Source organism: Mastigoproctus giganteus, chromosome 13, assembly GCF_048544385.1.
Source record: "Mastigoproctus giganteus isolate SK-2022 chromosome 13, ASM4854438v1, whole genome shotgun sequence".
Taxonomy (NCBI): Eukaryota; Metazoa; Arthropoda; class Arachnida; order Uropygi; family Thelyphonidae; genus Mastigoproctus; species Mastigoproctus giganteus.
Window position 1 is genome coordinate 73,262,435 of NC_143587.1, and position 251,554 is coordinate 73,513,988.

General features: G+C 38.4%; 2 protein-coding genes across 3 annotated transcripts in view; one reads left to right on the forward strand and one right to left on the reverse strand.

Annotated features, from left to right (window-relative positions):
- LOC150076164 (ADP-ribosylation factor-like protein 6) overlaps positions 1-9,542 on the reverse strand; it is an 18,253-nt gene extending 8,711 nt beyond the window's left edge. The window contains exon 1 of the mRNA XM_090387458.1: positions 8,862-9,542. Within this exon, the coding sequence (XP_090243584.1) occupies positions 8,862-9,421 (560 nt within the window). The 5' untranslated portion in view covers positions 9,422-9,542. The remainder of the gene's footprint in view (positions 1-8,861) is intronic.
- Positions 9,543-52,419: 42,877 nt separating this feature from the next.
- LOC150076165 (dolichyl-diphosphooligosaccharide--protein glycosyltransferase subunit 1) lies at positions 52,420-236,442 on the forward strand. 2 transcript variants are annotated; one of them, XM_090388201.1, is made up of 11 exons: positions 52,420-52,735; positions 80,585-80,632; positions 99,427-99,456; positions 133,345-133,635; positions 138,967-139,173; positions 153,758-153,950; positions 168,151-168,250; positions 188,178-188,316; positions 189,772-189,891; positions 194,681-194,926; positions 236,129-236,442. In XM_090388201.1, the coding sequence occupies exons 1-11, from the start codon at positions 52,490-52,492 to the stop codon at positions 236,309-236,311; spliced, it is 1,803 nt and encodes a 600-aa protein (XP_090244327.1). In that variant the 5' UTR covers positions 52,420-52,489; the 3' UTR covers positions 236,312-236,442. The 2 variants fall into 2 exon arrangements, with proteins under 2 accessions (XP_090244327.1, XP_090244326.1); XM_090388200.1 differs by lacking the exon at positions 99,427-99,456 and having other exon boundaries at positions 52,422-52,735; positions 80,585-80,643; positions 133,326-133,635.
- Positions 236,443-251,554: the final 15,112 nt, after the last annotated feature.

The window sequence follows — 251,554 nt, forward strand, 5'->3', positions numbered from 1 at the left end:
CACCTAGTGGTTCCTTTATCTGCAGATTCTTAATGCATGAAGAATCACTACTGATAATCAGATGAAGAGTATTACTCCCTCCAGTTGCCTCCCGAACATGCTGATGTAGAAAACAATCATCCAATAAATCCACAGAAACCTTGCTAGTGTGTGAGTGACCAACCCACAAATTCCAGTCAATATCTGGGAAATTAAAATCCCCCATTACAAGACTCTCTGATTTTCTGGCCCACTCTATTTCCCTGTACACTTTCTTATTATACTCATCAGAGTCATTAGGCCTATAGCATACTCCTACTCTCAATACATGGTTCATGCATGCCAACTTAGAAAATAAAGTATAACTAGAAAAAAAATAAATTAGCAACCTTGTATTATTTTTATATTAAAACTGCTGTAAGACTAGAACTATACTAGATAAAGAGAAATAATTTATTTTATTTGAAAGGACAATTCAAAATGTTTTAGTGCATTACCAGGTTCCACGTGGGCTCCTGAAAGAAACAAAAATGATGTTCAATTCCATGGCATCTGTTGTATAGCACATGGAATGTCATCAAAGCAAACTGAATTGGTGATACACATATGGAGTTCATTCACACTGAACTTTACTGCAATACCCTTGTTCTTTACTCTAACCCCATTATAAAGAAATGCAAGATTATATCTGGGGAGTGGGACAGGGCAAAAAAATGGGTCCTCCTGATCCCAGTTCATTGGCATGGAAATATGCTATCCAGAAACTTATCTAATTACCGGTTCCAGTGTGGAGGAGTATCATCCTGCTGAATGATGATTTTTAGCTGCAGATGCTTCATATGAGGCAAAGCAAATACCTGAAACACATCCAGATAATTAGCACCATTTACTAACTTCTCGTGAAAGGTGAAAGAACCAATTACTTTGTAATGGAAAATTGCACAGGACACATTCAACTTTTCCTCTCAAAACTCTGGAACAGCATGTGGGATTTTCAGTATACCAAATTCTCCAGCTGTGCCTATTTACCATGATGGATATGAAAAGTTTAATCATCACTAAAAATAATGCTGATAATGTATCCATTGTCATTTTAAATCCACCTGAGCATGCCCACAGGAAAAGACTTTTGGATGTAGTTAATCATCCAGAGTCAGCACTTGTGCAATCTAAATTTTATATAAATAAATTTATATAAAAGTTACAGTTACTGCATTAAGAGAACACCTTGGTGGCAGTAAGGAGGCCTTTCAGCGAAGAATTTTCCGCACAGTTGATTGGAAAAAATGAAGTTCTCTACTGGCACAACAAGTGAACTTCTTCAGGCTACACTGAAAGGCCTCCTTAACCCTATCAACCATCTCAGCCTAAAAAGGCCTGCATGTCCCTTTCTACGTTCAGAATACCACCTGTTTCTTGAACCACCAGTCAAAAGACAGTCTTCCCCTGTCTCTCTGTATTCCAACTGGTAATACCTTTGCACTTAAATGACAGATTTAAACTACTGATAGTATAACAAAACAAAAAGCAATATATTGCTTTTTTTTTTTTTTTTTTGTTTTGACAATTCCATTTTTGAGATTAACACTTTTAAGCCTCGCCATCTAGCAGTTTTGTTATTTGAAGTTCCACAAAATTGAGTTGTTCTTTCAAAGAAAATAAACTGTTTCTCTTTATGTAATCTGTACAAAAATTTAGCAAAGGGCCACATCAATTAATGCAAATAAATTTTTATGTATATTACTAAAGGCTTCTCAAAGGTAAACATTTGCAAATATCTAATACATTTCTACTGAAAATGGCGACAAGATTCCAAACCTCAACATCTCTTGAACAATAGTTCAAGAGTTGTTGCCCTCTGATCCAAAAGTCCATCTGTGAATTGTCCAACTTGAATATGATCAATAATAAATAGGTTCCATTTTATGGTCTAACAAAGCCTACTTTTATTTCAATGGCTGTTAATACATATACATGTGCTGTGTGCAGGCCTGTGCAAGTCAGGCACTTGCCACAGGTGCCACTGTTTGTTGTTTGTTATTTGGTTTTTAGGAGCATTAGCAACTAAGGCCATATTGCTCTGGGATATGCGGTGGTCATTCCCTGACCTTTCCGCATCCTCTGTATTTGGTGGTGACGGGCTCGAACCCCGGTCTAATCAAGAAGCGTGTGCTACGCACTGCTGCTTCCCACCTGGCTACGGAGGCGCCATACAGGTGCCACTAGATGTGCTACTGCATATATGCATGTTAAGATAAGATACAATATGAATTAGGTGCTGTTACAAGGTTTAACCTCAGGCACCACAAACATTAGCAGCAGCCCTGGCTCTGTGGGCTGAAGAAAAACCCACATACAATAACTGACAACCATTATGTGACAAGTTAACACTTATGGTGGCTTTTCACATTCACTTTCTTAATTGGACTGCGTATTTTATACATAAATTGTTAATGAACAAATCATAACGATATATCTGTGAACAAACAAATACTGATACACTGGACAATGTTCATTCTGGACTTGAGACATAAAAAAAGGAAAATTGAGAGGTTTTGGACCAAGTGATGTTCTCAACAGTAGGGCATAACTCCCCACCACCAAATATTTTCAGACAGTTACTGCATTAAGAGAACACCTTGGTGGCAGAAATGACAGCAGAAATTCTGAAATAAATTGGTCACCTGTTAGTTCAAATTAACCCTGCTAATCTCAAATCGTGAAATTATCTAACAGGCTGCACCTACAGATATGAACCTAAAGGAGTCAGACAACCAAAGAGGATAAACCTAATAGAGATAACGAATGTGCCACAAGATCAAATTACCCACATCAGAATTATCAAGAGTGGCCATAGGATTTTCTTTCTTTTTTTTTATTTTTTTTTATTTGGTAGTTGTTGGCGCATCGGCTTCTGTGGCCATAATGCACCTCCCAGGTTCATGCAGTACTTTGATCCAAGCCCGAGGTGGGATTCGAACCCATGACCTTTGGGTTGCTAGGCAGGCACTTTACCCACCCGGCTAGCCCGGTCGGCAGGATTTTCTTAAGAGAGTAGGTAAAGCAATTAATAGGTGTGGGGCGGCTAAGCAGCTAAGGCACTGTTCTGGGATTCATTAAGCTTTAAACAGCATGTAGCAGTAAAAAAAATCCACTTTGATCATGGGAGTGAGGGGATAGAGCTCCTTTCACCATTACCTAGGACTGCCACTACCATTATTGATCCTGATGGACACATTGAGCAATACAGTGCACACTGCTTGTTGCATTCACAGATAACAGTATCATTCATATAATGTTATCACTTTATGAAATCCTGATCAGGTGCATACTAGTACAGAGAAAAAATTACATTAATGTAATCAGCACTTCAGTTTATGTTATTAATTTTTTGCATTATCGCAGTTTATACACGTGCAGTGAAACAATTACATAACATCTTGATTTGTACTCCTTGTGGGTAAATTGTCCTCCTAACGCTGTGTGGCCTAGGCTCAAATCCAGTAAATAAATTTCTGTGGGCATTTTTTCACTCTGTGGACAAATTAGTTGGTCTAGTGGCAGTTAGGCAATTTTTCTCAAGAAAACTTGGTTTTTCGTACAGCAAACGGGCAAAACACAGAATACATGCAATTTGTAGACATAATATATATGGTGCAGTATGGTCAAGTTACTAATGCACCTAAAACCCTACAACAAAAACCACCTAATTTGTTCTTGAACTGCGACATGTGGGCAGTTAAATTAAAATATTTTGCATTCCTTGATTTTCATGTTTTCTTTCTGTCCACTTCCACCTTATTATGCACACATTCCCACTCTGCATCAATAAACAATGTTGAACAGCTGCATTCTAACTGAATAATAACAATAATCAGTATTGTTATTAATCAGACAGCATTATCAATGAAGCTGTGTCCCAAAGTGATCACAGTAAGCGGTCTCCACTTCATTTGTAGTTGTGTAAATTGTGGTACCACAATAAAACTTGGTTGTGTTTTCTTCCAATAAAGTTTATAAATTAAATAAAATTATACAATATTATATATAATACTATGGTATTATACAGGGTATCTCAAAAATACACAGCATAACTTGAGGAATGAGTTCCTCATACGTAGACAATAAAAATATTTTATATCAACATAGTTCCGGAAATGCTTGGTTTCCGAGTTTTGAAAGTCTGGCTCTGACACTTAACCGTTCACATCACCTTAGTAATTGTTCAAAATGTCCACCTTCTGCATGTCTGCCAGGGGCAAAGGTTGATGACGTTGTAGAGCGAATATCATCTTTTAAGGGCACAAAAGGTGATATAGTTGTACACGTTGGCACTAATAATATTAAGAGTAGGAGACCGGCAGAATTACTTAACAAGTACAGGTCACTGTTGAACAAAAGCCGAGAATTAGGGTTGAATTTGAAAGTGTCTGCAATTCTGCTCAGACACGATAGGAGGGAGTATATGATGAGAGCCCTGTCGATCAATTCGGCCCTGGAAAGATTGTGCAAGGCTCAAGGGGTAGAATTTTTTTCAGCCTGGACTGTACTTGTTAACAGGAGAGATTGCTTCTACAGGGATGGGATACACTTAAATAGAAAGGGTGCAAGAATATTTGCTGATGCTATCGAGGCAGTGTTAGGTGGGTCGGAAAACTGCTAGCTTGGGGGGAGACAAAGACCAATAGATTGACAGCAGCCACTGGCAGAGGTGAAAGAGATTCTTGCACTGCTTCTATTAGAATGAGCAGAAGCCTGAAAAACAAGGTGCATGGTATTTCAGACTGCTGGGAGCCATTGCGGTACAAGTAAACACATGGGTTGTGTTAGGGTAGCTAAGAATAGAAACAGGTGCAGGTATACTTGCGTGTACACCAATGCTAGGAGTTTAGTAAATAAATTTGATGAATTTCAGGTATTGCTCAAAACATCAAAGGCAGATATTGTTGGGATATCAGAGACGTGGTGTCACACAGATATAAGGGATGCAGAACTGCAATTTGGGGAGTACAACGTCTACAGAAAGGATAGACAGGATAGGAAGGGGGGAGGGGTTATGCTATTAGTTAAGAAACACATAAAAACCAAGGAAGTGAAGCCAGTCGACGTCGCCGGACAGTGCAGTGTTGAGTCAGTTTGGTGTGACATAAGCATTGGGAGATCAAAATTGAGAGTAGGAGTGTGCTATAGGCCTAATGACTCTGATGAGTATAATAAGGAACTGTACAGGGAAATAGAGTGGGCCAGTAAATCAGAGAGTCTTATAATGGGAGATTTTAATTTCCCAGATATTGACTGGAATTTGGGGGCTGGTTACTCACACACTAGCAGGGCTTTTGTGGATTTATTGGATGACTGTTTTCTACATCAGCATGTTCGGGAGGCAACTAGAGGGAGTAATACTCTTGATTTGATTATCAGCAGTGATTCTTCATGCATTAAGAATCTGCAGATAAACGAACCACTAGGTGGCAGTGATCACAGTGTGCTGAAGTGGGATTTACTCAAAGAGGTAACTACCATTAGGGGTAAAGGGAAGGGTTATTGCTTCCGTAAATACGACTACGATGGACTGAGACAGTATTTAAATTCTATACAGTGGGACCAACTGATGATGTTACCAACAGCAAATTCAAAATGGGAAGCATTCAAAGAACTTATCTTGGAAGCTACTAGGCTTTGCATACCAACTAAGAAATATTGTTCAAGGTTTAGGCCTAAATGGATGTCAGATGAACTAATGAGGCATATGGCAGAGAAGAAAAATGCATGGGATACTTACAAATTAACACATGACACAGAAGCCTATGATAGATACAAATTGATATGCAACCAAGTTACAGAGGAGCTTAGGCAGGCAAAGGCAGATTACGAGAAATCCTTGGCAAGGGATGCAAAGAAAAACAGCAAAGAGTTCTTTACTTATGTTAACTCTAGAAGGAAGGGGATGAATCAGATTGGTCCACTTGATATTGATGGGTCAACTGTTGATGATCCTGCTCAGGTAGCTAACAAACTAAATGAATATTTTGCATCGACATTCACACATGAGGAGTTATTCAGCAAGGGGAATGCCAGAGGTGTATTCAACTCTAGCAGTAAGCTACAGAATCTTGAAATAACTGGGAGTAAAGTGGAGGAGAAACTGTTGAAGATAAACACAAGAAAGGCACCCGGGGTGGATGGGATCTATCCAGTTATATTAAAGGAGGCAGCAAAGGAAGTAAGCAAACCCTTAGCCATAATTATTAGAGCTTCCTTGGACTCAGGGGAGGTACCCATAGACTGGAAATGTGCAAATGTGACCCCAATTCACAAAGGAGGATCAAAGGCTGACACAAGTAATTATAGACCTGTGAGCTTAACTTCTGTTCCAGGAAAATTAATGGAGGCACTGGTTAAAGAAGCACTGCAGGATCATTTAGACAAGACTTCAGTTATAGCTCAGACACAGCTGGTTTTGTTAAGGGGAAGTCTTGCCTGACCAACTTGATTGGATATTATGATGCAGTCACAAAAGAACTGGATGCAGGGAATAACTTTGATATTATATACTTGGATCTTAGAAAGGCTTTTGATACTGTTGCACATGCAAGACTGCTACACAAATTGGAGCAGTGTGACATTGGAGGCAAATTGCTACTATGGATAAAGGGGTGGTTGAGGGGGAGAAGACAGAGAGTGGTAATCAATGGACACTGCTAATCGTGGACTAATGTTATTAGTGGAGTCCCTCAGGGCTCAGTGTTGGGTCCATTATTGTTTTCTGTATTTATAAATGATATTGATGATGGTATATCAAGCTTAATGTGCAAGTTTGCAGATGATACAAAGGTTGGCAGGGTTGTCAAGGACACTACTGACACTATGCTGCTGCAACAGGATCTGGAAAGGTTGAGCAGATGGGCTGAGAGGTGGCAAATGAAGTTTAACATTGACAAATGTAAAGTAGTACACATGGGAAACAGCAACCCCAGAGCAACGTATCAACTCTGTGGTACTACACTGACAGTGGTAGAGAATGAAAGGGACTTGGGGGTGGTTGTGCAGGCAGATATGAAGTTCTCTGAGCAGTGCAGACGGGCTGCAAGGGTAGCTAATGGAGTATTGTCAATGATATACAGGAATTTTTCCAGCAGGGATAAGGAGGTGATTATTCCATTGTATAAGGCAATGGTCAGGCCACACCTAGAGTACTGTATACAGGTCTGGAGGCCTCATTTCAAGAAGGATGTAGAGCTGCTGGAACGAGTACAGAGAAGGGCAACAAGATTAGTGAATGGAACAAAGGGGTGCTCTTACGAAGAAAGGCTTAAGTTTTGCAAATTAGTGTCTAGAGACTAGGCACCAGCGAGGTGATCTGATAGAGGTGTATAAAGCCTTGAATGGTTTAAGCATGCTCAATGCTGATGGGATTCTTCCTCTAGCTCAGAAAAATCACCTGAGAGGGCATAAATTCAAATTGAGGAAAGACAGATGTAGGATAGACGTGAGGAAATTTGCCTTTAGCCAGCGGGTGGTTGGTTGGTGGAACAGACCTCCATCCCTTGTGGTGGAGGTTGATAGCATAAATAAGTTTAAGGCTCAGCTGGACAGGTATTTGGAACGAACAGAGGGGTGAAGTGGAAGTGGGTTTTTTTTTTTTTTTTGGCTGATGCTGCATAAGCTTGCTTTCTTGCATCAAATGCCTCTACTAATGCTAATACAGGCCTCAACATCGATGTCTCATGGACTTGCGAAGACGATGCCAAATTCTTGGCATGTTTCATATTGTTTCACAACTTGCCATAATTCAATTGCAGAGAGTTTCCACATCAGCTACCGGAGTCGAATACACCAATAACTTTAAATGGCCCCACAAGAAGAAATCTAATGGGTTTAAATCAGTGAGCACGGAGGCCAGGCAGCTGGTCCACTCCTCTACTTCAGGAGTCGTAGATCTTGGTCGTCCTCTGTCGGCAGCACGAGGTGTATAGGTCCCATGTTCACAAAGGCGGCGATGGATACCTTCAAATGTTTTTTTGTCTGGACATCTTCATTCTGGGAACCTTTTGTGGTATAAACAATGAGCCTCCAGAGCATTGCCATCCACCAAACCATACATAAAGTGCATATATGCTTGCTCCTGATTTGAGTACATGGTTGGAATGGAAAACCACCAGATTCTGTCAATACTTTGTGATGAAGGAAATCACCTGTGGGAGATAAGACATTTCGGTTAATAACTCGGGCACCAAGCATTTCCGGAACTATGTTGATATAAAATATTTTTATTGTCTGCATATGAGGAACTCATTCCTGAAGTTATGCCGTGTATTTTTGAGACACCCTGTATATAATAGTACCATAGCACAGTAGCTCTGCCATTCACCCATTTGGAAATGTCTAGCTTTGATTCCCAATGCTAAGTAGGTGAACTTCTTTTTGGCCTTTTTCATTTGGGAATCAGCTCGCTGGTCTCAGGAAGATACACAGAACTTCATCTAATAAACACCGAAACTAACCCATGCATGTTCCATACATAACTTGAAGCAGGGCTCTGTGTGAGTCAACCTGTACATTGGAGATGGCATTTATCAAACGATATGCAATTTCAATTTATCAGAAAGCGAATAATTTTATATATGTAAATCTTTGGTGTGTGTTTCCTTGTTTTTAAATATAGTATCAGTAATATTTTTTACATCCCCTTCCTCTGAAGCAATTAACTAGCAGCTTACCCTCCACCAGCAGTTTTCTACCTAAACAAATGAAAATTGGAAAAATATTCTGGTCAATATCGCATCCTAACTAATTTTCCAAAATAGTATAGAATATTTTACCAAAGTTTACTTTTATATTATTTGTAAATATAGAATAGAAAATGTCATGTGAAATTTTACTTTTGTCCTCCATAGCGCAGCTGATCACTGAGCCATTCAACACCTTCTTGTAATCCTTCCCCAGTTACACCATTGCTCGCACATATATGCCAAGGTTTGTTCTTAAGGTTATCCAATCCTAACGCTTGACTAACTTTTACGCTGGATAAAGCTTCGCGAAGATCCATCTTGTTTGCAAAAAACAGGACGGGTATACACCGATCTTTCAGGTCACTATGCTGAAGCATCATATCTAGTTCATCTTTAGCAACAACGATTCGTAAGGTATCAGTACTATCAACCACAAATATTATTCCTTGTGCATCACGATAGTAATGTTCCCATAGATTGCGATATCTTCCCTGACCTGACATATCGAATGCCGTAAAACTCAAGCTTTTCATTTTAAACCTTTCAACGTTGAATCCTACAGTAGGCACAATTTCGAAAGCTTTTTGTTCTTCTGGCTTGAAGTGATTTATTATTGTAGTTTTTCCACTATTATCTAAGCCAACTACTAACACGTTCACTTCTTTCCTTTTGATTCCTAACGCGTACGCTAATTTCTCAAATAAGCCCATGTTTTTATGATATACCTCTTCGGAACCAACATACACTGTACACCTGCTCTAAAACTAGGATTTTAAAATTCCGAGTATAAATAAATATTAAAAATCACATTAACTGGAAATCCACAAGTTACTTTTTTATATGCAATCCCTTCCAAAACAGGCACTTTATAACAGTCGTGCAGTTTACGAACAAATACTGGAATCGCAAAAACACTATTTGCGAAGAATTCTAACTACACGGTTCATAGCTCTCAAAAGTCGATACAGTTCTTCACAGCGACATACCAGATTTAGAACAGCTACAGTGACGTATCCAACGTGCAGCTGCAGAAGGTTGGGGGGGGGGAATATATATGTATGGCGTTTTAGAAAACAAAATGCACAAGGCATAATTACTTATGGGTTCAGGTAATTAACTATATAATATAGGTGTAGATACACCATACTTTACCCATAAATTTGAACTACGTATGTAGTGTAAAGGCATCATTTTAATTGTATCCCATATTGTGGGTGCCTTCACAACGAGATAGCTGGTATTGCACGACTTTAAATAAATAACACTTCCCTCGTAGAAAAGACTACTGTTAGCATTAGCATTAGCAAGGGCACATGATGCAAGCATATATAGCATCAGCCAAAAAAAAAAAAAAACCACTCCTTCTCATTTCACTCATCCACCCGCTTCAAATGTTTGTCTAGTTCTGCCTTGAATCTGTTTAAGCTATCAACTTCTACAACGACAGATGGAAGTTTGTTCCAACAACCAACCACCCACTGACTAAACGCAAACTTCCGCATATCTATCCTATAACTGTCTTTCCTCAATTTCAATTTATGCCCTCTCAGGCGATTATCAGCATTAGCATTAGCATTAGTAGAGGCATATGATGCAAGAAAGCAAGCTTATTCAGCATCAGCCAAAAAAAAAAAAAAAAAAAACCCACTCCCATTTCACCCCTCCGTTCGTTCGAAATACCTGTCCAGCTGAGCCTTAAATTTGTTTAGGCTATCAACTTCAACAACAAGTGATGGAAGTCGGTTCCACCAACCAACCACCCGCTGGCCAAAGGCAAATTTCCGCACATCTATCCGACATCCATCCTTCCTCAATTTGAATTTATGCCCTCTGAGGTGATTATTCTGAGCAAGATGAAGAATCCCATTGCCATTGAGCATTCTTAAACCATTCAAAGCCTTATACACCTCTGTCAGATCACCTCGCCGGTGCCTAGTCTCCAAACTCTGTAATTTGCAAAACTTAAGCCTTTCTTCGTAAGAGCAACCCTTTGTTCCATTCACTAATCTTGTTGCCCTTCTCTGTACCCGTTCCAGCAGCTCTACATCCTTCTTGAAATGAGGCCTCCAGACCTGTATACAGTACTCAAGATGTGGCCTAACCATTGCCTTATACAAGGGAATAATCACCTCCTTATCCCTGCTAGAAAAATTCCTGTATATCATTGACAAGACACCATGAGCTACTCTTGCAGCTCGTCTGCACTGCTCAGAGAACTTCATATCTGCCTGCACAATTAACCCCAGGTCCTTTTCATTCTCCACCACTATCAGTGTAGTACCGCAGAGTTGATACGTTGCTCTGGGGTTACTGTTTCCCATATGTAGTACTTTACATTTGTCAATGTTAAACTTCATTTGCCACCTCTCAGCCCACCTGTTCAACCTTTCCAGATCCTGTTGCAGCAGCAGCAGCATAGCGTCAGTAGTGTCCTTAACAACCCTGCCAACTTTTGTATCATCTGCAAACTTGGACATTAAACTTGATATCCCATCATCAATATATCATTCATAAACACCGAAAACAACAACGGATCCAACACTGAACCCTGAGGAACTCCACTAATAACATCAGTCCACGTTGAGCAGTATCCATTGATTACCACTCTCTGTCTTCTGCCACTCAACCATCCCCTTATCCATAGCAGCAGTTTGCCTCCAATGCCACACTGCTCCAATTTGTGCAGCAGTCTTCCATGCGCAACAGTATCAAAAGCCTTTCTAAGATCCAAATATATAATATCAAAGTTATTCCCTGCATCCAGTTCTTTTGTGACTACATCATAGTATCCAATCAAATTGGTCAGGCAAGACCTGCCCTTAACAAAACCATGCTGCGTCTGAGCTATAACTGAATTCTTGTCTAGATGATCCTGCAGTGCTTCTTTAACCAGTGCCTCCATTAACTTACCTGGAACAGAAGTTAAACTAACAGGTCTATAATTACTTGTGTCAGCCTTTGATCCTCCTTTGTGAATTGGGGTTACATTTGCACATCTCCAGTCTATGGGTACCTCCCCTGAGTCCAAAGAAGCTCTCATAATTATGGCCAGGGGTTTGCTTACTTCCTTTGCTGCCTCCTTTAATATAACTGGATAGATCCCATCCACCCCAGGTGCCTTTTTTATGTTTATCCTCAACAATCTCTCCTCCACTTTCCTCTCAGTTATTACAAAATCATCCAGCTCACTGCCAATGTTTACTTTACCTACATCATTCTCCTTCCTGAATAACTCCTCATGCGTGAATGTAGATGCAAAATACTCGTTTAGATTGTTAGCCACCTGAGCAGGATCCTCAACTGTTGAACCATCAATATCCAGTGGACCAATCTGATTCATCCCTTTCCTTCTCGAGTTTAAATATGTAAAGAACTCTTTTCTGTTTTTCTTTTCATCCTTTGCCAAGGATTTTTCATAGTCTGCCTTTGCCTGCCTAATCTCCTTTGTGACTTGGTTACAGACCAACTTATATCTATCATAGGCTTCCATGTCACCCATTAATTTGTATGTATCCCATGCATTTTTCTTCTCTGCCACATGCCTCATTAGTTCATCTGACAACCATTTAGGCCTAAATCTTGAACAATATTTATTAGTTGGTATGTAAAGCCTGGTAGCCTCCAAGATTAGTTCCTTGAATGCTTCCCATTTTGAGTTCGCTGTTGGTAACATCATCAGTTGGTCCCACTGTATAGAATTTAAATACTGTCTCCGACCATCATAGTCGCCTTTACGAAAACAAAAACCCTTCCCTTTACCTCTGATGGTAGTTACCTCCTTGAGTAAATCCCACTTCAACACACTGTGATCACTGCCACCGAGTGGTTCATTTACCTGGAGATTCTTAATGCATGAAGAATCACTACTGATAATCAGATCAAGAGTATTGCTCCCTCTTGTTGCCTCACGAACATGCTGATGTAGAAAACAATCATCCAATAAATCCACAAAAGCCTTGCTAGTGTGCGAGTGACCAACCCACAAATTCCAGTCAATATCTGGGAAATTAAAATCCCCCATTATAAGACGCTCTGATTTACTGGCCCGCTCTATTTCCCTGTAGAATATCTTATTATACTCATCAGAGTCATTAGGCCTATAGCACACTCCTACTCTCAATTTTGATTTCCCTATGCTTATGTCACACCAAACTGACTCGACGCTGCCCTGTCCATCGATGTCGACTGAGCAAGAGGAAGAATCCCATCAGCATTGAGCATGGTCAAACCATTCAAGGCTTTATACACCTCAATCAGATCACATCGCAGGTGCCTAGTCTCCAGACACTGTAATTTGAAAAATATAAACCTTTATTCGTAAGAGCAACCCTTTGTTCCATTCACTAATCTTGCTGTCCTTCTCTGTACTCGTTCCAACAGCTCTACATCCTTCTTAAAATGAGGATTCCAGACCTGTATACAGTACTCAAGGTGTGGCTTGGCCATTGCCTTATACAAGGGGATAATCACCTCCTTATCCCTGCTAGAAAAATTCCTGTATATCATTAACAAGACGCCATGAGCTACTCTTGCAGTTCTGCAGACCGTCTGCACTGCTCAGAAAACTTTATATCTGCGTGCACAATTACCCCCAGGTCCTTTTCACTCTCTACCTCTGTCAGTGTAGTACCACAGATTTATTTCTGGTACTACACTTACATTGTTATTTATTAAACACTGTTATTTTTTTTTTTTTTTCAGTGGATACCATCACCCAGACGATCGCTTTGAAGCTAGTGTGTTTCATCATCAGTGGGTGGGCCGGTACCCTGGTAATGCAACATGCCATCACAGTTGCAAAATTATTTCTACAATATGAGAGATGCCAAATGTTGTAGGTAATAATAATGTATTAGATAACAAAATGCACAAGGCATAATTTCTTATGGGTTTAGGTAATTACACTACGTACGTAGTTCAAATTTATGAGTAAAGTAAGGTGTATTTACACCGATATTATATAATTAATTACCTAAACCCATAAGAAATTATGCCTTGTGCATTTTGTTTTCTAATGCATTATTATTACCTACACCATTTGGCATCTCTCATATTGTGGAAATAACTTTGCAACTGTGATGGCATGTTGCATTACCAGGGTACCTGCGCATCCACCGATGATGAAGCTAATTAGCCTCGAACCGATCGTCTGGGTGGTGGTATCCACTGCAAATAAACAACAGTAGTCTTCTCTACTACAGAAGCGTTATTTGTTTGAAGTAGTGCTATCTAGCTGTGAAGGCACCCACAATATTACCCCAGGGGCTCACATCTGGTAAGTATGGGCATGGCACACCCAGGGTCCTGAGCTGGATATCATCACTTTTCTCTTTCTTGGTGGTTCCCTTTTGTCTCTCTCTCTCTCTCTCTCTCTCTCTCTCTCTCTCTCTCTCTCTCTCTCTCTCTCTCTCTCTCTCTCTCTCTCTCTCTCTCAGGGTGGCTCAGGAATTTTTTTTTTTTTTTTTTTTGGCTGGTGCAGCATAAGCCTCAGGCTTCCTTGCACCATATAGCTAATAATAATAATAATAATCAGATACAATTAAAACGATGCCTTTACACTACATACGTAGTTCAAATTTATAAGTAAACTATAGTGTATCTAGACCGATATTGTATAGTTAATATGTACGACGTATAAAGCGGGATCTTTGTTTTATCACAAAAATGTGTCTGAAATTTTTTATTTGTTGGGAGTTTAATGGCATGATGTAGCACACAGCGGCCAATCAAGGGGACAGACGCCCTCACCCGTTTCGGTTGACCTCGCCGAGCTGCATGATTGCTAAATACGATGATTTATCGTATTCGTATTAATTAAACACCCTCGTTGTTGCCGTAGGGTTTTTAGGAGCATCAGCCACTAAGGCCATATTGCTCTGGGTATATTGTCTGTAAATTGTGTGTTCTTTGGTTGATTTTCTGTTTTTCTGGATGAAAAACCCGAGTTTCCGTATGGAAAAACATGGTTGACATGGTAACCTCACTTGACACACACTTACTAACTCAGCCATGTTGTGAAAAAGACTCATAAAAATCCTTCCATCATCGACGGGAATCGAACTCAAACTGAGTTCGATACCCCGTCGATGAGGTGAAGAATTTTCATGGACCTTTTTCATAACGTTGCTAAGTTAGACTATTAAAAAAAAATTACTATATTAGAGTTACCCGTAAATGATTACATTAACCCGTATTCGTGTCTGTAAATTGCGTGTGTTCTCTGGTCGATTTGCCTGTTTTGCTGGACGAAAAAACCTCAGTTTCTGAGGGGAAAAACCTTGCTATCTACGCCTGAGACCGGCTAACTCAGCTACAGAGTGAAAAAAGCCCACTAAAGTTCCTCGCGTCATCGACGGGATTCGAACCCAAGCCTTTTCCACCCGGTGTGGGGAGGACGGTGACGATACCACTGTGCTACCCACGCAGACTGGTTAAGTTAGACTGTCTCAGGAGACGAAAGCATGATTTTTTTTGTCCTGAAAAATCGGGTTTTATTATTATTGTTGCTGTTGCTCTTATATTATTTCTCGCTGATTGTGGGATTCCACTCCGTGACGGGTATTACTACCAAGTACACAGGGTGGTTGCAATGTCTAGTGTTACTGTCGGTCCTGGAAATCTCTGACTGTTCTACAGTTGTTCAGGATTGCAACTTTCTGGAGTTCCTTGTAGGTGTTCTCTGGGAGACCTATTGCTGCTAGGCTGCTATGTAGAGTCTTTGGCACCATACCGGTGGTTGACATGATGATTGCGATGGTTGATACTTCTTGCATATTTTATTTATTATTATTATTATCTTAGGGTTGCCCGTAATTAAATACATTAATCCGTATTTGTGTCTCTAAATTGCGTATGTTCTATGGTTGATTTGGCTGTTTTGCTGGACGAAAAAACCCCAGTTACTGGAGAGAAAAACATTGCTATCTACGCCTGAGACCAACTAACTCAGCCACGGAGTGAAAAAAAGCCCATTAAAGTTCCTGGCGTCATCGACGGGATTCGAAACCAGGCTTTTTCCACCCGGTGTGGGGAGGACGGTGACGATACCACTGTGCTACCCGCGCAGACACTTCTTGCATATGCCACATCTCCCTGATCTCGTCTCTCAGGTTCGTGTACTTCCTAATTTTTTCCTCATGGGTTTTCTGGACAATGAAAGTGTTCGCAGCGCTATGTCAAAAAGGTAGGTATTCTTTTCCATCTTGTCCACAAGGGTTATATCCAGTCTGTTGTGCGGGATGGTCTTAACCGTTATTATGGTGCTGATTGACCAGGTCTCTAGTACTGCCTGGGGTTCGTACTTGTAGTATGGTACACTTTCTTTGGTCAACTGGTATTTCCTCGCTAGCTCCTGATGTATTATCCTGGCTACCTGGCCGTGTCTATAAGTGTACTCAGTCTGGGTGTACTCAGATCACCTTGCGCCCCGTGGTGATGTGTTGGATCTTTTCTGAGGCCAGGTGGCATCGCGACATGTGTCATCTCACATTCCGAACTCCTTTGCGATGTATTTTCTATAGTTTCTGGTGTTGATTACCTGGTCCTGGATGGCCAGCATGAATCCTTCAGTCTCTAGGAAGAGCGTCCCGCTTGTAAGCCATGCATTGGAAGCAATGTTATCGATGTGATCTTGATGAAGGTCATTGTAGTGTCTGCAAGGAGTGTCTTCTTTGCCCATCTTTCTAACTTCGTTTCTTGTGCCGTCTGGACTGGAGGGGTTTCCTCGCTTAGGTTGAGTGGGGTATATCACTTATCTATCTTCCTTATGGCCTGGTAGAGAGGTGTTGTGTTGTTATCGAAGTAATCGTTCAGGTTATCTGTCGCTGTTTTCGGTTGTTCCATCAGGTCTATCAGGCCTTTGCCTCCCTCTTCCGAAGAATTGTTATTCTCTCCACTGCTGACTTCGGGTGGTGTTGGCGACTCTTGGTCATCATTGTCCTTGTCTTTCGCATGATATCTTCTAGCTCGGTGTTAGTCCAATCTATGGCCCCGAAGGTATATGTTAGTACTGGAGCTGCATAGGTGTTTATGGCTTTAACTGTGTTTCCTCCTTTCAAAATTGCTTTCAGCAGGCTTCTAAGTCTCTGACGATATTTCTCGGTCAGGCGCTTCTTGATTTCCTTGTGTTCTAACTGCTCAGCCTGCATCATCCCTAGGTATTTGTAGGTCTCTTTTTCTGTCATAGTTTCGATCTCTTTACCAGTCAACAACTGGTAGTTTCGGCCAACTAATTTTCCCTGGTGCAGTGTATGGGTCTTGCATTTTCTATACCAAATTCCATCCTGATGATGTCCTTGTTGAATTCTTCGGTGATCCGCAGTAGTTGCTGGAGTTGCTTCCCGGTTGCCGCGTAGAGCTTGATTTCTTCCATGTACATCAGGTGGGTGAGGGTGGACAGGTTCTTTCTTCCTTCTTTGAGGCTATATCTATACTTGCTGCCGTAGAACATGGTGGATAGCGAGTTGAGTGCTAGACAGAACCATAGTGGGCTCAGAGCATCTCCCCAAAAGATTCCTCTTCTAATGGAGATTGGCCTGGTTGTGATGTTCTCGACCTTAATGGTGGTACTCCATTTCGCCATTGTTGCTCTTAAGAAGTTGGTCACTATCGGATTGACCTTGTAGATCTTCAGGGTCTTTATTAGCCGGCTATGAGGTATGGAGTCGAAAGCTTTGCGGTAATCGATGTAGACCGTGTATAGATTGCGGTGCTTCTTGAAGGCTTGCTCCATAACTGCGGCTTCTGTGGTTAATTGCTCTTTGCATCCTTTGCTCCTCTGCTTGCATCCTTTCTGCTGTTCGGCCATTATGTTTTGGCTCTCTAAGTGGTCTGATATCTTCTTACTTATGCAGCTGGTCAGGATCTTGTACATCGTTGGGAGGCATGTGATTGGCCTATATTTCGCCAGGTTTCTTGTATGGTCATCTTTAGGCTTCGGATATGTATGACTCCTTCGGTGAGAAACTTTGGGATTGTCTCCGGGTGCCTAATCATTTTTTTTTAATATGTCTAAGGTGGCACCTAGACTTCCGTCTATCTCCACCTGATAAACTAAATTTGTGCAGAACCTCTGCAAAACAGACCTGTATGCCAGGCCTCTTCGCCACCAGGGAGCAGCTGACACGTGGACAGCTGCTTCCTAATGGCCTCCCATAGTTACTTGGTACTGGGCCTGGCCTACTATTTTAACAGTGCCTCATGCACCAAAATTCCGCACCCACCGGAAGTAGTGCTATACCGGTGGGTGCCAGCAATCCCGCTCCCAGGCTGCACACACCTGAGAGCCAGCAAAAAAAAAAAAAAAAATATATATATATATACATATACATATAAACATACATATACACATACATATATACCCAAATATACACATATACATACATATACACACACATATACAGGGTGTTTCAGTTAAACGTTTCAGAACTTCTAAGAGGGGTAGGGTACATCCTGTCAACTCGAAATCATATAGCAATGTGGGGTCGGAAATGCTTTCCTGAAGTGGTGTTGTACACAGAAGCACCATAAAAAGAAAAGAGACCGTAAGTGAGAAATCGTTTTAATAATACATGAAAAGAAGCAAAAGGTACATGGATTAAAGTAAGTGTTCGAAGTTTCTTCCACGGGCTACAATCCACGCCTCACATCTCCGACGCATGGACATCCGAACATTCTGGAATACTCCAGGCGAATTTCGAATTTCTTCGGCAGCTACTGCGATTCTTGCAACCAGCTCCTCAGCATTGTCAACAGGGGTGTCATAAACTAGCGATTTCATATGACCCCAGAAATAAAAATCAAGACATGATAGGTCGGGTGACCGAGCAGGCCAATGCACGGGACCATCACGTCTGATCCACTGTTGACCAAATGTGACATCCAGGTAGTTACGAACATCTCCGCTATAATGGGCAGGGGCTCCATCGTGTTGGAAGCCATTGTCTGTTGCGTCGATGCAGAAATCTGTTCATCTCTCAAAAGTTGTGGCAATACTTGCTGCAGAAAGATCAAGTAGATAGGTCCGGTTAGACGACACGGTAACAGGTAAGGTCCGATGAGGTGATCTCCCATAATACCGGCCCATACATTGACCGAAAATCGAATCTGTGCTGCACGACGTCGTATTGCATGCGGGTTCTCGACCGCCCAGATATGGTCGTTATGCGTGTTGAAAATTCTTTCCCTTGTGAAGGATGCCTCATCGGAAAACAACACTTCAGCAGGAAAAAGGGGATTTGTAGTACATTTTCCAAGGTACCACTGTGCGAAAGCAATACGAGGTTGAAGAAACTTCGAACACTTACTTTAATCCATGTACCTTTTGCTTCTTTTCATGTATTATTAAAACGATTTCTCACTTACGGTCTCTTTTCTTTTTATGGTGCTTCTGTGTACAACACCGCTTCAGGAAAGCATTTCCGACCCCACATTGCTATATGATTTCGAGTTGTCAGGATGTACCCTACCCCTCTTAGAAGTTCTGAAACGTTTAACTGAAACACCCTGTATATATACACATATGCACATATACACATACATATATATACCTATACAGGGTGATTCACTACCAGTGTGACAAACTTGCAGGCGGTGTAGGGGGCACAAAGACGAATCGGAATCACATAGCATTGCAGGGTCCGAAATGCCTTCGTCATGCGGTAAGGACTTTGAACGGGAGGTCGCGTGAACAGCGATCCCGCTGGAAGTCAGCATTTGCGAACTGTTTCTGTTGAAGAAACCAAGTAGCAAAAGTCCTTCGGAGTGGATAATCCGCAGGCTCCAATGATTGGACGCGTTGCAGATGGTATGAACTCATTTGGTTTGTTGACAGTATCCTCCACACAGTGGATTGGGAAATACCCAATCGTTGGCCTATCGCTCAAGTACTCGTACTCGGATTGTCTTCTGCAAGACGTAGGACATTCTCCTCATTGTCTGGCGTCCTCGTCGTTCGCCCTCAATTCATGTTACCTCTCGTGAAACAACCAGTCTCGCGTAACCTTCTGTGCACAAGTGCGAAAATCGTATGATGAGGAGCACGCCTGTGCAGGAAATGTTCCTGTTACAAGCGCAGAGCGGCGCGCCGTTACATTCCCGAGGCAGTTCATCCTACTGCCTCGGGAATCGGTTCGCAAATGCTGACTTCCAGCGGGATCGCTGTTCACGTGACATCCCGTTCAATGTCCTCTACCGCATGACGAAGGCAATTCGGACCCCGCAATGTTATGTGATTCCGATTCGTCTTTGTGCCCCCTACACTTCCTGCAAGTTTGTCGCACTGGTAGTGAATCACCCTGTATACACACATATACACATATATATATATACATATATATACATATATACACACATATGCACATACATATATATATACATATATACACACATATACACATATATATATACATATATACACACATATACACACATATATATACATATATACATACATATACACACATATATATACATATATATACAGGGTGATTCACTACCAGTGCGACAAACCTGCAGGAGGTGTAGGGGGTACAAAGACGAATCGGAATCACACAGCATTGCAGGGTCCGAAATGCCTCCATCATGCGGTAGAGGACGTTGAACGGGAGGTCGCGTGAACAGCGAACCCGCCGGAAGACAGCATTTCCGAACCGTTTCTGTTGAAGAAACCAAGTAGCAAAAGTCCTCCGGAGTGGATAATCCGCAGGCTCCAATGATTGGACGCGTTGCAGATGGTATGAACTCATTTGGTTTGTTGACAGTATCCTCCATACATTGGATTGGGAAATACTCAATCGTTGGCCCGTCGCTCGAGTATTCGTACTCGGATTGCCTTCTGCAAGACGTAGGACATTCTCCTAATCGTCTGGCGTCCTCGTCGTTCGCTCTCGATTCATGGTACCTCTCGTGAAACAACCAGTCTCACGTAACCTTCTGTGCACACGTGCGAAAATCGTATGATGAGGAGCACGCCTGTGCGGGAAACGTTCCTGGTAGAAGCGCAGAGCGGCGCGCTCGTTACAGTCCGCAGCTCCATACGCGAGGTGCATGTCGGCCAGTTCAACGTTTGAATACTCGTCTATCCTACTATCTCGGGAACCGGTTCGCAAATGCTGACTTCCAGCGGGATCGCTGTTCACGCGACCTCCCGTTCAACGTCCTCTACCGCATGACGAAGGCATTTCGGACCCTGCGATGCTATGCGATTCCGATTCGTCTTTGGTCCCGCTACACCTCCTGCAAATTTGTCGCACTGGTAGTGAATCACCCTATATATATACACATACATGTACAATATAAACAAACTAAAAAAAAAAAAAAAAACATAGATTTTTTTTTTTTATTTTTTTTATGTAAACCCCAAACACTAGAGGTATTAGAACCTATAGTACTTAGTACCGTGCTTGGGTTGGAGGCTGAGAAGATGAAAGAAGATATTTGTTGCCATTGGACATGAACTTCTGTATACTAATTTTAAGGAAATACGTATGAAGGAAGGTTGTTCCAGAAAACGGCAGTTGAATGAATAAACGAGAAAGATGAAAAGTTGGTTCTGTGAGTTTGAAGTTGGACAGCAAATGGATGTTGGCTGGTGGCGGCACGTGTTCGGACTGTTTTGAAACAGTAAGCTGGAATTATAGAAGCCAATTCGGAAGAACAGTGCCCATGGAAATATCTGTAGAAGAGGCATGCAGCAGAAACAGTACGTCTATGAGACAGCGAGTGGAGAGACTCTGTTAGAGATGGATCATTAATTAACCTAACTGCCCATTTCTGAATGGAATCAAGAAGGCTGAGAGAGGTTTTGGGGGCACCACCCCATATGTGGGAACAATATTCCATGGCAGGGCACGGCGGATTTACGATTTATACAGAGTGAGCAGCTGTTTGGAAGAAAAGTAACGCCGAAAGTAAAAAGAGAAAGCCAAGTTTTTTAGATGCAGAGGAAGCAATATTTGTAATGTGCTTGTGCCAAGAGAGATTAGAAGTCAGGGTAATCCCCAAAAGAGATATATCCTTGTGCCTAGAAATCGGAGTGTCACTACAGATAATCATAGGAGCAGAAGACTTCTTTTTGCTAGATATAAGACAAGACTGAGTTTTAGAAGGGTTGAAATCAACAAAGTTGTCTTTGCCCCACTGGAGAATTACCTGAAGATCGGCATTTAAGGAATTGCTAGCAGATTTTCGAGAAGTTGAAGCTGATTGAACAGGGTAAAGTTTCTCGAATTGGAAAGTGGAATGCAATGTGCTATCATCGGCAGAACTACGGATAGGATTTCCAGTCAATTCAAGAAGGTCATTAATATACAAGAGGAAAAGAGTGGGGGAAAGAACTGAATGTTGGGGGACACCGGAATTAGTGGAGAAGTTAGAAGACAGACAGCCATTTACCATCACCCTGAGTGAGCAATCAGAGAGAAAACTGGATAACCAGTTACTAAAAACAGTTGGCAAACCATGAGATGGAAGCTTGTTTAGAAGACCTTTATGCCAAACCCGATCGAAAGCCTTTGAGATGTCAAGAGCAACTATTTGTGTTTCACCGAACCTTTCCATTGAATTAGCCCATAAATCGGTAACATAAGCCAGAATATCACCAGTGGCGGAATTGACGGAATCCGTACTGGCGATCGTTGATCAGACGGAAGGTTTCTAGATAGTTTAAGAGTTGGCGGTTAATTGATTTCTCCATTACTTTAGAAAGAGTATAAGTAATTGCAATGGGACGATAATTGGATGGGAGGGATTTGTCACTCTTTTTAGGAACTGGCTGGATATGGGCAAATTTCCAAGCAGAAGGAAAAACACCTTTGGAATAAGAAAGTGAAAAAAGGCGACAAAGAATAGGAGTAAGTTCAGGAGCACAGGTTTTGAGAACAAGTGGAGAAATACCATCGGGACCTGGAGCTTTCTTAGCATCAAGATTCGTCAAAATCCTTCTGACATCCTTTTGATGGAAGACCACAGGAGGCATTGAATAGAATATGTTGGGAATGGTGGGAGGTGTTTTACCAAGATCATTAATACATGAATTGGAAGAAAAATGGGATGCTAGCAGGTCAGCTTTATCCTTGGCTGAAGTGACAACAGAACTATCTGGTTTGGACAGAGGTGGTAGCAGAGATGGGAAAAAGTTGCCGCCAATAGCTTTGGCTAGGGGACAGAATGCTTGGCTACCATTAGGGCAAGAAGCAAATTTTCTACTCTTAGCCTGTTCAAACTCCAGTTTAGACTGATTAATAAATGCTTTACAACTGTTGCGAGCTTTGGTGTAGGCAGAAAATGAAACTGAAGAATTAGAAACAAACCAATTACGATATGCAACATTCTTCTCTTGAACAGCCTTAGCACATTTATTGGTAAACCAAGGTTTAGATAAAGGACAAGATTTTAAAGTGGGGTGTGGGATAAAGGATTCCATTCCTGCTAGAAGAATTTCACTGACGCGATCTGAACAAACGTTGACATCAGAAGTTTTGAAACAGTAATCGGACCAAGGAAAAGAAGAAAAGAAATCTCCAGGTCTTCCCATTTTGCATTCTTGTAATGCCAAACAACACAAGGTTGGGAATAACCATGAGATAAAAGCTCCATTGGAGAAGAGACAATTACCAAGTTGTGATCTGAAGTGCCTAAACGACCTCTCACTTCGGTCTTGTATTTAGAAGGGTTGTTTTTGAGAAAAAGATCAAAGGTGTTGGCTGTATGATTAAGATTGTCCGGTATTCTTGTAGGTAAATGAACAATCTGTGCAAGGTCATTAGTAATTGCAAAAAGCCTCAGCATCTCGACCAGCTGGGTCAGTGTGACTAGAAAACAGAAGCCAGCTGGAGTTGTGAACATTAAAATCACCAAGGAAAATTACCTCACTGTTAGGAAAGTTGGACTGGAGAAAGTTGAGTTGCAAAGAGAGGAAGTCAAAGAGCTCCAAGTGATTAGTTGAGTTTGGGAGAACGGTAGAGACAACAAATGAATTTTACACAATGAGGTAGAGAGATTTTAAGTCAGAGAAGATCAAAGAGAGTAGATTCCAAATTGCCAAGTCTCTGACAGGGAATATCAGAATAGACATATGCACAAGTACAACATTTGAGGAGGCGAAAAAAATCATACAGCGAATAATTTGGGCATCTGAGATGAGCAGTAGTTGAATCAACCGATAACTGAGATTCTGTCAGAAAAGGTACATGGGGTTTGGCAGACTGCAAGCGGAAATGGACATCGTTAATATTAGAATTGAGACCATGTATATTTGTGAAATTAATTAGATAATCAAAGTGTATATAACCAAATCTTAATTAGTAAGCATTAGATTTTTCGAATGTCTTTTTCCTTGAAAAAAATAACCCCGGGGGCTCACATCTGGTGAGTATGGGCTTGGCACACCCAGGGTCCTGAGCTGGATATCATCATTCTTCATTTTCTTGGTGATTCCCTTCTACTTTTGACCCTCTCTCTCTCTCTCTCTCTCTCTCTCTCTCTCTCTCTCTCTCTCTCTCTCTCTCTCTCTCTCTCTCTCTCTCTCTCTCAGGGTAACTTGGGAATTTTTTTTTTTTTTTCCTGGTGCAGCATAAGCCTCAGGCTTCCTTGCACCATATGGCTATTAATAATAATAATAATAATAATAATAAAACAGTTACACAGAACTCTTGCAGTGCTTGAAATTTAGCCTGATTAGCAATAAGATCACTTTCACAGTCTCTAACTAAATTATCAATCTTCACTTTTAGCCTTTCTCTATGTTCAATATACAAACTACAATCATATAAAAAATGACTCCAAGTCTCAGGTTGACCCCAAGTAAATAAAGGAGAGCTGACTAGACCAAATTAAAGTAATGTAGTTTAAAATTTAATGAACCATGGTCAGTTAAAATAAACGATGTCACCATAGAAAAAAAAAAAATCATTTGTTGTTACTATCAAAAGTAAATGTAACCGTTGGAATGAACAATCTAGTTACACTAAGATCCCATCTCTGATGCCGCATACCAATCAACTCTGTTAGAACATTTTTCTTAGCTTTAGATGTCTCTATATTGACATCAGATGTAATATTCATGAAAGAAACAACTATGCCTTTTTTTAAGTAATAACAAAGGGCCCGATACACAATGTACAAGTCTAGAGGCAAATGCCCGGCCAAAACCTGCATAGCATTCGTTGAGACTGTTCTGCACAAACTAAAAATAACATAAAGCGTTGAGTGTTGAATCGATAACAATTTCAGTTTAAATTTAACGTTAGTAACTCTGAAGTACCACGCTGATGCTCCGTACGCAACTATGGGTAAGAAGATTGCCTTGTAGTATAAATTTAAAACTCTCCTTTTCAACCCCCAATCTGATCTAGTTAATCGAATTATTGCTGCACTAAATTTTTAAACTTTTTCGTGTAAGTAATTTAAATGTGGAGAAAACGGTAATCTATCATCAATTCTTATACCTAGATATTTCACCTACATGCTAGGGGAATCTGCCCCCCCTTAATTAAAGCTTTTGGCGGTCGCGCATAATTTAGTTTCCCATTAAGAAGCATCATAACAGTTTTAGTTGTAGATATCAATAGCTTATGCAGATCAGCCCATAACACTAGACATTCTAATACCTGGGCCACTCTTATTTCAAGCACAGACCTGGATTTACCAGTAACACATAAAACCAAATGCAGATTTTCAACTAATTGTTCTAGCCATAAATTAAGTACTAAGTTCCAAAAAAATGGGCCCAATATAGACCCCTCAGGACGCCCTCTCGAAAGATTCCTATTAAACTGTAGATGCTTAGCTTTAAGTATAATTTTCCTACCATACAAATAACTCTGTATCGTTCTATACAATAAGTCTGGACATTGCATACCCCTTAACAGACAGAATACTCTCATGCCACACCATGTCAAAAGCTCCAGTAAAATCTATAAAGATGGCTAACACATACTTATCCTCTGCCTGGTTGGTGAAATTCATGAGACCATTAATGGCATCCTCCATAGAATGTCCTCTCTTGAAACCATACTGATAAGGCAGGGTCAAACCATTTTTATCCATGACTTGGTTCAGTCTTATAAATAAGGATCTTTCAAAAACTTTGCCAAGATTAGCCAATAACGAAATTGGTCTATACCCTCTTGGGTCATTCGATTTTTTACCCGGCTTAACTAACAGCTTAATCAAACCAACTTTCCAGATCCCAGGAAAGGTACCTTGAAGTAAGCATTTATTATATAAGTTTAACAAGATGTTAGGATAAAGCTCAATCACTTTAAAAACAGCGATATTCTCTACTAAATCGATCCCCGGAGCTTTGAAAATGTTAATTTGCTTAGAATCGGCTCTCAATTCCTCTAAAGTAAATAAGCTAATATCAACAGATCCAAGGTATGTTACCTTAGAATCCCTGATACCTTGAATCAGAGCAAGAAGGTATTGCTCTGTTGTCTCCTCCCCTTCTTCATCCTCATGAGGAAACAACTCAGATGTTATTGCCTGCACTGTTGTAATCTAATCAGTTGTTTCCACACCATTGACGATTACTGTATTCATTATCTCTCCAGGTCTTACTTTATTCATACTTAGTTTATAAATTAATCCCCAAGGATCTGTATTGCCCACTAGTAACTAGACTTGTCCAAGCCTTTAATTTACTCTCATAAATAGACCTATAATAAATTTTCTTTTTATTCCTATAACATGCATGATAAAATTGAGCCTCATTCAGCCCCCACCGCCTATACCTCTGATATGCCTTTCTACATAAAAATACTTCTTTCCTTAACCTGGATAATTCCGCATTCCACCAATTAACAACTCGCCTCTTAACTCGTTGTCTTCTTGGGGCACAACTGAGGGCTCTAAGCAATGAAGACTGAACGAAAGCAACAGTATACTCACAAGCATTTAAAAAATTCAAATGAACCATATTGTCTCCTGAAAAATCTAAAGCCACTGACCGTGCAAAACTAGACCAGTTAATCTTCTTATAAGTAAATCTAGTTAATTCCAAATTATCAAAATCTAAAGTAGTATTTAAATCAGCAAAATTAATATGAAAAACCATAGATCTATGATCACTATTCGTATAGTCTGTTTTTACAAGACAGTGACAGATTCTTCTGGATAACCCCTGAGTAACTAAAGTCAAATCAATTTTCGACCTGCCATGAACATTGTTAAAAGTATGAGGCTGACCTGATATATTGACTACACACAAATTATTCATTAAAATAAAGTCCTCCATTAAGCGACCTCTCTGATCAGTCATGCCGCTAAAACCATAAGTTAGACTTTGCATTGGAATCCAATGCAATAATTAAATTACTACAACCAGTTTCACTGAAAACTGTTTCCATATAATGGATAGAGTTAACAATTTCGTGACTTGGAGGACAATGAAGAGATATTAAATTAAAAGACAGCCTAGGAGTACAAATGTTCACACATGTTGAGTTCTGACTACACAGCCCGGAGAGGACAGTTATCTGCAATAACTTATTTTGTTTAACATCAACTACACTTATAACTCTGGCATAAGCAGAAAAACCATCAATTTTATGTACATGTGCAAAGGAACCAACATACGGATGCTGCATATAGGTGGTAGATGGCTTTCATCAACCGGTGAAATACCACCACTTTGCTTATTGGAGGCTTGAAGTGGTGAAGCCCATGTTTAGTCTCTAGAGCAAAGTTTCTGGCATCCCCCTCTCACCATACTTCTCCTTCAACCCATGCACGGTACTAAGTACTATAGGTTTTGATACCTTTCGTGTTTGGGGTTCTCATAAAAAAAAAATAATAAAAAAAAATACACAAAATGTCAACACTTTCTTGCACAGCCACCATTCTAATTTCATCAGTAACCGCACGACATCTTTGGGCGTTGAGTTGAACCAACTTAAGCACACTACCTTCATCTTTATGTTGAAAACTACCATTCACATTAAAAGTTGGGAAGCTGACTTCTCAACGCAGTCAAGAAAATATACCGACAATCTCATCAAGCCACGTCAACGCCCAAGCGAGCTCAATCGACATAATTCAAAATCAGACGAATGGCAACCACGATAACAGCACTGCCCAATCTGTAGCAGCTTCACTAAACGGCGATACCAGACAAGAAACCCGCACTCAGACAAACTCTGAAAGAGTTTCTCTGAAACGCAGAGAAAAGTACGGCATAGCAATAAACTCCAAGCTACAAGCTTTCAGGACTCAAGACACTATCAGAAACAGTACAACCAGCCTTTTCGTATCTCGACTGGATCCATGCACAACCCCTGAACTAGTCAAACAGGTTATATATGAAGAGCTGAATCTACGGCCAACTGTACATAAACTACAAACTAGGAGTCAACAATATGCTGCATTCAAAATTGACTGTAGCCGACAGCAAGTAGACCTGATAGGAAGCGTCGCCATTTGGCCTGTCGGAACGAGGATCAGGCCATTTGTTCACTATCAATCAACCTCGAAACCTAAAGCGACTACTCAGATCCGACAAAAGTACTCCCACCGCAGTCCCAGCTGACTTGGCGAGTATAATTGCCTGCCAGAAAGGATGCCAGCACCAGAATCTTCCCACACCAACATACTGGAACAAACTCCGCCCAAGGTTGGTAATACCATCCTCCAACGCGAGAGAACCCGAGGTCGCCTCATCCCTGTCCTGATCTCTAATTATCGAGAGCCTCTACTTGTTCACAGCCGGGAAGCAAGGCTCCCTCCTGTGAGGATAAGCATTACAACCTCTCCTACCATCGGCGTAATGTTCCAGATTATCAGGTCCTTAAGAAATAAACTTAATACACTGGAAGAGATTCTACTCTCAAACTCACTAGACATATTGTGTCTCGCTGAAACGTGGTTAGAGGCGAACCAGACAGATATCAGCTGCTCCATTCCTGCAGGCTTTCATGTACTGGCTGCCTCTCGCGATAACCGCAGAGGGGGTGGAGTTGCTATAATTTTGAATACGACAAAGTTCTCCATCATACACTCTGTCTCAAATATCTCTCAAGACGTGGAAGCCTTAATGATAACTCTGGAACATCAAGGTACCACTATAGACGTCGCATCCCTGTACCTTCCTCCAACGCCAACTATGATGGCCATTGATGCAGCCACTAACTGGTTAATAAATAATCTCCACCCAGCAGCCACTCACATCGTATGTGGGGACTTCAATCTTCCGCCATCTACCCAACACCTCAAAAGTCGTCTCACAGAATCTCTCCAATCAATCCAAATATTCCAAGTTAACTACCAGCCAACGAGAGACCGAAACCTACTGGACATAGTCTATTCCTCGGCAACATGCCAAGTCGAAGAAACCACAGCCGATATGTTTCAATCAGACCACCAACCAATCATATTTACAGCTCTTCTACCCAAAAAATATTTCAATACCCCCAAAACCAAATCTGTGAAAAAGGTCACCGCCCCAAAATTTCTGAATCCAGCACTCTGCATTGAAGCCGCATCCACAGTCCCATGGAACATCTTAGATGGATGTGAACTGAGCCTCGCAATCGATTTAATGACCAAATGGATCAATACCATAGCCCTTCACACCGCTACCAAGACAGTCACCATTACTCCGCGCTCCAGAGCATGGTGGACTCCACAGCTCAACCAAAGTTTCCACTACAAACAATTACTACACGCCAAGTGGAAAGCTTCCGGCGATGTCCAAGACCGCATTTCATTCTCCAAAGCCAGGGCCGAATTCAACAGAAACAAATCAGCTTCAATTAAAAAGCACCTAGAAAGAACCATAAAAAGGGGAAAACCATTCTACAAAACAAAGGCTAGTTCTTCCAGGAACATCGACCCAATTGACTGGCTCAACTACGTCGCCAGATTTTCTAATCAACCTCCAGCTCTACCTAATCGGCCACTCCTCAACCGCTCTCATCTCACTGACAGTCTAGCTACGATCCGAATTTCCAAGCAACAACTGATGCAGGCCATTAATACTCTCCCTCTCACAACAACCACCGGTGACGATGGCATCCCCCAGTTCATAATCAAATGTTTAAGTGTCTTCATCATCGACTCACTCCTCAACCTATACAACAGATGCCTCGAAGTTCATTTCTTTCCACCCCAGTGGAACAGGTACTCTGTCTGGCCCCTTCCTAAGCACCAACAATCGACGCTCCCAAGCCAACATAGGCCCATCGCTTGCGCCTCTGTATTGCTAAAAATTCTGGAGAAAGCATTGCTACGGTCTGTCAACCATCAAATTCTCCGTGACAGTCCTCAGCAAATACACTATGGGATATCAGGAAGGTCAACTATAACTAACCTTGTAACAACCACTCTGCACATCTTAGATGCCTTCGAACAAAGACAGGAATTGTCAGTTATATATCTTGACATCCATTCCGCATTTGATGCCATCTATATACCTAATCTCCTACGTCTCTTAGAAAACTACTTCAATTTTCGCGGCGATGTTCTCTGGTTCCTAGAATCTCTCCTATCGAAGAGGACCCTTGTTCTAAAGATCGGAACAAAGACCTTCACGCGCCACATAACTGCCGGTGTACCTCAAGGGGGGGTCCTGTCTGGCATTCTCTTCTCAGCAATCATGGTGCCATTTGTGACCAATAAGTGCAATTGGATCACATATGCTGACGATGTCAAGCTCCTTACTAGAATATCGCCATCCAACTCGGCAGCCGAAATCACTCAGCAAATCACTAGCAAACTGCAGGACATGGCTGACTACCTCAATACCTTCAACCTCCAAATCAACCCCCTAAAATCAGCACAAATAACTTACTCTCTAAAGGGCAGCCCAACAACGTTGGAGCCTGTGCTTAACGGCTCCTCAGTTCCAAGTGTTCAAACACACAAAGATCTGGGGGTCGTTTTCGACTCCAAACTATCTTTCAACGATCACATAAACCTCATACAGTCGAGGCTGAATTCACTACGCTGGGTCGCCAAACAACAGCTGCTCCACACCACCGACCCACAACTGGTAAAAAGATACATCGTATCAATCCTTTACCCGACAATACTGTATGCTTCAGAGATATGGGCCTCGCCCGCCGAATCCAACATCAAAAGAATATTCTCTGCCGAATTCTGGCTTCTAAAATGGGCCAACAGCAAACTCCACCTTCCCCCAGCTCTCAGATCAACGCAGTTAGCAGAAGCTCTTCAACTACGCAGGCTCCGGTCCTACATCGCAGAAAGAAGGCTGCTGTTCACCATCAAGATGGCCACCGGTAAAATTACAGAGCCAAACTTCTGGGATCACTGCTCTTGGCGCATTCCTCCCCCTTATCTCCGGTCTTCAGCACAGCTGCTAGCAAACCGTAACCGGCTAGTACTAACCGACAGATTCCTGCCAAAGCAAATGCTGCCCTCACTGCAAGCCATCGACGGGGACCTCCAAGAAGTGGTCAATAATAAAAAAATACTGGAAGGGTATCCTCGTCGAACTGAAAATGTAAAACTGTGCTTTGTTAATAATCTGATTTATCTTTTTTTCTCATGTGTATCTCTTTTGTAAATATGTTTTGTTAACCCCTGGCACCACCATGCCGTGACGGGACTAATTGTATGTCTATCATTGCTGCAATTAAAGATTCTATTCTATATTAATCCGTACATAGTTTTTAATCCGTACTTGCAAACTCTAGAGCCTTTTTATACTCAGGACAACTACTACTCCTTAATGAGTAATCATAAGCTCTACCTCTGCGCTTGCAGTTCACACAGCATGGATCTGTATTTTTATTTGGGCAATCAACAAAAAGATGGCCACCCTGAGCACAATGACCACACGACACGGTCTTGTGTGTGCAGTGTTGTATAGAGTGGCCATACCCCAAACACTTAAAACATTTAGTCACAACTGTAAAACGAATTTGTGTGACGTATATCCAAAATACAACCTGTCATTACACATCACATTTTCCAACATGTGAGGAGCTACTCCAATCACCCAATTGTTAAACCTTGCCTTGGAACTGTTACTAAATCTAAAAGTAATGCCCTCTTTGACCTCTTGCTCCTCATATCCATAATCTTGAAGATTTTTCTGATATAAATCCCTAATAATATCTTCCTGAGTTAATTCCTTAGGTACATCATACACTAAAATGGTAGGGTTCTGTCACTTTACTTTATCCTGATTAATAACCTTTTGAAAAAATACCTTTGCCTTACTGAGTTTATCCAAATGCTTATCATTATTTGTCTCAACTAAGACTCCTTTATTTCGTATAGCTCTTAGATTTCTAAATTTTATTTCTTGAAACTTTTCCTTTAATGTATTAACAATAACCTCTTTAACTTCCTGGCTTGACTTATACTGTTCTGAGGACTCCTCAGCCGTGAAAATAACCTTATTATTTAATCTTACCACTTTGCTCAGCTTCTTGTTATTATCCACCATACAGATTTCATTTAATATTACCTGTCCACCATACAGATTTTATTTAATATTACCTGTTCACCTAATTGAGGCTGGCTGAATCCAGGCCGAACCTTGTCCGCATAAGTCCCCTTTTGTTCTGCAACATCAGATAGAAAAGGCTGCTTTCTTACAATTCATCTAATAAACTGGCACGAACCTCCATCTCCTCTACCCTTGTTTTAAGACGTACGTTCATTGTCAATAACTAATGCTGTTGATACAGTCTCCATGTCAATCCATACGTCAAGTAAGAAATTAGTTGCAGTTTTAATCACTTTATTATTTTCACTAGTCATGTAGTCAATGACTTTTTTCTTCAACTTTGTTACAAGCTCAAAAATAGTAGACACGTCAGGGTACCTCTGCCTTTGGTCCTATATGTTAGCAACAATTATTTCACTCTTACCCACATTTGTGCCTGTACTTCTTCTCCCCGATTCCGAATAAAAAAACTATGTACATCAGAAACCATATTATCAGGCTGAATATCCGGAAAATCAATTATCTTAACATTTGAAAAATCATTTGTCAAATCTGTTACGACATCATCTTCCTCTAACTGCACCCCTTGTTCAACCAGGCAGCCAACTTTAACTACATTTTCCACACCACCTACCTAAATATGAGAATCAGCATTGCCAGATGTCCCAGGTTTAGTATTCACACTAACAGTACTTATTGAATCACTACCTCCACTGCTTAAAACACTACTTGCTTTAATATTTTTAACCTTAGACGATTTCTCAGAAGCCTTTTTTACAAAATCAGTATTGTACAATGTGGGAACTCTGGCAGGAAGTGGGGGAAAGCTCCAATCTTCTCTTCCTTTCCTCCTCCTTTACCAAGCTTCTTACAATGAATTCTGCCTTCAATTAACTATAATAGTCGGTTCAAAGCAATAATATTATTAACTGATGATTAGTTAACTACGTCAAAAACTACAACGTCAATAAATAAATATATCAAGAATTAATGTTACAACACAAAGAAAACAATAGCAATCGAGCAAGCAACCTTCACGCAACACAATACACTACACTAGTGTAACAGTTAATTCAAAGCATCAGTAAGTCCGCCTTATCAATCGAGTGAACTGCCCTGCTAAGTTCTTGTCTGTGCAGGTGAGCTTCTTGTACCAATAGTTGTGGACGTTATCAATTCCCAGGGTTAGCCAGTTGTGGGTGTTCCTGATCAACTGTTTTACTTCTTCTTCTTCTTCTTCTCTAATCTTCCACTCTCTCATCTCTTGTATATCCTTCGTTTTCTTCCGTTCTACTTCTATCCAGGGTGCTCTGCTGTTATGTTTTACTTCACTGCCCCAGATATTTCCCCAGAACTCCTCGATCGTCTTCTTCTCGGGTGGTCCATTTCCTGCTTTCTCATCTTCACCAAGTTTCCTGTAGAAGGCTCTTTGGTCCTCATCGAAGATTCGGTTGTTTATTTTCCTCTGGGAGCTCTCTTTGGATCGGTGTAGTCTCTTGTTGAGTGCGAGGAGGTTCTGCTTCAGTGTGTCCCTGTATTCTCCTATTCTCTGATTTCTGGTCTCCTGTTTGCTGTAGACGCTGTCTCTCTTGAGGATGCTCTTCACCTTTCCAATTAATTTCTTACTCCTATTGCCCCATTGGTACTGGGTCAACTGATCTATCTTGCTGAAGTCTTCTTTCCCAAGCTGGCGGTTCCTTCTGTTTTCTGTTCTTCTGCTGCTGGTCTCTTGTTTCTTTTCCATTAATCCTAGTGGCTGCTATGGCAGTACAGTATACGGCTGTGTGGTTAGCCTCCACCGTTGCACCATTGTTGTCAAGGTAATGTGGCATCATTATTATTATTATTATTATTATTATTATTATTATTATTATTATTATTATACACAATGAATGTAATAAACAACTTGTTGGCTAGCATTGATTTCAGGCTCAGGAGAAGTTATCCCATCTCCAAATTAAAATTCCTAATAAGAAAATTCTTGATACTCAATGACACAGTAGATTAGAATTGATATGCAGATAAACTACCTCTGTTTACAGTGTGGAATATACTATGTGTAGTGACTTCATAGTCTTTTCTGTAAGATAACAAATTTGTACAAAACTTGTAAAGGAAGAACTACAACTTGTTGTCAAGAAATTTACTTTTCTTAACAAGTTCATTTATTGTAAACGAATTCTCTTGATAAATAAAATTGTATTGTATTGTATTATTATTATTATTATTATTATTATTATTATCTAGATGGTGCAAGGAAGCCTGAGGCTTATGCTGCACCAGCCAAAAAAAAAAAAAAAAAAAAAATCCCCGCGTTATCCTGAGAGAAAGAGAGTCAAGAGTAGAAGGGAATCACCAAGAAAGAGAAGAATGATGATATCCAACTCAGGACCCTGGGTGTACCAAGCCCATACTCACCAGATGTGAGCCCCTGGAGTTTTGTCCAGCAAACAGAAAATCGACCATAGAACACACGCAAATTACAAACAGTATATGCGGAGCAATATGGTCTTAGTTGCTGATGCTCCTAAAATCCATATTACAACAATATTAATTGTATATTAATTAGCTGAAAACTTTTCAGGTATTATGTGGCTGATAATATAGTAAAATGAATTATTAAAAAAAAAAGACAGAAATGGTAACGTTTTGAACACAATTCGTACATGGACAAACGCAATTTTTATACGGTGAGTAGTCGGAAGAGTAGGGTAGGGAGAGAGAGTTAAGCAGATAAGCCAAGTTCTGCAGAATGAGGTCCGAGCCCTCCCCAACCCACGAAGAAAGGCGGTCCAACCAGGGGAGGCTGTTTCCCCGGAGCCCATTCTAGCACTGGACGCCCAGCTGGCAATAGGTGTTATCATTAATGAAAAGATGTTTTATTTTAACAGTACGTTCCTAGTTTTAAGGCACGTTAGCATATACGTGCAAAAGCCTGTTACCCAGGGGCGGATCCAGGTTTTGTAGATCCTGAAGCTTATACAATTTTTGGGGCCCTCTTTAAGAAAAAGAATGTAAAATTAGGTACAAAAGTGAATATTTATTTAGAACGAGAAAAGAAATCACAACAAATTATAAATTTAAAGTTGACAAATACGCCCAAAGTCACAAAATCCCGAAAAATAGCATAATATTTTTATTAATTAACTGCTAAAACACCTCTGTAATACTTTTTTTCCTAGATTTTTTGGCTGCATACTCTTTGATCGCCTCTACATATGACAACGATTTTGTAATATCATTTTCTATAGAGAGAGAGAGAACAGAAAGATAATTCAGTCTTTCTTCTAGCATGATTGATTGAAATTTGTTTTTTTATTATTGATAGTTTAAAAAAGTTGCCATTACCAACTTTGAAACTTGGTAATGGCAACTTTCATGTAAATTTTGAGGATCGTTGTCAAATTTGGAAAAACCTCTTATCAAGTTTCTTTCATATAAGAGTTGAATGATTTCAGGGCATTTCAAGTTTTCTTGTGCAGTAACTAATGTTAAAGACTCTTTGAATTGGCGACACTCATTAACCAGTTTGTCGTCGATGCACTTGTTGTAGTGACGTATTATGAGATCTGTGTTATCTTCGCCGATGTCAGTATTTCGTGTCAAATCAGAAAATAAATTTAAATCTTTTTTTCAATGTGTTCATATGGCTCGCTTCTCTTCATTAATTGAATTATCAAACAGATTATAAACCTATTCATTACTTCTATTCAAAATGTATCTCTTCCTTTAAGGAATTACTGCTTTTGGTATGATCTGCAATTTTTTTTTTTTTTTTTTTTTGTACAATTTGCTTCCCGATGTCAGAGTAAATTCTATTGATTTCATCGCTCATCATCATTATCGCTTTTGTTTTATATTCCATTAATTTTTTATCCGAATTTTCTCTCAGTTTTCTTTTAATGAATAAATTTAAATATGACAAAGGAAGGTACACTTCATATACAAAGGGTTGTTGGGACATCAGAGACGTGATGTCACACAGATATTAGGAATGCAGAATTGGAATTTGGGAGTGCAATCTGTACAGAAAGGATAGATAGGATAGGAAGGGAAGAGAGGTTATTCTGCCAATTAAGGAAAACATAGAATCAAAGAAAGTGCATCCAGTTGACATAGATGGATAGTGCAATGTTGAGTCAGTGTGGTGTGACATAAGCACTAGGAAAGCAAAAATAAGAGTAGGAGTGTGTAATAGGCCTAATGACTCGAATGAGTACAATGAACAATTGTACAGAGAAATAGATGGGCTAGTAAATCAGAATGTCTTATAGTGGGGGATTTTAACTTCCCAGATATTGAGTGGAACTTGTGGGTTGGTCACTCACACACTAGTAAGACTTTTGTGGATTTATTGGATGATTGTTTTCTGCAGCAGCAGCATGTTCGAGAGGCAACCAGAGAGGGTAATACTCTTGTCTGGTTATCAGCAATGATCATTCGTGTATTAAGAATTTGCAGATAAAGGAACCACTAGGTGACAGTGATCACAGTCTAATGATGTGGGATTTACTTAAATATAATAACCAATAGGGGGGAAAAAAAAGAAAAGAGTTTTTGCTTCCGCAAAGGTGACTACAGTTGTTTCAGACAGTTTTTAAATTCTGTTCAGTGAGACCAACTGATCATGTTATCAACAGCAAATTATAAGTGGGAAGCTTTCAAGGAATTAATCGGGGAAGCTACTAGACGTTTCATACCTATTAGGAAATATTTAGCATTAGCATTAGCATTATTTACATTAGTAGAGGCATTTGATGCAAGAAAGCAAGCTTATGCAGCATCAACCAAAAAATAAAAAAATAAATAAATAAAAATAAAAATAAATAAATAAATTAATTAATTAAAATAAATAAATAAATAAAAAATAACCACTTCCACTTCACCCCTCTGTTCGTTCGAAATACCTGTCCAGCTGAGCCTTAAACTTATTTAGGCTATCAACTTCCACGACAAGGGATGAAAGTCTATTCCACCAACCAACCACCCGCTGGCTAAAGACAAATTTCCTCACGTCTATCCTACATCTGTCTTTTCTCAATTTGAATTTATGCCCTCTCAGGTGATTATTCTGAGCAAGAGGAAGAATCCCATCAGCATTGAGCATGCTCAAACCATTCAAGGCTTTATACACCTCTATCAGATCACCTCGCAGGTACCTAGTCTCCAGACACTGTAATTTGCAAAACTTAAGCCTTTCTTCGTAAGAGCACCCCTTTGTTCCATTCACTAATCTTGTTGCCCTTCTCTGTACTCGTTCCAGCATCTCTACATCCTTCTTGAAATTAGGCCTCCAGACCTTTTTACAGTACTCTAGGTGTAACCTGACCATTGCCTTATACAAGGGAATAATCACCTCTTTATCCCTGCTAAAAAATTCCTATATATCATCGACAATACACCATGAGCTACTCTTGCAGCCCATCTGCACTACTCAGAAAACTACATATCTGCCTGCACAACCACCCCCAGGTCCCTTTCATTCTCTACCACTGTCAGTGTAGTACCAAAGAGTTGATACGTTGCTCTGGGGTTACTGTTTCCCATATGTAGTACTTTACATTTGTCAAAGTTAAACGTCATTTTCCACCTCTCAGCCCATCTGCTCAACCTTTCCAGATCCTGTTGCAGTAGCATAGTGTTAGTAGTGTCCTTGACAACCCTGCGAACCTTCGTATCGACTGCAAACTTGGACATTAAGCTTGAGATACCATCATCAATATCATTTATAAATACAGAAAACAATAATGGACCCAACACTGAACCCTGAGGGACTCCGCTAATAACATTAGTCCACGATGAGCAGTGTCCATTGATTACCACTTTCTGTCTTCTCCCCCTCAACCATCCCTTTATCCATAGCAGCAATTTGCCCCCAATGCCAGGCTGCTCCAATTTGTGCAGCAGTCTTCCATGTGCAACAGTATCAAAAGCCTTTCTAAGATCCAAGTATATAATATCAAAGTTATTCCCTGCATCCAGTTCTTTTGTGACTGCATCATAGTATCCAATGAAATTGGTCAGGCAAGACTTCCCCTTAACAAAACCATGCTGTGTCTGAGCTATAACTGAAGTCTTGTCTAGATGATCCTGCAGTGCTTCTTTAACCAGTGCCTCCATTAATTTTCGAGGAACACAAGTTAAACTAACAGGTCTATAATTATTTGTGTCGCCCTTTGATCCTCCTTTGTGAATTGGGGTCACATTTGCTCATCTCCAGTCCATGGGTACTTCCCCTGTGTCCAAGGAAGCTCGCATAATTATAGCTAAGAGTTAGCTTACTTCCTTTGCTGCCTCCTTTAATATAACTGGATAGATCCCATCCACCCCAGGTGCCTTTCTTGTGTTTATCTTCAACAATTTCTCCTCCACTTTGCTCTCAGTTATTACAAGATTCTCTAGCTTACTGCCAGAGTTGAATACACCTCTGGCATTCCCCTCGCTGAATAACTCCTCATGTGTGAATGTCGATGCAAAATATTCAATCAGTTTGTTAGCTATCTGAGCAGGATCATCAACAGTTGACCCATCGATATCAAGTGGACCAATCTGATTCATCCCCTTCCTTCTAGAGTTTACATAAGTAAAGAACTCTTTGCTGTTTTTCTTTGCATCCCTTGCCAAAGATTTCTCGTAATCTGCCTTCGCCCGCCTAACCTCCTTTGTAACTTGGTTAGAGATCAACTTATATCTATCATAGGCTTCTGTGTCACGTGTTAATTTGTATGTATCCCATGCATTTTTCTTCTCTGCCATATGTCTCATCAGTTCATCTGACATCCATTTAGGCCTAAACCTTGAACAATATTTCTTAGTTGGTATGTAAAGCCTAGTAGCTTTCAAGATAAGTTCTTTGAATGCTTCCCATTTTGTATTTGCTGTTGGTAACATCATCAGTTGGTCCCACTGTATAGAATTTAAATACTGTCTCAGTCCATCGTAGTCGACTTTACGAAAGCAATAACCCTTCCCTTTACCCCTAATGGTAGTTACGTCTTTGAGTAAATCCCACTTCAGCACACTGTGATCACTGCCACCTAGTGGGTCATTTATCTGCAGATTCTTAATGCATGAAGAATCACTGCTGATAATCAAATCAAGAGTATTACTCCCTTTATTTGCCTCCCGAACATGCTGATGTAGAAAACAATCATCCAATAAATCCACAAAAGCCTTGCTAGTGTGTATGAGTGACCAACCCCCAAATTGCAGTCAATATCTGGTAAATTAAAATCTCCCATTATAAGACTCTGATTTACTGGCCCACAATATTTCCCTGTACAGTTTCTTATTATACTCATCAGAGTCATTAGGCCTATAGCACACTCCTACTCTCAATTTTGAACTCCCAATGCTTACGTCACACCAAACTGACTCGACACTGCACTGTCCAGCAATGTCGACTGGCTTCACTTACTAGGATTTTATGTATTTCTTAACTAATAGCATAACCCCTCCTCCCTTCCTACCCTGTCTATCCTTTCTGTAGACATTGTACTCCCCAAATTCCAGTTCTGCATTCCTTATATCTGTGTGACACCACGTCTCTGAAATCCCCACAATATCTGCCTTTGATGTTTTGAACAATACCTCAAATTCATCAAATTTATTTACTAAACTCCTAGCATTGGTGTACACGCAAGTATACATGCACTTGTTCTTTTTCTTAGCTACCCTAACACAACCCATGTGTTTATTTGTACCCCAATGATTCCCAGCAGTCTCTGAACTATCCTGCATCTTATTTTCCAGGCTGCGGCTCATTCCAATAGAAGCAGTGCAAGAATCACTTTCACCTCTGCCATTAGCTACTGTTAATCTATTAGTCCTTGTATCCCCCCAATCTAGCAGTTTTCCGACCCATCTAACACTGCCTCGATAGCATCAGCAAACATTCTTGCACCTTTTCTATTTAAGTGTATCCCATCCCTGTAGAAGCAGTCTCTCCTGTTAACAAGTACAGACCACGCTGAAAAAATTCTACTCCTTGAGCCTTGCACAATCCTTCCAGGGCCGAATTGATCGACAGGGCTCTCATCATATACTCCCTCCTATCCTGTCTGGGCAGAATTGCAGACACTTTCAAATTCAACCCTAATTCACGGCTTTTTTTTCAACAGTGAAAAATTGTTCAATATTTTTCAAGGTTGAGCCCTAAATGGTTGTCAAATGAACTAATGAGACTTGTGGCAGAGAACAAAAATGCATGGGATGCATATAAATTATGAGGCAACACAGAAGCCTATGGCAGATGTAAGCTAGTCTGTAATCAACTCAAAAAGGAAATTATTATTATTATTATTATTATTATTATTATTATTAGCCATATGGTGCAAGGAAGCCATGAGGCTTATTCTGCACCAGCCAAAAAAAAAAAAAAAAAAAATTCTGAATTACCCTGAGTGAGAAAGAAAAGTAGTAGAAGGGAATCACCAAGAGAAGAAGAGAAGAATGTTGATATCCAGCTCAGGACCCTGGGTGTGCAAGCCCGTACTCACTAGATTAGGCAAGTGAAAGCAGATTATGAGAAATCTTTGGCAAAGGTTGTAGGATAGATGTGCAGAAGTTTGCCTGTAGCCAGCGTGTGGTTGATTGCTGGAACAAACTTCCATCTGCCATTGTAGAAGTCGATAGCTTAAATAGATTCTAGGTAGAACTGGACAACCATTTGGAGTTAGTGGATGGGTGAAATGAGAAGGTTTTTTTTTTTTTTTTTTTGGCTTATTCTATATAAACTTGCTTTTTTTGCATAATGTGCCTTTACTAATGCTAATGCAGTTACCCCCTGAGTTTTTTCATTCTCCACTAGCGTGAGTATCGTACCACACAGTTTATAATTTTCTCTTGGGTTAGTGCTACTCATTTGCAGTACCTTGAATTTGTCAATGTTAAATTTCAACTGCCATTTCTCAGCCCATTTGCCAAATTTTCGTAGATCTTCTTCCTGTTTCTCACCCTGATGACTGTCGATAACGACCCTGCCAACTTTTGTATCATCAACAAAATTACACATGATGTACCTTCGTCAATATTGAAAATATTGATGAAGGTAAATATTGAAAACAATGGTCTCAGGACTGAACCCTGGGTAAGTTCACTAATAACATTAGTCCACAAAAAGCAGTGCCTTGATAACCACTCTCTTTTTTCTTTCACTTTACCATACCATTATTCATAGGATAAGTTGCCCTTCATGCTACATGGCTCCAGTTTTTACAGCAGTATTTTATGTGCAACAGTATGAAAAGCATTCCTGAAATCAAGTATTTGATGTCAAAATTAATTTTTGCATCCAGTTCCTTGGTCATGCATCAGAGTAGCCTATCAGATTGGTTAGACAGGACCGATCTTTAACAAATCCATGCTGTGATTGCAGTATAATTGCATGTCTGTTCAAATGGTCCTGCATTACTTCTGTAATCAATAATTCATTATTTTCCTTACAACAGAAGTTAAGCTAACAGGTCTCTACTTACTGATGTTGCCTTTTGAACCCCCTTTATGAATTGACGATATGTTACCAATCTCCATTCCATAGTATCCCCTATGCAATGTGTCTGCGGTAGCACAGTGGTATCGTCACCGTTCTCCCCACACCGCGTGGAAAAGGCCCAGGTTCGAATCCGGTCGATGATGCGAGAACCTTAGTGAGCTTTTTTTACTCCGTGGCTGAGTTAATCGGTCTCAGACGTAGATAGCAAAGTTTCTCCCTAGAAACTGGGATTTTTTTCGTCCAGCAAACAGGCAAATCGACCAGAGAACACACGCAAATTACAGACAAAATAAATATGTGTAAATGTAATCATTTAAAGCGGACCCTAATATCATAATTTAAATTTAATTTAAGAGCGATGCATTCCAAATTTGTGTAAAGAAGCTAGAATCCAGACATTTTTAAAAAAATTTTAAAAGGTGATCCGGACTGATCACCATTTCTTGCACCGAAATCTCCAAGTGCAGTGTTTCCCCTCCTGTGCTCCTCAGGAACTGGCAATGAAACAGAGCTTATTTTTGCATTAAGCAAAAATACTATGAACAGTGATGAGAAATACAGGTATATTAATATATACCTGTTGAGGAGGAAAACGGGAAGTTTCACCGATTTCTGACATTGTGTAGGGGAACCTGAACCACCGCCATAAGTCCTTGAAAAGGGAGGTATCTAGTAAGGAAGGGGCAGATTTCCTAAGACTGTCTTGAAACTGTCATTAGCATTATAATTAGCATTAGTAAAGGTACATGATTCAAGAAAGCAAGCTTATATAGCATCAGCCAAAAAAAAAAAAAAAAACCTTCTCATTTCACCCATCGACTCACTCCAAATGTTTGTCTAGTTCTGCCCTGAATTTATTTAGGCTATCAACTTCTACAATGACAGATGGAAGTTTGTTCCAGCAATTAACCACCCGTTGACTAAAGGCAAACTTCCGCACATCTATCCTACAACTGTCTTTCCTCAATTTGAATCTATGCCCTCTCAGGCGATTATTCTGAGCAAGAGGTAGAATCCCATCAGCATTGAGCATGCTCAAACCATTCAAGATATATTTTTTTTCACCTCAATCAGATCACCACGCAGGTGCCTAGTCTCCAGACATTGCAATTTGCAAAACTTAAGCCTTTCTTCGTAAAATCAACCCTTTGTTCCATTCACTAATCTTGTTACCCTTCTCGGTACGCGTTCCAACAGCTCTCCATCCTTCTTAAAATGAAGCCTCCAGACCTGTATACTGTACTGAAGGTGTGGCCTGACCATTGCCTTATACAAGGGGATAATCACCTCCTTATCCCTGCTAGAAAAAATCCTGTATATCATTGACACTATGAGCTACTCTTTCAGACCGTCCGCACTGCTCAGAAAATTTCATATCTGCCTGCACAATTACCCCCCAGGTCCTTTTCACTCTCTACAACTGTCAGTGTAGTACCTACAGTTGATACGTTATTCTGGGTTATTGCTTCCCATATGCATTCCTTTACTTTTGTCAATGTTAAACTTCAGTTACCACCTCTTAGCCCACCTGCTCAACTTTTCTAGATCCTCTTGCAGCAGCGTACTGCCATTAAAAACCCTGCCGATCTTCGTATTGTTTGCAAACTTGGACATTAAGCCTGATATAGCATCACCAATATCATTAATAAATACAGAAAAGATCAATGGACCCAACACTGAACCTTGAGGAACTCCACTAATAATATTAGTCCACGAAGAGCAGTGTCCGTTGATTACCACTCTCTCTCTCTCTCTCCTTCCGCTCAACCATCCTTTTTTCCATAGCAGCAATTTTCCTACAATGCCACATTGCTTCAATTTTTGTAACAGTCTTCCAGTTATAATAGGTTCACTCCAAAATTACCTCGTCTACCCGTGTGTATTATGACTGTGATTTACTTGTCTGCTCTGGTCGGTTTACCTGTTTTTCTGGACGAAAATTCCAAGTTTCTGTGTGGGGGTGGGTACCCTAGCGATCCTCGCTTGATACATTCTAACTCACTGACAGCTTGAAAAAAAAAGACATAAAAGTTGCTCTCATTATTGACGGGAATTGAACTCGGCTTTTTGCACCTTTTATTGGAAGGACTCAGGGGTGTTCTTAGAATATGTGGCGCCGCGTGACAATCGCAATTTTGTGCTCGGGTGCTAATGGAAATTTAGTGCCCCCTTTAAAATTTTTTTAATATGTGTATTAGTAAATTAATAAGAGGAGTTTACCTCAATATAGTACGTGGAACACTTCCGTATGATACCCTCCAGAAATTAAAACGGAAAAAACGAAAAAATCGACAACTTACCGGTACATTAAAGTAAAATATAAATAATTAAAGTAAATTATAAATAATTAAATAATCAATTTAACACAATTCAAAACCAATTCAAAACAATTAAAATTCAAATTAACGCAATTAAAAGAAGCTAACGAAAATATTCAAAACGATTTTTGAATCGTTTTGAATATTTTCGTTAGCTTCTTTTAATTGCGTTAATTTGAATTTTAATTGTTTTGAATTGATTTTGAATTGTGTTAAATTGATTATTTAATTATTTATAATTTACTTTAATTATTTATATTTTACTTTAATGTACCGGTAAGTTGTCGATTTTTTCGTTTTTCCGTTTTAATTTCTGGAGGGTATCATACGGAAGTGTTCCACGTACTATATTGAGGTAAACTCCTCTTATTAATTTACTAATATCATTATCAACGTAGAACATATTGAGTATTACAGCTCTGATTCATACTATCTAATTAATATGTGTATGTAAGTTTCAGGTTTTCAGGGGCGCCTTGAACGTTGGCGCCCGGGTGCTGTGCACCCCTTGTACCCTTGGGACGGCCCGCCTCTCGGATGACTGGGATTATAATCACTGTGCTACTGCGAAGACATTCTCTTGGGGGAACTACACTGACTCTCAGAAGCACTGCCTCCGTCCACTAGCAGAAGAAGTGGCAGACTTGGCTTACTTGAATGGTCGAACTTCACCAAAGTTCTGCATAACCCCAGGGGCTCACATCTGGTGAGTATGTGTTTGGCACACCTAGGGTCTGGAACGGGGTATCATCATTCTTCTCTTTCTTGGTGATTCCCTTCTATTAGCATTAATAAAGGCATATGATGCAAGAAAGCAAGCTAACGCAGAATCAGCCAAAAAAAAAAAAAAAATTCTTGTTTTCTCTCTCTCTCTCTCTCTCTCAGGATTTCTTTTGACTGGTGCAGGAAAAGCCTAAGGCTTCCCTTCACCGTATGGATAATAATAATAATAATAATAATAATAATAATAATAATAATAATAATAATCAACGAGATGTGGCATATGGAAGAAGTATCAACCATCCCAATCATCGTGTCAACCACCGGTATGGTACCAAAGACTCTACTTCTAGCAGCCTAGAAGCAATAGGTTTCCCAGAGAATACCTGCCAGGAACTCCAGAAAGTCGCAATCCTGAACACCTGTAGGATAGTCAGAGATTTCCTCGATCGACAATAACACCAGTCATTACAACCACCCTGTGTACTTGGTAGCAGTACCCGTGACAGAGTGGAATCCCCCAGTCAGGGAGAAATAATATAAGAGCAACAACAACAACAACAACAACAATAATAATAATAATAATAATAAGACCATCCAGCCCCACCAACTGGAAGTGCTTTCTGCGCAACACCGCTAGTGGCCATCCAGGAAGGGAGAAAACGTCACCGCATGAAGTGGAGCATCGAAATGAATATGTACATCACGCAAGCATACTACGAAATAACGAAACTGGAGACCGATATGAGAACTTAAAGGGCGAGACTACATACCAAGTGGCCGGAACGATTCCCGGATATTCAGGACACCGAACAGTGAATAGCGGACCAAAGAAGGACCATCGTCACAAAGAACTTGATAGCTCCTGCAATCTTGGAAAAAATCAAGCAAGACGTGAGCGATCAACTACAAAGGATAAAGAATACAGTACCAGAGGAAGAAGAACATACCACCACCGAACTAGAGGAGGAAGAGCAAGAAGTACAACACGCAGCAGCTGAAGTGGAAACAGACGAGGTCATGATATCCAGGATAGAGGACGAGTGGAAGAACTCCCTAACAGAATTCAAAGGAATGGACCCCACAAATACTCAGGTGATACCGAAGCAGATGCCGAATAGAACCTTGTGCAGAGTCACAGACCACCTCCATTGGCACATAATACCACATAACCACGACAGCAAGGGTGCAACACTGGAAGCCATCCACACAGCCGTGTATTGTGCTGCAGTAGCACCCACGAGGATTAATGGAAGAGAAACGAGAGATCAGCAGCAGAAGAACCGTAACCATTAAATTTGAAAACAGAAGGAACAGCCAGCTTGGAAAACAAGTCTTCAGAAGAAGATAGAAGAATTAAGAGTCGAGATAGGCCAATTGACCCAGTACCAACGGGGAAATAGGAGTAAGAAATTAATGGGAAAAGTGAAGAGCATCTTCAAGAGAGACGGTGTCCACAGCAAACATGAGACAAAAAATCAGAGAATAGGAAAGTACTTGGACACAATGAACCAGAACCTCCTTGCACTCAGAAAGAGATTAGGCCGATGAAAACAGAGCTCCCAGAGAAAAGCAAATAACCGAATCTTCGATGAGAACCAAAGAGGCTTCTGCAGGAGTCTCGGAGAAGACGAGAAAGAAGGGAGCCGACCAACCGAGTAGAAGACGATTGAGAAGTTCTGGGGAAATATTAGAGCAGGGAAGTAAGACATAACAGCCGAGCCCCTTGAATTTGACTAGAACTCAAGAAAACCAAGGACATACAATAAATGAGAGGGTGAGAGATTCGAGAAGAAGAAGTAAAACAGACGATCAAGAACTCTCACAAATGGCGAACTCCAGGAATAGATAACGTCCTCAACTACTGGTACAAGATACTCGCTTTGACACACAAACACCTGGCAGAGCAGTTCAGCCGAATGATTAACCACTCAGAGACAATCCCGAAGTTTCTCACTTAAGGAATCACATATCTGAAGCCTAAAGACAAAGACACAAGAAACTCAGCGAAATATAGGCCAATCACCTGCTTCCCAACAATGTACAAGATCCTGACCAGCTGCATTACCAAGAAGATTTCAGTCCACCTAGAGAGTCAGAACGTAATGGCCGAACAAGAGAAAGGATGCATGCAGAGGAGCAAAGGATGTAAGGAGCAATTAACCGTAGATGCTGCAGTTATGGAGCAAGCGGACAAGAAGCACCGCAACCTAAATACGACTTACAACTATTACCGCAAGGCCTTCGACTCCGTGCCTTATAGCTGGCTAATAGAGATCCCGAAGATTGTGACAAACTTCCTAGGAGCAAAAATGGCAAAATGGAGTACCACCATTATGGTCGAGAACATCATAACAGACCAATCCCCATCACGAGAGGAATATTTCGGGGAAATGCGCTGAGCCCACTGACTAATACTCAACCCGCTATCCACCGTGCTTAACGGCAGCAAGTATGGATATAACCTCAAAAAAGGAAGAAAGAACCTGTAAAACTTCACCCAACTGATGTACATGGGTGACATCAAACTCTACGTTGCCGCCGACAACCGAGAAGCAACTCCAGCAACTACTCCGGATCACCGAAGAATTCAGAAGTGATATTAGGAGGGAATTTGGCCTAGACAAATGCAAGTCCCATTCACTGCACCACGGACAATTAGTTGGCCGAAACTACCAGCTGATTACTGGTAAAGAGATCGAAGCCATGACAATAGAAGAGACCCACAAATACCTAAGGATAATGTAGGATGAGAAGCTAGAGCACAAGGAAATCAAGAAATGCGTGACTGAAAAATATCATCAGAGACTCAGACACCTGCTGAAAGCAAAATTGAACGGAGGTAACACAGTTAAAGCTATAAACACCTATGCAGCTCAGGTACTAACATACTCCTTTGGGCTTATAGATTGGACTATACCGAGCTAGATGATATAATGCGAAAGACAAAAACAATGTTGACCAAGAGCCGCCAACACCACCAGAAATCAGCAGTGGAGAGACTAACAATATCTCGGAAAGAGGGAGGAAGGGGCCTGATACACCTTATAGAGCAACACAAAACAGCGATAGTGAACCTGTAGGATTACTTCGAGAACAACACCGCACCACTCCATTATCCCACTCAACCCAAGCGAGGAGCCCCCTCCGACCCAGACAGCACAAAAAAACGAAGCCAGAAAGATGGGCAAAGACGACACTCCATGGCAGACACTACAATGATCTCTACCAAGATCACATAGATAAAATTGCTTCCAATGCATGGCTCACAAGCGGGACACTCTTCCTCCGAGACTGAAGGATTCATACTCGCCATCGGAGACCAGGTAATCAACACCAGAATCTATAGAAAATACATAGCCAAAGAGCCCATAGTGTTCGATGACAAATTTCGACGATGCCACCTGGCCTCAGAAACGATCCAACACATCACCGCAGGATGCAAGGTGATCACTTAGACTCAGTACACTCATAGACACGACCAGGTAGTAGTAGTAGTAGTAGTAGTAGTGGCATGTGATGCAAGAAAGCAAGTGAATTATTATTTATTATTATTATTTTAGGGTTGCTCGTAATTAAATACATTAACCCGTATTTGTGTCTGTAAATTGCGTATGTTCTATGGTTGATTTGCCTGTTTTGCTGGAAAAAAACCCAGTTACTGGGGAGAAAAACCTTGCTATCTACGCCTAAGACCAACTAACTCAGCCACGGAGTGAGAAAGCAAGTGTATGAGCTTATACAGCATCAGCCAAATTTATTCAACCTATCAACTTCTACAACGACAGATGGAAGTTTGTTCCAGCAATTAACCACCTGCTGGCTGAATGCAAATTTCCGCACATCTATTCCATATCTGCCCTTTCTTAATTTGAATTTATACCCCTTTAGGTTCGTAATCCGAACAAGTGGAAGGATCCCATCAGAATTCAGCATGCTCAACCTATTCAAGGTCTTATACACCTCAATCAGATCACCGCGCAGGTTCCTAGTCTCCAGCCACTGCAATTTGCAGAACTTAGGCCTCTCTTGGTAAGAGGATCCCTTCATTCCCCTCACCAATCTTGTAGCCTTTCTCTGTACACGCTCAAGCAAATCTACATCCTTCCTAAAATGAGGCGTCCAGACCTGTACGCAGTACTCAAGGCGTGGCCTGACCATTGCCTTATACAGAGGGACAATCACGTCCTTTTCCCTGCTAGCAAAATCCCTATATATCATTGACAAAACCCCATAACCAGCCTTGGCAGCCTGTCTGCATTGCTCAGAAAACTTCATATCTGACTGCACAATTACTCGCAGGTCTTTTTTCATTTTCTACCACCTTAAGTGTAGTACCACACAGTTGGTATGTTCTCTTTGGCTACTTCTATCCATATGCAGTACTTTGCATTTGTCAAGGTTAAACTTCAGTTTCCACTTCTTAGCCCATCTGCCCAAATTATCTAGATCTTGTTGCACTAGCACACTGCCATTGCTGTCATTAACAACCCTGCCAACCTTTGTATCATCTGCAAACTTCGACATTAAGCCTGATATACCTTCATCAATATCATTGATAAATATACAAAACAACAGTGGACCCAACACCGAACCCTGTGGGACTCCACTAATAACATTAGTGCCGACCGGGCTAGCTACATTTGTAGGTGGGTAAAGTGCCTGCCAGGCAACCCAAAGGTCGCGGGTTCGAATCCCGCCTCGGGCTTGAATCAAAGTACTGCAAAAACCTTGGGAGGTGCACTATGGCCACAGAAGCCGAAGCACCAACAACTACAAAAAAAAAAAAAAAATAAATAAATAAATAAAAAATAACATTAGTCCTCGAAGAGTAGCTCCCATTAATTACCACCCTCTGTCTTCTCCCACTTAACCATCCTTTTATCCATTGTAGCAACTTACCCTTAATACCATTCTGCTCCAATTTGTACAAGTCTTCCATGCGCAACAGTGTCAAAAGTTTTCCTGAAATCCAAATATATGATATGAAAATTATTATTTTTTGCATCCAGTTCCTCTGTAACCACACCATAATATCCTATCAAATTTGTCAGACAAGACTTTCCCTTAACAAACCCATGCTGTGTCTGAATTAATGCTGCCGTCTTGTCTTGATGACCCTTGATGATGCATCTTTAACCAGTGACTCCATTATTTTACCTGGAACAGAAGTTAAACTAACTTGTCTGTAATTACTCGTGTCACCCTTCGATCCCCCTTTGTGAATTCGGGATACATTTATCAAAAAAAAAAAAAAAATCAAATTATTATTTTAGTGTTATCCGTAATTAAATACATTAACCCGTATTTGTGTCTGTAAATTGCGTATGTTCTATGGCTGATTTGCCTGTTTTGTGTACGAAAAAACCCCAGTTACTGGGGACAAAAATCTTTCTATCTACGCCTGAGACCAACTAACTCAGCCAAGGAATGAAAAAAGCCCATTAAAGTTCCTCGCGTCATTGACGGGATTCGAACCTAGGCCTCTTCCACCCGGTGTGGGGAGGACGGTGACGATACCACTGTGCTACACGTGCAGATTTGCAAATCTCCAGGCTGTGGGAACCTCCCCTTAGTCCAAGGATGCTCTCATACTTATGGTTAAGGGTTTGCTTAGTTGCTTTGCCACCTCCTTTAATATAACTGGATAGATCCCATCCACCCCAGGGGCCTTTCTTATGTTTAACTTCAACAATTTCTCCTCCACTTTGCTCTCAGTTATTATAAAATCATTAAGTATCCTGCTACAATTTGATAGCCTTCTGCCATTTTCAAACCTTAATAATTCTTCATGTGTGAATGTAGGTGCAAAATATTCATTCAGTTTGTTTGCTATCTCAGCATGATCAACAGTCGAACCATCGATGTGAAGTGGACCAATCAGATTCATCCTCATCCTTTTAGAGTTTATATAAGTAAAGAAATCCTTGCTGGTTTTCTTAGCATCATTTGCCAAGGTAAATGATGCCAACCTAACTTCCTTTGTGACCTGATTACAGACTAGCTTATATCTGCCATAGGCTTCTGAGTCGCTTGATAATTTATATGCATTCCATGCATTTTTCTTCTCTGTTACGAGTCTCATTAGTTCATTTGATAACCATTTAGGCCTAAACCTTGAACAATATTTCTTAATAGGTATGAAACTTTTAGTAGCATCCACGATTAATTCCTTGAATGCTTCCCACTTAGAATTTACTGTTGGTAACATCGTCAGTTGAACCCACTGTACAGAATTTAAAAACTTTCTGAGACCACTGTACTCACCTTTACGGAAGCAAAAACCCTTTCCTTTACCCCTGATGGTAATTAAGTCTTTAAGTAAATCCCACATCAGTACACTGTGATCACTGCCACCTAGTGGTTCCTTTATTTGCCAATTCTTAATACACGAATTATAATAGGTAGCCAGGATAACACATCAGAAGCTAGCGAGGAAATTCCAGTTGACCAAAGAAAGTGTAGCTTACTAGAAGTACGAACCCGAGGCAGTACTAGAGATCCCAACCCACAAACTGTACTGAGTCCGCGCCAGAATAACGGATAAGACCATCCCGCACAACAGACCGGACATAATCCTTGTGCACAAGATGGAAAAGGCTACCTATGTGATTGACATAGCGGTGCCCAACACTAGCAATGTCCTGAAAACCCATGAGAAAAAAATTAGGAATTACATGAACCTAAGACATGGGGTCTAGGAGATGTGGCATATGCAAAAAGTAACAACCATCCTGATCATCGTGTCAACCAACGGTATGATGCCAAAGGCCCGACATAACAGCCTAGCAGGAATAGATCTCCCAGAGAATACCTACAAGAAAGTCGCATTCCTGAACAGCTGTTGGACAGTCAGAGTTCCTCGACCAACAGTAACACCAGATATTACTACCACTCTGTGTACTTGTTAGCAGTACTTGTTTCTCTCTGATTGAGGGATTCCGTCACGGAGTGGAATCCCTCAATCAGAGAGAAATAATATAAGTGCAACAAGAACAATAATAATATACAGGTCACATGTGTAAATAACACCTGAATCACTAGCTTTAGATTCTAAATGGCAGCCTGATTTGGCGTTACCTCATGTTCAGTTCTCTTCCTTCACTTTCATCACTGGAATAATAAACACAGCCAGTCCCAGGAATCTTAGACACAATAAGTGAGATTCCGACCTAATACCAAATTAGCCCTTGGGGTTAATTTGGTATTAGGTCGGAATCAAGCCCATACTCACATCTGGTGAGTATGGGCTTGGAACACCCAGGGTCCTGAGCTAGATATCATCATACTTCTCTTTTTTGGTTATTCCCTTCTACTTTTGACTCTCTCTCTCTCTCTCTCTCTCTCTCTCTCTCTCTCTCTCTCTCTCTCTCTCTCAGGGTTACTCGAGAATTCTTTTTTTTTTTTTTTGGATGGTGCAGCTTAAGCCTCAGGCTTTCTTGCACCAAATAGCTAATAATAATAAAGTCCTGAACTGGATATCATCATTCTTCTCTTTCTTGGTGATTCCCTTCTACTTTTGACTCTCTCTCAGGGTAACTCCGGAATTTTTTTTTTTCCTGGTGCAGCATAAGCCTCAGGCTTCCTTGCACCATATGGCTATTAATAATAAATAATAATAATTATTATTATTTGGTTACTATTCTTTCGATTACTCTTTTTTTCATTTCCTAGTAACATCTTAAAGCAACTGGTGGGTGGGGTACGGATTTCTCACTGAACGGCGTGTTGTTGATGCGCAACGTCATCATTCTCTCATTCAATTTGCCGTAATCGCTGTTGATGCCGTGTTGAGGATAGCTTTATGTTTTTAGTGTTAATTTTGTGATTTAAAATGTTCATAATAAATGCAGTTTTTGTAGTTACATGTTTTTTGAACTATGGTGGTGTAGCTGAAAAAGATGTGATTAGTTCCACCTTAATAAATACAAAAGTTGAGAGAACTATTGATATTGCTTCCCAGCTTGTTAAGGTTAATACCAAAATCACATTAGAAAATGCCGGTAAATCTGCAGCCTCTTATTTTCACTTTGCGGTTCAACATGAAGACAAACCTAATCTTGCGTATTTAGGAGCTGTGGTAAGTTTATTATTGCGTTAAGTCTCTAATATGTTGTAGGGATAATATATAAATAGTTTGGAAAGTTTTTTTTTTTAATGATTATTCAGATGCAATTGATCATCTAAGATAGTTAAAGGGCATGGTTGCTACTAGTACTCCTATCTCCATGTACGAAATGTATGCATGCCTGAAAATTACTTAGTTGTGTGAAAATTCGTAAATGAAAAGTCATTTGCCATTAATTTAGATGAAGAAATTTATGCATTCCCAAGTATCATTTTATAGTAACTGATACCTTTATGAAAGCTCTTAATTGTAATTATAATAATAATTAGTCATTGTTTATGATAATTAAATATTGCTCTAATAACTTTAATCTTTCCCTCTCACTCACTAACTACTACATAATACAGTAATATTATTATTACATATTAACATTATCACAGTACTGTATTATGTTAGTATTTATTATTCAATTGTCACAGTTGCACAGGAACTGCTTAATAAGCATATGAATTTTACTTTGTCAGATCTTCACATTAAGTGATAATTATACATGATCTTTTGATCACATTATTTTTGTACAAATTTTTTCACATGCTGATATGCATATTCAGGTTGAAAAGTTGGAATAGTTTGTGGGTTAAACTATTCCCAATACTATTAGAACTGCAGAGGTTGAAGTAAAATCAAAAAAATTAACCCCAGGGGATCACATCTGGGGAAACAGTAACCCCAGATCAACGTATCAACTCTGTGGTACTACGCTGACAGTGGTAGAGAATGAAAAGGACCTGGGGGTAATTGTGCAGGCAGATATGAAGTTCTCTGAGCAGTGCAGACGAGCTGCAAGAGTAGCTCATGGTGTCTTGTCAATGATATACAGGAATTTTTCTAGCAGGGACAGGGATGTGATTATTCCCTTGTATAAGGCATTGGTCAGGCCACACCTTGAGTACTGTATACAGGTCTGGAGGCCTCATTTCAAGAAGGATGTAGAGCTGCTGGAACGAGTACAGAGAAGGGCAACAAGATTAGTGAATGGAACAAAGGGTTGCTCTTACGAAGAAAGGCTTAAGTTTTGCAAACTACAGAGCCTGGAGACTAGGCATCGGCAAGGTGATCTGATAGAGGCGTATAAGGCTTTGAATGGCTTGAGCATGCTCAATGCCGATGGGATTCTTCCTCTTGCTCAGAATAATCACCTGAGAGGGCATAAATTCAAATTGAGGAAGGACAGATGTCGGATAGATGTGCGGAAATTTGCCTTTAGCCAGCGGGCAGTTGGTTTGTGGAATAGACTTCCATCGCTTGTTGTTGAAGTTGATAGCCTAAATAAATTTAAGGCTCAGCTGGACAGGTATTTCGAACAAATGGAGGGGTGAAATGGGAGTAGTGGTTGTTTTTTTTTTTTTTTTTTTTTTATTGGCTGATGCTGAATAAGCTTGCTTTCTTGCATCATATACCTCTACTAATGCTAATGCTAACATCTGTTGAGTATGGACTTGGCACACACAGGGATCCAAAGCTGGATATGAGCAGCAGTGCGTAGCACACGCTTCTTGATTAGACTGAGGTTCAAGCTCGTGACCACCAAATATGGAGGATGTGGAAAGGTCAGGCAATGACCACCACATATCCCCGGAGCAATATGGCATTAGTTGCTAATGCCCCTAAAAAAAAACCAACCAACCAAACCCAAGATGGATATCATCATTCTTCTCTTTCTTGGTGATTCCCTTCTATTTCTCTCTCTCTCAGGGTAACTCAGAAATTTTTTTGGCTGGTACAGCATAAGCCTCAGGCTTCGTTGCATCATATGGCTAATAATGAAAAATATCCACCTTAATAAATGCAAAAGTTGAGGGAACTATTGATATTGCTTGCCAGCTTGTAAAGGTTAATACCAAAATCACGTTAGAAAATGCTAGTAAGTCAGCAGCCTCTTATTTTCTCTTTGCAATTCATCATGAAGGGCAAAGATATCGTATTATGCTGTATTATGTAATATTTATTATAGTATATGAGAGAGAGAGAGAGAGAGAGAGAGAGTAAACTTATTAGAAGTCTTGCATATGACCAAATCCTGCATTTGATTTCGATCATGGAGAGACTTTCTGCTCTCATTGAAGATCAAGTGCACCTGAGTACCTGCCATTAATAGATAAATAATAGTCACCAAAAATAATAGTATTTATCTCTCAAGTTGTCCTGGGTTTGAGAGATAAATACTATTATTTGTGGTTTTGCCTAAGCCGCTAGTATCTTTTTAAATTAGTATTAGCCATATAGTCATATTAGCAAGAAAGTCATGGCTTTTGCAGCACCAGTCAAAAAAAAAAAAAAAAGTAGGTAAGAAAATAGACTAATTATGTGCTACCCTCCTGACACAGGGAACTATCCAGTTGACCTTAAATTTCTTCAAACTACTAATCTCAACCACCTGCAGAGGCAGCTTGTTCCAGAAATCAACGACTTGCTGGTTAAAAGAAAACTTCCTCCAGTCTAGTTTAAATCTTTTCCTATAATTTAAATTACAAAAATGAATGAATTTGAGTTAGTAAACTGAATGAAGGTGATATTTTTACTGGGGCATTTATACTAAAGGTTAACACCTTTAGTATAAATGCCCCTTTTGATTGGTCGTGCCGAGTGTGCTATGCAGCAGTGATTGGCACGCCTAGCTCCTCCTACCCATTGCTTTCCCACACTTTTCCCCTCGGTTACATTGCACTTTTTGAATAGGTGGTTTTTCTGAGGTGCCAAAGATTTACCTGAAAAGGGAAGGAGGTAAACCTTAGGCACCCACCCTTGGAAATGGAAGCTAGTTGGAATTCCTCCCATAAAGTGGCATAACATAATCTGATCTAACATAACCCAACCCAGTTAAGAAAACTAAACATCTTTGGAAATGGAAGCTAGTTAAAATCCCTCCCGAATAGTGGCATAACCTAACCTGATTTAATGTAACCTACCTCATTTAAGAAAGCTAAGCGAAAAATGGAGTAAACACACTAAACTGATGTTGCCAGCCTACATTGCAATCATGGTGGCTAGTCACAGTCTGTCGGTTCAAAAACGCCATTCACTGTGTGAAAAATTGCTTGATGTTAGTACAGTGTGTGACTCCTATGCTACATATATTAAGTAAGGTAAGGGTCAAACCTATTTCTTGCCGGCCAGCACGGCACTTGTCTCTTAATAGCACTGCACAAACCGTCAATACTGTTGCTATTCTTACCCATTTCAGGATCACCGAAATGAAGCAAGTGGTTCACGGAGATATGTTGAAAACCTTTGTCCCCTAGGAAATCATAAGACTTCCAGCAATCCAATACTAAGTACTCCCAAGGGAAATGAAAGTCTTAATGATGTCTAGAAGGATGTCTTTACCCCTCTTTCCAACAACCTTGAAAAAACACCGTACAGAACCTCGCTGAACTTCACTAAACACTCATCTTCCTTTCACATGCTTACTCCAATTGTACTTCCTCTTCCCAGACTAGCATTAGTAGAGGCATATGATGCAAGAAAGCAAGCTTATGCAACATCAGCCAAAAAAAAAAAAAAAAAAACACTTCCGCTTCATCCCTCCGTTCGTTCGAAATATCTGTCCAGCTGAGCCTTAAATTTATTTAGGCTATCAACTTCTACAACAAGGGATGGAAGTCTGTTCCACTAACCAACTACCCGCTGGCTAAAGACAAATTTCCGCACATCTATCCCTCATCTGTCTTTCCTCAATTTGAATTTATGCCCTCTCAGGTGATTATTCTGAGCAAGAGGCAGAATTCCATCAGCATTGACCATGCTCAAACCATTCAAGGCTTTATACACTTCTATCAGATTGCCTTGCCAGTGCCTAGTCTCCAGACACTGTAATTTGCAAAACTTAAGCCTCTCTTCGTAAGGCCAACCCTTTGTTCCATTCACTAATCTTGTTGCCCTTCTCTGTACTCGTTCCAGCATCGCTAAATCCTTCTTGAAATGAGGCCTTTAGACCTGTATACAGTACTCAAGGTGTGGCTGACCATGGCCTTATACAAGGGATAATCACCTACATATCCTTCTAGAAAAAATTCATGTATATCATTGACAAGACACCATGAGCTACTCTTGCAGCCCGTCTGCACTGCTCAGAGAACTTCATATCTGCCTGCACAATTACCCCCAGGTCCTTTTCATTCTCTACCATTGTCAGTGTAGTACCACAGAATTGATACGTTGCTCTGGGGTTGCTGTTTCCCATATGTATACTTTACATTTGTCAATGTTAAACTTCATTTGCCACCTCTCAGCCCATCTGCTCAACCTTTCCAGATCCTGTTGCAGCAGCATAGCATCAGTAGTGTCCTTAACAACCCTGCCAACCTGTGAATCGTCTACAAACTTGGACATTAAGCTTGATATACCATCATCAATATCATTTATAAATACAGAAAACAACAATGGACCCAACCCCTGAACCCTGAGGGACTCCACTAATAACATTAGTCCACGTTGAGCAGTGTCCATTGATTACCACTCTCTGTCTTCTCCCCCTCAATAACGCCTTTATCCATAGCAGCAATTTGCCTCCAATGCACAACTGCTCCAATTTGTGCAGCAGTCTTCCATGTGCAACAGTATCAAAAGCCTTTCTAAGATCCAAATATATAATATCAAAGTTATTCCCTGCATCCAGTTCTTTTGTGACTGCATCATAGTATCGAATCAAATTGGTCAGGCAAGACTTCCCCTTAACAAAACCATGCTGTGTCCAAGCTATAACTGAAGTCGTGTCTAGATGATCCTGCAGTGCTTCTTTAACCAGTGCCTCCATTAATTTTCCTGGAACAGAAGTTAAACTCACAGGTCTATAATTACTTGTGTCAGCCTTTGATCCTCCTTTGTGGATTTGGGTCACATTTGCACATCTCCAGTCTATGGGTACCTCCCCCGAGTCCAAGGAAGCTCTCATAATTATAGCTAAGGGTTTGCTTACTTCCTTTGCTGCCTCCTTTAATATAAGTGGATAGATCCCATCCACCCCAGGTGCCTTTCCTGTGTTTATCTTCAACAATTTCTCCTCCACTTTACTCAGTTATTACTGCCAGAGTTGAATCTAGCTTACTGTCAGAGTTGAATACACCTCTGGCATTCGCCTCGCTGAATAACTCCTCATGTGTGAATGTCGATGCAAAATATTCATTTAGTTTGTTAGCTACCTGAGCAGGATCATCAACAGTTGAACCATCGATATCAAGTGGACCAATCTGATTCATCCCCTTCCTTCTAGAGTTTACATAAGAAAATAACTCTTTGCTGTTTTTCTTTGCATCCCTTGCCAAAGATTTCTTGTAATCTGCCTTCGCCTGCCTAACCTCCTTTGTAACTAGGTTACAGATCAACTTGTATCTATCATAGGCTTCTGTGTCACGTGTTAATTTATATGTATCCCATGCATTTTTCTTCTCTGCCATGTGTCTCATTAGTTCACCTGACATCCATTTAGGCCTAAACCTTGAGCAATATTTCTTAGTTGGTATGTAAAGCCTAGTAGCTTCCAAGATAAATTCTTTCAATGTTTCCCATTTTCAATTTGCTGTTGGTAACATCATCAGTTGGTCCCATTGTATAAAATTTAAATACTGTCATCGTAGTCGCCGTCGCCTTTACGAAAGCAATAACCCTTCCCTTTACCCCTGATGGTAGTTACCTCTTTTTTTGTAAATCCCACTTCAGCACACTGTGATCACTGCCACCTAGTGATTCCTCTTTCTGCAGATTCTTAATGCATGAAGAATCACTACTGATAATCAAATCAAGAGTATTACTCACTCTAATTGCCTCCCGAACATGCTGATGTATAAAACAATCATCCAATAAATCCACAAAAGCCTTGCTAGTGTGTGAGTGACCAACCCACAAATTCCAGTCAATATTATAAGACTCTCTGATTTACTGGCCCACTCTATTTCCCTGTACAGTTTCTTATTATACTCATCAGGGTCATTAGGCCTATAGCACACTCCTACTCTCAATTTTGATCTCCCAGTGCTTATGTCACACCAAACTGACTTGACACTGCACTGTTCAGCGAAGTCGACTGGCTTCACTTCCTTGGATTTTGTGTTTCTTAACTAATAGCATAACCCCTCCTCCCTTCCTATCCTGTCTATCCTTTCTGTATACATTGTACTCCCCAAATTCCAGTTCTGTACTCCTTATATCTGTGTGACACCACGTCTCTGATATCCCAACAATATCTGCCTTTGTTTAGACTGATTAATAACTGTTGATAACTGCTGGGCATAAATACAAAGTGGCCACTTTGTTGTAAACCTGTTCTTTTTACAATTGGAGCACTGCTTTAATAACAGCGTCAGATGTTTGTACCATGTGATACAAAGAGTTTGTACAGGTACCTAGAGATGCTGTGTGTATGCAATTCAGTACAAGAATGGGCGAGATGAATGATTTAAGTGATTTTGAATGTTGTACAATAGTTGACACCGAATCTGGCGAGTTATTCTCTAATGGTGTCATAGGATCTCTGTTCTCTTTGCAGTTTTCGTATTGTGTTATTTGCAGGTACGATTAGCCTAGTTTCTTCTTGGTCGTACATACATTTGTGAAAAACCACTCCAGGCTCTTTTTAGGAGGACAGTCAGTGCTCTTTCCTCATTTTCTGGCTCACTGTCTGACATGGTAAAGATTATCAGTTTCGATAGATTGGAAAAGTATGGATTAGAAGACACTTCAGATTAGCAGGCAGATTTCACTTTTTCGTTTGTATCGACTGCAACAAGAAAAATGAGGTTTCACACTTGTCGATCCCATGCTATTAGAACAGCCCATAATGGTGCTGCCGGACCAGATGGGATCTATTATGTTATGCTACAACATCTCAATGAAAAAGCCTTGCACCTCCCCCTGGTCTTTTACAGCTGTATTTTTTTAGAAAATATTTATCCAGCTTCTTGTCATCATTCTACTGTTTTGTATTTCCTAAAATCTGGAAAAGATCCATCCAACCCCCATAGCTATAGACCAATATCTTTGTCAAGTTGCCTCAGCAAAATCCTTGAAAAAACTGTCCACAATAGACTCGTCTGGATCATTGAGTCACAACAACTAATGAGCCATAGTCAACATGGTTTTCAACAAAACAGGTCATGCTGGGATCTCATGATCAAAGCTTAATTTGCCATTCACAATGCCTTCGTGAAACATGAACATCTAGTAATGGTTTCTATAGATATAGAGAAGGCTGGGATCTCGTGATCAAAGCGGAATTTGCCATTCACAATGCCTTCGTGAAACATGAACATCTAGTAATGGTTTCTATAGATATAGAGAAGGCTGGGATCTCGTGATCAAAGCGGAATTTGCCATTCACAATGCCTTCGTGAAACATGAACATCTAGTAATGGTTTCTATAGATATAGAGAAGGCTTTCTACACCACATGGCGGCATGACATACTTAGTGATCTTTATTCTCTCGGTCTATGGGGCAAGCTTCCCATATTTATTCAGAACTTTCTACACTAGATTGTTTCAAGTAAGATACCAAAATGACCTCTCTACAACTTTCCTTCAGGAAGGTGTTCCTCAGGGATCAGTACTGAGTGCCACTCTTTTTGCTCTTAGAATTGATTCCATCATTAAACAGCTTCCAAACACAATTGAGACGTACCTTTATGCAGATGACCTGGAAAGGTCATCTGCATAAATGACCATCCCCAAAACATGAGATCTATTGAAATGCAGCTTCAGATATCACTCAATAAAATACAACAATGACAGCCTTAACGGCTATCGACTCTCAAAACAGAAAACAGTTGCAATCCATTTTTGTAGACAACGAAAACTTCATCCAGATCCTGAACTTCAAAGTGGAGTGTGGGATAAAGGATTCCATTCTTGCAAGAATAATTTCACTGACACGATCTGAGCAAACGTTGACATCAGAAGTTTTGTAACAGTAATCCAACCAATGAAAAGAAGAAAAGAAGTCTCGCAGGTCATCCCATTTTGCATTCTTGTAATGCCAAATGCCTCCCACCAAAAACATTCTTGTAATGCCAAAAACACCTCAAATTTCCAATGTCTCCATCCCAGTCACTACTAACATCAGATTTCTAGGATTAATCCTTGACAACAAATTAAATTTCTTAGACCATATTAAAAATATATGTACTTCCTGTTTAAAAAAGTTAAATGTACTCAGAACTTCTGCCCTAACATGGGGTGCAGATTGCACCTCGCTGCTTCGGTTATACAGGGAATTAATCAGATCCCTCTCGATTATGGTGCTCCTGTCTATGATTCTGCCAGAGCAAGTGCTTTGTGCTAGCTTGATCCAGTTCAGCACAGTGCCTTGAGGATTTTGCTCTTGGGGCTTTCAGAATATCACCAGCACATAGCCTCTACGTTGATGATCATGAACTCCCGTTAACTCTACGTAGAAAAACACTGCTACTGAAGTATGCTGTCAAAATACAAAGTTGTGCCTCGCATCCAATTCAGTCGTACCTATTCAATCTACCATTAGAAAGTCTCTACAGAAATAAGCCTAGTATAGTAAAACAGCTGGTCTTCGCCTTCTTGAACTGATGCAGGTTTGGAATGTTTCCATTCATTTTGTAAAACAGGTAGTAACGACCACCATGGACTCGCACTCCTCTACCCACCTGTGACACTTACCTTTGCCAGTGGGGAAAAAATATTCTTCACTCATCAAATGTGAAACAACTTCATGCAGATATTTTGATTTTTGATCGCAGATATTTTGATCAAAATATCTGCGAGCAACACTCGCAGATATTTTGATTTTTCTCCAATTTATACAGATGGCTCTAAATCTAACTCAAACGTTGGAGCAGCATCAGTGTTCCTATATACCACTATTTCAGCATCCCTTCCACCTGAATTCAGTATCTTCTCAGCAGAATTATATGCAATTAAACTAGCCTTAGAAAAGATCTGTAGTAGTAGTGGCATGTGATGCAAGAAAGCATGTGTATGAGCTTATGCAGCATCAGCCAAAAAAAAAAAAAAATTACACCATTCCCTCCAAATGCCTGTCAAGTTCCTCCTTAAATTTATTCAACCTATCAACTTCCACGACAGATGGAAGTTTGTTCCAGCAATTAACCACCTGCTGGCTAAAGGCAAATTTCCGCACATCTAATCGACATCTGTCTTTTCTTAATTTGAATTTATGCCCCCGTAGGTTCGTAATCTGAACAATTGGAAGGATCCCATCAGAATTCAGCGTGCTCAACCCATTCAAGGTCTTATACACCTCAATCAGATCACCGTGCAGGTGCCTAGTCTCCAGCCACTGCAATTTGCAGAACTTAAGCCTCTCTTGGTAAGAGGATCCCTTCATTCCCGTCACCAATCTTGTTGCCCTTCTCTGTACACTCTCAAGTAAATCTACATCCTTCCTAAAATGAGGCCTCCAGACATGTACGTAGTACTCAAGGCGTGGCCTGACCATTGCCTTATACAGAGGGACAATAACCTCCTTTTCCCTGCTAGCAAAATTCCTATATATCATTGACAAAACCCCATGACCTGCCCTGGCAGCCTGTCTGCATTGCTCAGAAAACTTCATATCTGCCTGCACAATTACTCGCAGGTCTTTTTCATTTTCTACCACCTTAAGTGTAGTACCACACAGTTGGTACGTTTCTCTGGGGTTACTTCTACCCATATGCAGTACTTTTCATTTGTCAAGGTTAAACTTCAGTTGCCACTTTTTAGCCCATCTGCCCAAGTTATCTAGATCGTGTTGCAGTAGCACACTGCCATTACTGTCATTAATAACCCTGCCAACCTTTGTATCATCTGCAAACTTCGACATTAAGCTTGATATACCTTCATCAATATCATTGATAAATATACAAAACAACGGTGGACCTAACACCAAACAGTGGATCCTCTGTTCAGAAACAGCTTGTTGATATGACAGAACAACAGCAGCTGACAGGACTTCTACAGGGTAACAGAAAGCCACAGATGGTCAAACAACAATCTAGAACAAGAGTGGTAACCAAAGAGGCATTTTAGAATACACAACTGATCATAACTGGTCATGGATGGAATTATTGCAGCCAACAGCTGAACTGGTTTCCACTCCTGTCAGCTAAAAATACGGTGCCATTACAGTGGGCTTGGGAACATCAACACTGGATAGTAGAAGATGGGAAAAATGTTGCCTGGTCTGACAAATATCAGTTCCTGCTGTTTTAAACTAATGGGAAGATCAGAATATGGCAAAAGCAGCATGAGTCCAGGAACTCATCTTGGCAGGTTGGGCAGACTTATGATGCACATTGGGCTTTTTATTGCCAGTGAAGCCTCATTTGGATGCCACAGTCTGGAAATTGTTTTTGACCAGGTGCATTCCTTCGTAGCTGCAGTATATCAGTCTGACTGAGTTCTTCCAACAGAATAATGTACCATGTCTCAAGGCCACAGTTGTACAGAATAGATTCCAGAAACATGACAGGCTGTGGTAGCCTTCTCAGCCAACAGACCTCAGAGTTGAGAACCTGTTTGATGAGGTAAAACCAACTCTTTTGAATAGCGATCACAACTATCTAATTTATAATTCTGGTCCATTCCATGACGAATCCAGTCTGTTCTGACAGCTAAAAGGAGAATTGCTTAGTGTTAGGTAGGTGTACCTAATAAAGTGGCTATTGTGTGGCATCTGACAAGCTGTTCTTAAGCATTTAGAGAATATGTGGTCAGGTTATGTACATAGGAGGATTTCATTTTATTCTCAAAATTGCTACCTCTGCTCTTCCATCTGCCATGGAGGTAGTTATAGTAACGAGTATGCCAGGAGCACTGCCAAAGCAACAAGCTTACTTTGATATATGTTTGATTTAATAAAATTTGCCATTTTATAAACTTTCAAAAATGCAATTTTAAAAAAAAACAAAAAAACCTGCTTTTATTATTAATAAGAAAATTTTAGTTTTGCAAAATAGATAATACAGTCAGTTCTGCTATAATGTGTATTTTTGCAACACAACTGATATATTAGGGAACAATGCAAGTGTAACGAAATTTTTGCATTGACTCATGTACAGGGCTGCCACCTCTCTAACCTTAAAAATGAAGACATTTGGGCAGAAAAATCCGGACTTTTTAGGATGCCTTTCCCTGTTGTACCAAAACACACCTTACATTCTCTTAACACTCTTTTCAAAAATGCCTATGCCTTTATTAACAGTGTTTAATGATAATAGGGTAATAACACAGTCACTGGCAAAGTAATAACATGTTAAATATTTTAATTGAATATCTCAAATCCCTTAAATTAACAGAATTCACACTTACCATTCTTATGCGGATTGCTTAACTTTTAAAGAATGATACACAAAACGTTTACTTATGTTATGAATAAAAAAAATACTTTTATTTTTCTCAGAGTAATTTATTTGCTGTTCTCTATATTTCTTTTATATTTTTCCACGGATGCAATTTTTCTTTGTAAATCTGTGTTTTTGGATAAATATGAATGAAAATCTTTATTCAGCATGCCACTGAAATTGAATTTTGTAAGCATTAGAATCCACAGTAAACGAGTTTCTATCTAGACCACTGCACCTCCATCATTGAAAACAGTCTTTCAATAAATGCATTATGTGGTAGTATGGAAAAGAAAAATTGAGCAATTATTAACAGCTCTGAGAAGAACTCTTCTTACAGTGGCTAAAATAATTAGCCCATCTTACATTACAAGGAACAGAAACATCAGTAACCTTAATTTCCAATACAAATTTTTTTTAAATTACAAAACTGATCAAAACACGTCACATCATCCACACACTCCTTTTGTATGAAGTTACCTAATTGTTGAAACCATACTATCCCATTCAAATGGCTCTCTTAAAGACATCCACCTGAATGAAGAAACTTCTTCCAGTGGTTTCAACCACATGTCCAAGTATTCAGTGTATGATGAATATAATGTTCTGGACATTTCTTCTGAAAACTCCACATTTCTCTGCATATCCCTCTTCTTGCCTCTTCTCCAACATTTCCTTCACCTTGAGGGAAATGAACTGACATTTACTTCTTTCTGACAGAATATCCCTTACAGAAGCAAGAGCTTCAGTAACTTCTATCAAAGAATTGTCATTCCTTTCAATGCTCATTATATGTTAATTGAAGACTGACATTACAGTTTGGCAATGAACAAGATAAGTTTCACTAAACTCATCTTCAAAGAAAAGTTTTAAAATTTTGAGGGGGGTTTTCTTGAGAAAAAAAGAAAGACCTTAGGGCTGGATAAATACTTATAATCCTTTCAGTTGCAGGTAATAGAGAAAGCCAGCATGTTCTGCTGCGATACAGAAGTTTTTTTATAGGTAACCTCTGTAAATTCGCAGAATTTTTTTAGGTTTTCAACACATACAGTGTAGACACTGAAATAATTAAAAATCTTAAGAACAATGGAGTCAATATCTACATCAATTGCATCTGCTCCATGCTGGACACAGTTATGCAGGGCAGCCCACTCCTGGCGCCTCCGTAGCCAGGTGGGAAGAAGCAGCAGTGCGTAGCACCCGTTTCTTGATTAGACCGGGGTTCGAGCCCGTCACCATCAAATACGGAGTTTGCGGAAAGGTCAGGGAATGACCACCGCATATCCCGGAGCAATATGGCCTTAGTTGCTAATGCTCCTAAAAAAAACCAAAAACCAAATAGCAGCCCACTCCTATTAGCGACCGACCAAATAATCTTTGTACATTTGAAAATACGTTATTCCCATTGTATCTCCACACTCCTCCAAACATGGTGTCACAGTTATCTCCACCAAATGCAATACATTTCTTATCTAGGCCACTTTTACACAAGGTCTCATAAACATAGCCAGAAATAGTAGCTGAGGTCTCATCTGACTTGCTATTTAATTCTATTAGCTTAACTTTTGAGCCACCATTTTTCTAGTCAAAATAATGTGCAAGAATAGGGAAAATTTTCAGAAATCCATGATTAGTGGCATCAGTGGCTAAAATAATTAGCCCATCTTGCATTACAAGGAACTGTACATTCTGCAGGGACTTCACAACTTCTTCAACTGAATGGACTGATAAGACAGAGTTAATTATGGCTTCAGTCTTTATTTTTGCACAAGCTAACCTCCTAGCAATATCTGAATCAGAGCATATTGACTTTAATAATTCTGCTGTGCAAAGACATCGATTTATCGCTGTGGTGATGTGCCACTGTATGAAAGGGAAGAATTCCTTCAGCAACAGAAACTCTTGCATCAAGCAGTTGAAGGGCATTTACTAAAAGTCTGTTACCTTGTAAGATTTTTCAAATCTAATGTTCTTATGTTTCTCTGAATGTCCAAATCATCTGAACCCTTGTTAGCAACTGAGATGTAGCTTTTTGGACCACAAATAATGTATTCTGCCTCCTCATCTACTCTTCCCTTTCGAAAACCTGGATATTTCATCCTCAAGTCGTCCGTAAACTTGCACTTCCTTTTCAGCATAACGGGTATTCCTGAATTTATGTAAAATGCAGAATTATTTTAATTTAAATAGTAGAAATAAAAAATTAGTTGAAGAATAACTAATTACTTCATCAAATGATAATTTAGAAATATTGCATACAAAAACTGTTTACTCGTAAATAAATATGACGAATTAAAGCCGGATATATCAAATTATTGTTTATACGAAGTGCTGAAAGAAGAAAAAAAAAAAAGTGATCTCTTAAACGTGGAATTGAAATTTTAATTTAGAATAAATTTACTTAATTTGAATGAATTTCAGGTAAAATAAATAACAAGAGAAAATTATTTTGAATTGTCTACTCACCAAGAATATAAAAGAGAATAAAAAAAAAAAAAAATGGAGGGAAAAAGTCAAATTGCACGAACAAAATGTCAACTCCAAACGCATAATAAACTCCTCAATGTCTGATCTGCATTGTTTACAGCCGGAAGTGGAGATTCTTGGGATTACTTCCACAAAGCTGATTGGTGTACGCCTTACAAATTTTACCAATGATAAGGATCAGGAGATTTTCAAATTTTAAGAGCCAAAATTCCCGATATTTTCAAAATTTTAGAAATTCCTCCTGGACAGTCCATGATATGTAAAAAATGAGGACGGATGGCAGCCCTACTCGTACGCAATTTCATCTGTGAGTAACACCAGATGAACTCAAAACCTGCCACAAAGCTGAACGTTGTGACCTGCGCAGCAATACATACAAGTTTATGAAGCTTAAAAAATGTCAGATGCGTGAGAGCTATATTACCCATTTACTGTAGTTGTACCGGTCGGAGACACACTGTTGTCAATCGCTATATTCACAAGATAACAGGTGATATTGTAGGCAGACTCGTTTTCAGGAAATCACATTTTTCTGTTCAAACAGAAATTTCATGAGGCGTGAGCAGAGGAGCACATTTCTAGAGGTCACTACCATAAAACAATAAAAACAACTTGGAGTTCCTGGTTTATTGGATTTTCTGTTAGTGCAATCTAATTATAATTGGGTAGTAAACTCGATCTTATTGCATTTGCGATAATACCGATAGCTGGAATTCTGTGGGTTTTTACGTTATTGATTGCTTAATTGGTGAAATGTGTTTCCCCTTCCACAAAGTCTTCAATCATATAAAAAAACTTAAAATAAATTTTCAGAATCTTCTCTTCATTCTTGTTTTTAAGTTTTATAAACTTGTTACTCCATATCTCAATTGAGCAGACTGCTCAGGACCAAGATATCGACGAGGAATGTTACAACTTTCTGAAAGTGATAAAGCCCAAGAATCCTATAGGGAAAAAGAAATCCAAAGAAGAAAAAATTAGCGAAGAAGCACTTATGGTGAACCAAAGGTGAAAAATGAAGAGCAAGATAAACACTGACAAGGAAAAAATTGAGTATACTGAGTTATGCAAAGCCATTAGAAAGAGACTCAGAGAGGACATAAGAAGATTTAACACAAGAAAAGTAGAACAAGCATTAAGGCAAAACAAAGGATTTAAATCAGCAGCCATGAGCAGTAATACAGAAAGACAAATGATACTGAAACTGAAGAATAGTGATGGTGTACTTATAAACAGCAGAGAAGGCATAATTCAAATAGCAGAAGACTACTATAGAGAATTATACAAGGAGCGAGGGAATGATGCCAGCAGTGGGGAAGATGGATTGCAAATTAGCAACACATACGACATACCTGATATACTTCCTGATGAGGTAGAACATGCATTGAAGAAAATGAAGAATCAGAAAGCCCTGGGATTACTGTAGAGTTGTTAAAATCGGAGGAAGAGACATAACACAAAAACTGGCAAGGCTCTTCACAAAGTGCATTAGAAAAGGTGTGATGCCTAAGCAGTGGAATAATGCAATCATAGTTTTGCTGCATAAGAAAGGAGATAAATCAGAAATTGGAAATTATAGACCAATTAGCTTGTTATCCCACATCTACAAGTTGTTCACAAGGGCCATTACTAACAGATTAGAGAGAATACTTGATGAGAATCAACCGAAAGTGCAAGCTGGCTTTAGGACAGGATTCTCAACTATGGATCACCTTCACGTAATATCACAGCTAATGGAGAAAGCAAATGAATATAAAACACCATTATGCCTGGCATTTGTGGATTAGGAAAAGGCATTTGACTCCATACAGCATAAGGCAATGTTTCGGGCACTGGAAAGACAAGGCATAGATACCACACATATTATGATTTTGAAGAAAATATATGAGAATGCTACCTCCTTTATTAGACTAGACAAAGACAGTAGGAAATTTAAAATCGAGAAAGGAGTTCGACAAGGAGACACATCTCTGAAGCTGTTTACTGCTGCCCTTGAGGAAGCTTTCAGAAGATTAGACTGGTCGCAGAAAGGAGTCAATGTGAATGGAGAGTACCTAAACCATTCACGATTTGCAGATCACATTGTGGTCATAAGCCACGATCCCAAAGAATTAGAGGAAAATCTTAATCAGTTATGCAGAGTTAGTAAGGGTTTCGGACTAAAGATGAATATGGCTAAAACAAAAGTAATGATGAACAATTATCCCACAGAAAGAGAAATAATGATTGAAGGAGCAGTAATTGAAAAAGTGGAGTCATATACTTATCTGGGACAAGTTATTAGCTGTAATAATGATAAATGGCTGGAAGTCAAGAGAAGAATAAATTTTGGATGGATAGCATTCAGAAAATATAGTCACATACTGAAGAGCAATATCCCAGTTTGTCTGAAACGTAAAATAATGAACTAATGTATACTCCCCACCATGACTTATGGAAGTGAAACTTGGGCACTCACCAAAGAATGGAAGAGAAGCTGAGACTACACAGCAAAGAATGGAACGAATTATATTGGGAATCAGACTGTTAGATAAGAAGAGAAACACATGGATTAGGCAGCAAACTCAAGTAAAGGACATTCTTATCAAAACTAAAGAACTAAAATTGTCTTGGGCAGGACACATAGCTCGAAGACATGATGACAGATGGACTAAGAAAATAACAGAATGGTACCCAAGAGGAGCTAGAAGAAAACCTGGAAGACAAAGGCAGAGATGGATAGATGAAATTCATGAGTTTGTGGGTAGTAAATGGATGGTCAGTGCTCAAAACAGAAGGAACTGGAAAGTTGCTGGAGAGGCCTTCATCCTGCAGTGGATTGAAAATGGCTGATGATGATCTCAATTGAGCATATGTAAGCTCTCATTTATGTAATATCTCACTTGTGCAATTTGTGCATGCCATGTTCATTGTTATTGATTGCTTATTTTTTTTTTACTGTTTTGAATTTTACAATCCAAAAAAGAAAAAAAAAAAGTCAGTAAACATAAATATCATTAGTATTCAAATATTACAGTATTAATTAAGCTATGTACATAAGCGTTCATAGTCTCTGACCAATAAAAAGTATCTTGTCAAGGTGAAGTGCTATATTTATTGTAATATTTATTTATTTATTAAAAATTTAAGATGTTACACCTGTGTTAGCAATTTTATTGGTTTTCTAACTTTGTTTAGTGATTTTATTACCAGACTGAACATTTTTTTGAGTGCTCTGTCCCTGTCCCTATTTTTTCCGTAAGCCCTGTTTATAATACTCGAAATACTATAATGTGGGGTACCTCCGTAGCCAGGTGTGCAGGTGCAGCAGTGCGTAGCACACACTTCTTGATTAGACCGGAGTTCGAGCCCGTGACCACCAAATACGGAGGATGTGGAAAGGCCAGCAGATGACCACTGCATATCCCCGGAGCAATATGGCCTTAGTTGCTAATTCTCCTAAAAAAAACCAAATAACAATAATAAATAATAACCATAATGCAGAGATTTTTAGGAACACGTACTGTGTTATAGTAGAACTGATTGTATTACTAACCCAGTGGCAGGAGCGACTTAGAAATTTTAATGAATGCCAATGAGCTGTTGACCTATTTAAATTGTCTGGGGGCTAGGTCACTTTGACTCTGCATGCATACAAGTGTAACAATTCTTTGCAAGGGCTCTTTTTATTTAACCAAAAGTATAACTCTTATTGTACTGTCTATCCTTTCTGTATATGTTGTACTTACCACATTCAAATTCTGTATCCTCTATATCTGAGTGACACTGATCAAAAATTGATTTGTCAAATACAACAAAAAATATTGTTTTTTGGTATCTCTAGAATGCTCACTACAATTGACAATTTAAAAATTTAAATTCTTCAAACTTATTTACTATACTCTTAGCATTAGTGTACAGTACAAGCAAGTATATACCTGTGTGTACCTTCCCCCAGTAGAATTTGTAATCCCTTACCTTGCCTTGCATTTCAGGCATCTGCATGTTCCATAGAATCAGGGAGGAATCAATTTGACCTGTGCTTGTGGCTACTGTTAAACTATTTGTCTGTGTATATCCCTCCCTCTAAATTAGCAGTTTTATTGACCCTAACACAGCCTTGAAAGCACATCAGCAAACATGCTTGCATTCCTCTTATTCATTCATTTGTTCCTGTAAAAACAGTTTCCTCTGTTAACAAGCATAGAATATGAGAAAAATTCTTTCCCTGAGTCTTGCTTCTCTCCAGGACTAAATTTATTCACATGGATTTCCAGCCTATCTTGTACTCCAGGCTATCACCTGGACGAAATTGTCCACATTTCCTGCATTGCCTATCATCTGAGCAATGCAAGAAAGCAAACTTATATAGTATCAGCAAAAAAAAAAAAAAAAAAAAAAAATTCCCACATCACCAGTACATTTCTTCCAATAGTTTTTCCTTGAATTTATTCCAACTCCCCACTTCCACAACAGTTGGAAATTTATTGTAATGCTCAACTACTTACACATCTATCCAGCAACCATCACCATCCTTCCTAAATTTGAATTTCTGCCCTCATGTGTATGGTCTGAGCAAGAGGAATAAAGCCATCAGCTTGCCCAATCCACTCAAAACCTTAAATACCTCAATCAGAGCACCTCACGGATGCATACTCTCCAAATTTGCAGAAATTTAGCCTTTCTTTGTAAGAGCACCATTTTGTTCCCTTCACCAATCTCTTTGCCTTTCTCTGAACCATTTCCAGTAGATCCACATCCTTCCTAAAATGAGGCTTCCAGATGATGTTGATGTGCCTAACCAACCTTATATAATGGGATAATTGCCTTGTCTCTAATAGCAAAATTCTCCCTAGCATTATTCAGACTAGCAGTTTGCACGACCCACTAAGGAGGATAATGACACAATAAAATTCAAAGCAGTACAATTAGCTGCACAATTATTCAAAATCCAAATAAAACTTTTTAGTTTAATTAATTCAACAAAATTGATTAACTATATCTAATGATATCAGCTTTTCCAACTTTGATAGTCATTTAGCAAAAATTTTATTTACCACATTTATCTTAATCTGATGGATAGACTTGATGAAGTGATACCAATTTCCCAATGTCTGTTTTAAAGTCACGTAGCAGGAACCTTAAATCACCATTTTTAGGAATCTGGAGTCGACTTCTTTGCTTGGAGAGAAGTTGGATTACCACACTAAAACCATGTTCAACCAAATATGATGTTGGAACTGCAATAAGGAACTTCTTTCCCACTGTTCACAGTGCAGGTCAGCAATCAGAAAATTTCTTCTTGGTACGATTTTATAAAATCTGGAATCAGCTCAATATCATTTTGTAGCTCAATTAGTTCTTAAGCATTTAATATTAGCATTAGTAGAAGCATATGATGCAAGACAGTGAGCTTATACAGCATCGCCCAAAAAAAAAACATCCCATTTCACCCCTCCATTTTCTCTGAAAGTTTGTCCAGTTCTTACTTGAATTTATTTCAGCGTAAACTTCCACAACAAAAGATGAAAGTGTGCTCAACCAGTCAACCACCCACTGGCTAAAGGCAAATTTCCGCACATCTGTTCTATAACTGTCTTTCCGCAGTTTGAATCTGTTCCCCCTCAAGTTCTTACTCTGAGCAAGAGGAAGAATCCCACCAGTATACACCTTATACACCTTAATTAGATCAATTGTAGGTGCCTAGGCTCCAGATGCTGAAATTTGCAGAACTGTCTTTCTTGGTAACAGCAATCCTTTGTTCCACTCACCAATCTCATTGCACTTCTCTGTACTCTTTCCAGCAGCTCTAAATCCTTCCTAAAATGAGCCCCCCAGACCTATATTCAGTACTCTGTGTGACCTGACCATTGCATTATACAAAGGAATAATTGCCTCCTTGTCCCTGCTAGCAAAATTCCTGTATATCATTGACAAGACCTGCTCTGGCAGCCTGTCTGCACTGCACAATTACCCTCAGGTCTTTTTCATTTCCACTACACTGAGTGTAGTACTGCACAGTTGGTATGTTACTTAGATGTTGGTATGTTGCTCAGAAAATTTCATATCTGACTGCACAATTACCCTTAGATCTTTTTTATTCTTAGCTACTCTGAGTGTAGTACTGCACTGTTGGTATGTTACTCTGGAGTTACTGCTACACATATGCAGTACTTTGCATTTGTCAACATTAAACTACAGTTGGCACTTCTCAACCCATCTGCCCAACTTTTCTAGATTCTGTTGCAGCAGCGTATTGTCATTAACAACCATTCCAGCCTTCATATCATCTGCAAACTTGGACATTAATCCTGATGTATATATCATTGATAAATATAGAAAACAAATGGATTCCACTAATAACATTAGTCCACAAAGAGCATTGTCCATTGATTACCACCCTGTCTTCCCCCGCTCAACCATCCCTTTATCCATAGCAGCAACTTGCCCTTAATGCTATACTGTTTCAGTTTGTACAGCAGTCTTTTATTTGTAACAGTATCAAAAGCCTTCCTGAAATCTAAGTATACAGTATCAGAATTTTGTTTTTTGCATCCAGTTCCATTGTGACCATATCTTAATATCCAGTGAAATTGGATAGACATGACTTCCCCTTCACAAAACCATGCTGTGGTTGAACTATAACTGCAGTCTTGTCTAGATGACCCAGCATTGCTGGGTCATCTAGACAAGGGGGAAGTTAAAATCCCTCATAAGACATTCTTGTTTACTAGCCCACTCTATTTCTCTGTACAGTTGTTCATTGTACTGATCAGAATCATTAGGTCTATAACACACTTTTACCCTGATTTTTGCTTTCCCAGTGCTTATGTCACACCAAACTGACTCAACATTGTACTGTCCACCCATGTCAACTGGATGCACTGCCTTAGATTTTTTCTTAATTAACAGCATAACCCCTTCTCTCTTACAATCCTGTCTATCCTTTCTGTACACTTTGAATTCCCCAAATTACAATTCTACATTCCTTATCTGTGTGACACCACATTTCTGATATCCCAACAATATCCGCCTTTGATGTCTTGACCAGCACTTCAAATTCATCAAATTTATTTACTTTATTCCTAGCATTGGGGTACATGCACCTGTTCTTACTCCTAGTTACCCTCACACAGCTCATGTATTTACTGGTTTCGTGATGACTCCCAGAAGTTCTTGAAATCTCTAGCACCTTGCTTTCCATGCAAGTTGCTCATTCCAGTAGAGGCAGTGCAGAATCACTTTTACCTCTGCCCATGGCTGCTGTTAATCTATTAGTCTGTGAATTCCCCAAAACTAGAAGTTTTCTGACACAACTAATACTGCCTCGATAGCATGAGCAAATATTCTTGCGAATTTTGTATTTAAGTGTATCTCATCCATGTAGAAGCAGGCTCTACTGTTAACATGCACAGACCATGCTGAAAAAATTCTGCTCCATGAGCTTGCACAATCTCTCTGGGGCAAATTGATTGACAAGGCTCTCATTATATACTCCCTTCTATCATGCTCGGCAGAATTACAGATACTTTCAAATTAACCCTAACTCACGACTTTTTTACAACATTTACCTGTACTTGTTAATTAACTCTACACTTCTCCTACTCTTAAATATCATTGTTGACAATGTGTACACAATATCGCCTTTTGTGCCATTAAAAGATATCTGCTCTACAATGTTATCAACTTTTGCACCTGGCTGACATACCCTGGTCCTATTCCACATATCCTTTTTTCACAATATATTTCTATTTCTCTGACAGTAGAGTCACTGACAGTAACTCAGTGTTCTGATGTCTAAATATGAGAATTTGAAGAGTAAGATAGATGCCCTTGAAGGATTAAAATGGGGCCCATCAAGCTCTCAGCTGCCCAACTCAACACAAGAGCTCACTCTTGTGCATCAGGCAACTCACCAGCAACTTTTAAGGAAGAATGCCACTGTGTTGCCTGATGGCACACACAAGTGAGCTCTGGCATTGAGTTGGGCAGCTGAGAGCTTGATGGACTCCTATTTTAATTCCTTCAAGTGCATCTATCCTACTCTTCAAACTCTCATAGACATCAGAATGCTGAGTTGGCACCTAATTTCTTCACACTCTTCTTCCACTATCCTGACTATCTCAGTATCTAAAACGGTGTAGGTCTAAAATGGTACAGCTCTAAAACAGTGTTCGCAGGCCGGTCGCTAGTTAGTCCACCGGACCAAACCTATTGGTAACTCTCTAGGAGACTTCCGGATCAGCTAGTGTATAATCTTGCTACATCTATTCTGCCAGATAGTGACTGGAGGGAGTCCGAGTAGTGTGTATGCGGGGAGCATTGCCGAGGCCACGTTATGTCAAGGATCTGGGTATATTCTTACCATGTGTACGCCATATCCGGTGCCTCTGTAGCCAGGTGGGCAGGAGCAGCAGTGCGTAGCACACGCTTCTTGATTAGACCGGGGTTCGAGCCCGTGAGCACCAAATACAAAGGATGCGGAAAGGTCAGGGAATGACCACCGCATATCCCTGGAGCAATATGGCCTTAGTTGCTAATGCTCCTAAAAACCAAACAAACAAACGCCATATCCAAAAATTTCATTACTTCATACAGCATGTCCCAACCACTTTTTCTTACTATTGAATACACCATGAACTGTCAAACTAATAGAGCAAGCTTATCTGCGAAAAGATCTAAACCTCCCAAGCACTTCCTAATTCATTTCACAAATATACGTGGTCTCAACGATGTCCATTTCCACTTGCAATCTGCCAAACCTCATGTACTTTTTCTGACAGAATCTCAGTTCTCGGTTGATTCAACTACTGCTCATCTCAGATGCCCAAATTATTTGCTGTATGATTCCTTTCGCCTCAAAGGTGGTACTTGTGCATATGATATTCCCTGTCAGAGACTTAGCAATTTGGAATCTCCTCTCTTTGATCTTATCTGGCTTAAAATCTCTCTACCTCATTGTGTCAAATTCATCTGTTGTCTCTACCGTTCTCCCAACTCCACTAATCACTTGGAGCTCTTTGACTTCCTCTCTTTGCAACTTGACTTTCTCCAGTCCAACTTTCCTAACAGTGAGGTAATTTTCCTTGGTGATTTTAATGTTCACAACTCCAGCTGGCTTCCGTTTTCTAGTCACACCTACCCAGCTGGTCGAGATGCTCAGGCTTTTGCAATTACTAATGACCTTGCATAGATTGTTTATTTACCTACAAGAATGTCGGACAATCCTAATCATACAGCCAATACACTTGATCTTTTTCTCACAAACAACCCTTCTAAGTACACGTCCGAAATGAAAGGTCCTTTAGGCACTTCAGATCAGAACTTCGTGATTATCTCTTCTCCAATGGAACCTTTATCTCATGGCTATTCCCAACCTTGTGTTGTTTGGCATTACAAGAATGCAAAATGGGATGACCTGCAAGATTTCTTTTCTTCTTTTCCTTGGTCGGATTACTGTTTCAAAACTTGTGATGTCAACATTTGCTCAGATCGTGTCAGGGAAATTATTCTTGCAGGAATGGAATCCTTTATCCCACACTCCACTTTAAAATCTTGTCCTTTATCTAAACCTTGGTTTTCCAATAAATGTGCTAAGGCTGTTCAAGAGAAGAATGTTGCATATCATAATTGGCTTGTTTCTAATTCTTCAGTTTCATTTTCTGCCTGCACCAAAGCTTGCAACAATTGTAAAGCAGTTATTAATCAGTCCAAACTAGAGTTTGAACAGGCTAAGAGTAGAAAACTTGCTTCCTGCCTTAATGGTAGCTGAGTATTCTGGTCTCTTGCCAAAGCTATTGGCCGCAACTTTTTCCCATCTCTGCTCCCACCTCTGTCCAAACCAGATGGTTCTGTTGTCATTTCAGCCAAGGATAAAGCTGACTTGCTAGCATCCCATTTTTCTTACAACTCATGTATTAATGATCTTGGTAAAACACCTCCCACCATTCCCAACACGTTCCATTCAATGCGTCCTGTGGTTTTCCGTCAAAAGGGTGCCAGAAGTATTTTATCTAATCTTGATGCTAAGAAAGCTCCAGGTCCCGATGGTATTTCTCCACTTGTTCTCAAAACCTGTGCGCCTGAACTTACTCCTATTCTTTGCCGCCTGTTTTCACTTTCTTATTCCAAAGGTTCTGCTTGGAAATTTGCACATATCCAGCCAGTTCCTTAAAAGGGTGAGAAATCCCTCCCATCCAATTATCATCCCATTGCAATTACTTCTACTGTTTCTAAAGTAATGGAGAAATCAATTAACCGCCAACTCTTAAACTACCTAGAAACCTTCCATCTGATCAACGATTGCCAGTATGGATTCTGTTAGTGTCAATCCACTGGTGATATTCTGCCTTATGTTACCCATTTATGGACTAATTCAGTGGAAAGGTTTGGTGAAACACAAGTAGTTGCTCTTCACATCTGAAAGGCTTTTGATCCTGTTTGGCATAAAGGTCTTCTTAACAAGCTTCCATCTTATGGTTTGCCAACTGTTTTTAGTAACTGGTTATCCATTTTTCTCTCTGATCACCCACTGAGGGTGATGTTAGATGGCTGTCTGTCTTCTAACTTCTCCACTAATGCCGGTGTCCCCCCCAAGGTTCAGTTCTTTCCCCCACTTTTTTCCTCTTGTATATTAATGACCTTCTTCCATTGACTGGAAATCCTATCCATAGTTTTGCTGATGATAGCACATTGCATTCCACTTTCCATTTTGAGAAACCTTGCCCTGCTCAATCAGCTTCAACTTCTTGAAAATCTGCTACCAATTCCTTAAATGCTGATCTTCAGGTAGTTCTCCTGTGGGGCCAAGATAACTTAGTTGATTTCAACCCTTATAAAACTCAGTCTTGTCTTATATCCAGCAAAAAGGATTCTTCTGCTCCTATGCTTATCTTTAGTGACACTCCGATTTCTAGGCAAAATTATATATCTTTTGGGGATTACCCTGACTTCTAATCTCTCTTGGCACAAGCACATTACAAATATTGCTTCTTCTGCATCTAAAAAACTTGGTTTTCTCTTTCGCTCTTGGTGTTACTTTTCTTCCAAACAGCTGCTCACTCACTTTTCTTCCAAACAGCTGCTCACTCTGTATAAATCGCAAATCCGCCCTGCCATGGAATATTGTTCCCACATCTGGGGGTGGTGCTCCCAAAACCTCTCTCAGGCTTCTTGGTTCCATTCAGAAGTGGGCAGTTAGGTTAATTAATGACTCATCTCTAACAGAGTCTCTCCACTATATTTGGAGAGACTTGATAATCCACTATATTATCAAGTTGGCTTCTATAATTCCCGCTCTCCCTTTCAAAACAGTCCGAACCCATGCTGCCACCAGTCAACATCCATTTACCGTCCAACTTCAAACTCAGAACCAGCTTTTCATCTTCCTCGTTTATTCATTCAACTGCTGTTTTCTGGAACAACCTTCCTTCATACATATTTCCTGAAAATTACAGAAGTTCAAGTCCAATGTCAACAAATCTTCTTTCGTCTTCTCAACCTCCAACCCAAGCATGGTACTAAGTACTATAGGTTCTAACACCTCGTGTTTGGGGTTTACATAAAAAAAAAAAAAAAAAAAAATCTGAAAATGGATTTATCACCGAATTTGGAATTTCCATCAAAAAATGGCTTCATTTCACTTAGACATCTTTATGCAGCAGCATATCCAAATGGTCACAAATAACTTGCAGATCATCACCTTGCATTCCACCTTTCTCTCTGCCTCAGAAAGTCTCGGAAATTGTTATAGCTCACGATGGCCTGTATTGCACTTAAATAGAGTTTGGTCTTAATAAGATTGACCTAATTTCCTTGCAACTGCAAATTCATTTCATTGAACTTTGCAGATAGTTCGGATAAATAAGCAGTCATGCCTGATTTCTTTGAATTCATCACTGAGCACAGCAATGAGGTGATCTGATTGAGGTGTATAAAGCCTTGAATGGTTTGGGCCAGCTCAGTGCTGATGGGATTCTTCCTCTTGCTCAGAATAATCGCCTGAGAAGGCATAAATTCAAATCGAGGAAAGTCAGTTGTAGGATAGATGTGCGGAAGTTTGCCTTTAGCTAGCGGTTGGTTGATTGCTGGAACAAACTTCCATCTGTCGTTGTAGAAGTTGATAGCTTAAATAGATTCAAGGCAGAACTAGACAAACATTTTAAGCGAGTAGATGGGTGAAATGAGAAGGATTTGTGTTTTTTTTTTTTTTTTTTTAGTTGATGCTACATAAGCTTGCTTTCTTGCATCATGTGCCTTTGCTAATGCTAATACATTTGTGTTCAGAAAACTCTACAATAGTTTCAAAAGGTCATAAAAGCATCTCACACAGTTGCCTTTTGATAGCCAATGAACTTCAGTAAGAAGCAACCAATGTTCAGAATTGTCATCATTCTGAAAACAGAGCTTCCAGAATAATCAATGATTTAAAGCACAGGGTTTAATTTTATTCACTGCAGTAATGACACTGTATAATTAATTGTGGACGTGATTACTAAGGTTTTTAGCAAGCAGGTGTTGGCGATGTATGACACAGTGAATAGTAAAGACATTTGTCACAACTTTTTAAGTAAGAAACACACATCTGGTAGCTACAAGTCATTGATGGTGCTCCATCACTTGCACAAGCAAGTATGCTAATAAGAATGTCCTTGTTTTTGATGAACTGCTCAACAACATGAAATATCGGTTTTCCTTTAGTATCTGTTTTTAGTTGTCTTGCATTTAACTTTTGAGTCAAACTTTCATCTTTTATATAGCATGCATAAGTGAGAATCAGTGTCATTGCCTAGCAAAGTTGGTTCATTTAGCCATAATGCAAATTATTTTCACCTTAGTATGTTGCGAAATGTATCTTTTTCAGCCATTTCATCTATTCTTCTTTGCACTGAATTGTTGCTGAGAGGAATTAGATTGTGGTGATTTATGCGAAAAAATTATACACAGAACTTCACTAACTGCTGCCATGGGTTGTTCACAGTTATATGTGGCTTTTTTGGACTTAGCAATCAACAAGGAAATGTTGTATGATGCACCAAACCATTAGTGTTTTGTTGTGAAATATTGCAAAACATGCTTGACAGTGACCACGTTTGCAATTTGTCACAAAAGTGATTGAAAAAAAGTTAAGCAATTGTCTGCCTTGTCAGGATGTTTTTTCTTCAAAAGTTCATCCAGTGTGGAAGGCTTCATTGCCTCATTAGAAAAGACATTTTCACATATTAAGCATGTTGACAGCTGTTGATTTATTGGTGCTGGTATGAATCCATACTTCAGATATTCCAAACTATATTGTCTACATTTCGTCTTTGGGCAGCTGAGATGAGCAGTGGTTGAATCAACCGATAACTGAGATTCTGTCAGAAAAAGTACATGGTGTTTGGCAGACTGTAAGTGGAAATACAGTATATGTTATTAAAAAAATTACAGTATGTGTTAATTAAAACATAAAAGCTGAAAATATTTCATTCTTACCCATTTTACTTTCAAAAGGTGATACTTTTTTTTGAAGTCACAAAAAAGTTTGTAAGATCATGATATGAGTTTGTGAACTAAATATCTGGTATCAAATATTTTTTGTGTATGGGATCAAAAGTTTTCATCAACTGGGAGCTCACCGAGATCATGCTAACTACCCTAACTTTGATCTTTGGTTATTAAATGGTTTATTTTTTTTTTAAGAAGTGCTTCAGGTTTGAAAGTTATTTTTTGTGAGATTTGTAATAGTGTCACATATCATATGATTACTCTTTAAGAATGTTTTTTTTTTTTTTTTTTTTCCAGTAATTAAGAGTAAATTCTCTAAAATATAACCATTTATTTAGAAGTATCTGCTTTAATTTAGTGTTATGTCTTGCGTGTGTTATTTGATGTAGAAATTATAAAACCTTTTTTTTATGTACTCTCTCTGTATATATATGGATAGACAACATTTTAAAAACTGAAAATGAATGCCCAGGATTTGGTTGTATTATAGTTTTTTTACAGAAGTGGTGACAGCCTTTTTTTTTTTTGTTTGTTCTACTATAGAGCCTTGAAGATGGAAGAACTAGCCTTAAAGTTACTGAAACACCAGTTGTTGAACACAAGTAAGCAGTATGACCTGTTTTGTTGGGTCTTTATTTTCTGCATATACTTGGAGAAAAGTTTTGTATTCTTTAAAAATTATAGTTTGCTGAAATTAGAATGTATTTGTTATTGATGATTGTTGTTTTTAGTTTATTTTCCTCAGTTTTCATTATACATATTTCAAGATGAATTCTGAAATTATTTGCAGACAAACTCTAAATGTGGAAAATAAAAATACAAAAAAGTGAAGAAAAATAATTTACTTTTTTAGTAAAATATTGCTGTGTTAATAGTTGAGTTTAGTATGCTCAAGTGATGCAAGGAAGGAAGCTGATATGTAATGGCTGATATATAATTTTTATATAATGGTTGATAGCATCAGCCATTATATATAAAAAAAAAAAAAAAAAAAAATCAACTTCATTTGTCCAGTAGCCCTTCTAACAGTCAGTTAATCATCTTGTTTGAAGGTAAATTTCTGCACATCTGTCCTGCAACCATCCTTTTCCAATATAAATTTTCTCTGCTAACGGCATCCTTATACAAGAGTAAGGATGCGATCAGCATCCAGTTAATCAACCCATTTATTGCCTGAAACACTTAAATTGGGTCTCCTTGTAGATGCCAACAGTATTTAACACCACAGTATTTAAGGAACTCTTCTTCCTTTTCTAAAAGTTCCCATTTCTGCCTATGGCTGGTCTTGTTGTTTTCATTCCATTCCATTCCTTCCAACAGATTTACATCCTTCCTAAAATAAGGCTTCCAAACCTGTATGCCATCTTCAAGGTGCAGCCTAATTTTTATCATTATATAGAATGGGATAATCACTGCTTTGTCCTTGCTGGCAGAAATTCTGTATATCACTGATAGAACCCCACGAGCTGTTTTGGCAGCCTGTGTACACTGTTTAGAGAGCTTTAGGTCAAACTGTACAGTTACTCCTCCCCAGGCTTTTTTTTCATTCCCAAATATTTTCAGTTTTTAACCACCCAAATGATATGTTATGAAGTACAGATTTACTGAGGTGCAGTAGCTTACAGTTGCTCAAGAACACCAAGGTTGCAGTAGATCCTGGAACAGTCCAATTACAGTAGAACTTCGATTGTCCTCACCCTATTTACTGTCAGTCTCTGTTAACTGTCACTTAACCCCACTATGCCATAATGCATTATGATGTTGGCATCATATGTAACTCAGTCTTTGTTTACAACTCACAGTATATGGTTGTACTTTAACCTCTTGTTTAATATTTTAATAATTTCTATTTAGTAAATCCATTGAAATGACAGAAAAACATAAGCGAGTAGTGTTGGGATTATCACAAAAAATAAATTGAAATAATCAACTGTCTAAGAAATGGTGAAAGTGCTACAAGTATAGCATTGGTTTATGGAACAGGAAGAACAACAGTAAATGATATAGTGTGTGATGCAGACAAAATTTAAAATCACGTGCCAAAAACGGAAACCACTGATGGTAATGTTAAAAGTCGTAAAACAATGAAGCTTGCTAAAAATGAACAATTGGATACTGCAATGTTTCAATGGTTTGTTCAAAAACGTAGCCAAGGAATTCCATTGTTGGGACCTATTATAATCAAAAAAGCCATTGAAATCAATAAAAAACTAGGCGGTGATCCTTCATTCAAGGCAATTTGTCCAACCATTCATCGGATGGTTGGACAAATTTAAATTTCACCATGGTATTCGACAGTTGTCAATCCAGGGTGAGAAGTTAAGTGCAGATAATGCAGCAATTTTTGTTTATCATGAAAAACTACAGAAGGAAATAGCTAGTCCAAGTTTGGTTAAAGACCAAATATACAACTGCGATGAGACTGCCCTTAATTGGAAGGCACTACCTCAAAAGACACTGGCCTTGATGACTGAACACATGACACCGGGATTTAAGATGCAAAAAGATCACATCACTATAATGGTGTGTGCTAATGCCATCAATAGTTATAAATTGCCTTTGGTTGTTATAGAAAAACCAAAAAAAGCCTAGATCATTTAAAATGTTAATTTAAGTGCTTTGCAATTAAATATTTCTCACAAAACAACTCGTGGATCAGCCAAGATATATTTCATGATTGGTTTCATAAAATAATTGTACCATGTGTAAGATCATATTTGGCATCAAAAGGTTTACCACTTATGCAATGCTACTGCTGGACAATGTGACTACTCATCCCATACACATGTGCTTTAAAAAGCGATGATGGCAAAATATCATGCCATCATCGAACTTGGGTTGGGATTATTATTATTACTACTACTACTAGCCACATAGTGCAAGGAAGCCTGAGGCTTATGCTGCACCAGCTAAAAAAAAAAAAAAATTTCCAAGTTACCCAGAGAGAGAGAGAGAGAGAGAGAGAGAGAGAGAGAGAGAGAGAGAGAGAGAGAGAGAGAGAGAGAGAGAGAGAGGGGGAATCACCAAGAAGAGAAGAATGGTTATATCCAGCTCAGGACCCTGGGTGTGCCAAGCTCATACTCACCAGATGTGAGCCCCTGGGGCTCACCGTACTTACCCTTAATATCTTCATAAATACTTCTTGCTTTTGCTTGGTAATGAAGACTGGTCATTAGACTCAGGGGCACTCACTTCTGAATCTGATTTTCTATCCATATTATTAACAGCTGTTCCATCTTTGATATAGCACCTGAACACTGTTTTGTGATCACTGTTGATCTTAAGTGCGTTGATCCTTTGACGTGTTCTTTTATATGCGTACTGTCCCTTAAAATAGTATTCACTGTTGAAGCAGCAAGACCTAATTCACTTGCAATAGATGACAAACTTTGTCCTGCTTCGTACTTCTTAATAATTTTCATCTTTATTTCTAAATCAATTTTGTTTTGTTTCCTGGCACTACCACCAATTGCACTTTTCGTTGGTCGCTTTCCCTTCATCATTGTAATACTTAAATAGGAATGAAGAGAAGTTTCCGAAAATTTGTTTTTTATATGATTGAAGATTTCTGTGAAGGGGAACACATTTCACCATAACAGCTTACAAACCCAAAAAATTGCAGTTATTGGTATTATCGCAAATGCAGTAAGATCGAGTTTACTACTTGTTTATAATTAGATGCACTAACAGAAAAGCCCAATAAATGGGAAAGTGTAAATTGTTTTTTGGTCATTACTTTAAGAAACGTGCTTTAGAAAAATATCACAAATGCGTTTTCAAAATTAATTCTTATAACGGGAATATATGATAACAATATGAAAGTGTATTGCAATATACATTATAAATAAGACCTTTCAGAGAGATAAATAGCTTAGTAATATACCAAAATTTTCAACTTCCAAGGACTTAGAACGAATTACAAAAAAAAAAAAAAAAGAAAAACCCTCAAATTATTGAGTTCACATTACGATATTTTCATGATACCTCCATTTTTATTCCTATGGGATGCAAAATACGTTTCCATGATTTAAATTTGCACCAGCTGGCAAAAACTTAAGTAAAGTTGAATTTCCGTAAGTCGGGGAGTTCCTGCATTCATTCAAAAACTTGTTTCGGCAGAAAATAAATTAGATTAGATAGAATTTTGGAAAAGCTACATTATAAAAGACTCAAATTTTCAATGTTGCTGATGCCTGGAATGATGTTCCAGTTCAAACAATACAAAGAAGCTGGAATAAGTTGTGGCCAGAAATATATTCAACTAATACAGAAACCATTCCAAAAGAAATTGAAATTTTGCATTTATGTTGGAATGTGTCTGGTTTTAAAAATATTTTGATGGAGGAAGTAAATGATTGGCTGGATATGTGCAAAATGGAAGTCTGATGCGAAATTTTAGACAACGATGAAATTGGGCAAAGAGTGATAATTTCGGATGATTCTGAAATTAAAGAAGAAAAAAAAGCTGCTGCTGATGGAACAACAAACATAATTGGCCACTGTGAAGCTGAAACTACGTTGTCAAAGTGTATTGAGTACTTTTAGGTACAAGAAGCAGATGCTACAGGAGTGTTACTTTTGAGTAAAATTCTTAAAATTGCCTCCCAAAAGGCTGGAGGGATAATGAAACAAAAGAAATTGACCGACCTTTTTAGAAAAGAAATATAATTATGTAATTTTGTTTTCTTGTAAATTTTTTATGACGTTACTACACCAATGTAAGTCAAAATATTAAAAATAGGTATGTATGTATATATTTGTACTATGATTTTTTGATTACCTAGTGAAAAATAAATAATTAAAAGTTTAATTAAATTTCATTAGGTTATATAATAAAATAAACAAGTTAGATGAACCGGTCTATTGTATGTATAATGGTTTTAATGTACATATTCTATTATCTGTCTATTCGATTATCTGTCATGGTCTCTGTCCCATACCCTGGCGGATAATTGAAATTCTACTGTATTGTTGACCCAAAGCTCCTGTAATCTTATTTTTAGAGCTTCTAAAAATATGTGTACCAGGGCCCCAGACTACCTAAAACCATCATCAACATATATTTATCAGTGTTGAACCTCAACTTGAAAAATAACAGACTTGACTAAAATTAGGAAGAAGGCTTTTCAGAAATTCAGAGGATTCATCTGATTACTGGAAAACTCAGACTAAGTCTGAAGAGTTGGTGATTATACAAATGGCAAAATTCTTAATGACCCAATATAGGTTGCTAATAAACTGAATAAATATTCTGTTTGTACATTAACACATGACATTTTTAGGAATGGAAATACCAAAAGTATACATAATTCCAACTGGGAATTAAATGAATTTATGGTAACCGAAAGGAGGCAGTAAGAGAAATAGTTGAAGCTTAAAGAAAATAAGGGATCTAAGGCTAATGGAATCTATTCAGTTATGTACTGAGTGGCTTTTCATTACATAGACATACCTAATAGCAAGTAGATTCCCCATAGCCTTCACAAAAGCATGGATTTATTGTGGCATAGACTCAACAGGGGGCATTGAATTTGTGTCGGACCTCAACTGTCATTTTTCAGCCATCTGTCTAATTTATCCAGGTCTTGTTTAAGTGTATGCTTGTATACACTTAAACAAGTGTACATGAATTTATACTTGCATGTATACCAATTCTAGGAGTATAGTAAATAAATTTGATGAATTTGAGGTGCTGGTGAAGACATCGAAGGCTGATTCTGTTCAGATATCAGAGACATGGTGTCACACAGAGATAAGGAATGCAGAATTGGAGCACTGGGAAAACCAAGTTAAGAGTAGGAGTGTGTTATAGGCCTAATGATTCTGATGATCACAACAAACAACTGTACAGAGAAATAGTGGGCCAGTAAATCAGATTGTCTAATAATGAGGGATTTTAACATTCCCAGGTAGACACTGGAACTTGTGTGTTGGTCACTTACACACTAGCAAGACTTTTGTGGATTTATTGGATGATTGATGTGTACAGCAGCATGTTCAAGAGACAATCAGAGGGAGTAATACTTTCTATCTGATTATCAGCAGTGATTATTCATGCATTAAGTTTCTGCTTATAAAGGAACGAGTAGGTGGCAGTGATCACAGTGTACTGATGTAGGATTTACTCAAAGATGTAATTTCCCTATTCCCTGGGATATAAGGGAAGGGGTTTTGCTTTTGTAAAGGTAACTACAGTGGTTTCAGACAGTTTTTTAAATTCTATACAGTGGGACCAACTGGTCGTTACCAACAGCAAATTCTGAATGGGAAGCATTCAAGGAATTAATTGTGGAAGCTATTAGGCTTTTCATACCAACTAAGAAATACTGTTCAAGGTTTAGGCCTAAATGGATGTCAAATGAACTAATGAGACTCATGGCAGAGAAGAAAAAAGCATGGAATGCATATCAATTATCAAGAGACACAGATATAAGATAGTCACAAAGGACGTTAGGCAAGCAAAGGCAGATTACTATAAATATTTTGCAAAGGATGCAAAGAAAAACAGTAAAGACTTCTTTACTTATGTAAGCTCTAGAAGGAAGGGAACAAACCAGATTGGTTCACTTGATATTGAAGGTTCGATTGTGGAGGATTCTGCTCAAGTAGTTGACAAATTGAATGAGTATTTTGCATCTACATTCACACATGAGGAATTCTGTAGGGAAGTGGATGCCAGAGGCTTATCAGACTCTAACAGGGAGTTAAATTATTTTGTAATAACTGAGAGCAAAGTGGAGGAGAAATTGCTGAAGTTAAAACATATGGCAAGGCACCTGAGACAGTAGTAGTAGTAGTGGCATGTGATGCAAGAAAGAAAGTGTATAAGCTTATGCAGCATCAGCCAAAAAAAAAAAAAAATCACACCATTCCCTTCAAATGCCTGTCCAGTTCCTACTTAAATTTATTTAACCTATCAACTTCCACAACGACAGATGGAAGTTTGTTCCAGCAATTAACCACCCGCTGGCTAAAGGCAAAATTCTGCACATCTATTCTACATCTGTCTTTTCTTAATTTGAATTTATGCCCCTTTAGGTTTGTAATCTGAACAAGTGGAAGGATTTCATTAGAATTCAGCGTGCTCAACCCATTCAAGGCCTTATACACCTCAATCAGATCACCGCGCAGGTGCCTAGTCTCCAGCCACTGCAATTTGCAGAACTTAAGCCTCTCTTGCTAAGAGGATCCCTTCATTCCCCTCACCAATCTTATTGCCCTTCTCTGTACATGCTCAAGCACATCTACATCCTTCCTAAAATGAGGCCTCCAGACCTGTACGCAGTACTCAAGGTGTGGCCTGACCATTGCCTTATACAGAGGGACAATCACTCCTTTTCCCTGTTAGCAAAATTCCTATATATCATTGACAAAACCCCATGACCTGCCCTGGCAGCCTGTCTACACTGGTCAGAAAACTTCATATCTCACTGACTGCACAGTTACTCCCAGTTCTTTTTCATTTTCTACCACCTTAAGTGGTAGAAAATGAAAAAAACTGAAAAAATGAAATATGCCACACAGTTGGTACGTTTCTCTGGGGTTACTTCTATCCATATGCAGTACTTTGCATTTGTCAAGGTTAAACTTCAGTTGCCACTTCTTAGCCCATCTGCCGAAATTATCTAGATCCTGTTGCAGTAGCACAATGCCATTACTGTCATTAACAACCCTGCCAACCTTTGTATCATCTGCAAACTTTGACACTAAGCCTGATATACCTTCATCAATATCATTGATAAATACACAAAACAGCAGTGGGCCCAATACCAAACCCCGTGGGACTCCACTAATAACATTAGTCCATTAAGAGCAGCACCGATTAATTACCACCCTCTGTCTTCTCCCACTCAACCATCCTTTTATCCTTTATCCTTTATACAATAGTCTTCCATGCGCAACAGTGACAAAAGTTTCCTGAAATTCAAATATATGATATCAAAATTATTTTTTGCATCCAGTTTCTTTGTAACCACTTCATAATATCCTATCAAATTTGTCAGACAAGACTTTCCCTTAACAAACGCATGGTGTGTCTGAATTATTGCTGCAGTCTTGTCTAGATGATCCAACAATGCATCTTTAACCGGTGACTCCATTATTTTACCTGGAACAGAAGTTAAACTAACTGGTCTGTAATTACTCGTGTCACCCTTCGAATCCCCCCTTTGTGAATTGGGGATACATTTGCACATCTCCAGTCCATGGGGACCTCCCCTGAGTCCAAGGATGCTCTCATAATTATGGTTAAGGTTTTGCTTAGTTGCTTTGCTGCCTCCTTTAATATAAGTGGATAGATCCCATCCACCCCAGGTGCCTTTCTTATGTTTAACTTCAACAATTTTTCCTCCACTTTGCTCTCTGTTATTACAAAATCATTAAGCACCCTGCTACAATTTGATAACCTTCTGCCATTTTCAAACCTTAATAACTCCATGTGTGAATGTAGATGCAAAATACTTATTCAGTTTTTTTTGCAGATGAGATCTATTCAGTTATATTAAAGGAGGCAGCAAAGGAAGTAAGCAGGCCGTTAGCCATGATTATGATGGCATCCATGGACTCGGGGAAGGCCCCCACAGATTGGAAATGTGCAAATGTATCTCCAATTCACAAAGGGGGGATTGAACGGTGACACAAGTAATCACAGACCTGTTAGTTTAACTTCTGTTCCAGGGGAAATAATGGAGTAACTGCTGAAAAAAAAGTACTGCAGGATCATCTAGACAAGACTGTGGTTATTATTCAGACACAACATGGGTTTGTTTGTTAAGGGTAGTCTTGTCTTACCATTGGATATTATGATGTGGCCACAAAGGAATTGGATGCAAAAAAATGATGTTGATATCATATACAGTACTTGAATTTTAGCAAAACTTGATACTGTTGCACATGGAAAAGTACTGTACAAGTTGGAGCAGTATGGCATTAAGAGCAAGTAGCTACAATGGATAAAAGAATGATTGCTTTGGAGAAGACAGGGAGTGGTAATCAATGGACACTGCTCTTCATGGACTAATGTTGTTGGAGTTCTCTAAGGAGCCATGGTGGGCCCATTGTTATTTTCTGTATTTATAAATGATGTTGATGAAGGTATATCAGGCTTTATATCCAAGTTTGCAGATGATACGAAGGTTGGTAGGGTTGTTAATGACAGTAAGGACAGTAGGCTACTACAACAAGATCTAGAAAAGTGAGCAGATGGACTGAAAGGTGGCAACCGAAGTTTAACATTGACAAATGCAAAGTACTGCATATGGGTAGCGGTAACCCCAAAGTAACATACCAACTGTGTGGTACTACACTTGGGTAGTGGAGAATGAAAAAGACCAGGGGGAGGGGGATTTGTGCAGTCAAATATGAAGTTTTCTGAGTAGTGCATACAGGCTGCAATGATATATAGTAATTTCACTAACAGGGATAAGGAGGTGATAATTCCCTTGTATAAGGCAGTGGTCAGGCTACACCTTGAGTACTGCATACTGGTCTGGAGGCCTCATTTTAAGAAAGATGTTGCACTACTAGAAAGAGTATAGAGAAGCACAATGAGATTGTGAGTGGAACAAAGGGTTCCTGTTACCAAGATAGGTTAAAATTCTGCAAATTTCGGCATCTGGAGACTAGGTGCTTGCTAGGTGATCTGATTGAGGTGTATAAGGCCTTGATTGGTTTGAGCAAGCTCAATGCTCATGAGATTCTTCCTCTTGCTCAGATTCTGCATCTGAGGGGGCATAAATTCAAGTTGAGGATAGGCAGTTATAAGATAGATGTGCAGAAATTTGCCTTTAGCCAACAGGTGGTTGATTGCTGGAAGAAACTTCCATCTGTCATTGTGAAGTTAACAGCTTCAACAAATTCAAGTGTGAACTTGATAAAATTTTGGAGTGAATGGATGGGTGAAACAGGAAGGGGTTTTTTTTTTTTTTTTTTGATTGATGCTACAAAGCTTGCTTTCTTGCATCATATGCTTCTGCTAATGCTAAAGGGTCATATCTTATTACTGCCACTAACCACTTTGTTCATCTTTGTATTGTGAGCAACATTAAACTTATTGACTACATCGATATTGTTAATAAATATTAAAAACATTAAACCAATGGTGGAAGCCTACTCATAGTATTAGTAAGAGCAGTGGCAATTAATAACCACTCTTATTTCCCACCACCCGACCATCCCTATGTCTGTGGCAGTAACTTGCTCCCTGTGCCATACTGCTCTGATTTGTTTAGCAGTTCTTCATGTGGAACAATATTAAAAGCTTTTCTGAAGTATAAGTATTATGATGGATTTTTTTTTTTTGCCTCCAGTTCCTTTATGACTAACTAATCAGATTAGTCCGATAAGGTCTTTCCTAGATAGCTCCATGCTGTGATTGTCATATAACTGCATTCTTGTCAAAATGATCTTGCATTACTTTGACTCCATTATTTTGTTGGAGCAGAAGTGAGCTACAGGTCTGTAATTAATCAACTCTCCTTTCTTATTGAACAAGGAGATCAGCTGTCCTTTGTGAATAGGAAAGACACTTGTACATTTCCAGTCTGTTAGAACAACCTCAGAATCCATGGATGCTCTCGTTATTATAGCTAAAGGTTTGCTTACCCCTTTTGCTGCTACTGCTTTCAGTACACTGAACAGTCACTTTTATTAAGTATACCTCCCCTTTTCATGAATGGAACGATCACCAGTAACATACCAACTGTGTGGTACTACACTTAAGGTGGTAGAAAATGAAAAAGACCTGGGAGTAATTGTGCAGGCAGATATGAAGTTTTCTGAGCAATACAGACAGGCTGCCAAGGCAGGTTATGGGGTTTTGTCAATGATATATAGGAATTTTGCTAGCAGGGAAAAGGACGTGATTGTCCCTCTGTATAAGGCAATGGTCAGGCCACGCCTTGAGTACTGCGTACAGGTCTGGAGGCCTCATTTTAGCAAGGATGTAGATTTACTTGAGCGTGTACAGAGAAGGGCAACAAGATTGGTGAGGGGAATGAAGGGATCCTCTTATCAAGAGAGGCTTAAGTTCTGCAAATTGCAGTGGCTGGAGACTAGGCACCTGCGTGGTGATCTGATTGAGGTGTATAAGGCCTTGAATGGGTTGAGCACGCTGAATTCTGATGGGATCCTTCCACTTGTTCAGATTACGAACCTTGTATGTGTAAGGGGGCATAAATTCAAATTAAGAAAAGACAGATGTAGATTAGATGTGCGGAAATTTGCCTTTAGCCAGCGGGTGGTTAATTGCTGGAACAAATTTCTATCTGTCGTTGTGGAAGTTGATAGGTTGAATAAATTTAAGGAGGAACTGGACAGGCATTTGGAGGGAATGGTGTGATTTTTTTTTTTTTTTTTTGGCTGATGCTGCATAAGCTCATACATTTGCTTTCTTGCATCACATGCCACTACTACTACTACTACTACTACATTCATGTGTTTATACCATGTGATATAAAGCAGATACATAGCAAGAATGGATAAGACAGAAGATTTAAATGATTGTGATCAAGGTATAGTAATCCATGCTTGTGTTTGTATGGTGCACATTGGGATTCTTGATACCAGTGAAGCAACATTTGAGTGCTACAGGTTATCTGGAAATATTTTCCAACCACTTGTATGTGTATCTTGGAAACTGTAACCCCCTGAGCCTTTCATATATTACTGTCTAGGTTTATCAAAATTGATCTAATAACCAAATAAAATCTAGCCCACGGTTATCCGATTGTTGGAAACAATTTATTGATGCAGGTGGCCAGTGGAGGTTGAGAATACTTTTACAGGGTAACAAAGGCTACGGTTAGTCCACTAAAATTAGTACAACAGTGTCATCCAAAGAGGCATTTCAGAAAGCACAACTCATCATACCTTGTCATAGATGGGGTATCACAGTCAGTGACTGAACAAGGTTCCTCCCTTATAAACAACACAAGAAGTTTTGTTTACAGAATGCTCACAAGCATTAATGATGGAAAGTGGAGGATTAGAAAACTGAGGAGTTAAATGATTGCCAGGTCTGATGAATTAGTCTGTTTCAAGCTGTTTGTTTCCAAAATATTAAAATTCCAGAATTTTAATATTTTGGAAAATGATACAAGGAAGCAAACATATACAGCATCAGAGAAAAACAAATGCACACATTGCCCACCTCATCTGTCTATCCCCTCTAAAAATATGTCCAATTCTTCCTTAAATTTATTCAAACTACCTATTTCCACAACAACAAATGGTAGTTTGTCCAACAAACAATCACTTACTCTGGTTTTCACCTATCTGTCGTGCTGTCATCCTTTTTCAGTTTATTTCCCTTTTTGTGTCTGGTCCAGGAAAGAGGAAGAATACTATAATCATTAAATTTATTTAATCCATTTAAAGCTTGAAACCAGTGTTTCTCAAACTTTTCATTGTTGCAGCACACTTTTAAAGACACTAAAATTTTGCGGCACACTTTTAAAGATGCTGAAATTTTGCAGCACAATACAATCACTATTACACTTATATATATATATATATTTTTTTTTTTTTTATTATTTTTTTTTTTATTATTTTTTTTATGTAAACCCCAAACACAAGAGGTATTAGAACCTATAGTACTTAGTACTGTGCTTGGGTTGGAAGTTGAGAAGACGAAAGAAGATATATGTTGAAATTGAACTTGAACTTCTGTAGACTGTAATTTTCAGGAAATACGTATGAGGGAAGGTTGTTCCAGAAAATGGCAGTTGAATGAATAAACAAGGAAGATGAAAAGTTGGTTCTGTGAGTGTGAAGTTGGACAGTAAATGGATGTTGGCTGGTGGCTGCACGTGTTTGGACTGTTTTGAAGGAAAGAGTGGGAATTATAGAAGCCAATTCAGAAGAACTGTGCCTGTGGAAATATCTGTAGAAGAGGCATGCAGCAGAAACAGTAAGTTTATGAGACAGCGAGTGGAGAGACTCTGTTAGAGATGAACCATTAATTAACCTAACTGCCCTCTTCTGAATGGAATCAAGAAGCGTGAGAGAGGTTTTGGGGGCACCCCCCAAATGTGGGAACAATATTCCATGGTAGGGCGGAACTGCGATTTATACAGAGTGAGCAGCTGTTTGGAAGAAAAGTAACACCGAGAGCGAAAGAGAAAACCAAGTTTTTTAGATACTGAGGAAGCAATATTTCTAATGTGCTTGCACCAAGAGAGATTAGAAGTCAGGGTAATCCCCAAAAGAGATATATCATTTTGCCTAGAAATCGGAGTGTCACCAAAGATAATCATAGGAGCAGAAGAATTCTTTTTGCAAGATATAAGACAATACTGAGTTTTAGAAGGATTGAAATCAACTAAGTTGTTTTTGCCCCACTGAAGAAATACCTGAAGATCAGCATTTAAGGAATTGGTAGCAAATTTTCGAGAAGTTGAAGCTGATTGAGCAGGGCAAGGTTTCTCGAAATGGAAAGTGGAATGCAGTGTGCTATCATCGACAAAACTATGGATAGGATTTCCAGTCAATGGAAGAAGGTCATTAATATACAAGAGGAAAAGAGTGGGTGAAAAGAACTGAACCTTGGGGGACACCGACATTAGTGGAGAAGTTAGAAGACAGACAGCCATCTACCATCACCCTCAGTGAACAATCAGAGAGAAAACTGGATAACCAATTACAAAAAACCGTTGGCAAACCATAAGATGGAAGTTTGTTTAGAAGAACTTTATGCCAAATACGATCGAAAGCCTTTGAGATGTCAAGAGCAACTACTTGTGTTTCACTGAAACTTTCCATTGAATTAGTCCATAAATGGGTAACATAAGCCAGAATATCACCAGTGGATCGACACTGGCGGAATCCATACTGGCAATCGTTGATCAGATGGAAGGTTTCTACGTAGTTTAAGAGTTGGCGGTTAATTGATTTCTCCATTACTTTAGAAAGAGTAGAAGTAATTAGATGGGAGGGATTTGTCACCCTTTTTAGGAACTGGCTGGATATGAGCAAATTACTAAGCAGAAGAAAAAACACCTTTGGAATAAGAAAGTGTAAAAAGGCAGAAAAGAATAGGATTAAGTTCAGGAGCACAGGTTTTGAGAACAAGTGGAGAAATACCATCGGGACCTGGAGCTTTCTTAGCATCAAGATTCATCAAAATCCTTCTGACAGCCTTTTGACGGAAGACAGTAGGAGGCATTGAATGGAATATGTTGGGAATGGTGGGAGGTGTTTTACCAAGATCATTAATACATGAGTTGGAAGAAAAATGGGATGCTAGCAGGTAAGCTTTATCCTTGGCTGAAGTGACAACAGAACCATCTGGTTTGGACAGAGGTGGGAGCAGAAATGGGCAAAAGTTGTGGCCAATAGCTTTGGTAAGAGACCAGAATGCTCGGCTACCATTAGGGCAAGAAGCAAGTTTTCTACTCTTAGCCTGTTCAAAAACTCTAGTTTGGACTGATTAATAACTGCTTTACAATTGTTGCGAGCTTTGGTGTAGGCAGAAAATGAAACTGAAGAATTAGAAACAAGCCAATTACGAAATGCAACGTTCTTCTCTTGAACAGCCTTAGCACATTTATTGGAAAACCAAGGTTTAGATAAAGGACGAGATTTTAAAGTTGAATGTGGAATAAAGGATTCCATTCCTTCAAGAATAATTTCACTGACACAATATCAGCAAACGTTGACATCAGAAGTTTAGAAAGAGTAATCCGACCAAGGAAAAGAAAAGAATTCTCGCAGGTCATCCCATTTTGCATTCTTGTAATGCCAAACAACATGAGGTTGGGAATAGCCATGAGATAAAGGCTCCATTGGAGAAGAGACAATCACCAAATTTTGATCTGAATTGCCTAAAGGACCTCTCACTTCGGCCGTTTACTTAGAAGGGTTGTTTGTGAGAAACAGATCATGTGTGTTGGCTGTATGATTAGGATTGTCCAGTATTCTTGTAGGTAAATGAACAGTCTGTGCAAGGTCATTAGTAATTGCAAAAGCCTCAGCATCTCGAACAGCTGGGTCGGTGTGACTAGAAAACGGAAGCCAGCTGGAGTTGTGAACATTAAAATCACCAATGAAAATTACCTCACTGTTAGGAAAGTTGGACTGGAGAAAGTTGAGTTGCAAAGAGAGGAAGTCAAAGAGCTCCAAGTGAATAGTGGAGTTGGGAGAATGGTAGAGACAACAGATGAATTTGACACAATGAGGTAGAGAGATTTTAAGCCAGAGAACATCAAAGAGAAGAGATTCCAAATTACCAAGTCTCTGACAGGGAATATCAGAACGGACATATGCACAAGTACCACCTTTGAGGTGAAAGGAATCATACAGTAAGTAATTTGGGCATCTGAGATGAGCAGTAGTTGAATCAACCGATAACTGAGATTTGTCAGAAAAAGTACATGGGGTTTGGCATACTGCAAGTGGAAATGGACATCGTTGAGATTAGAATTGAGACTATGTATATTTGTGAAATGAATTAGGAAGTGTTTGGGAGGTTTAGATCTTTTCGCAGATAAGCTTGCTCTATTAGTTTGACAATTCATGTTGTATTCAATAGTAAGAAAAAGTGGGTGAGACATGCTGTATGAAGTAATGAAATTTTTGGATATGGCGTACACATGGTAAGATTATACACAGATCCTTGACGTAACGTGGCCTCGACAATGCCCCCTGCATACACACACTACTCGGACTCCATCCAGTCACTATCTGGCAGAGTAGAGGTAACAAGATTACACACTAGCTGATCCGGTAGCCTCCTAGAGAGTTACCAATAGGTCCAGTGTACTAAATAGTGGCCACCATGTGAACACCGTTTTAGAGCTGTACCTTTGAAATTTAAGGAATAATGGATCTCGCTAAGATGTTCATCATAACCTCAAAAGTCATCAATCATACTGCATGATGGAAGAGATAGGGAAGGGTTGACCGGAACTTAGCTCTAGAGACTGAACATGGGTTCCACGACTTCAAGCCTCCAATAAGAAAGTGGTGGTATTGCACCGGTTGATGAGTCATCTACCACCTAGTACTGTCTGGTAACATAGAGGGACGGCATTCCTCCATGTGGTGTGGGCACCACAACTCGACCCCTGCTTACGTTGGTTCATACCTGTGTGCTCACCCACCGTATACTTGTGCATGGAGGTTATACCCAGGATTACTAACAGTCCAGCCATCGTGAAGGTACAAGCAGAGGATTTGACTGTCACAGACCGTCCGGACTTCGCCGAAATTGGGTCCACTTGACTTGAGTGTCACCCAAATATCAGTTCCATCAGCATTTTAGACTCCCAGGTAGCAAGTAGAGCTTGTCTGGCCTATCTGAGAGAATATCTGTGACAACTTCAAGGACCTATATATATTATATATATAATATATATTTATAATATGAGGGGTTTCTGAAAAGTAAGGTAACACATTTTTTTTCTTAATGGTGGAGGAGAATGAGATGAAACGCGGTGGACAGATAGACCCATTAATAATGTTCAAAAAGACTGCCAGTGTAGTGTTGCGGTACTGTCGTCTCAGCAGATTTCACTTGTAAAATGGTGGCTACTGTGCGAGTGTGGTCCAAAACATTTGTGTTTGTTAAGTTATTCGCCTTTTGCAAGCAAAAGGGTTTTCACCAAGTGACATTCACTGTGAACTGGTTGCTGTGTATGGTGAAAAGGTGATGACAAAGAAGCAGGTGTGTTTTTGGTGCAGTGAATTTAAAGCAGCCTGTGTTGACATTGAGGATCGACATCAGGCAGGCAGTCATGGCCACATTCTTCTGTGATCGTGAAGGCATTCTGTTGGTAGATTTCTTGCCAAAGGGAGGAACAATCAATGCACAGTTTTACTGTGCAACGTTGGGAAAACTGAAAGCCAACATTCGACGCGAATGACCAGAACTCCTGACAAGCGGCGGGATTTTGTTGCACGACAACGCAACTCCACATACCGCCCATCCACTTGTGAATGGTTGCGCCATAATCGTTGGGAAACTGTCACATTTCCCCTACAGCCCAGACTTAGCGCCTTCAGACTTCCATTTGTTCAGCCCCTCTGAAAAAACACCTTTCAGGAAAGCATTTCACCACGGATGAAGTTCATCAGTTCTTCGTTGTTGGTTACTGCATGTGGACACGGACTTCTTCAGTACTGGTATTGATAAACTGATCCATCGTTGGGACAAGTGCATCAATAAAACTGAAGACTTTGTAGGGAAGTAGTGCATGTTCACTTATTTCTTATTGTGTAATTTCAACTTCGTATTATTAAACATCATCTAGAGAAAAAATGTGTTACCTTACTTTTCGAAAACCCTTACTATATATATATTATAAATATTTATATATATTCACAAACTAAGTTATTTCTGTTCAGTATATTTAATAATACACTTATTTGTTTTAAATGCTTTCAGTGTTCTTTTCTGAACATTAGCATTAGTAGAGGCATATGGTGCAAGAAAGCAAGCTTATGCAGCATCAACCAAAAAAAAAAATAAATAAATAAATAAAAATAAAAATAAATAAATTAATTAATTAATTAAAAAAAATAAATAAAAAATAACCACTTCCACTTCACCCCTCCGTTCGTTCGAAATACCTGTCCAGCTGAGCCTTAAATTTATTTAGACTATCAATTTCCACAACAGAGGATGTAAGTCTGTTCTACCAACTACCCACTGGCTAAAGGCAAATTTCCACACATCTATCCTATATCTGTCTTTCTTCAATTTGAATTTATGCCCTCTCAGGTGATTATTCTGAGCAAGAGGAAGAATCCCATCAGCATTGAGCATGCTCAAACCATTCAACGCTTTTTTACACCTCTATCAGATCACCTCGCCGTTGTCTAGTCTCAAGACACTGTAATTTGCAAAACTTAAGCCTTTCTTCGTAAAAGCAACCCTTTGTTCCATTCACTAATCTTGTTGCCCTTCTCTGTACTCGTTCCAGCAGCTCTACATCCTTCTTGAAATGAGGCCTCCAGACCAGTATACCTTGATATATACCAGTATATATCAAGGTGTGGCCTGACCATTGCCTTATACAAGGGAATAATCACCTCCTTATCCCTGCTAGAAAAATTCCTGTATATCATTGACAAGACACCAAGAGCTACTCTTGCAACCCATCTGCACTGCTCAGAGAACTTCATATCTGCCTGCACAATTACCCCCAGGTCCTTTTCATTCTCTACCACTGTCAGTGTAGTACCACAGAGTTGATGTTTGTTTGTTTGTTTGTTATTTGGTTTTTAGGAGCATTAGCAACTAAGGCCATATTTATCTGGGATATGCGGTGGTCATTCCCTGACCTTTCCGCATCCTCCGTATTTGGTGGTGACGGGCTCGAACCCCGGTCTAATCAAGAAGCGTGTGCTACGCACTGCTGCTCCTTCCCACCTGGCTACGGAGGCGCCTCACAGAGTTGATACGTTGCTCTGGGGTTGCTGTTTCCCATATGTAGTACTTACATTTGTCAATGTTAAACTTCATTTGCCACCTCTCAACCCATATGCTCAACCTTTCCAGATCCTGTTGCAGCAACATAGCGTCAGTAGTGTCCTTAACAACCCTGCCAACCTTTGTATCGTCTGCAAACTTGGACATTAAGGTTGATATACCATCATCAATATTATATATAAATACAGAACACAATAATGGACCCAACACTGAACCCTGAGGGACTCCACTAATAACATTAGTCCACGATGAGCAGTGTCCATTGATTACCACTCTGTCTTTTCCCCCTCAACCACCCCTTTATCCATAGCAGCAATTTTCCTCCAATGCCACACTGCTCCAATTTGTGCAACAGTCTTCCATGTGCAACAGTATCAAAAGCCTTTCTAAGATCCAAGTATATAATATCAAAGTTATTCCCTGCATCCAGTTCTTTTGTGACTGCATCATAGTATCCAATCAAGTTGGTCAGGCAAGACTTTCTCTTTAACAAAACCATGCTGTGTCCGAGCTATAACTGAAGTCTTGTCTAGATGATCCTGCAGTTCTTCTTCTTTAACCAGTGCCTCCATTAATTTTCCTGGAACAGAAGTTAAACTCACAGGTCTATAATTACTTGTGTCAGCCTTTGATCCTCCTTTGTGAATTTGGGTCACATTTGCACATCTCTAGTCTATGGGTACTACCCCTGTCCAAGGAAGCTCTCATAATTATTTCTGAGGGTTTGCTTACTTCCTTTGCTGCCTCCTTTAATATAACTGGATAGATCCCATCCACCCCAGGTGCCTTCTTGTGTTTATCTTCAACAATTTCTTCTCCACTTTACTCTCAGTTATTACAAGACTATCTAGCTTACTGCCAGAGTTGAATACACCTCTGGCATTCCCCTCGCTGAATAACTCCTCATGTGTGAATGTCGATGCAAAATATTCATTTAGTTTGTTAGCTATCTGAGCAGGATCATCAACAGTTGAACCATCGATATCAAGTGGACCAATCTGATTCATCCCTTTCCTTCTAGAATTTACATAGGTCAAGAACTGTTTGCTGTTTTTCTTTGCATCCTTTGCCAAAGATTTCTCGTAATGTGCCTTCGCCTGCCTAACCTCCTTTATAACTTGGTTACGGATCAACTTATATCTATCATAGGTTTCTGTTTCACATGTTAATATATATGTATTCCATGCATTTTTCTTCTCTGCCATATGCCTCATTAGTTCATCTGACATCCATTTAGGCCTAAACCTTGAACAGTATTTCTTAGTTGGTATGTAAAGCTTAGTAGCTTCCAAGATAAGTTCTTTGAATGCTTCCCATTTTGAATTTGCTGTTGGTAACGTCATCAGTTGGTCCCGCTGTATAGAATTTAAATACTATCTCAGACCATCGTAGTTGCCTTTACGAAAGCAAAAACCCTTCCCTTTACCCCTTTTACACAAAGGTGGTAGTTACCTCTTTTTGTAAATCCCACTTCAGCACACTGTGATCACTGCCACCTAGTGGTTCCTTTATCTGCAGATTCTTAATGCATGGAGAATCACTACTGATAATCAGATCAAGAGTATTACTCCCTCTTGTTGCTTCCCGAACATGCTGATGTAGAAAACAATCGTCCAATAAATCCACAAAAGCTTTGCTAGTGTGTGTGACCAACCCACAAATTTCAGTCAATATCTGGGAAATTAAACTCCCCCATTATAAGACTCTCAATAGAGTCTCAAGACATACATGAATTGCATGAAATTCAAAAGAAAAGAAATTATTTAACAGAACATACATGAAATTTAAAAGAAAATATGTAAAAAATTAACATGTTTACATATAAAAACAAACACACATACAATTATAACATTTTAATCAGTGAGATGGTTGGGTTTGATGGAAGCACACAGTTTTTTAATACAAGGATTTATTGTGGATAGATTTACTCAGCTCTTCTACCGACTTTAGTCTCTCTCTCTCTCTCTCTCTCTCTCTCTCTCTTTATTTAATCTCGTTAAAGCGGAAAACCCTGTTTTGCTGTAGGAAGTGGAAAATGGCAATAAAATTCTAATTGCCTTTCCAAAAATTCATGGATATTCATTTTGAATTTTGCAAATATTTAAATTTGCTAATATTAGCACTATTAAAGTGAATTTCCAGAAACTGATCACTAAGGATCTCAACCAATTGTTCTTCCTCTTGTAGATTAAGTTCTAACATTGGAAGGTTTCTTGGGTGGAACAGGTTTCTTGTTGCAAATGGGTCTCTTAACCACAAATATATTTTTTTCTGGTATCAAGGGATGGAAAGTAATGCTCAATTTTTGTCTTTAACAGCTCTGATGTTTTGCTTATTACACTAATTAATTTTTAATTTTGGCAGTCAAGAGAAACATTTCTAAATTTTTTTCATTTACATAATTTTTCCATATACTCAACTTTTCTTTAAAGGTGAACAACTTGTCAGTAGAAGAGAGTAAATTTTCCTATGAGCCCAGCATGCTGATATTTAATTTAGTAAATGCGCAAATAAATCTGCTAGACAGCACCAGCACCAGATTTCATCACTTAAATAATCACAAAATTTTGATTGCTCCAGTGAAAATATGAGCATTTCCTCACATAACTCGTCCATACGCATAAGTACATTTCCTTTTGATGGCCATCAAACCTCAATATGCATCATTAAAGAAAAATAATGCAGACTCCAGTTGCTTGCATAATTTCCTGAAAATACATGTTTTTTGTGGTCTAGTTTTGATATAATTGACCATTTTAACCACTTGATCAAGCACAAGTTTTAAATTGGGTACGACTGTCTCTGCTACTAGAACTTCTCTGTGTCTAAAACAGTGTGTTGTAATAATATTCGAATTGTGCCGTTTTACTAAGTTTACAAATCCTTTTAGTGCTCCTGTCATCGCAGGAGCACCTTCGGTATAAATGCCAACACACAACTTCCATAATATATCACACTTTTGCAAATAATTATTCATTACTTTGAAAATATCTTGACCGGTTGTTCTTTCATTGAGTTTGTCACAACAACAACATAATAATAGTGTCGTGTTTTTCGATAAACCTGACAAATGCTATTAATTGGGCTTTCCCGCTAATATCTGTAGAATTATCTACTTGCAATGCAAACATTCACCAAAATTATTAATATTTCTAACATCATTGGATATATCATTCTTCAATATCATTGGACATTTCTTTTCTATGCCTGCTAATTGTGCTGTTCGAAAGTGGTACAGTCATTCTTTTTTCAGCTTCCTCTCCCAATATACTTTTCACGATTACCTGACATGCTGGTAAAATCAGACTTTCTGCAATCAGGCAAGATTTCTTTCTTTTTTTCTTTTCCACCAGTTTGGCTACTAAATATAGCTGGCTTCTTCTTCTGCTTTATCAGATATTTTAGCCATATTATAAAATTCTGTACCATGTTTTCTATTAGAGGCCAGCAGTCTTTTAAAATACTCCATAGTTTTGGACAAATTCTCATTTTTCGCAGAAAAATGAAGCTGCAATTTACTCAGCATCATTGATTCATTCGACAATTTTAAACCACATGCCACACAAAGGTTGAGGACAATCTTTGGTACCGGCATATGAAAATCCCATCCCCAAATAACCATCATCATATTTACGATTGTTTTCTTCTTTTTTTTTTTTTTGTTGTTGATGGTTGCTTGTTTTTGTCATTTTCTCCAAACCCGTTGTTATCAATTTGCCTCTTCTGATTTCCTTTCACTAAAAATTTATCCATCGCTAATAATTTCTAAAAAAAATTAAAGTTACTTCAAGAATGTATTAATACAATTAATTTAAAATACCAGTTTTATACGAATTAACCAAATATGATGTTTTAGAGATATAAAAGCACAAAGTATTTTTAAAACACAAAGGAAATTTCTTATTATGCTGCTTACAAGTTGCGCTTTTACAAGTGCAGGGTGCCTGGGAGAGATCCTCAAGTGATAAAAAATGGCCGAATAAAGGTGAACAGATCTACTTCTAGGAATCAAAAGGTGATTAAAGGTGACCAGATCTAGTACTAGGGATCAAGATGTGAGATCACATTGATTGCTGGAAGGGGTTGGGATCGGTGCCGCGTACATAAACAAATTTTTTATTTGAATTAATTTTTAATATAAAACTTGGTTATTTTTTTTTTATTTGCATTTTTCGTGGCATACAAATCAAGAAACACTTCTTTAAACACTTTAATCAGGTTTCCTGTTAGGTGCTTAGTTTCCAGATACTAAAATTTACAGAACCTCGAGTCTTTTGGTAAGAGTACCCTTTTGTGACCCTGTCTAATCTTGTTCTTCTCTATATCCGTTCCTTCGAACAGACCCACATCCTTCCAAAAGTGAGGCTTCCAAACTTGTGTGCAGTATTCAAAATGTGGGCAAACCATTTCCTTATATGTCGGGACAATCACCTCCTTTTTCCTGCTGGTAAAATTCTTGTATATTGTTGGCAGAGCCCCGTGATCTGTCTGCACTGGTCAGAGAACTTCATATCGGACTGTATGATCACCCCTAGGTTTTTTGACCTCCATCACCTTCAGAGTAAGAAGAATTCCTTCGGTGTAGTGCCACTGTGTCACCAGAGTGGTATGTTATTCTGTTTTTTGGTGGACAGTACAAGTATTATTAGTGTTAACCCTCACCTGCCACTTCTCATCCCATCTGCCTAATTTTTCCAAGTCTTGCTGCATTATTATACCTTGATTCATGCAAACCTGTGTCATCTGCAAACTTAGCTTGTGTGCCTTCATCAGTATCATTAATATATATTGAACATAATAAAGGGCCCAGCACTGAACCCTGAGGGACACCACTAATAACATTAGTCCAAGACAAGCAGTGCCTGTTTATAATAACCCTCTGCTTTCTGCCTCTCAACTGTCTCTTTGTCTATAGCAGTAACTTTTTTTATTTATGGAAAAAAGAAAAACTCGAAGCTTTACTGAAATCCGAAAATGTGTCAAAATTGTTTCATCCAGTTTTTTTTTTTTTTTTGTTATTTTGTCATAGTATTAGATTTCTCAAACAGGATCCTTCCCCTTTAACAAATGATCCTGCAATACTTCTTTAACTACTGACTCCATTATTTTTCTTGGAACAGAAGTCAAGTTTGCAGTCTATAATTGCTCACATTGCCCTTTGATCTATCTTTGTGAATAGGAGATACATTTGCACACCTCTAGTCTATAGAAACTTCTTAATCCAAGGATGCTCTCATAATTATCACCCAAGATTTGCTTACTTCTTTTGTTTGGCGCCTCCGTAGCCAGGTGGGAAGGAGCAGCAGTGCGTAACACATGTTTCTTGATTAGACCGGGGTTCGAGCCCATCACCACCAAATATGGAGGATGCGGAAAGGTCAGGAAATGACCACCGCATATCCCGGAGCAATATGGCCTTAGTTGCTAATGCTCCTAAAAACCAAATAACAACAACAACAACAACTTCTTTTGCTGCTGCTTTTAATATAACTGGGACAGCACAAATCAAGGTGTCAAGAATGTAGTGGTGGCAGTGTAATGGTAGGAGTTTGCATGATGCACATCAGGCCTGCTGATACTAGTGGAACAACATTTGGATGTCCATCTGCAAATACTGTAGTTTCTTCCAACAAGATAATGCAAATGTAAAGCATTACAAGCACTGCTTGTAATGCAATGCTTTACATTTGGGAAATAATAACCAAAAAATTAACTAGATAAGATAGAGCTGGCGCACTATGGCCATAGTTGCTGATGCACCTAATAAATCCCTAAACCAAAACTTATAAGATAGAGCTGATTAGATGTAATGAAAAAAGGCAAGTTGTTAGACATTATACAATCAGCCAGGAAAGTGCACAGCATATTATTGATGATTTCTCATACATTTGCATTTGAGGTTTTAGTTTCATTATACAAGTCTGTGGTGAGACCACATTTGAAATATTGTGTTCAGGTGTGGAGATCATATTTAAGAAATGACATTGAACTTCTTGAAAGTGTCCAAAGACAGATGATTCATCTGGTGATAATAGCAAAGGGGAGCATCCATATGAGAAGTAGAAATGTGTGGGTATATTGCAGAGCTTGGAAATAGGCATTTTGGGCAGGGGAATCTGATTGAAATGTATAAGGCACTAAGAGAAACAGCAAATTGAATAATGTGATCAAATCTTATTTGTATAAAGCACATACCTTTACATTTATACATTCCCTTGTTAAAAAGGATTAGCTTTCCTATGTAATATATTTGTTACAATACAAAATGCATTTATTATATTGCGAAGTCCATTTTTGTTCCACGAGAAATAAATTATTATTTTATATAGTTGATAACAAAGCTTAGTACAAACCTAATTGATTAGTTTAATTTATCCCCCCCCCAAAGCACCTGCTGTTTAAGAACTCTTGCAATGGTGTAAAATTAAGTGAAGAAAGCATTACTATTCTTGTTGTCATACTGAAGAGCATAGTTAACCAACTTCCATATGATTATGAGATTAATAGGAGTTGCCTGGCTTGCAGACAATTTTTCAGTCTTGATTATTGAGAGTAGATGAAAGGCTTCAGAAATAAATGGAACAGCTGTACAATAGTACTATTTTAATAATAGTAGATTGTTGTACAGCATTTCTACTGGGATACTAAAACTGAAGACTACTTTCCAATACCACCAATTTTGTGCAACAATTGCATCAGGGCATTATCTTGAAGTTATACCTCTAGAGGCATATAAAGCCTTTGTGATAAGGTGCTTGATCCTCAACATTGAAGGAGCAATCAATTTTCAGCCAAGGTGGAATGCCTTGGATACTGTTCATAATGTTTATTTCTTGGGGCAGCATTGTCTCTTTGTATTTCATCAACAGCTTTGGTGAGCATATCATTGAAAAACATAGTCCAGCAAATGAATGTGGAAGGGATGGAACTTTGAATAAACTTGAATTTTTGTTAAATTGGGGAGTTTCAAGTGGATGATGATGATGATGTTGCTACAATGCTAACACAAGAACAAAATAAACATAACATTCTGCTTACCACCAAGCAGAATAAATTTTTTGTTACTAGTGGTGAAAGTTAAAATGTCTGTGCTGTACTTAAGAATGCATGAAAGACCTAAACTGCAAATGAGATTGGATTATTTCTTTAAATTAATTAATTTATTAAAGAATGAATTTGTTTCATGTTTCCTTTAATATTGTGATTTTGCTTTTACTAGTTTATATGATACTAATTGTTAATTTTCATTTCAATTATATTGTTTTTCTTGTGGCTTCTCTTATAAATAAAAGAAAATCTAAACAAAATATTCGTGTTAACCAAAGCTTAATAGTCAATATTAGATATATAATTTTGAAAATGCTCAAGTTTTGATGTTTTGCTAAAAATGGTGAACCTTCTTATTGCAAAATCCAAAAATTTTGGTGCCTTTGAACTTTGTGTGAGATTCTACTGTAATTCATTATTATGCAATAATGAAACAAAACCCAGGGACCATAAATATAAAATATTGGTGGGAAACTAGATGGACCTCAGGAGGTTTGTTTGATATGGCTTCAACCTCTGGAATAAACTGCCTTCCTGAGTTCTTGAGGTTAACAGTTTCTTGTGAGGTTTTAAGGGGCAGTTGCATCAATACTCTGTAGCAGAAGGAAGATTGTTTAGAGAGAGATTGCATAGGCAAAAAAAAAATATATATATATATATATATATATATATTTGGCCGATACAGCAAAAGCCTGCTTCCTTGCGTCTTTTAACCTTTACTATTACAGTAGACTGTCAGTTATCCGGAATAATTTGAAAGGCAGATCTTTTTATTATTATTATTATTATTATTATTATTAACGGTAGTACAGTAAGCTCCGGTTATAGTGGTCATGTTTGCAAATTGAATTTTCATTCTAATAAGTGAAAGATCGAGTTTACTATCCGTTTATAACAGATTCTACAAACAAAAAGCCCAATAAACTGAAAACTGCTAATTGTTTTTATTGTTTTATGGTTGTGGCCTCTAGAATTCTATGTGACCTTCAGATATGTGCTTTAGAAAATCACAGAGACTACTGGGTTTTCTCAGAAACCTCGAGTGAATTTCAGGTTTAGCTCCAGATTCGATAAGAACAATATCGACCCAAAACTGTGCGATTTATTATTTTTCTCAATTTTTAACAGTAAAATGAGAACAAAAAGAAAATGCTTAGTTTTAACATTGCAACAAAAAACGGAAATTATTAATAGAATTAGAAAAGGTGAAAATTTAGGAAATCTCTCCAAAGTGTGGGAACTTCAACAATTTATGACATCAAGAAAAATTCTAATGCTATAACAGAATTTGTGTTGATTATGGATAGTGAGGGAGGATCTTGCAGGAAAAAGACTGTCAAAACCTGAAAATGTTTTAGAGAGTGTGCACTTTATTTGTGGTTTCTTCAGAAGCGAAGTTCAAGGTGAACCAGTGTCTGGCCCAATATTGGGTGAAAAAGCATTGGATTTTAATTGAGATTTAATGAAGATTTTAAGGCAAGCACAGGTTGGCTGAAAAACTTTAAACTGAGACAAGGGTATACGTGAACTAGATATTCAAGGAGAGAAACTTTCTGCAGACGAATCGGCAGCAGTGTCCTTTGAGAAGTAAGTTTGCCTCAGTTATAGCAAATTAAGAGAAAGAAAAGGTTTATAATGTTGATGAGACGGGCTTATTATAGAAATCATTGCCGAGAAAAACCCTAGCCACTAAAAGAGAAATGCCTGCACCAAGTTTTAAGATGAGAAAAGAGCGAGTTACAATTGCTGTGTGTGTGCAAATGCCACTGGGACGCACAGACTGTCCGTGCTCGTTAACGGTAAGTCAAAAAAAAACCGAGAGCATTTAAAAACTTTCTAATTTTCCTGTTTTGTATAAAAATCATAAATATGCCTGGATGGATGTTTCTGTTTTCCGAGATTGGTTTATAATATTTTTTTATTTAATTAATCTTAATTTAATCGTAAGGTAAGATTAAGTTTATTTAATCTTACTGGAAAAATTTCTTGTTCGATTATCCAGAAAATTTGATTTGGCCATCTGGAAGAGGTCTGACGTCAATTATTCCGGATAACTCACGCTCTACTGTACTAACATACTCCTCTCATTTTTATTTAACATACCGTCATTTAGCATACTGTCTTAGAGTCTGTGTACTTCATAACCAAAAGCATAACTCTTTCCCCAACAATCAATCAGAATACCCACTATATTCAAATTCTACATCCCTTTTGTCAGAATGGCACCATGTTTCTGCATTTGATGACTTAGTCAATACTTCAAATTCATCAAATTTATGTTTTATGTGCTCCCAGATTTATTGTAAAATCTAATTGTTTGTTCAACAAGGGTCCATGAAAGGCTTAAATCCCCACAACCCCTGCTTTCTGGGATACTGCCTGTTCAAACAGAAGGGTACAAGTTTCAACATGGCTGCCATGTTTATCATTATTGTGCTCCTGTGTTTGTGATTATTGAGGATTTATTTAATTGCTGCCAAGTATTTCTGTGGATATTTGAAGTTATTATTTAGTTTTGGGTGAAATCTTGCTGTGAAATACTTAATATTTCATTAGAAAATGATTTCTAAAGTTTTGGTTGAGTGTTAATGGCTGCCATTGTGGCTTTAGTATTTTTATGCATTGACTGCATTTATGAAGTGGTATTAGCAATCTTTAAGTGATTCATTTGTGTTTTTATACAGATTACAGTGTTTAGTGGTTTTTTTATAGATTACAGGTGATCCCCCACCCCGCTTAACGCTGATAATGTTCCCAAAAAACAGAGCACTAAGTGAATCAGCGCTAAGCAAGTGCTGTATTTCCATAAAGTAACATGTATTTGTGAGTTGTGGTCTATGCCATAGGATATTTCTTAATCAATAATAAATGGTAGTGAAAAGACACAAATGTTGGTCAAAATATTTAATGTACAAAAATTTGTACATATAAAATATTCTATATTACATACGTAAATAATTATGTGGTAAGTAACTACATCACATAACAAAATTAAACTTAAAATGCCAATTAAAATCATGAATTTATTAATCTGATGGCCCTGTGCTCTCCAGTTTTCAGTCCAAAGATAAGTTTTTGTATCTTTGGACTAAAAAATGTGTATATTTTGGGTTGTACTTTGTCCTTCTTTTTCTCATTGTACAAAATCATGTAGGGATTCGTTTCTTTCTTTAAATTTCTTATTACATTGGAATTTCGTTCGATGGCAGGGTCGTTCTCCCGGAAATAATCACACATTTTTTCAAAGTGTTCGAAATCTTTACTAAGACTTTTTTTTTTTTTAGTTAGCGACTATCGGTTCTTCATCTGTTGGATCTTGATGATAATTTTCCCTCAATTGCAAGCTCTTGTTCTTTTGTCATTTCTATGAGTTCTTCATTTGAGACCATCCCCGTTGTTGTCAGTCATCTCTTGTATGTCATCATTGTCAATTTTGTCCAATCCTGCTTCTATTTCAAGTTCAATTTGCGCTTTAACTTTCTCAACCAAATCAACAGGTTCTTGGGAATCCGTTTTTTGCAATTCTTCCAAACTTTTCTCCACACTCCATTCATGGTTTTCTGAGTCATTTCTTGAAATGGCAGTTTTAATGGTGTAGGATTTCCAAAACTTCTTTAGGCTCGGTACCTTTTCACCAGTGTTGATGACTTCAATAGCTTGGGAAAAGGTGTTCCTTATGTAGTAAGTTTTAAATATGTGCCAATAACACCTTGGTCCATTGGTTGGATCAGAGATGTAGTGTTTGGAGACATTTAAAAGATTTTTATATGATTTTTCAAGTATTCTAAGCTCGCTTTTTTGGATGTCATGGTGTGTTGTCCACGATCACAATTGCTTTGTAATCAAGGTTATTTTTCACATAATGTCTATCCACTGCAGGACAGAAGAATTCAGAGTACCAGTCAACGAAAAGAAGCTTGGTTACCCAAACTTTTTTTATTAGCCTTCCAAATTACAGGTAGGTTTGATTTAGTGAAATCTTTAAGAGCCCTTGGATTAAAAGTCTTTCCATTTCAATCATAATACCCGTTCTGGCCCTAGTCAGTTTAGTTGCCTGCAATGGAACAGCTGTCTTTCCCGCTGCTGAAATTAATTCTTTAATTTTTATAATTGCTCTTGCAGTTTAGCCTGCTAGTCATAAATTATTACACACATCCACTTGTCGTTGACCGGAATCGATTCACTTCAAAAAGCTAATTTAATTTTCAAACTCAATCTCTTTCTTACCGCAACCAGACATTGTTGCTTTTTCATCCTTGTCCACCACAATTAACTATTCAAAAATTTAATTGCATTACATTAATTACGATACAACGTTCGAGTAAACTGTCTGTTATAGACGATGTCTAACACTGTACTGAGTGATGACTAGACTTTGGATAAGTGCAGAAAACACAAATATTACAAGCAATACTGCATATTCCTTAACTTGATCATTTTTTCAAATGTTGATCTTGGATCTACGTAGCGTAGCAAATCACTGGACTGCAATTAATTCATCGTGGGAAATGTCTTAATGCTGTACAGCAGTCCCCCGTTATAACGCGGTTCGCTATACGCTGATTCGCTATAACGCTGTTATTATATTATAACCCGTGTCTGATTATAACGCTGTCACAGATCACTATAACGCTCTTTTACAGATTACATTTTTGGCATATTTAACGAAATCGTTTCATTTGATGGAGTCGATAGCTTGAAAATGAATAGCAAAACAGCATTAAAACGTTCCCACGCTGACTTGAGAAATTTTCCCACGCTCAGTGAAATTTTCTCGCACGCTAATTTAATTTCAGTACAGTGACTTGTTACGTAGTTCCTAGATCAACATTTTAAAAAATGACGAAGTATATTGCTTGTAATATTTGCGTTATATGCATTTATCCGAAGTCTAGTCATCACTCAGTACCGTATTAGACAACGTGCGAAACGGACAGTTTACTTGAACATTGTATCGTAATTAATGCAACCAACGCAGTTACATTTTCGAAGAATGAAAAAAGAATGAAAAATCAACAACGTCTGAGCACAGTACGAAGACTATAAATGTAAGAAAAAGACTGAATTTGAAAATTAGACGTTTTGAAGCGAATCGATTCCGGTCAACGACAAGCGGATTTGTGCCATAATTTAGGACTTGCAACTGTAACTGTAAGAACAATTATAAAAAAATAAAGAATTAATTTTTGCAGCGGGAAAGGTAGCTGTTCCACTGCAAGCAACTATGACTAGGCCGGCTATTAGGATTGAAATGGAAAGGCTTTAATTTTATTGAAGATAATGTCCAATGCAGAATTCAGTTAAGTTAAATATTAACAAAAAAAAAAAAAAAAAAGAAAGAGAGAGAGAGAGAGAGATTAGCCAATATGATGATCTGAGGAAAACTCGCCTAAAAAAAAAAAAATGTGGAACCATTTAAAACTGGTAAGGGCTGGTAGAATAGATTTAGAATCCAGGGAGTGCAGATCAAGGAGCCGAAACTTTCAAAAAAGAACTTCTTAAAATTATTGAAGAGGGGTATTGTGTGTTATACTTCTCAACAAGTTTATAACATAGATGAAGCAGGACTTTTGTGGAAACGAATGCCTAAAAGAAGTTTCATACTGAAATAAGTAAAAAACATGCCAGGTTTCAAAGCGGCAAAGGATCGGGTGACTTTATTGTTGGGTGGTAACGCTGCGGGGAATTTCAAATTAATACCCCTTTTAGTTTATTTAGAAGATAGCCAAAGTTCAACCCAAAATTGACACATTTTTCATGGTTAAATTCATCAGTTAAATCAATTAAAACCAATTTAGATCAATTAAATTCATGATTTTAATTGGAATTTTAAGTTTAATTTTGATACGTAAGTAGTTACCACATAATTATATACGTATGTAATGCAGAATATTTTATATGTACAAATATTTGAATATTAAATATTTTGACCGACATTTGTGCCTCTTTTCATTACCGTTTATTATTGATTAGGAAATATCCTATGGCACCGACCGCAGCTCACAAATACATATGTTACCTTATGGGAAAGCGGCGCTCGCTTAGCGCGGATTCACTTAGCGCTCTGTTTTTCCGGAACGAATGATCAGCGTTAAGCGGGGGGTCACCTGTATTGCTATTCATTCTCATGCTATCGACTACTTCAGATGAAACGTTTTCGTTAAACGTGCCAAAAATTCAATTTATACGCTGGTAAAAGACATTATAGTGAGATACGGATTATAATATAAGAACAGCATTATAGCAAGTCAGCGTTTATAAAGCAAACCATGTTATAATGAGGGCCTACTGTACAGTGTTTTGGTGTTTGTAGTGAATTTTGGAAATAGCAATTTTATTTTAGTTCAAATTTAAGATTGAATTTTAATTTTCCATTTGAAGTTAGGTTGTTGTTTAAGCTGGGATCCTTAAGCGTTGCGTTCATTGATAGTGTGTATAGTTTAGTCTCTGATCACATTTGATCTTAGACTGTTACTGTAAATAGTTCTTGTTTTATTCATATTAAATTTTTAGAATTTAAAAAAAAAAAGTCTAGTTTCTCTAGTTCAAATGTGACTGATGAAGAGAGAGAAGAAATTAATGAATCCATTCTTTCACAGGTGCATTAGTTAACCAAAACAGGTGTTTTTCAGGCAGGAATATTCCAGAACACCAGTTATCGTGTGAAGAAAAGAAGAGATAGTAATAGTAATATTCCCCATATAGTGTGAGGAAGTCAAGCTTTTTCTGAATTGGCAATGGCAGTATTAATGAAAGATCTGATTATGAAGACTTTGAACACATTAGAGAGGTTCAATCTTGTTTGAGAAATTATTTGTAGAATCACTATAGTAAGGCCTGAGGTTGTCACAGACATTCTCTCTGCTCCCATGCGCAAAAAAACACACTGCGGGTGACCACCCAGGTGTGAACCAAAGTAAGCATGGGTCGGTGTGGCGTCCAAACCACAGAGAGGAATGCTGCCCCTCTGTTTTACCAGGCAATAATAAATTGTAGATGACTCTCATCAAATACCACCACTTTGCTTATTGGAGGCTTGAAGTGGTGGAACCCATGTTTAGTCTCTAGAGCTATGTTCCGGTCAACCCTTCCTTATCTCTTCCATCATGCAGTATGATTGATGACTTTTGAGGTTATGATGAACATCATGGCGAGATCCAATATTCCTTACATTTCGAGGGTACAGCTCTAAAACGGTGTTCGCAGGCCAGCCGCTAGTTAGTACACCAGACCGAACCTATTGGTAACTCTCTAGGAGGCTTCCGGATCAGCTAGTGTATAATCTTGCTACCTCTACTCTGCCAGATAGTGACTGGAGGGAGTCCGAGTAGTGTGTGTATGCGGGGAGCATCGTCGAGGCCACGTTATGTCAAGGATCTGGGTATATTCTTACCATGTGTATGCCATATCCAAAAATTTCATTACTTCATACAGCATGTCCCACCCACCTTTTCTTACTATTGAATACATCATGAATTGTCAAACTAATAGAGCAAGCTTATCTGCGAAAAGATCTAAACCTCCCAAGTACTTCCTCTATTCTAATCTCAGTGATGTCCATTTCCACTTACAGTCTGCCAAACTCCAGTGTACTTATTCTGACAGAATCTCATTTATCGGTTGATTTAACTACTGCTCATCTCAGATGCCCTAATTATTCGCTGTATGATTCCTTTCGCCTCAAAGGTGGACATATGCACAAGTATGTGCATATGTCCGTTCTGATATTCCCTGTCAGAGACTTGGCAATTTGGAATCTCCTCTCTTTGATCTTCTCTGGCTTAAAATCTCTACCTCATTGTGTCAAATTCATCTGTGTCTCTACCGTTCTCCCAACTCCACTAATCACTTGGAGCTCTTTGACTTCCTCTCTTTGCAACTCGACTTTCTCCAGTCCAACTCCCCTCGACGTGGGCACCTGTACGTAGTGAGGGGACCTCCCAGTGACGCTGCTGGACTTCCAGACTAGCATCACTGGGATCCAACGCCCACAGCCCAGGTTCCAGGCTTACATCAATGGAATCCGGCGTGTTTGCCATGTGCTGCGACCCGTGGAAATTCGGAAAGGGGGATCCTGGTGGTTGAGGGGCTCAGCTTCAATACACCACTTTGGCCCCTGCTTCGACAAGACGGGTGGTCCTGGAAGGCCCGGCTAGGATCAATCGGCTAGTAGGCTCGCCTGCGAGGGTCAACCGTGTCAATGCCACGCCCCTACCCTCATGGTCCGAGGGACAGGATTCAGGCTGGCGGCGGTGCGGGCATAGTGTCTGGGTAACCCTGGCGTCCCACTCCCGAGCGCATTTATTGCATGCCGGGTAGTGGGCGTCCCTTTGGGCTCCGTGGTGGGTGGGGAACCCGGGCACTGAACAATTTAAAAAACTATATGAATCCTGATAAACTTACTCCTTCAGGAGCCCCAACCTGGTCCCTATCTGAAAATTTAGACACAGATACAGATAGCATTATTGCTAAAAAGAGGCAGCGAACGGAATTACCATCAGGACCTGTTCCAAGGTTCCTAATTATACACTCCACCAGAGAAAAACCAATTGGTAAAATGTCCCCCTTCTTCATACAGAAAGGGTTAGATGGGTTAGGAGGGTCACCCAAATCGGTTAAGAGGCTCCGTTCTGGAGACCTCTTAGTTGAAACCAAAACTGACAGGCAGTCTGAGCAGCTACTCCGTGCAACATCAATCAGAGGAATACCCATAACAGTGACACCACACAGAACACTCAATTCATCGAGAGGTGTCATTTCGGAATGGGACCTTCTCGACGTAACCGAGGAGGAAATCTGCTTGGAACTGAAACCTCAGGGAGTTATAGCCGTCAAGAGAATTAGTGCGCGTAGGGATGGGAAACTTGTTAAAACCAGGAGTGTTATCCTGACTTTTAACTCTCCCAAACCTCCTGATGAGATTAAAGCTGGCTACATCAACTGTCCAGTGCGTCCATATGTTCCAAACCCTTTACGGTGTTTTAAATGCCAGAAATATGGACATTCTCAAATGGCCTGCCGTGGAGTCCTTGCATGCGCTCGATGTGGTGCAAAGGATCACGAAACAACAGCATGTTCAGCCATGAAACCCACCTGCATTAACTGTGAAGGCGAACACCCGGCCTACTCACGAGCATGCCAGAGGTGGAAAGAAGAAAAAGAAATTCAACGGCTGAAGGCAGAGCTAAACATATCGTACCAGGAGGCAAGGAAAGCAGTGAAACTTCTTAACATCAAAAAACCTACCTACGCCCAGAAGGTAGCAGGAGGTGTTCGATTGGGACTCAGACGGACATGTCCGTCCCTCCAAAAGAATCATTTACTCCCATCGCACGTTACCTTTTAAGCTCCCAAAAACCTGCACAGAAGGACCAATCAGCTGCCACTCCTATATCGGTACCTCCTAATGCTCCACAAATAACAAAAGCAAATACAAAAGAAAAGAATAAGAAAGGTGAAATACCACCTAGTATCCAAGAAAACATGGATGTCGAGCAGAAGGAGGTACAAGAAGACTCAGTTTTGGAGCTCTTTGCTGAGGAGGAAATGGACACTGGACAGCGTCCATACTTCCCCAGGAAGAAGAAGGCCAGAACTGAAAAAGGTAAGCCCTCAGCACCTCGGAAGCCGCCTGATGGACCCACCAAGCCAAAAATAATGGCTAAATTCCTACAGTGGAACTGTCGTGGATTCCGGCAAAATACTGATGACATCAAGGCACTCCTGCAAAAGCACAAACCAGCTTGCTTTTGCGTACAGGAGACTTATTTAAAGGCAAATGACGACCCCACTATGCATAACATTACCATCATTCGTAAGGATAGAATTGTGGATGGTCCTGCTCACGGAGGAGTCGCAATCCTCATCGGTAACCAGATCCCATTTCAGCCTTTGCATCTTACAACTAGCATTGAGGCTGTAGCAATTCGCCTTACGGTGGGGTTCTTATTAACTGTCTGCTCTCTTTATTTGCCACCTGGGACTGACATCTGCCAGAAAGACCTTGATGATCTCGTAATGCAGTTGCCTCCCGCTTTCCTACTTCTTGGGGACTTTAATGGACATAACATCCTGTGGGGTAGTGCTAGCATTAATAGAAGGGGAAGAGTCATAGAGCGTATGCTCATTGACAATGACCTCTGCCTTAATGTGGGAACAAACACCTTTTTCCACATGCCTACCCGTACGTTTTCTGCCATTGATCTTTCTATCAGCTCGCCTTCTCTTCTCCCTTCGCTTACTTGGGAGGTAGAAATGAACCCGTATGGAAGTGATCACTTCCCCGTGATAACCACATTAATTACTGGGAGACCTTGTCTTCCTGTCATGTTACCGCGGTGGAAGTTTGATCAGGCTGACTGGAGTGCCTTTCAACACCTGGAAAAGTTTGACAACTCTGCAGTCAGTCAGGAGCCTATCAATGATGCAGTTACGTACATAACAGAAAATATTGTCCATGCAGCTGCAACTGCGATTCCAAAGACATCCACGCGGCTTCCTCCCTTTCCAAAACCATGGTGGAATCCAGAATGCACAGCAGCTAAAAAGGCTCAAAACAAAGCCTGGGGGATATTTCAACGATATCCTACCACGGTCAACCTATTAGCATTTAAACGTGCACGAGCCAAAGCACACTACATCTGCCGTCAGAGTCAAAAGGAATCGTGGATCCGTTTCACATCATCGATTACCCAGACGACCAGCACTAAGGTGGTCTGGGAAAAAATCCGGAAAATGAATGGAAAATACACAGCACACCCCTCATCGGTCCTTGAATATAATGGATGTACTATTGCAGACTCTACTGCAATAGCCAATGCTCTTGGGGAAACATTTTCTAACATCTCTGCAACATCATCTTACTCCCCAGAGTTTCTGGTCTTAAAGCGCAACGCTGAAAAACAGGCCCTTAAATTCACATCGAAGGGCTCCCACCCATACAATGGGCCATTTAATATCCATGAGCTGAAAACAGCACTCGCCCGTACAAAGGCTACCGCTGTTGGACCAGACAACATCCATTATGAAATGATCAAACATCTTTCACCAGAATCCATGGACCGTCTGCTCTTCCTGTACAACAGAATCTTCCTCGAAGAGCACTTTCCGGAAACCTGGCGCAAGGCAATTATTCTTGCTTTTGCTAAGCCAGGAAAGGATCCTAAATATCCAAAAAACTATCGTCCTATTGCTCTGACCAGCTGTCTGTGCAAAATATTGGAGAGAATGGTCAATGCTCGCTCTTATGGTATTTAGAATCGAATGACCTTCTCTCCCGCTTTCAGTGCGACTTCCGAAGAAATAGGTCCACATTGGACCACTTAGTTAGACTGGAAACATCTATCCGAGATGCTTTCCTAAAAAGAGAACATTTGGTGTCCATCTTCTTTGACATGGAAAAAGCGTACGACACAACTTGGAGATTTGGTATTTTAAAAGACCTTTACAATCTCGGTCTAAGAGGTCACCTTCCCGTTTTTATTAAAAATTTTTTATCCTGCCGTTATTTCCAAGTTCGTGTAGGATCCTCCCTTTCGCGGCCCTTTTGCCAAGAGGAGGGGGTACCACAAGGATCTGTCTTAAGTGTCACGCTTTTTGCCATTAAAATATAATACTATTTCCGAACAACTTCCTCCAACAGTAAAAGTGCACTCTACGTTGATGACTTCAGTATATTTTCTCAATCATGCAATATGAGGGTTATTGAGAGACAACTGCAACAAGCTATTGACCGTCTTAACTCCTGGGCCACGGCCAATGGTTTCAGGTTCTCACCGGAGAAGACCGTTTGTGTCCATTTTTGCCGCAAACGTAACCTCCACCCTGAGCCTGAATTACGACTTGGACAAAGCACCATTCCAGTCTTATCAGAGACGAAATTCCTGGGACTCATTTTTGACAAAAAGCTTACATTTGTCCAACATATTCGTCACCTACGCATAAAGTGCACGAGAGGGCTTAACATTCTCCGCTCTCTTTCTTCTACCTCTTGGGGTGCAGACCGATGTACTCTACTCCGCTTATACCGTGCGCTAATACGCTCAAAATTGGATTATGGGTCTCAGGTCTATTCATTTGCCAGAAATAGCGCTGTTGGTTGGCTTGACCCCGTCCATCATCAAGCCATCTGTATTGCTACTGGTGCTTTTAGAACTTCGCCTGTCCAAAGTCTGTATGCCGAAGCAAATGAACCATCTTTGTCGCTTCGGCGAATGCAGTTGTCTCTGCAATATGCCTTCAAGCTGAAGTCCCTACCACACCATCCCACGTGGACATCCATTTTCGAGCCACGATGGGAAAATCTTTATAACACACGACGTACTGCCAATCGGCCATTCGGCATTCGTGTTCAAGAGCTACTCAATAAGCTTAACATGTCGGTAGACAAGGTTGCTCAATCACCAAAGGAGCCCCTTCCACCCTGGCATGCACAAACACCAGCATGTGACTTCTCGCTCAAACTTGCGACGACGTCTAATACTCCAGCCTCTGTCTACCTTCAGCTCTATTCACAACACCGTGCAGAACATTCTGACTTCTTGCCAGTTTACACAGACGGCTCGAAGTCAGAATCGTATGTGGGATCTGCTGCTGTTTTTCCAGATAAAACCATATCAGAGCAGATACCCGTTAACTGCAGCATTTACACTGCAGAGCTGCATGCGATAGAGTTAGCTCTAGATCACATAAGAAAACACCGATACCAACGGTGTATTATATATGCCGATTCAATGAGTGCACTGCAGGCTTTATCAGCGGTGTCACGCACTAATCACCCAATCCTGTCCCGAATTCAGCAGATAATATACAATCTCTATACAACTGGATCCGATATCCGCTTCTGCTGGATCCCCAGTCACATTGGGATTAGAGGAAATGATTTGGCTGACAATGCAGCCAAATCGGCAGCCCTGATGGATAATCTTGACCTGTTAGTCCCCTATACAGACTACAGGCAAGTGATCCGTAGTAACCTGCATTCTGAGTGGCATGATTCGTGGCATCGCCTGGTTACTACGAACAAGCTGTGTCGAATTAAGCCTGTGATCCATCCTTGGCGGTCCAGCTTACGCAGGGATCGCAAGGAGGAAGTTGTTCTTGCTCGGCTCCGCATAGGACACTGTCATTTAACACACTCCTTTTTGCTGAGGGCTGATGACCCTCCTATGTGTGAGCAATGCGATACCATTTTAACCGTCCAACACATTTTATGTGATTGTTCCAGTTTTATAAATGCTCGTTTTACTGCTTTTACCCATCTGACTGAGCCGTATACACTCAGTCAGATTTTAAATGACAACGACAATGTGTCAGCAGTTTTTAAATTTTTCAAGTTGATCAATATGTATACACTCATATGAAATATACAATTTGCTTTTATCATTGTACTGATTTTATTTATTTATATGATTTTTCTCAATCACCAAAGGATTGAGAAAAATTTTATTTATTTTTAGGCGACGTAACATTTTTACAAGTTACCAGTCTTACCTTTTTATATTTTAACATTTTCCTGGCGCACTATAACCCTGCTGTTTTTGCGCCACAAAAATCAAATCAATCAATCAATCAATCAATCAATCAATCAATCAATCAATCCAGTCCAACTTTCTTAACAGTGAGGTAATTTTCCTTGGTGATTTTAATGTTCACAACTCCAGCTGGCTTCCGTTTTCTAGTCACACCGACCCAACTGGTCGAGATGCTGAGGCGTCTCGCCAACACGCTTGATCTGTTTCTCACAAAAAACACTTCTAAGTACACAGTTGAAGTGAGAGGTCCTTTAGGCTCTTCAGATCACAACTTGGTGATTCTCTTCTCCAATGGAGCCTTTATCCCATGGCTATTCCCAACCTCGTGTTGTTTGGCATTACAAGAATGCAAAATGGGATGACCTGCGAGATTTCTTTTCTTCTGTTCCTTGGTCGGATTACTCTTTCTAAACTTCTGATGTCAACGTTTGCTGATATTGTGTCAGTGAAATTATTCTTGCAGGAATGGAATCCTTTATTCCACATTCAACTTTAAAATCTCGTCCTTTATCTAAACCTTGGTTTTCCAATAAATGTGCTAAGGCTGTTCAAGAGAAGAACGTTGCTTATCATAATTGGCTTGTTTCTAATTCTTCAGTTTCATTTTCTGCCTACACCAAAGCTCACAACAATTGTAAAGCAGTTATTAATCAGTCCAAACTACAGTTTGAACAGGCTAAAAGTAGAAAACTTGCTTCTTGCCCTAATGGTAGCCGAGCATTCTGGTCTCTTACCAAAGCTATTGGCCGCACCTTTTGCCCATCTCTGCTCCCACCTCTGTCCAAACCAGATGGTTCTGTTGTCACTTCAGCCAAGGATAAAGCTTACCTGCTAGCATCCCATTTTTCTTCCAACTCATGTATTAATGATCTTGGTAAAACACCTCCCACCATACTCCATTCAATGCCTCCTGTGGTCTTCTGTTAAAAGGATGTCAGAAGGATTTTGATGAATCTTGATACTAAGAAAACTCCAGGTCCCGGTGGTATTTCTCCACTTGTTCTCAAAACCTGTGCTCCTGAACTTAATCCTATTCTTTTCTGCCTTTTTAGACTTTCTTATTCCAAAGGTGTTTTTCCTTCTGCTTAGTAATTTGTTCATATTCAGCCAGTTCCTAAAAAGGGTGACAAATCCCTCCCATCCAGTTATCGTCCCATTGCAATTACTTCTACTCTTTTCTAAAGTAATGGAGAAATCAATTAACCGCAAACTCTTAAACTACCTTGAAACCTTCCGTCTGATCAACGATCACCAGTATGGATTCTGTCAGTGTCGATCCACTGGTGATGTTCTCGCTTATGTTACCCATTTATGGACTAAATCAGTGGAAAGGTTCGGTGAAACACAGTAGTTGCTCTTGACATCTCAAAGGCTTTCGATCGTGTTTGGCATAAAGGTCTTCTAAAGAAGCTTCCATCTTATATTTTGCGAACTGTTTTTAGTAATTGGTTATCCAGTTTTCTCTCTGATCGCTCACTGAGGGTGAGGGTGATGGTAGATGGCTGTCTGTCTTCTAACTTCTCCACTAATGCCGGTGACCTCCAAGGTTCAGTTCTTTCCCACCACCCTTTTCCTTTTGTATATTAATGACCTTCTTCCATTGACTGGAAATCCTATCCAATGATTCATCTCTAACAGAGTCTCTCCACTCGCTGTCTCATAGATGTACTGTTTTTGCTGCATGCCTCTTGTACAGATACTTCCATGGGCACTGTTCTTCTGAATTGGTTTCTATAATTCCCGCTCTCTCTTTCAAAACAGTCCGAACACGTGCTGCCTCCAGCTAATATCCATTTACTGTCCAACTTCAAACTCACAGAACGAACTTTTCATCTTCCTCGTTTATTCATTCAACTGCCGTTTTCTGGATCAACCTTCCTTCATACGTATTTTCTGAAAATTACAGTCTTCAAATCCAATGTCAACAAATATCTTCTTTCATCTTCTCAACCTCCAACCCTAGCATGGTACTAAGTACTATAGGTTCTAATACCTCTTGTGTTTGGGGTTTATATAAAAAAAAAAAAAAAGGCATTGCAGCTGTAAAGTTGATTATGGAATTATGAGATGCTTTGCGATTTTTACTGAGAATTCCATATTAAAAGATAGATTTCAGGGAAGAAGAAAGGTTGAAACAGAAGAGTGACATATGTATCTGTGATTAAAGGAAATGTAAAGGAAACGAAGTCTTCTAAAGTTGTGGTGATTAAGGCTGGTAGTGAAAAATATAGACAGGTCCTAGTTAAATCTGTGATTTTGAGGTCTGTTTGTCCAATTTTAAGTACTTTTCAGGTGAAAAATGTTAAGACTATAAGAGAGTTTTTGTGGAGGCAGAAACTGAGGACACTCTCTAAAATTAAGTGTTCTATGATTCAAGAGTTAGGATTGATATATTTCGTTCCTAAGCCTATTAATCCTAGAGTTGTTTTTGATTTGGAGCATGATTTAACAAAAGGGAATTTCATTAAACAGTTGTCTAAGATTTTGAAGGAAGATGGATTCACTGAGCATTCATTCCAGGTAGAGGATTCAGTTGAGGTAATAGTTGTATTAGTTGAGGCATATGGTGCAAGAAAGCAAGCGTGTAGAGCATCAGCCAAAAAAAAAAAAAATAATAATAAATACGGGTAGCCCTCGTTTTGCACTGGTCCGATTTGTGCCAATTGTTGACCACAACGACATTTTTATTTTTATTTATTTTTGATTTTTTTTTTTTTTTTTTTGCAATTTCTTTATAAATTGAAAGTTTAAAATCATCAGACAAAATTTATCGGCATCATACTGTGCATGTATAATGCACTGTTCATGTGATTTAGAACAATCTGAGCCAATCAGCAATTACTGCATCCGTATCAAAGATAAGAAAGATTCCCTCCCTCAAAGTAGCCACTCGTGGATGCGGGTGGTAAAGGTCAATGTGGTGAAGCATTTAGTTGGTTGTTGTTTACGCTATTTATATGTGTTGGAAATTTATTACGATAACATTTTTTTATAAATGTGCTATTAATATAAATAATAATATTGATAGTCTTGTGCAGTTTTTGCCATCATGTTATAAAGTTTTTAATTTAATAGAATAAAAAGATGCCATCTCTGGTAAAAGTAGTTCATTGAATCCTAGTGCAATATTCGGAGGATGGAATCTGGTGAAAGCTGCTGTAATGTGTAGGGCTATGAATATGCCTCCATCGACTATTACTACAACTATGACGAATGCTAATAAAACAAAACAATCGATACAAAGTGGTAGGTAAAATTTTTAGTGGCCAGAACCTAACCCTGTGATTTCCAATTGACTCCATTATATAAAGGGTTCCATTTGCGCCACTTCCCTCAGGAACCTAACCTCAACGTAAATCGAGGGCTACCTGTAAATGGAAAATAAAAAAAAACCTTCCCATTTCACCCATCCGGCAACTCCAAATGTTTATATAGTTCAGCCTTAAATTTATTTAAGCTATCAACTTCCACACATGTATTCTACAACTGTCTTTCCTCAATTTGAATTTATGCCCCCTCAGGTTCTTTATCTGAGAAAGTGGAAGTATCCCATCAGCATTGAGCCCGCTCAAACCAGTCAAGACCTTGTACACGTCAGATCACTTCGCAGGTGCCTAGTCACCAGATGCTGAAACTTACAGAATTTAAGCCTTTCCTGGTAAGAGAACCCATTTTGTTCCTCTCACCAATCTTGTTGCACTTCTCTGTACTCATTCTGGCAACTGTACATCCTTCCTAAAATGAGGCATTATACAAAGGTATAATCACCTCCTTGTGTCTACTAGCAAAATATATATATCATTCAAAATCATTCAATATATATATATATATCAAAATATATATATATAATATATATATATTCCTATATATCATTGACAAAACTCCATGACCTGCTCTGACTGACCACCTACATTGCTCAGAAAACTTTATATCCGACTGCACAATTACCCCCAGGTCTTTTTCATTCTCCACTTCCCCGAGTGTAGTACCGCACAGTTGATACGTTTCTCTTGGGTTATTGCTACCCATATGCAGTACTTTGCATTTATCAATATTTAAACTTCAGTTGCCACTTCTCAGCCTATCTGCTTAACTTTTCTAGATCCTGCTGTAGTAGCATACTGTCTTTACTATTATTAACAACCCTGCAAACATTTGCATCATATACAAACTTGGACGTTAAACCTGATATACCTTCATGGATCTCATTAATGAATACACAAAACAACAGTGGTCCCCAGCACCGAACCCTGGGGGACTCCACTAATAACATTAGTCCACGTAGAGCAGTGTCCTTTTATTACCACTCTCTGCTGTCTCCCACTCAACCATCCCTTTATCCATTGCAGCAACTTGCCCTTATCTGAGAAAGTGGAATAATGCATACTGCTCCAATTTTGATACTGTTGCACACAGAAAGTCTTCCGTGTGCAACAGTATCAAAAGCTTTCTGAAATCCAAGTACAGCAGGCTCCCGTTATAATGCGGTTCGCTTTGCGCTGATTTGCTGTAACGCTGTTCTTATATTATAACCCGTATCTGACTATAACGCTGTCACAGATCACTTTAATGCTGTTTTACAGATTGCATTTTTGGCATATTTAACGAAATCCGAAATCGTTTCATTTGATGGAGTCGATAGCTTGAAAATGAATATCAAAACAGCATTAAAATGTTTAACTTGAGAAATTTTCCCACGCTCAGTGATATTTTCTCGCATGCTAATTTAATTGCAGTACAGTGACTTGTTACATAGTTCTGAGATCAACATTTTAAAAAATGATCAAGTATATTGCTTGTAATATTTGGGTTATATGCATTTATCCGAAGTCTAGTTATCACTCAGTACAGTATTAGACATCATGCATAACGGACAGTTTACTTGAACATTGTATCATAATTAATGCAACCAATGCAGTTACATTTTCAAAGAGTTAATAATGGTGGATAAGAATGAAAAAGCAACAACATCTGGGCGCAGTACGAAGACTATAAATGTAAGAAAAAGACTGAATTTGAAAATTAAATTAGACGTTTTGAAGCGAATCGATTCTGGTCAAAGACAAGCGGATGTGTGTACCATAATTTAGGACTTGCAAGTTTAACTGTATTAATCACAGGGGCTCACATCTGGTAAGTATGGGCTTGGCACACCCAGAGTCCTGAGCTGGATATCATCATTCTTCTCTTTCTTGGTGATTCCCTTCTACTTTTGACTCTCTCTCTCTCTCACTCTCTCTCAGGGTAACTTGGGAATTTTTTTTTTTTTTTGTCCGGTGCAGCATAAACCTCGGGCTTCTTTGCACCATATATCTATTAATAATAATAATAATAATAACAATTATAAAAAAAATAAAGAATTAATTTTAGCAGCGGGAAAGATAGCTGTTCCATTGCAAGCAACTAGGGCTAGGCTGGCTATTAGGATTGAAATGGGAAGACTTTAACTAATTTTATTGAAGATATATCCAATGCAGAATTCAGTTAAGTAAAATATATATATATATATATATATATATATATAAAAAAGAGAGAGAGAGAGAGAGAGAGAGAGAGAGATTAGCCAATATGATGATCTGAAGAAAACTCACCCAAAAAAAAAAAATGTGGAATCATTTAAAACTAGTAAGGGCTTGTTGAATGGATTTAAAATCCAAGGAGAAGCCACAAGTGCAAATTAAGGAGCTGAAACTTTCAAAAAATAACTTGTTAAAATTATTGAAGAGGATATATGTGTTATACTTCTCAACAAGTTTTTAACATAGATGAAACAAAACTTTTGTGGAAACGATTGCCTAAAAGAAGTTTCATATTGAAAGAAGTAAAAAACATGCCAGGTTTCAAAGCAACGAAGGATCGGTTGACTTTATTGTTGGGTGGTAACGCTGCAGGGGATTTAAAATTAATACCCCTTTTAGTTTTTTGGAAGAGGGCCAAAGTACAACCCAAAATCGACACTTTTTCTTGATTAAATTCATCAATTAAATTAAATCAATTTAGATCAACTAAATTCATGATTTTAATTGGAATTTTAAGCTTAATTTTGATACGTAAGTAGTTACCACATAATTATATACGTATGTAATGCAGAATATTTTATATGTACAAATATTAAATATTTTGACCAACATTTGTGCATCTTTTCACTACCATTTATTACTGATTAGGAAATATCCTATGGCACCGACCGCAACTCACAAATACATATGTTACCTTATGGGGATGTGGCACTCGCTTAGCGTTGATTCACTTAGCGCTCTGTTTTTCCTGAAAGAATTATCAGCGTTAAGTGGGGGTCACCTGTATATGATATTAAAATTATTTTTTGCATCCAGTTCCATGTGACCACATCATAGAATCCAATCAAATTGGTCAGACAAGACTTCTTCTTAACAAACCGATGCTGTGTCTGAACTATTACTGCAGTCTTGTCTAGGTGATCCTGCATCACTTCTTTAACCAGTGACTCCATTATTTTCCCTGAAACAGAGTGTACGAGGTTACTACCACATTGATCAAGGTTTTTGCAGATCTGGCAAACACTAAGTTTTCATTTATATTTAGTTGTTTTATTGACTTAATTGTTATACTAAATTATATCCTATAACTAGCTTTATAGTTCTAGCCAAGCTCCGTGGTTTATTTTGAATTTAGATAGCGATTTTGAAAGTTAATATTTAGTGTTCACAGATTTTGCATTCGTAACTTTCCGCCATTGTTATACGATACGGAATACTGTAAGATTTAACGTAAAACTAGATAGCAAAACATACGTAGCAGTGTATTAGAAATCTGTTAGATTAGTATAGTATTATCAATAAAATTTATTAATCTTATTAAATTTCATTGTTAATTAAATTGTAACTAAATGGAATCGTGTCCCAGACTAGAGCAGCAAAGCAGCGTTCACAGAATAGACAGAGTGCTGTGGCTCGCAGGAAAACTGAAGAGGGCGATTCTCCCACGCATCACAGTCTAAAACAAGGCACAAAATGTTAAATGTTTGCAGACCTGTCTAGAACAGGACATGATCTAGCCAAGAAGGATATCTTTGTGTGTGCTAGGTGCAGAGACTGTGAAGAAATTAGGTGCCTTTGAGGTGTAGGGGTAAATGTCCTCGAAGAAATTAATGAGGGGCCCCATCAAGCTCTCAGCTGCCCAATTCAATGCCAGAGCTCACTCCTGTGCATCAGGCAACACAGCAGCAATCTCCAAGGCAGAATGCGCTGGTCTCACATGAACTTGTTATTGTCGGTGACTCTATTGTCAGGAAGACAGGAAATATAATATGCAAAAAGGATAGATGGAACAGGACCAGGGTATGTCTGCCAGGAGCAAAAGTTGATGTTGTAGAGCCGATATCATCTTTTAAGGGCACAAAAGGTGATGTACACGTTTGCACTAATGAACTTAAGAGTAAGAGATCTGCAAATTTACTTAACAAGTACAGGTCAATGTTGAAAAAAAGTTAAGTTAAATTAAATTTGAAAGTGTTTGCAATTCTGCCCAGACGTGATAGGTGGGAGTATATGATGTGAGCCTTGTCAATCAATTCAACCCTGGAAAGATTGTGCAAAGCTCATGGGTTAGAATTGTTATCAGTGTTGTCTGTGCTTGCAAACAGGAGATACTGCTTCTACAGGGATGGGATGCACTTAAATAGAAAGGGTCCAAGAATATTTGCTGATGCTATCGAGGCAATGTTAGATGGGTCGGGAAAACTGCCTAGTTTTTGGGGGGATACACAGACTAAAAGATTTAACGGTAGGCGCTGGCAGAAGCAAAAGTGATTCTTACACTGCTTCTATTGTAATGAGCAGCAGCACAGAGAGCAAGTTGGGGATTTCAAGAGCTGTAGGAGTCATGGAACAAGTAAATACATGGGCTGCATTAGGGTAACTAAGAGTAAGAACAAGTGCATGTATACTTGCATGTACACTAATGCTAGAAGTATAGTAAATAAAATTGATGAATTTGTTGAGTGCTGATCAAGACATCAAAGGCATATATTGTTGGAACATCAGAGACTTGGTGTCTCTGATGTTCCAACAATATAAGGAATGCAGAATTGGAATTTGGGGAGTACAATGTGTACAGAAAGGATAGACAGGGTAGGAAGGTAAGAGGGGTTATGCTTAGTTAAGAAACATGATCTAAGGCAGTGCATCCAGTTGACATAGGTGGGTAGTACAATTTTGAGCCAGTTTGGTGTGACATAAGCACTGGAGAAAAGCAAAATGAGGCCAGGAGTGTGTTATAGGCCTAATAACTCTGATGAGTACAATGTGAACAGCTATACAGAGAAATAGTGTGCCAGTAAATCAGAATGTCTTATAATGGGGGACTTGAACTTACCAGATACTGACTGAAGCAAGTGGGTTGGTCACTCGCACACTAGCAAGACTTTTGTGGATTTATTGGATGATTCTTTTCTAAAGCAGCATGTTCGAGAGGCAACCAGAGGAAGTTGTGTATTCGTGTATTAGGAAGTTGTGTATTAGTTGGCTTTTCATGCCAAATAATAATTACTGTTCATGGTTTAGGCCTAAATGGATGTCAGATGAACTAATGAGACTCGTGGCAGAAAAGAAAAATGCATGGGATGCATATAAATTATCAGGAGAGAGAAGCCTCTAGTAGATATAAACTAGCCTGTAATCAAGTCACAAAGGAGGTTAGGTAAGCAAAGGCAGATTAGGAAAAATATTTGGAAAAGGATGCGAAGAAACAGCAAAGACTTTACTTATATAAACTGTAGAAGGAAAGAGATGAATCAGATTGGTCCACTTGATATCAATGGTTCGACTGTTGATGATGCTGCTCAGATAGTTGAAAAACTGATTGAGTATTTTGAATCGACATTCACACATGAAGAATTCTGTAAGGAAGTGGAGGACAGAAGCTTTTTAAACTAACAGGGAGCTAAGTGATTTTGTAATAACTGATAGCAAAGTAGAAGAGAAATTGTTGAAGTTAAACATAAGAAAGGCATCTGGGTGTATGGGATCTTTCCAGTTATATTAAAGAAAGTAAGCAAACCCTTAGCCATATTTATGACGGCATCCTTGGACTCGGGTAATAGTCAGTTTTGCTGGATGGAAAATCTGAGTTTCTGGGGAAGATTTTATTTAATTTCATTTCATTTAAATTAATTTAAGAAGCCGTAGAATTTGTATTCCAAAGTTGATTGTTTGTTTACATAAACTTAAGCACATTTGCCAAAGTTAATTTCTTTGTTTTCAGCCTTAACTATTTTAAGGCTTCAACACGTGTTCTTCCTTATCAGATGCAGCTTGTCTATTGGACATATGCAAACTGAATGAAATTATAAAGTTTCTCCTGCCTTCCATTTGATGTGAATGAATTGAATTTTGGACTTTAAATTTTGTTGTCTTTATCAGTACTTCAAGTACTGATAAAGTACTTATCAGTACTTCAAGGATGCAGAACCATGACGACAAATAAATTTGTCGTCATGGTTCTGCATCCTTGAAGTACTGATCAGTTTGCAAAACATTTTCTTGAATGCTGTTCTAAAAACAAAACATCAACTTGAGGCTGTCACAGACATTCTCTCAGATATACCAGACAAGCTGTACTTGCTACCTGGGAGTCTAAAACACTGATGGAACTGATATTCGGGTGACACTCAAGTCAAGCGAACCCAATTTCGGCAAAGTCCGGATGGTCTGTGACAGCCAAATCGTCTGCTTGCACCTTCATGATGGTGGAACTGTTAGTAATCCATAGTGGGTGACTACCCAGGTGTGAACCACTGTAAGCAGGGGCCGAGGTGTGGCACCCACACCACGTGGAGGAATGCCGCCCCTCTATGTTACCAGGCAGTACTAGGTGGTAGATGACTCTCATCAACCGGTGCAATACCACCACTTTGCTTATTGGAGGCTTGAAGTGGTGCAACCCATGTTTAGTCTCTAGAGCTAAGTTCCGGTCAACCCTTCCCCATCTCTTCCATCATGCAGTATGATTGATGACTTTTGAGGTTATGATGAACGTCGTGGCGAGATCCAATATTCCTTGCATTTCGAGGGTACAGCTCTAAAACGGTGTTCGCAGGCCGGCCGCTAGTTAGTACACCGGACCGAACCTATTGGTAACTCTCTAGGAGGCTTCCGGATCAGCTAGTGTATAATCTTGCTACCTCTACTCTGCCAGATATTGACTGGAGGGAGTCCGAGTAGTGTGTGTGCGGGGAGCATTGTAGAGGCCATGTTATGTCAAGGATCTGGGTATATTCTTACCATGCGTAAGCCTTATCCAAAAATTTCATTACTTCATACAGCATGTCCCACCCACTTTTTCTTATCATTGAATACAATATAAATTGTCAAACTAATAGAGCAAGCTTATCTACGAAAAGATCTAAACCTCCCAAGGACTTCCTAATTCATTTCACAAATATACGTGGTCTCTATTCTAATCTCAACGATGTCCATTTCCACTTGCAGTCTACCAAACCCCATGTACTTTTTCTGACAGAATCTCAGTTATCGGTTGATTCAACTACTGCTCATCTGCTGAGATGAGCAGTAGTTGAATCAACTACACCAAAGCTCGCAACAATTGTAAAGCAGTTATTAATCAGTCCAAACTAGAGTTTGAACTGGCTAAGAGTAGACAACTTGTTTCTTGCCCTAATGGTAGCCGAGCATTCTGGTCTCTTGCCAAAGCTATTGGCTGCAACTTTTGCCCATCTCTGCTCCCACCTCTGTCCAAACCAGATGGTTCTGTTGTCACTTCGGCCAAGGATAAAGCTTACCTGCTAGCATCCCTTTTTTCTTGCAACTCATGTATTAATGATCTTGGTAAAACACCTCACACCATTCCCAACACACTCTATTCAATGCCTCCTGTGGTCTTCCGTCAAAAGGATGTCGGAAGGATTTTGACGAATCTAGATGCTAAGAAAGCTCCAGGTCCCGATGGTATTTCTCCACTTGTTCTCAAAACCTGTGCTCCTGAACTTACTCCTATTCTTTGCCGCTTTTTTCACTTTCTTATTCCAAAGATGTTTTTCCTTCTGCTTGGAAATTTGCTCATATCCAGCCAGTTCCTAAAAAGGGTGACAAATCCCTCTCATCCAATTATTGTCCCATTGCAATTACTTCTACTCTTTCTAAAGTAATGGAGAAATCAATTAACCACCAACTTTTAAACTACCTAGAAACCTTCTGTCTGATCAGTGATCACCAGTATGGATTCCCTCAGTGTCGATCCACTGGTTATATTCTGGCTTATGTTACCCATTTATGGACTAATTCAATGGAAAGGTTTGGTGAAACACAAGTAGTTGCTCTTGGCATCTCAAAGGCTTTCGATCGTGTTTGGCATAAAGGTCTTCTAAACAAGCTTCCATCTTATGGTTTGCCAACTGGTATTTGGTTATCCAGTTTTCTCTCTGATTGCTCATTGAGGGTGATGGTAAATGGTTCTGTCTTCTAACTTCTCCACTAATGCTGGTGTTCCCCAAGGTTCAGCTCTATCCCCCCCTCTTTTCCTCTTGTAATTAATAACCTTCTTCCATTGGCTGAAATCCTATCCATAGTTTTGCTGATGATAGCACATGGCATTCCACTTTCCATTTTGAGAAACCTTGCCTCGCTCAATTAGCTTCAACTTCTCGAAAATCTGCTACCAATTCATTAAATGCCGATCTTCAGGTAATTCTCCAGTGGGGCAAAGACAACTTAATTGATTTCAACCCTTCTAAAACTCAGTCTTGTCTTATATCTCGCAAAAAGGATTCTTCTGCTCCTATGCTTATCTTTAGTGACACTCCGATTTCTAGGCAAAATGATATATCTCTTTTGGGGATCACCCTGACTTCTAATCTCTTTTGGCACAAGCACATTACAAATATTGCTTCCTCTGCATCTAAAAAACTTGGTTTTCTGTTTCGCTCTCGGCGTTACTTTTCTTCCAAACAGCTGCTCATTTTGTATAAATCACAAATCCGCTCTACCATGGAATATTGTTCCCACATCTGGGATTGTGCTCCCAAAACCACTCTCAGGTTTCTTGATTCAATTCAGAAGAGGGCAGTTAGGTTAATTAATGATTCATCTCTAACAGAGTCTCTCCACTCGTTGTCTCATAGACGTACTCTTTCTGCTGCATGGCTTTTCTACAGATACTTCCATGGGCACTGTTCTTCTGAATTGGCTTCTATAATTCCCGCTCTCTCTCTTTCAAAACAGTCCGAACATGTGCAGCCACCAGCCAACATCCATTTATTGTCCAACTTCAAACTCACAGAATCAGCTTTTCATCTTCCTCGTTTTTTCATTCAACTGCCATTTTCTGGAACAACCTTCCTTCATACGTATTTTCTGAAAATTGCAGTCTACATAAGTTCAAGTCCAATGTCAACAAACATCTTCTTTCATCTTCTCAACCTCCAACCCAAGCATGGTACTAAGTACTATAGGTTATAATTCCTCTTGTGTTTGGGGCTTACATAAAAAAAAAAAAAAAAAAAAAACTACGCTCTGTTAGATTTCAGCCACCTTTGTCTTAGCTATTCTGTGTGGGTGACTCATGAAATTTGACTCATTGGTATTATAAGTTAAGATTGGATTGTAGTTGGATTTCATTTAGTTTTCTCCATAATCTGTAGTAGTTCTTTGAAAATGCACTAGAGAACAGCAGTAAGTCACAGCACCGCATGCTTGTAAATCCCATATGCTCCCATCTGTAAGTGAAATGGCGGAGAAGTTTTTCTACATAATTGAACAGAAAGCTAAAACTTTGTTTTTACTTTTGCTGAAACAGAGTAACTATCCTGCAGAGAAAATTTCTGGCTTTTCTTGAAACTCATTGGGTACCTGCAAAACACATGATACTTTGTGTATCTCAGCAGTTTGAAGAGGAAGGCTGTGTAAAGGAACAAAAATAACCTTGTGCAGCCAGTGTTCATTTTCCGTAAAATTTCAAACCAAAAAAAAACAGCTTGTGAACTTGGAATAGCTGTGTGTTCTATTCAAGGAATACTTTAGTTGGATTTCATTACAGTGCTGTGTAACTTTCCAAAAATGATGCGGAGAAAATTTCAATTTGCTTTGTAAATAGATGAGAGAAATTCAATGTTACACAACACTTGGTTTTCAAATGAAGCTTATTTTCATATGTACAGGACTGCAGAACTGGCCCCAGACCTATGAGCACCCTGTGCAAGATTTTTTGGTGTGCCCTCTCCAACTTGAAATTTGCAGAAAATCAGTGAATTTTCAGGGTATTTTGTGCCCCCTAAATTTTGGCGCCCTGTTTGGGGGAACCACTCGATCGTACCTTAAGCTGACCCTGTAGGACTGTGAACAAGCAGAAAGTATGCAATGCGGAAATTGGAAAATGAGACATATTATGAGATGAGTGCTGGTGCTGCCATCTACTAGAAGTAATCATGAAATGAAAGAGTGTTCCTTGAACACTTCCAGCAAGGTCGGTGGGAATTGCCGCCATTTCAGAATGTACACACACACACACACACACACACACACACTTACCTGTACACAGAGTGGGCCATATGTCAACTTACCAAGAAGAGCTGCAGTTTACTGAGAAGTAAATTACCAAAAACAGATTGAACAGTTCATTTAAATGTCATTAATAATATCATATTATCATTTAAGCGTAATATTAATAAAGTAATATAGGCATGAAATACAGTGAAAGTCATTGTTCAGAAGTACCAAATGCTACAGTTCTGTTACTGTGCTGAGTGGCATGTATTACCCAGATTCTGGTATCAGGAACTTGCAATTGCTTAAACACTACATCAGGTTTCTATTGGTCATACTTAATTTACATTTTCTGAGGTGGGGGGTTACTAACAGGTCAGCATTATCATTATTGAGCCAGCTTGGATAGCATTACCTGGTTATGGACTGTTTACAGAACTTTTTTCTTACTTTGATCCTGGTTCCTAGATCTGCAACTAGTATTATTTTTTTAGGTTTTTTCCATCAATAAAATAGACCAGACTTTTGTGCAGGATTCTTTACTTTCCCCCTGTATTTTTTTTAGATAGGAGACATTGAATACCACTGATATAGAGCAAAAACTTTTGTTTAAAAAAAATGAAGTAAACCGTTTTTTTTTAGCTGTAATAATTTTCTACTGCTGGATGCCTAACAAATGCATAAGTGTATACTGTTACTTTCTTTTATTCTGTCTGTTGCAGTAGAACAAACAGAAAATTTAATTTGCAATATATTTTTTCCCTTCTGTTTAAAATATTTATTTCATGTAATTATTTCAGAGATGAACAGTTACAGAAGGTACAATTGAAGAGTCCATTGCAACCTGGGAAGACTACAGTAGTTGAGGTGGAGATGGTTTTCATCCATGCACTTCGTCCATATCCCTCTCGTATCTCTCAGGCAGATAAGCAACTAGTTCTCTATCATGGAAATCACTATTTCTATTCTCCTTATATAACTCAAACTCAAACAACAGCAGTAACCTTATCATCAAACTCTGTTGAATCCTATAGTAAACTAAAGCCTGTTTCCCAGAATGAAAATATTATTACTTATGGCCCATATGAAAATATTGCTCCCTTTAGTTTTGTAAGTAATTTTTGCTTATTTTTCCCAGATTTTGGTGTGTTGTGTTGATTATTACTAAAAATTACATAGAACAGATGGGATTTTGCAGAAATCAGCCATTTAACTATTGTATAAATATTTCATCTTTTGTTTATATAAAAGAGTCATCACCTAAATAGTGATTCCTAAGTGGCATGTTGCATTTTTTTTTTTTTTTTTTCTCCTCCAGAGATGCCATTAAGTTTGTTTTTTTGTAATATAATTGAATTATATCTCAAAAAATATAGTAGTCATTAGAAGTTAACAATTTAAAAGGCAAATAAAGCTTAAATTTTTAATAGTTAATTACATTAGTCAATTAGGCATTTCATTCACCATATTGTGTGGATGGAAAAATCATTGATGTGGCTCCTTGCTGACAGTATGGCTGTGTGTTTCTTGTTTTGAGAAGTCTAGAATCAAGCCTGTTATAGACCGGAGGAATTAATTTCTAATGGCCAAAATCTTGTGTTCTTAGCTACAAAATTTTTTAAATTTAGCATTTTGGAGCAAAAATGCTAAATTTCCAGTTTAGCATCCATTTAGCATTTTTATTATGAATCACAAATTAAACAAAAGCATTGTACAAGTTTCAGTGAAGCTTTCCTTTAAATTTGTACTTCAATCAGTTACAACCAAATTGTATATGCTAAAGTATCTTTCCATGTCAACACTATTGACTGGGCACCATATTGATTTAATTGCTGCATTTCCAAATTTTTTACTTTATTTTAGTGGGCAACAACTGAAGAATATCAGATTTTGACGAACATTTAATGAAAAATGTTGTTTGTACTTCAATACACCCGTCTCCATAGCCGAGTGGGCAGGAGCGGGAGTGCAGTAGCACACGCTCTTTGAGTAGACCGGGGTTCAAGCCCCCTAACTGCTCAATACGGTTGATCTGCCAACCCGCACTGGACCAGCATGGCAGATTATGGTACATTTCCCTCAGCATGAATTGTTGAGGAGGCTTCCATCCTGCAGTGGGTTGATAATGGCTGCACTTTACTTCTTTTTTTTTTTTACATTTGATATCTGTCAAGTTGGAAAAAAAGGGTATTTTTCTAAATATATCAGTGTTTGTTCTGCGTTAAATGAGCATTGGCCTAGCTACTGAAGGGAGTTAAACAGCTCACTAAAAGCCTCATAGAATGTGTTTGTTGAATCCATCTTTAAATGAGAATCTAATTTTGAAATGCATTTTGCAGCAGTTTAATTCAGAATGTTATGTAAATATATTTTTTTCTTCCACATTACTTAATTCAAGTTTCTGCTGGGAAAATACCATCTACATTATTTTGTAGGCCATTTTTAAAACAATTGCTTTCTTCCTACAATAAGTGAGCATATGGAAAATTAGATCCTTCAAATGAATCCTATAAACAAATGAATTTATCACAAATTTCACTTACATACAAGGAGTGGTACAAAAGTAATACTTCCTATTTTTTTCCTCAGAAAATTTAATTCTTACAACTATGCCTCTTACATCAATTAATCCTCAATCATTAATAAACACACTGTTATTTATCCACAAAGTCACCATTTTCTCTCTGAGTCTGATGCTGTATTCCAATTCTGTAAAAGTCATTACTCTTGCTCCAGAGGGCTTTGAGAACACTGCTTCAGTTCCTCCTCGTCTGCAAAATGGGTTCGATGGAGTGCTTCCTTTGGCAGGCCGAAGAGGTGATAATTGGAGGGTGTAAGATCCAAGCTATGAGAGGGGTGAGGACGAACAGTGCATTCCAGTTTCATAATGGCCTCCATGGTGTGCAGATTGGTGTGGTGTGTTCTTGTGGAGAAGAACCTCATTAAGGTTTTTGTATGGTAAAACTCTATGTGGATGTGGGCTTTCAACTTCTTTAACATTTCCAAATATTGATCTGAGTTGATTGTGGTGCCACACTCTAAGAAGTCCAAAAGCAAGACCCCATCTTTGTCCCAAAACACTGACGGAAGGCGGCCTTTTGAAATTTTTCTTGCATGGGGAATTTCGACGGTGCCACTACATTGCCACTACATTGACTGTCTCTTCGTTTCAGAGTCATAATATTGGACCCAGGTTTCCTCAACTGTGACAATGCATAAAAAAAAAAAAAACACCTCTCCTTCACTCTTGCAGCACTGAACAAGATCCGTACAGATGATTTTCCGAGCTTCTTTCTGCTCATGTGTCAGCATTTGACTTTTGCATTAGTAGAGGCATATGATACAAGAAAGCAAGCTTATACAGCATCAACCAAAAAAAAAAAAAAAACACACTTCCCTCACCAATCCATTCACTCCAAAACTTTGTCCAGTTCTTCCTTGTATTTATTTAAGCTATCAACTTCCACAACAGATGAAAGTGTGTTCCAGCAATCAACTACCTGCTGGCCAAAGGCAAATTTCTGCACATCCAATCTGTAACTGTGTTCCCTCAATTTTAATCTATGCCAACGCAGGTGCATAATCTGAGCAAGAGGAAGAATCCCATCAGCATTGAGCTTGCTCAAGCCATTCAAGACCTTATAAACCTCAGTCAGATCACCTTGCAGGTGTTTAATCTCCAGATGCTGAAATTTGCAGAACTTAATCCTTTCTTGGTAAGAGCAACCCTTTGTTCCTCTAACCAATCTCGTTGCCCTTCTCTGTACATGTTCCAGTAGCTCTACATCCTTCCTAAAATTGGACCTTCATACCTGCATGCAGTAATCAAGGTGTAGCCTGACAATCACATTATACAAAGGGATAATCACCTGCTTATCCCTGCTAGCAAAATTCCTGTATATCATTGACAAGACCATTATATATCAAGACCTGTATATCACTGACAAGACTGGCAGCCTGCCTGCAATGATCCAGAAACTTATCTAATTGCATAATAATCTCCAAGTCTTTTTCATTCTCCACTACCCTGAGTGTAGTACCACACAGTTGGTATATTACTCTGGCGTTACCGCTACTTTGCAGTAACTCAGATGCAGTACTTTGCATTTGTCAAAGTTAGACTGCAGTTGCCACTTCTCAGCCCATCTGCCCAAAGTTTCCAGATCCTGTTGCAGTAGCATACTATCATTACTATCATTAATAACCCTGCCAACCTTTGTGTCATCAAACTTCGACATTAAGCCTGATATACCTTCATCATTATCATTGATAAATATACAAAATAACAGTGGCCCAACAACGAACCCTGTGGGGCCTTCAGTAATAAAATTAGTCCACGAAGAGCAGTGTCCATTGATTACCACTCTGTCTTCTCCCACTCAACCATCCTTTTATTTGTTGTAGCAACTTTCCCTTAATGCCATACTGCTCCAATTTGTACAGTAGCCCTCCATGTGCAACAGTAGTGAAGCCTTTCCTGAAATCCAATATCAAAATTATTTTTGCATCCGTTTCCTTTATGACCACATCATAGTATCCAAACAAATTGGTCAGACAAGATTTCCCCTTAACAAACCCATCTTGTGTCTGAATTATTACTGCAGTCTTGTCTAGATGATCCTGCAATGCTTATTCAACTAGACTCCATTATTATATTTTACCCAGAACAAGTTAAACTAACAGGTCTGTAATTACTCAAGTCACTCTTTGATACCCCTTTGTGAATTGGGGATACATTTTCACATCTCCAATCTGTGGGGACCTCCCTTGAGTTCAAAGAAGCTGTCATAAATATGACTAAGGGTTTGCTTGCTTACTTTGCCACTTTAATATAACTGGATAGATCCTATCCACTCTAATGCCTTTCTTATGTTTAACTTAAACGATTTCTCCTCCAATTTGCTCTTGGTTATTACAAAGTCATATAGCTCCCTGTAGATGTAATAAGCTTCTGTACTCCACTTCCCTATAAAATTCCTCAAGTGTGAATGTAGATGCAAAATACTCATTCAGTTTGTCAACTGTCTGAGCTGACTGTTTTTCTTCTCTGCCACCAATCTCATTAGTTCATCTAAAATTTATTTTGGCCTAAACCTTGAACAGTATTTATTAGTTGGAACAAAAATCCTAGTAGCTGCCAAGATCACTTCCTTGAATGCTTTCCATTTAGAATTTGCTGTTGGTAATGTCATTCATTGGTCCCACTGTATAGAATTTAAAAACTGTCTGAGACCACTGTAGTCACCTCTGCAAAGTAAAATACCTTCCCATTACCCCTGATGGTAGTTAGATCTTTAAGTAAATCCGACATCAGTACAATGCGATCACTGCCACCTTGTGGTTCCTTTATCTGCAAATTCTTAATGCATGAGTAATCGCTGTTGATAATCAGATCAAGAGTATTACTCCCACTGGTTCTCTTAAACATGCTGCTGTAGAATACAATCATCCAATAAATCCACAAAAGTCTTGCTCATTTGTGAGTGACCAACCCACAAGTTCCATTCATATTCAATAACCAATATCACACTCCTACCCTCATTTTTCTCAGTGCTTACATCACACCAAACTGAACATTGCAATGTCCACCAATGTCAACTGTGGATGCACTACCTTAGATTTTGTACATTTCATAACCCCTTCTCCCTTCCTATCCTTTCTATATTTGGGGAGTACAGTGTGTACATTGTACTCCCCAAATTCTAATTCTGCATTCCTTATATATGTGTGACACCATGTCTCTGATATCCCAACAATATCTGCCTTTGATGTCTTGACCAGCACTTCAAATTCATCGTATTTATTTACTATACTCCTAGCATTGGTGTACATGCAAGTATTCATGCACCTGTTCTTACTCTTAGTTACCCTAACACATTCCATGCATTTACTTGTTTCATGATGACTTTCAGCAGTTCCTGAAATCCCCAACAACTTGCTTTCCATGCTGCTGCTCATCCCAATAAAAGCAGTGCAAGAATCACTACCACCTCTGCCTGCAGCTACTGTTATTGTATTAGTCTGTGAATACTCCCAAGCTAACAGTTTTCCAACCCACCTAACATTGCCTTGATGGCATCAGCAAATATTCTTGCATCCTTTCTATTTAAGTGTATCCCATCCCTATAGAAGCAGTCTCTCCTGTTAACAAGCACAGACCACACTGAGAAAAATTCTATCCCATGAGCATTACACAATCTGTTATGATCTCTGCCTGTAAAGCATTCTGGATACTTTAAATTATCCAGTATGGATCTCTACTCTAATTATAAAACTCACATGCTAAATCTTAAGTTAATCTTTTTCCGAATTAAGTCACAATTTTTTTTTTTTTTTTTTTTTTTTTAATTGCTTGTTTGCATTATAATGTATTATGTTCGTAGTTTAAGCAGTTTCAGAATTGTGTTCTAATATTATTAATATATTTTTTATTTGTTTTAGAATAAAATGGTTATTCATTATGAAAACAACAGTCCGTTTTTATCGGTGTCAAAACTTGAGAGATTTATTGAAGTTTCCCACTGGGGAGTCATTTCTACTGAAGAAGTGGTTGACCTCAAGCATAATGGAGCCATTTTAAAAGGTCCATTTTCACGCTACGAATTCCAGAGGGACCAGAGTGGTATTTCTGCTGTAAAATCACTGAAGGTAAGTGTGTGTGTGTGTGTGCGTGTGCGTGTGTGTGTGCGTGCGTGCGCGCGCGCGCGCACACATACTTACTGAAAGCCATGTTTGATAAAAGGAAACTGCATACTACAAGTGGAAGTCTGTAGGTGGAAGCTGCAGACTTCCAAAAAAATTACCACTAAGTTCTTTTGAGTTAGGAGGGAGTTTGGTTCTCTCTGCATGAGTTGACCGAGCATGGTAATTCACATTCCATTCACAGACTTTCAGTACAACACTGGATTCCAAACTTTTAGTGCCTTGAACAAAAGCTGATCAATTGCAGTATATCAAGGGAAAATCTGTGCCTGCTTATGACAGATTGAGTAGAATTCCTATATTGTTTTTTACTTCTAACCAAGACTAAACAGCAGTTTAAATAGGTGAAAATGCCTGCTTAAACCACCACCAAAGAAGGTTAGATCTGTACCTTCAGCTGGGAAAGTCTTGGCAATCAGTCTTTTGGGATTTGAATGTGGTGCTGCTGGTTGATTTTCTCCAAAAGTGCCAAACTATTACGAGAACATATTCCAATCTTCTGATTCAACTACAGGATGAAATCAAGAAAAGATGTTATGGGAAAACTAAAAAAAGAGTACAGTAAACCCCCGCTATTCGTGGTATCTGTTTTCGCGTATTCGCGGTTGCTGATTTAATATAAAATGAAACCTAAAAAAATGTGAATTTTAAATCACCATGAACATTTTCCACCATAAAAAAACATGGGCGTGGCTAAAATCATCTTTCCTGGTCAAAACAACGCTCAGTGGGTGGGGGCAGAGGGGTGACATAATCGCGAGTGTGCTTGTTTCTCGCTAATCCTTGTTCAGTATGTGCTATGCGCTTGCCATGGAAGGTTTCATCGTCTGCTTTTAATTTATATGCTTATAAATTTATCAATTTATAAATTGATATGCTTACAAAAGTGAAAAATCTACCGTTTTGCAGTTTGTTAGTGTAAAAAGACTTTTTCGAGTGTGTTAACGGAAGAAAGTGACTTTATTGTGGACAAATTCTTTTCTAACCCCTACAAAAATATGGCCACGAATAACAAGGGAATTGTGAAAAGATCAAAGAAGGTGATGACATTAGCGAATAAAATTCAGTTATTAGATAAAATTTCTAATGGTGAAAGTGTCTTGTCAGTGGCAAAACATTATAAAATCAATAACTCAACGGTACGATCAATCAAGAAATCGGAAGAAAAAATCCGCCGTAGTGTCCGTGAAAACGCGCTAATTGCTTCAGAAATTTGCTCTGGAACTCGTGATGTTAAATTAGAAAAAATGGAAAAGGCTTTAAATCTGTGGATAGAAGACCGAACTCAAAATAAAATTCCCTTAAGTTCACTCATCATTCGTGAAAAGGCAAAACACCTTTATCAACACTTTAGCGAAACTGGTGATAGCACTGGCAGGATAAGTTTTTTAGCTATAGCAAAGGTGCTGGATTGAAAGATTTGTTTGAAATTTCTAATAAATATTACATTTAATATTAAATTGTTTCTTATTTTCATTTCGATGCCTTATGCTTGTATTCCACTACGTACTGTCTATGTACATAGTCATATTATGAAGGTACATATAATGCATACATAGACAAAATTTTAGACTAGTTTTCTTTATATATTTCATACTTTGGAACGGAACCCCTTTATTACTATGAGAGCCATAACTCAGTATTCGCATTTCTCAGGAACATAACCCCCGCAAATAGCGGGGGTTTACTGTACTCTTTCATCAAGATAATGCACCATCATTCATTTGCCATTGCTGCAATCAATATGTATGGGTTCTATTTGCTTCAGCATTCATCTTATTCACTGATCTGTCCCCCTCTCCTCCCTTTGACTTTCCTGTTTCCTGACATTAGCATTAGCATGGACATATGATGCAAGAATGCACACTTATACAGCGCCAGCCAAAAAAAAAAAAAAAAGAGTATTCCCATTTCATCCCATCCAGTTGCTCCAAAAACTTGGTTAGTTCTTCCTTGAATTTATTTAAGCAATCAACCACCTGCTGGCTATAGGCAAATTTCTGCACAACTGTCTTTCCTCAATTTGAATCTATGCAACTGAGGTGCGTAATCTGAGCAAGAGGAAGAATTTCATCAACATTAGCTTGCTCAAGCCATTCAAGGCCTTATACACCTCAATCAGATTGCCTTGCTGGTGTCTAATCTCCAGACGCTACAATTTGCAGAACTTAAGCCATTCTTGGTAAGAGCAACACTTTGTTCCTCTAACCAACCTTGTTGCCCTTTTCTGTACTCATTCCAATAGCTCTCCATCCTTCCTAAAACGAGGCCCCTATACCTGTGTGCAATACTCAAGGTTTAGCCTGACCATCACCTTATACAAAGGGATAATCACCTCCTTATCCCTGCTAGCAAAATTCCTGTATATCATTGACAGCCTGCCTACAATGCTCAGAAAAGTTAATATCTAACTGTACAATAACCCCCAAGTATTTTTCATTCTCGACTACCCTGAGTGTAGTACCAAATAGTTGCTATGTTACTCTGGGGTTACTGCTTCCCATATGCAGTACTTTACATTTGTCAATGTTAAACTTCAGTTGCTACCACTCAGTCCATCTGCCCAACTTTTATAGATTCTGTTGCAGCAGAGTAATGTCATTAGCATTAGTAGAGGCATTTGATGCAAAAATGCAAGCTTATACAGCATCAGACAAAAAAAAAAACAACTTCTCATTTCACCCTTCCACTCACTCCAAATGCTTGTCTAGTTCTGCCTTGAATCTATTTAAGCTATCGACTTTTACAACAACAGATGGAAGTTTGTTTCAGCAATTAACCACCCACTGGCTAAAGGTAAACTTCCACACATCAATCCTACAACTGTGTTTCCTCAAAATTGAATTTATTCCCTCTCAGGCAATTATTCTGAGCAAGAGGAAGAATTCCATCAGCATTGAGCATGCTCAAACATTCAAGGCCTAATACACCTCAATCAGATCACCTCGCATGTGCCTAGTCTCCAGACACTGTAATTTTCAATACCTAAGCCTTTCTTCATAAGAGCAACCCTTTGTTGAATTCAATAATCTTGTTGCCCTTCTCTATACTCGTTCCAACAGCTCTACATCCTTCTTAAAATGAGGCCTCCAGACCTGTATAGAGTACTCAATGTGTGGCCTGACCATTGCCTTATATAAGGGGATAATCATACCATGAGCTACTCTTGCAGACCGTCTGCACTGCTCAGACAACTTCATATCTGACTGTACAATTACCCCCAGGTGCTTTTCATTCTCTACAACTGTCAGTGTAGTACCAGAGAGTTGATACGTTACTCTGGGATTACTGCTTCCCATATGCAGTACTTTACATTTGTCAATGTTAAACTTCAGTTGCTACCTCTCAACCCATTTTCTCAACTTTTCAAGATCCTGTTGTAGCAGCGTACTGCATTAACAACCCTGCCAACTTTCTTATCATTTGCAAACTTAGACATTAAGCGCGATATACCATCATCAGTATCATTAATAAATACAGAAAACAACAATGGGCCGAACACTGAACCCTGGAGGACTCACTAATAACATTAGTCCACAAACAGCAGTGGCCATTGATTACCACTCTCTGTCTTCTCCCACTCAACCATCCCTTTATTTATAGCAGCAATTTGCCTCCAATGCCACACTGCTCCAATTTGTGCAGCAGTCTTCCATGTGCAACAGTATCAAAAGCCTTTCTAAGATCCAAATATCTTTATCATCTGTTATCTTTCCGCTATTCCACGGGTCGACGTATGAAGCTTTGCCACCATGCCCTGCACTTCTCTTGCACTTCTCCTTGCACTTCTCTCCATCGTTGATCTCACTCCAGTTTCTTTCTCTCTTAATGACATTGGTCTTGATCATGTCTTGCCATCTCATTCTTGGTCTTCTGTCCCTTAATTGTAAATCAAACATTCACAGAAAATGGATGTTGGCTGGGGCGGCACGTGTTTGGACTGTTTTGAAAGAGAGAAAGAGGGAATTATAAAAGCCAATTCAGAAGAACGGTGCCCATGAAAGTATCTGTAGAAAAGGCATGCAGCAGAAACAGTACGTCTATGAGACAGTGAGTGGAGAGACTCTGTTAGAGATGAATCATTAATTAACCTAACTTCCCTCTTCTGAATGGGATCTAGAAGCCTGAGAGAGGTTTTGGGAGCACGGCCCCAGATGTGGGAACAATATTCGATGGTAGGGCAGATTTGCAATTTGTACTGAGTGAAAAGCTGTTTAATGAAAAGTAACACCTAGAGCGAAAGAGAAAATGAAATTTTTTTAGATGCAGAGAATTCAATATTTGTAATGTGCTTGTGCCAAGAGAGATTAGAAGACAGGGTAATCGTCAAAAGAGATATCATCTTGCCTAGAAATCGGAGTGTCACCAAAGATAAGTATAGGAGAAGAAGAATCCTTTTTGCGAGATATAAAACAGGACTGAGTTTTAGAAGGATTGAAAACTAAGCTGTCTTTGCCCCGCTGGAGAATTACCTGGAGATCGACATTTAAGGAATTTGTAGCTGATTGAGTAAGGCAGTGTTTCTCAAAATGGAAAGTGGAATGAATTGTGCTATCATCGGAAAAACTATGGATAGGATTTCCAGTCAATGGAAAATGGTCATTAATATACAAGAGGAAAAGAGTGGGGGAAAGAACTGAACCTTGGGGGACACCAGCATTAGTGGAGAAGTTAGAAGACAGAAGCCATCTACCATCACCCTCAGTAAGCAATCAGAGAGAAAACTGGATAACCAGTTACAAAAAACAGTTGGGAAACCATAAGATGGAATCTTGTTTAAATTAAATTTTCTGTTTATACTCCAGGATAACCAAATGGTCAGAGGAGTTCACAAGATAGACAGAATACAAGAAACAGTACCGTATTCAGCAGTCACGGGCTTGAACCACGTTCACTCAAGGCACATGTACTTATGCACCCGCGCACCTGACAACTAGGCTACAGCGGCCTTGAAAGAAGACTTTTATGCCAAGCATAAAATGGGATGCAAGCAGGTCAGCTTTATCCTTGGCTGAACTGACAACAGAACCGTCTGTTTTGACGGGCGGGAGCAGAGATGAGCAAAAGTTGCGGCCAATAGCATTGGAAAGAGACCAGAATGCTTGGCTACCATTAAGGCAAGAAGCAAGTTTTCTGCTCTTAGCCTGTTCAAAATCTAATTTGGACTGTTTTAATAACTGCTTTACAATTGTTGCGAGCTTTGGTTTAGGCACAAAATGAAACTGAAGAATTGGAAACAAGGCAATTATTATATGCAGTACTCTTCTCCTGAACGGCCTTATCACATTTATTAGAAAACTAAGATTTAGATAGAGAAAGGCTGAGATTTTGAAGTGGAGTGTGGAATAAAGGATTCCATTCTACAAGAATAATTTCACTGACACGATCTGAGCAAATGTTGCTCATCAGAAGTTTTAAAACAGTAGTCCGACCAAGGAAAAGAAGAAAAGAAATCTCGCAGGTCATCCCATTTTGCCTTTCTTCTAATGCCAAACAACACGAGATAAAGGCTCCATTGGAGAAGAAACAATCACCAAGTTGTGATCTGAGGTGCCTAAAGGACCACTCACTTCGACCGTGTACTTAGAAGGGTTGTTTGTGAGAAATAGATCAAGCGTGTTGATTGTATGGGAAGGAATGTCTAGTTTTCTTATAGGTAAATGAACAGTCTGTGCAAGGTCATTAGTAATTGTAGAAGCCTCAGCATCTCGACCAACTGGGTCAGTGTGACTAGAAAACGGAAGCCAGCTGGAGTTGTGAACATTAAAATCACCAAGGAAAATTACTTCACTGTTAGGAAAGTTGGAATGGAGAAAGTCAAGTTGCAAAGAGAGGGTCAAAGAGCTCCAAGTAATTACTGGAGTTGGGAGAACGGTAGAGATAACAGATGAATTTGACACAATGAGATAGCGAGATTTTAAGCCAGAGAAGATTTAAAAGAGGAGATTCCAAATTGCCAAGTCTCTGACAGGGAATATCAGAACGGACGTATGCACAAGTACCACCTTCGAGGCAAAAGAAATTGTACAGCAAATAATTTGGGCAACTGAGATGAGCAGTAGTTGAATCAACCGATAACTCCGATTCTGTCAGTAAAAGTATATGGGGTTTGGCAGACTGCAAGTGGAAATGGACATTGTTCAGATTAGAATTGAAACCACTTATGTTTGTGAAATGAACTAGAAAGTGTTTGGAAGGTTTAGATCTTTTCATAGATAAGCTTACTGTATTAGTTTGACAATTCATGGTATATTCAATAGTAAGAAAAGGTGGGAGGGGACATGGTACAGTGAAACTTCTAACGGACACCTCTCTTTAACGGACATCTCTCTACAATGGACATTTTCAAATTCCCCAACTCTCCTCTATTGGTTTTAACGTGTTTTCAGCTTCTGTCTAGCGGACATTCTCTGTAACGGACGCGGACAGGCAATCTGCACTGTTTCGTTTAGATTAGCACTTAATTTGATCTCCCCATAATGGACAGCGGGCGAGCTCACAGCCCTTTTTCTAGGAACGTTTCTTCCCCGTATTGTCTGGGTCGTGTGTTTATTTTCTATTTCCGATTCTCTGAATTTTATCAAGGTTTACGTCGTGGTTCTGAACCCTTTTTCAAGAATTTTAAGGCACATGTAAAACTTCTGATGAATTCGGTGTGTGCAGGTGTGTGTGTGTGTGGGGGGGGGTTTTGTCGGCCTTTCGTCGTTTGAGTTTTCAGTTTTGTTCAGTGTCATGTGAAGTGCACAATGTCTTCTCATAAACATTTAACTTTAAAAGATGAAGTCGAACTCATTAATGCATATGATCGGCAAAAAAATAGTGTTTGCAATCTAAGCAACATCCTAAAGAAAAAAATGAACTGCTCAAACAATTTTGGCAACACGTAAATGATCAGGTTCAAAAATCATTCCCAAAAACTGTTGGACTTCAAATTGACAATGTTACGTATGAATGGTTTTGTCGTGCACGTGCTAAAAAAATTCCCATTAATGGGCCTATTATTAGGGAAAAGGCTTTGGAGGTTGCGAAACCTATGGGAGTAAATGAGTTCAAAGCTTCTGTGGGATGGCTAGACAAGTTCAAAACTCGGCATAAAATTTCTTGGAAAACCGTAAGTGGTGAAGGTGGATCTGTTGATACTAGGGTTGTAACAGTGGACCGTCAAATTGGAAGATTTATGTCGTGATTTTGAAGCTAAGGATATTTACAACTGTGACAAAACAGGGTTGTTTTTTAAAGCTCTTCCTGAAAAAACGAAAAGTGCCAGGGCGGAAAAATTTCTAAGGAACACTTGATTGTACTATTGTGTACAAATATGCTGGGAGACTTTGAACAAACTCTTGTTATAGGAAAACCACAAAATCCTCATTATTTCAAGGGCATAAAGTTGAATCTTTTGAATGTTGACTGGAAGTCTAATAAAAAAGCGTGGATGACACGAGATATCATGAGCGAATGGATAAGTCACTTTAACCAAAACATGATTCGTCAAAACAGAAAAATTATTCTTTTCATGGATAATGCTGCATCTCACCCGCACATTGAATTGTATCATTCAAATCGTTTTTCTGCCACCAAACACATCTGCAGAGTGTCAGCCCTTGAATCAAGGGATAATAAAAAATTTTAAACTTCACTACAGAAAACGTGTTTTAAGACTTCTCATTGCAAACATGAACGATGTAACATGTGCGAGCGACCTTGCAAAGAAACTCAGCATCCTAGATGCGATTCAGTGGATTTCCTCTTCAGTAAACGCAATTAGAAAACAAACTGTCGTGAACTGTTTTGTAAAGTCTGGCTTCTCAAACGCAAAAATTGAAGTTGTGAACAGCAGTGTGGAGCACCAAGAAGAACAAGAACTTCAACATCTATTGATAATGTACGATACTTCTGCCTACTAGCGACCCTGGCTACAAAGATATAGACTCGAACCTCACTACAGAAGATGGTGCTCTAGATATCAATGACATTATCATCGATATTTTTCAAGAAGTTCCTCATGAGGATGAAGAAATGGAAGGAGGTCATTCTGTCGAAGAACATATTAATGACGAACCACCGATGAAAATAGAAGAAGCAGTCATACAAATCAATCGTTTAAAAATGTTTTTCGCCGCTGAAGAAGATACTGAAGGACTTTCGATGGTTTCTTCACTCCAAACAAATGTTGAAAACAAAATTATCAGCCGGAAGAAGATGCAGAAGAAAATAAGTGATTACTGTATGTATTTTTCTTAAGATAAAGTCATAATATGCATAGCACAATTGTATGTATATTATTTAAAAAAATATTGTGCAAAATCTGTATATAATTTAATTTAATTTTACATTAAACGTTTAAGGATTTTACTTTCTTTCTTTTTTTTTCTCCCTCAGACTTCTGGTTAGCGGACACTTCTCTCTAACGGACACATTCTCGTTCCCCATGGCTGTCCGTTAAAGGGAAGTTTCACTGTATATGAAGTAATGAAATTTTTGGATATGGCGTACACATGGTAAGAATATACTCGGATCCTTGACATAACGTGGCATCGACAGTGCCCCCTCCCCTGCATACACACTACTCGGATGCCCTCCAGTTACTATCTGGCAAAGTAGAGATAGCAAGATTATACACTAGCTGATCCTAAAGAGTTACCATTCAGTCCGGTGTATTAATTAGTGGCCGGCCTGCAAACACCATTTTAGAGCTGTACTATTGAAATTTAAGGAAGATTGGATCTCGCCATGATGTCCATCTTAACCTCAAAAGTCGTCAATCGTACTGCATGATGGAAGAGATCGGTTAGGCTTGACCGGAACTTAGCTCTGGTGACTAAACATGGGTTCCACCACTTCAAGCCTCCAATAAGCAAAGTGGTGGCATTGCACCGGTTGATGAGAGTCATCTACCACCTAGTACTGCCTGGTAACATAGAGGGGTGGCATTCCTCCATGTGGTGTGGGCGCCACACCTCAACCCTTGCTTACGTTAGTTCACACCTGGGTGGTCACCCACAGTGTGTTTGTGCGTGGGGGGGTCATACCCAGGATTACTAACAGTCCCACCATCATGAAGGTGCAAGCAGAGGATGTGGCTGTCATAGACCATCCAGACTTTGCCGAAATTGGGTCCACTTGACTTGAGAGTCATGCAATTATCAGTTCCATCAGTGTTTTAGACTCCCAGGTAGCGAGTACAGCTTGTCTGGCATATCTGAGAGAATGTTTGTTAACCACCCGCTGGCTAAAGGGTAATTTCAGCATATTTCTTCTACAAATGTCTTTCCTCAATTTGAATTTATACCCCATCAGGTTCTTACTGAGCAAGAGGAAGAATCCCACTAGCATTGAGCTTGCTAAAGCCATTCAAGGCCTTATATATCTCAGTTAGATCACCTTGCAGGTGCCTAGTCTCCAGATGCTGCAATTTGCAGAACTTAAGTCTTTCTTGGTAACAGCAACCCTTTGTTTCACTTACCAATCTTGTTACCCTTCTGTGTACTTGTTCCAGCAGTTCTACATCCTTCCTGAAATGAGGCCTCCAGACCTGTACGCAGTACTCAAGGCGTGGCTCGATCATTGCCTTTTACAAAGGCATTATCACCCCTTTTTCCCTGCTAGCAAAAAACAACAAAAAAAAAAACATGCTAGCAAAATTCCTGTATATCATTAACAAAACCCCATCATCTGCTCTCAGAGCCTGTCTGCATTGGTCAGGCGCCTCCGTAGCCAGGTGGGAAGGAGCAGCAGTGCGTAGCACACGCTTCTTGATTAGACCGGGGTTCGAGCCCGTCACCACCAAATACGGAAGGTGCGGAAAGGTCAGGGAATGACCACCGCATATCCCGGAGCAATATGGCCTTAGTTGCTAATGCTCCTAAAAACCAAGTAACAAACAAACAAGCATTGGTCAGAAAGCTTCATATCTGACTGCACAATTACTCCCAGGTCTTTTTCATTTTCTAACCCTAAGTGTTGTATCACACAGTTGGTACGTTCCTCTGCGGTTACTTCTACCCATGTGCTGTATTTTGCAATTGTCAATGTTAAACTTCAGTTGCCACTTCTCAGCCCATCTGTCCAAATTTTCTAGATCCTGTTGCAGTAACACACTGCCATTACTGTCATTAACAACCCTGCTTACCTGTGTATCATCTGCAAACTTCAACACTAAGCCTGATATACTGTCATCAATATCATTGATAAATATACAAAACAACAATGGCCCAACAACGAACTCTGTGGGGCCTTCAATAATAAAATTAGTCCACGAAGATTAGTCCAATCAGTGTCCATTGATTACCACTCTGTCTTCTCCCACTCAGCTACCCTTTTATCCATTGTAGCAACTTACCCCTAATACCATTCTGCTCCAATTTGTACAGTAGTCTTTAATGCGCAACAGTGTCAAAAGATTGCCTGAAATCCAAGTATATAATATCAAAATTATTTTTTGCATTCAGTTCCTTTGTAACCACATCATAATATCCAATCATATTTGTCAGACAAGACTTTCTCTTAACAAACCCATGTTGTGGCTGAATTATTGCTGCAGTCTTGTCTACATGATCCAACAATGCATCTTTAACCGGTGACTCCATTATTTTACCCAGAACAGAAGTTAAAATTACTGGTCTGTAATTACTTGTGTCACCCTTCGATCCCCCCCTTTGTGAATCGGAGATACAATTGCACATCTCCAGACCGTGGGGACTTCCCCTGAATCTAAGGATGCTCTCATAATTATGGCTAAGGGTTTGCCTAGTTGCTTTGCCGCCTCGATTAATATAACTGGATAGATCCCATCCTCCCCAGGAGCCTTTCTTATGTTTATCTTCAACAGTTTCTCCTCCACTTTGCTCTCGGTTATTACAAAATCATTTAGCACCCTGTTACAGTTTGATAAACTTTTGGCATTTTCCTCCCTTAATAACTCCTCATGTGTGAATGTAGATGCAAAATACTCATTCAGTTTGTTAGCTCTCTGAGCAAGATCATCAACAGTCAAACCATCGATATCAGGTGGACCAATCTGATTTCCCCTTCCTTTTAGAGTTTATATAAGTCCTTGTCGTTTTTCTTAGCATCCTTTGCCAAATATTTATCGTAATCTGCCATAGGCTTCTGTGTCTCCTGATAATTTATATGCATCCCATGCATTTTTCTTCTCTGCCACAAGTCTCATTAGTTCATCTGACAGCCATTTAGGACTAAACCTTGAACAATATTTCTTAGTTGGTATGAAACGTTTAGTAGCTTCTAGTAGAATTGGTATATGTGCAAGTATACATGCACCTATTCTTATTCTTAGTTACCCTAATTTACTCCCCAAATTCCATTTCTGCATTCCTTATATCTGTATGACACCACATCTCTGATATCCCAACGTTATGATGTTTTTGATGTTTTGATCGACACCTCGAATTCATCAAATTTATTTACCAAACTCCTAGCATTGGTGTACAGGCAAGTATACATGCACCTGTCATTAACAACCCTGATAACCTTTATCGTCTGCAGACTTGGACATTAGACCTGATATACATTCATCAATATCATTGATAAATACAAAAAGCAACAATGGGCCCAACACCAAGCTCTGAGGGACTCCACTAATAACATTAGTCCATGAAGAGCAGTGTCCATTGACACTGCTCTTCTCTGTTTTCTCCGCATTATAGCCTTCGTTGCTAATGCGCCAATAAAATCCATCCTTCTGTTTTCTCCCACTCTGCCATCCTTTATCCATAGCAACAACTTGCCCTTAAAAAAAAAAAAGAATTTAGGAAGTGGCCATTTTGCCACTTACAAACAATGTTATGTCTGCTGTGGATGGGATGTTCAAACAGCCTTGACAATGTTCTTCACAGTTGGGATTAAACAGCATTTAAGCACCATTGGCTAATTTTGTGGAGTTAGAAGAAGACTACATTGAAAATTAATCCAAAATTTATAGTCCAAGTCGGTCCCCCTTTCTGATTAGGCTTAGAACTTATGGGACACTTAGTTATTATGGTCAGGTATAGATGGGACTCTGTGTAATTTTAATACTGATTTCGATTATGCTGCCAGTTTTTTTCATAACACCATCTGTTCATAGTAGTTGAACTGCTGATTTAGAGGTTATAGAATCAAGAGTTTTCTAGACTCTTCCTGCTCCATGCATATCAGATTTAAAGCAAAATATGAAGCAAATAATTCATGTCAGACATAATATAAAGCAAATTGCCCAGACAGGCCAGTTAAAGTTATGTCTGTGAGTTAAAATTGTTACATGTCAGTAAACTCTTGCTCTTTTAATAACTTTTGGTGTCTGTTGCAATTGAGCATGCTTTAGTCTCATGATGTGGTAGAAGATGGTTTCAATGATAAAGAATGCGAGGTGCAAACAATAAAAAAGATAGTGATGTGATTTAGAAGTCTTGCCGTCTCTTAAAGCATTTCTGAAGATTTTAGACATATCTAAGATTTTGGCTGACAATGTGCTTGAAATGAACTCTTTGAAGGAGTGTAGTTTAAATTTTAAGAGGATGGAGGCTCATGTGGGCCCCTTGCAGGAAACCTACAGGAAGTATGTTGTTCTTGTGAGGACTGATTTGATTTGATGCCTTTGGCCAAATATCAGAAATCACCCCTTACAGTTATTAGAGCTAAATTTTTTTTTTTTTTTTTCATTTTATTTTTTATTTATTCTTTATATAAAACAGGTTCGTATTTAATTTTGTTATAGGCATGATCGTTGTATGACATGTTAATTCTTCATGATCATGAATGGTTGCCGTGATTTCCATAAGAATGATCAATGTAGCCTCGTTTTCCCATAAGACACTTTATATTCACAACTTCGATATTTGCAGGGGGACGGACAGGTTCCTGGTGACTGACAGCAACATATCCCCTAAGAATATTGAGTGCTTACTGTATATACATTGTAATTTATTAAATGTCTTTTTGTTATTGTGGTTAATATTGAGTTCATAATTAATAAATTTTCCAGATCATTCACATTTTGATATAATGTTTGGACATTGTATCAAAATGTGCTGAAATGAAGCAAATGGTAAAGAGCAGACTTTCTAACCAGCATGCACCAGCAGATTTGCAGTTAAACAAAAATAAATAAATAAAATAGTAATAATAAACTTTATTTTGAGATTACAAAAGTTTGACTTTCGGATGCCTTAACACAAAACTCTGGACAACATTGGCTGGATATCCCTGAATAGGGGAGAAACAAGTACATGTCTGATAAAATCTATATGCATGATAATCCTACTTCTAATTGTAAAAAATTATGATCCCCTTAATCACTTATCTTTATAATGCAAAGAGGTAAAATCTAACACATGGTCACCTTTTTATTAACAAATGTTTTCAGTTATACATGATTATCCAACCCAGTTTGCACAATACAGGCAGTTCCTGCTTTACGAGTTCCCGGGTTTGTGAGTTCTTTTTTTCAAGTATCAAAAAAATCAAAAGTATGAACATTAATTCATTAAATAAATGCTATAAATTCATAAATACGGCATTTCAAACCACACGCGTAGATATAAATACAGTACTACTGTGCGTGCGTTTGTTTAGGCAGAAGAGATTGTCTCACTGACTTACATAACATACAGCAGTTACCATGCTGACGTTACAAAGAGTGGTTGTGTTGCTCTTCATTTTTGCTGTCTTGTAGAGCGCACTAGAAAAGTTACTACAGATTTAAAAAATGCTTATGCATGCTATCGTGAAATTTATAAAGAAAACAGAAGACTGTCTTGGAAACAAACGACTCTTGAATCACTTCTGAATAAGATGACGACTCCTTGTGCTTCCAAAAAATGAGTGCCTAGCCAATAATGAGTGATGAACCATCAATATTAGTGTGCATTTAATCAATGATGATGAAGAATAAACATTCTTTAACATTTCTGTGACAAAAATAATTTCTTTATTATTATAATTTGCTTTATTTTAAAGGCGCGTTTTTATTTCTGTGGATAAACAGATCATTGTTCAAGCATAAACTATTATTTTGTTGACCTTTATTTAATATTACTATGGTCAAATTTCATTGTCGAGAATGTAACCCGTTTTTAACATTGTCTATGGGAAATAAATTCCCGCTTTACAATTTTTCACTTTACGAGTGCGCGCTAGGAATAAATTAATTCATAAAGCCAGGAACTGCCTAAACAGTTTCTTTAAAATTAATAAAGAAGTGTTCATCTTGCTTGTGTAGACGTATTAACTCTTTTTCATAAATATGCATTCTCTAAAAAAAGAAAAATAAAGAAAATCTGTTATGCATTGCATAACAGATTTTCATTATTTATGAAAATACTTGCTCCTTAAATACCATGGCTGCTGCTAGAGTGAAATTGTCTTCTGCCAGCTGTCTAAAAATCTTTCTGTAGCCAGTGATACTCAGTGTGCTCTGTTGCCATAGTTACCTTCATATACGCTGTTTTATGATAAATGGATAACCCTGTATATATTATGTATTAATCCATATTTTTATTCACTTTTGTAATTAAAATAATTTTTGTCATAGACAGTATTGCCAGCTTCAGCGGTTGATGTTTACTACCGTGATGAAATAGGAAATATTTCTACTAGTCATCTACGTGTTCTAGAAGATTCTGTAGAAGTAGAACTGAGACCTCGATTTCCTCTATTTGGTGGCTGGAAGACTCATTATATTTTAGGATATTATGTTCCTACCTATGAATATTTGTTTAATTCAGGTAAGCTAAATTTGTACACACAGATTTTTATGTTATTATTGAGTTGTAATCTCTTTAAGGTATCTAAATTGTTAATCATGCCAGATAGAGTGAAATATATAATTTAGAACAAGTCTGAATGCTCACTTTTATGAAAAGATGTGTAGGGATGGTTTCTATACATCAGTGTGAATAATTAACGTTTCATTATGAATAATATGTAAATCATAGTCAGTCATCAATTGTTGGAATTTGGTCCCTCAACATGGGCACCTGTACGTGGTGGTGGGACCTCCCACTGATGCTGCTAGTCCTCCAGATTAGCATCACTGGAATCCAGCATGTTTGCCATGCACTGAAAGGCAGTCCTGGTGGTTGAGGGGCCCAGCTTCGATGCACCACTATGGCCTCTGCTTCGACAAGACAGGTGGTCCCGGGTGGTCTGGCTAGGATCAGTTGGCTAGTGGGTTCACTTGCAAAGGTTAACCATGCCCCTACCCCCATGGTCTGAGGGACAAGATTCAGGCTGGCTGTGGTGCAGGTATGGTGTCTGGGCAGCCCTTGTGTCCCACTCCAAAGTGCATTTATTGCTTGCCGGGTAGTGGGCATGCGTCCCTTTGGGCTCTGTGGTGGGTGAGGAGCCCGGGCGCCGATACAAAACAAAAATATCATTTATCCTGATAAATATATTCCTTCTGGGGGGCCCGAACCTGCTCCCTATCTGAAAATTTGTCGGTTGACCCAGATGATGTCACTGCTGCTAAAAGACAGAAAACAGAAGCTACGAGTGTATCAGGTCCAACACCTCACTACCTGATTATTCACTCCACTAGTGAGAAGCCCTTAGGAAAAATGTCACCCATCTTTATCAGAACAGCTCCTTTGAGCTACATCTATGGGAGGAATGCCCATCACCGTTACCCCCCAGAAGACACTGAACTCATCCTGTGGTGTTATCATGGAATGGGATCTTATGGACATGACGGAAGAGGAATGAATTAAAACCACAAGGAGTGATCGCTGTGAAACAAGTATCCATGAATAGGGATGGGGAATTGTCCCAACGAGAAACATCATCCTGACATTTAATTTACCAACATCTAATTGAAATCAAAGCTGGCTATATTAACTGTACAGTGTGTCTGTATGTTCCAAATCCTTTGCAGTGCTTTTAGTGCCAGAAACACAGACACTCGCAAATGGCCTGTCGTGGAACTTTGGAATGCGCTCAATGTGCTGCAAAGAACCACTAAACTATAGCATGTTCAGCCACAAAACCAACCTGTATTAACTGCCAAGAAGACCACCCTGCTTATTCATGAGCATGCCACAGGTGAAAAGAAGATGAATGCTTAAGTCATTGAGCATATGCTCAGTGACTTACGGCAGAGCTGAACATATCATATCAGGAGGCGAGAAAAAACGGTGAAACCTATGAATACAAACAAACCTACCTACGCTCAGAAGGTAGCAGGGAGGTGTTCCATTGGAACGCAAACTGAAATGACCATTCCGCCGAAAGTCTTTCACTCCCATCGCACACTACCTGTTAAGTTTAAGAAAACCTGCACAGAAGGACCAATCAGCTGCCACTCCTATATCCGTACCTCCTAATGCTCTACCAGTACCTAAAGAAGTTACTGGAAAAAAGAACAAGATGCCTGAAATACCCCGTAGTTCCCAAGAAAAATAGGGATGTTGAGGAGGAGGAGGAACCAGATGACTCAGTCTTGGAACTCTTTGTGGAGGAGGAGGAAATATACACATGACAGTGTCCATACTTCCCCAAAAAAGATAAATCCAAGACTGACAAAAGTAAGCCCTCAGCATGCTGAAATAATGACAATTCCTACAGTGGAATTGTCTTGGATTCTGGCGAAATACGGATGGCATCAAGGCCCTCTTGCAGAAGCATGAGCCAATCTGCTTTTGCTTGCAGGAGACTTACTTAAAAGCAAATGATGACCCTGCCATGTGTAACATCGCAATTTTTTGTAAGGATAGAATTGCAGATGGTCCTGCTCGTGGAGGAGTGGCTATCCTTGTGGGCAACCAGACCCCAGTTCAGCCTTTGCTACTTACACGAGCATAGAGGCTGTTGCAATTCACCTTACTGTGGGTTGTTTGTTAACCCTCTGCTCATTTATTTGCCACCTGGGACTGACATCCCCCAGAAAGCCTTGATGATCTTGTAATGCAATTGCCTCCCTCTTTCTTAGTTCGTGGGGATTTTAATGAACATAATACTCTTTGGGGTAGTGCTGGTATTAATGGAAGGGACGAGTCATAGAGCATATGCTCAATGACTTCTCCCTTCTAAATGTGGAAACTAATACCTTCTTTCATATGCCTACCTGTACATTTTCTGCCATTGATCTTTCTATCTGCTTCCTTCACTCATTTGGGAAGTGGAGGGAAATGCATATGGAAATGATCACTCCCTTGTGATAATCTGTTTACATAGTGGGAGACAATGTCTTCCTTTTAGATTACCACAGTGGAAGCTTGATCTGGCTGACTGGAATGCCCTCCAACATCTGGCAGAGTTTGACATCACTGCAGTTAGTCAGGAGGAGCTCATCAATGATGCAGTCACATGCATCACAGAAAATATCATCTATGCAGCATATATTTCGAATGTCATTCCGAAAACATCTACCTGGTTTCCACCTTATCCCAAATCATGGTGGAATTCACAGTGCACGACAGCAAAATAGGCTCAAAACAAAGCCTGGAGGATATTCCGACAATATCTTACCATGGCCAATCTAATAGCTTTTAAACGTTCACGTGCCAAAGTATGTTACATTTGCCATCAGAGCCAAAAGGAATCACAGATCTGTTTTACATCATCTGTTAACCAGTCCACCAGCACTAAGGTAGTCTGGGATAAAATCTGGAAAATGAAGGGAAAATATACATCTCACCCTTCATCAATCCTAGAATATAATGGATACTCTATTGCAGAGCCAACTAACTGCAATAGCCAATGCTCTTGGGGTAACATTTTCAAACATCTCTGCAACATCTTCCCGTTCCCCGGAGTTTCTGGTCCTGAAATCATAAAATCGAAAAACAGGCACTTAATTTCACATCAAAGGGTCTTTATCCCTACAATGGTCCATTTACTATACAGGAACTGAAAAGTGCTCTCATCATTTCTAAAACGAGTGCTGTTGTACCAGATGGCATCCATTATGAAATGATTAAGCATCTTTCACTAAAATCTATGGATCACCTGCTCTTTCTATATAACAGAATCATTATTAAAGAGCAGTTTAGATGCCTGGAGCAAAGCAATCATTCTTGCCTTTGCCAAGCCAGGAAAGGATCCTAAATTCTCTAATGATTACTGTCCTATCCCTCTGACTAGTGCCTGTGCAAAATCCTGGAGAATGGTTAATTTTCATTTAATATGGTATTTAGAATCAAATCACCTTCTCTCCAGCATCCAGTGTGGCTTTTGAAAAAACAGGTCAAATCTTGATCACTTATACTGGAAACATGCATCAGGGATGCTTTCCTAAAACGAGAACATTTGGTGTCGGTATTCTTTGACATGGAGAAAGTGTATGACACAACTTGGAGATTTGACATCCTAAAAGATTTGCATATCCTTGGTCTTAGAGGGCACCTCCCTATTTTTATTAAAAACTTTTTAGCCAACAAGTCTTTCCAAGTTCGTGTGGAATCCTCACTCTCTCGTTCCTTTTGCTAAGAGGAGGGAGTACCACAAGGATCTCAGTATTAAGTGTCACACTTTTCGCCATCAAAGTAAATTCCATCGCAGAACAACTTCCTCCAACTGTAAACAGCTCCCTCTATGTTTATGACTTTTGCATATTTTCTCAGTCATGCAACATGAGGGTTATTGAAAGACAACTGTTAATCTGGCAAGGTCCTCGGGGATCACGTGATTCCCTGGACAGTGAACGTGGTATGAACGTAACGATAGCTATGATAAATCAGCTTGTGTCCGTTTATACAGCAAAAGCCTCTGGTAATATCAAACTCCAGACTCATAAACATAGTTTTACTTGTTTATGAGTTTGGAGTTTTGAAGCTTCATTTATGCCATCATGATCTACAATGATTTTAATTCCCATGCCAAAAGCAGACACTTGACGAGTCAAATATAATGCTGAATACAAGAAATCGTGGAAGAATCTAGAAGACAGCGGATGTGCAGTCAGTCCTCGCATAACACGTGTTTACACTATTCAAATTCAGTCATGCTCGATTTATAAATAGGGGAACAATATCGTATATAACACGAACCGAATTCGCTTATGCACGATTTTGCCTTTGTGTTTACAAGGCGAATCATGCAATCCAGTGCGGAATCACCCCAACTGAAATCAACATGATAGGAATGAAGAGAAGATTCTGAAAATGTATTTGTTTTTTATATTAGTGAAGGGAAAACAATTTCACCATAATAACATAAAAACTGACACAATTCCAGCTATTGGTATTATTGCAAATGCAGTTAGATCGAGTTTCCTACCAGTTTATAACAGATTCCACCAGCAGGAACGCAACTGGAAATTGTTTTTATTGTTTTATGGTAGTGACCTCCAGAAATGTGAGTTAGTGAGGTGTTAACAGTGTGTCTCTGCCTTTACAGGGTTGTTTATTCAGTTGTTACACATGCCAGCTTTGTTTGTGTATCAAGCATACCTCCTCATTTTGTAATTGTGCTTTATTCCCCAAAAATGAGTAAAATAATTAAAAGGTGTGAAAAGGAAGCATCCTGGTGAAGACATACAGATTCAGAGAGAAAAAGAAAAGCAATATGGATAGACAGAGCCAAAAATTCTTATCGGGGAAAATCTGTAGCGGCCTCATACTGGCATTTATGGCCAAGATCACACCGGCCACCATCGTCTTCTGGCCTCCGGTCCACCGGGATTTCCCCAGTAAGGCTTATGGCCAGTTTGTCTCTGTCCATAGAGAAAAAAATATGAAATTCTGAAACGCTTTGGGCAAAATGAAAGAAGATGTGATATTGCACGTGCTACAGGCCTAAATGAGGCAACACCGAGAATTAGAAAGAATGCAGAGAAAATACAAACAACTTTCATAGCAGGAACAACTGAAAGTGTAATAAAATTCATTAGATCAAGACAAAGGATTGAAACAGATGGAACGGCTGTCATCTGTTTGGATAGAAAATCAAACAAAGAACAAGTTTGCTTATGATAGAAGCAAAAGCATTAGCAATATTTTATTACGTAATTGTCGTAATAAAATATGTAAGTATTTTATTACAATTATTTATTGTGTTTGGTAATGTTATGGTTACAAACGTGTGTTCAAACATGGGTGGTCGGCACCTAACCCTATTTTTCCCATAGGGCCCTATTTATATTGCACGATTTTGCATTGCACGAGGGTTTATAGGAACACAGCATATTGTGCTATATGAGGACTGACTGTACTAGTATCGATCAATTCTTTAAAAAAAATCACATTCATTCCGAATCATATTATATCGGTTTACTTTGAGCTGGTATTACTTGGCCAAAAGTCTTTCTAAAATGAGAACCTCATCAAAAATAGCATAACTCTTCAATCCTTTAGTGTTTTAAAACATTTTAAAGCATTTTTTAAAGCATTTTTAGCATTTTAAAGTCTAACGTGAACATTCATCATGGTAGAATATTCTTGTGTTGCTTGTGTCGTCGAATACGTAAATAAGACCAATCGCAGGATTAGCAGTTTACAACGTAAAATTATTGAATTTATGAACAAGTATCCTGAGTTTGGCATTATTGAAATTACAGAAAATTAAGCGTTGACATGCTCAACTCTGTTGAAATTACTAGTCACAAGGCTGCTTGGTATTTGCTTTATCAACCGATGTCCTAGAGTTCAGTCGTTGTAACTTAATAGTTACTGTTCTAGCTATAATAGAAAATTGAACAAAGAAATGGAATGAGAAAACATGGGTGATGATTCTACCAACATTTGGAAAGAGAATTGTTTTGATAAGTACAAGAAAACGATGATGAGGTAAAGTTCAAATGGGCTGGAATTGGCAACATCTTTGACCTTCCACCGGTAAGTAGCAGGCTTACGGCCTCTAACATTGATTCAGAAGAGTAAGTAGCGGGCTCACACTCTCTGGTTACTCTATTGAATCAACATTAGTGACCGAATTGACATCATGTAATTTCTGTCAAAGTTGTTTTCACATAAAATATCTTTCATGTGTACAGGGTACACACAGGCTTTTTTTATGTAGCTATGTAACAGTGTAATCAGTATCAAGTGTTTTTTGAGGCCTGTAAACTATAACTTTACAGCAATACAAAAATTATGACTTAACCTTATCAAATAGTTTGTAACAAAATCTAAAATAGCACAGTCTGTAATAACACTTTATCCTGTCAACAAAAAAGCAGGATTAGTGTAACAATATTCTTTTTGATCTCTTAATTTTCGTGAGTTGTTCTTATATTGAATTTAGACAAAAATCACCTCAAACTAGAGTAGCAAAGGGGACAAAAGTCACAGGAATGTTTTGGTTTTGGGGAGATCTTCCTAGGGCAGTTCTCTTATGAATCAGGATTGTGTTATGTAGCAGTAATGGCAAAGGATGCAAGAAAGCAAGCTTATATAGCATTAGCAAAAAAAAAAACCCCAGTTCACCCATACATACCCTCTAAGAATTTGTCTAGTTTTCTCTTGAATTTATTCATCCTGTCTACTTCCACAACAACAGATGGAAGCCATCTTCCAACAATCAACCACCCGCTGGCTAAAGGCAAACTTCCATGCATCTATCTTGCAGCCAATCTTCCTCAACTTAAATTTATGCTCCCTCGTGTATGTAGTGTCAGCAAGTGGAAGAATACCATTAACATACAGCTTACTCAAAACATTCAAGACTTTAAACATTTCAATCATATCTCTCTGCAGATGCCTGCTCTCAAGATACTGCAGTTTTCAGGCCTGATGCCTTTCTGGGTAAGAGCACCCTTTTGTTCTCTTCACCAATCCAGTTGCCTTTCTCTGCACCCGTTTGAACAGACCTACATCACTTTCTAAAGTGAGGCCTCCAGACCTGTATACATTACTGAAGATGCGTCCTAACTATGACCTTATACAAAGAGATAATCACCTCCTTATCCCTGCTGGCAAAGTTTCTGTATGTCATTGACGAAACACCATTAGCTGCCCTGGCAGCATGTCTGCACTGCTCAGAGAATTTCATGTCTGACTGCAAAGTTACCCTCAGGTCTTTCATTCTCACTACCCTGAGTGTAGTACCACACAGTTCATAAGTTACTCTGGGTTACTGCTACCCATGTGCAGTACCTTGCATTTGTCAATGTTAAACTTCAACTGCCATTTCTGTGCCCGTTGACCCAATTTTCCTAGATCTTCTTGCAGAAGCTCACCCTGATGACTGTCGTTAACTCTCCCTGCCAACTTTTGTATCACAGAAAACTTAGATATTAAGTCGATATACCTTCATCAATATCATTAATAAATATTGAAAACAACAATAAGCTCAGCACTTGAAGCCTTGGAGTGTCCATCAATAACCACTCTGTCTTTTTCCACTTAGCATTAGTAGAGGAATATGATGCAAAAAAAGAAAGCTTATGCAGCATCAGCCAAGGGGGACCCCCCCCTTTCCCATTTCACCTCTCCATTCATTCCAAATGCCTGTCCAGCTCAGCCTTAAATTTATTTAGGTTATAAACTTCCACAACAAAAGATTGAAGTCTGTTCCACCAATCAACCACCCGCTAAATGCAAATTTTTGCACATCTGTTCTACAACTGTCTTTCTGCAATTTGAATCTCTGCCCCCTCAGTTTCTTAATTTTAGCAAGAGGAAGAATCCCATCAGCATTTAACTTGCTCAACTCATTCAAGGCCCTATACACCTCAATCAGATCACTTCGCAGGTGTCTAGTCTCCAGGCACTGTAATTTGCAGAATTTAAGCCTTTCTTGGTAAGAGCACCCCTTTGTTCCCCTCACGAATCTTGTTGCCCTTCTTTGTACTCTTTCTAGCAACTCTACATCCTTCCCAAAATGAGGCCTCCAGACCTGTAAACAGTACTTTAGGTGTGGCCTTGTACAACCATATTATTTTGCTAAGAACCTTTGCTTAGCAAAATTCCTATATATCATTGACAAAACTTCATGACCTGCCCTGGCAGCCTGTCTGCACTGCCCTGGCAGCCTGTCTGCACTGGTCAGCAAACTTCATACTTGACTGCACAATTACTCATAGATCTTTTTAACTTTCCACTTCCCTGAGTGTAGTACCACACAATTGGTACTACATTTCTCTTGAATTATTGCTACCCATATACAGTGCTTTACATTTGTCAATGTTAAACTTCAGCTGCCACTTCTCAGCCCATTTGCCTAACTTATCTAGATCCAGTTGGAGTAGCATACTGTCTTTAACTGCCAACCTTTGTATCATTTGCAGATGTGAACATTAAACTTGATATATACCTTCATCAGTATAATTGATGAATACACAAAACAATGGGCCCAGCACCGAACCCTTGGTAACTCCACTAATAACATTTGTCCATGAAGAGCAGTGTCCATTGATTACCACTCTCTGTCATCTCCCACTAAACCATCCCTTTATCTATTGTAGCAGCTTACCCTTAATGCTATACCTCTCCAATTTGTACAGCAGTCTTCCATGTGCAACTTTATTAAAAGCTTTCCTGAAATGCAAGTATATGATATCAGAATTATTTTTGACATTCAGTTCCTTTGAGACTACATCATAGTATCCAATCAAATTGGTCAGACAAGACCTCCCTTTAACGAACTCCTGCTGTCTTAACTATTACTGCAGTCTTGTCTAGATGATCCTGCAATGCTTCCTAACCAGTGACTTCATTATTTTCCCCGGAACAGAAGTTAACCTAATAGGTCTATAGTTACTTGTGTCACATCTTGAACCCCTTTTGTGAATTGGTGATATATTTGCACACCTCCAGTCCATGGGGACCTCCCCCGAGTTCAAGAAAGTTTTCATAATTATGGCTAAGGATTTGCTTACTTCTTTTGCTGCCTCCTTTAATATAACTGGATAGATCCCGCCATCCCAGGTGCCTTTCTTATGTTTAACTTCAACAATTTCTCCTCCACTTTGCTCTCTGTTATAACAGAATCACTTAGCTCCCTGTTAGTTTGATAAACTTCTGGCATTCTCCTCATTGAATAACTCCTTGTGTGAATGTAGATGCAAAATACTCATTCAGTTTATCAGCTACCTGAGCATGATCATCAATAGTCAACCCATCTATGTTAAGTGGTCCAATTTGATTCATCCTTTTCCTTCTAGAAATTGCATAAGTAAAGAACTCTTTTCTGTTCTTCTTTGCATCCTTTGCCAAAGCTTTATCGTAATCCGCCATCGGTTTCTGTGTCACCTCTTAATTTATATGCATCCCATACATTTTTCTTCTGTGCCACGAGCCTCATTAATTCATCTAACATCAATTTAGGCCTGAACCTTGAACAGTATTTCTTAATTGGAATGAAAAGCATAGTAGCCTCCAAGATTAAGTCCTGTATGGCTTCCCATTTAGAATTCAACGTTGGTAATATCATCGGTTGATCCCACTCTACAGAATTTAAAAACTGTCTGACCTCTGTAGTCACCTTTACGAAAGCAAAAGCCCTTCCCTTTAGCCTTGATGGTAGTTACATCTTTAAGTAATTCCCATATCGGTACATTGTGATCACTGTCACCCAGTGGTTCCTTTATCTGCAAATTCTTAATGCATGAATAATCACTGCTGATAATCAGATCAAGAGTATTACTCCCTCTGGTTGCCTCTTGAACATGCTGCTGTAGAAAACAATCATCCAATAAATCCAAAGACATTTGCTGGTGTACGAGTGACCAATCCAAAAGTTCCAGTCAATATCTGGAAAGTTAAAATCCCCAATTATAAGACATTCTAATTTACTGGCCCACTCTATTTCTCTGCACAATTGCTCGTTATACTCATCAGATTCATTAGGCCTCATAACACACATCTGCTCTCATTTTTCCTTTCCCAGTGCTTATTTTACACCGAACAGACTTAACACTGCATTGTCCACCAACATCAATTGGATGCACTTCCTTATATTGTGTTTCTTAACAAACAGCATAATCCCTCCTCCCTTCCTGTCTATCCTTTCTGTACACATTGTACTCCCCAAATTCCAATTCTGCACTGCTTATATCTGTGTGACACCAAGTCTCTGATATCCCAACAAAAATATCTGCCTTTAATGTCTTGACTAGCATTTCAAGCCCGTCAAATTTATTAACTATATTCCTAGCATTGGTGTACATGCACCTGTTTCTACTCTTAGTTACCCTAACACAGCCCATGTATTCCACGATGACTTCCAACAGTCCTGGAAATCTCCATTGCCTTGCTTTCCATGCTGCTGCTCATTCTAATAGAAGCAGTACAAGAATCACTTTTCTCTGCCTGCGGCCATTGTTAAACTTTGTCTGAGTATCTCTCCAAGCTAGCAGTTTTCCAACCCACCTAATGCTGCCTCAATAGCATCAGCAGATATTCTTGCTCCCTTTTTCTATTTAAGTGTACCCCATCCCTGTAGAAGTAGTCTCTCCTGTCAACAAGCACAGACCAGGCTGAAAAACATTTCTACCCCTGAGCCTTGCACAATCTCTCCAGGGCCGAACTGATCAATGATTAACCATCCCTTTATCCCTAGCAGTAACATGCCCTTAATGCCACATTGCTCCAGTTTGTACAAGCAGTCCAAGTGTTTGTACAAGTATGTGTAAAAGTATCAAAAGCCTTACTGAAATCCAACTATATGATGTCAGAATTTTTTGTTGTATCCAGTTCCTTGGTTACTGCATCGTAGTAACCTACCAGGTTGGTGAGACAAGACCACCCCTAGACAAAGCCATGCTGTGATTGAAGTAAAATTGCATGCCTATCCAAATGGTCTTGCATTACTTCTTTAACCAGTGGTTCCATTATTTTCCCTGGAACAGACGCTTAGCTAACAGGCCTGTAATTACTCATGTTGCCCTTTTAACCCATTTATGAATTTAGGATATATTCACACTTCTCCAGTCCATAGGGACCTCCCCTTAATCTTGCCGGCCTTGACTTTATCCCTTTCGGATGCTACCATGGCTTATAGGGGGAACCCTGGATACAGCAGTCAAAGCAAAAACACCTTGACCTTGTTAGTTTGAATCATAAAAATACCCATGTACTGGGTAGTGTTATGATGCACACTATCACCATAATGCTACCCTGCATAAATTTGTTATTTTGTTGTTATTTGGTTTTTTTTTTAGGAGCATTAGCAACTAAGGCCATATTGCTCCGAGAATATGCGGTGGTCATTCCCTGACCTTTCCGCATCCTCCGTATTTGGTGGTGACGGGCTCGAACTCCGGTCTAATCAAGAAGCGTCTGCTACGCAGTGCTGCTCCTTCCCACCTGGCTACGGAGGCGCCCGCATAAATTTGTGACTTGTGGTTCTTTAACTTTCATTTTTCAAGCATTTCTCTTGCTCACTCACCTTATATATGAATATAAGGTGAGTGACACTGAAGCCATTTTCATTTTAATATTGAAAAAAAAGTTCTTACATTGGGATAATGTGGGTGACAGGTTGGTGAGACAAGACCGCCCCTAGACAAAGCCATGCTGTGATTGAAGTAAAATTGCATGCCTATCCAAATGGTCTTGCATTACTTCTTTAACCAGTGGTTCCATTATTTTCCCTGGAACAGACGCTTAGCTGACAGGCCTGTAATTACTCATGTTGCCCTTTTAACCCATTTATGAATTTAGGATATATTCACACTTCTCCAGTCCATAGGGACCTCCCCTTAATCTTGCCGGCCTTGACTTTATCCCTTTCGGATGCTACCATGGCTTATAGGGGGAACCCTGGATACAGCAGTCAAAGCAAAAACACCTTGACCTTGTTAGTTTGAATCATAAAAATACCCATGTACTGGGTAGTGTTATGATGCACACTATCACCATAATGCTACCCTGCATAAATTTGTTATTTTGTTGTTATTTGGTTTTTTTTTTAGGAGCATTAGCAACTAAGGCCATATTGCTCCGAGAATATGCGGTGGTCATTCCCTGACCTTTCCGCATCCTCCGTATTTGGTGGTGACGGGCTCGAACTCCGGTCTAATCAAGAAGCGTCTGCTACGCAGTGCTGCTCCTTCCCACCTGGCTACGGAGGCGCCCGCATAAATTTGTGACTTGTGGTTCTTTAACTTTCATTTTTCAAGCATTTCTCTTGCTCACTCACCTTATATATGAATATAAGGTGAGTGACACTGAAGCCATTTTCATTTTAATATTGAAAAAAAAGTTCTTACATTGGGATAATGTGGGTGACAGGTTGGTGAGACAAGACCGCCCCTAGACAAAGCCATGCTGTGATTGAAGTAAAATTGCATGCCTATCCAAAAGGCGCCTCCGTAGCCAGGTGGGAAGGAGCAGCAGTGCGTAGCACACGCTTCTTGATTAAACCGGGGTTCGAGCCCGTCACCACCAAATACGGAGGATGCGGAAAAGGTCTGGGAATGACCCCCGCATATCCCGGAGCAATATGGCCTTAGTTGCTAATGCTCCTAAAAAAAAAAAAAAAAACCAAAAAAAAAAAAAAAAAAGCCTATCCAAATGGTCTTGCATTACTTCTTTAACCAGTGGTTCCATTATTTTCCCTGGAACAGACGCTTAGCTGACAGGCCTGTAATTACTCATGTTGCCCTTTTAACCCATTTATGAATTTAGGATATATTCACACTTCTCCAGTCCATAGGGACCTCCCCTTAATCTTGCCGGCCTTGACTTTATCCCTTTCGGATGCTACCATGGCTTATAGGGGGAACCCTGGATACAGCAGTCAAAGCAAAAACACCTTGACCTTGTTAGTTTGAATCATAAAAATACCCATGTACTGGGTAGTGTTATGATGCACACTATCACCATAATGCTACCCTGCATAAATTTGTTATTTTGTTGTTATTTGGTTTTTTTTTTAGGAGCATTAGCAACTAAGGCCATATTGCTCCGAGAATATGCGGTGGTCATTCCCTGACCTTTCCGCATCCTCCGTATTTGGTGGTGACGGGCTCGAACTCCGGTCTAATCAAGAAACGTCTGCTACGCAGTGCTGCTCCTTCCCACCTGGCTACGGAGGCGCCCGCATAAATTTGTGACTTGTGGTTCTTTAACTTTCATTTTTCAAGCATTTCTCTTGCTCACTCACCTTATATATGAATATAAGGTGAGTGACACTGAAGCCATTTTCATTTTAATATTGAAAAAAAAGTTCTTACATTGGGATAATGTGGGTGACAGGTTGGTGAGACAAGACCGCCCCTAGACAAAGCCATGCTGTGATTGAAGTAAAATTGCATGCCTATCCAAATGGTCTTGCATTACTTCTTTAACCAGTGGTTCCATTATTTTCCCTGGAACAGACGCTTAGCTGACAGGCCTGTAATTACTCATGTTGCCCTTTTAACCCATTTATGAATTTAGGATATATTCACACTTCTCCAGTCCATAGGGACCTCCCCTTAATCTTGCCGGCCTTGACTTTATCCCTTTCGGATGCTACCATGGCTTATAGGGGGAACCCTGGATACAGCAGTCAAAGCAAAAACACCTTGACCTTGTTAGTTTGAATCATAAAAATACCCATGTACTGGGTAGTGTTATGATGCACACTATCACCATAATGCTACCCTGCATAAATTTGTTATTTTGTTATTTGGTTTTTTTTTTAGGAGCATTAGCAACTAAGGCCATATTGCTCCGAGAATATGCGGTGGTCATTCCCTGACCTTTCCGCATCCTCCGTATTTGGTGGTGACGGGCTCGAACTCCGGTCTAATCAAGAAGCGTCTGCTACGCAGTGCTGCTCCTTCCCACCTGGCTACGGAGGCGCCCGCATAAATTTGTGACTTGTGGTTCTTTAACTTTCATTTTTCAAGCATTTCTCTTGCTCACTCACCTTATATATGAATATAAGGTGAGTGACACTGAAGCCATTTTCATTTTAATATTGAAAAAAAAGTTCTTACATTGGGATAATGTGGTCTGTAGTAAGTAATAATATTTTTTGCTAATAATACAACATTAATTTATAGCTATTTGTTTCTTATAATACATTTATATGTGATATTTACTGTAGGCAATTCTTTTAAAGGTGATTACTATATTTTAAAAATGCGCTTTGTTGACCATGTGTTTGATGACAGCATTATTGATGATGCCACTGTCAAAATCATATTGCCAGAAGGAGCAACGTAAGATCAACCATATTATTTTGCTTTCTTTGTGGTTTTATAAAAATATATAAATCCTTTATTTTATAATTCTATTTTTATTTAATCTTATAAATTTTTGATCCAAGAAAATTTAAGAATACAGTAAATCCTCAATTTAATGGATGAAAAAAATGATTATCACCAGAGTACCGCTTCATAGTTTCTGTAAATTATCTTATAGTATGATGTGCATCAGCCAACAAAGTAATTAAAAGCTTGTTTTTTTATTGCTTAACTTTATTTAAAGGTTTCTAATACAGGCATATTAACCGTTTCAATTTTCAATTATGTGGGTTACAAATGATCTCAAACTTGATTTAACAGACATTCCCATTCCCCATGGTGGTCCATAAAATTGAGGGTTCACTATATATTAATTCAGTGGCTGATAAACTCTAATGAAAACCCCCTTATCTTAATTTTCAGAACTAGGGATAAAAAAAAAGCTGCAAATCACTGGAAAGTAGATATTTGTAGAAAATGAAAAAAAATAAATAAATAACTAGAATGATATCTAGTTGTAGGACACAGAATAAAAATAGGTTATATTTCTATTACATAAGACAAAATCAATTTTACAGTGGTATAAAAGTGACAACAGTGGTATTTCAGACACTCTTGACAGTGATTCTGAAATACAACTTTTTATAGATATGAATATTAAATACATTTTTATTAACTTTACAAAGGGTACTAGGAAAGTTTTGCAATACAGCTTTGTTTATTTAATTTTTTCAAAGTAATTTCCTCTACATTCAATACACCTCTCCATCCTCCGAAACCAATCTTTAAACCAGTTCTGCCAAGTTTCACTAGGGAGTAAAGCACACTCGTTGTCCCAAGCCCGTAGAAGGTCCTCATCACTGGAAAACCACCTCCCTTTTAGCTTCATTTTCACATGCGGGAACAGTGCAAAGTCGCAGGGAACAAGGTCTGGACTGTAGGGAGGGTGCTCGAGAAGTTTCAGTCCTGTCGTGGTCGAATATTCGGTGCAGGCTTTGGCGCGGTGAGCTGGAGCATTTTCGTGATGGAGGTACCAGGTGTCCATTCTTGACTTTGGCCGCAGGTTCTTCATAGATCCAATGACTTTAGGCAGGCATTGTTCAGTATACCACTTAGCTGTGACTGTCTTCTGCGTGTCCAAAACGACACGTTCCACAATTCCACTCGATTTGAAAAATACAGCTATCATTTTCTTCTTTACAGATCGGGATTTTCTGACAATTACGGGTGTGTCGTCATCATCAAAGACCCAAACTTTGTTTTGAGCCTTGGTCAGCAGATCGTAATAGTACAGCCAAGTCTCGTCACCTGTCACGATGTTGTTCACATACCGAGATTGTCCCTTATCAAACTTTTTTAACATCTCCCGGCACCAAGTCACACGTCGTGTCATCTGCTCTTCAGTCAGTTGATGCAGCACCCAGAGAGAACAAAGTTTCTTCACGTGCAAATGATCTTGCAGAATCAAACGAATTGCTGGTGCATTTAGGCCCAAAGTATCCTCTATCTGTTGGTAGGTCACTCGCCTGTTTTCGTCAAGCATTTTCCTCACACAGTAACGTTTTCCTCCGTAACTGACGTTCGTGGCCTTCCCGGCCTCTCAGAATCCTCCAGAGTGAAATTTCCCCTTTGGAATTCTCTATACCACCTGAATATCGTTGTACAATGTGGACAATCATCAGCTAGTGCAAGAGTCATTTCTTCTAAGCACTGGTCTATGGTTAAACCACGCACGAAATTATACCGCAAAACTGTCCTTATCTCATTTCGTGACCACGATGCCATCGCAAGCACTTTACACTCTCACTACTAATGAATAACTGAGCCCATCGACTTGGCGCGGCGGCTACTATGCACGTATGAACATGTCTCAATATGCAGCAACAAGCAGCTTCCTGTGATTCATTGTTGCGTCATATTGCAAAACTTTCCTAGTACCCTTTGTATTAACCTTTAATTAGTCTTTCTGGATCAAAGAGACCCAGACCAAATTTTAACCAATTTGTGCTATTCACTACCCTCTCCACACAGCTGAAACTCTCAGTAGTTGTCAATAAGTGTTTTCTTAGATTTCTCCATTTAAAATTCCAGAAATCTATATTACTTATCATGCAAACAGCAAAAATGTAAGATCAAGTATGAAATACTAATAAGCCTTTTTAATTATTCCCAAGAAAAACAGAGCATAATCCTCACTAATCAATGAGCTGCTGCATTTATTTTCATTTTTCCCACATTTATGTTCGGTGCACTAATTGTAGTGAATTGCTAATGGTAGCACATTTAGCATTAGTAGAGGCATATAATGCAAAATGCAAGCTTATATAGCATCAGGCGCCTTTCCTCAGTTTGAATTTATACCCCCTCAGGTGCAGAATCTGAGCAAAAGGAAGAATCCCATCAGCATTGAGCTTGCTCAAACTGTTCAAGGCCTTATACACCTCATTCAGATCACCTTGCAGGTGCCTAGTTTCCAGATGCTGCAATTTGTTGAACTTAAGCCTATTTTGATAACAGCAACCATTTGTTCCACTCACTGTACTCATTCTAGTAGCTCAACATCTTTCCTAAAATCAGGCCTCCAGACCTGTACACAGTACTCAAGGTGTGGCCTGACCATTATTTTATACAAGGGGATAACACCTCCTTATCCCTGCTAGAAAAATTCCTATATATCATTGACAAGACCCCTTGAGCTACTCTTACACCCTGTCTGCACTACTCAGAAAACTTCATATCTGACTGCACAATTACCCCCAGGTCTTTTTCATTCTCCACTACCCTGAATGTGATACCACACAGTTGGTATGTTACTCTAGGGTTACTGCTACCCATATGCAGTACTTTGCATTTGTCAATGTTAAAACTTCAGTTGCCACCTCTCAGCCTATCTGCTCAACTTTTCTAGTTCCTGTTGCAGTACCATACTGTCCTTACTGTCATTAGCAACCCTACCAACCTTCATATCGTCTGCAAATTTGGACATTAAGCCTGATATACGTTCATTGATATCACTGATAAATATACAAAACAACAATGGGCCCAACATGGATCCCCCCCTGGGGAACTCCACTAATAACATTAGTCCATGAAGAACAGTATCTCCATTGATTACAACTGTCTTCTCTCACTCATCCATCCTTTTATCCATTGTAGCAACTTGCCCTTAATGCCATAATGCTCCAGCTTGTACAGTAGTCTTCCATGTGCAACAGTATCAAAAGCTTTCCTGAAATCCAAGTAAAGTCAGTCCTCATATAACATGTGTTTACACTACACGAATTCAGTAATACACGATTTATAAATAGGAGAACGATATCGTATATAACACAAACTGAATTCACTTATGCACAATTCGCCTTTGTGTTTACAATATATCAGTGAAGGGGAAACACATTTCACCATAATAACGTAAAAACGCACTCAATTTCAGCTATTGGTATTATTGCAAATGCAATTAGATTGAGTTTACTCCAGTTTATAACAGATTCCACTAGCAGGAACGCAGCTGGAAATTGTTTTTATTGTTTTATGGTAGTAACCTCCAGAAATGTGCTTTAGTAAAATATGAGCTAGTGAGGTGTTCATAGTGTCTCTCTCGTATAGTGTGCCTTTATGGTGTTGTTTATTTAGTTGCTACATGCATGCAGCTTTGTTTATGTGTATCAAGTGTGCCTCCTCATTTTGTAATTGTGCTTTATTTCCTAAAAATGAGTAAAATACTTAAAAGGTGTGGAAAGGAAGCGTCCTGGTGAAGACACTACAAATTTAGAGAGAAAAAGGAAAGCAATATCGATAAACAGAGGCAGGCTGGGTCAAAAATTCTTACCTGGGAAAATTTGTAGTGGCCTCATACTAGCGTTTATGGCCAAAATCACACTGGCCACTGGCCCACCGGAGTTTCCCTGGTAAGACTTATGGCCAGTCCGCCTCTGTCGATAGAGAAAAAATATGAAATTGTGTAACGCTTTGAGCGAAATGAAAGACCATTTGATATTGCAAGTGCTACAGGCCTAAATGAAGCAACGCTGAGAATAATGAAGAATGCAGAGAAGATAAAAACAACTTTCATAGCAGGAACAACTCAAAGTGTAATTAAAATCCATTAGATTAAGACACAAAGAATTGGAAGAGATGGAATGGCTGTCATCTGTTTGGATAGAAAGTCAAACAAAAAAACAAGTTTGCTTACAATAGAAGCAAAAGCATTAGCAATATTTTATTACGTAATAGTCGTAATAAAATACTTACGTATTTCATTGCGATAATTTATTGTGTTTGGTAATGTTTTGGTTACAAATGTGTGTTCAATCTTGGGTGGTCGGCACCTAACCCTATTTTTCCCATAGTGCCTGTTTATATTGCACGATTTTGCATTGCACGAGGGTTTCTAGGAACATAACTATCATGCTATATGAGGACTGACTGTATATTATATCAAAATTATTTTTTGCATCCAGTTCCACTGTGACCACATAGTATCCAATCAAATTAGTCAGACAAGAAACCTTAACAAACCCATGCTGTCTGAAATATTACTGCAGTCTTGTCTAGGTGAATCCTGTATTACTTCTTTAACCAGTGACTCCATTATTTTCTCTGGAACAGAAGTCAAACTAAACAGGTCTATAATAATTATAATAATTATTGAGAGCCCCTTTGTGAATTGGGGATACAATTGCACATCTCCAGTCCATGGGAACCTCCCATGAATATAGATGCTCTCATAATTATGGCTAAGAGTTTGCTTGCTTCCCTTGCTGCCTCCTTCAATATAACTAGATAGATTCCATTTGCCCCAGGTGCCTTTTTATGTTTAACTTCAACAATTTTTCCTCCACTTTGCTCTCCGTTATTACAAAAACATTTAGCTCACTGCTTGAGTTTAGTAAACTTCTGTTCTCCCCTTCCTTACAGAATTCGTCATGTGTGAATGTAGATGTGAAATACTCATTGTTTGCCTGCTATCTGAGCACAATCATCAACAGTTGAACCACTATCATCAAGTGAACTAATCTGATTTATCCCCTTCCTTCCTTCCTTCTAAAGTTTACATAAGTAAAAAGTCTTTATGATATCAAAATTATTTTTTTGCATCCAGTTCCTTTGTGACCATATCATAGTATCCAATCAAATTGGTCAGACAAGACCCCCTTAACAAACCCATTCTGTGTCTGTGCTATAACTGTAGTCTTTTCTAGATGATCCTGCAGTGTTTATTTAACCCAGTGATTTTCAACCGGGGTGCCGTGGCACCTTAGGATACCGCAACAACATTCCTAGGGTGCCACATAATTTGGGTTTAAGTTACTTAAACTTATAAAATGGTGTACAGTATCTTTTTAATTTTGTGGTGATCTATAATTGATGTTTATTTAGTGCCTCTATATAAAGAATAAAATTATATACTGCATATATAAATATAATTTGTATTATGAAATGTAATTTTTATAATTATATTATTATAATAAATATATAACATATATTTTTTTAATATTATGTACACACACACACACACACACACACACACACACACACACACACACACACACACACACACACACACACAAAATCAGATCTAACAGGCAGAAAATTGAGTAGGGGTGCCGCCAAATAAAATAAATTACTTAGGGGTGCCGTTATTAAAAAAAAAGGTTGGAAACCACTGGAACCAGTGACTCCATTATTTTCCCCAGAACAGAAGTTAAAAAAAAATTAAAGACCTGTTCCCCTGAACAGGTCTGTAATTACAGTAATACCCCGAAGTTACGCGATAGGCGGGTCTGACGAAAATCGCGTAAGTCGGGGTACAACTTTGCATATAAATACATATAAATTTTGCTTAATTGGGACCAAGGACTAACAAAAACACTAGTTTTGAAGAAAAATATTAATAAAATTGCAGTTCTTTATACATATTAATACAAAATATGTATTAAAAAAACAAATGACTTACGTTAAAAAGTTATTTCGATGTCGATGGCTTCATAAAATCTAACAAATTCATCTGACGACACAGCGCGTTCTTTTTTTCACGCAGAATTTCTTCGTAGCAAGCGAATAATTTTTTTATTCCTTGCTTTGTAGCTATAACGCGTTCTTCGTTGGAGTCTGTTTTCTAAAAATTTTAAGCCCTTTACAATTGAGCCCTTTTCAATTTTCAACCTGTCAAGTTTGCAACTGTCATGTGCTTTTCGCCGTTGCTTCATTTAGGCCTGTAGCACGTGCAATGTCACATGGTCTTTCATTTCGCTCAAAGCGTTTCACAATTTCATATTTTTTCTCTATCGACAGAAGCGGACTGGCCATAAGCCTTACCGGGGAAACCCCAGTGGGCCAGTGTGATTTTGGCCATAAACCATAGTATGAGGCCACTATAAATTTTCCCCGGTAAGAATTTTTGACCCAGTCCGCCTCTGTTTATCGATAATTGCTTTTCTTTTTCTCTCTGAATCTGCAGTCTTCACCAGGACGCTTCCTTTTCACACCTTTTAATTAAGTATTTTACTCATTTTTAGGGAATAAAGCACAATTACAAAACGAGGAGGCACGCTGGATACGCATAAACAAAGCTGCGCGCATGTAGCAACTGAATAAACAACACCATAAAGGCAGAGATACGCTATTAACACCTCACATTTCTAGGGGTTACTACCATAAAACAATAAAAATCCAGTTGCGTTTCTGCTAGTGAAATCTGTTATAAACTGGTAGTAAACTCGATCTAATTGCATTTGCGATTATATCGATAGCTGGAATTGTGTTGGTTTTTACGTTATTATGGTGAAATGTGTTTCCCCTTCACTGATATAAAAAACATAAAAGAAGAAAAGTTGAATTTTGTTCATCTTTCGCTCTCATTCTCCGCCGTCGCACCGTATATCGATAACATATGAAAAACGACCTTGAAGATAGTGGGCGGCAGCGTTGCCAAACGAAAAAATCAAGAACCGCGTAACTCCGAGTTCGCGTAAGTCGGGGTAGCGTAAGTCGGGGTATTACTGTACTCATAATTACTGTAATCAGGCCCTTAGCCATGATTATGAGGATGCCTTCATAATCATGGCTAAAGGCCTGCTTACTTAATTTACTGCCTCCTTTAATGTAACTGTATAGGGCCCATCCACCCCAGGTGCCTTCTGTATTTTTAACTTCAGCAATTTCCCCTCCACTTTGCTCTTAGTTATTACAAAATTATTTAACTCCCTGTTAGAGTTTGAATAGCTTCTGGTCTCCACTTCCCTACAGAATTCCTCATGTGTGAATGTAGATGCAAATACTCATTCAGTTTTTCAGCTACCCGAGCAGAATCATCAATAGTTGAACCATCGATATCAGTAAACCAATCTGATTCATCCTCTTTCTTCTGGAGCAGGCCTGGGCAACCGTTTTTGTTCAGCTGGCCACACAAGACTAAGTCCATCCTGATTCAGACCACGCTACTGAAAGAATGGCAAATTTACCTAATAGTCATAACTTGTAACATAAAATAATAAAATTGCAACTGTTTTATTATAAATAAATCATAAAAATTATGAATTAAGAAATATTAAGAAATGATATAGTTGAAGCAGTAATATTGTCATATATCTAATCACTATTCATCAGATTCTAAAAATATATATTGTAATTTTGATAATTGTATAATTATAGAAACAAAGTTTATTAGAAAAAAAAATGTAACCAATTTACTTACAGTTAGTGAGATACTTGCGCTTGAGAATCTTTTACAAATTTTTCAAGGCTAGTGGGAATAGAAGTTGTGGCTACCCTCAAGTTGCTTTCTAAATGCATGTTTGTCAATCTTGATTTTGTTTTAGATTTGGTGAATTTCATTCTTGAAAATAGCTGATCACATTTATAGGTACTGCCAAAAATTGAAGCATGTTTTCTAGCAAATTTTATCATTCATGGAAAGCAGTTTAATGGAAGAGAGGCATAGAATTCCAATAGAGAAACATGTTGAAATTTCTGTTGAAGAAGATCATTGCTTTTAAGTTCAGTTAGTTCCATTTGCAGTTCTTTTCTCGCCCGATAAATATCTGCATTAAAAGCATATGAAAATAGTGTGAAATTTGTGTCTTTTGACAATTGTATACTTTGCCTTCGAAGTATGAATGATAGATATTACCACAGGTGATGATATTTTCAATGAACTAAAAGCATCCATGAAGAAATTTAATCTTTCTTTTGATAAGATTGAAAGTGTGACAACAGATGGGACTCCAGCAATGGTCAAAAATAAGGTGGGTCTTTTGACACAGATTTCACGGCTAATGATTCATCAGCATATGAAATATACTCAGAACTATTGTGATTGGCTAAAGTTGGAAAGTGGTAAGTGTCACCATCTCTAAGTTGTCTTTCTCAAAGCTGAAGTTTGGTTTGAAAAGCTTTTATATGGGCATAAAGTTCATGAACTAACTGATTTTTTACTTGTATTTTCTGATTTAGTTCGTTTAAATGAGACATGATATCAACAAGAAATGCAAGATCACATGTCCATTCAATACTTTCTAGTTCTGGAACAGATTTGCCTTTCATCTCCATAAAGATACAGACTTCTTCTCTAAGATTGTAAAAGTGCTGAAGCATTTTTCCTTTGCTTAGCCAATGAACTTCACAGTAATAGGCCAGTGTTCCATATTCATTATCAAGTTCTTCAAGGAATAGCTTGAACTGGCAGTGGTTGAGCCGCTTTGATTTTATAAATTTAATGGTTGAGACCACAACTTTCATCACATTTGCAAATTTAAGAGATTTAGCACACAAGTTCTCCTGGTGTATCAAACAGTGAAAAGAAGTAAAATCTTTTTCTTCCAAGTTGAGGAAATGTATTTCTGATTTTATTTTGGAATTTAGACCCACCTTATTTCCGACCATTGCTGGAGTCCCATCTGTTGACACACTTTCAAGCTTATCAAAAGAAAGGTTAAATTTCTTCATGGATGCTTTTAGTTCATTGAAAATATCATCACCTGATATCATGTGGTAATATCTATCATTCATACTTCGAAGGCAAAGTATTTCTTCAGTTTTAGAAAAAGCACTATCAATCCCACGAATAAAAATTGCCAGCTGGGCCATATCCGATATATCAGTGCTTTCATTGAGAGCCAACAAAAATGACTCAAATTTAGAAGCTAGCATTGCCAAGCTTTTTTTTTTTTTTCCTATCATCTGCAGAAATTTCCTCAAGCTAATGACATCAAACTCTTCATTCTTCTCTGGATACAAAATATTAACAACAGAGGTTAAGCTCCATGACAAATTCACCATCAGAGTACCTTTTTGAGTGCTTGGAAATTTTCTCTGATACAATATAACTTGCAAGCAAAATGTTGTCAGATAATTTTGCTTTTTTAAAAAGAATGTAGTCAGGCTCTTAGTCTGTTTCATCAATTTTTCTAGTTTCATCTTTCTAATTTCTTCTTGAAGTTTATGATATTCACTGTTTCGTATTATAACGATGCCTAATATTGTATTCCTTGAAGACAGAAACAGTTTCAGAACAGATTAAGCACATGGATTTGTTTTTTGATTCAATAAAAAAATAATCATTTGTCCACCGTTCTTGGAACACTCTCTTGTAGGATAGCTTTCTTTTGTTTGACAAAGACATTGTAAGGGTTATTGTTCATCAAAAATCAATGATCAAACTTATGAAGTAAACACAAACACAGTAACACAAACAAAAATATTATGACTCCAAGAGTCAGCAGGACCACAGTTGCTGGTCTAAACGTAGCTCATTTACCCGAGTTGCCAGTTAGTTCAAGTTTCCAAGAAATAAGTGAAATAAGTTCCTGTAATTAATTAATTACTTAAAAATAGTTCACAGCAAAGAAAGGCAAAAATATGAACAAAGTAAGATTTTTTTGGCTCCAACTGTGAATGAGTTGTCAGGGATATGAGGATAAACGTATCTAAAATAACGATTTGGACTTGTACATGTTAAAATTGCATCAAGTAGAATGGAGTCAATTTTGCCTAAATAGCTAACTTAATTTTATTTCATTTTAGGCATATATATGAATTAACATTATTATATTATTTATTTTATTTAACCAAACACTTATACTTCTACAAAATTATAAAATTATCTTTCATAGCAGAATTTACACTTTACAGTATTTTAAATATATTTTCTGTATCGGTTGCAGGTCACATGGAAGGTTGCCGCAGGCCAGATGTTGCCAGCGTGAATATAGTTGCACATATGTGCTTTAAATCTATCCAGTTTATTCTTTATTCTTTATGTTAATGTTTTTTGTACAATTCAGCAGGCAAAATAAATTTCTGTTTGTTTCAACTGCATCAAATTTGATTATCTTAACTATTGGTCCAATATTTTTGAGCAGTTGCTTAATGCCTTAGTGAGCCTACATTTTGACAATCTTTTTTTTAATGCTAAAAATGCAGATTTGTTTGAATTAGCAAGTCTGAAGTCACAGAATACAAAATCAAAGATGGCATTGCAGTGGACATCGCTTCAACTCAATAAGAACAGTAAAGCTGGGTGGTGGATTGGTTGCTTGTCTCCTTGCTGTAAAGCCTGGTTTCAAATCCTGTTGTGGGGGTTGCACTTTTCATTTATCTTATCTTTATGTATTTATTTTTGAACCTTTACTGTACCCCACTTTTGCATCTGACTTGTGTACCTCACAGAAGAACTCAGGCTCTAGGGAGTTTCTATATTAAGTGTATTCCTCCTTCAGATTTTGGCTGGGTGTTCAAAATGACAAAGCACAACTTTAATTTAAGGCTATATACAATTTATTTATTACACATGTTTACAGAAAGGAACTTGATCAATATTTAAGCACATATTACAACGTAATAACACTATCTATATGGTATGGATTAAATGGTCATGTTAATTTACATTCATGCACATCATTTTTTTTTTTTTTTTTACTACAAGGCTAATAGCACTTCCATGAAATTAATTTATGCTAACTTCTACAACGTAAATCAGATCCTTTCTTTAATGGATCAAATTCAGTGTCCACATTCAAATCTTTCTTTTTATACAATACTTCTTTCTTATTTGGAGATGCAAATGACAAACCTTCTCCAGCTAACTTTAACTTGATACAATCAACACCATCCTTCAACTAGCATTAATCTTATTAATCAGGTTTACACCAGCACTATACAACAAAACTCCTAACTTGGTCATTACATTACATCTGGATCAACATATGAAAGCATTTATCTCTATCATACCCTTTAATTTCCCCATCCAAAATTTCTTACTTTACATCCATTTATTCAATAGTAAATTCACCATATCTATCTATTCTCCATCCTTTACCATATTCCAACTACAATATTTTTCTCATCTACCTTTACAAGCATATACTTTATTGTATATATTCCCATATGACCTCCCTTAATTTATTCTCTTATCTTTGTTTCTATACTCCTTTATATTAGTTACGGAGTACTTATTATGCTATCTAGGCACTTATAATAACTGGCGGGATGTCTCCGTTAGGGCCTTCCATCTTTCTTTATTTAGGACTGCGATCCTCCTCCGTATAGCGCAACACCTTACAGCTTCCAGGGAAATATCGTGCGAACTGTAGGACTGCTACACAGCTTTTGGGATCTGCTACTCTGCCTGCCGGATACGCTTCTTCTGCTCCAGGGCTGCTACTTCTATTCCAGGCCTGCTATATTCTTTCTGAATTTACAATTTGTCTTCCAAGATCTTCCTGGGTATCATAGCCTACAGCGGTGGACTTGGTCATCTGTGAGAATTTTTCTTTCTCATTTCACTAAATTTTGCAAACTCCCTGACAACTCCAATAACCTCACTTTGACATTATTTATTCGTCGACCACCTCATCACTATCCTTCTCTTACAATCCTTTCAAAACTCCTTCATCCTTTATTTTTTTCTCTCCCATCTGATCCCCCTCTGATTCCATACTCTCTCTTTTTGTTCGCCAAACTCTATAGTACCCCTCAAGACTGGCACACCTATGCTCGGGACTCCAACCAATCCTCCCCTTACTACTTAATTCCCCGTTCTGTGTCATTCGCTAATGCCTTTCTCTCAAGCTGTCTCCTTAGTGCGCAATCCAACCTCCTTTTTGAATATTCTTAATTTTTCTTCCCAGGCAGTATAACCCTTTTATGTTGACTGGCCACCTCCACAAACACTCGTTTTCATTTCGCACCTTGCCTTCTGAAGCATCAGAAAATTCACATCTCCGTCAGCCAGATGCCGGTCTTAATTTGGAACCGAACACTGGAAGTGCACCCACTTCCTGTTTAGGTCTGACGGTGTTACCAGTCAAAGGAAGCGCCTCGTCTAATCCTGTCTTCCGTCTCATTGTTTGTTCTCGAGCAACCCTTTTCACACCTATTCACAAATGACCCCCGCTACCTAGTCCTGCTGTCCCTGTTTGTTTTTGTGTATATTGGGAGTTGAAAATTTATCTGTTTGCTACTATTTATTCTCACGCTCAACCCATCCCTTCACTAAATTTAACTTTCTTCTGATTTAATTTTACCTTGTGAAAGACCCACTATCTTTATTTTATTTTATTTGTAACTTTTTCTTTATCTTACACCATCACTATATCTTTTTTTTCTGATTAATATCTTACTCTGTGAAAAACAACCCCAATATCTTTATTTAAATTAACTTGTAAGATCTTATATCTTACGCTGTCAATGACAGAAAGAATTTTTTGGGATTTCTTGAATTAAGATGAAAATTAGCCTAGCCAAACCTGAAACTAGGCCAGTTATATCATACCACACACACACTGTCATATCTGAAACCAAAAAAAAAAAAAAAAAAATTTTTGGGCGCCTCCATAGCCAGGTGGGAAGGAGCAGCAGTGCGTAGCACACGCTTCTTGATTAGACCGGGGTTCAAGCCCGTCACCACCAAATACGGAGGATGCGGAAAGGTCAGGGAATGACCACCGCATATCCCAGAGCAATATGGCCTTAGTTGCTAATGCTCCTAAAAACCAAATAACATAACAAACATAACCAAAAATTTTGGATATAGAATGGGACATTTGTATTTGTGAATAAAACAGTCACTCTACCACTGGCCTTTTCCTTTCATCAACATTTTTAAGAGTGAAATATCAAGCTAAAAATGCAGCAAATATACACTCATTTTAATAATTAATAATACAGTGGATTCTGGTTATTTGGGCCACTGGTTAATCAGGACAGCCGTTTATTTGGGGCAAATCTGAAAAAACAGAATCCAATCGAGAAAATAGCCAGGGTTTACTTCGCTTAATTGGGACAACATGCCGTTTAATTGGGGCAGAAGACGGCAGCACTGGAGTACAACTATCTCCGACCGAACCACGTGGTACGGTCGGATTTCTGAAGGTCACAAAAATTAAAAAAAAAAAAAAAAAAAACAATTCAGCAGACATATGTTTATTGGGCTTTTCTGTTAGTGCAATCTATCATAAACGGATAGCAAACTCAATCTTATTGAATTTGTGATACCGACAGCTGAAATTATGTGGGTTATTATGGTGAAATGTGTTTACACTTCCATGGAATCTTCAATCATATAAAAAAAATAATTTTCAGAATCTTCTCTTCATTCCTATTTTTAAAGCTTTGTAACTTGTTACTCCATTCTCACTTGCACATATCATGTTACTTGCAATTTGTGTGTGCAATGCTCTTTGTTATTGATTTCTTATCTTTCTACTGTTTTAAATTTTAACCCCCACCCACAAATGTCAGTGAACAGAAATGTCAACTAGTTAGTATGTACATATTACAGTACGTATTAATTCTTCTGATTTTAATGTATCATTTATTTTTTTAATTGGTAAGGCAATAAAGGGTAAATTTGTGCTTAATATATCTTTACTTGTATAGCCCGTGGATAATATTCCTGCTATTTTCGCTAATTAGAATCGCTGTTTAATAGAATTAAAATTCAATTCACAAACGTGATCACAATGACCGACGCTTACTATACATCGTATAGTGAGCGGTACTTTACTGTGGTGACTCTATTGTAACGTGATTTGATTGTACAGTTAACCAATTGTAAAGTGGGAGTCCATTGTATTTTTAACTATTAACGTGAAACTTCGGATAATTGGGGCAGCCATTTAATTGGGCCAAAATGCACTAGTCCCGATGCATTCAAAATAACCGGAATCGACTGTAATAATAATAATAATCGTGTGTGTGTGTGTGTCAAGAAAATGGCTGTGTACCAGAGGTTTCTGTGTGCAAAACTTTATCATCATGTAGTAAGTCAGTAAGTAATAACTTTTTTTTATAAACATTATTAAGGATGAAATATTAAATTAAAAAACATATAAATAAATTAAAAAACATAGACATTTAGCACAAGAACACATCAAGAAGCAAACTGACTGGGTAGTGTGTGTCATTGTATGTGGATCAGTAAAACGAATTGATATATTGTGGATCAGTAAAATGAATTGATACCTATACATACATAAATTAGAGACAGGTAAAAAGTCTGCCAGTTTTATACAAGTGGCATTCACTAAGTTATCTACCTTAATTATAAATAGGTGTGATTTTAAAAAAAAACTAGTTTTGTTGTATTCTTATAAATGTCTATCTTATTTGTGCAGGTCCAGCTCAGTACAAGGAAGCATAGAAGAGATTTAAAGTAATCAGCACAAAGAAAAACATGGATGGTGTGAAATTTGAGCATAGTGCCATCATTACATTTTTGACAAAGAAGGGAGTGGACCAAAAGTTATTTAGATACATGAAAGCTATATTTGTTGATGCTGCCCCTTCTGAATACCAGATAAAGTTTTGATATAAGTTCATCAAATAAATTTGATGAATTTGAGGTGTTGGTCAAAACATCAAAGGCAGATATTGTTGGGATATCAGAGACGTGGTGTCACACAGATATAAGGAATATAGAACTGGAAATTTGGGAGTACAATGTGTATAGGAAGGGAGGAGGGGTTATGCTATTAGTTAAGAAACACATAAAATCCAAGAAAGTGCAGCCAGTCGACATCACTGGACAGTGCAGTGTCAAGTCAGTTTGGTGCGACAAGCACCGGGAGAACTAAATTGAGAGTAGGAGTGCATTATAAGCCTAATGACTCTGATGAGTATAATAAAAAAACTGTACAGGGAAATAGTGGGCCAGTAAATCGGAGAGTCTTATAATGGGGAATTTTGATTTCCCGGATATTGACACTCACACACTAGCAAAGCTTTTGTGGATTTATTGGATGATTGTTTTCTAATCAGCATGTTCGGGAGGCAACTAGAGGGAGTAATACTCTTGATCTGATTATCAGTAATGATTTTTCATGCATTAAGAATCTGCAGATAAAGGAACCACTAGGTGTCGGTGAGCACAGTGTGCTCAAGTGGGATTTATTCAGAGCTAACTGCCTCTCTCAAAGAGGTAACTGCCTACCTCTGTCAGAGATAAAGGGAAGGGTTTTTGCTTTTGTAAAGGCAACTACGGTAGTCTGAGACAGTATTTAAATTCTATACGGTGGGACAAACTGATGATGTTACCAACAGCAAATTCAAAATGGGAAGAATTCAAAGAATTAATCTTGGAAGATACTAGGCTTTACATACCAACTAAGAAATATTGTTCAAGGTTTAGGCCTATAAGGATGTCAGATGAACTAATGAGATATGTAGCAGAGAAGAAAAATGCATGGGATACATATAAATTAATATGTGACATGGAAGCCTATGATAGATATAAGCCGGTCTAAAACCAAGTCACAAAAGAGGTTAGGCAGGCAGTGGCAGATTATGAGAAATCTTTGGCAAAGGATGCAAAGAAAAACAGCAAAGAGTCCTCTACCTGTGTAAACTCTAAAAGGAAAGGGATGAATCAGATTGGTCCACTGGATATCGATGGTTCAACTGTTGATGATCCTGCTCAGGTGGCTAACAAACCAAATGAGTATTTTGTATCTGCATTCACACATGAGGAATTATTCAGGGAAGGGAATGCCAGAGGTGAATTAAACTCTGGCAGTGAGCTAGATGATTTTGTAATAACTAAGAAGAAAGTGGAGGAGAAATTGTTGAAGATAAACATAAGAAAGGCACCCGGGGCGGATAGGATCTATCCAGTTATATTAAAGGAGGCAGCAAAGTAAGCAAGCAAACCCTTAGCCATAATTATGAGAGCATCCCTGGACTCAGGGAAGGTACCCATGGACTGGAGATGTGCAAATGTGATCCCAGTTCACAAAGGAGGATCAAAGGGAGACACAAGTAATTATAGACCTGTTAGTTTAACTTCTGTTCCAGGGAAATTAATGGAGGCACTGGTTAATGAAGCACTACAGGATCATCTAGACAAGACTTCAGTTATAGCTCTGACACAGCATGGTTTTGTTAAGGGGAAGTCTTGTCTGACCAATTTGATTGGATACTGTGATGTAGTCAAAGGAACTGGATGCAGGGAATAACTTTGATATCATATATTTGGATCTTAGAAAAGCTTTTCATACTGTTGCACATGGAAGACTGCTGCACAGATTGGAGCAGTGTGTCATTGGAGGCAAATTGCTGCTATGGATAAAGGGATGGTTGAGTGGGAGAAGACAGAGTGTAATCAATGGACACTGCTCTTCAGTGTTGGGTCCATTGTTGTTTTCTGTATTTATAAATGATATTGATGATGGTATATCAGGCTTAAAATCCAAGTTTGCAAATGATACAAAGGTTGGCAGGGTTGTTAAGGACACTAATGACAGTACGCTGCTGCTGCAACAGGATCTAGAAAAGTTGAGCAGATGGGCTTGATGAGTGGCAAATGAAGTTTAACATTGACAAATGTAAAATACTGCATATGGGAAGCATATTATAGTGTCCGGAGACTAGGCAACTGTGAGGTGATCTAATTGAGGTGTATAAAGCCTTGAATGGTTTGAGCATGCTCAATGCTGATGGGATTCTTGCTCAGAATAATCACTTTAGAGGGCATAAATTCAAATTGAGGAAAGAAGTTCAAATTGTGTGGAAGTTTGCCTTTAGCCAGCGGGTAGTTGGTTGGTGGAACAGACTTCCATCCTTTGTTGTGGAAGTTGTTAGCCTAAATAAATTTAAGGCTGAGCTGGACAGGAAATTGGAACAAACGGAGCGGTGAAATGGGAGCGTTTTTTTTTTTTTTTGCTGATGCTACATAAGCTTGGTTTCTTGTATCATATGCCTGTATTAATGCTAAGAGTTCTCATAAGTTTTCAGCTAATTACCCTTCAAAAGCCCTGAAATCCTTTCGAGTCTCGGATTATTCCATGTTTGTAAAGTAGAATGTAATTGGTGGATAGCCTTGAACTATAACCATAATAGTTCAATATGCAATTGAAATATGAAAATGTAAGCTGGATCTGTGAAGTGCTATGTGCCTTCTAAGCATAAAAAGTTGCACAACACTTATGAGATTCTTTAAGCTATTACTCAGAAAAAAATATAAATATATTACTTCGAAAACATCAGCAAAACTAGATCTGTATTTAGGAAGATAGAAAAAGTTTCAAAGATTAAACTTGAACTAACAAACATGCAAACCTTTTTCTCATGAGGCACCTGATAGGTACCTCGTCAGAAAAAGTTTTGCATGTTTATTGTTGTGTTTTTGAAAGTTAAAAACTTGGCAGCTGTGGGAATATCTTCAATAGTTTCAATCATGTGCAAATATTCAGTGGGCAATGAAAACAGCTTAATATTATTAGATAGTATAGCAACTTTTTACCATAATAGTATAGAAAATTTGGTTGTATGAAGGGGGATATCAAAAAGTTCATACCTTTACCTAGAAATAATAGCCCTAGAAAGGTGAAACTTCACAGGAACTTTAATCCTTTTCTATGTACTCTCCATGGATAGTAACACATTTCTCCCATCTATGGATCAGTTATTTAATGCCTTGATCAAAGAAGTCTGCACTTTTTGCCTGAAACATGATTCCACCTCATTGATGACTTCCTGAGATGAATCAAAGTGGCGTTCGTGTAATGGTTTCTCTTCATTTCTTGAAAAAAGAAGTCTAACGGTGCTAGATCAGGAGAATAGAGTGGGTGCTGCAGTAGTTCGAAGCTGCACTAGGCAACAAAGTTGGTGGTGACAACGGCCATGTGAGCCAGTGCATTGTCTGACAGAAGACGGACACCTTTGGTTAATATTCCACGCCTTTTCACCCTCAGAGCATCACATAACTTTTTCAAAAGATTTCTGTAGTATTCTCCAGTAAGTGTGGAACCATGAGGTAGGTAATCTGTCAGGATAACCCCTTTTCTGTCCCAAAACACGGACATCATCACCTTCTTTGCAGCTATAGTGGTCTTTGCATTTTTGGGAGGTGGGGAGGAGGTGTGCTTCCACTGCTTTGACATGTCTTCAGTCTTCGGATCATACTGGTACACTCAGCCTTTGTCATTTGTCACCAACCAATCAAAGTTCTCAACGTCCGCATTACGCAAATCCAACAGTTGGTGAGAACATTGCATTCGAGACTGCTTCTGAAAAGGCGTCAGCAATCTTGGAACCCATCATGTGGAGACCTTAGACATGTGGAGATGGTCATGTAAAATGTTGTGGTCAGATCCATAACTAATTCCCACTGCATTTGCGATGAAATGAATTGTCGCACGTCTGTCACTCAGCACCAGCTGCTCAACCTTTGCATCCGTCTCACTGTCAAGGAAGACTGAGAAGGAAGGCCATCAACGTTAAGTTGATGGCCTTCCTTCTCTTGACTCGTCAAAAACACTTGTATGACTACGCTGGTACTACAGTTTCCACTTTTTTACAGTGTCATAGGATGGACAATTCTGCCCATACACAGCTTTCATTTCTTTGTCAATTTCCAGAGCTTTCTTGCCCTGCAAATGCAGGAATTTGATCACTGCTCGATACTCCACTTTCCACTTTGTCAACCATCGCGTCCTTCCTCAGATTCTAGGCTCCACCTCTGGTGTACGATCACCTAACAGGAATGAATTTCACGTTAGTTATTGAATATGTATACAACTTATATTAAGTACGGCATCTTCCTACTGATGTTTTATCTAGGTCAGGGTACAAACTTTTTGATACCCCTTTGTACACTATGACTAAGTGAGGTAGACAAGTATTTGTTGGAACAGTAGTTTATAACTGTATCCCAAAGGGCACAGTTATTAAATCTTAGAGAGTAAATAGCAGAAGCCTGGATCTCATGAGTTTACATTTGGGAAATTTCACCAGAATAAATTACTTCCCAAGGTGGATTCAGTGAAATGAAAACATAAGTTCAAAATGGGTGGGAATTGGGTGGCCACTTTTTTACAGTGAGAAAAGTAAGTGTTTCCACTTTCAATCTTGAAAACGGCTGTATTGCCTTTAAAGTGCTTAAACATTATATGTAGCCACCTTCAATACTGAAATTTCAGTTCACATTCACATTTTGACAAATTTAATTCATGTTTCCAGATCATGATTTTATTCCAAATCATTCCAAAATATACATATTTGTAACATAATTTCTCTTTATGTTATTTTAATTAATGTGAACTGAAATCCTGGCCTATTTGCTGGAAGGCGTAGCATCAAAACATCACTTCCATCCCTTATTAAAAACAGAAAGTACTAGTCTTTTTTTTTTTTTTTTTTTTTTCATATATTCTTGTAATACCCCAAATTAGCACCAGAAAAGTTTTCAGAAAAAAGGTATATTCAATTTGATAGTTCCTGTCCAGTTCATAAACTAATATAAAATGTATTTGCAGCTTCAGTTTTTCTCCTTAAAAATTAAAAATAAATTGCACACTTTAATTTAAGTAATTAAACTAAAATGCTGAAATGTGAGAATAGTGATGATTTTTCCATATTTAAACTTTACTTCCTGATGAAGAAAGTTCATCCTAATTTTGCTCAACAGGAATGTCCAAGTAGAATTGCCATATCCAGTAGTTCGTGGACCTGATGAACATCATTACACTTACCTTGACACGATCGGAAGGCCTGTTATAGTTTTACATAAAGCTAACTTAGTTGAACAGCATATCCAAGAATTTCAGGTTAGTAAAAAAAAAAAAAAAAAAAAAAAATAGGAAATGCAAAACACAATGAAACTGTATGTTAACCTTGTAAAGCTATCTAGATTACATATTTCAACAGTACTTTCCTAAGCAGTGGAAGGAGCATACAAATTTAAACCCAGTTATAAATTTTTTGCTTAAATTTTTATAAATTAATATGCTTATATGTAAATTAGATGAATTTAAAAATATTGATAACTACTATATTAATGACATGCAGTTTGTGTTGTATAAGGCGTAGTGAATATAATAGAAATACAGAAAGAGGAAAGAGTTTTTTAATGTTGGATAGTAAAATAACAGCTGTAGTCTGACAGAAATTTGGTGAGTATTAGCTATTGACAGATGGTCTGGGAAAGCATAATGTTAACGGCATCATGTGTTCATATCAGACAATATAAATCAAGTGGACATATATGTAGGGATGCTGTATGTGTGTGTAATTCCAATGGAAGAATGGGAAAGACAAAATATATATGGTTTTGAAGCAACCCTGCTAGGGTTTTCATGTATCACTGTGTCTCAGGTGGATCAAGATTGATCTAATAACCAAATTGCATTCAATCAAAGGTGACTTTGTGGTTGGAAATAGCTTGTTGATGCAAGAGGTGAATGGAATGAATGGTTACAGGGTAACAGAAAGATTACGATCAGTCAAATAACAACAGAGTACAACAGTGGTAACTAAAGAAGCATTTCAGAAAGCACAACTCATTGCACCTTTTCACAGATGATGTTATTGTAGCCTTCAGTAGAACCAGGTTCCACTCCTATCAGTAAAAAATGTTGTTACACTAGGATCAGGAACAAGAGTGCCAGTACCAAAATTCATTTCATTGGTTATTGCACTGTCATAGGGCTGATTTATGCCCAGAAAAGAAAATTGTATTGGGACCTATAATTTGGCACAGCCCAGGTTTCATTCCATTAATTACATTATCATTAAGAATATGAAGCCTTAGGATAAGTTAGCAAACTTATTACTTCTTCCCCTATAAGTCTTCTATAAGTCTTCCCCTTCCACTTTTCTCCCCATAGACAATATTATTAAAAGTACATGACATGCACTTGTACAGGATTTTGCTGCATGCTTGTCATATTGTGACTAAGGAGCCAAATTATTCTTGAAACTTTCTCTAAATCTTCTTTAGAAAAGAGATACCAGAAAATCAAAAAATGAAAAAATTTTATACATTTTGTTCCTTTTTATTATTAATACTAATTTATTAATTAGTCGTTTATTCTTATAATAAAAGAAACCATTATCTTTGAGTGTATATCTACAGTAAACAGCTGAGATTTTTATTTGTAATAATTTTCAAAAAAATTTATCAAGTATTGTTTTAGTTATGATTTTACAAACATTTAAATCTTACTTTAAAGTCTGTACTTCACCCAAGAAAAGGTTCAAAACATTTATTGACATGTTTTTAGGTTCATTATCACTTCCAGAAGTATTTGATGTTTCAAGAACCTGTATTAGCAGTAGTGGCATTCTGTCTTCTCTTTTTGCTTGTCATTATTTATGTCCGTCTTGATTTTACTATAACAAGGGTAAGTGTAATTTTTTGATAATGCAGAAGTGTTTTTAGTTTTTTAGATAGTTAAATTCTATAAGATATTCAAAGGATTCCAAAAATAACGTATTTTTTATTAATAAGATTTGCATTAACAAATTTTTTTACACACCACATATAAAATAAATCCTTATTGCAATAATTCCTTTTAAAATTTTCATTTGTATTAATAATATAGAATCTTTTAAAGAGATGGTGCCACTATATTGACATTTAATTATATATTTTTGGTGCATTATATATAAATACAGTACTTTACTGTATTTATAATGGAAAAATTTTACCAAACTGGGTAGTACAGTAAACCCTCAATTAAACAGACCTCGATATAACGAATTTCAGATTTAACGGATCGGATAAATAATAATATAGTAATGTATATATTAATCTCGACCATATTATTTTTTTTAGGTTATACAAAACTTCAGTGTTATTATTAATTAAAAATGAATAATAATTACCTATTTCCCTTATTGTTTTGATAATTATCTACTTATTTTTATAATCAAATTCAGAAAATTGTAGTCAGGAAATTGTTTTTTATTCTTTCTGAAAACATGTTCAAATAGCTATTTTCCCAGATAACAGATAAGAGCAGGCGGTGACTTGCGAGCTGAATGTGGCTCGGGACACTAAACTGCAGGTCTACCGACTCACTTTGTTTCGGTCTCTAGTCTGCTTCAAGCTATCATGCGGTCAGGTTGTATACAGAGTGTTTCTCTGATTTCTGAATTGTGACTTTATTTATTAAATAATTTTGCAATCCTTATAATTTAAAATGGCATCAAGTGATAGAAGAAGCATGTGTTTGTGAAATTTACAGTGTAAAAAAACAAACTGTTTCCGATATCCATAAATCAAGGGCCAAATTGCAACATTTTTCTTTAAAATACAGTCTTGATAGCTCTAAATGTGGTTCTACAGAGGGGAGTAGAAAACACGTGAAAGTTGCACAAGATAAAAACTTAGAAGAAGCTGTGTATAAGTGGCATGTTCAACAGATCTAGTGGTGTTAATGTATGAAGTTTTGAGCTGAAATCTGCATGTAAAACTCCTGGAAAACACATGGGACTTAATGTTAAGGCAAATGATGGGTGGCTATGGTGTTTTAGAAAAAGGCATGGCATTGTGAACAAAAAAACCTGTGGTGAATCTTTGAGTGCAGACACTTCAAGTTGAGCCATTTAGAAAATTTATAAATGAACTTATTAAATCTGAGGGCCTTATTTTATCACAGGTTTACAAAGCCGATGAAACTGGCCTGTTCTTTCGTGCTGTTCCTGAAAATACGCTGGCCTACAAACGTGGCACTCCTGGTCGCAAGTTAAGTAAGGAGCGAATTTCTGCCTTTGTGCAAATGCTGATGGCTTGCATCGCCTGAAGCCCATGGTGGTAGGAAAATCAAAGAAACCACCCACTCTTAGAGACATTATGAATCACTTGCCTGTTATTTACACCAGCTCAAAGAATGTGTGGTTTAACTTCAGGGATTTTTTTCTGATTGGGTCTTCAACCACTTTGTCCCTGATGTGAGGCGCTTCCAGACAAATGTTCTGAAAATTTATCCCAATAATGTTTGTTGCTTCTTGACAATGCCCCTGCTCATCCTAGTGCTGAGAAGTTAGTAAGGATAGCAGAATTAAATGTCTTTTTTTGCCTCCTAACACAGCTTCAGTTATTCAGCCAATGGACCAGGGAATAATTGCAGCCACCTACAAGAGGCTGTATAAGAAGAACTTTTTGGAAAAAGTAATGGTTGTGTTGGAGGATGAAGAAGATGCAGGAGAAGACACAAGAGGAGCCAGGACACTTCAGAATCTGTGAGCCTACAACATTAAATCAAGCTGCTTGGAAAGAGATGAAGACTACGACTTTGGCAAATGGTTGGAAGAAGTTGTTGTACAATATTGAGCCGGATTTGGAATTCGAAGAATTTGAGGCAAATGACTTTCAGCGCACCCTTGTAAATGCTGACAACCAGGAAATAACTGAAGATGATGTTCTGAAATGGCTTGAAAATGATGGTGATCCTGGCTACCAAGTCCTCATTGAAGAAGAAATTGTGGATGAGGTTCAATATGGCAAGACAGGGGAAGAAGAAGACATTGAGGAAGAGCAAATTACACCAGCATGGCCTACACTGAAATGAGAAATCTCATGGACATCGCCATACACTACATAGGGACATCTTCTGACCCTGAAATTGTCCCTTACTATGAACATTTTCGGCAGTTCAGGGTGATCATTATTAAGAAACAACAGCTGAAGCTGTATGCTTTCTTTAAGCAATCTTCACCGACTCCCATTCCTGTTTCACCTCCAACTGCTTGTATATCTCAACTGTCTACAAGCAAACAGATGACACCAGTACCACCATTTGTGAACATTTCAGAAGAATCTGAAGCTGAGGATTCCCCTTTACCTCTACCTTCAGCTACTGAATAACGACTACTGTACTACTACCACTATGGTCACGGCAAAGTACTCTTCAACTACACTGTCAAAAAGGTGAATAAATCTTACATATTCTTTATTATAATTTAATAATTTTATATTTTACAGTACTGTGTATTGTATTAAAGCTTTTTTTTTTTTTACATTAAGAACAATAAAAAATGCCCCCCCCCCCCAGGTTACATTCGATTTAATGGACTTTCGGCATTAACGGATACCCCTTCTCCCGTATTAGTTAAATCGAGGGTTTACTGTAGTTTCATAACAAATTCAACACATTTTTCAGTACAAAATTACTAGAATATAGAAATTGCTGCTACGTTCAAAGTGGCACCTTATCAGTGGAGGCCAAGCATTTGAACACACATTTCTTGTGAATTTAAACTGCATAGGACTCAATTGATATAAAGTAATGTGTGAAACCATTTCCTGTTGCAGGGAAACAACCTAAAACATAAAGCAAACCATAAAAATATTTTTGTTGGGGGGGGGGGGGTAAAATTTCATTTACTAATTAACATTAGAGACAAAGATAAAAAAGGAAAAGAATAGTCGAAATGCTCAACCTGAACTTCAAATAATATAACAGCTTGAGGGCAAGATCACTGATGGGTCCTAGGCTATCTGACCAGGAGATCCCACACATCTGGTGAACTTGATATAGGGAACCAACTGGAATCTTGACTCAGTTTCATTCCTCATCTTCTCATGGTGTAATACTGCATGTGAGTAATCACAAATAGCATGATGTGAATGTGTTGCTGTGTGTGTTGAGGTGGGGAGGCAGAAGGAATAAGGAATATCGAGAGTTAGAAATAGATGTGTAAGTGTTAAACAGAAATGGCAATTTTTGCTGTTTTGTAAATAGCAGATATACTAATGGTGATATATAAAATATACAAAGAAACTGTATGTATAAAGTTTATTTTATTTGTGAAAACAGAATTGTTGAAGCCTTACTTTATAATTAATAATTCATAAATAATAAATAATATTTAAATAAATAATTAATTCATAAATAATTCATTTATTTATGTTGTCTCAAAAGTTAAGTGGGAGGATTACTAACATTGCTCACTATGAACACTGATTGGAATAGCTACTACAGAAAGCACCCCCCTCCTTTGAAAAATGTATGCATTTTATCTCAACAGGTAATATGAATATAATGAAGCCGAAGTAAAAAAAAAAAAAAAATTGTTTATTCAATATAGTAGAACCTTAAAAAATCTGGCCCTTCCTGAATATTTCTCTGAGGGTAGTCCAATTTCTCCTTTACGCTTGTACAGTTGACTAGTACAGTCAACTGTACAAGGGAAAAGGAGAGATTGGCTAGCTGGACTTTTAAAAGCACAGATGCCAAATTTGTGCATTATGTTCCATTAATAATTTCCAAACACCAATTTATTTCAGTTTTTACATATTTCCTAAACTTTTTAAACTATGTATTTGCAACATAAAATCATTCATTTTGCAAGACATTTGATACTAGTTCATTGCATAGTGCTTGACTCTAGAGTATAAAAATATAAATAAATTAATTTTAAAAAAAATGAATATTTCATATTAGGGTTACCCAAGAGAACAAACCTATTTACAAATTGGCTAGAGGACACAATTTACAGACATAATATACACGAGCAGGTGCCTGTATATATTATATCTGCTTTCAAACTGACCAGAAGCTTTCTGGTCAGTTTGCCTATTTTTTTTTTAACAAAACAAACCTCTTCTCCTGAGACTGGCTAACTCAGCCACATTGTGAAAAGGGCCCATAAAAGTTCCTCATATCATTGTCAGGATTCCAACCCATACCTTTTCCACATGATATGGGAAGGATTATAACCACTGTGCTACCTGCAAGGACTAATAGTACGCTCGAATATATATTTAGTTTTCTATTTATGCCACATATTAAAAAATATTGAACAGTTATAACCACCATACCAGAGACAGATTCGAACCCATGACCTTTACTTCTTGGCAAGTGCGTTACCCACTGGACCAGTCTGGGTTAACAGTTTGGCTTAATGATGACAACTGTCTTTCTGTGGAGAAATAAATGCTTTTTATACAAGATACAGTGCAAGAAAGATGTTAACAATAGCTTTTAGAACTAGTTTGTAAGAAAATTTAATTGACTATAAAGCCTATCCATATCAGTCATCAAAATGACTGATATATAGGTAGGCTTTCTATAAATTTATTAGTCCGATAAATAATCATAGACAAATGTATATACTTGGTTTAGTTTTACTTTATACAATGGCCTTTTATATATAATTGTTGACCATTAATTGAATATGTTTTAGGATCTACAAAAGGAGAGTAAACTCAGAGTGTCAGGACTTGCTGAGCATGTACATAATCACCATGACAAAAGAGCAGATATATATACACGTTTCGATGAGACTTTTAACAAATATAAGACTTCCAAAGATACTGTTGCATTCCAAGCAACTCTGAAGAAGTTAAACAATGACCATAAGATTGAGTGTCAGGCTATTTTGGATTTATTGAATCGATTAAAACAAGAAGGCTCAGAGGCAGCAGAGAAGGTAATACTTTTTTTATATACTACTGCAGGATAGTGTATATAATGGTTGGTTTGATACTCAAATAAAATATCTTTCAGTAAAACTTTGATAAAAAATTAAATAGCAACTAATATACCACAAGACATGATTAATTAAATTAATCATGTCTCGTGGTATATTAGTTGCTATTTAATACTTTTAATCCATGCAGGAAGGGTAACATATCTCTTTTTAGTGTTATCACTTTTTGTAAACTTTGGAACTCAGCATGAACTGCTTTTTGCTAATTACGCTGTGTTCTGATGACCAGTTTGATATCACTTTATAACATCTGAGAGTAGTAACCAGAATATGCCCAGTGCTTGAATTAAGCTGAAAAAATATATTTTTGATTATAATTGCAAAATTTTACCTTGGCTGCTTGGAATTAATTTTTTTTTTTTTTTTTGATAAGTTTTGTTCACCCAGAAATGGTTTGCAAAAATTTGCCAACCAGCTTTTGCATATAAAACAGCTCCAGTCAACATTAAAGTTCATGGCTGTTATGTATGCAGAAAGAGAACCAGCTCTGGCTGCAGGAATTGGTGCAATGATCCTTAGTAGTTGGTTACTAGAATCACTAATGGCGAAGAGCATGGGCAACAGCATAGGGCCTCACAGCTGAAATTTCTAAAAGTTCAACCTATTATATACTGTAAATGTCAAGAAATTAATTTAGTCTACATCTTTGAGGAATCAGTAGTCGAAAGTGTTCATTTACAAAATTCTGTTACACTATAGTTTTAAAAAAATTACCTTAACACAGAATTAATTTTTTTTTTTTTTTTACGTGAACCCCAAACACGAGAGGTATTAGAACCTATAGTACTTAGTACCGTGCTTGGGTTGGAGATTGAGAAGACGAAAGAAGGTATTTGGTGGCGGCACGTGTTCGGACTGTTTTGAAAGAGAGAGCGGGAATTATAGAAGCTAATTCAGAAGAACAGTGCCTACGGAAGTATCTGTAAAAGAGGCATGCAGCAGAAACAGTGAGTCTATGAGACAGCGAGTGGAGAGACTCTGTTAGAGATGAATCATTAATTAACCTAACTGCCCTCTTCTGAATGGAATCAAGAAGCCTGAGAGTGGTTTTGGGGGTACCACCCCAGATGTGGGAACAATATTCCATGGCAGGGCAGATTTGCGATTTATACAGAATGAGCAGCTGTTTGGAAGAAAAGTAACGCCGAGAGCGAAAGAGAATACCAAGTTTTTTAGATGCAGAGGAAGCAATATTTGTAATGTGCTTGTGCCAAGAGAGATTAGAAGTCAGGGTAATCCCCAAAAGAGATATATCCTTGTGCCTAGAAATTGGAGTGTCACTAAAGATAAGCATAGCAGCAGAAGAATCCTTTTTGCGAGATATAAGACAAGACTGAGTTTTAGAAGGGTTAAAATCAACTAAGTTGTCTTTGCCCCACTGGAGAATTACCTGAAGATCCGCATTTAAGGAATTGGTAGCAGATTTTCGAGAAGTTGAAGCTGATTGAGCATGACAAGGTTTCTCAAAATGGAAAGTTGAATGCAATGTGCTATCATCGGCAAAACTATGGATAGGATTTCCAGTCAATGGAAGGTCATTGATATACAAGAGGAAAACAGTGGGGGAAAGAACTGAACCTTGGGGGACACCGCCATTAGTGGAGAAGTTAGAAGACAGAAAGCCATCTACCATCACCCTCAGCGAGCGATCAGAGAGAAAACTTGATAACCAATTACTAAAAACAGTTGGCAAACCATAAGATGGAAGCTTGTTTAGAAGACCTTTATGCCAAACACGATCAAAAGCCTTTGAGATGTCAAGAGCAACTACTTGTGTTTCACCGAACCTTTCCATTGAATTAGTTCATAAATGGGTAACATAAGCCAGAATATCACCAGTGGATCGACACTGAGGGAATCCATACTGGTGATCGTTGATCAGACGGAAGGTTTCTAGGTAGTTTAAGAGTTGGCGGTTAATTGATTTCTCCATTACTTTAGAAAGAGTAGAAGCTATTGCAATGGGACGATAATTGGATGGGAGGGATTTGTCACCCTTTTTAGGAACTGGCTGGATATGAGCAAATATTATCCAAGCAGAAGGAAAAACACCTTTAGAATAAGAAAGTGAAAAAAGGCGGCAAAGAATAGGAGTAAGTTCAGGAGCACAGGTTTTGAGAACAAGTGGAGAAATACCATCAGGACCTGGAGCTTTCTTAGCATTGAGATTCATCAAAATCCTTCTGATATCCTTTTGACGGAAGTCCACAGGAGGCATTGAATGGAGTGTGTTGGGAATGGTGGGAGGTGTTTTACCAAGATCATTAATACATGAGCTGGAAGAAAAATGGGATGCTAGCAGGTCAGCTTTATCCTTGGCTGAAGTGACAACAGAACCATCTGGTTTGGAGAGACGTGGGAGCAGAGATGGGCAAAAGTTGCGGCCAATAGCTTTGGCAAGAGACCAGAATGCTCGGCTACCATTAGGGCAAGAAGCAAGTTTTCTACTCTTAGCCTGTTCAAACTCTAGTTTGGACTGATTAATAACCGCTTTACAATTGTTGCGAGCTTTGGTGTAGGCAGAAAATGAAACTGAAGAATTAGAAACAAGCCAATTACGATATGCAACGTTCTTCTCTTGGACAGCCTTAGCACATTTATTGGAAAACCAAGGTTTAGATAAAGGACGAGATTTTAAAGTGGAGTGTGGGATAAAGGATTCCATTCCTGCAAGAATAATGTCACTGACACGATCTGAGCAAACTTTGACATCAGAACTTTTGAAACAGTAATCCGACCAAGGAAAAGAAGAAAAGAAGTCTCGCAGGTCATCCCATTTTGCATTCTTGTAATGCCAAACAACACGAGGTTGGGAATAGCCATGAGATAAAGGTTCCATTGGAGAAGAGACAATCACCAAGTTGTGATCTGAAGTGCCTAAAGGAGCTCTCACTTCGACCGTGTACTTAGAAGGGTTGTTTGTGAGAAAAAGATCAAACGTATTGGCTGTATGATTAGGATTGTCCGGTATTCTTGTAGGTAAATGAACAATCTGTGCTAGGTCATTAGTAATTGCAAAAGCCTCAGCATCTCGACCTGCTGGGTCGGTGTGACTAGAAAACGGAAGCCAGCTGGGGTTGTGAACATTAAAATCACCAAGGAAAATTACCTCACTGTTAGGAGAGTTGGACTGGAGAAAGTCAAGTTGCAACGACAGGAAGTCAAAGAGCTCCAAGTGATTAGTCGAGATGGGAGAATGGTAGAGACAACAGATGAATTTGACACAATGAGGTAGAGAGATTTTAAGCCAGAGAAGATCAAAGAGAGGAGATTCCAAATTGCCAAGTCTCTGACAGAGACTTGGCAATGTATCTACTATATATACATTAAAACAAACACCTTAAAAATTGCCATTGTCTTGCAATAAATACATGCTTTCAAATGATTTGTTCATAGAAAAGCCAGTTTATGATTGTTTTTTTTAATATTTAATGAAATTTCATTTCATTAAAAATTAAAAAAGATAATTTAACCATTTCTTAAATTAAAAGATTAATTGAATGCCATCTGTTTAGTTTAATGTTTTCATAATTTATTTCTTTGTATTAATTCAAATTAATCTGTTATTGTTAATTCCATTTGTTAAATTACTAGCTGGAGGCCTATTTTGAGTCAATATCACAGATCCTGCAATTGAAAAACACACACACACACACACACACACACACACACATATATATATATATATATATATATATATATATATATATCCCAGGGGCTCACATCTGGTGAGTATGGACTTGGCACAGCCAGGGTCCTGAGCTGGATTCTTCTCTTTCTTGGTGATTCCTTTCTATTTCTCTCTCTCAGGGTAACTCAGGAATTTTTTTTTTTTTTTAGCTGGCACATCATAAGCCTCAGGCTTCCTTGCACCATATGACTAATAATAATCTTATTTATATATTATGGGGAAGATTATAATAAGAAAATTATATTATGGAAAACACATAAGATAATATAATATACAAAAGATGGTATTCGAAAGGATAATATACAAACTTATCGTTGCATACCTGGAATTTTGGTGACTTCATCTGGGGTCAGATGTAGGAGAAACTACTTCTAAACATATACTATAGCTTCATTTTCGTGGAGTTCAGGTACTGTTACTCCTACTCCATTAGCCATTTATATCACCTCCCCATCGCCAAGTTTCTTTTTGCGTAAACTTAAATATATAACCAAGTGGCTATTTGTCTGCATTTTACCGTGTCCAGCATCCAGGGGTCGCCACCTACTAATTCTCACCAGAGGGCCATACATTATACACAATACTATTTCCTTTTTGACTACAGTAAAGGACACATGTGGTTCATCGGCTTGGACATGATAAATATGCCTTATTCTTGCTCTAATTTCTAAACTTATACCCTTTGTTCTCTGTTGGGTCGACAGTGATAAATGTGCACTATGCAGTATTTTAAATAATCTTGCTTAATTTCTATTATAGTTTAGATAATTCAAAATTATATAACCTCAAAATTTTATTATATGTTCTAAATTCTATTATATTATACCAATTTATATTGTTGGCTATCCTACCTCAAAATTGTTTTCACCTTGGTAAATATTGATCATTACAGACACAGAGAACCCCTTATTTTTCCTTTCAGTTTGGGTGGTTGACTCCAGATGAAGTCACTCAAATTGCAGGAATGCAACAATTAAGTTTTGTATATTATAATATCCTATGCATTTTCCATAAATCTGTCTAGGTATATCTCTTAATATAATTCTTTTATTGTAATCTTCCCTATAATGTATAAATATGATATATAATACATTATGGATGTAGTGTATCTATTGTCAGCATATTAATGATTACCTACCATACTACTCATTTAATATATATATATATATATATATGGCCACTCTTATTTGTAAGCAGAATCGGTCTTAGCATTTGGGATGCTGACTGAGAATTAATATTGACAAAAAGGAGGCACTTTCCTTGCTGTCCTTTTCCTCAGTATTAATAACTTATTGTCCTTACTACTATAAACAGGCAACAAGAAATGGCTCAGCTACACGGTTTCACCTGTAATAAGAATAATGTTGTGTGGATGCATCTGTAAGCAGGCCCAGTCAGAGTTGGGGGGAGGACTCAAGGATTGATATTGGGGAAAAGGACATAGTGTGTAGTGTACTTTTCTAGCGGCACTATGCTTTGTTATACAATACAAACCTTGTAAAGGTCAGAGGTAGTGTAAATATTTGTGTTAATTTCCATAATGTAGTGTTGGGTTATTGTTAATCGGTTCTTCCTCTGCATTTAGCTTCTAGGGCTCCTAGTGAGACCCCCATGTTTCCATCCACTGCCTCGAGGAAGCAGCTGGGTATGGTTGGAGAAAGATACTTGGCAGGGGGTGAATCCTGGACTACGCCTGAACTTTCCAGGAAGGGCCCCAGAAAAAAAAAGCCTCTAGGAGGGGATGACAGTGAGTGGGGGGGGGGAGCAGAGCAAGAAGGTTAGGGTGGGTGATAGGCTGTGATAGGGTATACCAGACAAAAAAGTATCTGAAATAGCTAGAAAATTGGATACAGCATTGAAATTCTGCATTTCACAGAGGTGTACAAATTTATCACAGTTTCTTCAGTATTTGAAAAGCAGGACACAATACGATAGCAAGTTATTTAGTATTAGTAATGGCCATGTGGTGCAAGGAAGCCTAAGGCTTATGCTGCACCAGGGAAAAAAAAGATTATAATAATAATAATAAAAATAAAATAAATAATTCATAAATAGTAAAAGAAAAGCAAAAAGACAACCTATGCATTTCCCTCCTCCGAGCCAACTGACCTTTGAATTTCCCTAACCAACCACCTAACTTGTTTCAGTAATTTCTAGCTCGCTGGCTAAAATAAAACTTCCTGCAATCCAGTATAACCCCCCCCCCCCCGTAACTTGAATTTATGGCCACTAGTTTTAGAATCATTTATAACCGTGAAAATTTTGTCCTCATTCACTTTACTTTTTGCAGCAAAATCATCTCAATCAAGTCTCCTCTAAGGTGCCTAGTTTCCAAGCTGTGCAACCTTACATATTCAAAGTTACATATTCATACAGTTGTCCTTTTGCAGATCTCATCAGGCAAGCTACCTGTCTTTGTACCCTTTCAAGAAGCACGATGTCTTTTTTTAGGTTTGGTCTCCATACTTGAACACAGTATTCCAAGTGTGGTCTAACTATAGCTTAATTGCCCAATAACAATATTGGGCAAATTTTTGATAATTCATCGATAGGACATTATGCAACCTTGAACCTGTCCACAATTCTCAGAGAACTTCATGTCTAACCGTATCATAACTCCCAAGTGTATAAATTATTTTGGGGTTACTATTCCCCAGGTGTAAGACCTTGCATTTTGCTGAATTAAAGCATAGTTGTCATTCTGAAGAAGCTCTGCTTAGCAGTGATCATTATTCTTCACATATATAAATGCCAAGAAGAGCAGGACAAACCAGATCGGACCTTTAGGTAAGGGAAAGGGGATAGTAATAAATACACCAGCTGCCGTTGCAGATGAACTCAACAGTTATTTTGCATCGATATTTACAAATGAAAAGCCTTTTGTGGCAATGGGAAATTGTGGGAGTGAAGTTAAAAAATATGTAATTAATGATATTGAAATTTCGCAAGATTATTTAATGAAAAAACTTTCGAGCCTACAGACCAGTAAGGCTCCTGGAATTGATGGAATATACCCTATAATCTTAATGGAGGTGGCAAGCGAGTGCATTGAACCCTTGAGGCTAATTATGCGAGCATCACTAGACTCTGGGGAGATTCCCTTGGATTGGAAAAGTGCAAATGTATCTCCCATACATAAGGGTGGCTCTAAAAGTGAAGTTGGAAATTATCAACCTGTCAGTCTGACTTCAGTAGTAGGGAAAATCATGGAGGCAATGATCAAGGGTGGAATTCAGAATCATTTGGATCGAATTGAAATTCTCAAGGATACTCAGCATGGTTTTGTAAAGGGAAAATCATGTTTAACAAATCTGGTTCGCTATTTCGAAAGAGTCACTCAAGAGCTGGATTTAGGGAATAATTTCGACATTGTTTATTTAGATTTCAGCAAAGCTTTTGACTTAGTCCCACATGAGCGGTTGCTTTATAAGCTGGAACAGGTTGGAATCACTGGGAAAATCCTTAGATAAATAGAAGGATGGCTTCAGGGCAGGAGGCAGAGGGTTGTGATAAATGGCTATTCCTCAGATTGGGTTGATGTAAGAAGTGGGGTTCCCCAAGGATCAGTATTAGGACCACTGTTGTTTTTAATTTTCATAAACGACATTGATGAAGGGATAGAGGGCGTGATGTCTAAATTTGCAGATGTTAAAATTGGTAGAGTAGTTAATGATCACTGTCAAGCTGAGCTTCTTCAGAGAGACCTAGATAGACTTCAGGAATGGTCAGAAAAATGGCAGCTATGCTTTAATCCAACAAAGTGTAAGGTATTACATCTGGGAAACAGTAATCCCAAAATAACTTATTCACTTGGTGGAGTTCAACTAAACCCAGTACTGGAGGAAAGGGACTTGGGTGTTACGATACGGTCAGACATGAAATTCTCTGAGCATTGTAAACAGGTTGCAAGGAAGGCCCATTGTGTCCTATCGATGGTCTATCGAACTTTTGAAAGTAGAGATAGGGACGTGATAACCCCATTATATAAGGCTTATGTTAGACCACACTTGGAATACTGTGTTCAAGTATGGAGACCGCACCTAAAGAAAGACATTGAGCTTCTTGAAAGGGTGCAAAGACGGGTAACTCGCCTGGTGAGATCGGCAAAAGGGCGTCCTTATGAAGAAAGACTTCGAGTATGTGGGTTGCAGAGTTTGGAAAATAGACACCTTGGAGGAGATTTGATTGAGGTGTTTAAGGCTCTGAGAGGCATCAGTAAAATGAATGAGGACGAAATTTTCAAGATTATAAACGATGCTAGAACTAGGGGACATAAATTCAAGTTACGGGGGGAAATGTTTAGATTGGACTGCAGGAAGTTTTATTTTAGCCAGCCAGTTATAAATTACTGGAATAAGTTGCCTCCATGGGTGGTAGAGGCCGACAGTTTGGGGAAATTCAAAGGTCATCTGGATAGTACTTTCGGGTAAGGGAAGCGCATAGGATTATTAATTATTATTATTATTATTTTTTTTTTTTTTGGCTGGTGCAGCATAAGCCATAGGCTTTCTTGCACCATGCGGCCAATACTAATACTCTACCAATCTTTACATCATCTGCAAGTTTAGACATCACAGTCTCTCACTTCGTAGATAACAACAGTGGTCCCAATACTGATCCTTGGGGAACTCCATTTCCTATATTAAACCAATCTGAGGAATAACCATTTCTCACAACCCTCTGCCTGGTGCCCTCAAGCCATCCTACTATCCATCTAAGGATTTTCCCTGTGATTCCGAACTGTTCCAGTTTATAAATTAACTACTTGTGTGGGACTGAGTCAAATGCTTTGCTGAAATCTAAATTGACACGTGAGCAGGCAAAGTTTTTATGGGCTCCAGTAAATAGAGAAGTTTTGCTTATTTATTTATTTAAATTGGCATATTAATGTATTTTTTAGAGTTGCTTTATATTCCTAATAACAATACTTTAGTTTAATTTGAATTTAGATAGAGATTTTGTAGGTTGTTACTTAGTATCGGTAGGGGTATCAAATCCACATGTTGAACAGGTTTTGCAGCTCCCACGAACGCCAAGTTTTTAATTATACTTAGCCACTTTATTGACTTAATTGTTAGATTAAATTATTTTCTATAAGTAGCTTATAGACCTAGTCAAGCCCTGTGGCTTATTTTGAACATAGATAGCGCGATTTGGAAAGTAAATAATACCTCGTTTCCGTAGATTAACCGTTCATAACTTGCCGCCATTGTTATATGATACGTGTGCACCGAACTAGATAGCGTAAGGTCTAACGGAAAACTATATAGCGAGTATAATAGTACCGATTAATCAGTAAAATTTATTAATCTTATTAAATTTCATTGTCAATTGAATTGTACATTAACTAAATAGCGACATAGTTTTTACAAACATAACATCATAAATTAATACATATAAGTTGACAGAGGATAAGAAAGTCATATAACATAATTCGGAGATAACATTCGATACTGAAAAACATATATATATATATGTATAGTGTTAAAACTGCATTGGGATATAAGTTTAGCATTATATTTTGTATTGGAATTTTATTGAACTTGAATAGAAATCATGACGCAGACCAGAGCAGCAAAGCAAAAGGCTCAGACTAATGGAAGTGCTGTGGCTCAGGGGAGAACTGAGGGGGGGGCAGTTGCCCTCTGAATCACAGTCTATTGAAATGCACTGCTTGTTTGATGTTTGTGGAGCAATCAGGACGGGACATGATATTGCCAAGGGGAATGTCTTTGTGTGTGCGTAATGTAAGGAGTGCGAGGAAATCAGGCACCAACTGAGCATTGTTATGGTCTTATATGAGAGCTTGAAGGACAGGGTGGATGCCCTCAAAGGATTTAAATTGAGGGGCATATCAAGCTCTCAGCTGCCCACATCAATGCCAGAGCTTGCACTTGAACATCAAGCAACACAGCGGCAAACCCCAAGGCAGATTGCGCTGGTCCCAAAGGAACTAGTTGTTGTAGGTGACTCTGTTGTCAGGGAAACGGGGAACATATTGTGCAAAAAGGAAAGATGGAACAGGACCAGGGTATGTCTGCCTGGGGCAAAGGTTGATGACATTTTAGAGCAGATATCATCTTTTAAGGGCACAAAGGGTTATATTGTTGCACAGGTTGGCACTAATGATATTAAGAGTAGGAGACTGACAAAATTACTTAACAAGTACAAGTCAATGCTGAAAAAAAGCCATGAGTTGGGATTGAATTTGAAAGTGTGCAATTCTGCTCAGACACGATAGGAGGGAGTATATCATAGGTTCCCAAACTTTTTCGGGCCACCGCCCACTTTGCAAGACATACATTTTGTAATGTCCCCCCCCCAATTATAATAGTTTTCCACGTTCAAGCCGTTTGATATTCTTGACGTAAATAGCAACTAAATAACAATGATACATTACTGCTTATGCCGTTAAATTATTGAAAAAGTAGTGGCCAATATGTGCTTCATCTTGAACACGGTTATTGCTATACCGATTTTGATGAAACATAGCCCATATGTAAAGTGTATGCTCGAATAACATTATGCACAGTTTCATACAATGGTTTAAATATGAAAATTCGGAATACATATTAAGAGATTGCAAATGCATTAGTAAGAATCTTATTGTAATAATTAAAACACCGTCAAATGTATTAGAAAATTGTTTATTTCGAACTTACAAAGTAAAAATACAAAGAAAAAATAACAAATTAATGTGAAGGATGAGCCTGATGCATTTTTAAAAGTTTGTTAATATCGGGTTCAACTTTCGTTAAAAACAGTTGTAAATCGCCACGCTCAGTTATATGCAATCGGTTCCTTTTCTTAGATAGTAAATTCGCTACAGCACTAAACCCACGCTCAGCCAAATAAGAAGATGGAAATGCAATTAAAAATTTCTGCACTATTTCCCATAATCCATGGTACAGTGTCGGTATTGATTTCTGAAGCCAGAACTCTTGGTATCCACTTTTGAATTTTATTTTTAGTTCTTCGTTTGTTGTGAGTTCTATGAGTTCCTCTTCTAAATTTGATGATCCTGCTATGTTTACATGTGAGAAAGGATCTAGAACCCAATTTGGTATATTCATGTTTAGAATATCCTTGAATCGCTCATTGAAATCATCATGGAGAACCTTCAAGTGTTGGCAGTATGTAAGTAAATCTTCCTTTTTGAGAGACACTGCTGATAAATTTGAAAAGTGGCTATATTCCCCTCGGCCTAGATTCCGCTTGAACAGAAGTTTCCGCACAAAAGCGGCGATAACGTTTTTTGTTTTAATTAAATTCCATTCATCGCCTTGTAATTGTAGATTGACTTCATTAAATATTTTATAGAGGTCTGTCAAATAAGCGATGTCATTTTTGAATGTAATCAGGTTGGCCCGCAATCCGTCGTCTCTGTTTTCTAGGAACTCTAGTACTGAATCAAACAAATTGTAAAATCGATTCAGACAAATAACTTTTGAAAGCCAACAAACTTCTGTGTGAAGCAGCAAATGATTGAAATCTTCATCATTTTCACTACAAAGTTGGCTAAACAATCTGTCACTCAATGAATTGCTTCTAATCTTGTTGACTGCTCTAACGTAATGGAGTGACATATGTAGGCGTTCACTTAAATTCTTCACAACCAAATGTTGACGATGAAGAACACAATGTATACCGAGTACATTTGGTACTGCTTGTTTCAAATGCGCTATGAAACCCTTGTGGCACCTTGTCATTGCTGGAGCACCATCAGTAGCAGCAGACAAAATATTACGAATAGGAATGTCTTTCTCTTGAAAAAACTTATTCAAGGTATTAAATATAGATTCTCCCTTTGTATCCGCTTCCAAATTTTTAGCAAATAATAATTCTTGACAAACTTTTTCTTCTTTTATGAATCGTACATATGATAAGAGTAGTGCTTCATTATTTGGGAGAGTTGATTCATCGAGTTGAATGGAAAATTGGCATGTCTTCAAATAATCGCACAATGATTTTTCAATGTCTTCAGCCATTTCATCAATTCTTCTTCTTTGCACTGAATTATTGCTCAAAGGAATTTTCCTGATGATATCTGACGTTGGCTTATGAAGCACAGTGTTTATTACTTCTTTTACTGCCGGCAAGATTGATTCCTTACCAATTGTGTGTGATTTTCCCGCTTTTGCGATTAATAATGAAATATTATAAGAAGCTTGTAATCCATCATTATCTTGTTTAGTGAATGACGCAAAAAGTTTTGATATAGTTGGACGGACGTTTAAAATATTTCTCTCTCCTAGTACTTGAAAATATGACAAATCTTTATCCTTTTCGTCAGCATGCATTTTAGTCAAATGCTCTTGTAGCCTAGAAGGCTTCATTGCTTCATTTGAAAATACTTTTTGGCAAATCCAGCACATAGGTAATAATTGGTTCGTAGGAGACTGAATAAAGCCATATTTCAAATACTCAATACTGTACTGTCGACATTTCTTCTTAGATTCAGACATAATGAAGTAATAAAATTTGCAACAATATTCACAAAATAAAAGATTTAATTTACACTTTGTATGACTCCACTTATCTGTCACACTTTTGACTGATAATTGTTGGCAAAGCACACAAAAAATAATGAAACTTATTCTTAAACAGCAAAAATGTATGATTTGGGGGGGGGGGATGAAGAGTGATTTACTTATTCTCTCATTCGACAATTGTGGGGGGGATAAATAAATGATGATTTATTCTCACTTATATATTTATTATATATATTCTTTCCAACATACACTGAATAACTCCAATAAATTTTCACTCTCTCTTACATACTCTTTGGAGGAAATATCTACTGAATACAATTCACTCCGTTAATAGCAATTAGACAATTCATGATATCAACTCTTTTACTTTTAACACATTTCATTAAGTTTCTAACCAATACCTCTAATCACAGAATAGTAACGTACACACTCTTTCTTTCTCTCTCTCTCTAGTTATTGATTCTAATATCTATCACTAACGATAAAAGTTCCACTAACTACAGCTCTTTATTGACTGTCCTGTGCATTATTCCTTTCTCGTCTATTTCTTTGTAACATCATTTCTGTTAATATATTTCTTAAACAAACTTACTTGCTATCTTTTCCTACCACCTGGGTGAGTTTCCGATCCTTCAGGTCTTCCTCCGCGATTTCCTCTCTGAGCTCGGCCTCCGTAGACTTGCTAGGTGTGCTCCCGGCTCGACACTTAGACGTTCCTACGCGTACTAGAATCTTTCTCCAGGACTGTTGCCTTTTAACTCTCCGTGGAAAACTCGAACGGCCTTCCTTACGCTGATCATGCTGCCTTTCGCTACTACCTTTATCCACTAACTAAACTATCGTAATTGGACTTTTTATACACATTTCCCGCACTCCCAAAATTTCTTTCCGCTACTCTCACACGCCTCTCCCCGGGATTCTCCTCCGGATCCTTTCCTTTCAGGTTTTGGGACTCTTGTTTTTCTTGGGCTCTCCTCTCTGCATCACCTTTTTGTTTCAAACTCCCTTATTTTTCATCCAATCATTTGGTAGTCCTCCATCTCTCCTTAATTTCATTCGCTCATTTTTCTTTCTACGTCATCCCCACCCGCGTCTGGTAAGTCGAGCTCCCTTCTTTGTGCCGAGAACATCCGGGTGCTAAGCAATCTCAAGAACTACCCTTAGGATGACCATTCCATTTACCTCTTCCGTCACACTCTATTTCAAGTTACCGCCCTTGAAATTATTGAGAGTACCTTCCGTGTCGGCCCGTTTTTACTTTGCTTATCACTCGAATACGGTGTGCTCTCTGATCTGAGGTCTTCCCTTTGGATGGAGTCCGAAACCGTTCTGGGGGTGGGCGTTCTTTTATCCCCTGCTGCCATAAGTTCGGTACAGCCCTACATTCTGTAAACAAGAACCGCATCAAAACTGGCCTTCCCATTGTGCTACCTACCGGTCAGCGTCCCTCCTGCTGCCACGCTAATCCAGTCCCTAATGAAATGTACACAGCGCAAGCAAATTCTTCTGAGTGCTTGTCTGTTTTAAACATTAGATATTTTCCAAAAAAATTGGTAAAATTTTATTAACATAATATTTGTAAGAATGGATCTTACACGATCACATATTAATTTATGAATTATTACATCGGCAAAACGGCCTTGGAAGCTTTGAAGATGAAACGCGCTACGGTATTAGTTTAAAATTTGCGCCTAATCTGTCTCAAACGAATCAACAGACGCGGAGATATAATTGACTGGTCAAGCTTACATCATTAGCGTTACCAAGGTGATCCAAGGAGAAAATAAAACTGTAAACAATTTTCGTGGAAAACAAACAGTTGAGCATCATTACTTACAAACAGTATTTTGCATTGTTGCTCTGTTACAACATTTGCCTTTACTGCTTTTTGTAATTGTTGTACGAAAGAATTGCAACGAAATTGGTTTTGAAAAACAAAAATCTTCTTTCCTTTCTTCAGTATGTATTGTATCTACTAACAAAAAATCAAGGAAATTCATCTGTTGGAAACCATACTGGAAACGGAAGGGGGAAAAAAAACTGTCGTAAAACTGATCACCATAATGTGCATTTCATAAAAACAAAGTTCGCTTAATTTAATTGTTTTTAGAGGACTAAATTGGAACAGCAGTTTCATGGATGTGTATTTGATCTTCTTACGAACTTTCAACAAAATATTTCTATTCATAGCTGTGTTATAAACTTCGAAAACTGATGTCGAAGGAACTTCGCATGCATCTCACCTGGTGTGCAAACGGAAAAAAAATAAAAATAAAATATATATATATATATATATATATATACTACGAGTAACGTATGCATTTGATACCATCAGAAAATTTGAGGGGATAATTGAATTTTCATTATCACACATACTCCCGAAAAATTCACCATAAAGTGTCATACATTTGCTTGCTTGAATTCCAATCTGAGCTGCAAATGTAATTTGACTTCTCTTGCGCTGACAGAGCTGCTGTTTGCCGAATGAAGGAAAACGGGGTTAATTTTCCTGAAATTTCCACTTCCTTTCATTCATTTGGGGGAAAAAAACTCCTTAGGGGAGGGAGTTCACCCTTTCTAGTCTGACCCTAAGGGAAAGTGACAGAGAAAGAAATAAAAATACTCTTTTGGTGGGAGGAAGGCCAGGAGATTGTCAAAGGTCCACAATTGTAACTTTCATCACAGATGCTGAAGTTCTGATAAGTCGGTTTCATCGTGGATTCGAAAGTATTTCTTTATTGCATTCACTTTCACAACAGATGCTAAAGTTCTAATAAGTCAGCTTCATCGTAGGATGCCTAAGTTCAGATTAGTTCGATTTTTGTCCAGTGTGCATTCGATAAAAAACCCTCTTTGCTTTATTGTAATTGTTTTTCGGAACAATATTTTGCAATAATCCCCCTGGAAATATTAGCCAGTGAACTGAATTATACATTTCAAACATCGCTGTATAGCTTGTCCTTGAATACAAATGACTACGGTTACTTTCCTTGGAGTTACCGCCTTGTACAGATGTTTTATTGTGGACACTTCCTTCCAGTCAGTAAAACCATCAGTAGTCGTCCTTTATTGTACCTAAAGTAATTTGTTATGTTGGGGGAAACGGTTTTTGCTCCTAATTGAAGTAGCACTTTCAAATTTTGCCCAAGTTGATTATCTGTACATATTGAAAATCAGAAGGACAGTAAAAGAGTTGATAATTGGTGCCATTGGTGGGCAGCATTTCGACTAACAAATTTTCTGTTTATACTCCAGGATGACCACACGGTCAGAGATCCCAAAATAGAGAGAAAGAATACAAGAAACCGCACCGCATTTAGCAGTCACGGACTTGATTGTGTGAAATTGCTCGCCATAAACCACAGCAAAACAAGAGAAGTGATGGGGAGAAAATCAATTTTTCAGCGGAGTTTATCTGTTTATTGCAGTTCAGAACAGCATTATGACTGTGGATAGTGAATTTATTCAGCATCTGTACTAAAACAGAATTTCTCCCTTTGTGATGACATCAAAGCGTAACAAGCAAATATCTTCTAAGAATACTTTTTGAGCAGCCGTTAGTCGCAATCTGTTAGCTTTGTACTGTTAGAAAATATTGCAGTTTTGTGAAGAATACACATTTCAAGAAACAACCCGTTATTCATAGCGGATGATTTTTTTTTTTCTTCTTTTGCACACCAGTTTTCGAAGTTTATAATGCAGCTACAAATAGAAATATTTTCTCTAAATTTCGTTAGAAGCTCAAACCCAGAAAACTGCTGTTCCGATATTGTTTACTAAAAACAATTACAATAAAGCAAACTTTTTTTTTTTTATCAAATGCGCATTGCAGTGTTAGCAGTTTTACACCAGTTTTTCTCGTTTCTAAAAGATGAATTTCCTTGATTTTCTGTTCGTAGGAGCAATACACGTTGAAGAAAGGAAATACGATCTGTTCACCTTTTAAAAACAGTTGTTGCTACTGTTTCGCTTTATTGCTTCTTTATGTCAACTCACAGTAGCTCACGTTGTCGCGTTTCAAAGGCCCTAGGCTAATTAGGGTGGGTTTAGAAAAATAACAGAAAAAGGCCTAAAAAATACACACTTGATGTTACATTTTTGTCATTTGCGTGAAATCCGATAGAACGTTTTGAAAACTGAAGTGGGAAAATTGAAGAAAACCGTTCTGGCTTCACCTATAGCGAATTTCCGCTATGTCCATAGAGTAAAAATGATAGAATTTATTAGTTGACCTTTGAACTGGGTACGCTGGACCTGAGGAGATAAAAATACGAATAAGGAGCCACCGACCCCTGGACCGCCTGAACGCCCCCCTAGAAGACTTCAGCGCCCACTTTGGGAACCTATGGAGTGTATGATAAGAGCCTTGTCGATCAATTCGTCCCTGGAGAGATTGTGCAAGGCTCAAGGGGTAGAATTTTTCTCTGCCTGGTCTGTGCTTGTTAACAGGAGAGACTGCTTCTACAGGGATGGGATACACTTAAATAGAAAGCGTGCAAGAATATTTGCTGATGCTATCGAGGCAGAGTTAGATGGGTCAGAAAACTGCTAGCTTCGGGGGATACATGGACTAATAGATTAACAGTAGCCACTGGCAGAGGTAAAAGTGATTCTTGCACTACTTCTATTGAAATGCAATTGAGCAGCAGCCTGGAAAGCAAGGCAATGGGGATTTCCAGTACTGCTGGGAGTCATAGTGGAACAAGTAAATACATGGGCTGTGTTAGGGTAACTAAGAGTAGAAATAGGTGCATGTATACTTGCATGTACACCAATGCTAGAAATATAGTTAATAAATTTGATGAGCTTGAATTTTTAGTCAAGACATCAAAGACAGATATTGTTGGGATATCAGAGACTGGTGTCACACAGACATAAGCAGTGCACAGCTGGAATTTGGGGAGTTCAATGTGTACAGAAAGGGAGGAGGGTTATGCTGTTAGTTAAGAAACACATAAAATCTAAGGTAGTGCATTCAATTGATGTTGGTGGACAATGCAATGTTGAGTCTGTTTGCTGTGTTATAGGCCTAATGACTTTGATGAGTATAATGAGCAATTCTGCAGAGCAATAGAGTGGGCCAGTAAATCAGAGTGTCTTATAATGGGGGATTTTAATTTCCCAGATATTGACTGGAATTTGTGGATTGGTCAATCACACACTGGCAAGGCTTTTGTGGATTTATTGGATGATTGTTTTCTACAGCAGCATGTTCAGGAGGCAACTAGAGGGAGTAATACTCTTGATCTGATTATCAGTAGTGATTCTTCATGCATCAAGAATCTGCAGATAAAATAACCACTAGTTGGCAGTGATCAGTGTGCTGAAGTGGGATTTACTCAAAGAGGTAACTACCATCAAGGGTGTAAAGAGAAGGGTTTTTGCTTTCATAAAGGTGACTACGGTGGTTTGAGATAGTATTTAAATTCTATATGTTGGGACCAACTAATAATGTTACCAACAGCAATTTCATAATGGGAAGCATTCAAAGAATTAATCTTGGAAGCTACAAGGCTTTTCATATGAACAAAGAAATAGTGTTCAAGTTTTAGGTCTCAATGGATGTCTGATGAATTAATTAGACATGTGACAGAGAAGAAAAATGCATGGGATACATATAAATTAACACATGACACAGAAGCCATTGATAGATATAAGCTGGTCTGTAACCAAGTAATAAAGGAGCTTAGGCAGGCAAAGGCAGATTACGAGAAATCTTTGGCAAAGGATGCAAAGAAAAACAGCAGCAAAGAGTTCTTTACTTATGCAAACTCTAGAAGGAAGGGGATGAATCAGATTGGTCCACTTGATATCAATGGTTCAACTGTTGATGATACTGCTCAGGTAGCTAACAAACTAAATGAATATTTTGCATCTACATTCACACATGAGGAGTTATTTGGGGAGGAGAATGCCAGAGGTGTATTCAACTCTGGCAGTAAGCTAGATAATCTTTTAATAACTGAGAGTAAAGTGGAGAAGAAATTGTTGAAGATAAACATAAGAAAGGCACCTGGAGTGGTTGGAATCTATCCAGTTATATTAAAGGAGGCGGCAAAGGAAGTAAGCAAACCCTTAGCCATAATTATAAGAGCTTCCCTGGACTCACGGGAGGTACCCATGGACTGGAGATGTGCAAATGTGACCCCAATCCACAAAGGAGTATCAAATGGAGACACGGGTAATTACAGACCTGTTAGGTTAACTTCTGTTCCAGAGAAATTAATGGAGACACTGGTTAAAGAAGCATTGCATGATCATCTAGACAAGGCTTCAGTTATAGCTTGGACACAGCATGGGTTTGTTAAGGGGAAGTCTTATCTGACTAATTTGATTGGATACTATGATGTAGTCACAAAGGAACTGGCTGCAAAGAATAACTTTCATATCATATATTTTGATCTTAGAAAGGCCTTTGATACTGTTGCACATGAAAGACTGCTGCATAAATTGGAGCAGTTTGGCATTGGAGGCAAATTGCTGCTATGGATAAAAGGATGGTTGAGTGGTTTTTTGTTATTTCGTTTTTAGGAGCATTAGCAACTAAGGCCATATTACTCCGTGATATGCGGTGGTCATTCCCTGACCTTTCTGCATCCTCCGTATTTGGTGGTGATGTGCTCAAACCCCGGTCTAATCAAGAAGCGTGTGCTACGCACTGCTGTTCCTTCCCACCTGGCTGCCGACCGGGCTAGCCGAGTGGGTAAATGTACCTGCCCGGCAACCCAAAGGTCGCGGGTTCGATTCCCGCCTCGGGCTTGGATCAAAGTACTGCAAAAACCTTGGGAGGTGCAATATGGCCACAGAAGCCGATGCGCCAACAACTACCAAATCAAAAAAAAATCCCACCTGGCTACGGAGGCGCCTATGATTGAGGAGAGAATACAGAGTGGTAATCAATGGACACTGTTCTTCATGGACCAATGTTATTAGTGGAGTCCCTAAGGGTTCAATGTTGGGTCCATTGTTGTTTTCTGTATTTATAAATGATATTGATGATGGTATATCAGGCTTAATGTCCAAGTTTGCAGACGATACGAAGGTTGACAGGGTTGTTAATGACACTAATGACAGTACATTGCTACAACTGGATCTAGAAAAGTTGGGCTGAGAGGTGACAAATGAAGTTTAACATTGACAAATGTAAAGTACTACGCCGACCGGGCTAGCCGAGTGGGTAAAGTACCTGCCCGGCAACCCAAAGGTCGCGGGTTCGATTCCCGCCTCGGGCTTGGATCAAAGTACTGCAAAAACCTTGGGAGGTGCAATATGGCCACAGAAGCCGTTGCGCCAACAACTACCAAATCAAAAAAAAAAAAAAATAAATAAAAAAATAAAGTACTAAATATGGGAAACAGTAATTCCGGAGTAACGTATCAACTCTTTGGTACTACACTGACAGTGATAGAGAATGAAAAGGACCTGGGAGTAATTGTGCAGGCAGATATGAAGTTTTCTGAGCAGTGCAAAAGGACTGCAAGAGTAGCGCATGGTGTCTTGTCAATGATATACAGGAATTTTTCTGGCAGCGATAAGGTGGTGATTATCCCCTTGTATAAGGCAATAGTCAGGCCACACCCTGAGTACTGTATACAGGTCTGGAGGCCTCATTTCAAAAAGGATGTAGAGTTGTTGGGATGAGTACAGAGAAGGGAACAAAGTTAGTGAACAGAACAAAGGGTTGCTCTTACAAAGAAAGGCTTAAGTTTTGCAAATTACAGTGTCTGGAGACTAGGCACCTGCGAGGTGATCTGATTGAGGTGTATAAAGCCTTGAATGGTTTTAGCATGCTCAGTGCTGATATGATTCTTCCTCTTGCTCAGAATAATCAAGTGGGAAGCCATAAATTCAAATTGAGGAAAGATGGTTGTAGGATAGTTGTGCGGAGGTTTGCCTTTATCCAATGGGTGGTTGATTGCTGGAACAAAATTCCATCTGTCGTTGTAGAAGTTGATAGCTTAAATAGATTTAAGGCAGAACTTGACAAACATTTGGGGCGAGGGGATGAGTGAAATAAGGGTTTTTTATTTTTTTAATTTTTTTATTTTTTTTTTGACTGATGCTATATAAACTTGCTTTCTTGCATCATGTGCCCTTGCTAATGCTAAACAATGTGAAAAATTCTCTAAATCCAGCTCATGAGTTACCCTGTTAATATAGCTAACCACATTTGTTAAACATGATTTTCCCTTTACAAAACCATGCTGTGTATCCCTCCGAACTCCACATCTATCTAAATGATCCCAAATTCCACCCTTGATCATTGCCTCCATGATTTTCCCTACTGCTGAAGCTAGACTGGCTGGTCGGTTATTTCCCATTAAACTCTTAGAACTGCCTTTATGTATTGGTGATACATTGGCACTTTTCCAATCCAACACAATCTCTCCTGAGTCCAGTGATGCTCTCATAATTAGCCTTAATGGTTCGATGCACTCACTTGCTGCCTCCCTTAAAATTATAGAGCATATGCCATCAACCCCAGGAGCGTTACTTGCCTGTAGGTGCGAAGTTTTTTCATTAAATAATCATGTGAAATTTCAGTATCATTAATTACATATTTTTTCACTTCACTCCCATATGTTCTCATTTATGTAAAGGGTTTTTCTTCAGTAAATAACGACGCAAAGTAACTGTTCAGTTTATCTGTATAACATCAGTTGGGCTCATCATCATCATCAGCCATTTTCAATCCACTGCAGGATGAAGGCCTCTCCAGCAACTTTCCAGTTCCTTCTGTTTTGAGCACTGGCCATCCATTTACTACCCACAAACTCATGAATTTCATCTATCCATCTCAGCCTTTGTCTTCCAGGTTTTCTTCTAGCTTCTCTTGGATACCATTCTGTTATTATTTTCTTGGTCCATCTGTCATCATGTCTTCGAGCTGTGTCCTGCCCAAGACCATTTTAGTTCTTTAGTTTTGATAAGAATGTCCTTTACTTGAGTTTGTTGCCTAATCCATGTGTTTCTCTTCTTATCTAACAGTCTTGATTCCCAATATGATTCGTTCCATTCTTCGCTCTGTAGTTCTCAGCTTCTCTTCCATTCTTTTGGTGAGTGCCCAAGTTTCACTTCCATAAGTCATGGTGGGGAGTATACATTGGTTCATTATTTTACGTTTCAGACAAACTGGGATATTGCTCTTCAGTATGTGACTATATTTCCTGAATGCTATCCGTCCAAAATTTATTCTTCTCTTCACTTCCAGCCATTTATCATTATTACAACTAATAACTTGTCCCAGATAAGTATATGACTCCACCTTTTCAATTACTGCTCCTTCAATCATTATTTCCCTTTCTGTGGCATACTTGTTCATCATTACTTTTGTTTTAGCCATATTCATCTTTAGTCCAAAATTACTAACTGTGCATAACTGATTAAGATTTTCCTCTAATTCTGTGGGATCGTTGTTTATGACCACAATGTCATCTGCAAATCGTAAATGGTTTAGGTACTCTCCGTTCACATTGACTCCTTTCTGCGATCAGTCTAATCTTCTGAAAGCTTTCTCAAGGGCAGCAGTAACCAGCTTCGGAGATATTGTCTCCTTGTCGAACTCCTTTCTCAATTTTAAATTTCTTACTGTCTTTGTCTAGTCTAATAAAGGAGGTAGCACTCTCATATTTTTTTCAAAATCATAATATATGGGGTATCAATGCCTTGTCTTTCCAGTGCCCGAAACATTGCCTTATGCTGTATGGAGTCAAATGCCTTTTCATAATCCACAAATGCCAGTCATAATGGTGTTTTATATTCATTTGCTTTCTCCATTAGCTGTGATATTACATGAAGGTGATCCATAGTTGAGAATCCTGTCCTAAAGCCAGCTTGCTCTTTTGGTTGATTCTCATCAAGTATTCTTTCTAATCTGTTAGTAATGACCCTTGTGAACAACTTGTAGATGTGGGATAACAAGCTAATTGGTCTATAATTTCCAATTTCTGATTTATCTCCTTTCTTATGCAGCAAAACTATGATTGCATTATTCCACTGCTTAGGTGTCACACCTTTTCTAATGCACTTTGTGAAGAGCCTTGCCAGTTTTTGTGTTATGTCTCTTCCTTCCAATTTTAACAACTCTACAGTAACTTCATCTTCCCCCGGGGCTTTCTGATTCTTTTTTTTCTTCAGTGCATGTTCTACCTCATCAGGAAGAATATTGGGTATGTTGTATGTGTTGCTACTTTGCAATCCATCTTCCCCACTGCTGGCATCATTCCCCTGCTCCTTGTATAATTCTCTATAGTAGTCTTCTGCTATTTGAATTATGCCTTCTCTGCTGTTTATAAGTACACCATCGCTATTCTTCAGTTTCAGTATCATTTGTCTTTCTGTATTACTGCTCATGGCCACTGATTTAAATCCTTTGTTTTCCCTTAATGCTTGTTCTACTTTTCTTGTGTCCTCTCTGAGTCTCTTTCTAATGGCTTTGCATAACTCAGTATACTCAATTTTCTCCCTGTCAGTGTTTTTCTTGCTTTTTATTTGTCATCTTCGGTTCATCATGACAAGTGTTTCTTGACTAATTTTTTCTTCTTTGGATTTCTTTTTCCCTATAGGTTTCTTGGGCTTTATCACTTTCAAAAAGTTGTAATATTCTTTGTCGATATCTTGGTCCTCAGCAGTCTGCAGAAGCTCAAACTTGTTCTTAAGTTCCAATACATACTGCTTTTTCTCCTCTTCTGTTATCTCAAAGACCTTTGTATTATTTACTCGAGTCAGTTTTTTCCTTTCCTTTCCTACATCTATATCAAGTGTACATCTTACCATTCTGTGATCACTTCCAACATTTACCTTATTCAGGACTGTAACATCATTCACGATATATCTTCTGTTAGTGAGGATGAAATCGATTTCATTAGTAGTTAATCCATTTGGACACTTACATGTCCACTTTCTGTTCACCCTTTTCTTGAAAAAAGTGTTCATTACTGACAGTCCTTGAGATTCTGCAAATTCCACAAGTCTTTCACCTCTTTCATTTCTTTCACCAATTCCAAAATTTCCTATAGTTCCCCTTTCTGCACTGTTTTGTCTTTTTCCAACCTTAGCATTGAAGTCTCCCATAATAATAGTGTAGTGGGTTTTCTTCTCATCTAGAAGACTCAATTTCGGTGTACATTTCTTCAGCCTCTTCATCATCATGGCTCGATGTTGGTGCATAAATCATTATAATCTTTAGCTTGTACCTCTTAGAAATCTTGAGTATTAGTCTTGACACTCTTGGTGATGTACTTTTGAATTCCAAAATGTTGTGTTTAAAATCTTTATGGACCAGAAACCCAACTCCACCTTCACTCCTTTCACTGTTTCCATTGGTGTACAGCAGATTTCCACTTGATAAACTTATAAGTGATTCATTTCTTCTTCTTGTTTCAGCCAAACCGATGATTTTCTAATTCCTTTTCCAGCTCTAATATCCTGTTGGGCTATCTAATACCAATCTGCAATTACATATGGATCCGATCTGATTTTTCCTCTTCTTTGCATTTATATATATGTGAAGAATTCCTTAACTGCACTCTTTGCTCTCTTCATTCCTTATCCCCACTCTTTGCTCTTTCCCAGACTCAGTAAAGATACTATAGTGAAAATTATACTTTGCTTAATAAAATGTCTTTCTCCTTCAGAAAATGAACATAATTCAACTTTGGAAGACCAACATGGAACAGAACATCAGTGTTCTGCAAATTCTTTCCAAAATAAGAAATTGCCTGGCTCTAATGAAATTTTAAAAGATAAACTTGAGTCGGCAATTAATGAAATAGTTAAAAATACTTTTAACTATTTCTTCCAAAAAAGTTCAAAACCTTAAAAATATGAACTGAGATGCTATCTCAGTACAATAGCACCATCCAGCATAGAATCCGAAAGAATGTTTTCTGTTGCTAATCAGATATGTACCAAAATTAGATTCAATTTAAACGATAACACTATATGCTTATGTTTCTTAAGAGCTCCCTTTATTTGGACAGGTAGTATGGATACTAAACATAACTAAGTTTTTTTGGTATCAATATGTATTTTTTTGTTTTTAGAATTACTGTATTTTTAATAAATTTTTTCAGAATATTTATTATTGCAATAAAAGTTTTATTTAAAACATGAATTCAAATAATTACAGTACAGTAAACCCTAGATTTAACTGACTAATACGGGTGTCCGTTAATGCCGAAAGTCCATTAAATCTAATGTAACTTGGGGGAATGGCATTTTTTATTGTTCTTAATGTAAAAAAAAAAAGCTTTAATACAATATATAGTACTGTATAATTTAAAATTGTTGCAAATTTTTCCTTTGATTTACGGATATCAGAAACAGTTTTTTTTACTCCGTAAATTTCACAAACACTTGCTACTGAAGATGCCTTGTTCTAATTTCTTAATTAGCTCTAATTTCTGTGCCACATTTAAGTTCACATGCTTTCTTTTAACTCCTCTATCACTTGATGCCATTTTAAATTGTAAGGATTGCAAAATTATTTAATAAATAAAGTCACAATTCAGAAATCACAGAAACACTCTGTATACAACCTGACCACACAATAGCTTGAAGGAGACTGAGACCGAAACAAAACGAGTCGGTAGACCTGCAGTCTAGTGTCCCGAGCCACGTTCAGCTCGCAAGTCACCACCTGCTCTTATCTGTAATCTGGGAAAACAGCTATGTGAACACGTTTTCAGAAAGAATAAAAAACAATTCCCTGAATTTGATTATAAAAATAAAAGTAGATAATTATCAAAACAATAAAAATAAAAGTAGGTAATTATCAAAACAATAAAAAATAGGTAATTATATATTAATTTTTAATTAATAATAACACTGAAGTTTTGAATAACCTTAAAAAATTAATATGGTCGAGATTAATATGTACATTACTATATTATTATTTATCCGGTCCGTTAAATCAGAAATCTCCGTTAAATCAAGGGTTTACTGTATTTGTTTTTTCCTTACTGCATTGCACCTAATTGTCATCAAAATTTATTGAGAAAAATGTTTTTGGAATACTGGTATTAAGATTTTGACCAGTATTGTATGCCCTAGTTGCATGGTAGTCAGGTTAAGATCTGTGAGTAGTTGTCAAGACAGGTGAGGCAAGAAGATATTAAGTGTTCCCAGTCTTCAGTTTCTCCACAGAAACATTGATCATCTTCGGAAAGGCCCAAATCGTGCAGCCTTTTCTTGATGGAGCCATGTCCAGTTAAGAGATATGATGTCTCTAGATTTGGTGTAAACCATTGAAGGCACTTCTTATCAATCAAAGAGACTATGGGAAGAAAGTTCCTAGTAATGTGACCCTTGTCTCCAGTCGACCAACAATTCTGCCAGATGGAGATAAGTTGAGCCCAAGTACGTTTTCTTTGTGCTTTGAAGTTGGTGTCAACCTGTGTTTGAATACCAAGGAAGGAGGCAACTTGATTCTTGCGAATGCAGTAAATTAAACCCTGGAAAATGGCATGAAGGTCTAAGGGAAGGTTACCAGTGAGTACTTGGAGAGCTACGGTAAAGGTTCTTCAAGTGCAGGTCATAAGGAGTATGATGATTCTCTGTGTCTGTTCAAGATGGGCTTGGATGAATCGCTTGTTGGTCTGGTGGTACCAAACTTCTGCACCATAGAGGACAATTGGAATGAAGATGGTGGAGTATGTGAGTTGAAGGGACTACCCTTCAATCCCCAGTCTCTCCTAGTGACATGTGCAAGCATGGCAGTAAACTGCCTTGTCTTGTCTCTGATTTCCTTCAGGTGATGTTTTTGTGCCAATAAAAATCAAATCAAATCAAAATCAAACCTTCAGGTGTGAGGGATAAAGGACCAGCAGTCATCAAGGGTGACACCAAAAAATTTCACAGAACGGCAGTTGGTGAGTGACTGCTTGCTTATCCTTATAGTTGGAGGACGACAGATGTTGAGGTTGCCCTTCAGCATAAGGGTACTGCACTTTTTGATGGAAATGTAATCCGGTGAATTGTTGTCCAGATCAGACATGTTGGCCTGGGTTTCCAGTGCCGAGTGTGATGGACCCTCAGTGAGGAGAACGAGATCATCTACATAGGAAAGGGTAGAAGTTTGTTGGAACTGCTTCATTAACCATTCATCAAGAACCATATTCCAGGCTGCAGGTCCCATGATGAATCCTTGAGGACATCCCCTCATAATTTCCTTGGTAAAAAAATGGTATTTTGTTTTTATAGAGATCTTTCTGTGCTCAAAGTAGTTGGTGAGACACCTGTACAAGCCAATTGAGCACTCTGATTCCCTGGCATGCTTGAAAACACTAGGCCACCACATGCTATCAAATGCACTATGGAAATCGACAAAAATAGCAACCACATAAGTAGATTGTGATGACCCAAGAATGTGTAAAATTTAAAAGAGCATCCACAGTAGAATAACTGGCTTGAACCCATATTGATTTGGAGCATTCATCCGTTTCCTGTCATAGAAGGATCTTAGCATAGTAAGCAGGCTACAGCTATCATACTAATAATTACACAGTACACACTTTTTTTGTACGAGGACCAGTACGAAAGTAATGCTTCCTAATTTTTTTGCTTTTAAATGTGGCAGCATATATCATTTTGCCTATCACTGAGTGGTGCTGTGATCGATTTCATGAGTGCAGCACATGGATAGTTCAAAATGGTCGATGTTACAGATATGGGTCTGGCCCAGAATCCTGACAGTATCTACTATATTGAAAAAATATATTAATACAATTCTATATATTTATTAGTTTTTTAGTAAGTAAAAATATACCATATTAGATTAATCTTGTATAGAAAGAATATAAAAAATAAAAATTTTAACAAATTTGAAGATCGTGTTTTCTGTTACAGAAACAAAGTTTTAAAATACAATCAGCAAATAAAAACAGCGTAATTACTTTTACTTTATTATATTGCATTTAATTGGTAATTTTTCAAGTCAAATTTTGGTATTTGTATAGGGCATTTGAGCAATAATTATAGGTATAGCATTAGAATGCTAAAGATAAAAAACTTGAAATAAAAATACTTTCAGAATGCATTTTGGCAGCTGCGTAACATTTGTCATAACTATCATTAGCATAACTAAAACTGTAATTATACAGATATTTGTTATTAGCTGTACTTTCAAGAATTTCTTTGACAGGTACATTAGACATGACATTGTGGTGCCGGCAGGATATTTTGAAATGGGTAACAGGAAAAAAATATCCTATTTTCGTCTTATTATTATAATACTTAAATGTTTGATTATAATTTCTATGAATTTTTGCAAACTTTAATCTGTGATTTTGATATCATTAAACTGTGATTATTGTCATTAAAGGGGTTTTTTGTTAACTGATATATATATAAAATAAAATTTTAATGTTTTTAGTGGCCGTTTTGATTACATGAAAAAGATTTTTTATTGCAAAAACAGTTTCTGAGACTTTTTTTTTTTTTTTTAAATACAATCGGTATGTCGGGATTTTGGGTGGCACCATACAAATATACGTACAAGAAAAGAGTGGTGATTGAATTTCTTACTAAGGAAAAGTGACACATGTCGAAATCCATACTTGTCTCAAAAATGTAGATGTGAGTACAGTTAGACATTGGGTAAGACACTTTCAGAGTGGGGAAAGTGACATTAGTGGCATAGTGTTTGGGTGGGGGGGTGCCTCCAGTGGTTTCCCACATCTGTGCCATTTGCTGTTGTAATACTCTGGCTTTTTGCCATGGGGGTCCCCACGTTGCCCACCACTAACCTCTGGGAGGTAGCCAGGCAGTCCCAAAATCTGGCAGATCCTGCCACCTAATTGCCTGAGCTTTCAGTGGCAAGGACCTAAAGGGGGAAAAAAAGTCAGAGTATGGGGTATTAGAAGTAAGAAGAAGGGGAAACAAGTAGAAGTACGGGGGTTAAAGATAAGGCATCCCGGGAGCAATGGAGTCACCTCCTTCAGGTGAAAAAATTGAAGGGATATGGGATTAAAATTGCCTGTGCTGGGGTGCACAGGTTGTTTGGCATTTCGCATGGAGTGTCCAGAGACTGCCTGGTTAAGCCAGGTGCTGAGAGGGAGTCCACTTGGTGTAACTCTTCCAGTAGCATTGTCCAATCCGGAGTTTGGTATGATCATGCTGGAGCGATCACTTTTTCATCTCTACGGTGGTATTGTCTAGTCCAGGTTTGGTTGGGGTCAGTGGCTGAGTGGGTTCAATTTGGATTGCGGTTATTGATTCCAATGCTTAATGTCTGTTGTGGAGGATTTAGCTTTGATTAGGATTGCTTTCTGTTTCTGAGTGCCATTTGGTGGTTATTCTAGTCCTTTCTGTGATAGTTGTAGCTGTAGTGACAGATATGGCAACATTCAGTTGGATTCTGTGCTGCTGTACTGTGGATCTTGAATTTACTTACTGTACAGAAGTTGGTGTTCCAGATTCATAGGCAGGTAATGGTCTTCCATAGTCAGTGCAGCAAAGATCTGCCTAGTGTCATACTGCCATAGGGCCTGGATGTTCAAGTTGTCTGGTTAGGAATAATCTGTTCTGATGTTATGAGATATTGTTAAGTTTGGGAGTTGCCACTGACAAGCCCCAAAGTGGCCGGCCAGTAATGTCAGTAACAACAAACAACAAGAGCCAGATCAACACGCTGATCAAAGAGGACCACTGCATCACAACACACAAATTGTATGCGATGCAGTAGATAAAGGGAGACCTGCTGTGATAACCATCATAAAGAAACTAGGCTACAACAAGGTTTGTGCCGCAGTGGGTCCCGAAAATGCTGACACATGAGCACAAAGAAACCTGGAAAGTCATCTATACAGAACTTGTCCAGCACTATGAGAGTGAAAGGGAGGGTTTTCTTTCATGCATAGTCACAGGTGATGAAACCTGGGTCCACCATTATGACCCTGAAGTGAAGAGACGATTGATGGAATGGTACCATCAAAATTTACCGCACAAAAAGAAGTTCAGAAGACAGCCTTCTATCGGTAAAGTCGTGGCTGTGTTTTGGGACCAAAATGGGGTCTTGCTTGTGGACTTCTTGGAGCATGGCACCACAATCAACTCAGATTGATATTTGGAAACATTTAAAGCTCGCATTCGTAGAGTTTGACCAGATGCAAACCTTAATGAGGTTCTTCTCCATGACAACGCACGACCCCACACCAGTCTGCACATGGTGAAGGCCATTGCAGAACTGGGATGCACTGTTCTTCCTCACCCCTCTCATACTCTGGATCTTGCATCTTCTGACTATCATCTCTTCATCCCGCTGAAGGATGCATTCCATGGAACCCATTTTTCAGATGACGACCAGCTCAAACACAGTGTTCGCGAAGCCCTCCGCAGCAAGAGTAAGGACTTTTACAGGATTGGAATGCAGTGTCTGACTCGGAAATGGCAGAAGTGTACAGAAAATGATGGTGGCACTGTGGAACCCTCAATCCTCATTTATGCATATTGAACCCATTCATAATAGTACTCAATAAAACTGTCACACACACTTTGATTTTTTTTCCCTCCAGGTTAATGGGATTCGTTTTCCACTTAGCATATTTGCTACACACACACACGTACATGTATACATATAAGCCAATAGACCATTCATGCTCAATCCCTAATTTTATGATATGCACAGGTGTTAAAAACATATATACTTTCACAATTCACCATATGCACTTGCCTGCACCCATATACTTACACATAAATATCTATTTGCACTCATTCACTCACATTCATATATACAAATAAAATCATTACGTACCATACAAAAGTAAAATCATACACATAGGTTTCACATAAACTAATATGTTATTAAGTACATGAAGAATTTATTATAAAGAGCATATTCAATATTAATTAAAGAATAAAGCATTAAATTTAACACATACATTAATAATACTGTATTTCTTCGATTCTAAGATGCACTTTTTTTCCCTATAAACGTCTTTAAAAATGGGGTGCATCTTAGAATTGATGGCGTCTTACAATCGCAGCAGGTTTTTTTTTTTTTTTTTTTTTTGAATTTTCCCACGATTTGCACACCACACGCTTTTTTTTTTTTTTTTCACATGGAAACCCTGCCTCCAAGTTCAACTGTTATCGCATTCTCCAATTCCATTGGAGAATAAAGTGGCATGGGTGATTTCACGTGCTTTCGAAATGCGAAGCCACTGTTATTTCATTATAGTGGAGCTCGCTCAGTGAAAACTAGGAAGTTTTGTTTGTATCTTCGGAAGTACGTAAGAAGTGGAGTTACTGTATTTCGTTAATTTTGATCCCTTATTGCACATTAAAATGTCAAACAGATTGCACTAAGAAGAGTTTGCATTGAAACGAAAAGTTATTGTGTATGCAAAAGAACGTGGAAATAGAACTGCGGGTTGATATTAGTGAAGTAAATTTTCGTCGTTGGAGAAATGATTGCAATTCCATATTTTCATGCAAAGCAGCAACCAAGTGCTTTAGAGGGCATAAGAAAGGAAGATTTCCACAAGTTGAAGAAGCTGTGATACATTTTGTAACGGAGACATGCGCAAAAGGATTGCCCATCACTCGACAAGCCATGCAGTTGAAAGCCGGAGAAATTGCCAAGTCCCTCGGAATAGAGAGAATAATTTTTAAAGGCAGTCCTGGCTGGTGCGATAGACTCGTGCATCGTAGTGGATTATCGTTAAGACGCCGAACATCTAGCTGTCAAAAAATTCCTGCAGACTTTTAACAGAAGCTGATTAACTTTCAGCGACAAGTGGTGAAATTAAGGAAAAAAAAGAAACTATGAGTTTAGTCAAATTTGAAATGCTGGTGAAATCCCAGTTTTCTTTAATATGCCTCAAAATTACACAGTCAACACTAAAGGTGCTAAAGAAATCAAGATTATATATTGAGGTTGTCACAGACATTCTCTCAGATATGCCAAACAAGCTGCACTTGCTACCTGGGAGTCTAAAACACTGATGGAACTGATATTTGGGTGACACTCAAGTCAAGTGGACCCAATTTCGGTGAAGTCCGGATGGTCTGTGACAACCAAATCCTCTGCTTGCACCTTCACGATGGTGGGACTGTTAGTAATCCTGTGTATAACCTCCATGCACAAGTACATGGTAGGTGACCACCCGGGTGTGAACCAACGTAAGCAGGGGTTGAGGTGTGGCGCCCACACCACATGGAGGAATGCCACCCCTCTATGTTACCAGGCAGTACTAGGTGGTAGATGACTCTCATCAACCGGTGCAATACCACCACTTTGCTTATTGGAGGCTTGAAGTGGTGGAACCCATGTTTAGTCTCTAGAGCTAAGTTCCAGTCAACTTCCCTAACTCTTCCATCATGCAGTACGATTGATGACTTTTGAGGTTATGATGAACATTGTGGCGAGATCCAATATTCCTTACATTTCAAGGGTACAGCTCTAAAACGGTGTTCGCAGGCCAGCCGCTAGTTAGTACACCGGACTGAACCTATTGGTAACTCTCTATGAGGCTTCCGGATCAGCTAGTGTATAATCTTGCTACCTCTACTCTGCCAGATAGTGACTGGAGGGAGTCCGAGTAGTGTGTATGCGGGGAGCATTGTCGAGGCCACGTTATGTCAAGGATCTGAGTGTATTCTTACCATGTGTATGCCATATCCAAAAATTTCATTACTTCATACAGCATATCCCACCCACTTTTTCTTACTATTGAATACACCATGAATTGTCAAACTAATAGAACAAGCTTATCTGCGAAAAGATCTAAACCTCCCAAGCACTTCCTAATTCATTTCACAAATATACGTGGTCTCAATTCTAATCTTAACGATGTCCATTTCCACTTGCAGTCTGCCAAACCCCATGTACTTTTTCAGACAGAATCTCAGTTATCGGTTGATTCAACTAGTGCTCATCTCAGATGTCCAAATTATTCACTGTATGATTAATTTCGCCTCAAAGGTGGTACTTGTGCATATGTCCGTTCTGATATTCCCTATCAGAGACTTGGCAATTTGGAATCTACTCCCTTTGATCTTCTCTGGCTTAAAATCTCTCTACCTCATTGTGTAAAATTCATCTGTTGTCTCTACCGTTCTCCCAACTCCACTAATCACTTGGAGCTCTTTGACTTCCTCTCTTTGCAACTTGATGCATTTCTCCAGTCCAACTTTCCTAACAGTGAGGTAATTTTCCTTGGTGATTTTAATGGTTTCTGTTTTCTATTCACACTGACCCAACTGGTTGAAAAGCAGCGTATCACTGTGATGCTATGCATCACCATCAACTTTATGGTCGAAAGTTGCCACCATATTTAATTTTAAATAGAAAAACCATACCGAAGAATGAAATTTTCCCCAAAGATGTTATTGTGCATGCACAAAAAAATGGATGGATGTCGGCAGAGCTTATGGAAGACTGGCTAAATGTTGTGTGGAATAGACATCCTGGAAATCTTCGTAACCCACCCAGTGATGCCTCTGTAGCCAGGTGGTCAGGAGCAGCAGTGTGTTGCACGCGCTTCTTGATTAGATGGGGTTCGAACCTGTGACCACCAAATACGGAGCATGCGGGAAGGTCAGGGAATGACCACCGCATATCCCCAGAGAAATATGGCCGTAGTTGCTAATGCTCCTAAAAACCAAATAACAGCAACAACAACTCCCAAAAAAAAAAAAAAAAACAACCCACCTAGCATGCTAGTACTTGATGCATTTCATGGACATTTGTTCGAACGTGTTAAAAATAAAAATGTGGTGACTTGGTTGTGATTCCTGGTGGCATGACTAGCCAACTGCAGCCACTCGACGTTTCAGTCAACATACCATTTACGGATTACTTGAGAAATGAATATGAATCCCGGCTGTTGACCGACAACCTTCCGGAAAAATTAAGAAAGCGCTAGCATCAAAATTGGCAGAATGGGTATCAACAGCTTGGAAGTTCTGATCCCAGAAAGAATAGTAAAGCACTCATTTAAAAAATGTTGCATCAACAACACTCTCGATGGCTCAGAAGATGATATATTGTGGAATAATGAAGATAATGATGGCTCAGAAGAATCTGACCCCAAATGTGAAGTAGACTTTGATGTTGATTCAGATATCGACGGCTATTTTTCTTAGAATCAAAGCTTTTTTTTTTTTTTTTTTTTCTTCTTCTGAAATTAAGGTATAATTGATGGCGTCTTAGAATCTAAGAAATATGGTATATTGAAAATAGTATGAATTAAGTATCCTATTGTTGGGTGGGAAACATTCTGCAGGCCAGACACATTTGAGTTCTAGTCATAGTCAGGAAGTAGTTGTCAAGAAGGTAGATGTCTTGCTTTAAATAGTTGCAGTGTGGTTTCTTCTAGTCTCAAAAATGTTTTGTGTAAATTCAGAGAAGGTCGTGTAATGCATGTTGTCAGAGAAGAGGATTTGCTCAACTCCACAGTTTATGGGTCTTGTTTTGCTGATTAGTATGCATCTGTGGGGATGATAGTTGGGGCAGTCATATAAAACATGAGCCCAGTCGTCATCAGCACCACAAGTACATTTTGTGTCCTGTGAGAGATTCAATTGACATAATTTTGCATTTAGGGAGCCATGATTTGTCAGCAAAAATGTAAAACCAAGCCTGATGCAAACCAGGATGGTAGTTTATGGGAGACTACAGTAACCTGTGGCAGGAATCTCCTAGCAACTTCTCCTTTGTTTGTTTGATCCTCACCTGTTTGGGATCAGCTGTGAGGTATAAGTTTAACCCTTGAATGTTAGTAAGGATCTGTCTTTTTCAATTCTAAGTCCTCTTATTGTTTTCAGGTCTAGTGGCAGTGCACCAGCCAGGACCTGCAGAGCTGGAGTACTGACTGTGCAGCAAGCCCTAGTGATGGTTAACACTATGACCCACTGGATGGAACCCAGCTTAACTTGGTTGTTAACTAACAGCATTCTAGGAACCATACTCCAGCCACATAAGTTATTACTTCCCGGTAATATGGGTGGTTTCCATATAGGTTGCCCCCACTGCAGTTCAGTTTTGGAGGGCCTGCTAGAACAACACATACTAGCTGTTTATTCTTTCTAAGTATACTGCAATCATACTTTCAATTACACAAGAGCTTTTTTTTATTTATTTATTTTTATTTTTTTTTATTTGTAAAATAAGAGAAGTTTACCTCGATATAGTATGTAGAACACTTCCGTATGATACTCTCTAGAAATTAAAACGAAAAAATCGAAAAACTTACATTAGAGTAACATAATTTAAAAAATAATTAAAAATCAATTTAATGCAATTAACGAAAAAATTGCAAAACGATTTTCCTTCCTGAAGCTGACAACGTTTTTCGACCGATTGTCGAGTTGTGTGTAAGTCATTTGTACATAAGTAGAGGAGTGCCTGTACTCGTCACACACACACACAATGATATATATTTTTTTCTCCTCGGGTTAGGTGGATGCTTTTCCCACCCGGCAATTTACTTATTGGAATCTCATATACAGCAGACTCTTGATTAACCGGGACACTTCAAGACTCCAAATTAAAAAAAAAAAATCAACCAGAAATCATAAAATTCAAATAACTAGAATAGGTATAAACAGATATTTTGCAAGTTGTAAATAAGTGACAAGCGACATTATAAGTCATCATTGGGAGATTGGTGTTCCTATTATCTTGCAATCCCCGCTGTCTTCACACCTGCCGCTCAAAGAAAAAGAAAAAAAAAGAGAGAGACTAAATGCTTATTTTGTTTCATTATTTGTCAGGAATGTTGGAATTTTTTTTATAGTAAATTTTTTTGTTGTTGTTTAGAAATCGCAAAAATGGTGGGTAAACACCAAAGAGTTGTGTTTTCAGTTAAACAAAAACTTGAAATTATTCAAAAGTTTGAAAATGGCGCATCTGTTAAATCTCTAAGGAATCATTATAATAAGGATGTATCAAAATGGCCAAACATTAACAAGTATTGCACGGAATTCAGATTTGTCAATAATAATACAGTAGCAATATGTTATTAGTCATTCCTGAGTTACGTATGTCAGGGACTTGTATTTTTGGATTATCCGGGATTTGTTTTTTACCATCTATCCCGGAAAATCGAGTCTACTGTATACACTAATAAGGCTCATACAAATTTACTCCCTCAAGCACATATACTCACCCATTCACCCACATTATCATACAAAAAAAAATTTTTTTTACAAACACATTTGCATCCACTCATTTATTTACACATTTAGATTCACTTACATGCATACTTATCATGACACATAAATGTGTATACATTCTCATAACCACACATTCACACACAATTATTTGCACTCATATACATATATACCTATACATATACTCGTTTATACTTAAAAACACACTACCATTCATGTATACCATTAATGCCCCTAATGATATTTTATAATTAGCATGCATAATTATAAAGAATATAATTAATCTAGAGAATAATAATACTACAGTATTGGGTTTTAAGGGTAACAGTCTAGAAAATATGTACATTAATTATATCTTGAAAAGAAGTGGACTAGCTACTATAGCTGGGCAGACATATTCTAGCAGGCCAGACACAATTTAGTTTAGGTCATATTCATGTGATCATAGTTACTAGTATACAGGTGTCTCACTTAGGTAAATGTTGTATGGTTTCTTCTCCTTGTCTCAAAATCTTTTTGAGCAAAGTCAGAGACGGCCATGTAATGGATCTCATCAGAGATGAGCAATTGCTTGTCTCTGTGGTTTATGGGTCCTGTTTTTGAGTTTAGCATACTTCTGTGGGGGTGGTGATTGGGGCAGTTAGGGAATCATGCTCTGTTAGCAAGAATGTGCATACAAGCCTGGTGAAAACCAGGGTGGCAGCTTGGGAGAGACTAGGGTTACCTGTGGCAGGGACCTCCTAGTGACTTCCCCTTTGTCTGACTGATCCCACACATCCTATTAGGCAGGTCAGAATTCTTCTGTTTCAGATCAGCTGTTAGGTTGATATTTATCCCTCAAGATCTCAGCAGAGACTTGTCTTCTGAGCTTATAATTCAGACCTTTCCTTACAGTGTGGCACACCCTAGTTACTGTGAGTAGAATGACACACTGGATGGATCCTAGTGTGGCTTTGTTATTGACAAACAGCACCTGGGAAACCATGCTCCAGCCCCATATCTAATAACTGGGAGGAAGATGGCCTTGTAAACAAATGCAAGGGTCTTCCTTTTCAAACCCCAGTTGGTCCTGCTGATTCTGGCTATCGTACCAGCATAGCTTCTCACTTTTTTGACAACATATGCAAGATGATGGAAGGAGTTTAGTTTAGAATCAAAGATAACACCAAGGTATTTTAACTTTGTTGTCAAGGCGGCTATTTTTCTCAGCAGTCTTTATCCGTGGAGGTCTTCAAATATCCAACTTACCTTTTAATAGAATAGATTTGTGCTGTGTACTAAAAATAACCAGTTTGTGCCCCTTTACAGGAGAGCCAAGATCATCCACAAAGGTGAACTTGGGCACCTGGCCTGTGTCTGCCCTCAGGAACTCATCTAGCACCAGGTTCTAAAAACAGGGACCTGGCACTGAACCCTGCAGCCATCCATGAGCAACATTTCTTTGTATGGATTGAAATCTTGTTTGCACTATTATTTTTCTGTTGTGAAGGTAATTCTTTATACAGCTGAGTGTGAGTTGTATGGGTTTTGTGATATTCCAGCATGGCGTATTCTCCTGAGAATGCTGGGCCACCATAAGGTATCAAAGGTGCCAGCATGTAGTTCTCCTGCGTAGTTTGCACTGTCATCATTAGTTTGTTCATTGCATCCTCAGTCTAACATCCAGGTTTGAAGCTAAACCTGGATGTTAGACTGAGGCAAACCTTCTGTTTGTCCAACAGAAGGTTTGCTTTCAGGTATTGTGCTTCAAGGTGGCACAGTAGTAATCTTTCCAATACATTGCTCGGTACTGATAAGAAGGCTATTGGTCTCTATAACTGGGATCATTCAGAGGTTTTCCTGAATTTTTTTTTTTTTAATATTAGCCTGAAGTTTGCCATTTTCCACAGAGTGAGAAATATACCTTTTTGTAGCACGGTTTTACAGTTTTGTTTTGTTGTACAGTTTTAGCAAATGCTCTGATTGACATTTTGCAAGAATCTTGACCATCTCAAGTTATCCTGGGTGAATTGCACCCCAGGGGCTCACATCTGGTGAGTATGGGCTTGGCACACCCAAGGTCCTGAGCTGGATATCATCATTCTTCTCTTTCTTGGTGATTCCCTTCTACTTCTCTCTCTCTCTCTCTCTCTCTCTCTCTCTCTCTCTCTCTCTCTCTCTCTCTCTCTCTCTCTGGGTAATTCAGAATTTTCATTCTGAATTACCCTGAAGAACATCTCCAGGTACTGGTCCTATCTGTAGGTTTCAGTTTAAATTGCATGCTTTGTAAAAAACACTAACTTCATGGCACTTGCTTTTTTTTTACAGTAAAACTTTGAATGTATTTAGTGTTATTGTGCTGAGTGTGAGCATGTGTTAACACATTTCACTGCTGCCAATATTTGAGAGAGTGCATTCAGTGTGCCATAATTTTCAGAATGGTAAACAACAGTATTCTGAAAATTCATAAATAATGATTGAAAAGTAAAAGTTTGGAATTCATAACTCAAAGCGAACACTTACATTTGGGCTGAGCTGTAAATCAGAACAAACCTCAACACAAAGGATAAACAAAACTGTTCCAAGCACTGCTGCAAATAGCCAAGAGGTCAGTCAGTGTGCCAGTATTAAGCAGTTGTTAATTTCATATGCTTTACTTTTATGGAACTCATTTATTGGCTGCCCATATGTGTTATAGCACAATGCTTGGGTACCATTTGATACTTATATGTATCAGCGTTAGCAAATATGTTAAATTCTAAGGCAAAAAATGCCACAAGACATCCATATATTGGGTGTATATTTGCAAATATACTATGTGTTCCTCACTCAAGACAGACCAATTTAATCAACTTGTGTCAAAATAGTAAAGATTTATAAAAACTTAAATTTTAATTAACAGTGGTATCTGATTTTAAATTGGATTGTGATGTAAACATGAAATTTGATTCATTTGCATCCAGAAGAAAAAGGAAAGGCAAGTCGGAAATGAAGAAAAATCAATAATTAAGCAGTCACTTCTGAAATTTGAGTGCTTAAGAAATGTAGTGTAATATAAAATTGACTCATACATTCTCATCTGAACACCTAAAGGATAAAAAAATAAGCATTTTAATAACTTCTACCACAATAGAATTTTGAAAAATGGTGAGAAATAGAACTGATGTTGGTTGTATAATTAGAATCTAAAAACTGTCTCTTAGAGTTTGATTATACCAGCCATTGCCAAGTTTCAGTACAACAGACATTATTTGGATGGAAACTGGAAACATATGCGCATTGTTTTTAGAAAGACACATGGCCGGCCCATAGCCTCATTCTTAACTCCACTGAGTGGAACACCTTTGGGGTGAAATGGATCATCAACTTCAGGTCAGGCCAAACAAACTAAAATGGACCAAAATATCACCTTTCAATAATTCTCTCTCATACAGTGTCTAATTAAGGCTTGAAGTGGGCCAACAGGTTTCTTGTTAATTCTGGCAAATATAGTTTATAAGCATATAGAGTATGCTTATAAACATTTAGAGTACTGAATAGCTGAATTCATTCAATTATAGATTTTGAAAACTAAGCACCTTGAACAACCAATTTTTCCATAAAGAAATTAAATTATTTAATACAAAGTTAGTGTACTGTTTGAATGCCATGTTGCACAGGTTATTTGATCAAAATATTTAAAATGAATGAACTTCACCTGTGCAAAGTTTAAAACCTATTTATTACTAATAGTCTAAAAATCATACATTTCACAGATGTTTTCTCCTTCACTTCTTCAGTGACTGCAAAATTAAAAATGAGATGATTTATCTATTAATTATCTTTATTATATTTTTACTTAAATTATTAATTTTATTCTTTAATCTAAACAATTGTTAAAAATATTTAATATAGATAATACTACATTAACACTACTTATAATTTTGCCATCACACTGTCACAAAAACAGCAAAAGAACAAACCGACAACTATTTCTTATATATAGTTACAGTTGTATATGCTTGACTTGGTACTCTAGATCTAGGTGTCATTGTTATTTGATTGGCTAAAATTAAGTAGAATTATTTGTCTTAATGTAGCTCTGCTGCCTACATAAATAGAAAAATCATAGCTCATAATCATACAAGAGATACAAAAATTCTAATTGGTCACTGTAATTCAGTTAGTAATAAATGTGCCTGTTAAATGGATGGATTTGAATTCCATTTTTATCCTAATGCTACTTAATTTCAGCCAATCAAATAACAATAACAATGATATCTCAGTCCAGAATACATAGTCAAGCATATATAGCTGTAATCATTCATAAGAAATATTGTTAGTTTAGTCTTTCAGTGTTTTTGTGATAGTATTGGTATGAAAATAATACCTCCTAATTTTTTGCTTTCAAATGTGGTGCCATAGATCATTTCACATGTCACTGAGTGGTGCTGTGGTCAATCTTGTGAGTGCAGCACACGGATAATTCAAAATGGTGGATGTTACAAATATATGTATCAAGCAAAGAGTGGTGATTGGATTTCTTACAAAGGAAGAGGTGATGCCTTTCAAAATCCATGTGCGTCTCAAAAATATTTATGGTGACAATAATGTGTGGGTACAGTTAGATGTTGGGTAAGACACTTTAAGAGTGGGGAAACTGGCATTGTTGACAAGCCCCGAAGTGGCCAGCCAGTAGTGTCAGTGACAACAGACAACAAGAGCCGGATCAACGTGCTGATCAAAAATGACCGCCACATCACAACATGCAAATTGTGCGATGCAGTAGGTATAGAAAAATCTGCTGTGATAACTATCATAAAGGAACTAGGCTACAACAAGGTTTGCACCACAGTAGGTCTCGAAAATGCTGACACATGAGCAGAAAGAAACTCAAAGTCATCTGTACAGGACTTCTCCAATGCTAAGAGAATGAAGCAGAGGTTTTCTTTCACGCATAGTCACAGTTGACGAAACCTGGGTCCACCATTATGACCCTAAAACAAAGTGACAGTTGGAGTGGCACCATTAAAATGCACCACTCAAGAATTTCAAAAGACAGCCTTCTGTCGGTAGGTCATGGCAACAGAGTTTTGGAACAGAGATGAGGTCTTGCTTGCAGATTTCTTGGAGCATGGCACCACAATGAACTCAGTTGATATGTGGAAATGTTGAAAAAGTTGGAAGCCCACATTTGTTGAGTTCGACCAGACAAAAACCTTAATGAGGTTCTTCTCTGTGACAACACACAACCCCACACCAGTCTGCACATGATGGAGGCCATTGCAAAACTGGGGTGCACTGTTCTTCTTCAACCTCTCCTAGCTTGAATTGTACACCCTCTGACTATCACCTCTTCAGCCTGCCAAAGGATGCACTCTGTGGAACCCATTTTGCAGAAGACAACTAGCTCAAGCACAGTGTTTGCAAAGTCCTCCAGAGCAAGAGTAAGGACTTGTACAGGATTGGAATACAGCATCTGACTCAGAAATGGTGGAAGTGCATAGAAAATGATGGTGACTTTGTAAGAAAATAACAGTGTGCTTATTAATGATTGAGGATTAATTGATGTAAAAGGCATAGTTGTAGGAATTAAATTTTCTGTGGAAATAAATAGGAGGCATTACTTTCATACCACTCCTTGTAACACCTTTGTGTTAACTCTGTTGAATAGTTTTGAAAACTCTTGGGATTAGATTAAATCAAATTAAAAGTATTGTAATATGAAGTTACTGGAAAATAAAGTGAAAAAAAAAAAATAGAATTACAATCTATCCATTTAACAAGCCCATCTGGTTACTAACTGCATTATAGAGCAATTAAAATTTTTGTATCTCTTTGATAATTATACATGTGCATCTAGCTATGATTTTTCTAATTGTATAGGTAGCAGAGCTACAACGTTATGACAAATTGCTTAAGGATCAGATTCAGCAGCAGATAACTTTGGTTGAAAAGCTGATTTCTAATAAGATGAGCAAGCAGCAGTATATTGATTCTGAAGCAGCTCTTGTCAAACGGAAAGAAGAAATAGCCGAGAGAATGCAAACAATTCTTAGCACACTTTAGTGCATTCATCACTTTTTTTCCATACATTAATAGACAATTCATTTAATTGTCCATAAAATGGTATGCCTTTTATTTTCCTCAAAGGATTTTTTTGTATATTATGGGAACAAAATAAATGTTTTTCACTTAAATGAGTTTTGAACTTTTTGCAGGAATGAATCATTACATTTTGATTATTTTCTCTTGATGGAATTTAATGTTAAGTGATGTTGGGCTATTTGAGCTTCTTTTGCAAGGAGGTATAATAGGTCAAGCTCTCTCCAAGTCTTCACAGATTAGAAGTTTAGCAGAAGAATAGAGTTGCTAATTATTCATATTATTATTTTGCCCATTACCTCACTGTCCAGAGAAGGAGGGTTTTGATTTGAATTATTAATATTTATGGAGTGGTATTTTTTTTTTAAATACAGTCGGTCCTCTTATAACACGTGTTTACATAACATGAATTCGATCATACACGATTTATAAATAGGGGAACATTATCTTATATAACACAAACCGAATTCGCTTATGCACGATTCGCCTTTATGTTTACAAGAAATGGCAGTCGAACGCGGAATCACCCCAACTGAACGCAACACGATAGGAATGAAGAAGATTCTGAAAATGTATTTGTGTTTTATATCAGTGAAGGGGAAACACATTTCACCATAATAACGTAAAAACCAGCACAATTCCAGTTATCGATATAATAGCAAATGCAATTAGATGGAGTTTACTACCAGTTTATAACAGATTTCACTAGCAGAAACGCAACTGGAAATTGTTTTTATTGTTTTATGGTAGTAACCCCCAGAAATGTGCTTTAGTAAAATGTGAGGTGTTAATAGTGTATCTCGGCCTTTACGGTGTTGTTTATTCAGTTGCTACACGCGTGCAGCTTTGTTTATGTGTATCAAGCGTGCCACCTCGTTTTGTAATTGTGCTTTATTCCCTAAAAATGAGTAAAATACTTAAAAGGTGTGAAAAGGAAGCGTTCTGGCTAAGACACTGCAGATTCAGAGAAAAAAAAAAAAAAGCAATATCGATAAACAGAGGCGGACTGGATCAAAAATTCTTAACCGGGAAAATTTATAGCGGCCTCATACTACGGTTTATGGCCAAAATCACACCGGCCTCCGGCCCACCGTGGTTTCCCCCGTAAGGCTTCTGTCCGCCTCTGTCGATAGAGAAAAAATATGAAATTGTGAAACGCTTTGAGCGAAATGAAAGGCCATGTGATATTGCACGTGCTATAGACCTAAATCAGGCAACTCCGAGAATTACAAAGAATGCAGAGAAAATAAAAACAACTTTCATAGCAGGAACAACTCAGTGTAATTAAAATCCATTAGATTAAGACACAAGAATTGGAAGAGATGGAACGGCTGTCATCTGTTTGGATAGAAAATCAAACAAAAAGCAAGTTTGCTTACGATAGAAGCAAAAGCATTAGCAATATTTTATTACGACTTACGTATTATAATTTATACTTACGTATTATAAAATACGTAAGTATTTTATTTAATATAATAAATTTTTTACGAATAAAATACGTATTTTATTCGTAAAAAATACTTTTTTAGTATTAAAAAAATACTAAAAATACTTTATTATAATATTTTTATTACGTATTTTAATCGTTATAAAATACTTAACGTATTTTATAACGATTAAAATTACCCGATTATTTATTGTTTGGTAATGTTTTGGTTCCAAATGTGTGTTCAACCTTGGGTGGTCGACACCTAACCCTACTTTTCCCATAGGGCCTGTTGTTTATATTGCACGATTTCGCATTGCACGAGGGTTTCTAGGAACGCAACTGTCGTGCTATACGAGGACAAGACTGTAAAGGGAAAAAAAAAAACGTTTTTTACCCATCAGGACTATTATTGTCATTCTTTCTATATTCAGACTCCAGGGAGAAGAGTTTCGTTATCAGGTGTAGGGCTATAAACATCTTCTGATCAGGACTGGGAGCAGACAAGATGAGCATCTGTGACTGGGGAGAGGAAAGAGCCAGTGGATCAGTGGGAGGGAACAAGTCAGGTCAATATTGGGGTAATATCCTAATGAAAGCGAAGTAGTTGTAAAATATTTTGTGAGACATTACTCAGAACTCTTATTTTGAGAGTAATATATTTCTTTTCAGAGGTAGAAGATATAACATAAGAAAATTGCAATAGATACAGAATATTCTTAAGAGTAAAAGTCAATAAGGCACTTTTATTCTCAAAAAAAACTTATATGAAATTTTAAAAAAAAAATAGACATCTAATTGAATAGGAAGAGTGAAAAAAAGATGCAAATTTAAATCAAAGAAATACTTTTTAATAAGTGTGCATGCGTGCGAGTGTTTCAAATTAAGTTAAAAGGACATCACATTTAACAAAGCCACAAGAACAGCCATTAAAAAAACCTGTTTTTACCTCAATAAATCATTAAATAATTGCAAAAAAGAAGCTATTTAGATACATACATACATGTTCCTTATGTCTCAAAAAAATACAGACTACTTCTCTCAATAGGAAGATGAAAGAGAGAGAAAAAAAGACACCCGTTTTATCACAAAGAAATAAAATAAATTATGTAAAGAGACAAATTTAATAATTTGAATAATCAAAATGAAACCTTTAAATATTAAATGTGCCATTTACTCTTTTGTATTTATTTGCATTCACCTGAATAATTATTTGTATATGACAATGAATGAATGCTAAAAAAATGTTAGTTTTTAATTGATGCTTATGATTAACTTGAATAGTAATCCTTTGAAATATAAATTGAATGATCTTAATCACAAGGGGAACATACACAGATTTATCTATTTGAATAGAAAAAAGCCAGTGCTCTTTTCTATTCAAGTAAAAAAAAAAAAAACACTGCCAAGATATAAAATAAAAGAATGCTAATCAAACATAATCACAGTTTATGACATGGAAAATGTTGCTTTATATATTACCCCCCCCTCTCTCTCTCTCTCTCTCTCTCTCTCTCTCTCTCTCTCTCTCTCTCTCTCTCTCTTGGAAGTATTTCTTATTTGAGGTATAACCAACTTTAATATGAAGGCAGAATTAAGAAAAACAGATAAATGAAATATTGGGGGGGGGACAAGTAGACACCATCTGTGACTCCAATGCTTCTTGCCATAGTTTGGAATTTTATGAATAAAGTTGCAATTGAAAATTAAATATCACCATACACATTATATTTAAGTAAAACAAGTTAGCTACTAATGTACACAGTGCATTACATTTCAAGCACGCTTGATTTTTTTCTTAAATTTATTTTTTTTTTCACTTTATGTGATTAGTATAAATAAATATAGTTGATCTTATCAATTAATTACTAAGATTATAATTAGGTTTACATTCTCTGAACTTAGCTTAATTTAGTTTAATTACAAAACTGTATAATATTTATTACTCATACCATATTACTGTTTTTTTTTTTTTTTCTTGTAATCTCTTTTCTTTATATATATATGTGTGTGTATCTTCACAAGTGACATCATGTTCACATGTCTCATTTAATCTAGGAATTCTTTTTCCATACAGAAAAAAAATAATTGTTGGATTTATATTTGTCCAGTTTTAACGAAATTTAGTTGTTTGGCAAATATATTTAACAAGTCGTAGCAGGGCCGTGCAGTAGATTTTCTCAGTATGATGCAAGTCTTCGAAATGCTGCCCCTATTTTGATTTCCTGTATTTTAATTTCGCTGCTTATGCCGCCCCCTTACGGTGCTGCCTGATGCGACCACCTCTCTGTATCACTCTATTCATAGCACGGCACGGCCCTGAGTCGTAGTATCCAATTCGATTGGATACTATGACGTGGTCACAAAGAAACTGGATGCAAAAAATAATTTTTATATCATATACAGTGGATTCCGGTTATTTGGGACACCAGTTAATCTGGGAAGCTGTTTATTTGGGACAAATCTTAAAGAACAGAACTAAATCGAGAAAATTCCCAAGGTTTTCTTCACTTAATTGGGACAACATGCTGTTCAATCAGGTCAGGAGATTGCAGCACTTGAGATTGTCTCTGACCATACCATGTGGTCTGGTCGGATTTCTGAAGGTCACAACCATAAAACAAAAACAATTAGCAGTTTGTTGGGCTTTTCTGTTAGTGCAAAATTATAAATGGATAGTAAACTAGATCTTATTGAATTTGCGATAATACTGACACCTGGAATTCCATGGATTTTTACGTTATTATGGTGAAATGTGTTTCCCCTTCCATGAAATACATTTCACCACACTTCCAAGAAAAGAATGTTGCATAGCATAATTGGCTTAGATCCAAATCTTCAGGTTCATTTTCTGCCTACACCAAAGTTCACAACAATTGTAAAGCAGTTAATATTCAGTCCAAACTAGATTTCGAACAGCCTAAGCCTAGAAACGTTTCTTGTCCAAATGGTAGTCAAGCATTCTGGTCTCTGATGTGTAAGTTAGCACAAGTGCATCATTTCTACATACAGCCAGCTACTAAGTAACTAAGAATTGGTATCATTAAGTACATCTCATATTGTGAATACCTTCATGAATTACCATTAAATTGCACTACCTCGAATAAGTAATGCTTTATCAATGGAAAAGACTGCTGTTACTTATTCTCAGCGGATACCACTGCCCAGATGCGACCATTTCGGAGTTTGATGGCTCATCAGTAGGTGGGCAAGTATCCTGGTGATACAATGATCACAACCCGGTTGTGAAGTATAACTCCACAATATGAGAGAAGCCTAGTGGTGTGCAAGTAATTAAGATCATAGAGCACTCTATGGGTTGTACACGTCAGTTAACTATTTCTCAACCTGGGGCTTACATCCTTAAAGTTCTTTTTGACCTTAATCTCTCATATCTAGGCATCTCTCATATTGTGGAGTTGTACTTCGCAACTAGGCTGTCATCGTTGCATCACCATGGTACTTGCCCACCCATCAATGAGGAGTCAACGAGATCCGAAACAGTGCTATCTGGGTGGTGGTATCCGCTGAGAATAGGCAACATAGTCTTCTCCATCGAGTAGTCTTTCTATAGTGCAATATCGTGGTAACTGATGAAGGTATTCACAATATAAGATGTATTTAATGATGCCAATTCCTAGTTACTTAGTAGCTCGCTGCGTGTAGAAATGATGCACTTGCTCTATAGCATTCTTGCCAATGCTACTGACTAACATTTACCCATCTCTACTCCCACCTCTGTCAAACCCACATGGTTCTATTGCCACTTTGGCCAAAGTTAAAACTGATCTGCTAGCAGCCTACTTTTCTTCCAACTTGTATATTGTTTATTTTGGTAAACCACCTACCATTCCCAGTACACTCCAATCAATGCCTCTTGTGGTCTTCAGTCCAAAGAACGTCAGAAGGATTTTGAATAATCTTGATGGTATGAAAGCTCCAGATCCTGATGGTATTTCCCCACTTGTGCTCCTGAGCTTAAGCTTGTTCTGTGTCGCCTTTTTCTTCCCCTTTCTTATTCCAAACATGTTTTGCTTCTGCTTGGAAATTTGCTCATATCTAGCCAGTTACTAAAGAGGGTGAAAAATCCCTCCCATCCCATTACAATCACCTCTACTCTTTCCAAGGTAATGGAGAAATTAAGTAACTGCCAACTCTTACTATCTAGTAATGTTCAATCTGATCAACGATCTCCAGTATAGATTCCGTCAATGTTGATCCACTGGTGATATTCTGGCTTTGTTACCCATCTATGCACAAATTCAATGGAAAATTTTGTTGAAAATCAAGCAGTTACTCTCTTAACATTACAAAGTCTTGATTGTGTTTGGCATACAGGTCATCTAGATAAGCTTCTATCTTATGGTTTGTCGACTGTTTTTTGTAATTGGGTATCCAGTTTCTAACCGCTAACTGCCAGTGATGGTAAAGTGAAGTGTGTTTAGGGTCAGACAGCACTAGGAGTTTCCCCCATCCCCATGTAGTTGACATTGTGTGGTGATACAGTTCACTGTAAAGGCCAGAAATTTAAAAGTGTATGGCTCTTGAAATGTGTGGTGTTGTGTACCATTGTTCTTCTGGTCATTTTAGCTGCCAGACCTCTGCTGAGGCCTGATGTTGCCCCATTTTTTTCCCCGTAGAGGCAGACTAATACCCAGTAGTTTAAGATTTGCTCTGGCAGGTACTGCCACTTAATTTCCTGAGATTTCAGTGGCTAGGACCTAGAAAAAAAAAAGGTAATCACATAGTGCAGTGGGGGAAGCACTAGGAGAAAGCCAAAAATGGTGGGCAAAATTGATTTTAGATTGTTGAATTTAGTTTGGGGCATTCACTTGCATGTAGGTACAGTGGGGGGGAGAGACTAAAGACTGGGGGAGATAGAAATATGGAGCTGATAGGGAAGACAACTCCAGTTACAGTGGAGCATGCCCATGCCCCACCAGAGGGGAAAGTGGGGTAAAGCAAGGCCGTCTACTTTCCACCCCATGCATGGAAGGGGAGGAACAGTGGCCAGCTCAAATCGCCTGTATGGCATTATTGGCAGTAGAAAAATCGTGACTAGAACAGCATCCCAGTCTTGATTTCCAAGCTGTTAAGATCATTTGTGGGAGGAATCCCATCTGAGATTCATAGTCATGAAGGCGTGGTTGATTTCCATGAGTTAGTTGGTTGGTTGGTATGTTGTTTAATGGCACAAGGGCTGCTAAGGCCATATTGTGCCTGATTCTATTCGGTAGTGCAATTACCAGTTAAAATCTGTAAAATAATCCTGTCTGCTTTAAGAAATAAAAGAACTCAGGTAGATTTGCATTGTCTCCAATCAGATGTGTTAATGTCAAAGGTTCTTGCAGATGTGAAAGCGATTTGAAAATTTTGTTTCTATAATTATTATAATGAATGCAATTTATTAGAATGTCTCACCGTAAGTGTAGTCTGACAAAATGTACAAATAGGCGGATCTTCCCCCTTGAGGAGATAAATATGTGTTAGATACGTATGCCCAATACGCGTCCTAGCCAGGATCACCTCGTCTTGCCTATTTGATCGCATGCTTGAGGGCCATAACTTAGGTTCCTGTTTAAATTGTAGTAGTTTATTGCCGTACTGAGCCTGCCAGATTTGCAACCATTGCTCTTCACACACGTTTTTTATGACTGATTTGTAGTCTGTGTATGGCACTTTGTAGTTAGGAGATCTTACATTGATTGGATGTTTAGCGGCTTGATCTGCATATTCATTTCCTTTGATGCCTACATGACCTGGTATCCAACAGAAACTGACTGATTTGTTTACAGCTTATAACGCAATAATCTGTGATCTAATTTGCTTCAGGACAGGGTGGATTGGTTTGGATGGATTTTTCAATGATTTTATTGCACTCAGAGAATCAGAGTAGATCATAATTCGCTTCCTGGACAGATTTATCACGTGATCCAGAGCTATTTTAATTGCCCACAGTTCAGCAGAGTAGACGCTGCATTCTTTTGGAAGGGACACAGAAGTAGAAAAGATAGAAGAGACTGCCACTGCGCCCACTGTCGTACTTGTTTTCGAGCCATCGGTATATATTTGAAGACACCGAGAATTTTCTGCGACATGTGCAGCATGGAGTTTCCTGATGGTAATGTCTGCTGCTTGCTTTTTCCCCCATTGTTGGAATGAGAAGTCACAGTCCGGTGTATAATCAGACCACGGAGGGTCGTGATTGCACATTTCCTGAAAGACATTACCCGTGTCTAGATTCCAACATTGTGATAACTGTAGCAACCTTATCCCAATAGGCTTGTTTTCGTTAGGTTTGTTTTGATAAAATGTGGTCCATTGGGGCTCAAATAAGTATGGCGAGACAGGATGAAAAGGAAGACTCTGTATTTTTGCTGCATAGTTGATCAACATTTTCCTCCGAAGATGGAGTGGAGGTTCATGTGCATCTATAAATAGACTCTGTACAGGGGATGTTCTGAATGCTCCTAAAGCAGTTCTTAGGGCACTGTGATGGATAGTGTCTAGCCGAGTTAGTGCACTTTTCCTGGCAGAGTCATAGATTGGAGCTCCGTAATCCAAACAAGATCGAATTAATACCCGATATAGTCGAAGCAGAGTGTATCGGTCAGCACCCCATGTCAATGAAGAGAGTACTCGGAGGATATTTAATTTTTTCAAGCAAATGATTCTCAGATATGTGATGTGTTGTAAGAAGTTTAATTTATTGTCCAGGATTAGGCCAAGAAATCTGATACTATTGGAAAGAGGTATGGTGAAATTTTTAAGATGTAGTTCAGGCTCAGGGTGGATCTTACGTTTTTTACAGAAATGAATACAGTTAGATTTTTGTGCTGATAAGCGGTAGCCATTGCGAGACATCCACAGCTCAATTTTATTAATTGAGATTTGAAGCTGTCTCTCAATAGAATTCATAGTTTCGCCTTGGCACGAAATCATGAGGTCATCTGCATAATGATATAATTCTACCGTGCTTGGAATATCATGGATGATATTGTTTATTCTTATTAAAAATAGTGTAGGGCTCAAGATAGATCCTTGAGGGACCCCCTCCTCCTGTATATGAATTCTAGAAAGAACATTTAGGTGACTAACCTGAAAGGTTCTGCCCTGGAGAAAGCTCTGAATAAACAAAGGAAGCCTGCCTCGTAGACCAAAGGTGTGAAGATCCCGAAGAATACCGAAATGCCATGTTGTATCAAAGGCCTTTTCTAAATCGAAACTTACCATAACGAGGTGGTCATTTCTGACAAAAGCGTTTCTGATGTTTGATTCTGCTTTGGTCATCATATCTAATGCAGATCTATTTTGCCGAAAGCCATACTGATTTTTATGCAAGATGTTATGTGACTCAAGAAACCAGGTGAGGCGCTTTAGAACCATTTTCTCCAGTGTTTTCCCCAAACAACTAGTTAAGGAAATTGGACGATAATTTTCTGGATTAGAGAGGTCTTTTCCTGGTTTAGGGATGGCTAATACAAGTGAATGTTTCCAAGAGCGAGGATAAACATGTTCCTCAAAAATTCTGTTAAAAAATATTAAAATAATTTGTAAAGCAGTATCATTCAAGTGTTTTAGCATAACATAAAATATACCATCAGGGCCAGCTGCACTATTGGGTGATCTGTTAAGAGCATCCGTTAACTCGGATATAGTAAAAGGCTGATTATACGGAAGAGACAGACCGGTGTTGAAATTTAACTTATACCTTTCTGCTACCACTTTAATTTGTTGGAATGAAGTATCATATGAATTTGCTGCTGAAATTTTTGCAAAGGCTTTAGCAAAAGCGTTTGCAATGTCTTTGGAGGAAGACAGTTCCTGTCCATTGCAGATCAATATTGGAGAGGATGACAATGGATATTTGCCATTCAGATGTTGGATTTTCCTCCAGATTAATCTAGTATCGGTGTTTTTGGTTATAGTGGAAGTGAACTGAATCCAAGAATCTTTTTTCGCTTTCCTTCTTATTTGTCGTGCTTTAGCATTTAATTTCTTGTAATTTATAAGATTAATAATAGTGGGATGCTTGTGGAAAATATTCCAAGCTTTGTTCTTTTCTTTTTTTGCTCTATTACATTCATCATTCCACCAGTAGTTTTTGCACCTGCGTGGATGAGTCGACGACTGAGGAATAGTTTTGTCAGCTGCTGCTAGTATCCGTTTAGTAATATGGTCATTAGCTTCATCTATTGACTGGTTCAGAATGAAGTTTTTATCTAAAACTGTACTTAAGGAAAATTTTTCCCAGTTTGCCTTTGTAAATTTCCATCTTCTGCGAGTTTCCGGATAGGCGGTGGGGGTAGTTTGGAATTTACAAGTAATTGGAAGATGATCACTATTGTGGGGATTATCCAATACCGCCCAATGCATACTTGGGTACAAAGCGGGAGAGCAGATAGATAGATCTATGGCTGAAGTATTTCCTGAGGGAAAATGGACATGAGTATGTGCACCGGTGTTCAGCAGAGTTAGATTTTGTTTGTCCAGTAATGTTTCTATTAGCTGCCCTCTTTTATCCATATGGAGACTTCCCCATAACGGGTGGTGTCCATTAAAGTCACCCATCAAACAAAAAGGAGGTGGTATCTGGGCAAGGAGCTCATCAAAATCTCGGAGTATATACGCTTGGTTTGGTGGAAGATAAATAGAAACAAGAGATAAAGATATTCCAATTTCTATTCTTACAGCAACAACTTCTAAATTAGTTTTTGAGGGGATTTGTCTGGACGGAATAGTAACGGATAACAAAACCGCTACACCTCCATGGGCTGCAGTTGCTACATTCCTGTCACGCCTGTACAAAATATATTTCTTTATTGAGGGGGTCACTTGTGGAGTTAAAAATGTTTCCTGTAAACAAATGCCTGCTGGATTGAAATCTCGGATTCGGTCATAAAGTTCATCTGTATTAGTACGTAGTCCTCGACAATTCCATTGTAAAATGCACTTCATTATTTAGTTTTAGTGGTAGGATGATCCGGTTGCTTTTTAGAGGCAGTAGGCTTATTGCGATCTATTTTAATTTTATCTTTTTTAGGAAAGGTAGGCCATCCAGTGTCCATATCTTCTTCAGCATGAATTTCTAATATAGGTTCTTGTTGCGTTTTGTCATCTGTATCCATTTCTGCAGTATTAATTTGGGTTTTAGTAGAAGATTCAGCATTTGTCATCCTGGTCTCACTCTGTGACTTGATGCCACTAGTGGTGGGGATGGAAATTGGGGTATTACAAGTCTGGTCTCTGTTGTTTTGCTTCAAGGATGGCTGAGGAACTGAAAGCTGAGCTCTAGCCCATTCAGCAAGTGATATGTTCGGCGGAACTGAGTCATTGGTTTGTGTAGCAATTGAACGATATTTCTTTGTAACATCTGCATATGTACATGCAGGAGTATCTTTCAGTATTTGTCGTCTCGCTTCCTGATAAGTCACTTTATTTTCAACTTTAAATTTCTGTATTTTTTTCCCAACTTTCCATAGCTCGCAATTTCTAGAATATGCAGGATGATCTTCCCTGCAGTTAGGGCAAACTGGAGATGTAGCAGTACAGTCTGTTTGAGTGTGATCCTGGGATCCACATTTTGGGCATATTGTGTTTCCTCGACATGTTGCCTGAGAGTGTTCGAACTTCTGACACTTATAACACCGTATTGGATTTGGTATATACGGGCGGATATGGCAATTTAGATAACCAGCTTTTACAGTATTTGGTAAGTTTGGAGTATTGAATGTGAGAATTACACTGCGGGTTGGAATGAGATTGCCCTCTCTATGAGTCAAAATTCTCTTAGCTTGTATGACCTTTTGGTCTTTAAGTTCTTGTACAAGCTCCTCTTCTGTTACATTCAATAGATCCCACTCAGAGATAACACCTTTGGAACTATTTAGGGTTGAGTGGAGAGATATTTTAACAGGGATACCACCAAATGTCATCTTTAACAACAATTCTGAATGTTTCGACTGTAGTTTCCACAAGCAAATCTCCTGACTGTAACCTTTTGACCATTTTAGGTGATCCAGCAGCATTTTCTAGAAATCTCTGTATAATAAATGGAGAGAGTTTGCTCACCGATTGACTAGTTAAGGAATGGATAATCAGGAAAGTTGGATACTCAGGTTGATGATTATCTATTTTTAAGCGCTTATGTTGCGCACTACCTTCTTCAGAGTTATACCAATCTATGGTATTTGAGCTTGAAGGCTCTAAGGCTGGATAATTTTCTTTATCCATGTCGGCTCCTTTTCGCCCTGGGGGATTAGCTTTTCCACCCAGGTTACCGGCCCCGCCACGGGGAGGCAGGGGCAGTGCCGCTTGTGGCCAAGCGTAGGAGTTAGTACAGTTAGTATATACAATAAATAAAGAAAAAGGTACTTTCCTTTTTCTGGCTCTCTTTCTATACTTTTAAAAAGTAGAGCGGATCAACAGAAAGTCTTATGAATGAAATGAAACAAGGAAAAACTCAGTCGCTTTAGAAAGTCGCAGTACTATTTAGCACAGAAAATCGCTTGGCACTCGGGGCCTCCATGAGTTAGTTTGGTATGGTCAGTTCCTTTGGCATATGAGTGGTGACTTTTCCTTTGGGAGAGTCATGTTATGGTGGTAAGCTTGTTCTTCATCTGTCATACAGGTATGTTGAAGCTCATGAACCTCCCCTAAATATCAGGAGAAAGATGCTGCTGCTGAACTATGCAACCAAGATCCAAAGCCAGATGACCCATCCTAATTGGTCAATACTTTATAATCCACAGTTTACGACCTATAGAAACAAACCACAGACAGTTCCGCCTGCTGGTATTAGGCTAAAACAACTAGCAGAAGATTGGGATATACGCTTCAATAAAATCTTACAAGATCCTATAGATCCCAACCCTCCATGGTCTGTCATCATGCCATCTTGTGACAATTATTTCCACCAGTGGGGTAAACACTATCAGATATTAACATCCAACAACTACACATAGCGCATACTCAACGTTATCCTGACCGCTAAAATTTATACAGATGGATCGAAGTCTGAGAGTGGATCAGGCGCAGCAGTTGTACTCCCTGATACTATCATTTCTCTATCTCTCTCAACAGAGTGCAGTAGTTACACGACTGGATTATATGCCATAAAGCTTGCTATAGAAAATATTTTCCATATGTCAATTCAAAAGAGCTTAATATACACAGACTCGCAGAGTTCCATATTAGCCTTGCAAAACCACTCTCCGTCTACTCACCCTCTATTAGCAGTTGTACTCCCTGATACTATCATTTCTCTATCTCTCTCAACAGAGTGCAGTAGTTACACGACTGGATTATATGCCATAAAGCTTGCTATAGAAAATATTTTCCATATGTCAATTCAAAAGAGCTTAATATACACAGACTCGCAGAGTTCCATATTAGCCTTGCAAAACCACTCTCCGTCTACTCACCCTCTATTAGCAGTTGTACTCCCTGATACTATCATTTCTCTATCTCTCTCAACAGAGTGCAGTAGTTACACGACTGGATTATATGCCATAAAGCTTGCTATAGAAAATATTTTCCATATGTCAATTCAAAAGAGCTTAATATACACAGACTCGCAGAGTTCCATATTAGCCTTGCAAAACCACTCTCCGTCTACTCACCCTCTATTAGCAGTTGTACTCCCTGATACTATCATTTCTCTATCTCTCTCAACAGAGTGCAGTAGTTACACGACTGGATTATATGCCATAAAGCTTGCTATAGAAAATATTTTCCATATGTCAATTCAAAAGAGCTTAATATACACAGACTCGAAGAGTTCCATATTAGCCTTGCAAAACCACTCTCCGTCTACTCACCCTCTATTAAAACTCAGAACAGAGTTGATACATCTGAGAGAGCATCAACAAAAGGTTATTTTCTGCTGGATACCTGGCCATACTGGAATACCAGGAAATGAAATTGCGGATGATGATGCCAAACATCCATCGAGAGCAGCCCCAACGAATTCCCTAGTACCATTCACAGATTATAAAATGAAGATCCGAAGTATATGTAAAGGCCGATGGACTCTTCAATGGCAAGCGCAAAATCATAAACTTTTTCAAATTAAACCCGTACCAAAATTATGGGCTTCCAGTCTCATTGCAAACAGACAAGAAGTAATTCTAGCCAGAATCGGCCATACTAATTTAACTCATTTGTTCCTCCTGTCAGGGAATGACCCTCCTCGGTGTAACCATTGTCGTACACCACTCACAGTCAAACATACTTCTGGAATGTACTCTGTATAATAATGCTCGACTAGTGTCATTCAGTTCTCTGGCAGGCTTAAAGGAACCTTTGTCACTTAGCCATATCATAGGTGAAAAATCAAATCTCGCAGAATTCTTCTCCTTCCTAAAACGAATAGGACTGTATAGCCGTTTCTAACTGCTTCTACATGAACCAACACAGGCAGTATGAACCACTTTTCTAAGTGCAATGTGGCCTAAGTAGCCATTGCGCTTAAAACCCCAACAACAACTCAAACAGGTCATGGTGAATTTTGTGAAGGCATTGTATGTTTCCTTTAATTCCAGAAGATGGTGCTCCTGGTCCTTCGGGTTGAAATGGATGGTTGTGATCAGTATGCACCTGAGGATTTCATATAGCGGACAGTGGTATATTGTGATTCCAGGAGGCCACAGGAGCAAAGCAGGTTGTCAGTCAAGCCTAGGGTAATTAGTTTTTCTTTGATGACACCATAAGTAGTGAAGAGGCTTGGAGAGAACCAGAACGGTGGTGCTGGGTGGGTTTTGTCAAGCTCTGGTAGGAATTTCTTCGTTATTACACCTATATGTTATTCCAGCATTGTTTCCAGGTCTGTTTGGGAAATGTGGAGGTTTCCGTTTTTCCATGGAGTGGTTTTCCAGATCAGTGGTGTGGTCCATGAAGGTGATCGATCTTCCTTTTGTCAGGTTGTACAGCATGCCACACTGCACAATTTCCAGGTCCAGGGTGAGGACACCCACCAGGGCCTTAAGGGCATAAGTGCTGACAGTGCGGAAAGCCTGCGAGATGGTCAATAGGATTGAACGTTGTATGTTCTCGAGTTTTCTTTGGTTATCTGCCATTATGGCTTTTCTGAACCATACTGGAGCAGCATAGGTTATGACGGGTAGGACTACTCTCTTGAAGAAGAGACTGAGAGTTCTCCATTTGAGATCCCTCCAGGCGACTCTGGAAACCATTGCTGAGTAGCTGTTTATTTTTTTCTGGATATAGGTGAGGCATGGCTCGGAGGTTAGATTTCCATCAAGGATAAGTCCCAGGTGTTCGAGTTGCGTGGCAGACTTGACTGTGGTATTATTGATCTTGATTTGTTGTGGTCGGTTTGGGTGGAGATGACCTCTCAGCAAGATAGAGCAGGTTTTTGTTGATATTTGGAGGTCGTTTTGGGCAGCCCACTCTTGTAGGGTTACGAGGGCCTGGTTTCCCAATGCCTCCAGCTGTGCTCTGGAGTCCGCAGCCAGCAATAAGACAACATCGTCAGCGTAGGCCTGGGAGGTTACGCATCCAAGATCCTGGTGGAGGAAGTCATTCATTACTGCGTTCCAGAGCAGCCCAGTACAGAGCCCTGTAGACAGCCTCTGTGTACCTGGCACATCGTTTGACAGAAAGGTGCTCGGAATGTGATTTTTCTATTTTAGAGATATTGCCTTACACAGTTGTACAGGTTTATGGGCAGATTTTTGAGCCTGCCTAGGATGCTCAGGCTGTTCTCCAATCAGTTGGGAACCATCTCAGGCAGAGGCAGAGGTTGATTAGGTTCAGTAGTT

What these genes read in the sequence shown, in the direction of transcription:
- LOC150076165 (XM_090388201.1), top strand. Translation starts at nt 52,490, where the DNA reads ATGTTCATAATAAATGCAGTTTTTGTAGTTACATGTTTTTTGAACTAT. An exon ending in AGCATATCCAAGAATTTCAG is followed by an intron (nt 188,317 to 189,771) that starts GTTAGTAAAAAA and finishes ACATGTTTTTAG; the next exon opens with GTTCATTATCACTTCCAGAA. An exon ending in TTGATTTTACTATAACAAGG is followed by an intron (nt 189,892 to 194,680) that starts GTAAGTGTAATT and finishes AATATGTTTTAG; the next exon opens with GATCTACAAAAGGAGAGTAA.